The 288,358-nt window shown below is 44.3% G+C and overlaps 1 protein-coding gene across 1 annotated transcript; it reads left to right on the top strand.

Moving 5' to 3' along the window:
• Nucleotides 1-151,999: 151,999 nt before the first annotated feature.
• On the top strand, nt 152,000-276,352 carry LOC144493070 (short transient receptor potential channel 5-like). Its single transcript, XM_078211941.1, has 12 exons — nt 152,000-152,037; nt 181,788-182,187; nt 211,410-211,931; nt 228,331-228,667; nt 231,014-231,153; nt 237,416-237,738; nt 249,966-250,161; nt 261,342-261,545; nt 265,413-265,454; nt 271,224-271,313; nt 275,606-275,774; nt 275,826-276,352. The coding sequence occupies exons 2-12, from the start codon at nt 181,810-181,812 to the stop codon at nt 276,350-276,352; spliced, it is 2,928 nt and encodes a 975-aa protein (XP_078068067.1). The 5' UTR covers nt 152,000-152,037; nt 181,788-181,809.
• Nucleotides 276,353-288,358: the final 12,006 nt, after the last annotated feature.

Genomic DNA, 288,358 nt, shown 5'->3' with positions numbered 1-288,358 from the left:
TAAGCTCATAAAACAGGATCTTACTGTCCTGTTTGTGGTCAGCCCCATTGTGGGTTGGACTGAAAATGTGGTGACCCATCAAAATGTCCATTGATGATCGGTGGGAAGTTCCAGTTCCCCCTCTAAAATCCCAGCTATAGTTTGGGCTATACTTTATACATACGTAAATAGTTAAGTGTTAACAATAAATTCAACCTTACTGGCCTCTGAAACCCTTGTGAGACCTACTGAACATAACCTTGCTTCAAACACAGGCTAGAGAATGAAACAAGGGAGTGGATTTACAAGTGGAGGCTTCTATTATATTTTAAATTTTAACTTGCTGCCAAGGTGCATACATAAACAAGAGTTCATAACTTCAAGCATTGGGATTTGCATTTAAATTGAATTTGTACATAAATCCAACCCTCTCCAGCATGATCGACTTGAAGATAGCCTTTAGAGTTATGATGGAAAGCATTGGTAAAACACATTGTGAAGGTTATATCATTCTGGGCATGCACAAAAAAAATAGAATTGCCTGCTTTTATTAACTGAAATTATTGACCATAATTCTTTTTTGGATTTCCTTTTTAAAGTGTCTTTCTTAAAGATTACTTTGAGTACAATATGTTCTTGTAAAGATAGCTGTGCATATTCCAAGCAGAACTTCCTTTGATGAATTGACTGAAATGAGCTATTGAATTTTTCAAGTTTGAAAGATTTTGATGACGCTATTAATGTTTAGTGTTTATTGGTCATTCGCAGCATGTATGGATTTTATTGTTAACCACTTTTTAAAGAGTTCAGTTTGAATTTCTGTTAGTGAGACATTGGGCAGTCAAAGCAGCTGTGTGGCAGGATTTTCCAGCCCCGCTCGCCCCAAGACCGGAAAATCTTGCCCAAAGTCAACAGACATTTGCATGGTCTGTGTCCCACCCAATCGATTCCCATGGCGGGTGGGACAGGGAAATTCCGCCCATGAAACTTTACAGAACGACAGCTGTTGTTTGTAAAAAATAACACACAATGATTGTATGATTTTAAGTTGCTTGACAGTCTGGGTTCAGCTGTGGTGTGTTCTCTTAACTCTTAATTGCCCATAATACAATTATCAGTTTGAAGAAATGGCTAAAAGATAGCTTGATTTTAAGAATGATACCTTATTTTTAAACAAGTTATAGATCACTTCAATTGCTCTGCACTAGTACTTTAATACTGTGCAAGTATCTTTAACATTTGTTCTTAATGGATTTAGTATTTGTGGGAATGAGTTATAGTAGTTATATTGAAAGTGAGGAGTTAAGATATTCGCCAGTCATCTCAGCAATATTCATACTGTGAAAACCTAAAAATGCAGCTGCGCTACAATAACAAGAGTGATATCTTTGTATATTGTTTTCTAAATATGTGTTTATACCAAGTCTCACGTAAGGTTGTTTGTGACACACTGTAAAAGGGGGGCTTTGACCCAGCTATGTTGGACTTCACCTCAGACCGGGGTCGTGAACAGTGCCAGGAACTCTTGAGCTTCAGACCAGCCGTCGTTACCGAGGTCCCTGACGTGCAGAAGGCCATGAGACTCATTGCTTATATTTCTTTCATATTATTTTCTCTTTTGCATTAAACCATTGTAATAATTTAGAGATTATTTAACATTCTCCCAGATCATTAAAAAAACAAAACAGAAGTCTGTATATGGGCCTGATTTTACCATTTTGAGTCTAAGTGCTGAATCTGGATGTGATTCAGATCCGACTTGGAAACCTGCTCTCCGGCGCCCCCATACACACTCAGCCTGAAAGCAAAATCGCGAATCTGAATTGCGCTGTGGGCGGGGCTTATCACACCCAAAACACTGCTGCTCCGATCGGAGCCTTCAACTGCGCATGCGCAGTGAAAAAAATTTGAAAAACGCTCCCCTGCCACATCGTGCCCGGGCTGCAAAAAAGCAGAGAAAGCAGCCCGGGAGCAATGGCCACCACAGACATCGTCCCACCCCCACAACATAACTGTCCCCCTTAACCACCAAACCTCCTCAGTACCCAGACCAATCGCGACCCCCTGACCCACATCCCCCCCACCGATCGCCCGCAGAGTGGCAGCGGACCCCCCGTCCCCTCCCCGCACCCCCCCAGCAGAGATCCATCTGGCCTCCCTCCTTCTCCCCCCACCACAGAATGATCTGGCCTCCCTCCCCTCCCCTTCCTCCCACCAGAGATACATCTAGCCCTCCTCCTCCCCCCGCTGCCAGAGAATGATCTGGCCTCTCACCTCCTTCCCCCCATCCCCCACCACCTGAGAATGATCTGGCCTCCCTCCTCTCCCCCCCCCACCAGAGAATGATCTGCCCCCCTACTTCCTCCTCCACACTCCTCCCCCCCTCCCCCCATCAGAGAATGATCTGGCCTCCCTCCTGCTCCCCCCCACCAGAGATACATCTGGTCCGCCTCCCCCCCCCGCCCCCACCACCACCAGAGAATGATCTATCCTGCCTCTCCCCTCTCCCCCACCACCGATCTGAGACAGAGAGCTATTCGAAGCTCTGAACTTACCTCTTCAGAAGCTGGAGCACCCGAAACAGACCTTTGCCGAGCATGTCTGTTTCGCGGCGAATCTGGACGGACGAATACGATGGTAAAGGGGGAAGTGCCGGTAAGTTCGGTGTCCAGCTCATTAAGTCAATTTAAATGCATGCAAATGTGTTTAAATTGATGTCGCGCCTGTTTCGGGCGCGGTGCCGATCACGGCCATTTTCGGGCCTTGGTAAAGGGGAAATCTGCGCAGCCGCAGGCGCGGATCGCACTATTCGCCTGAAAGCGGGCGTAAAGCGACAGTAAAATCGGGCCCTACATTTCTGATATGTGTATTATTGAGGAGAGAATGTGACATTGTTTATGCATTGGTACTCTGTATCTAAAGTAAATATATTATTTATTCACAATGGAATCTAGGGGCCCAGGGTACAAGGGATAGACGTTTGTCTTTAGTCTACATGACTCTGGGGACAGAGGTGGGGTGGCATGAGATGACTTGCTCCCTAATCAACTGAAGAAGAGAATTTGGACTATTTCCAAATAAGGGATTCCGGAATAATGAGAAGTGAGGATAAAAGTTGGAAAATTGGAGGCTTTGTTGGCACAGCGTTGCAATGGCTTCTATGGTCTGATTACTTTAAGTCACAGTTCAACATCACTTCAGGGACAAATGAAGAGAAAGACATCACTGATGCGTACAACACTTAAGGAATATTGGGAACTTGAGGAATAAGACTGCCTTGTTGTCTTCACTGTTTTTTGTGAAGAATATGTAATACATTGCTTCATAAATTCTACTTGATTCTTAAATACAAGTTATTTGTGCTTTGCCTTATTCATAAATACAAGTTATTTGTACCTCATTAGGTCAGGCACAACTGAGGATCCTGAAAGGTTTTATACTTCGTAACCCCAAAGTCTTACAGGTTTAAAACCACCTATAAAGGAACTTTTTGTTTTTTTTAACAGTTACAACTGTTGCAAAGAAAAGAAGTAAGGTGAAAACAGTAAGAGATAAAATGTTATGGTGCCCTGAACAACCAACATTGGTCCAATTTCTTCATCAAATGACTGACTTGGGGAATAGCATCAAGATTTTTATAAATTTACAACTTATTATATCTATTGTTGGTTTAACAAGACATCTTTTGTGTTTTGCAATAGTTTACATGAATGCATCTTACCTGAAGATGTTGCCTTTAAGAACGGTGAATTGGCAAGTTTGATGTTTCCCTTTTCTCCCCTTTTTGTTTGTGCTTTGTTTGTCTTTTCATTCACCATTATGGAATAAGTCTGGGACTGGCTTTTCTCATGACTCTGTCCATCAATTTCCTTCCGTCAGTCATTATTTAATTCCAGGCTGCGGTCATGCTGTTGCAGAAAGCTCCGGGTACCTGCACAAAGAGGAAGAGAAAACATATCCAGAGGAACAGAACATACTCTGGTCCCTTTGTGTATATTGTGAAAGCTGGCTCCAAGACAAAGAAACTGAGTTAATCATAAATGCACCGAAAAGACCAGCAAGATAAATGTTCTCCTCTTTATGAAGGGAAGTAATAGAAACTTCAATAACCCTTTCTTCGGAGAAAAGTCACAGAACTATTGAAACTACACAGAAATATGGTCACATGTGATTCCACTTGACTCACTCAGCAGATATCGAACGTTAATAATGGCCCAAAAATTGCTATCAAAATAACAACAAAGCTAATAGCCCCAGCTATTTCGGGACGAGCAAGGCCCTAAAATCTTGGTTATGATGTTCTGCCATTCAATTTCTGAAAACGGTACTGCACTATCTGACTCTTAATGGCATGAGGTTTCTAGACTTGCATTGTATATGTGAAATAAACTCGTTAAGGTAAGAAGAAAAATGGTGGGAGCAACGAACCCAGTGAACCCTGGAGATTGAGAGATACACAGCATTGGATAAAGAGGAAAAGGAAGGTTTGTAACCGATACTGAGGGCTCAAAGCAGCAGGCGCCCTAGAGGAGCATAAAATGTGCAAGAGGGAACTTAAAAAGGAAATTAGGAGAGCAAAAAGAGGACATTGAAAGATACTGGCAGGCAGAATGAAGGAAAATTCCAAGTTGTTTTACAACCACATTAAGGGTAAAAGGATAACTAGGGAAAGGGAAGAGGCCATTAAGGTCCACAGTGGAAATTTGTGTATGGAGCCAGAGGGTTCCAAATTAATATTTTGTGCTGATGTTTATTAGTGAGAGAGATAATGTGGGCATAGAAATCAGGGAGACGGACTGTGATACTATTAAAGAAATTAACATAGACAGAGAGAGGGTGGTGAGTGGTCTGGCAGGCTTAAATATAGATAAATCTCCAGAGCCAGATGAAATGTATCCCAGGCTGTTGAATGAGACAAGGAAGGAAATAGCAGGGACACTGACAATAATTTTCAATTCTTCTCTGCCACTGGAGAGGTGCCAGGGGACTGGAGGACAGCCAATGTGGTACCAATATTCAAGAAAGAAGGAAGGAATAAAGATCCAAGAAATTACAGGTCCATCAGTCTAACCTCAGTGGTGGGGAAACTATTGGAAGCAATTCTGAGAAACAGAATTAATCTGCATTTCGAAAGGCTGGGATTAATCAAGAACAGTCAGCATGGTTGAGTCAAGGGGAGGTCATGCCTGACCAACTTGACTGAATTTTTCAAAGAGGTAACCAGATTTGTAGATGAGGGCAATGCATTTGACGTGGTCTTCTAGGACTACAGCAGGGCTTTTGACAGGATCCCACAGGGGAGACTGATAGCGAAGGTAAGAGCCCATGGGATCCAAGGAAACTTGGCAATTCGGACCCTGAATTGGCTGAATGGTAGGAAGCAGAGGATGATAGTCGAGTGATGTTTTTCTAACTGGAACCCTGTGTCCAGTGGGGTCCCACAGGGATCAGTGTTGGGGCCCTTGTTGTTTGTGGTTTATATAAATGATTTAGATGTGAATGTAGGAGGGTTGATCAGTAAGTTCGCAGGTGATATAAAAATTGGTGGAGAGATACTTAGATTACAGGAGGATATCAACGGGTTGGTCAGGTGGGCTGAGCAGTGGTAAATGGAATTCAATCCGGATAAATGTGAGGTGATGCACTTGGTCAGGACAAACAAGGCAAGGGAATACATGATGAACGGCAGGACCCTGGAAAGCACCGAGGATCAGAGGGACTTGGTGTGCATGTACACCATCCCTTAAGATGGTAGGACAGATGGATGAAGTGGTTACGAAGGGATATGGTATACTTGCCTTTATTAGCTGAGGCATAGAGTTTAAGAGCAGGGAGGTTTTGCTGGAACTGTATAAAACATTGGTTAGGCCACAGTTAGAGTATTGTGTGCAGATCTGGAATCCACATTAGAGGCGGGATGTGATAGCACTGGAAAGGGTGCAGAGGACATTTACCAAGATGTTGACTGGGCTGGGAAATTTTAGTTATGAAGAGAGATTGGATAGACTGGTTTTGTTTCCCTTGGGATCGCTGAGACTGAAGGGTAACATGATTGAGATGTATAAAAATTATGAGCGGCCTAGATAGAGTAGACAGGAAGAAAGTTTTCCCCTTGGTGGAGGGATCAATGTCTAGGGGGCATAGCCTTAAGGTAAGGGGCAGGAGGTTTAGAGGTGATGTGAAGAAAAACTTTTTCACTCAAAGAGTGGTAGGGGTTTGGAACTCACTGCCTAAAAGGGTGATGGAGGCAGAGACCTTCATAACATTTTAAGAAGTATTTAGATGTGCACTTGCGATGCCAAGGCGTACAAGGTTCAAAAGGTTGAAAAATGGGATTAAAATAGTTGGGTGGTTTCTCTTTGATTGGTGCAAATGTGATGTGCCAAAGGGCCTTTCTCTGTGCTGTCGACCCCATGACTCGATGACCCCTATGACTCGATGACCCCTATGACTCGATGACCCCTATGACTCTATGACCCCTATGACTGTATGACCCTTATGACTGTATGACCCCTATGACTGTATGACCCTTATGACTGTATGACCCTTATGACTGTATGACCCCTATGACTGTATGATCCCTATGACTCGATGAAATCAGCAGTGAGGTTTTTTTTTGTTCTCTTTGGGCAAGTGCAGACACAATGAGCTGAATGGTCTCTTTTTGCACCGTAACCTTTCTATGGTTTTGTAGTTCTAACATATTGGGCCCGATTTTACCATTGCTTCGCGCCCGTGGTAAAGTCGGATGAGAGGCCATTAACGCGATCTGCGCCCGTGTCCGCGCAGATTGCCACTTTACCGAAACCCAGGAATGGCGGCGATCCGCTTAGTGCCCAAAATGTGCGCAACGGCGATTTAAATGCATTTGCATGGATTTCAATTGAATTAATGAACTGCCCGCCCAACTTTATCAGCATTTCCCCCTTTACCGCTGCGTTTGCCAATCCGGAACCGCACCGTAACGGACCTGCTGAAAAAAAGTCTGAAACGGACGCTCCAGCTTCTGAAGAGCGCGCTCAGTGTTTCCAACGGCTCCCTGACTCAGATCAGTGGTGGGGGCGGAGGAGGGAGGTGGGTCAGATCATTCTCTGGTTGGGGGGGGGAGGAGGAGAGTGAGGCCAGATTGTTGTCTGGTTGGAGGGGGGAGGAGGAGGAGGTGGGTCAGATGTATCTCTGGGGGAGTGGGGGGGGCGAGAGGGCCGACTGTTGTCTGGTGGTGGGGGGGAGGGCTGATCGTTGTCTGGTGGGGAGGGAGGAGGAGGCGGGTCAGATGTTCCTCTGGAGGGGAGGGGGAGTGAGGCCAGACCATTCTCTGGCAGGGGGGGCGGGGAGTGAGGCCAGATCGTTGTCTGGGGGGGAGGGAGGGGGTGAGGCCATACCATTCTCTGGGGGGGAGGAGGGAGTGAAGCCAGATCGTTGTCGGCAGGGGCGGGGGGGAGGAGGGAGGTGGGTAAGATGTATCTCGGGTGGGGGGGGGGAGGCCCGATCGCTCACTGGTGGAGGGGGGGGGCAGATGGATCTCTGGTGTGGGGGGGGGGGCGGGGGGCCAGATGGATCTCTGGTGGTGGGGGGGGGGGCAGTTGGACCTCTGGTGGGGAGGGCAGATGGCTCTCTGGTGGTGGGGGGGCAGATAGATCTCTGGTGGGGGGGGCAGATGGATCTCTGGTGGGGGGCAGATGGATCTCTGGTGGGGGGCAGATGGATCTCTGATGGGGGGCAGGGGGGTCCGCTGCCACTCTGCGGGCGATCGGTGGGGAGGGGAGGGGGGCAGGGGTGGCGATCGGTCTGGATAGCGGGGGTGGTGGATAAGGGGGACAGTGATGTGTGTGGGTAGAGGGGGAGGTGGATAAGGGGGACAGTGATGTGTGTGGGTAGCGGGGGGGTGGATAAGGGGGACAGTGATGCATGTGGGTAGTGGGGGTGGGCGTATAAGGGGACAGTGATGTGTGTGGGTAGTGGGGGGGGTGGATAAGGGGGACAGTGATGTGTGTGGATACCGGGGGGGGTGGATAAGGGGGACAGTGATGCATGTGGGTAGTGGGGGGTGGATAAGGGGGACAGTGATGTGTGTGGATAGTGGGGGGAGTGGATAAAGGGAACAGTGATGTGTGTGGGTAGTGGGGGGGGGTGGATAAGGGGGACAGTGATGTGTGTGGGTAGAGGGGGAGGTGGATAAGGGGGACAGTGATGTGTGTGGGTAGCGGGGGGGTGGATAAGGGGGACAGTGATGCATGTGGGTAGTGGGGGTGGGCGTATAAGGGGACAGTGATGTGTGTGGGCAGTGGGGGGTGGATAAGGGGGACAGTGATGTGTGTGGGTAGTGGGGGGGTGGATAAGGGGGACAGTGATGTGTGTGGATAGTGGGGGGAGTGGATAAAGGGAACAGTGATGTGTGTGGGTAGTGTGGGGGGGGGGGTAGATAAGGGGGACAGTGATGTGTGTGGGTAGTGGGAGGGGTGGATAAAGGGGACAGTGATGCATGTGGGTAGTGGGGGGGTGGATAAGGGGGACAGTGATGTGTGTGGATAGTGGGGGGAGTGGATAAAGGGAACAGTGATGTGTGTGGGTAGTGGGGGGGGGGGGTGGATAAGGGGGACAGTGATGTGTGTGTGCACCATCGCTCCCGCTTGTCGCTCCTGAGTCGCTTTCTCCGCTTTCTGCGGCCCGGGAGCGATCTGACACGGGCGCACTTTTTCAAATTTGTATCTAACTGCGCGTGCGCAGTTCAGAACTCCGATCGTTTCGGCCGCGCTAAGCCCCGCCCACAGTGCGAATGGGACTGGAGATGGCTGAGAGCGTATGGGGGCGCCTAAAAGCAGATTTCTAAATCGGATCTGCATTACGCCCAGATTCAGCACTTAGAGTGAAAATTGTAAAATCAGGCCCATTGTGCATATCACAGGGTTTGTCTGTACTGTTATGATTCCTGTTGGGGAACCACAAACTAAATGAACCAAATTTACTGAACAATCGGCAACTGAAGAAATTACCAACACAATTCCATTTTTTGTAATGTTTACTTTAACATGAATCAGAACCGGTGCAAATTACACATGAATTAACTGACAAATGATACTTCAAATGAAAAGGTAAATTTTACCATTTGAAATTTACTGTGCAATGCAAATTGGGGAGCAGACTAAAATGGGTGGATAATCAACTTCTTCAACTTACTTAAGGCAAAATTCTTTCCATTTATATCAGGATTTGACCTTCAGTCTTGTTCAGAATCCTCCCAGCAACACCCTCCCATTTATTGGAGCTGCTCTGTGCCGTGAGCCGAATATTAAGGGATTGATTCTGTCGCAAGTCATTTGTAAACAATTGCCAAACAATTGCAAATTCCTCCAGGTAAATTCGACCCAATTAGGAGATAACCAGCAGGCAATGCTCTGGCTGACTGTTCTCACAGCTAATGAAGCTCTCCCCAATTCCTCTCACAATTTTGTACAGACGGAGCAAAATTTACCGCTGTTACAATTGCTGTGGCAGGGGATCCTTGTCAATTAATTTGTTACTTATTCAAGGATCAAAAACAAGACAACTTACAGGTTGGTATGGGGTTGAGCAAAATGCTTGTGGATCAAGGCTTCTCACGCTGTTTCCCATTGTAACTCATCCTTTTCCAGGAGCTGAGATTTGGGATGGCGATGTCCTAATGGGATTATCGCTGGACTATTAATCCAGAAACTCAGTTAATGTTCTGGGGACCCAGGTTCAAATCCTGTCACGGCAGATGGTGGGATTTGAATTCAATAAAAAAGAATATCTGGGATTAAGAATCTACTGATGACCGTGAAACCATTGTCAATTGTTGGAAAAACCCATCCGGTTCACTAATGTCCTTTAGGGAAGGAAATCTGCCATCCTTACTTGGTCTGGCCTACATGTGACTCCAGAGCAACAGCAATGTGGTTGACTCTCAACTGCCCTCAAGGGCAACTAGAGATGGGCAATTAATGCTGACCAGCCAGCGACGCCCCTGTCCCACGAATGAGTAAAAAATTAATGGAATTCCAAATCATCCCCCCATTGCTCCTCCTCTGTGATGTACAGCTATCGGAAATCTCTGCCTTGGCTTCACCAAATTCCTTGTGATATACCGAGCCGAATTTTCCACCCGACTCACCCTTGGCTTGTAACTTACCCAACTCGCCTCAAGACCTCATCCGGGCTGTTGGAATTTACATCAGCAATCTGTTTTTTTTTGCTGAAATCAAGATGCCATTTAACTCTAAGTCACCCAGAATGACTTGGGCATGAGTTAAATTATGAGAGTGCCTCACCTTTAATACATTTTTTTTAGATGAAATTTAATGGAACCAAAACATTTTTACTGCAGATCATGAAGTGTTACTCTTAGGGATGAAAAGTCATTTGTAGCAATAACAAACTGAGGTGCTGCTACTTAAACATAAAAGTGTGAAAAGCTGTGACCGTTTATGACCTATAAAGAGTTTGCTGTCACCATTGTTTATATGTTAACTGGGGATTATTTTGCGTTTTTTAACCAATTTAGGTCTTTTAGTTCTTAATGCCCATCTTCAGAATTCTATAAATAGACAAAGCCAGAGGAGCGTAGTAGAGAATTGCACACTCTTGACACATGAACTGTGTTGACAAGTGGTAGAGAGATGGAAAATAGCTAAGGAGAGAAGACGCTCTCTCTCTCTCAAGCAACACATTCAACCTTCAAGCTTCATTGGTCAAGTAGAAATTGAAATACACCAGGGTAATTTATTATACTCAGAGTTTGTTATGAATTCAGATTCATATTATGGACTTTTAAAAGTGATTAAATACAAAATAACTTTTGTTCCTTTATTTATTGTTTTACATTGGAATATCTTCAAATTTCCAAAGATATCCCTCAATCCTTTTTTCATTCTTTCTTTCCCAATTATTTGTTGATGTACTCAAAGCTCCGGGGCAGATCTGGATACCTATTCTCCTGCTTTTTCCAGACGTCACTTAAAAGAAAAGAAAGTTTATTTATTCGTCACAAATAAGCTTACATTCACACTGCAATGAAGTTACTGTGAAAATCCCCTAGTTGCCACATTCCGGCACCTGTTTGGGTACACTGAGGGAGAATTTAGCATGGCCAATGCACCTAACCTACACATCTTTTGGACTGTGGGCAGAAACTGGAGCACCCGGAGGAAACCCACGCAGACATGGGGAGAATGGGCAAACTCCACACAGACAGTGAGTCAAGCCAGGAATCGAACCTGGGTCCCTGATGCTGTGAGGCAGCAGTGCTAACCACTGTGCCACCATGCCGCCCTACTTGTAGGTTGGACACAATAAATCATTGGCTTCTCATGCTGTATAGAAGGCGCATGGGATTAAATTGGCCCTCAACTCATAACATTGGCTCCTGTTATGGAGCTGCTGGAAGTTACATCTCTGAACAGCCTGATCTTGCTTCACATTAGCCAATGGCATGGTGCCCGTAGGGTCTGGCTGTTGTCCTAACGTGCTGTGTCATGCTGCTGTGATTGCATGGCACAGCATCTTATGACATCATCCTCATTGTCACCTTCCTCCACCATGACATGTGCAATGCTGGTGTGGAATGCCATGGAGTGTGAACCTCCTTTCAAGCACCGCATGCAATGCCACCTCGACTTTATTGGCAGCCCTCGGTCATCCCATCATTTGTCCGTGGATCCTGTACGAAAGGAACCCTTTCTCTTCATCTTGATTCCTGTCCCTTCAGCCTCAGTACTCTTTTTGTTTATTCATTCATGGGACATAGGCATCACTGGCTGGACAACATTTATTGCCTATCCCTAGTTGCCCTTGAGAAGGTGGTGGTGCGCTGCCTTCTTGAGCAACTGGTACAACTGAGTGGCTTGCTAGGCCATTTCAGAGGGCAACTGAAAGTCAACCACATCGCTGTGGCTCTGGAGTCACATGTAGGCCAGGCCAGGCAAGGATGGCAGATTTCCTTCCCTAAAGGACATTAGTGAACCAGGTGGGTTTCTCCGAAAATTGACAATGGTTTCATGATCATCAATAGATTATTAATACCAGATATTTTTTATTGAATTCCAATTCCACCATCTGTCATGGCGGGAATTTAACAGGGTTGAGCTGTATTCTCATGTGCTCCAGAAATTTTATGAATGTTTATTTCTCTCCTTGTGACATTTCCATTCCTTTAAAATTGATTCATTTATGAATGTTGGCTCCTGCCGATAGTGCCACTTGAGCTTACATCTGGAGTTGAGAATAATTATGCAAGTAGGATTAAACCAGAAGGTTAATTTGTTATCTGTACTCCAGACTCTCAGAGCAGTGCAAACCAAATTCAAAGTGACTTAAATAAAAGCAAAATACTGCAGATACTGAAAGTCTGAAACAAAAACAGAAGTTGTGAGAAAGGCTCCGCAGGTCTGGCAGCATCTGTGCAGAGAGAAACACAGTTAACATTTCGAGTCCATATGACCCTTCTACAGAACTGTAAAGGTTAGAAATACTTGGAGGGGGGGATGGGGCAAACAAAGTCAGTAATAGATCAGAGCTAGGGAAAGATTGATAAAGATGTCATGTATGGAGAATCATGGAATCCCTACAGTGCAGAAGGAGGCCATTCAGCCCATTGGGTTTGCACCAACTCTGACAGATCATCTTACCCAGGCCCTATCCCCGTAGCCCTCATATTTACCCCACTAATCCCTCTAGCCTACACATCTTGGGATATTAAGGGGCAATTTTTAAAATTCATTTGTGGGATGTGGGTGTAGCCCATTGCCCATCCCTAGTTGCCCTTGGAGGGCAACAACATTGAGAGTCGAGAGTCAACCAATTGCTGTGGATCTAGAGTCAGATGTAGGCCAGACCAGGTAAAGATGGCAGATTTCTTTCCCTGAATGACATGGCTAGGACATTAGCATGGCTGATCCACCTAACCTGCACATCTTTGGAGTGTGGAAGGAAACCGGAGCACCCGGAGGAAACCCACACGGACACAGGGAGAACGTGCAGACTCCACACGGGGATGGGTGAACATTTCTCACCTTTCCAGCCACATTGAAGTATTCTCACAGTCTGCTGGTCAGGTACAATCAAGGGCAGCACCTTCTGCACCTCTGCATTTAATTGCGCATGTGCAGAGTCCAGATGTTGTTATTGGTTTCAGAGTAATGACAATGGACATTGACAATTCTGGGGAGAAAACTAGTCCAAAATCCAGGCCCATGATTCAATCAAATTACATATTGCAGAGAACTTAAATTACTCCACAGCTGACAGAATAACATTACACGTTCCAGCAAGACTTGTGTGCACTAATCTGCAAGGTCCTGTTGAACAAAGATTGTGGCAGAGTGAAGAAAGTAGACATACCCTAATGTCACTGAAAGTGGGTGTTCATAACCTCTGTGGACAATATCAGCTGACTTGGTCTAGATTTATTGTCATGTGACCTTAATTGTCATACATTGCTGCACCAGTAGGTGGCAAAGTTGCACCACAAATTCCAGTCCCAGTGGAGTGCTGGCTTTATTTATGTATATAAAACAATTTTGCATGGTCATAACGCCTTAACAGCTGAGAAATAGTCACTTTTGCTGCCAGCGAGCTTATAATTCTTTCATGAATTATTCTATACTTCTCAAATAGCATTAACCCGAGTCCTTTGATATCATTCTGAGGAATCTTAACAATCTAATCTAAGCCCTGTGTTAAACTTAATTACACAGAATACACTCTCACAATGCAAATACTGACTTTTGTACTGCTGAGCTACACTATTCTACAAAAACCTTAACTTATTTTCTTTTCATAATTCTGCATTAAATGAAGGCAGGACCATTGCAACATACCCAGAGAAGATTAGCACCCCTGAGACTGTGGGCACGTCTCAGTTTCTGTAACACTTGAATCATCCACTTAACGTGGCATTTCGCTGATCTCCTGATATTATCTTACTTTGCATCTACCAAGAGAACTTGTATAAATAATAGATTCAATGCATAAAAAGACCCTGGCTTTTTACCAGTCTCCCATCCATTGACTCTGTCTACACTTCCTGTTGCCTCAGAAAAGCAGCCAGCATAATTAAGGATCCCATGCACTCCGCTCATTCTCTCTTCCACCTTCTTCCTTCGGGAAAAAGATATAAAAGTCTGAGGTCACATACCAACCGACTCAAGAACAGCTTCTTCCCTGCTGCTGTCAGACTTTTGAATGGACTTACCTTGCATTAAGTTGATCTTTCTCTACATCCTAGCTATGACTGTAACACTACATTCTGCACTCTCTCATTTCCTTCTCTATGAACGGTATGTTTTTTCTGTATAGCAAGAAACAATATTTTTCACTGTATGTTAATACGTGTGACAATAATAAATCAAATCAAAATCAAAATCAAAATTTGATGACTCCATAGAATAATGCAGCACAGAAGGCAGCCATTGAGGCCAGCATGCCCAGGATGCCTCTTTCAAAGATGTATGTAATTAGTTCCAAACCTCTGGTCTTTCCTCATTGTTCTGCAATCTTTCTCCTCAAATATTTATCCAGTTCACTTTTGAAAGCTAGTGTTGGATCAGCTTATACCAACCATTCAGGTAAGTGCAGTCCAGATCATAACAACTCACAAAATAATTCTCTTCCTCAGGTTTTCTGGTTTTCTTCCAAATTACAGGCAGCCCTCAGACCTAGGATGCAATTGGTTCTTGAAAAACATGTTTTAAGTTTAAACATCATCAGTCAGAACTGACAGAAAAAGAGAGTACCATAAATGGCACAGTGGTTAGCACTGCTGCCTCACAGCGCCAGGGTCCTGGGTTCGATTCCCAGCTTGGGTCGCTGTCTGTGCGGAATCTGCACGTTCTCCCCATGTCTGCGTGGGTTTCCTCCGGGTGCTCCGGTTCCCTCCCACAGTTCAAAGATGTGCGGGTTAGGTCGATTGGCCATGATAAATTGACCCGAGATGTGTAGGTTAGGTGGACGAGTGGGGTTACCGGAATAGGGCCTGGGTAAGATAAAAAAAAGTGGGTTGGTGCAGACTTGATTGGCTGAATTGTCTTCTTCTGCACTATTGGGATTCAAAATTGCAGTTCGAGAGCTGAGGTCTCCTTCACAAGGTTCATAGCAGAACAACACCCCAGATTGTAGAGTAATTAAAGCAAAGATGCCAATGGCTTTGGTATATTCTAGAATGTGACTGATAGGCAGTTTAACAATGGATACAGGAGCATCATGAGCCTGGGAGCTGTAGAAGAATGTGACGCAGATTATGAGCGTATCCTCAATAGGTTTTCTAAAATAGTTTATTTGTTAGTGTCACACGTAGGTTTACATTAACACTGCAATAAAGTTACTGTGAAACCCCCCTAGTCGCCACACTCCAGCACCTGTTTGGGTACACTGCAGGAAAATTTAGCATGGCCAATGCACCTAACCAGCACGTCTTTCAGACTGTGGGAAGAAACCGGAGCACCCGGAGGAAACCCATGCAGATACGGGGAGAACGTACAGACTCCGCACAGACAGTATCCCAAGCCGGGAATCGAACCCAGGTCCCTGGCGCTGTGAGGCAGCAGTGCTAACCACTGTGCCACCGTGCCGCCCAGTGAGTTGGAAAAAGTCCAGAATAAGTTAAGTCTCCACTGCACATCTGTGTGCTTTACAACTCAGTAAAAAGTGAAAAGAGTTAAGAGAATTGTAGATAACCTGAAGTATGGCACTGATTGCTGGCAGGAGAGCATGTCTGTCTGAACAATCAGTTACATTGGGAACAAGGGACACATGGTAGGGCACACAGTGTGAAGACAAAAACACTGCTGTTAGGCCAAAGATTGGAACAAGATATTAATTTACAGTTAGAAAATACCAGATCGAGTGAGGAGTTAGAAGATGCTCTGGGGCTTTCATAGAATCATAGAATCATACAGTGCAGAAGAGGCTCTTCAGCCCATCGAGTCTGCACCAACACACATGAAACACCTGAAATCCCACCTAATTCCATCGACCAGCACTTGGCCCATTGTCCTTAATTAATTTTGAGGAAGTTAATTCGGCTTCAAAATGTCACCTCTCTTAAAGCAGACCTCTCCCCATGTCTAGCCAAAATTAAACAACCTGAGACACAAAGCAGTCATCAACAAGCAGATTTAATTGCTTTCTCCGAAAGCAGGACAATTGAAAGATATTTCCAGAGGTCACAGAGTGCTTGCTGCGATCCCTCTGTGCATCAGCTCTTGACCATCGAGTCTGTGTAACTCCACCTCTCCTGTGTGATAAGGTTTGTGAGGTCAGCCATGTCTCCTACACCAGCATGACCCATGACCCTCACTCCAAATTAATTTTCCCAATTGAAGGAATACTGTACATTCGAGTCAAGTTGTTGTTGAAATGGACTATTGCTTGCAAGCACCAAACATTCAAAGGATGGAAAGGGAAATTTCTGTATATAAGAAATTCAATCCGTGCTGTAATTCAAAAGGATTGTGTTTGAGTTTGAAATTAAACTGTGCGCATTTAGAATTCTGAAGGCCAGGTCTTCACGGTGGAGGACACAAATAGTTTGCCAAATATTAACGATAGAGGGTTGGCAGCAGGAGAAATACTTAATACAATTAATGTTACCAGAGAGGCAGTGCTGGGTAGACTAATGGGACTGAAGGTGGACAAGTCCCTGGGTCCGGATGGAATGCATCCCAGGGTATTGAAAGAAATGTCAGAGGTAATAGTGGATGCGTTAGTGATTATTTATCAAAACTCGTTGCATTCTGGGGTAGTGCCGGTTGATTGGAAAACAGCTAATGTTACGCCGCTGTTTAAAAAAGGAAGGAGACAAAAGGCGGGTAACTATAGGCCGGTCAGCTTAACGTCTGTAGTAGGGAAAATGCTGGAATCCATTATTAAAGAGGAGATAGCAGGGCATCTGGATAGAAATGGTTTGATCAATCAGACGCAGCATGGATTCATGAGGGGAAAGTCGTGCTTGACGAACATGTTGGATTTTTATGAAGATGTGACTAGGGCGGTTGATGGAGGAGAACCGGTGGATGCGGTGTTTTTGGATTTCCAAAAGGCGTTTGATAAGGTGCCCCATAAAAGGCTGCTGCAGAAGATTAGGGCACACGGAGTTGGGGGTAGTGTGTTAAAGTGGATTGGGGACTGGCTATCCGACAGGAAGCAAAGAGTCGGAATAAATGGGTGTTTTTCCGGTTGGAGGAAGGTAACTAGTGGTGTGCCGCAGGGATCGGTACTCGGGCCGCAACTGTTTACCATTTATATAGATGATCTGGAGGAGGGGACGGAGTGTAGGGTAACGAAGTTTGCAGACGACACAAAGATAAGTGGAAAAGTGAATCGTGTGGAGGACGGAGAAGATCTGCAGAGAGATTTGGACAGGCTGAGTGAGTGGGCGAGGATAAGGCAAATGGAGTATAACGTTGATAAATGCGAGGTTATACACTTTGGAGGAAATAATAACAAATGGGATTACTATCTCAATGGAAACAAATTAAAACATGCTACCGTGCAAAGGGACCTGGGGGTCCTTGTGCATGAGACGCAAAAGCCCAGTCTGCAGGTACAACAGGTGATCAAGAAGGCAAATGGGATGTTGGCCTATATCGCGAGGGGGATAGAATATAAAAGCAGGGATGTCTTGATGCACCTGTACAGGGCATTGGTGAGGCCACAGCTGGAATACTGTGTGCAGTATTGGTCCCCTTATATGAGGAGGGATATATTGGCATTGGAGGGAGTGCAGAGAAGGTTCACCAGGTTGATACCGGAGATGAGGGGTTTGGATTATGAGGAGAGGCTGAGGAGATTGGGTTTGTACTCGTTGGAGTTTAGAAGGATGAGGGGGGATCTTATGGAGACTTATAAGATAATGCGGGGGCTGGATAGGGTGGAGGCGGAGAGATTCTTTCCACTTAGTAAGGAAGTTAAAACTAGAGGACACAGCCTCAAAATAAAGGGGGGTCGGTTTAAGACAGAGTTGAGGAGGAACTTCTTCTCCCAGAGGGTGGTGAATCTCTGGAATTCTCTGCCCACTGAGGTGGTGGAGGCTACCTCGCTGAATATGTTTAAAGCGCGGATGGATGGATTCCTGATCGGTAAGGGAATTAAGGGTTATGGGGATCAGGCGGGTAAGTGGTACTGATCCACGTCAGACCAGCCATGATCTTATTGAATGGCGGGGCAGGCTCGAGGGGCTAGATGGCCTACTCCTGCTCCTATTTCTTATGTTCTTATTCCGAAAACATAGAATAAGCCTGCAGTTGGGCAACAAAATAATTTGAACATTTGAATTTTAAAAAAAATTAAGGTACTGTTAACAACACATTTCATGTAGTACTTCTTTCAACTTCGATGGAGTCGAAAATATTGGAAATTGAATTTGGTTTAAAGGAGAAAAAGGATTGACAAAATTTGATCAAAATAGAAGAAAAGATTTTTAAAAATTACATAAATTACGCAATTGGGTTTCAAGTTTCTCTGCCCACTCCTGGTCCCTTTGAGTTCTACAGAAAAGTTAACCCTTTCAACAGACCGTTGAATTCAAAAAACATCTCCACACAGGTTTTGTCTTTTAATATAACCTATGATTGGACATATTGGGCAGGATTCTCTGGCCGCACTCGCTTGAGAACCGGAGATTCCCGTTCGACTTCAATGGACCTTTACATGGTCCGCCCCCAGCCCGCTAGAATTCCAGTGGTGGACGGGATGGGGGAATTCTGGCCACTAACTCACTGGGCTCTTGGTCAGAGCCAGGTGGATTATTTGCGCTTTTTTAAAACAGGTGATAACGGTTTCCAGCTCCGAGTGAAGCTGGCCATTTTGAGAATTGAAGCACAGAACATTCCAGAAAACCACCAAGACTGCTTTTGCAATTGGAAATGGTAAATACCTGGACATGAGTTGTTGTTTCAAGCGTTTGTAATGGAATTTACCTATCGCTTAAGCGTCAGAAAAAAGAAGCCAAGTTTGTTAATGCCTGGAATCAAGCAGAAATGTTTCTAGATTTCTGTTTTAAAGATATTATGAGATGTTTTATTTGACTGTAAAGATTCTCCAGAACTCCTCAGAGTGTAGTTTAAAGGAATGTATACAGTTAGGTATTGATAAACATTATAGTGAAAGGAAAATATTGATGAGATGAACGAGGTGACAGCTTTCTCTTGGAGATATTTGCATCTTTGCCTATGAAGCTTACGGCCGTGATTCTCCCAAGCCGCTGCACTAATTGTTTAGCACAGCGGGCTGGGAGATTCTCATGTCGGCTGATTCGCAGGGTTCGAGCATGCGTTACCGCCCCGATAGTGTCTCCCAGCGCCGGATTCCCAGCAGTGTCAGCTTTCCGCCAGAAATCACAGGAGGTGCCAAGACTATTTAAATGGTCATTTAAATATGATTTAAATTTCACGAGCCGGCCTGGGACTGAAGCCTCCAGGCCCCGCTAGCAGCTCCTGCCCCACCCATCCCACCAGAGTGGTTCACTCCAGCGGGGATTACAGTAGCTCCACACTAACGGGGAACTGGTGGCCTGACCCCTCTGGAGTGAAAGGAAGGCAATTGGGGCCCTCCAGCGGGTCAGGCGGGGGTGGTGCCCCCTTGCTATTAACACCTTGGCAGTGCCAGCCTGGGTCCCTGGCGCTGCCCCAGGGGCAAATTGCTAATGCCCAGAGGTACCTTGGCACTGCCCGTTGGGCATGGGGCAGTGTCAAGGGGGCAGGGCTTAACAGGGCAGAGCCTGATAGGGGCTAGGACTCTGGGTCACAATCAGTGAGGGTGGGGAGTCCTGCTGCCACTCGGCAGGTAGGATCAGTGGGGGAAGGAGGGGGTTCAGGCATCAGCCTGCTGGGGAGGTCAGGACTGCGGGAGGGGGCTTGGCTCTGTTTGGGGGGGGGAATCGGTGAGGGGGGCTGGAGATCGGGGCGGGCCAGGAGGGAGAGGGAGTTCTAGGCTGGCCCGGGAATGGTTGGAGTCCAGCGATCAGGCCATTGGGGGTTGCACAGCCGGCAATGCGGGAATCGTGGGGCTGGCCAGCAATCGGGAGGCCAGCAGACAGGGGCCACTGCGCACACGCTGATCCCAGCACTGACACTGCAGCTGCAGTTACCCACTCAGCACTTTGCTGCTGGCCTCTCCGGCGGGAATGGGTCCTGCCCACTGGTTTATAATGTCTGAGAGGCATTAGGTGCAGAGTCCATACCAAATTCTCCCTCAGTGCACCCAAACAGGCACCGGAATGTGGCGACTAGGCGATTTTCACAGCAACTTCATTGCAGTGTTAATATAAGCCTACTTGTGACACTAATAAATACATTTTTAAAAAAGACTTTAAACATAAGATGGGTAAAATAGCCTGAAGAATAAGGAACATTTTTTAAAATGATCAAGGCGCTGACACATACTCCATAGTGAAACTGACTTTAAGACTAAATTAAAGGAAAATCAATTTTGGATTGGGACAAATTAAGGCTGGGAGAAGTAGCACTCAACATGAATTAACGACAAGATGGATAAGATGAAGGGAGAGCTGGAGAATCTTTTAAATCTCTGCAATTATACTGTAATTATATGCTCCACTGCTTTTATATACAATTACCGCTTCAATTATATCTAAAAATTAGCTGTGAGTAGTTGTGTGGTGGTGTTGTGGATCCTATGTAGGCTTAGCTCTGTTTGCTTCATTAATGCAAAGGCTTCATCATAAGATATTTCTGCCTATGCAATTACATTTAAATGCTAAGCTTTTAAAGTTAACTTGACCACATTTTGAGCCCAGAAGGTATGCTGGGATTAGCTTGAGAAATTGGCTGCATTCTTTGAAATTACAATGCTAGCAGAAACAGCCCTTTTTCATTCGCCAAAACAAAGCTTTCATGGCCACAGCTGCAAATTGTTTTTGAAAGTTAGAGACGGCCTGTACCAAGCAATTTCATAACACAGATAACAGAAAAGTTATAATTCTGTATACAGCCATATGAGTTCAGTGAGGTTTGGGTCAAGTCTGTGTCAGGACTGGCTTTTACTAGTACCTCTCCTTCTCTCTCTCTCTCCCCCAGTTTTTTTGCTCTCTGTAATGTGTTAATTTTAAATTATTGTCAGTAAAAGAAACTCAACATATCAGTGTTGCCTCTGTCTATTCTGAGGAATGAATGGACCCTACAGGTGAGAAAGGAAGTTGGCTACCTTTGTTTAAAGTTTATTTATTATTGTCACAAGTAGACTTACATTAACACTGCAATGAAGTTATTGTGAAAATCCCCTAGTCGCCACACTTCGGCGCCTGTTCGGGTACACTGAGGGAGAATTTAGCATGGCTAACCAACACGTCTTTCAGACTGTGTGAGGAAACCTGAGCACCCGGAGGAAACCCATGCAGACATGGGGAGAACGTGCAGACTCCACACAGGCAGTGACCCAAGCTGGGAATCAAACCCGGGTCCCTGGCACTGTGAGGCAGCAATGCTAACCACTGTGCCACTGTGCCGACCCTTTGGCTAGGTCAAATGCTCTACCTCAATCTCCTAATATCAGCTGAACTTGCCAGCGAGGTTATTTACTTGTTAGAAAAATAGACAGTTCCTAGCTAGGTGACGACAAACAAGCTTTTGGGTGAAGGTTTAATAATAAACTTATGTAGCCAAGATCAGAATTTTTAAAATGTTCTGTGTATTGACTAACTATATAGCAGTCTGTATCTGTGACTTGGAGCAGGGAGTTGTATTAGACTGCTCTCCCTGCAATTTCTGTATTAGAGCTGTGAGAGTTGTATCGGAGGAGGGTGTTCCTCCAGAGGTATCTCTGGGGTAGTTCCCTCCATGCTGTTATCATGAATAAACTATTGTAATCTGTCCCTGGGTCTCATGTGGTGAGTTGGAAGAAATTCACCACAACATGACACCATAGAATAAAGTGGAGATGCCGGCGTTGGACTGGGGTGAACACAGTAAGAAGTCTCACAACACCAGGTTAAAGTCCAACAGCTCTATTTGGTAGCAAATACCATAAGCTTTCGGAGCGCTGCTCCTTCATCAGATGGAGTGGAAATGTGCTCTCAAACAGTGCACAGAGACACAAAATCAAGTTACAGAATACTAATTAGAATGCGAATCCCTATAGCCAGCCAGGTCTTAAAGGTACAGACAATATGGGTGGAGGGAGCATTAAACACAGGTTAAAGAGATGTGTATTGTCTCCAGACAGAACAGCTAGTGAGATTCTGCAAGTCCAGGGGGCAAGCTGTGGGGGTTACTGATAGTGCGACATGAATCCAACATCCCGGTTTAGGCCGTCCTCATGTGTGCAGAACTTGGCTATCAGTTTCTGCTCAGCGACTCTGCGCTGTCGTGTGTCGTGAAGGCCGCCTTGGAGAACGCTTACCTGAAGATCCAAGGCTGAACGCCCATGACTGCTGAAGTGCTCCCCGACAGGAAGAGAACAGTCTTGCCTGGTGATTGTCAAGCGGTGTTCATTCATCCATTGTCGTAGCGTCTGCATGGTTTCCCCAATGTACCATGCCTCGGGACATGGTACATTGGGGACCTACTCTTGCAATGGTACCTACTCTTGCAACTCGGCCAACATTGTCTACCTGATACGCTGCAGGAAAGGATGTCCCGAGGCATGGTACATTGGGGAAACCATGCAGACGCTATGACAACGGATGAATGAACACCGCTTGACATTCACCAGGCAAGACTGTTCTCTTCCTGTGGGGGAGCACTTCAGCAGTCACGGGAATTCAGCCTTGGATCTTCAGGTAAGCGTTCTCCAAGGCGGCCTTCACGACACACGACAGCGCAGAGTCGCTGAGCAGAAACTGATAGCCAAGTTCTGCACACATGAGGACGGCCTAAACTGGGATGTTGGATTTATGTCACATTATCAGTAACCCCCACAGCTTGCCCACTGGACTTGCAGAATCTCACTAGCTGTTCTGTCTGGAGACAATACATATCTCTTTAACCTGTGTTTAATGCTCCCTCCACTCATATTGTCTGTACCTTTAAGACCTGGCTGGTTGTAGGGATTCGCATTCTAATCAGTATTCTGTAACTTGATTTTGTGTCTCTGTGCACTGTTTGAGAGCACATTTCCACTCCATCTGACGAAGGAGCAGCGCTCCGAAAGCTTATGGTATTTGCTACCAAATAAACCTGTTGGACTTTAACCTGGTGTTGTGAGACTTCTTACCATAGAATAATGCAGCACAGAAGGCAACCATTCAGGTCATCAAGCCTGAGATGATGCTTTCAAAGGTGTATGTAATTAGTTCCAAACCCTAGTCATTCCTCATAGTTCTGCAATCTTTCCCCCTCTAGAATTTATCCAATACCATTTTGGAAGCTAGTGGATCAGCTTACACCAACCATTCAGATAAGTGCAGTCCAGACGTAACAACTCACCGCAGAATTCTTTTCCTCAGGTTTCTCTGGCTTTCTTCCAAATGTCACACTATCGGTAACTCCCACAGCTTGCCTTCTGGACTTGCAGAATCTCACTGGCTGTCCTGTCTGGAGACAATACACATTTCTTTAACCTGTGCCTAATGCTCCCTCCACTCACATTGTCTGTATCTTTAAATGTAGCTGTAGAGATTCGCATTCTAATCAGTATCCTGTAACATAATTTTGTGTCTCTGAATGCCCTGTTTGAGAGCAGATTTCCACTCCATCTGATGAAGGAGCAGCGCTCCGAAAGCTAATGGCATTTGCTACCAAATAAAACTGTTAGACTTTAACATGGTGTTGTTAAAACTCTTACTGTGTTTCTTCCAAATTACAGGCAGTCCTCAGACTTATGATGCCACTGGTTCCTGAAAAACACGTTTTAAGTTGAAACATCATAATCGGAACCAATTTTCCTATCGGAACAATAGTATAAATGTGGGATTGTTCCTAAACCAAGGCTGGAAATTACATACAGGGGGCCCGGCAGTGTTAAATGCTCTCAAACATTGCCACTGAGGTGACTGTTGATGCCTGTATGCCTTCGCACAAGTTCCTGAGTTAGTGTTGGGAATAATGAAGCCATCAATCACTGTCAGTTGCCTTTTTCACCTTGAATGTCTGTGAGTCTGAGCGCATATTAAATACAACATAAGCACATAAATGCATTAAAATTGCAATGGTTGTGCCAAAACAATTTGACAGAATAAAGCACGCATTCCGTACCAAATAAAGATGGTTTGATTGTCCGGTGACTCAGATAGGCGGTGCAGAATATCAATACGTATGCATGAACATGCTGGCACAGTGTGGTAAACTTGAAACTGATGCTATAAAGTCAAAATGGGGAGTCAATTTATAAGCGTTGCTTGTGCCATTCATCATAATTTGAACGTAATAAAGTCAAGCACTTCCTGTATCGTAAATCTGTGTCCTCTGGTTACTGATCCTTCACTCAAAACAGTTTCTCTTTATTTAGTCTATCAAAACCCTTCATGATTATAAATGCCAGTATCAAATCTCCCCTTAATCTTTCCTGCTCCAAGGAGAGCAAGTTCAGGTTCTCTAACCTCTCCGTTTAACCAAAGTCGTTTATCCCTGGTACCATTCTAGCAAATCTCCTCTGCACCCTCGCTAAGGCCTCCCTGAAGTATTTCGCCCAGAATTGGTCACAATTCTGCAGCTGAATGCTTTACAAAGATTGGCCATAATGTTCCTGCTTTTATATTCTAACTCTCAATTCATCAGGCCATTGTTTGCATGTGTCCTTTTTAACAGTTTCCTCATCTTGTCCTCCCGCTTTCAAATAATTGTGAACATACATCCCAGTGCTTTCATCTAAAAATGGAATGTCGACCTGGTGACGTTACAACACAGGACTATCTTTCATGACAAACGGCATAAGCAGCACGTAATAGACAGAGCTAAGCAATTCCATGGCTAATGGATCAGATCTAAGGCGGCACGGTAGCACAGTGGTTAGCACTGCTGCTTCACAGCTCTAGGGTCCTGGGTTCGATTCCCGGCTTGGGTCACTGTCTGTGTGGAGTTTGCACATTCTCCTCGTGTCTGCGTGGGTTTTCTCCGGGTGCTCCGGTTTCCTCCAACAGTCCAAAGATGTGCGGGTTAGGTTGATTGGCCAGGTTAAAAATTGCCCCTTAGAGTCCTGAGATGCGTAGGTTAGAGGGATTAGCAGGTAAATATGTGGGGGCAGGGCCTAGGTGGGATTGTGGTCGGTGCAGACTCGATGGGCCGAATGGCCTCCTTCTGCACTGTTGGGTTTCTATGATTTCTATGATTTCTAAGCTCTGAGGTGCTGCCACATCCAGATGTGAATTGTGGTGAACAATTAAACAACTCACTGGAGGAGGAGGCTCCACAAATATCCCCAGCCTCAGTGATGGGGGATCCCAGCACATCAGTGCTAAAAGATAACGCTGAAGCATTTGCAACAATCTTCAGCAAGAAATACCAAGTGGATGATCCATCTCGGCCTCCTCCGGAGATCACCAGCATCACAGATGCCAGTCTCCAGCCAATTCAATTCACTCCTTATGATATCAAGACCCGTCTGAAGGCATTGGTTACTTCAAAGGATATGGGCCCTGACAATATACTGGCTGTATACTGCACTGAAGACTTGTGCTCCAGAACTTGCCATGAACCTAGTCAAGCTGCTCCAATACAGCTACAACCTTAGCACCCACACAGCAATGTGGAAAATTGCCCAGGTATGTCCTGTACACAAAAAGCAGGACAAACCCAATCCAGCCAATTACTGCCCCATCAGTCTACTCTTGACCATCAGGAAAGTGATGGAAGGGATCATCAGCATTGTAATCGAGCAGCATTCACTCAACATTAACCTGCTCACTGATATCAGTTTGGGTTCTGCCAGGGCCACTCAGCTTCTGATCCCTTACAGCCTAGGTTCAAACCTCAAATTACATTAGGGCGCCAACAATCTTTCTATTTTGGCACAAATAGAGGATAGGATGCTTCATTCCAGGAGAAATTCCACTGACAAATTAAAGATATTGTATAGTAAAACAAACTTTATTTAATAGCACAGTTTAAATAGACTTCTAACAAATGAAGCAGCTTAACCATTAACAGTTGACCAATATTTAATAATGACAGGAAACAACTTTAATTTCTAACTTATCACTATTTCAGTACCAAATAAACAACATTCCGCTTACAGGCTTAGAATGCCAATTTAAATACAGTGAGCAACCATAAATATACTTGCTCTAATTAGTGTAGACCGTCTTCAAGCTTTCAGAGAGAGAATGAGTTTCAGCGCAACTTGTAGAACTCTGTCTTCAAAACAAAATCCCAGCTAGAACTGAAAAGCTGTTGTTCTCTGCTACAGATCTAGCTCCACCCATTAACCACATCATCACATGATTTTGTCTACCTAAACCCACATTCGATTCCTTTAGTCAAAAGCCCCAAGGGACCTTTTGTTTTTGTAAACAAAAGTCCAGTAACTCTACCTTAGTGAACACTACATGGCTAAAATGAGTAATTATCCTGCTGTCCCATCATCGTTGCCGGGACCGGATGGGATGTACTCCAGGTTACTGTGGGAGGTGAGGGAAGAGATTGCAGAGCCTCTGGCGATGATCTTTGCATCGTCGATGGAAACGGGAGAGGTTCCGGAGGATTGGAGGATTGCGGATGTTGTTCCTATATTCAAGAAAGGGAATAGGGATAGCCCAGGAAATTACTGACCGGTTGGTAAGTTGATGGAGAAGATCCTGAGGGACAGGATTTATGAACATTTAGAGAAGTTTAGTATGCTCAAAAGTAGTCAGCACGGCTTTGTCAAAGGCAAATCGTGCCTTACGAGCCTGGTGGAGTTCTTTGAAAATGTGACTAAACACATTGACGAAGGAAAAGCGGTAGATGTGGTTTACATGGACTTCAGCAAGGCGTTCGATAAGGTCCCCCATGCAAGACTTCTCGAGAAAGTGAGAGGGCATGGGATCCAAGGGGCTGTTGCCCTGTGGATCCAGAACTGGCTTGCCTGCAGAAGGCAGAGAGTGGTTGTAGATGGGTCTTTTTCTGAATGGAGGTCAGTCACCAGTGGAGTGCCCCAGGGATCTGTTCTGGGACCCTCGCTGTTGGTCATTTTCATAAATGACCTGAATGAGGAAGTGGAGGGATGGGTTGGTAAGTTTGCCGATGACAGGTTGTGATGAACAAAGCATCATAGCTGTGAGGGACAGCTCGGTGGATAGGATATTAGTATGTAGATAGGCTGGAAAATTGGGCGGGGATCCTGGATTCAGGATTCAATTCTGGACCGGGGAGCGGCGCGGGCTTGGAGGGCCGAAGGGCCTGTTCCTGTGCTGTATTGTTCTTTGTTCTTTGACACAAAGGTTGGTGGTACTGTGGATAGGTTGGAGGGATGTCAGAAGCTGCAGCGTGACATAGATAGGATGCAAGACTGGGCGGAGAAGTGGCAGATGGACTTCAACCTGGATAAATGTGTAGTGGTCCATTTTGGCACGTCAAATGGGATGAAGGAGTATAATATCAAGGGTAAGACTCTTAGCAGTGTAGAGGATCAGAAGGACCTTGGGGTCCGGGTCCATAGGACTCTAAAATCAGCCTCGCAGGTAGAGGAGGTGGTTAAGAAGGCGTATGGTGTGCTGGCCTTCATCAATCGAGGGATTGAGTTCAGGAGTCGGGAGATAATGATGCAGCTTTATAAGACCCTCGTCAGACCCCACTTGGAGTACTGTGCTCAGTTCTGGTCGCCTCATTACAGGAAGGATGTGGAAATGATTGAAAGGGTGCAGAGAAGATTTACAAGGATGTTGCCTGGACTGGTTGGCATGCCTTATGAGGATAGCTTGAGGGAGCTCGGTCTTTTCTCCTTGGAGAGACGAAGGATGAGAGGTGACCCGATAGAGGTTACAAGATGCTGAGAGGTATAGATCGGGTGGATTCTCGGAGGCTTTTTCCCAGGGCTGAAATGGCTGCTACGAGAGGACACAGGTTTAAGGTGCTGGGGAGTATGTACAGAGGAGATGTCAGGGGTAAGTTTTTCACTCAGAGGGTGGTGGGTGAGTGGAATCGGCTGCCGTCAGTGATGGTGGAGGCAAACTCAATAGGGTCTTTTAAGAGACTTCTGGATGAGTACATGGGACTTAATAGGATTGAGGGTTATAGATCAGCCTATATATAAGCCTCTGTAGGTAGGGACATGACCGGCGCAACTTGCGGGCCGAAGGGCCTGTTTGTGCTGTAGTTTTTCTATGTTCTATGTTCTATCTGAGCTAAATGTTTCCCAGACACACAGGTTGCCTGCAGGAAAAGCTGAATTTTAAACAGTCCCCTTAAACATAAAAAAAAGGATTTATATTAATAGCATACTATCATCACACATGGACAAAATAGTTGAGTACCAGAGGTGAAGTGAGTGGCTGCGCTTGATATCAAGGTTTCATTTTCCAAATGTGGCATCAAGGAGCCCCAGCAAAACTGGAGTCAAGGGGAATCAGGGGCAAAACTCACCACTGGTTGGAGTCATACCTAGCACAAAGTAAGATAATTTTGGATATTGGAGATCAGTCATCTTAGCTGCAGGACATCACTGCAGGAATTCTTCAGGCGAGTGTTCGAGGGCCAAATGTCTTCAGCTACTTTATAAATGACCTTCCTTCCATCAAAAGGTCAGAAGTGGGGATATTCTCTGATGCTTGCACAATGCTCAGCAACATTCTTGACTTCAAATACTGAAGGAGTCCATATCCAAATGCAACAAGGCATGGGCAATATCCAGACTTGGGCTGACAAGTGGCAAGTAACAGTCACGCTACACAAATGCCAGGCAATGGCAATCTCCAATAAGAGAGAATGTAATCACTGTCTGTTTATATTCAATCGCATTACCATCACTGAATCCCCCAACAACAACATCCTAGGGGTTACCATTGACCAGAAACTGAACTGGACGAGCCATATAAATACTGTGGCTACAAGAGCAGGTCAGAGGCTGGGAATCCTACAGTGAGTAACTCACCCCTGGACTCCCCAAAGCCTAGCCACCATCTACAAGGCACAAATCAGGAGTGTGATGGAATACTCTCCACTTGCACAGATAAGTGCAACTTTAACAACACTCAGAAGCTTGACATGATCCAGGACAATGTAGCCAACTTGTTTGGCACCACATCCACAAACATCCACTCCCTCCACCACCGACAAACAATGGCAGTCATTTGTATCATCTACAAGATGCACTGTAGAAACTCACCAAGGCTCTTTAGACAGCTTACTTCAAATCCATGACCATTGCCATCTAGAAGGACAAGGGGACCAGATACCTGGGAACACTTGCAAGCTCCCCTCCAATTCACCCACTATCCTGACTTGGAAATATATCGCCATTCCTTCACTGTCTCGGGGTCAAAATCTTGGAACTCCCTCTCTACACCACATGGGCTGTTGTGGTTGAAGAAGGCAGGTCACCACCACCTTTTCAAGGGAAACTAGGGATAGGGAGTGAAAGCTGACCCAGCCAGCGGTGCCCACATCCCTTGAATGAATATAAAAAATGTCAGGATCTTGTAATTGCTTCATGATGGTTTGACTGCAACTGTCTGGAGTGGGAGATTTGAAATCGTCAAAATCCAGACCGGTGCCCAGCAAGGTTGTACGTTAGCCCCATTACTGTTCCAATCTACCTAACAGTGGTTATTCACCCCATCAAAGATCAAATGCCCTCTGGTGTCAGTATTAAGTACTGTCTGGATGGAAAACTCAAGTTTCCCCACCACTGACATTAAACTGACCCGATTGTATTTACTGGGTTTATCTCTCTTCCCTCGTTATAAGCTCAAGTATAACATTTATAATCCTCTAGCACCATCCACAAAGTTTAAGTTTATTGATAAGTCACAAGTTGGCTTACATTAACACTGTGAAAATCCCCTAGTCGCCACACTCCGGAGCCTGTTCGGGTACACTGAGGGAGAATGTAGCATGACCAATGCACCTTAACCAGCACGTCTTTCAGACTGTGGGAGGAAACAGGATCCAAGGAGGATTAGAAGATTGTGACCAGAGCCTCTGTTATTTTGTGTTTTATTCTCTCAGCAGCCAAGAGATGCATCCATCCAGACAAGATGGCTTTTCTGATTTATGATGTGGAGATGCTGGCGTTGGACTGGGGTAAACACAGTAAGAAGTCTCACAACACCAGGTTAAAATCCAACAGGTTTATTTGGTAACAAAAGCCACTAGTTTTCAGAGCACTCGCTGCTCCTTCGTCAGGTGAGTGGGAGTTCTGTTCACAAACAGGGCATATAAAGACACAAACTCAATTTACAAAATAATGGTTGGAATGCGAGTCTTTACAGGTAATCAAGTCTTAAAGGTACAGACAATGTGAGTGGAGAGAGCGTTAAGCATAGGCTAAAGAGATGAGTATTGTCTCCAGACAGGACAGTTAGTGAGATCCTGTGTTGTCATGTGTCGTGAAGGCCGCCTTAGAGAACGCTTATCCGAAGATCAGAGGCCGAATGCCCGTGACTGCTGAAGTTTCCCCAACAGGAAGTGAACATTCTTGCCTGGTGATTGTCGAGCGGTGTTCATTCATCCATTGTCGTAGCGTCTGCATGGTCTCCCCAATGTACCATGCCTCGGGACATCCTTTCCTGCAGCGTATCAGGTAGACAACGTTGGCCGAGTTGCAAGAGTATGTACTGTGTACCTGGTGGATGGTGTTCTCACATGGGATGATGGCATCCGTGTCGATGATCTGGCACGTCTTGCACAGGTTGCTGTGGCAGGGTTGTGTGGTGTCATGGTTACTGTTCTCCTGAAGGCTGGGTAGTTTGCTGCGGACAATGGCCTGTTTGAGGTTGTGCGGTTGTTTGAAGGCAAGAAGTGGGGGTGTGGGACTGGCCTTGGCAAGATGTTCGTCTTCATCAATGACATCTTGAAGGCTCCTGAGAAGATGTCGTAGCTTCTCTGCTCCGGGGAAGTACTGGACGATGAAGGGTACTCTGTCCGCCGTGTCCCGTGTTTATCTTCTGAGGAGGTCGGTGTGGTTTTGCGCTGTGGTGCGTCGGAACTGTCGATCGAGAGTCGAGCGCCATATCCTGTTCTCATGAGGGCATCTTTCAGCATCTGGAGGTGTCTGTTGCGATCCTCCTCATGTGATCTAGGTTGAGGCGGATGAGTTGTAAAATTGCATCTGGAGACTGGCAGTTGTCAGCGTTGAGTACTGAGGCCGTTGCAGCAATGCCATCGTCGTGGGGGATGCTGGTGTAGAGTGCCGAGACATCCATTGTGACGAGGAGTGCTCCTGGTTCAATTGCTCCATGTGTGCTGAGTTTCTGTAGGAAGTCCGTAGTGTCGCGACAAAAGCTGGGGGTTCTTTGTACAATGGGTTTCAGGATGCCCTCGACATAGCCGGAGAGGTTCTCACACAGGGTCCCATTGCCCGATACGATGGGACGGCAGGGTGTGTTTGCCTTGTGTATCTTCGGGAGGCAGTAGAGATCTCCAACACGGGGAGTACGTGGGATGAGAGCACAGAGAGTGCTCTGAAGGTCCGGATCAAAGGTCTTGATCAGTCTGTTGAGTTGACGGGTGTGTTCTTTGGTCGGATCTGCGGGTAACTGTCTGTAGTGTTCCTCGTTGTTCAGTTGTCAGTATACTTCTTTGCAGTAATCCGTTCTGTTCAGTATGACGATGGCCCCTCCTTTGTCTGCTGATTTGATGACAATGTTGCGGTTGGTCTTGAGAGCGTGGATGGTGTGGCGTTGTGCTTGGGTGATTTAAGCATTGGCAAAATTTTAAGCACCTACTTTTTACTCTATTTTTATCCTGTCCAGTTTTTTTTCCCAGTACCTCCTTTATTGTGATGTAATGGATACATCCTGACCAGCCAATAGTCATGCTTTTGAATGAATATGGACAAGGGCAACTTTCAATTCATATCTATGCAGCATCCACACCTGATCTGCATCAACAAGTGCCAACTCCAAAACTCAGTTAATGCTCTGGCTCTTGAATAGGTACAACTTTAAGAATTCTTTGAACTTTGAACAAATAAAAATCTTATTATTTAATAAACACCATCTCTGGGCTGAGACATAAAGAGCAGAAAGGCCCATTTTCAATACTTACACTGTGAGAACAAATCTCAATCAATACTACTCGTGGGGGATGATGAATAAACTTGTAGCCCAAGGCTAAGAAAATAAGTCTTAAGTTTCTACTTCTGATCTCTATCCAGAGATCTCTGATGGAAAGCATGCATGTAAGGATGTGAAAACAGGGACACAGCTGAGTCTGATGCTTCCTCCTTGGTAGAGCTCACACTCCCTATTTCATTTCACGTATGTGGAATGATCACTTTGGTCAGGACACAGCTTAGTACCAGCCAGTATCATAGAATCACTACAGTACAGAAGGAGGCCATTTGGCCCATCGAGTTTGTACCAACCACAATCCCACCCAGGCCCTATTCGCATAACCCTCATATACCCTGCTAATCCCCCTGTCAGTAGGGTCAATTTACCATGGCCAAACAACCTAACCCACACATCTTTGGACTGTGGGAGGAAACTGGAGCACCCGGAGGAACCCCACGCAGACTTGGGGAGAACATGCAGACTCTGCACAGACAGTGATCCAAGGCTGGAATTGAACCCGGGTCCCTAGCGCTGTGAGGCAGTAACGCTAACCACTGTGCCACCGTGCCACTTTAGGACAGGGAAAAATGGAAGGAAAGGTCTTAATTTTATCTTGTATTTGTGATACGTGATAAAATAGCCATTTTCTTTTTAATTGTCAAGTTTCACTGATGAAAGCAAATCCATACAGACAATATAAATGTGGCAGTGCATTAATTTGTACAGTGCCATGATTGTCATCAGAGCAATCATCTCTCATCTATTTTGCATCAGTGCTCATCTGCAAGAAAAATCACAGGAGACTCGCAGGAACATGACTATTGACTGATGTAATAGTAATATTTTATGAAAACCAGCAAGCGTTACATGTTGATTGTCACAGTTCAATAAAAACACTCAGATAAACAACTGCCCATCTAGATAGGCTAAAACTGAAGAGCATTATCCAATACGTTACACATGTAAACTCACCTTCATCTTGTTTCTATAGGCCTCTGCTTTATTCTTTCCACTTTCTTCCCGTTTCCCCACCTCTTTTGAGAGTGCTGACCCACACTGGAATTTGACCCCCACAGAAGCTTAAAATTTCATAAACGCAAAATACTGCGGATGCTGGAATCTGAAACAAAAACAGAAAAATGCTAGAAAATCTCAGCAGGTCTGACAGCACCTGTGGAGAGAGAATAGAGCCACTGTTCTGAGTCTAGACAAAGGGTCATCTACACTTGAAACATTGGCTCTACTCTCTCTCCACTCTACAGCCTTAGCCTATCTAGATGCTGTCAGACCTGCTGAGATTTTCTAGAATTTTTCTGTTTTTGTTGCGTAAAATTTCATTTCTTGCTCTGGTTGCACTTCAGGTGTGAGATTAGCCTTTGATGAGAGTGCGTTACTTGACGGTGGGGTGGTGGGCAACACAGCCAAGTCCGATTGTTTCCTCCTCTGGTTAGGATGCCAAGGGGATATTTATTGTTCGATAAAAGTTCATAAACGTAAATATAAAAAACACATTTATGAGTTTTATTTTAACAAATTTCCTCCCATATATACATGGAAATGTTGATTCTTAGTACACAGGTAAGGTAGTCATCATAGTCCCAGATGACCATAGGTTGCTCTCCCCTTTGAGGGGGAGAGCTGACTGGTGGTGATTTAACCTGAGGATCACCACACCTCAGGCAAAGGGCAAGGTTGAGAAGGCGAGACCTTCATGAATAACCTCAGCTGGTATGGGAATTGAACCCATGCTGTTGCCGCTGTCCAGTCAACTGAGCTAAACTAATTCCCTTAGTGCACATACCATGGCACAAATGAACTCCCCTGCTGTTATTTCAACTCCACTTTCCCTTTGAGATCAGCTAACTCGGACTGAACCCAATACTGGTCTGTACAATTCGATACTCTATCAAGCAGGACATTAATCAACTTATTCCTTACTACCTTCCTCACAATTATGTGCTTTAAAAATCCAGCACTCAGAAAATGAAACTAGCGAAAAAGTAATGGTCATGTTATTAATGGAAACTTGACTACATGGATGGAGTTGGAGAACAGAAAGCAAAGGAATAAATGTAAGTTTATCAGACTAAAGGGGAACTTGTAGGTGGTGGTGTTCCCACACATCTGCTATCTAGGTGATGGATGTCGTGAGTTGGGGAGTTGTTGCTGCAATGTATCCTGTAGGTAATATACACTGTAGCCACAGCAATGATGAGAGAGTGGATATTTAAGATTGTGGATGGGTTGCTAATCAATTGTTGAGCTTTACTGGGTATTGTTGGAGGATATAAATGTGTTGAAGGCGGTTCAAAGCATGTTTACTAGATTGACACCTGGAATGAGCAGCTTGTCTTATTAGACAGGTTAGACAGACTGTTTCCACTGGAGTTTAGAAGAGTGAGGGGTGACTTGATTGAAGTATATAAGATCCTGAATGGTCTTGACAAGGCGGATGTGGAAAAGTTATTTTCTTTTGTAGATGAGTCCAGAGCTAGTGGGGACTGTTTTAAAATTAAGCGTCGCCCTTTTACGATGTAGATGAGGAGAATTTGTATTTCTCTGAGGGTTGTGTACCTTTGGAACTCTCTGCCTCAGAAGGTGGTGGAGGTGGGGTCATTGACCATTTTTAAAGCAAAAGTAACTAGATTCTTGATAAGCAAGGAAATCAAAGGTTATTGGGAGTAGATGGGAATGTAGAACTTGGAGGATCCAAACAGATCAGTCGTGATTTTTGTAATAAGTCTGTGGAGGCAGAAGTCCCTTTACCAAAATCCCCTTATTTACAATTCCAACAGCAGTACACAGAGTGCTCACAGCCAGCAGTCTACCTTCGGGGGTGCCAGAGGAACTGACACTCTCAGTTAAATACAAGGCAAAGACTCCCTGATTGGCCGATCAATTGGATCCTTAATCAGGGAGTTCATACTCCAATAGGCTAATAAGTCTGTTTGAAGTCATTACAATCTTATTAAATGGCAGAGCAGGCTTGAGGGCTGAATTGCCAACTGCTTCTCCTATTTCGTATGATTGTATGCCAAGCAAATGGAGAGTATTCCAATACATTGTGCTTTGTGGATGGTGGAAGGCCCTGTTTCTGATGCTGGAGAAGAAGCGGTCCATTTTCCCATGCAAATATCAAAAATAGGATTGTGCTCGAAGCTAGTAATAATTTTCTCCACAAATCATGCTGGAAAGATTGAAAGCAAGAGAGTAATAATCATAATGAATATGTATCAGGAACTGTAAAATTAGGAAAGCATGATAAAATGAGCTTAATTAATTTACAATGAAAGCATTATATAATTAAATCCTTCTGGACTTGAAGGCCTGGAGGCAAGGTATTTGTTCTTTACCCGAACAGATTTACAAAATACTGGAATTGTTTTTACAACCTTTCAGTGATGGTTCTTTGGACAAAAGGTAAAGATAAATTTAGATTGAATCAATTATGTTGTTTAATCTGTTGAGAACAGCTCTTCAAACAAGAACATTTCCCTTTCATATGCCCTGTGAGTTCACAGGGCCACAGGATATTGTGTAAATTCACAATCCTCTGTCAGTAAACTAACATCCTTGTTGCGTGTTGGTGATTTTGGATTTATCAATGTCACCGAAAAGTTGAATTAGTGTCATAGAATCCTGACATTGCAGAAAGAAGCCATTTGGCTCATCGAGTCTGCACCGACCACAATCCCACCCAGGCCCCATTCCAGTAACTCCATATATTTACCCTGCTAACCCCCTGACATTAGGGGCAATACTTAGCATGGCCAATCCACCTAATCTCCACATCTTTGGACTGTGGGAGGAAACCGGAGCACCCGGAGGAAACCCACGCAGACACGGGGAGAATGTGCAAACTCCACACAGACAGTGACCTGAGGCCGGAATTGAACCCGGGTCTCTGGCGCTGTGAGGCAGCGGTGCTAACCACTGTGCCACCGTGCCACCCACTGTGTCCTGTTTCATAATTAATTCTGCATCTGTTGCCAAAAGGGCAAACAAGGAACCTGCTGCTTAGCCTCATCAACCCCAAAATGAAAGTAAGTACTAGGTACAAAATACTGCTGCAACCCGACTTCTGCTGAGAACTTTAAGATGTTCTTCATTCCAATTTAGTGATTGTCTTTGGTAAACCAGTGGAAAGGTGAACGTGGGAAACCAAGGAATTGTAGCCCAGTTAGCCAAACATCTGCTGTCAGGAAGTTTCAAAAATTCCTTCATGGGATGTGAGCATCGCTGACAAGACCAGCATTTATTGCCCATACCTAATTACCCTTGAACTGTTTGCTAGGCCATTTCACAGGGCAGTTAAGAGTCAATCACATTGCTGTGGGTCTGGAATCACATGTAGGCCAGAACAGGTAAAGGACATTAGTGAATCAGATGGGTTTATGCAACAATCAGTGGTAAGCCCATGGTCACCGTTACGGAGACTATGGGTGGAATTTTCCAGCCACGCTCGCCCCAAAACCAGAAAATCCTGCCCAAGGTCAATGGACATTTGCATGGTCTGTGTCCCACCCGCTACGATTCCCGTGGCGGGCGGGACGGGGAAATTCCACCCTACATGTTTTCAATTCCAGACTGCGGCAGACTAGGTCTCAGATGGAGAGACTCATCCTTCATTATCTGTGGAATACATGAGGAGCTGCGCACCCTCAACAGGATGGTTGCACTGTTGGCACAGCAGTTGCTGGAATGGATGACTGCTACACACCAGCAGCAAGCCCAACAACTCCACTTGAAGGATGGTGGAGGTTACTGAGGAGGGTGAAGGTATCAAGAGCATCCCAGCACCCTTATCTCCTTCCACCTCCCCAACCCCTCTGCTAAAGTTCTCATCTGCTCCAGGTATCAGTAATAATGGATGCCAAGGCCGCAGTCTGAAGGAGGTCTCCAATGGGTGCCTGCACGTTGAGGGTCTGTCACCACACTCAATTAGATAGAACCATAGAACCATAGAAAATTACAGCTCAGAAACAGGCCTTTTGGCCGTTCTTGTCTGTGCCGAACCATTTTTTGCCTAGTCCCACTGACCTGCACTTGGACCATATCCTTCCACACCCCTCTCATCCATGAACCCGTCCAAGTTTTTCTTAAATGTTACCACTTTATCCGGCAGCTCATTCCACACTCCCACCACTCTCTGCGTGAAGAAGCCCCCCCTAATATTCCCTTTAAACTTTTCTCCTTTCACCCTTAACCCATGCCCTCTGGTTTTTTTCTCCCCAAGCCTCAGCGGAAAAAGCCTGCTTGCATTCACTTAGATATAGAATGAGAAGTAAGCAACTTACTTCCATCTCTTCTAAGGTACAATGGGGGACACTTTATAGGAGCATCCATTGGGACAGTCTTGCTATGCACTAATGGGTTCACCTTAGTTACACTTTCACTTTGTAAATATCACAATTAAGTACTTTGTGAATACATATCAATACAATCAAGGAGGTCTGCATGTGTTTTTGTACACTGCAAACCTCAATGAAAATGTTAACAGAACGAAGATCATTCTTATCAATTACACTGAAGACTGTATGCTGAGGTCCTTTTGGCACTGACATCATCAGGAACAAGTGTGTGACCATATATGTCTAGCATTGGAAAGTTTCTTCCTTCTCCTGTCTTTCACATTGTTAGTGAACTCAGGGTCATGGAGTCAGTTACCTCTTACATCATTTGTCCATCCATGATTGACTTTAAGGGAGGCTCAATAATCAGACACATTGATCAGATAGAGTTCATCAGGCACTCATCAATCATGAGTGCAGGGTGCAAGGCAGTCCTCCGCATGTCAGTGTTATGCAGTCAACTGCATGGATACTTCACAGGTCAAGATGCTATGCATACTCTGGTGAAGTGCACTAGGGCCAAGATTTATGGCAGCATTGCATGTGGCACATGTCACACAGTCCTGGAGCTGGACTGGGATGAGTGGATAATGCATTCAAAGAGCCGGTCTAGCACAGCTGTGGCCCCACCCTGCTTTATGTGCATTGCCTGCATCTCTGCTGGCACCAACAATCATATCAACACGTACAGGGTATGAAGTCATGTTTCCTATTGGCATTCTTGGCATGGTGGGCATGGTGTGAGCATGCATAGGATGGAGTTTTTGCCACCTCATTGACAGCCATTGGCAGAAATGTGCAGGGTCTAAGTTATGAAGAAAGTCTCAAGCAGTGTGATTATGGTGGTGAAGATTTTAGTTATGTAACTGAGTCAAACTCATTGATGTTGTTTTCCTCTTGGGCTGGACATTTCTCTGAAGAAGTTTGATTGGTTTATTGTGTAGAAATTGCCCACCAAGTGCTGGCTGATGTTAAGTGCGACACTTCAGTGCCCTTGTGGATCTATTTTGGATTAGGATACCTCTGGTGAGGAACTCCTTCTGCAAAATTTCAGCCATGGCTACATGGGCTTACCTCTCAGCTGCTCTTCCTCTTCCTCCTCCATGTCAGATTCCTGAGATTGGCCGGGGGCATCCTCCTCTTTATCCTCATCTTCCTCATTTCCTCCTTCTCAGATGTTGCACCTCTGGCCAGGGCCTCTTCCCCTTTCAGTTGGAGGAGGCCCCTCCACTGTGCAATATGAGTTTTGGGGCAATAAATCTAAAAGATGGATCTAAAAAGGTTTAGGAATGTTTTATATATCAGTTAAAACAAGGCAGCACAGGGGTGACAGACATGGATTTGCACCATGGTTAAATGTACCAGTAGATTCTGCTTGGAAAGGTGGCGATGTCTGTATGTTCTCGATTGACATTTGAACAAAATATCATACCTTCAAAATGATTCACTCAGAGAGCGGGGGACTTTACAATTCTAGCCATGACCATGTATTACCCTCCTGCCACCAGCCTACTGTGCCACACCTCAAAACCCTCAAGCTCTCATTCACATTACAATGTGAATGTAGTCGCAACAAAAATTCAACGCTATTAACTCAAGTCACAAGAGCTTACTATAGTGTGGTACTTAGAAACCAACATGGGGAACAGTCTCTGATACACCCAGCAAGCTCCACAGGGAACAAGGGGGAAGGGCTTGTTGTTGGGAAGCAAGCTATCTATGCCGTTACATTTGGCCGGCTTTCCACCTAAGGTGGTCACAAGACGCTTTACTCAGTGTGTATAAAGGGTGGGGCAGGAGTCAGCAGACTGCGCACTTCCAGGGCAGCCTCCCACACCCCGCTGAAAAATGTAAAATTCACCCCTATATGTGCAGATACTGATTGAAAAGGAGATAAGGTTTCACTGTGATACTTCCAATGGTAGAATTCCTTACCAATGATCAGAATTTCCACGGGTGAGAAACTAAAGTGCTGCCAGTGATCAGGAGAGCACAGCCTAACATAGTGAACATCTTGCAGTAGAAATTGTGCATAGAGGAAAATAAATTCTGAATGAATTGTGGATTGTTCACCCTTGCACTAATTGCTAGATTAGGGTCACAGCAGTGCTGCAATTGCCAAATGCAATGCTCTGGGAGAGAGGGAGAGAGGGAGGGAGCAAGCCTGGGGAAGTGGTATGGGAGATCACTTAGAATCAGCAGCTGACAGAAATAGCATTTAGACATGGACTATATCACAAAATGCAAACAAAGCGGCATGCAAGATTCAGTAATTAAAAGATTATAAAAACAATCTATATTTCATTAAATACATCAAGGAATTTAAGTACTTGAAATGGAAAAATATGATTAACCCAAGGCTGAAGTTTTGATGTGTTGCTTCAATAATCTGCTGCACAAACTGAACCTATTCTTATAATGGGCAGTCAATAAGCTGTAATGGCAGGCAAATTGCCCTTTGTTGATCATCAGCTGGCTTCTGTATATATTCTAGTAGCAAGCTTCTGCTCTGCTCCTCCTGAATGAATGGTAGGGGCTCATTCTTCCCAGCAGCACCATGACAGATTACCCAACCTGATGATATTCATGCAATTCACTGGAAAGCAATAACAACCCAGGGTAATGCATTCAACCTTATTCAAGGTGTAGATTATGGCAACCTTCCTTCTTCATTATGGGGCAGGTCAATAAATTTTGAAACAAAAGGCTTGAGCACTAATGGCAAAATGACGTGTTTGTGAACTCACCTCATATATTGTGCCAAAGTGATTAAACAAAATAGTGCCTTGGTGGAAAGATTAGAAGCAAAATAGCCTTGTTGATTGGACTTTAAAATAGTACGATGGGGGCCGAGGGATCTGGTGAAAATAAACTGAAGTTTGAAGACAAAAAATAGCAGAAAAGATCAGATAAGTTCAGACTAAAATAATGAGCAAGGGTAACATAAGGGATTGAATACAGATATGAAACAAAAACATAGAAGGGTTATTAAAAGTAAATTTAAAAAAACAATTATTAAAGACAAATTGCCTGCACAGCAAGTACACAGTATCCAAAATAAAGAGCACTTATTGTCCACCATGGTGGGATTCACTGCACAGGACCTTCAACCGATGCTATACACTAGATACAGCGATGACGTTTTCTTCCTTTGGACTCATGGTGGACAATCACTGAAACAACTCTATGATGACATCAACAAGTCCCATCCCACCATCAGACTCACCGTGGACTACTCTCCGGAATCAGTTGCATTTTTGGACACACACATCTCCATCAAGGACGGTCACCTCAGCACCTCACTGTACCGCAAGCCCACGGATAACCTCACGATGCTCCACTTCTCCAGCTTCCACCCTAAATATGTTAAAGAAGCCATCCCCTACGGACAAGCCCTCCGTATACACAGGATCTGCTCAGATGAGGAGGATCGCAACAGACACCTCTAGATGCTGAAAGACCCCTCATAAGAACAGGATATGGCATTCAACTCATCGATCAACAGTTCCGACGTGCCACAGCAAAAAACTGCACCGACCTCCTTAGAAGACAAACACAGGACACGGCGGACAGAGTACCCTTCGTCGTCCAGTACTTCCCCAGAGCGGAAAAGCTACGACATCTTCTCCAGAACCTTCAACATGTCATTGATGAAGACGAACATCTCGCCAAGGCCATCCCCACACCTCCACTTCTTGCCTTCGAACAACCGCACAACCTCAAACAGACCATTGTCCGCAGCAAACTACCCAGCCTTCAGGAGAACAATGACCATGACACCACACAACCCTGCCACAGCAACCTCTGCAAGACGTGCTGGATCATCGACACGGATGCCATCATCTCACGTGAGAACACCATCCACCGGGTACACGGTACATACTCTTGCAACTCGGCCAACGTTGTCTACCTGATACGCTGCAGGAAAGGATGCCCCGAGGCATGGTACATTGGGGAGACCATGCAGACGCTATGACAATGGATGAATGAACACCGCTCGACAATCACCAGGCAAGAGTGTTCTATTCCTGTTGGGGAACACTTCAGCGGTCACGGGCATTTGACCTCTGATCTTCGGGTAAGCGTTCTCCAAGGTGGCCTTCATGACACACGACAACGCAGAGTCACTGAGCAGAGACTGATAGCCAAGTTCCGCACATGTGAGGACAGCCTCAACCGGGATCTTGGGTTCATGTCACGCTATCTGTAACCCCTACGACTTGCCTGGGCTTGCAAAATCTCACTAACTGTCCTGTCTGGAGACAATACACACCTCTTTAACCTGTGCTTAACCCTCTCTCCACTCACATTGTCTGTACCTTTAAGTCTTGATTAACTGTAAAGACTCGCATTCCAACCATTATTTTGTAAATTGAGTTTGTGTCTTTATATTGCCCTGTTTGTGAACAGAACTCCCACTCACCTGATGAAGGAGCAGCGCTCCGAAAGCTTGTGTGGCTTTTGCTACCAAATAAACCTGTTGGACTTTAACCTGGTGTTGTTAAACTTCTTACTGTGTTTACCCCGGTCCAACACCGGCATCTCCACATCAGGGATTGGAATCCCCAGGGGATTACCGTGGGTCTCTGGATTACTAGCCAAGTGACAATACCTCTAAAACGAGAAGGTGGGTAGGTGACCACTCAGATTGGTGACAGGTGGGAAGTGTGGCATTCCACTAACATCCACAGTTGGAACAACTGTTGTTCACAATTTACATTAGTTTAGTTTTATGGAATGATACATCATTTGGACTCAAAAGTTAGAGGTACAATTTTCAAATATAATGATTACATCAAATTGAGGGGTATAGAGGGGACGGCAACAAACTATAAGAAGACGGTAATAAACTTGCAGGATGTTGGGAAATTGATATTTATTGATTAGTTTTAGTTTGGTTCACATACAGTGAAAGTATATTAATCGATTAACCTATGAGTACATTATCCTGTTTAAACTGTCGTCAAGAGATGGCTTCAGTATCCAGCATCATGTGACCCTGCTTAACTTTATTTGACAAAGAAATGCACCATGGGATTTAGCCAGCATAACGGTAAGACATTAGTAAGTGAATTATGGAGCAACTGTTAAAGAACCTCCTGTTGTACTTCCATATCACAGAGCCACATTGTGAGGACTTTCAGCCTTCAAGGTTGAACAGGCAAGCTTACATCCTGTACATGGTAAAACCTTATTGAAACCCAATGTTATCAGCAAAGGAAAGTTAGAAGAGATTTATTGTATGGAATGCAGGAAAGAATAACAACAGCTATGTCCTACATTATTTTTTTGCTCAATGCATTCTCTGTTTTAGAGTTAACTTTTGTTACAGAGTGTGTGAACTAGATTTGTAACTGTTTAATCCTTTTAGACTTTTACCACTCGGGGTGGGGTTTTCTGCACCCTCCCTGCTGCATGTTTTGTGATGGTGGAAGTGGCCTGCCATTGGCCAGTAGTTGGATCTTCCAGTCCCGCTGCTGTTAATGGGGTTTACCGTGATTTGTACCTTCTGGTAATGGGGAACGTGTGGTGGTAGGTCACCGTCAGCAAGACTAGAAGATCCTGCTAGTGAAAACAGTTAGAAAATCCTGGCCGAGGGTTTGGAGTTTATTTATTAGTGTCACAAGTAGGCTTACATTAACGCTGAAATGAAGTTACTGTGAAAATCCCCTGTATGCATCAACTTTGCACTTTAAATATTGATTGCTGCTATGCACTTGTTTTTATACACACTCTATATGACTTTTAAGTACTACTTTTTTTTATTAGTACTTTGTAATCTTCTGTATTCGGTCTAAATGGTTTTTGATACTGGCAGCAGTCTTGGATTAGAAAAAATACAAAAGAGTTCTCGATAATTATTGCCTAATGAGGACCTTTCAGTTTAGTTCTTCCAACATACCTCCACCTTGAAAGTTCTGCTTCTTCAGGGTAAGTTACACAGGTAAAGATGTTTTGCACTTTTCTAAAAAAGACACCAATAACACTCCTGGATATCAGCCGAGCATCACAGTGAGTTTAAAATCTCAATGACCTCAACACTTTCTGTTTTTGCAGATGTGAAGAAACACGCTGCAGGAACATCCAAATGCAAAGATTTTTCCCACCCTGGATCTTGCATTTGTTGGAAGCAATACAGGCCCAAACAGCCAAGACTTCACAGCTGCTATTAGGCATTTAATCCCCTGAACACCCCTCTAGCCAAACAATTTATGCAAACAGTATAAATATGTGCAGAAGGCTGTGCTACACAGGCAAATGCTCAAGAATGGAAAGAAGGAAGAAATCAAAACCGTTGTGCTTTGAAGACGATGCTTTCAGTGTTAATTAGGGCGGCACGGTAGCACAGTGGTTAGCATTGCTGCTTCACAGCTCCAGGGACCTGGGTTCGATTCCCGGCTTGGGTCACTGTGGAGTTTGCACATTCTCCTCATGTCTGCGTGGGTTTCCTCCAGGTGCTCCGGTTTCCTCCCACAGTCCAAAGATGTGCGGGTTAGGTTGATTGGCCATGCTAAAATTGCCCTTAGTGTCCTGAGATGCGTAGGTTAGAGGGATTAGTGGATAAATATGTAGGGATATGGGGGTAGGGCCTGTGCGGGATTGTGGTCGGTGCAGACTCGATGGGCCTCTTTCTGTACTGTAGGGTTTCTATGAATTGATGAAGTACAGCAATGCTGAGATTGGATTGATAAACTTGAATTTGGGCAGCAGGATGACACAAACTACTGCCTCACAGCACCCGGGTTCAATTCCAGTTTCAGGTGACCGTCACTGTGGAGTTTGCACATTCTCCTCATGTCTGCGTGGGTTTCCTCCAGGTGCTCCAGTTTCCTCCCGTACTCCAAAAATGTGTGGATCAAGTTGATTGGGCATGCTCAATTGCCCCTTCGTGTCAGGGGAACTAGCAGGGTAAATACATGAGGTTACGGATGGGATTGTGATCAGTGCAGGCTCGATGGGCTGAATGACCACCTTCTGCATGTAGGGATTCTGTGATTCTAAGTTGAAGTTGATCTAGCAGTCACAACATGGCTCAGCAGATGAGAATATCTGTGTCCAAGATGAACTGCAGTGGAGAGGATGTATTTTGACCATCAGAATAGCATGAAGGTAGGAAGTCTCAACAATGACATCAAGCAAATGGGCTGTTCAAATTTCTCAGCCATTTAGTACTGGAATAAAATAAATCATTGCAAACAATGTTAAAGCTACTTGATAACAGCATGTAAACAAATTGTGTTCTTTACATTGTTATATGTGAAAACATATATTTAAGAAAGGCTTGCAAAAGTGTAGAGTGACTGCTAGATGCTGTTATTGTACAACAGAAGGCTATTACTAATTAAAAATGAGGGATCATAAAAGTAGCAAGTGAAGAAATGATTGAGAGCTTGACTGCATGCTGCAGTGTCCAGTGGTCAGAGCAGGTTGATAGCCCATGTTACATTCCTCTTATGGAAATAAAAATGGACAAAGGCCAAGCTGCTGGCCTCATGATGTGGAGATGCCGGCGTTGGACTGGAGTGGGCGCAGTAAGAAGTCTCACAACACCAGGTTAAAGTCCAACAAGTTTATTGGGAATCATGAGCTTTCGGAGCGCTGCTCCTTCCTCAGGTGGACGGCACGGTAGCACAGTGGTTATGGGCGGCACGGTAGCACAGTGGTTAGCACTGCTGCTTCACAGCTCCAGGGACCTGGGTTCAATTCCCAGCTTGGGCCACTGTCTGTGTGGAGTTTGCACATTCTCCTCGTGTCTGCGTGGGTTTCCTCCGGGTGCTCCGGTTTCCTCCCACAGTCCAAAGATGTGCGGGTTAGGTTGATTGGCCATGCTAAAAATTGCCCTTAGTGTCCTGAGATGCGTAGGTGAGAGGGATTAGTGGGTAAAATATGTAGGGATATGGAGGTAGGGCCTGGGTGGGATTGTGGTCGGTGCAGACTCGATGGGCCGAATGGCCTCTTTCTGTACTGTAGGGTTTCTAGGTTTTCTATGATAGGTGAGTCACCTGAGGAAGGAGCAGTGCTCCTAAAGCTCGTGATTCCAAATAAACTTGTTGGACTTTAACCTGGTGTTGTGAGGCTTCTTTACTGTGCTGGTCAGTATCACCCATTTGACACTGCTGCACAGAAACAAGATTGGCCAAAATCTTCTATCCTTGTTTGTGGCTTGGATTTTCCGGCGCCGTCACAAGTGAATGGTGTTTTGATTGAAACACCAAATTCCCTGTTCTCGCTCGTAGCTGGTCCTGCCACGGATGAGACTGGGGAATCCTGTTCATTGTGTCATGGAAATATAGAAAATAGGAGCAGAACTAGGGTCTGTCAGTCCTGCAAGCCTGCTCCGCCATTCAATACAATCATGGCTGATCCTCTATCTCAAGACCATATTTATGTTCTCCCCAACCCTTCAGACCTAGAGTCGAGAAGTTATTTCCACAGTCTTCAGTGGTAGAGAATTCCACAGGTTTACCACCATCTGAATGAAGAAATGTCTCCTCATCTCGGTCTTTACTGGCGTAGCCTGGATCCTGAGAATGTGACCTTGTTCTCAGCCCTCCAGCCAGAAGAAAAACAGAAACAGCATCCCTGCATCCAGTCTGTCCAACCCTGTCAGAATTTAATACGTTTCAATTTGATCCCTTTCATTTTTCTAAATTCCAGTGAATACAGGCCCAGTCAATCCAATCCTGCCATTCCAGGAATCAATCTAGTGAACCTTCACTGCACTCACAGCAAGTATATAATTTTCTCAAAGAAAACTGAAATAAATATTCCATGTGTGGTCTCACCAAGGCCTTGTACAGTAAAACACCCTTGCACCTGTACTCAAGTTGTATTGCAATGAAGTCCAACATACTATTTGTTTTAACTGCTTGTCATACCTGCATGTTTTCTTTCAATGAGTGGTGTACTAGGCCACCCAGGCCCCTTTGTCCATCAACAGTTCCTAATCTATCACCATTTAAATAATACTCTACCATTCTGCTTTTCCATTTGAAGTGGATGACTTCACATTTATCCATATTATTCTGCATCTGTCCTGTATTTGTCCACTCACTCGACTTGTCTAAATCACCTTGAAGTCTCTTATCAACCTCCTTATTGCTCACCTTCCACCAAGTTTTGTGTCGGCAAACTTGGAAATATTACTTTTGGTTCCCTCATCCAAATCATTGAGGTATATTGTGAATAGTGGGGACCAAGCAATGATCCCTGCAGGACCCTACTAGTTACTGCCTGCCACTTTGTAAAAAAACATTTATTCCTACTGTTTCCTGAGTGTTAACCAGTTCCCAATCCATGGCAATATATTACCTCCAATACCGCGTGCTTTAATTTTGCACACTGGGACATTATCAAAAAACTTTCTGAATACACCACATCCACTGGTTAACCCTCATCTATTCTCCTGGTTACCTCCTCAAAACTCCAGTGGGTTTGTCAAACATGATTTCCCTTTCATAAATCCATGTTGACTTTTTCTAATCATGTTGTTATTTCCTGTTATCACATCCTTTATAATAGACACTAGCATTTTCCCCACTAATGATAGGCTAACTGGTCTGTAATTCACTGTTTATGCCCTCTCTCCTTTATTTAAACAGCCTGGTTGCAATTTGTCACTCTCCAATCTGCCAGGCTTGTTCCAAAATCTATGGAATTTTTGAAGATGACAATCAATGCACCCAATATTTCCATGGTCACCTCCTTTAGTACTCTGCTGGAGATTATCAAGCTCTGGGGATTTATTGGCTTTCAGTCCCATTACTTTCTCCAACACTCATTTTTTTCTTTTGGTAATGCTATTTTCCTTCAATTCCTCCTCCTTCTCACCAGATCTTTGATTCCTTGGCAAAGCTGGGATATTATTTGTGACTTCCTCTCTGAAGACAGAACTGAAGTAGCTGTTTAAAAGTAAAGTAAAAGTTTATTTATTAGTCACAAGTAAGACTTACATTAACACTGCAATGAAGTTATTGTGAAATTCCCCTAGCTGCCACACTGCGGTGCATGTTTGAGTCAATGCACCTAACTAACACATCTTTCAGAACAAAGAACAAAGAACAGTACAGCACAGGAAACAGGCCCTTTGGCCCTCCAAGCCTGTGCCGCTCCTTGGTCCAACTAGACCAATCGTTTGTATCCCTCCATTCCCAGGCTGCTCATGTGACTATCCAGGTAAGTCTTAAACGATGTCGGCGTGCCTGCCTCCACCACCCTACTTGGCAGCGCATTCCAGGCCCCCACCACCCTCTGTGTAAAAAACGTCCCTCTGATATCTGAGTTATACTTCGCCCCTCTCAGCTTGAGCCCGTGACCCCTCGTGATCGTCACCTCCGACCTGGGAAAAAGCTTCCCACTGTTCACCCTATCTATACCCTTCATAATCTTGTACACCTCTATTAGATCTCCCCTCATTCTCCGTCTTTCCAAGGAGAACAAGCCCAGTTTACCCAATCTCTCCTCATAGCTAAGACCCTCCATACCAGGCAACATCCTGGTAAACCTTCTCTGCACTCTCTCTAACGCCTCCACGTCCTTCTGGTAGTGCGGCGACCAGAACTGGACGCAGTACTCCAAATGTGGCCTAACCAGCGTTCTATACAGCTGCATCATCAGACTCCAGCTTTTATACTCTATACCCCGTCCTATAAAGGCAAGCATACCATATGCCTTCTTCACCACCTTCTCCACCTGTGTTGCCACCTTCAAGGATTTGTGGACTTGCACACCTAGGTCCCTCTGTGTTTCTATATTCCTGATGACTCTGCCATTTATTGTATAACTCCTCCCTACATTATTTCTTCCAAAATGCATCACTTCGCATTTATCCGGATTAAACTCCATCTGCCACCTCTCCGCCCAATTTTCCAGCCTATTTATATCCTGCTGTATTGCCCGACAATGCTCTTCGCTATCCGCAAGTCCAGCCATCTTCGTGTCATCCGCAAACTTGCTGATTACACCAGTTACACCTTCTTCCAAATCATTTATATATATCACAAATAGCAGAGGTCCCAGTACAGAGCCCTGCGGAACACCACTGGTCACAGACCTCCAGCCGGAAAAAGACCCTTCGACCACTACCCTCTGTCTCCTATGGCCAAGCCAGTTCTCCACCCATCTAGCCACTTCTCCTTGTATCCCATGAGCCTTAACCTTCTTAACCAACCTGCCAGACTGTGGGAGGAAACCGGAGCACCTGGAAGAAACCCATGCAGACATGGGGAGAACATGCAAACTCCACACAGACAGTGAACCAAGCTGGGTCCCTGGTGCTGTGATACAGCAGTGCTAACCACTGTGCCACCGTGCCACCCCTGTGCCACCATGCCAACTGTTCTAAGCTGCAAACTTGCCATGTTAATGACGGGCAGCATGAGAATTGAGCACAGTGGTAACTGACATGCAGGATGAGCCAGAAAACTTGACAGAAATGAAACCATGTGTATAAAAATTAGACATTTCATATTGTGCTGCCCATTTAAAATGAAGAGACAGCCCACAGGAAAAGAGATTGTTCCCAGGCAGGTGGCAACTGTGGAAGTAGTTTGAATGATATTCTTTCACAGCGTATATATATGTATATATATATATGTGACCGAGGCGACCAAGGTTGCTTCAGCATGAGCAGTCTCTAACGAGTTCCTACCAATTTAAAGTATTTACCAGATACACGTTTTATCTATGATTACATGGGTTTTTCTGTTTCTATGGAAACTAGCCATAGCAACTGGCCTACAAAATCTCAGATATTAAACAGGCCTTGTGCCTCACATACTGGAGAAAAACAACATTCGGCTGGTCAGATTCCAATGGCCTAAATCTTGCTTTTATTTCAGGCTAGGTCCACTGCGTAACTATGAGCCCGATCTTGGAGCTGTCAATTGGCCCCTGCATGCTGCACATGGAAATTGAAAAATTATTTAAAGATTTGCAGTCAAAGCCAACATTTCCACAGCAACTATGTCGCAAAAATAAAATGGGAAACAAAAATCTTTGTTTATTTTGTTTGTTGATTTTGTTTGATTAAATGTAAATGTAAGATAAGTATTAGTCTGTCAGGAGAAGATTATTGTGATCATTTCATAGCAAAATCTTGTAGCATGAATGTTTATAATACAGAAACATCTATATATTGTTTCTGGCATGAGTTGCTTATATGTATTAAAACAGGAATGCACATAAATTTATTACATTTCCATTAATTCCAATGTTTTCTGGGGTAGGATTGGTTGGTTGCCCATGGGGTGTTTTGACCCACCAAGTGGTCCATGAATGAATGAAAAAGTTTGAGCAACATTGCTGTATGGCCCTCATAGGATCAATTATCTGTCTCTTGCTCCCCATCCCCACCCTGAGACCGTACAGTCAGCATTGGTGTAATGTCTTAATTAGGTTAGGGACTATGGGTTTTAAACAAAAGGAAAAGTTGTGGTTTGCACACGTAGATTCAAATTAACACACAGCAGATTTTATTGAAAGAACTGTTCTCTGCACTGCAGATTACAAACTGAAAGTACAACAACAGCCTCTGTAAACTCCCTCATGACATCACCAACAGAGCCATGCACAGCCATGATAGCAACTGTCCGAGGTTGCACAACAGAAAATATTCCTCTCCAGTACCTACTGCAGACACTAGTAGTGGAACCTGAGACATTGGCCATGATATACTGCATCGTCGTTGGGTCCACAAGTGTGCTGATGGACTTGGCCTGAGTAATGGTGGTGCAAAGCTCCTCCATCGTCCTTGACACTGCATGTCTTTTTGCTTTTCTACCCTAGCCCTAAATATGACCAAAGTAAGATGGTACCCTTCCTGTGGTCTTACCAACATCCTGTACAACTGTGGCAAAACATCCCTGCTTTTATATTCAATTCCCCTTGTAATAAATGACAACATTCCACTTGCCTTCCTAATCATTTGCTGTACCTGCATGCTAACCTTCCTGATTCATGTACCAGATCCCTCTGAACATCAATTCTGCAATCTCTTTCCATTTAAATAATATGCTGACTTTCTGTTTTTCCTGCCAAAATGGACAAGTTTACATTTTCCCACATCATACTCAATCTGCCAAATTTTTGCCCCCTCAATTAATCTCCCAATGTCCCTTTGCAGACTCCTGATATCCTCCAGCTTATTTTCCTACCTATCTTTCTGTCATCACTTAATTTAGCAACCACATTTATATAAATTGTAAGTAATTGAGGCCCTAGCACTGATCCCTGTAGCATTACAGACATCTTGTCAACCTGAAAAAAAATGATTTATCCCTATTGCCTGCTTCCTGTTAGCTGATCATTCCTCTATCCATGCTGATATGTTATACCGACACCATGAGCTCTTGCTTTGCATAGTAACCTTTTGTTGTGGAACCTTGTCAAGTGCCTTCTGGAAAGCTAAGTACACCACAACCACAGGTTCCCCTTTATCCATGTTGTTTGTTACTCTCTCCAAGAACGCCAATAAATTAGTCAGACATTATTTCCTTTTCACAAACCCATGTTGAGTCTGCTTGATTGCATTGGAATTTTCTAACTGCTCTGCTATAACAGCCTTAACAATAAATTCTAGCATTTCCTCTAGATGTTGAGTTGACTGGTCTGTAGTTTCTTACTTTCTGCCTCCCTCCTTTCTTGAATAGAGGAATCACATTCACTATTTTCCGATTTGATGGGACCTTTCCATAATTTGGGTAATTTTGGAAAATTAAAACCAATGCAGCTACTATCTCAGCAGCCACGTCTTTTAAGGACGAAGTCCATCAGGATTTGGGGACCTGTCAGTTTTTGGTTCTAACAGTTTTCTCAATCCCCTTTTAGAGTCATAGGGCCCTATTTTACCATTTTGATTTTAAGTGTCGGGCGGACTTGAAACTGGGAGTGTTTCAGATCCGACTTTTAGATCCGTTCTGAGGCACCCCCATACGCACTCTGCCTACAAAAATACCAGCGAGTCTGAATCGTGCTGCACAAGCCTGTGGGTGGGGCTTATCACGCCCAAAACCCTGCAGCTCCAGTCGGTGCCTCCAACTGCACATGCGCAGAGGAAAATGATAGAATGCTGCTCTCCTGCCACATCCCTCCCGGGCCAGATAATGCCAGAGAGTAGCAGCGGATCCCACATCCCCCCCACTGATCACAGGCAGAGTGGCAGCGGAACCCCCTTTCACCACCCCACTGATCTCAAGCTGAGTGGCAGCAGACCCACCTTCCACCCCTCCCTCACTGATCTCAGCCGGAGAGCTGTCACACCCAGCATCCACCCCCCCTACCCCGACCAATCTCAAGCAGAGAGCCGTGAAGACCCACCTCACACCACACCTCCCCACCACCAATCTCAAGCAGAAAGCCATCGGACACTCAGCACTTACCTCCACACTAACCCTCACTGATGCAGTGCCCGAATCGGACATATATGGAGCATGTCTGTTTCGCCCCAATTCCGGATGGATGAACGCGGTGGTAAAGAAGGAAGTGCCAGTAAAGTTGGGCGTGCAGCCCATTAAGTCAAATTAAATGCATGGTCCCAATCGCAGCCATTTTCGGACCTTGGTAAAGAGGGAACCAGCGCGGAGGCGGGTGTGGATCCCACTACTCGCCTCACACCCGACTTTAACAAGTTTTCACGATGGTAAAATCAGGCCCATAGAGTCATAGAGGTTACAGCATGGAAACAGGCCCTTTGGCCCAACTTGTCCATGCCACCCACTTTTTACCACTGAGCTAGTCCCAATTGCCCATATTTGGCCCATATCCCTCTATATCCGTGCAACCGTCTAAATGCTTTTTAAAGACAAAATTGAACCCGCCTCTACTACCACGTCTGGCAGCTCATTCCAGACACTCACCACCCTTTGAGTGAAAAAATTGCCCCTCCAGACCCTTTTGTATCTCTCCCCTTGCACCTTAAACCTATGCACTCTAGTTTTAGACTCCCCTATATTTGGGAAAGGATATTGACTATCTAGCTGATCTGTGCTCTATTTACTGGTGTTGTAAAACATCCTTCCTCTCTTTCAATCCTGATTCACAGTCATTTCTGGGATGTTATTTCTATCGTCGAGTGAAGATATTGCGACATATACCTAATAAAGATGTATAAGATGTTGAGAGGCATAGATCGGGTGGACTCTCAGAGGCTTTTTCCCAGGGTGTAAATGGCTGCTACGAGAGGACACAGGTTTAAGGTGCTGGGGTGTAGGTACAGGGGAAATGTTAGGGGGAAGTTTTTCACACAGAGGGTGGTGGGCGAGTGGAATCGGCTGCCGTCAGTGGTGGTGGAGGCAAACTCAATAGGGACTTTTAAGAGACTCCTGGATGAGTACATGGGGCTTAATAGGATGGAGGGTTATAGGTAGGCCTAAAAGGTAGGGATATGTTCGGCACAACTTGTGAGGCCGAAGGGCCTGTTTGTGCTGTAGTTTTCTATGTTTCTATGTTTCTATGTTTCTACATATCTATTCAGTTCATTTGTCATTTCCTTATTTTCCATTATTAATGCCACATTCTCACTCTCTCGGGGACCAACGCTCAGTTTATTTCCTCTTATCTTTTTTAAATATGTGTAGAAACTCTTACTATTTGCTTTTATAGTTCTAGCTAGCTTTCTCTTGCACTCTAATTTCTCCCTCATTATTCTTTTCGTCATTCTTTGCTGATCTTCATATTCTGTCTTATCCTTTGATTTGCCATTCATCTTTGTGGAATTAGCAAAGAACAAAACAATGAACAAAGAACAAAAGAACAAAGAAAATTACAGCACAGGAACAGGCCCTTCAGCCCTCCAAGCCTGCACCGACCATGCTGCCCAACTTAACTAAAACCTCCTACGCTTCCGGGAACCATATCCCTATATTCCTATCTCATTCATGTACTTGTCAAGATGCCCCTTAAAAGTCACTATCGTATCCACTTCCACTACCTCCCCCGGCAGCGAGCTCCAGGCACCCACAACCCTCTGTGTAAAAAATCTGCCTAGTACATCTCCCTCAAACCTTGCCCCTCGCACCTTAAACCTGTGCCCCCGAGTAATTGACTCTTCCACCCTGGGAAAAAGCTTCTGACTATCCACTCTGTCCATGCCTCTCATAATCTTGTAGACTTCTATCAGGTCGCCCCTTAACCTCCATCATTCCAGTGAGAACAAACCAAGTTTCTCCAACCCCTCCTCATAGCTAATGTCCTCCATACCAGGCAACATCCTGGTAAATCTTTTCTGTACCCTCTCCAAAGCCTCCACATCTTTCTGGTAGTGTGGTGACCAGAATTGAGCGCTATATTCCAAGTGCAGCCTAAGTAAGGTCCTATAAAGCTGCAACATGACTTGCCAATTTTTAAACTCAATACCCCGGCTGATGAAGGCAAGCATGCCGTATGCCTTCTTGACTATCTTCTCCACCTGCATTGTCACTTTCAGTGACCTGTGTACCTGTACACCCAGATCCCTTTGTCTATCAATACTCTTAAGGGTTCTGCCATTTACTGTATATTTCTATCTGTATTAGACCTTCCCTCACATTACCTCACATTTGTCCGGATTAAACTCCATCTGCCATCTCTCTGCCCAAGTCTCCAACTGATCTATATCCTGCTGTATCCTCTGATGTTCCTCATCACTATCCGCAAATCCACCAACCTTTGTGTCATCCGCAAACTTACTAATCAAACCCAGTTACATTTTCCTCCAAATCATTGACATATATTACAAACAGCAAAGGTCCCAGCACTGACCCCTGAGGAACACCACTTGTCACAGCCCTCCATTCAGAAACGCACCCTTCCACTGCTACCCTCTGTCTTCTTTGACCCAGCCAGTTTTGTATCCACCTTGCCAGCTCACTTCTGATCCCATGCAACTTCACCTTCTGCACCAGTCTGCCATGAGGGACCTTGTCAAAGGCCTTACTGAAGTCCATGTAGACAACATCCACTACCCTACCCTCATCAATCATCTTCATCACTTCCTCGAAAAACTCGATCAAGTTCGTGAGACACGACCTCCCCTTCACAAAACCATGTTGCCTCTCACTAATACGCCCATTTATTTCCAAGTGGGAATAAATCCTGCCTCGAAGAATCCTCTCCAATAATTTCCCTACCACTGATTAAATGGTTATTCTTTCAGTTTGATACTATATTTAACATCCTTAGTTAGCAACAAATGGTGTATCATTCCTTTAGAGTCTCTCTTCCTCACCGGAATGTATCTTTTCTGGGTATTGTGAAATATCTCCTCAAATGTCTGCCAATACACCTCTACTGACCTCTAATTTCCCAGTTCACTTTTGCCAGCTCTGACTTCATGCCCCATAGTTTTCCTTATTTTAGTTTAAAACACTAATCTTAGATTCACTCCCTTCTCCCTCAAATTGAGCATAAAATTCAATCATAAAGTAAATAAAAGTAAAGTTTATTTATTAGTCACAAGTCAGGCTTATATTAACACTGCTATGAAGTTACTGTGAAATTCCCCTAGTCGCCACACTCCGGCACCTGTTCGGGTCAATGCACCCTAACCAGCACGTCTTTCAGAATCTGGGAGGAAACCGGAGCACCCCGGAGGAAACCCACGCAGACACGGGGAGAATGTGCAAACTCCACACAGACAGTAACCCAAGCTGGGAATCGAACCTGGATCCCTGGAGCTGTGAGGCAGCAGTGCTACCCACTGTGCTACTGTGCTACCCACTGTGCTACTGTGCAGCCCATATTACAATCACTGCTTTTTATCACCATGAGATTGTTCATTAATCCTGTCTCACTGCACATTGTAAGAAGTTTAACAACACCAGGTTAAAGTCCAACAGGTTTATTTGGTAGCAAAAGCCACACAAGCTTTCGGAGCTGCAAGCCCCTTCTTCAGGTGAGTGGGAATTCTGTTCACAAACAGAGCATATAAAGACACAAACTCAATTTACATGAGTTTGTGTCTTTATATGCTCTGTTTGTGAACAGAATTCCCACTCACCTGAAGAAGGGGCTTGCAGCTCCGAAAGCTTGTGTGGCTTTTGCTACCAAATAAACCTGTTGGTCTTTAACCTGGTGTTGTTAAACTTCTTACTGTGTTCACCCCAGTCCAACGCCGGCATCTCCACATCATCACTGCACATTAGCAGACCTAGTACAGTATGCTCTCTATTTGGTACTAAAACATGCTGCTCTAAGAAACTGTTCCAAATAAACTCTTATGAACTACCTTTGCCAATCTGCTTCATCCGGTCAATATGTAGATTAAAATCACCCATGATTATTACCATACCTTTCTCTGAAACCCCTATTATTTCTTCCTGTATACCCAGTCACACGGTCTGGTTACTGTCAGGGGGCCTATATACCATTCCCGCAAGTTGCTTCTTACTTTTACTATTTCTCACCTCCACCCAAACTAATTCTACATCATCATCTCCAGGACTAAGGTCATCACTCTCAATTGTGCTAATGTCATCCTTAATTGACAGAACTACCCGTCCACCTTTTCCTAGTCTCCTGTCCTTCCAAAATGTCATGCATCCTTGAATATTCAGCTCCCAGTGTTTGTCATCCTGCAGTTGTTACATCTCTGTAATAACTATCAGACTTTGAAAATTTATTTCTTTTGTTTTGTCAATTCATCTGGTTTGCTACGAATGCCACATGCACTCAGACACAAAGCCTTTAGTTCTGTCTTTTTACATTTTTTTTAGCAACTGTTAGCCTTATCTGCTAGTGCACTCTTAGATTTGTATATGTTGTCCCTTCCTGCCACACTGTGATCATCATGTCTCCTATTCCTACCTTTCTCTTTTGTCTTGCCTTCTCTATTTAATTTATCACATCTTCAAAAACCTGATCCCTTGCCCCCACTTTTTGGTTTAAAGCCCTCTCTACCACCCTTGGTATACAATTTGCTGTGACACTGGTCCCAGCATGATTCAGTTTAAAGTTTATTTATTAATGTCACATAGGCTTACACTAACACTGCAATGAAGTTACTGTGAAAATCCTCTAGTCATCACACTCCGGTGCCTGTTCGAATACACTGAGAAAGAATGTAGCATGGCCAATGCGCCTAACCAACACTTCTTTCGGATTGTGGGAGGACACCGGAGCACCCGGAGGAAACCCAAGTAGACACGCAGAGAACATGCAGACTCCACACAATCAGTGGCCCAAGCTGGAAATCGAACCCGGGTCCCTGGCGCTGTGAGGCAGCAGTGCTAACCACTGTGCCACCGTGCCACCCAAGGAACAGTATTCCAATGGTACAGATCCCACTGTCCCCAATGCTAGTGTGCCATGAATCAAAACATATTTCTCCCATACCAATCTTTGAGCCATTTATTTAACTCTCTAATCTGATTTACTCTATGCCAATTTGCTGTTGACTCAGGTAGGAATCCAGCAATTCTTACCTTTGAGGTTCTGCTTTTTAATTTAGCCCCCGGCTGCTCATACTCCCTCAGCAGAACCCGTTTCCTACTTCCACCTATGTCATTGGTACCTACGTGGATCATGACCACTGGATTTTCCCCCTTCCACTGTAAGTTCCTCTCCACCATGGAGCAGACATCCCAAACTCTGGCACCTAGCAGGCAACACAGGCATCTGGACACCTGCTGTTGGCTGCAGAGCTGTGTCTAACCCCCTGACTATATTGTCCCCAACTGCCAATACGTTCCTATTAACTTTTCCCACTTGAATGGGTTCCTGTTCCACTGCTTTCATCCATACTTGCTGTCTGAACCTCAAAGCTGTTGGACAATTGCAAAGGCTAAGGCTCCTTCATTTCTAACTTCCGTGTCCCCAAACTTGCCTCACTCACAGTCACACCCTCCTGTCGCTGACTCCTAACCAAATCAAAGACCCTATTCAAAGGGGTGGGTGTGACTACCTCCTGGTACAAAGTGTGCAGGTAATTGGTTCCCTTCCTGACACATCAATGTCCTGCAGCATGGCCTCCAGCTGAAACTCCTCAGGCTGCAGACACTTCCTGCGCACGTGTTTGCCCTGATCACCCCGGTGTCCAGGAACTCCCACATTTGGCAGCCAACAATGCATCACCTGCCCTGTCATCTTTTATTATGTGTTAATTAATTTATTTGTAATTAATTTATAGTTAACAAACACTGCTACTCCCAATAACCTTTCACTAATATGAGTGAACCTTATAACACCTTACAATTAATAAATTACATGTGATTTGAATGAGCAAAATATTCACCAACCAGTCACTTGTGATATCACATTTCTATTTCTCTCAGAACAGAGCCGCTGTGCTCTGGATGGGAATGGATATAACATTTCTAGGTGGCGGTTACTGCCTCCTGATCCTCTTACCCCCACTCCCTGGTATCTCTCTCTCTCTCTCTCTCTTTCCCTCTCTTCTCCCACCAGGGGTATTTTTCTCTCAATCAACCCTCCGCCCCAATTTGTGGGTCTCTCTCTCTTATTATTTCTCTCCCTGCCTTCCTCATTTTGTATGTTTCCCCTCTCTCTCTCTTCCCACCAATTTGGTATTTTTCTCTTTCTTTCTTTCCCAGTTTATATTGCTCTCTCAGAACTCGGATTTTGCAGGCAATTTTATCGGCCTCAGTGACATCCTCCTCACTCCTGGCAATTGAAGGCTGCATCTCTGAATAGCAAGGAGACCAGTGAGTTATGTTGTAACCACTCAACAGCCTGGTTGTATGAACAGCCCAAACAAGGAAGTTTCTCTTGAGATGTGTTGCCCAATCTGTGGAGTCCCGCCCAAAGTGGGAGAGCTGGGAACCCTGTCAGAAAATTGAATATTTTCAATTTCAAACATGGTGATTGTGATATTTATTTGAAACCAGTTAATGCCCTCATTGAAATCTTTGAGAGAAGTTTGAAACCAGTACATTGACCATTAATATATTAACCTCATGCTATGCTTTCAAGAGGTTGGTGTTAACATCAAGCGCTTTCAGGTCAGATTAAGCATTGTTGGGTATAAACAAAAGCTCTTCTAATTTTTATCAACCATTTTCCTTAGCTGCATAAGCATTCACTACTGTACCAGAGGGACATGTTTATAATTCCAACATGAGCCACCTTGTGGATATCCTTGAGAGTGAGATTTCTAAATTAGCACCAAATTAGGTAATGTTTAACTGTAGGCTCAGACTTGCATGGAAGTGTATATGGATTGCGCATACTTACTTCACATTGGATCCATAGAAGCATAGAATTATAGAATCATACAGTGCATAAGTTTTGGTCACCTAGTTACAGGAAGGATGTAAATAAGGTTGAAAGAGTGCAGAGAAGGTTCACAAGGATGTTGCCAGGACTTGAGAAGCTGAGTTACAGAGAGAGATTGAATAGGTTGGGACTTTATTCCCTGGAGCATAGAAGATTGAGGGGAGATTTGATAGAGGTGTATAAGATTTTGATGGGTATAGACAGAGTGAATGCAAGCAGGCTTTTTCCGCTGAGGCTAGGGGAGAAAAAGACCAGAGGGCATGGGTTAAGGGTGAAAGGAGAAAAGTTTAAAGGGAATATTAGGGGGGGCTTCTTCACGCAGAGAGTGGTGGGAGTGTGGAATGAGCTGCCGGATAAAGTGGTAAATGCGGGGTCACTTTTAACATTTAAGAAAAACTTGGACGGGTTCATGGATGAGAGGGGTGTGGAGGAATATGGTCCAAGTGCAGGTCAGTGGGACTAGGCAAAAAATGGTTCGGCACAGACAAGAACGGCCAAAAGGCCTGTTTCTGAGCTGTAATTTTCTATGGTTCTATAAGGAGGCCATTTGGCCCATTGTGTCTGCACCGATCACAATCCCACCCAGGCCCTACCCCCATAAACCCATACATTTATCCTAGCTGGTCCTCCTGATACAAGGGGCAATTTAGCATGGCCAATCCACCTAACCTACAATAAGCAGATAGAAAATATATATGTCATGTCTTGTTTGAGCTGAATTTGCACCCAAGCTCCATGGTTCAACACTTTCCAAACTGTGGGTTGCGGAAACCGCGGCTGGGGTTGAAATCTCCCCCTCCATAAGAGTGCGCTCTGCATCCGCACTAATTCCTAGGCACCATCCTGGGGGAGTCGATTTATGGGGAGGCGATGGCCTAGTGGTATTATCACTAGGCTATTGATTCAGAAACTGAGCTAATGTTCTGGGGACCCGGGTTCAAATCCTGCCAGAGGCAGATGGTGGAATTTGAATTCAATAAAAAATATCTGGAATTAAGAATCTGCTGATGACCATGGAACCATTGCTGATTGTTGGAAAAACCCACCTGGCTCACTAATGTCCTTTAGGGAAGGAAATCTTACCCAGTCTGGCCTACCTGTGACTCCAGAGCCACAGCAATGTGGTTGACTCTCAACTGCACTCTGAACAAGGGCAATGAATGCTGGACAGCCAGCGATGCCCATGGCCCACGAATGAATAAAGAAAAAAATCCGTTGCTGCCCCTGCCCCTCTGAAGAATACGGCGAGAAGATCCATGGATCTGAAGAGTGGGTGAGGAGGCTTCATGAACATCTGGCGTAGGCCTCAAACCCCAAATAAGAAGCCACTGGGCCCATGTTTGCTCCTAGTGGGCCAGCGGCTGCAGGGCTTCTCGTGGTGACAGGCCTGCATTAACAACCCCCAACTTTAGAGGAGGAAATGTGCGAGAGGGCACATGCGTGGCTGCCATCTTTATAGGCAGCAGTGCAAGTGCTTCTTGGGCCAGGAAGCAAGAAGAGAGAAAGTGCATTGGGTTTTCCGTCGCTTGGGGAAAATAGAGAGCTTAACTGAAGCCTATGTGAGTACATGAAATAATGGGCAGAATTCTCCCAACCCATCATTTGGTGGCAGGTGGGCATAGAGAATCTGGCGAGAGACAAAAAGTTGGAAACCTGCTGGTGTAAAATCATGGTGCAATTTTCCCAGTGGCAGGTTAATGGCAGACCGCTTATCCCACTGGCTGGAGATGTAAACACTATTTGTATCTCATGAATATTCATTAAGCCAGCTGGCTGCTGGAATCCCGTCAGGCCTTTCAAGCTTGTGTCACACCAGTGGGTAATCACATCAGCATCACAACCGATTGATAAAGCTCAGTTTGGCAGAGACTTTGAGGTGAGTTCAACATGCAAAGCCTACCTGCCGTAGCACTGCACTGCTCCTGATGCAGTATACACCAGCCTCCCTGGACACACAGGCTCCAGCCTTCCATCTCCATGCTGAGCTGGTCTTCATGGACAGCACTGTGCTGCTGGAACCATGGACCCTCCTGTGTCACCAACTGGGTTCAGTACTGTGCATGGGGTTGGATAGTCATGATGTGGAGATGCCGGCGTTGGACTGGGGTAAACACAGTAAGAAGTCTCACAACACCAGGTTAAAGTCCAACAGGTTTATTTGGTAGCAAACGCCACTAGCTTTCGGAGCGCTGCTCCTTCGTCAGGTGAGTGGGAGATCTGTTCACAAACAGCAAACAGGGCATATAAAGACACAAACTCAATTTACAGAATAATGATTGGAATGTGAGTCTTTATAGCTAATCAAGTCTTAAAGGTACAGACAATGTGAGTGGAGAGAGCATTAAGCACAGGTTAAAGAGATGTGTATTGTTTCCAGACAGGACAGTTAGTGAGATTTTGCAAGTCCAGGCAAGTCGTGGGGGTTACAGATAGTGTGACATGAACCCAAGATCCCGGTTGAGGCCATCCTCATGTGTGCGGAACTTGGCTATCAGTCTCTGCTCAATCTGCACTGTCGTGTGTCGTGAAGGCCGCCTTGGAGAACGCTTACCCGAAGATCAGAGGCCGAATGCCGAGGTCACGGGCAAATCAAAATGTGAGTGGAGAGAGAATTAAAAAGAAGCGGTAGATGTGGTTTACATGGACTTCAACAAGGCATTCGATAAGGTCCCCCATGCAAGACTTCTCGAGAAAGTGAGAGGGCATGGGATCCAAGGGGCTGTTGCCTTGTGGATCCAGAACATCGCCCGACTGTTGCATGCTCCATTTGGTTCCAGTCTGAGAAGAGAATGATCTATGAGTAGACTGCCCTCATCCTTTACCTATTCCAACGTGGCATTCACATAAGCTCCTCGGTGATGTCCCCTTCTCAATGGCACTCCATATGTGAGGGTAGCTGACCTCTCAGTGATGGAACAGGCATTCGCTCTGACAATGTTCGGCAGAACCTATCTCTCCAGACATTATCAGGTCATTGAATCTTTTCCAACACTGTATCCATGTTCTTCTGGTCACTCCTCCAATGCTGACTTCCATCCTCACCTTCATCCAGGACAGTATCTCATTCCTCTCAGCAATTGCCTTGTTTAAGGCCTTAAGAGGGATCTGAAAATCATAGTGCACTGCTGGATGCTTGGTCATGCCAATGCTAGTCCTTTACCAACCCTCCTCGGCGAATGATGGCTGCTGCTCATTTTTTTCAGAGCCATTGGTTATTGGGTTCTTCCTCCAGAGTCAGTATTTGAATACTGGCTCACTCCTGAGTCAATTAAGCCCTTTGCATCTGAAAATCACGTCATGTTGCATCACTGAAATTGACGTGACAGGGAATTGGGACCTGGAAGTGATCTGGATGTTAGCTTCCTGATCCTGAGTTGAAAATCCAGCCCTATGCCTGCAGCTGGGAAATGCATTATTACATCTCGATATCCCTCAATGGCGTGGTGGGTGGGTTAAGTATGCCAGGGTCAGTTAAGAGTGGACAACCACATAATAGGCAATTCTGTCCAATTTTTGATGGGAGAATTTGCTGTTGGGAATAATAGATTTTCAGGGCATAAAGATTCATTCCATGGTGCCCATGTTCTTTGACTGTTGGGTGTTGTTTTGGTGAAGGTGTTATTATTGCTGTCAGGAGCATGCGCTGGTGATATCCAAAGTCAGCAGATTATGCTGTCAGTTCGTGTGTATCTCTGACTTGACTCTGGTGGTGCCATTTTCATCCTCAACAGTCCCGCTCACACCCTCCCATAACCGCACACAGCTCACTCTGTCAACAGGAAGGAACTCCCACCGCTCATTATAAAGAGATCATTAACTACCTTCAGGTTAGTTGCTGATTTAGTAGCAATGCTTGGTGGTTTGTACTATTTAAATTTGTGACGTCGGAAGGGAATGGTGCACTTGGTGAAGACCTTGATTGTTATTTTATTTTGAGACGTTTTGCTCCCAGTAATGGATGCTGATGTTAATTCTTGGGCCTATTCTCTTGACCAGCGTAGAGATTATGATTCTCTACAATCAGTGTAAATTGTGGTGGCACGGTGGCACAGTGGTTAGCACTGCTGCCTCATAGCGCTAGGGATCTGGGTTCAATTCCCAGCTTGGGTGACTGTCTGTGTGGAGTCTGCACATCATCCCCGTGTCTGCATGGGTTTCCTCCAGGTACTCTGGTTTCCTCCCACAGTCCAAAGATATGCAGGTTAGGTTGATTGGCCATGCTAAATTGATCCTAGTTTTGGGGGGATTAGCAGGCTAAATATGTGGGGTTAGGGGATAGGGTGGGATTGTTGTCAGTGCAGGCTCAATGGGTCGAATGGCCTCCTTCTGTACTGTAGGGATTCTATGATTCTATGATTGAGCACTGGTGACACAGCAGGAAGACAAACACTTTGAAGATGGAGAGGGGAAGAAGGACTCAGCAGGAGGGCACATCAATGTAGTGTCTTCATGGAACAATTCTCTTACCTGAAGCTCAGCGAGGAACAGTATGAAAAAGTTACTCACTGAAATCTGACACCTTTTACAGGCAGACCTCAGAGCAGGGTAAGGATCCACTGAAACTAGGGGTGCAGTTGGAGGGCCTTGACATTTGAAGATGCGTTCAACTGACCTTGACCACTCATTAAGCTCATTGAACTCTTTCGACACAGCATCCAGGTTCCCAGGTTCTTGGAGCCACATTGTTGGCATTGACTGCCATGACTATCTGCTCCCATTGCCTTTTCAGAGTTCATCTGTAGATCTTCCTGGTTTCCTGCGGTTAGAGGTTTTCTTTCCACCTGTCTGCCTCCTGCACCAAGGCCTTTAGTGCTGCGTTGGAGAATTTTGGAGCTCACTCTCTGCTATGTTGAACGATTCACGAATGGGTTTAATTCCCGGCTTGGGTCACTGTCTGTATGGAGTTTGCATACTTTCCCTGTGTCTGCATGGGTTTCCTCTGGATGCTCTGGTTTCCTCCCACAGTCCAAAGATGTGCAGGTTAGGTGGATTGGCCATGCTAAATTTCCCCTTTGTGTCAGGGGGACTAGCTAGGGTAAATACATGGGGTTGTGGGGATAGGGTCTGGGTGGGATTGTGGTCAATGCAGACTCGATGGGCTGAATGGCCTCCTTCTGTACAGTAGGGTTCTATGATTCTATGATGCTATATTCCTATGTCTTTTACAGATCACAGTCACATTGACCTGTTCACCGGTTCCAAAAGAGACCACTTCAAGAGCTACAATTCCATGCCAGTCTCTCAGGGTTTTGCATCCTCCGCTGCTCAGATGTCCAGTCATTCAGCAGCATGCTTAGCCCTGGCTGGAAGTTGTAATCAATATAATGAACAAGCAGTATGCAGTCTGTGTGCCCCTGCATTGGAAGAATTAAATATGGGTCCATCGCCCATCATGAGATCTGTGCCAGTTTCGAGCCTTATCTAATGTTTCCTCCCTTTCATCTTAAGTTTCATATGATTTTAAATAGACTAAATACATACTAAAAATGATTACCATCTGCGTGTTTGGGATGACGAGGTGCCTTTGTTCAGTGGCTAAATTAACCTTCGGAGGGTGAACGAACGGCAGATTGTAATTAGCCTTTGTCAACTCAATCAAAATGCTTATCTTTAATGAGCTATTGTTGCTTCAGGCTGGCCAAAATCCAAACGGCAGTCACTTTCCAAGGGCAGGATTTGCCCTTCCACGGACTAAATGCGATGGCGAGTGGAAAAAATAGCTTTTTCCCACCAACCACAATGGCGTGTGATTGTGCCCGATTGTCCACCTCTGGCTTGTGATTCACCCATCCCACTGTGACCTCAGCAGATCATCGCTACGGACGCCAGCTTTAACCGCACAAACAGGGCTGCTCCAGGAGGGAGTACCCCCAACCCCCCACCGCGCCGCCCCCCCCCCCCCCCCCCCCCCCCCCCCCGCCAAACCAGGAAATGTGAAGCCCCTTAACGCCTCACTGGGTCACAGCCATTGAGGCTGCCATGACCTTTTCTACCTTCAGGGTGGCCAGCTGAGGTCCCAGAAGGTCACCAACCCAGCTCAGGAGGAGGTGTCTGCAGCAGTGAGTGGCACCTCAGCCTGCAGGATAACAGCAATACAGTGCACTGAACAGATGAATGATCTCATTTGCACAGCCAGGGTAAATCAACCTCCTTATCCCTCCCAACTTACACTCTCACAAGCCCCTCATACATACACAGGATGAGAATTCACAGCGATTTCACACACTATCAGCACGAAAGACATCACCATTCATTCTCCCACACACACATCTCGACACTCCATCTGGGCTCACAACCTGTGTAGTTCACGTCCTCATCCCATACATGGCTCCACATAGCACCAACAGAAGGCATGCATCTCCATCATCTGCCTGGGCATGCTTCCTGCTCACACCCTCTTCATCTGTCTTCATGTAAGCCAAGCTCAGCCACACGAGGGAGAAGCCCCAGACCAATGTGGGATGCCAGAGATTAGGGCCCTCACCCAATATGAGGAGCTGGCCTGAGAGGACTAGGACCTAGCCTGCAGTGAGGTGAGGTTGGCAACACACACACAAGGGATGACGCTGTATGAGCTGATCCTTCAGACAGCAAGACTGTGAGTGCAATGTGTAAGTTTTTCGGGCAACTCAGGCCTTTTTATGAGCTGGGAAAAGGACTTGAACCCTAAAGAACTGTGAAAGTGGCCACATTTGGCTGCAGGACTTGACCAAAGATTTCCCAGGGAGCTGAGCCAGCCTGTGTGTGTGTGTGTGCGTGTGTATGTGTGTGTGTGAAGGGGCCCAGTCCTAAAATTGCAAGCAGCCAGAAACCAGACGGACTGCTGATTAGGTTATCAGCAGCACAAAAGGGAACTGACGACCTCACCAGACTAGGCCGGCAGCAAGACAATACACCTGGTCTGGACTCAATACAGGTGATAATGGCCTTGTCCCAGAGCGAGGAGAAGCCCATTTCCATAATGGGAAACGATTAAATGATCTCCGATGGAACAATAAAGGACAGCAAGATACCTATTATCTGGGATGGGATCATCTGGTCTCTATGGACTGTAAGATCGCAGCTACAGATAACACTAGCAAGCCTTTGTCTGTGGAGCTGCCGGTTGGAAGGGGGCGGAGTTGGCAGGAAAACAAATTCAAGTTTTACAATATAAAAAGGATGGTCAGGCCGGCCATCGCTCTCTCTCCTCTCTCTTCTGTTCCTGCCTCTCGTTCGTCTCCAGCACGCAGCCCGAAGTCCACTGAGCAATTTAAACTAGGATTGTGAGTATCCCCTGGTAATTCGCGAAGTTCCTGAGATCATCATAGTGGATGAGGCTTTGGGGAAACTTGTGTAAAGTAAGCATTCTCGTTGTGCCCGTTTTAATATTCCTTCCATAGCTATAGTCTTATAGAGCATAAGGCATTGTGTGTTGTTTTCCTGGTGTTTGGTGATCTTGACCTTGATGTTTTAATAAACATATATATATATATATATCTTTGACTTCCATTGGAGTCCGTTTTGATCTTTTCAATTTCTCACCAACGATCTCTGACCAAGTCACAATATTAAATATCCCTTACCATAATTCCGGAGTCTAGAACTGAGGGTACTCTGGGCACTTCAAAACCGCCCACTCAGGAAAGGCTGCCAGGTAAAGGTGGGCAGAGGCTTTCCTTTCCTCTCTCTCTCTCTCTCTCGGGGGCGCTACTCTAGCGGAGTAGGCGCAAGGTGGCTGTGAGTCCACCGGTCAGAGGGAGAGGATCACCCGGGCAGTGGTGGGGTTTGGACAATCGGTGTGCCAAGCCCAAAGTGAGCCCGTTGGGTGGAGTTAAAAAGGGGATCCCGCTACAAATGTTGTGTCTTGAAATCTGTTGCCATGCACTCATTACCTCTGCTCTCTTTCATAGGTAACAAAGCCAAGCATCCCAGGGAAACTGGGAGCCAGCCCCGGATATCCAGCCATGAAGACAGCTTGGATGAGAAGTTGGAAAACCCACTTGTGGAGAACATGTCCCAGTGCTCACTCCCCTCCCACCCCCCCCTCCCCCCCACACCCCCGCACCACCTCCACCAGCACAGGGACACACACCATGATGAGACTAGATTTAGGGCAGGCTTGGTGTAACAATCTGGTGAACACAACACAGCATCTGGAAGCAGTGACATCTAACGTCACCGACACTCGGAGAACTGCTGGAGGCCAGCACTTTGCTGAGTCCCAGTCAGATGACGAGCCTGTGGACTCAGTTTTAACACAGATGTTGGAGCAGCAGTGACAGACAAAGGAATATCAGGCAGGGTTGTCAGCTGCATTCCACAGATTGCAACCTACGAAGGAGGACTCTGTCCGCATTCAGTCTGACGTAATAGCGCTGGCATGGCAGTGCCCCAAGGTTAACACTGGTAGGATGGCAGCTGCCATGGAGATCTTGGTCCAGGATATATCACCTGTCACAGGAGATAAACTCCATTGCTGTGAGCACTGATGGCATCCACTAATGGCTGTATGAGAAGGGACCAGGGCACCGAGAAGGGCGGCATGGTGGCACAGTGGTTAGCACAGCTGCCTCACAGCGCCAGGGACCCGGGTTCAATTCCCGGCTTGGGTCCCTGTCTGTGCGGAGTCTGCACATTCTCCCCGTGTCTGTGCGGGTTTCCTCTGGGTGCTCCGGTTTCCTCCACAGTCCAAAGACGTGCAGGTTAGGTGCATTGGCCATGTTAAATTGCCAGAGTAGTTTCCCAAAGAGTTGGAACTGTGCCAAGAATTAGATGCAGGAGTGCAGCTTTGTGAATCCCATTTAACGTCCCGGGATGTGTAGGTTAGAGGGATAAATATGTGGGATTACGGGGATAGGGTCTGGGTAGGATTGTTGTCAGTGCAGACTCGATGGGCCGAATGGCCTCCTTCTGCACTGTAGGGATTCTATGTCTATGTCTATCTCACTCCAGATGCCCCTTCTCCTCAAGGCGTCAGCCAGAGGCCCTCAAGCACCCATAGGGATGAGGAACAGCAGTTGGGCCATCCAAGCAGGTGACTCTGGAAGTGTCCAGTTGATCTCAATGCCCCCTCCCTGTGACCCCCTTACCTCCAGCTCCATCGGGCGGCACGGTAGCACAGTGGTTAGCACTGCTGCTTCACAGCTCCAGGGTCCTGGGTTCGATTCCCGGCTCGGGTCACTGTCTGTGTGGAGTTTGCACATTCTCCTCGTGTCTGCGTGGGTTTCCTCCGGGTGCTCCGGTTTCCTCCCACAGTCCAAAGATGTGCAGGTTAGGTTGATTGGCCAGGTTAAAAATTGCCCCTTAGAGTCCTGGGATGTGTAGGTTAGAGGGATTAGCGGGTAAATATGTGGGGGTAGGGCCTGGGTGGGATTGTGGTCGGTGCAGACTCGATGGGCCGAATGGCCTCCTTCTGCACTGTAGGGTTTCTATGTTCATTTCTATGTTCATAAAAGGAAACCCAAAGCAGGCCAGGTCTCAGCTCCAAGTCTCAGCTCTCCAGGGCATGCCTGCCAACATCACCACAGGCTGTAGGGCTCAACAGTCAGCAGCTGGATCTAACTTGGCTGTGGATTTTAGTGATGCACCAAGACACAGCAGGGTTGGAAGGTCAAGATATATTAGGAGAACAATGGTGGCACTGGTGTTCACCACATGTAAATACTTTCCACCAACATAAATAAATTTGCACCTATTCTACATCTCTTCTTGTGTATATCTCCCCTGTTGCTGAACTGTGTTTGATTAGGTGTCACAGCATGTCCTCCACCCCTGCCCAGTTGTGACAGATTTCACATCACCTGACTCTGGTCGATGTTGTGTGGAGACATCTCATCACTGTGTATGTCCCTTACTTAGTTCATTACTGACATCAGTGATGCCTCACCCTCAATGTAAAGTACAAGGCATCTCATCAACATCCAGATTCAAGTAATATTCATTCTTGACTGTGTAAGGTGGAGGCTTGTGTTGTCCCAGACTCTCCTGCTGTGGAAAGGTGAAGCTGTGGGAGGAGAGATATAGATGTGCATGGAGAAGGGTAATCTTTCCATGAACTCCTTGCTCTCTAACATCTGTGGCCAAATGGCCAACGGCCTGAGCAACTAGGCCTGACGCAGAATTGGACAATCTAAATTAAACAACAATCAACAGCCTCCGCAGACAGGCCTGATGGGAATTCGGACAGGCCAAGTTTAAAACAGAGGCACAGGTCAGAGGTGAGCAAGGGCAAGCCTGGACTCGCCTTGGAGGCTGGAACTGGTTGCTCAGTCCTGGCCAAATAAGGACAGTATTTATATTCCTCAGTTCCAGCCAGAGTCTCTGGCACATCGGATTCCTGCCATTACCTTATATGGAAAGAGGCTATATGCATCTCATGACCTGAGATGGCCACCTAGGGCCCCCTGGCATTCTCCATATATGGAATCAGTAACCCCATTGGGTGCTGTGACCACCCCCCTTCCAGTAACCTCATTGGTTGAAAGCCAGAGAATCTTCCCAACGTGCACAAAGAGGGGGATAAGAAGAGACACCTGGAGGTCGACCCCAGCGAAGGCTCAACCTACAGTGAAGACTATACGGAGACTCAGTGATGACGGAAGAGGTTGTGTGAGACCAACCTTTGTGAACAAGACCCTGAGTTCGAAGACGAGAGATGCCAGCAAACTGGACCCTGCAGCTCGGTCAAGTTCATCAATGCGGGCAAAGAACAAAGAACAATACGGCACAGGAACAGGCCCTTCGGCCCTCCAAGCCTGCACCGATCATGTGTTCCTAACTAGACCATCCGTTTGTATCCCTCTATTCCCAGTCTGTTCCCAGTCCCCAGGCCCGGATGGAATGCATCCCAGGGTACTGAAAGAAATGTCAAAGGTAATAGCGGATGCATCAGTGGTTATTTATCAGAATTCGTTGGATTCTGGGGTAGTGCCTGCGGATTGGAAAATGGCTAATGTTAAGCCGCTGTTTAAAAAAGGAAATAGACAAAGGGCGGGTAACTACAGGCCGGTTAGCTTAACGTCTGTAGTTGGGAAAATGCTGGAATCCATCATTAAAGAAGAAATAGCAGGCAAATGTTGAATATTCTCACCTGCCTTGGCCCGTCTAGCCTTGCAGTGACTGCAGCCGAACACGATGGGAGGAATTTTACCATTTTGAGTCTAAGTGCCGAATCTGGGCGTCAGATAGATCCGCACCTGGAATCCTCTTCCCAGCGCGCTCATACGCGTTTTGCCGGCTCCAGCCTGATCCGCGCTGTGGGCGGGGCTTAGCGCTGGCGGATCAATCGGAGCTCTGAACTGTGCGTGCGCAGTTCAAAAAAAATCTGACAGTGCGCGCCCGGGCTCGAAAAAAAAAGCAGAAAGCAGAGAGAGCGGCTCTCTGACGTTCATCCTCTGGTTGGGGGGAGGGAGGGGTTGGGAGGGAGGGGGGGGTTGGGAGGGGAGGGGGTGTGACCGATTCCTCACTAAGAAGATGAAGCAGAACCGGCCGATTCCACAGTGGATCTGCATGAAAACCGGCAACAAGATCAGTACAAGTCCAAAAGGAGACCCTGGAGAAGGACCAAGGGATGCACCATCACTGGGACACTACCAGCCACAGATTACTCTTCCCTGCAGGGGCAAGAGAGCGGCAGAGATGGCTGTGGCTGGTAGTGTACCAGTGATAGTGTATCCCTTTACAGGCCCAGCTTGGTCCTTCTCCAATTCGGGTGTCGGTAAAGCCGTGATCTGCTTGGAATTGGGTGCAGATCACGGTAACGCTCAACTTTACTGCGATTTCGCGCCCGTTTTCGGGCACGAAGCTTTGTTAAAATCAGGCCCTATGCCTGAAGCCCTTTGGATAGTGTGCGAGAGGCATTATCCACACCCTGCACACACTCTACTGGGACCCACTGACAGTGGACTGACATGCCCCCTTCCCCCCTCGACCAGAACAAGGACTGTCTTTGAAAGCTCAGCAATATAAGCTGAAGCACTGCCGCACCCTGCAATCTTCCCACTCTGGCCGTGACATGCTTATGTTCTTCTGTAAGACACCCTCCTAATTGTCCAAAGATGTGCAGGTTGGGTGGATTGGCTATGCTAAATTGCCCTTTAGTCTCGTTTGGGGCCGGGGGGGGGGGGGGGGGGGAGGAAGGTGGAGGGGGATCTGGCAGGGTAAATATAGGGGGTTATGGGGATAGGGCCTGGGTGGGATTGTTGTCGATGCAGGCTCGATGGGCTGAATGGCCTCCTTCTGTACTGTAGGAATTCTATGACTCTATGATTTTATGATTCTAATTCTGGCCCAAAAAGTCCCAACCCCCCAAACACCTGTCTGAGTGCAACCTTCCCCAGACTACCCCCCAGTCGTGTGTCTGAGTGCAGCCTTCCCCAGCCTTTCCTCTCCCTCAGTCGAGCACTTGCCCTGCAGCACATTACAACCCATCCCTGCCTTATTGCTGGTCTGGTATTGTAATAAGTCGTTGGAGGCAGAAGTCCTTTCACCAAAATCCCTTTATTTACAAGCTCTAACAGCAGTACACAAAGTGCTCACAGCCAGCAGTCTACCTCCGGGGCGGGGCGGGGCGGGGCGGGGAGGGGCGGGGTGGGGCTGAGCTGGGTGGGGCGGGGCTGGGCTGGGCTGGGCAGGGCGGGGCGGGGCTGGGTGGGGTGGGGTGGGGCGGGGCGGGGCTGAGCTGGGCGGGGCGGGGCTGGGCTGGGCTGGGCAGGGCGGGGCGGGGCTGGGTGGGGTGGGGCTGAGCTGAGCGGGGCTGGGCTGGGCAGGGCGGGGCGGGGTGGGGCGGGGCTGAGCTGGGCGGAGCGGGGCTGGGCTGGGCTGGGCTGGGCTGGGCAGGGCGGGGCGGGGCTGGGTGGGGTGGGGCGGGGCTGAGCTGGGCTGGGCGGGGCGGGGCTGGAGGGGTGTCATAGGAACTGACACTCCCGGTTAAATACAAGGCAAAGACTCCCTGATTGGCCCATCAATTGGATTCTTAATCAGGGAGTTCATACTCCAATAGGCCAACCTCAATGGCCTGATTGAAGTCATTACAGATATGTAGAGCCTTGCCACTGTAGCCCCGCCTTAAAAACTAAGTGGTGCTGCCTGTGAAGCGATGTGGGGTCGAAGGTGCTGTGATCACTGCACGATGCAAGGTAGGCGAATAAACATCAAAATCATAAGTGAAATGTAGGTTGTATTCACTGCTTATAAGCGGCTGTGAATTAGGTGCCGGCATGACCTTTTGATCCTTCGTGTGGCCTGATTCCAGCGAGTTACCACAATAATAAAGTCATGATATTTTACAGTTGTCAAATAGCATTCCCAACATGGTGCGGTGGGAAAAGCCCATTGAGGGCAAGAGTGGACAATCGCAGCCTGTCTTTGCATGACGGGAAACTAACTTTCTCACTCCCATGTTATTTTCTTCTCCCACCCACTGTTATCCCCACCGTGGCCAGGACCAGAATCCCGGTTCAAGGTTTCCTTCATGCTTTCTTCATATCAATATTCCTTGGTGAAATCCTTCGAAACATTTTATTTAGTGTTGCATTGTATCTTAAATCGAGGCTCACTGAAGAAAGGTCTGTTTCCTTGGCAATTAACTCATTCTGATTGTGATATTAGTCTGTTCACAGATCCTGTTGAAGACAGTCTTCAAAAAGAGTGTTTCTAGCTATATTGAAGGATCAGAAATTTGGATGTCAAGCCAGGTTGCCCTTCTATTCTATTCATCATGGCTCCACTATGGATAGAGTGAGCTGGTTTCAGCACTAGGTTGGAGCTGATTAAATATATAGGGCAGACTCAGAGGTATCACAAATCCAACTCACAGATCTCTCCACCTGACTCTCCAATCTGTGCAAGAGTTTGTGCCAGGAAGAGAGCCTCACGCTATTTGCCCTTTAATTCTAGGAAGCATTCACATTCCATGTTAATGAGCAATCGCTTGCAATACCCGGGAAGCGGTGGTGCTAATGCTGTGTGCACCTGACCCTTCATCCAAACGCAGTCTCCTCTTATCCGATTACTCTCCACATCAAACCATCTGGCTGACGTCTCACTAACAGCATGGTTCTGACCTTATCTAGCAGTTCTGAGAGGAAAGACAGCTTTCAGTTCAAAAACAATCATTCAGTCCTTCCTGTGTGTAATAGAGAAGAAAACAAAAAAGTACAGAATCATACAATCTGGTAGAACAGAACTGGACAGTTTTCACCCTGTCATAATGGGGAGGCATGGTGGCACAGTGGTTAGCACTGCTGCCTCACAGCACCAGGGACCCAAGTTCAATTCCAGTCTTGGGTCACTGTCTGTGTGGAGTTTGCAGTTTCTCCTCGTGTCTGCATGGGTTTCCTCCGAGTGCTCTAGTTTCTTCCCACCCTTGAAAACTGTGTGGGTTAGGTTGATTGGCCATGCTAAATTGACCCTTAGTGTCAGGGGATTAATAGGATAAATATGTGGGGTTACAGAGATAGGACCTGGGTGGGATTGTTGTCAGTGCAGGCTCGATGAGCCAAATGGCCTCCTTCTGCACTGTAGGAATCCTATGATACTGCATAGTATCTTGTTTGTGTTTCTGCTTCTTTGTATTATTCTATAATATTCTATTATCTTACATTGTTGCTCCCTAAAGATGGCAGCTGTTAAGCTGGGCCCAACCCTGGAAAAAGTCCCAAAGTTGCCACCAGGAATGTAAAGTCAAAAAGGGGTGAAAGATTACTGGAGGTAGGCTACAGTCAGATCAGGTTCGAACGACTGATTGGCCCACTCCTGATCTCAATTTGTATGTTGGTATGTACTGCTAGACGTGTTCAACAGTTGCCCTTGTCAGTTGGCCATGGTCTCATAGAACATAAGAACATAAGAACTAGGAGCAGGAGTTGGCCATCTGGCCCCTTGAGCCTGCTCCGCCATTCAATAAGATCATGGTTAATCTTTTCGTGGACTCAGCTCCACTTACCCGCCCGCTCACCACAACCCTTAATTCCTTTACTGTTCAAAAATGTATCTATCCTTGCCTTAAAAATATTCAATGAGGTAGCCTCAATTGCTTCACTGGGCAGGGAATTCCACAGATTCACAACCCTTTGTGTGAAGAAGTTCCTCCTCAACTCAGTCCTAAATCTGCTTCCCCTTATTTTGAGGCTATGCCCCCTAGTTCTAGTTTCACCCGCCAGTGGAAACAACTTCCCTGCTTCTATCTTATCTATTCCCTTCATAATCTTATATTTTCTATAAGATCTCTCCTCATTCTTCTGAAGTCCAATGAGTATAGCCCCAGTCTACTCAATCTCTCCTCATAAGCCAACCCTCTCAACTCTGGAATCAACCTAGTGAATCTCCTCTGCGCCCCCTCCAGTGCCAGTATATCCTTTCTCAAGTAAGGAGACCAAAACGGTACACAGTTCTCCAGGTGTGGCCTTACCAGCACCTTATACAGCTGCAACATAACCTCGCTGTTTAAAACTCCATCCCTCTAGCAATGAAGGACAAAATTCCATTTGCCTTCTTAATTACCTGCTGCACCTGCGGACCAACTCCTTGAGATTCTTGCACAAGGACACCCAGGTCCCTCTGCACAGCGGCATGCTGCAATTTTTTACCATTTAAACAATAGTCCATTTTGCTGTTATTCCTACCAAAATGGATGACCTTAAATTTACCAACATTGTACTCCATCTGCCAGACCCTCGCCCACTCACTTAGACTATCTATATCCCTTTGCAGACTTTCAGCGTCCTCTGCACACTTTGCTCTGCCACTCATCTTAGTGCCATCTGCGAATTTTGACCCGCTACACTTGGTCCCCAACTCCAAATCATCTATGTAAATCGTAAACAATTGCGGTCCCAACACTGATCCCTGAGGCACACCACTAATCACTGATCGCCAACCAGAAAAACACCCATTTACCCCATTCTTTGCTTTCTGTTAGTTAACCAATCCTCTATCCATGCTAATACATTACCCGCAACACAGTGCATCTTTATGTTACGTAGCAGTCTTTGGTGCAGCACCTTGTCAAATGCCTTCTGGAAATCCAGATACACCACATCCACAGGTTCCCCATTGTCCACTGCACATGTAATGTTCTCAAAGAATTCCACCAAATTAGTCAAACATGACCTTCCCTTCATGAACTCATGCTGCGTCTTACCAATGGGATAGTATGGTATTTTCTCCTTTCTGAGGTGATAGGAGAATGTACTGGATATCTTATCTATTGTACAAAAAGCATATAACTACAATTCATATTTCACTGTAAGTCCAGCTAATTGCCAACCTAAATAAGGATGCAGGTTTTTGTCTGTACAAAATCTGTCTGCTTATTTGAATTCAAGGGGTGGGATTTTCCGGCTACGCTCACTGCGAAACCGGAAAATCCCACCTCAGGTCAACAGACCTTTCCATGGTCCGTCCCTCACCTGCTACGATTCCCATGGCGGGTGGAACGGGATAATTTGCCCCACGGACACATAAATAGATTTTGAGAATAAATCAAAATTGGATTTGTGAGAAGCACTTTCCTCTTTACCCTTCTCCCACGCACCAGGACAGTGAGGAGGAATAGACTTCCATTCTTCCTCCAAATATTTGAACTCATTTAAAACTCTGCTGCCCATGGGTCCCATTCCCCTATCACCCACTGACCTACATTGTCTCCCAGACCGGCACTGGCCTGATTTCCAAATTTTCACCCTTGTTTTCAAAACCTTCCATGGCTTTGCCCTATCTGAATAATATCCTTTGGGTACCCAAAGAGCTCCAGAATCTTCATTTCTCCAGCTCTGACATCTTGCCCATCCATTATTTCAATTGCTCCACCATAGACAGCTGTGCTTTCAGCTGCCTAGACTCTAAATTCTGTCATTCCCTTTCTAACCCTTTCCACTCTCTACTGCTCTCTCCTTTTGGACGTCCCTTATTACTTACCTCTTTGACCAAGCTCTCCATCATCTGTCCTAATATCTCCTTTTGTGGCTCAGTATCAGAGTTTATTTGATAGTGCTCCTATGAAGCAAGGTGTCTAACTATATTAAAGGCACTATATAAAGGCAGGTTGGTGTTGTTAATTGCAGTACCTTGTTATGAATCATCTCACGGAGAACAGATTAAGTTCAGAGACAAGCAAGATCAAATGCAAAATGAGATCAAATGCAAAATGAGATGCAAGGACCTTCGCTGCAAGTGGATTTTAAGTTTCTCTGCATGGGAATCCAATAGTCTCTTCATAACGTCATTGCAAGTCAAATAAGAAATGCCAAAATAATGGAGAAAATATTTGAACCAACGTTTGATTGTTAAAACAGCCAATAGTTAACCAGGGGAAACAGCGTTTTAGATTATTACAGAGAATCAGGTATTATAATGTATGCTACCTTTGGTTTATTAACGAGACATTAACCATAATCAATGCTAAAAAGATAATATAAGCCGAATTTATTCTGATGTAACCATGCTGATTTAGATAAAGTGAAACACCCTGGAGCAGAATTCCAACTCCCCGCTCTGCCTCATGAATTTTTATCAAGATTTTCCCATTTTGACTCTCTGCTTCTTATTTATAAGGGAGAACTTCACCTTCTTCAGAATCCACTTTTACCGTCGCCTGATTTCCTCAGAGCCCAGGGGGAGACTCGCAAAGAACGTATCTTCCATTATTCATTGGAGGTTTAGCAAATGTTCCAGTTATCACAGGAAACAAACCGACAATTTACTTACTGCCGATCCTCCACAGGATAACGACCTGAAAATTAATTTTCCATTTTCAAAGTGGGCAGAATATGGAGCCCCACAGCTGTAATGACTTATTGATCCAGGGATTCGGGCACACCACCTTCCTACTTTGCTCTTGCTGGCTCATTATCCAATTTTCTTATTTCTTTGGACTTGAGCATTTTTAAACAAAGTCCCTAAAAGCAGCTTGTGCTGTTATCCGAAACATAATGAATAGTGCTGAATTAGAAATAATTTATTTGAATCTTCTATCGTAAAATTTTGTGGTTTACAACCGTATTGTAGTTATTTTTTGCAGCACACTTTAAAATTCATTTCAGTGGAAGAGTATTGGGTAGTGTAGATTGCAAAATAAATCACTGTGATATGGCTGCGATCTTGGTTCGAATACAGTCTAAACTGAAGGTTGAAAATCTACACCCTCTTCTGTTCATGGGCGTCCGATGGAAAATGAGTTTTAGCAATCTCATTTAGTTCCCAGTTACATTGCAGGATCATATAAATGCAGCCTTGTGTCAAGTAACCTTCTTACAACACCTCATAGAGTCATAGAGGTTTATAGCATGGAAACAGGCCCTTCGGCCCAACTTGTCCATGCCACCCTTTTTTTAACACCTAAGCTAGTCCCAATTGCCCGTGTTTGGCTCAAATCCCTCGATAGCTATCTTACCTATGTAACTGTCTAAATGCTTTGTAAAATACAAAATTGTACCTGCTTCTACTACTACCTCTGGCAGTTTGTTCCAGACACCCACCACCCTCTGTGTGAAAATATTGCTCCTCTGGACTCCTTTCTATCTTTCCCATCTCACCTTAAACCTATGCCCTCTAGTTTTACACTCCCCTTCCTTTGGGAAAAGATATTGACTATCTAGCTGATCTATGCCCCTTATTATTTTATAGACCTCTATAAGATCACCTCTAAGCCTCCTACGCTCCAGAGAAAAAAGTCCCAGTCTATCCAGCCTCTCCTTATAACTCAAGCCATCAAGTCATGGTAGCATCCTAGTAAATCTTTTCTGCACCCTTTCTAGTTTAATAATAGAACCTTACAGCGCAGTACAGGCCCTTCGGCCCTCGATGTTGCGCCGACCAGTGGTACCAATCTAAAGCCCCTCTAATCTACACTATTCCAATATCATCCATATGTTTATCCAATAACCACTTGAACGCTCTCAAAGTTGACGAGTCCACCACTGCTGCAGGCAGGGCATTCCACGCCCTTACTACTCTCTGAGTAAAGAACCTACCTCTAACATCTGTCCTATATCTCTCACCCCTCAATTTAAAGCTATGTCCCCTCGTGCTAGCCAACACCATCTGAGGAAAAAGGCTCTCACTATCCACCCTATCTAATCCTCTGATCATCTTGTATGCCTCTATTAAGTCACCTCTTAACCTTCTTCTCTCTAACGAAAACAACCTCAAGCCCCTCAGCCTTTCCTCATATGATCTTCCCACCATACCAAGCAACATCCTGGTAAATCTCCTCTGCACCCTTTCCAACACTTCCACATCTTTCCTATAATACGGCGACCAGAACTGTATGCAATACTCCAAATGCGGCCGCACCAGAGTTTTGTACAGTTGCAGCATGACCTCCTGGCTCCGAAACTCAATCCCTCTACCAATAAAAGCTAACACACCGTACGCCTTCTTAACAACCCTATCAACCTGGGAGCCAACTTTCAGGGATCTATGCACGTGGACACCCAGATCCCTCTGTTCATCCACAGTACCAAGTATCTTATCATTAGCCCAGTACTCTGTATTCCTGTTACTCCTTCCAAAGTGAATCACCTCACACTTTTCCGCATTAAACTCAATTTGCCACCTCTCAGCCCAGCTCTGCAGCTTATCTATGTCCCTCTGTAACCTGCCACTTCCCTCCGCACTGTCTACAACTCCACCGACTTTAGTGTCATCTGCAAATTTACTAATCCATCCTTCCACGCCCTAATATCCTTTCTATAATGGGGTGACCAGAACTGTACTCAGTATTCCAAGTGTGGCCTTACCAATGTCTTGTACAACTTCAACAAGACGTCCCATCTCCTGTATTCAATGTTCTGACCAATGAAACCAAGCATGCCGAATGCCTTCTTCACCATTCTGTCCACCTACGACTCCACTTTCAATGAGCTATGAACATGTACCCCAGATCTCTTTGATCTCATAATATAGATTCTCATAACTAATGTCAATCCTATTCTTGTCCACTGTTCTTTCAAATTTATTTTCCAGCAGTGATCACAGGGGTGGCACAGTGGCACAGTGGTTAGCACCTGCCTCACAGTGCCAGGGACAGGGACAGGGACCTGGGTTCAATTCCCAGCTTGGGTCAATGTCTGTGCTGAGTCTGCATGTTCTCCCCGTGTCTGCATGGGTTTCCTCCGGATTCTCTGGTTTTGTCCCACAGTCTGAAAGATGTGCTGGTTAGGTGCATTGGCCATGCTAAATTCTCCCTCAGTGTACCTGAACAGGCGCCGGAATGTGGCGACAAGGGGATTTTCACAGCAACTTCATTGCAGGGTTAATGTAATCCTACTTGTGACACTAATAAATTAAGAATAGTGATCAAGAGCAGGAAGTTTGCTCACCTCTGCTTTGTTGTGTAGACATGTTAAACTAATGATAGGAACCCAAAATCTCAACCAAGCTGAAGGGGAATCCTTTTAACCTCCACCCCCACCCCGCCCCCCCCAAAAAAAAACAGGTGGGAGGTTAAATTTGTAAAAATTTCAAATCCATCTCAAACCTGCCCACTTCCAGTTTTAACAGAAGGGGGAGTGCGCACAGGGAATTAATCCACTCCCAAAGGCCGAGCCATTTGATAACAACTTTTAAGAAGGTTCATTCCCAGCTTTCCAAAGCTAGCTAGGAATGGAGAATAAATAAAAGCAAAATACCACAGATGCTGGAATCTGAAACAAAAACAGAAAATGCTGCAAAGATCTCAGTAGGTTTGACAGCATCTGTGGAGAGAGAATAGAGCCAATGTTTCAAGTCTGGATAAAAGCAAATTACTGCGGATGCTGGAATCTGAAATCAAAAGAGAAAATGCTGGAAAATCTCAGCAGGTCTGGCAGCATCTGTGAGGATAAACAAGAGCTGACGTTTCGAGTCCAGATGACAGCTTTGACAAAGGGTTGTCTGAACTCAAAAAGTCAGCTTTTTTCTTTTCTTCAAGTCTGGATGCCTGACTCAAAATGTTGTCTCTATTCTCTCTCCACAGATACTGCCAGACTTGCTGAGATTTTCCAGCATTTTCTGTTTTTGTTATTGATGGAAAATAAATGTTGACATTTCTAGTGATACCCATATCCCAAAAATTAATTAACAAGCGTCTTATTTTTTAACTGATGTTAGTCAGGCTTCCCAAGCATCCAGAAACTTCTGACATGTAACTGGAAGTGGGAAGAGCTAGATCACCAAGTTAAGTGCTTTGACAGCACTGTTTGTGAGCCAGCAGGAGCAGGAATGTTACTTCTAAGTCCGACAAACAAACAAACACCCACCACTACCTCCACAGCCCAGATCTCACTTCCCCCAATTAGCTCTACCTAAACCCGATCCCTTTGTTTTCATTTTATTCATTTTTAACTGTTCTCTACCTTTCATTTCCTTATTGGCTTTCTTTATTTTTCCTTCCCCTCCTCTTTCCCCTTATTTTATCCCCCTTTTTCTTACCTTTTCTCCCCCTTTGCTTACTTTTTCTCCCTTTTTTTCAATTTTACCTCTCTCCCACCCAACTCCCCCCCGCCCCCTCCCCCCCCCCCCCCCCCCTCACCCCACCCACCCCTCACATCTTCATCTGTCACAGTTTACCCTCTGATTGCAGCTTCTCTGCCGTTTGGCCGTTCACACATTCTATTCTCTCTGTGGGCTGCCATTAGCAGTCTTTTCCCCTGGTTTCTGTGGCTATGACTCATCTACCATTCCCTCACCCTGCAGTATAAATATCTCCCACTTTCCATGCCTTTTAGCTTTGACAAATGGTCATCTGGACTCGAAACGTCAGCTCTTTTCTCTCCTTACAGATGCTGCCAGACCTGCTGTGATTTTCCAGCATTTTCTCTTTGGTCTCACTCCCCCAGCTCCCCCCCCCCTCCGACTACCATCTCATCCAAGCTCCCACTCCCAACCAACATCCCTTTCCCTCTGACCATTATGAAGCCTCCCCCTGACCACCATCCCTCCCCACAACCATGTCCCACCTCCACCACTGGACACCTTGCTCACCACCTGATTGTGTGCCCCTTGCTCTCTCCCTACCCACTTGTCTGCTATGTCTTTGGGTTTTCCCACCCAATCGGACTGCTTGTCAGACAGGAAACCAAAAAACAAACTTTGACTTCCTTCCTTTAAAAGCTGCAGGACATTCAAAAACCACTACTTACTGGTTTTCCACCCATAACTCCTGCAAGACTCCTGCCCCCAGCCCTGAAGAAGAGTCATAGTGACTCAAAACATTAGCACAGATGCTACCAGACCTGCTGAGCACTTCCAGCACTTTCTCTTTTTATTTCAGATTTTCAACACGTGCAGTATTTTGCTTTTATTCAAACGTTATATGATCTATCAGAAACTGGACATTATTGTCCAGACACCACAAAGTGTTCATTTCTATTGCATACCAATGAAAGTTTGCTGCGACCAATTGGTATTGATTTGATTTGATTTATTATTATCACATCTATTAGCATACAGTGAAAATTATTGTTTCTTGCGCGCTATACAGACAGACATTCACAGTGAAGGAAAGGAGAGAGTGCAGAATGTAGTGTTACAGTCATAGCTAGGGTGTAGAGAAAGATCAACTTAATGCAAGGTAGGTCCATTCACAAGTCTGACAGCTTGAGTTGGTTAGTATGTGACCTCAGACTTCTGTATCTTTTTCCCGAGGGAAGAAGGTGGGAGACAGAATGTCCAGCATGTGTGGGGTCCTTAATTATGCTGGCTGCTTTGCCGAGGTAGTGGGAAGTGTAGACAGAGCCAATGGATGGGAGGCTTGTTTGACTGATGGATTGGGCTACATTCACAACCTTTTGTAGTTTCTTGTGGTCTTGGACAGAGCAGGAGCCATACCAAGCTGTGATACAACCAGAAAGAATGCTTTCTATGGTGCATCTGTAAAAGTTGGTGAGAGTCGTAGCTGACATGCCAAATTTCCTTAGTCTTCTGAGAAAGCAGAGGCGTTGGTGGGCTTTCTTAACTATCGCGTCAGATGGGGGGACCAGGACAGGTTGTTGGTGATCTGGTCACCTAAAAACTTGAAGCTCTCGACCCTTTCCACTTTTGTAATCTGACAGCCCACCTTGCTCCAATCATGTGGCCTGGTAAATATCAGGACCCTAGTTACTCAGCACAGACAATAAAACTTGGGACCTTCTGATCTGTAACAAGTAGAAACCTCACTGCCATCTTCTCAAGGGCAGTTAGAAATGGGCAATAAATGCTGTATTGCTAGAAACACACAAGTCTAGTGAATGAATGGAAGAAATATGATTAGTACATGTTGCTTTTGCCAACTGAGCAGGCTAACATGAAGTCAAGGAGACTCCTGTTGTAATAGCAACATTGTCCTGAGCTATCAACCTGAGAAGTAGAACATAGAACATAGAACATTACAGCGCAGAACAGGCCCTTCGGCCCACGATGTTGCACCGACCAGTTAAAAAAAAACTGTGACCCTCCAACCTAAACCAATTTCTTTTCGTCCATGAACCTATCTACGGATCTCTTAAACGCCCCCAAACTAGGCGCATTTACAACTGATGCTGGCAGGGCATTCCAATCCCTCACCACCCTCTGGGTAAAGAACCTACCCCTGACATCGGTTCTATAACTACCCCCCCTCAATTTAAAGCCATGCCCCCTCGTGCTGGATTTCTCCATCAGAGGAAAAAGGCTATCACTATCCACCCTATCTAAACCTCTAATCATCTTATATGTTTCAATAAGATCCCCTCTTAGCCGCCGCCTTTCCAGCGAAAACAATCCCAAATCCCTCAGCCTCTCCTCATAGGATCTCCCCTCCATACCAGGCAACATCCTGGTAAACCTCCTCTGCACCCTCTCCAAAGCCTCCACATCCTTCCTGTAATGTGGGGACCAGAACTGCACACAGTACTCCAAGTGCGGCCGCACCAGAGTTGTGTACAGTTGCAACATAACGCTACGACTCCTAAATTCAATCCCCCTACCAATAAACGCCAAGACACCATATGCCTTCTTAACAACCTTATCTACTTGATTCCCAACTTTCAGGGATCTATGCACACATACACCTAGATCCCTCTGCTCCTCCACACTATTCAAAGTCCTCCCGTTAGCCCTATACTCAACACATCTGTTATTCCTACCAAAGTGAATTACCTCACACTTCTCCGCATTAAACTCCATCCGCCACCTCTCGGCCCAACTTTGCAACCTGTCTAAGTCTTCCTGCAAACTACGACACCCTTCCTCACTGTCTACCACACCACCGACTTTGGTGTCATCAGCAAATTTGCTAATCCACCCAACTATACCCTCATACAGATCATTAATAAATATTACAAACAGCAGTGGCCCCAAAACAGATCCCTGAGGTACACCACTTGTAACCGCACTCCATGATGAATATTTACTATCAAGTATTAAAAAGATCCAAGTTATGTAATCATTGATCAGGTGATCTCAGATAAATTTATGAATCTTCCTCATTTTTATCTAGAAACAAAGACCAGGATCTCCCAGTCCTGCCGAAATTCAATGGCCTGTCTACCCCATTCCCTACAGCAGGTCCTGCCGGCTGGGGCTGGAAAATACCAGTCTGCTTAGATTAGTGTTTTGTACATTAATCATTAAAATAATGCGCTGTCATGTCCATTGACAAAATCTAGTTTTATTCCTGCGATAAAATATGGGGACTTCTTTGATTAAAATATATTAAACTGATACGTAATTCATCTATAAGTGCTCTTTAGAATTGATTTATTTTGTATTTATTTGACAAACGTGATTCAAAATAGAGATCAGTTGGTATGGATAAATGTCTACCGTCTCAGTGAACCCACTTTCTTCCAAAGTGGCAGGCGAGTAATTCTCTCATGATTGGTGCATGTTTCAGACAGATCTCCTGAGAGTTGCAGTTTTCCTCCTGTCTGTACTATGTTGGTACATCCTGGCACTATTCCCTCACTGGAGAACTTGCTTTGGAAGCGGGCCTAGTCCAGATATCCAAACATTCATTACAGTAGATAGTGAGCTGTGAAAACTATAGGCTGCTGCTATCATTAGGAATGCTAACAAAAGGAATAGCCTGACTTGCCTAGTTATCCCCTCCCTTCTTGGGCGGCACGATAGCACAGCGGTTAGCACTGTTGCCTCACAGGGACCTGGGTTCAATTCCTGGCTTGGGTCACTGTCTGTGTGGAGTTTGCATGTTCTCCCCGTGTCTGCGTGGGTTTCCTCTGGGTGCTCCGGTTTCCTCCCACAGTCCAAACAAATGCAGGTTAGGTTGATTGGCCATGACAAATTGCCACTTTGTGTGTGTCAGGGGGAATAGCGGGGTAAATATGTGGGGTTACGGGGATAGGGTCTGGATGGAATTGTTGTTGGTGTTCAAGATTCTTTTAAGGTTAATGTACAGGTTCAGTCGGCAGTTAGGAAGGCAAATGCAATGTTTGCATTCATGTCGAGAGGGCTAGAATACAAGAGCAGGGATGTACTTCAGAGGCTGTATAAGGCTCTGGTCAGACACCATTTGGAGTATTGTGAGCAATTTTGGGCCCCATATCTAAGGAAGGATGTGCTGGCCTTGGAAAGGGTCCAAAGGAGTTTCACAAGAATGATCCCTGGAATGAAGAGCTTGTCGTATGAGGAACGGTTAAAGACTCTGGGTCTGTACTCGTTGGAGTTTAGAAGCATGAGGGGGGATGTTATTGAAACTTGCAGGATACTGCAAGGCCTGGATAGAGTGGACATGGAGAGGATGTTTCCACTAGTAGGAAAAACTAGAACCAGAGGGCACAACCTCACGCTAAAGGGACAATCCTTTAAAACAGCGATGAGGAGGAATTTCTTCAGCCAGAGAGTGGTGAATCTGTGGAACTCTTTGCTGCAGAAGGCTGTGGAGGCCAGGTCATTGAGTGTCTTTAAGACCGAGATAGATAGGTTCTTGATTAATAATGAGCTCAGGGAAAAGGCAGGAGAATGGGGATGAGAAAAATATCAGCCATGATTGAATAGCAGAGCAGACTTGATGGGCCGAGTGGCCTAACTCTGCTCCTATGTCTTATGGTTTTATGGTCTTTCGAATGGCCTCCTTCTGCACTGTGGGGATTCTATGATTTCTCTGATTCTTTTGCTCTCTAACCAAAGAAAACAACAACAATTGCCTGCAAGTTCCACAATCATATTTACGTTTTGTTTCAGGTTGCTGTGCTCTGGGCAGTAGGCTGGCAGAAGAGTAGGTGGAGGGGTAGTGGCAGGCCCAATCCATTCCAGCAGCCAAGCCGCATTCAAAGAGAACTGGAGAGCTGCCTGCCCCAAACAGGCGTCCAGAAGCAGCTCGCCAGGATAGGTGGTCCTGTATCGGGCAACCATAGAAGCTGCCGGATGTCCAGCTAAACAGAGTTATCAGGGTTGGGGAGTGTAGGAGGGTTTCAGAAATACAGAAGTATTGTGAAGAGGGAGCAGTCTGAGTAGCAATTGGCCAAATTATTTTCGTGGAATTGAGGAAAGTGTGCTTACTCTTCCTGATCCCACAAAATAATTGATCTTTAGTGCCTCTGTTGGGCATCTGAGTGAAGGGTCGCGGTGATTCCTCCATTCAGTAGGCCACTCCGGGTCCCATTTAAGTGAATGGACCCTGATATGCATGAGGCATCCAGACACTCATGTTAAAGATAGCTACAGGTTAGCAACAGAGCAGTGAGTCTGGTATTTGGACAGATCGCATTTTGCATTAGAATGTGCTAAATAAAATGTTTAGAGTTCTTCAAATGCAAAACAGACAAACAAAAATTGGGAGGTAGAACTTCATATTACTCTGTAAGACGTCTTCAATGTTTATATTGGCCTCTGTAGAGTTAATTGTACTTCAAGTATGGCATGGTTCATGAAAAGCCAAATGAGCTGTGAAAATCAATTGTGACAGAGCAGTCTGGCATCTGAAGATCTGTGAACAATTCCACAGGATTCCAGTGAGATTAAAAAACTCCAGAATAACTAAACCTTTGCAGAAGAATGAATTGGTTGAAGGTGCTGCCCTCATTCGCCTGAAATGTGTACTGGAATCCTAGAAGACAGTCCGATCAGCACCTGGTTACTTCTTGAAAATCTTTTGCCATTAGCACGCAGCCTTACTTAAATTTTTGAAATATGAAACAAGAAAAGGTTCATTATGTCTATGGCTTCCAACAGCCTGTGAACCTGAGGGTTCACCAACCACAAGATAAGCAAGTGTCAACTGCATTAATTTCTCACTGATCTTTTGATCTTAATCTACACAAAGTAGATTAAGCAAAACATCAAGTTGTCCATTTGCCATTGCAATCTCTTCAGCCAGATCAGTTTGACTCCATGTTGACACAACCTGAAAAAGGACAGTATGAAATTAGCATATCATTTGCACAAAACCTTCAAAGCTCAAAGTCCACATCATGATCATTTTCCTCGAATGCAGCAAATATCATCTAATTGCAAAGTGGTAATGGATGTGATTTTTCAAAATGTTTAATCTGCCACATTTGTCAAAGCAAATATGTTTGTTTTGTTCTGTCAGAAAATTACCACCGTATCTTGGCACACGAATATAGGTAAAATGTTTTAATGAGCATTTGTATTATGACAGTGGCTCTTTTTAGATGGAATTAGTCACTCTTCTTGAAACATTGAAGAATGTAGAATAAAGGAAAGTGTTGAAGTGACACCCAAAAAAAGAAGGCAGCTGAGGCAATCAAGTCATCTATAATATGACAGAATGGTATGTGAAGATTCCGGAACATAGGCGGGTCCTACATAAGGAGGTTACAGATGTTAATGTGTTCCTGAGTAATTAGGACTTTGGACAGAGGAGTAGGAGTTATTGGTAAGATGTATCGCACACATAATTCTACCTGATGCATGGACACTGCAGGACAGAATTCAGCATCAAAGGCATGGTGGGTGTGATGGGAGAAATGTGACTGGTGGATGTAATACTATTCATAGAATCCCTACAGTGCAGAAGGAGGCCATGCAGCCCATCAGGCCTATACAGACCCTCTGACCCTCTGACAGAGCACCTTACCCAGACTCAATTCCCATAACAGCACATATTTACCCCACTAATTCCCCTAACCTACACATCTTGGGACATTAAGGGAAAATTATAGCATGAACAATCCACCTAACCTGCACATCTTTAGACTGTGGGAGAAAATCAGAGCACCCAGAGAAAATCCACGCAGACACAGTGAAAATGTGCAAACTCCACACAGACAGTGACCCAAGGCCAGAATCCAACCCGGGTTCCTGGTGCTGTGAGGCAGCAGTGCTAACCATTGTGCCACCATGCCACCCTATCACATAGAGAGCACGTCAACCTGGCAGTGGGTGGTGTTTTCACTCCACCTGTCACATTACCTTGGTAGGACACCCAATTAATTTCATGGTCCTGCCTCTTTAAATACAGCTAACGACACACTGGTGCTAATCGTCCTCCTTAAAGGGATCCCTCAAATTTAGATGTGGGGGTGAAATTTAAGGTAGACTGGTACAAAAACTTAATTATCAAAGGTATGGGTGCGCTGGTTAGATGGATACAGAACTGGCTTGGTTATAGAAACAGAGAGTAGCAGTGAAAGGGTGTTTTTTTAGAATGGAGATCTGTAGCTAGTGATGTTCCACAGGGATCAGTGCTGGGACCTTTGTTGTTTATAATATATATAAGTGATCTGGAGGAAAATATGGGTGGTCTGATTAGTAAGTTTGCGGATGACACAAAGATTAATGGAGTTGCTGATAGTGCCGGGGATTGTCAGAGGATGCAACGGGATAGAGATAGATTGGAGACTTAGGCACAGAAATGGCAGATGGAGTTTAATCCGGACAAATGCGAGGTGATGCATTTTGGAGGATCAAATTTAGCTGTGAATTATACTGTAAATGGCAAATCCTTGGGAACATTAACATACAGAGGGATCTGGGTGTGCAGGATCCACAGTTCCCTAGAAGTGGCAACACAGGTGGCCAAGCTGATTAAGAAAGCATACGGCATACTTGCCTTCATCAGCCAGGGCATTGAGTACAGGAGTTGGGAAATCATGTTGCAGCTATATAAAACCTTGGTTAGGCTGCATTTGGAGTATTGCGTGCAATTCTGGTCACCACATTATCAGAATGCCGTGGAAGCTTTGGAGAGAGCGCAAAGAAGGTTCACCAGGATGTTGCCTGGTCTCGAGGGTATTGGCTATGAGGAGAGTTTGAATAAACTAGGATTGTTTTCACTGGAAAGGCGGAGGCTGAGGGGAGATCTGATAGAGGGTCTACAGAATGATGAGAGGCATAGACAGGGTGGGTAGTCAGAGGCTTTTTCCCAGGGTGGAAGTGTCAATGACACGGGGGCACAGATTCAAGGTGAGAGGGGGAAAGTTTAAGGGAGATGTGTGGTGGACCTCAGTTGTGCCTTTGTCCTATATGGACCACCGTTGTGTGTGTTTGTCATACCTGGACACATCCCCTTCCAGTTTGGTTCCTCCCCTCAGCACCTAGTATAAAGGTGGCTGTCTCCTCCCCCTTGTTCAGTCCAGGTCGGTTAATTGTTGGGATCTGCTCCTGATTCTGTTGTGAATAAAAGCCTACACTTATATTGGCATATCGGTAGTCTTTCGCCTTATTGATAGCGCATCAATTTTATTCACAACAGTTACTAGTATGGAGCAGTTTCTAAAACCCGACAAGTTAGCATTAGACCCTCAAGAGGTTGGAGCCTCTGATAAATTTGATCATTGGTTGGACTGCTTCGAAGCATTCGTCGACACCGCTACGGCCATCGACACCGACGCTGCTAAACTCCACGTGCTCCGCGCCCGGGTAAGCGAAACTGTCTATGGAATCTTCCGGGACGCTGCTACTTACACGGACGCTATCGAACTCCTAAAAGGGCAGTTCCGAAAGAGCCCTAACGTGGTTTACGCCAGACACCTCCTAACTACCCGCAAACAGCAGCCAGGAGAATCGTGCGCCCAATTTCTGCGCGCCCTGCGAGTCCTCGCCCGAGCATGCGACTGTAAGGCTGTTTCAGCAGCTCAGAACATGGAGGATCTGATCCGCGACGCCTACGTTGCGGGCATTGAGTCTACATACATCCAGCAGCGTCTGCTGGAACAAGATGACCTAGACCTCCGGAAAACGGCCACGATGGCTGAAACGTTAGAAGCAGCCTCCCATAATCTCGGGTCTTACCTTGGATCCCGTTCCACCGACGGCTCCACTGCGACGGCTGCTCCAGCAGGGCCCAAATGTTACTTTTGTGGCCTCCCTAAGCACCCTCGGCGTCACTGCCCGGCAAAGGACGCGATTTGCTCCGGATGCGGTAAGCTAGGCCACTTTGTTAAAGTCTGCAGAGCAAAGCCGCTTCTGAAGACTCGTGGAGCCATGTGTGCTCCGAGGGCGCGGCCATCTTTGATGCAGCGGCGGCTGTGCGCGAATCGCCATCTTGGATGCGGTCACCGGAAGTGCGGGAATCACCATCTTTGATGCGGTCACCGGAAGTGCGGGAGTCGCCATCTTTGAGACTGGCATCAAGGCAAGCTGAGCAGGAAGCTTCATCCGTGACGTCATCAGACGGCGACGAAGATGGATTCTTCTTTAATTCAACAGTGGCATCGATTTGCCTGGACCAGTCGCAGCCACATCAACTCTCCAAGTCCATAATGGAGATCAAGCTAAATGGTTCTGCAGAAAACTGCCTGTTTGACTGTGGGAGCACGGAAAGTTTTATACACCCTCGCACAGTGCGTCAATATGCCCTTCCCGTGCGACCCTGGAGCCAGACCATCTCCATGGCCTCGAATTCTCACTCAGTGGAGGTCCTCGGGTGCTGCTTGGTGACGCTGACGGTACAGGGCACAGTCTACGAGCGTTTTCGGCTCCTCGTGCTGCCGCGACTCTGCGCAGCTGTACTGCTGGGGTTAGATTTCCTCAGCCATCATAGGAGCATCACCCTGCAGTATGATGGCCCTTATCCCCCGCTCTCCGTCTGCCAGGCACCGTCACTGCAGCGCCCCTCGCGCACCACCTGCAGTCTCTCGACCCTCAAGATCACCCCCCCCCCGTTATTTGATAACCTCACCCCGGATTGTAGGCCTATAGCCACCAAGAGTAGGCGCTATAGTGCGGATGACCGGGCCTTCATTCGGTCCGAGGTACAACGTTTGCTCCAGGAAGGGATTATCCAGGCCAGCACCAGCCCCTGGAGGGCGCAAGTGGTCGTAGTTAAATCGGGGGAGAAACACCGCATGGTGATTGACTACAGCCAGACCATAAACAGGTATACCCAACTAGATGCATATCCTCTTCCCCGTATCGCGGACATAGTCAACCACATCGCGCACTATAGGGTTTTTTCAACGATCGATTTGAAATCGGCTTACCACCAGCTCCCTATCCGCTCGGAGGATCGCCCATACACTGCCTTTGAGGCGGATGGCCGCCTCTACCAGTTCCTCCGAGTCCCCTTTGGTGTCACCAATGGGGTCTCAGTCTTCCAACGGGCCATGGATCAAATGGTGGACCAGCACGGACTACGGGCCACTTTCCCGTATCTGGATAACGTCACCATCTGCGGCCATGACCTGCAGGACCATGATGCCAACCTACAAAAATTCCTTCGTACGGCCACTCTCCTGAACCTCACATACAATGAGGCGAAGTGTGTTTTCCGGACACGCCGCCTCGCCATCCTTGGGTACGTGATAGAAAGTGGTGTCCTTGGCCCCGACCCAGTCCGTATGCGTCCCCTTATGCAGCTTCCCCTCCCTACTACCCTCAAAGCACTGAGGAGATGCCTGGGCTTCTTCTCCTATTATGCCCAGTGGGTTCCCCGTTACGCAGATAAAGCCCGTCCGCTCCTAAAATCGACCTCTTTTCCCCTGGCGGAGGAGGCCTGTCGGGCCTTCGATGACATCAAAGCGGACATCGCGAAGGCCGCGATGCACGCTGTGGACGAATCCATCCCATTCCAAGTGGAAAGTGATGCGTCTGACTTTGCCCTAGCCGCCACCCTTAACCAGAGGGGCCGTCCGGTGGCCTTCTTTTCCCGGACCTTACAAGGCCCTGAGATTCGACACTCCTCGGTCGAGAAGGAGGCCCAGGCCATCGTGGAAGCCGTCCGGCACTGGCGCCATTATCTCGCGGGCCAACGATTCACCTTAATTACGGACCAGCGGTCAGTTGCCTTCCTGTTTAACACCAGGCAAAAGGGCAAGATTAAGAATGACAAGATCTTGCGGTGGAGGATTGAGCTCTCCACCTACAGATATGACATCATGTACCGGCCTGGGAAGCTCAATGAGCCCCCAGGCGCCCTGTCCCGTGGATCATGTGCCAGTGCCCAACTAGACCAGCTACAGTCCCTCCATAACGACCTCTGTCACCCGGGTGTCACCAGATTTTTCCATTTTGTCAAGTCCCGTAACCTGCCCTTCTCCCTTGAGGAAGTCCGGGCGATTACCAGGCAATGCAGGGTCTGCGCTGAGTGCAAACCGCAGTTCTACCGGCCAGGTAGGGCGCACCTTGTAAAGGCCACTCGCGCATTCGAGCGCCTTAGCGTTGATTTTAAAGGCCCCCTCCCCTCCTCTAACCGCAATGTTTATTTCCTGAATATCATTGACGAATACTCACGTTTCCCTTTTGCCTTCCCCTGCTCGGACATGACCACGGCTACAGTGATTCGGACCCTGAACAAGCTCTTCACCCTGTTCGGCTTCCCAGCCTATATTCATAGCGACCGTGGGTCCTCTTTCATGAGTGACGAGCTGAGGCAGTACCTGCTCGCCAAAGGCGTTGCCTCCAGCCGCACCACTAGCTATAACCCCAGGGGCAATGGTCAAGTAGAGCGGGAGAACGCAACCGTTCTATTAGCGTTACGGTCTAGGGGCCTTCCAGTCAGCCGTTGGCAAGACGTCCTTCCGGACGCATTATATTCCATTAGGTCACTCTTGTGCACAGCGACCAATACGACCCCTCACGAGCGGATGTTTTCATTTCCCAGGAAGTCCTCCTCGGGTACTTCGCTCCCGGATTGGCTGATGTCCCCGGGACCCGTCCTGCTTCGGAAGCATGTCCGGACCCATAAGGCAGATCCCTTGGTCGAGGAGGTCCAATTGCTCCATGCTAATCCCCAATATGCTTATGTAGCGTACCCTGATGGGCGGGAGGACACGGTTTCTGTCCGTGACTTGGCACCCGCGGGTGCCCCGGAGGTCACCACGTCCTTCCGCCCCACGGTCCCTGGTGTCATCCATTCGGAGACTGCTACGCCTCTTCCTCCCTCAGTCCCTGTCCCCAATGTAGTGTGCCCAGAGCCTGTTGCAGCCCCCCACCCCCCAGCTCCGGTTCCCACTGTTCCCCATACGCCACCAGGGCCACAGCCCATTCCTCTCGCCCCTATGTACAGCTCGCTTGAGTCGCTGGAGCCGTCGCCACGCAGTACCCGACGACTGGACGGGACGACGGATCGGTCCGCTTCACACCACCCAGCGCCTTCTCTCGACGCTCATTGTACGGAGCCTGGGCCGACATCGCTCCCTGCTCGGACGACTCTGCGACCTGCACTACGACGATCGCGACGACGGATCAAGCCACCGGTTCGTCTGGACTTGTGATATTGTTTCCGCTTCACCCCCGTGTTGTTTTTTTAAAGGAAGGGGTGAATGTGGTGGACCTCAGTTGTGCCTTTGTCCTATATGGACCACCGTTGTGTGTGTTTGTCATACCTGGACACATCCCCTTCCAGTTTGGTTCCTCCCCTCAGCACCTAGTATAAAGGTGGCTGTCTCCTCCCCCTTGTTCAGTCCAGGTCGGTTAATTGTTGGGATCTGCTCCTGATTCTGTTGTGAATAAAAGCCTACACTTATATTGGCATATCGGTAGTCTTTCGCCTTATTGATAGCGCATCAAGATGTGTGGGGGAAGTTTCTCACACAGAAAGTGGTGGGTGCCTGGGACACGCTGCCAGAGGAGGTGGTAGAAGCAGGCACATTAGCAACATTTAAAAGGTATCAGGATGGGTACATGAATAGAGGGATATGGACCAAGTAAGGGCAGAAGAACTTTTTTTGTTTTTTTAGGACAACATGATCGGCACAGGATTGGAGGGCCGAAGGGCCTGTTCCTATGCTGTACTTTTATTTGTTCTTTGACTGCAGACTTGAAAGAGAGTTGTACCCTTTGAAGGTAGTTTGCGGAAAGAGATGTGCTGAAACAGCAGACAGTATGGCAACATCCCCAGCCTCCTGATTCTCTAAAGCAATCATAAAAGTGCTTGTGGAGCAAGTGAGGAACAGGAAGGAGGAGTTTCTTCTTTGCATCCAAAGGGCAGCAGGTACAATTATAGAATCATACAGTGCAGAAGAGACCCTTTGGCCTGTCATATCTGCACCGACATGAGAAACACCTGATCTCCCACCTAATCCCATTTACCAGCATTTGTCCTTGAATATTATGATGTGCCAAGTGCTCATCCAGATGCTTTTTAAAGGATGTGAGGCAACTCACCTCCACCACCCTCCCAGGCAGCGCATTTCAGACCGTCACCACTCTCTGGGTAAAAAAGTTTTTCCTCACATCCCATAGGACTGACAAAGACAGGTCAGAGGCAAGGCATTAAGAAAATACACTAGGCTGATTAGTTGATTTTTGTCTGCAGTATTGGATAGTTAGGGTGAGAATGCTTGATTGTGGGTGGCTGTCATTGTTGCATTATGTCTAAGAGGACAGCATGATGATCTGGAAAAGAGGGAAGGTGTCAGACTGTTTCTAAATGGGGAATTGAGGCCTGTCTGGTTGCAGTTCATACCTAAATTTAGGTGTGATGCCTGCAATCAGCATCTAATCCAAAGTTGTTGATGATCCTTTTAAATATTTCTGGTGCGTGCAGAGGGTAATTCCATCATTGAATACATGTTCAGCTGTGCAAGGCTTAGGAGAGGCATTAACTAGAGGGTTGAGGTTGAAAATGACATTGCTTGCATCAAATCAGCGTTATGTGCTCACTGACATCACAATAAAATTACTCTGCATAATTGTAGTGTACGCTCCCAGCACACACTAACATCCTGGTGTTCAATGTGTATGCACATGACACAGATCTTTGTGCTACTCAACAAAGTTTCACAGCATCAGACTCTGCAATGCATTACAGTGATTTCATCTGCTCCCCAAGCTCCAAAACCAGCCCTGGCAACAGTTCCTGCATACATGCCTATCCAGGACACATTCTGGGCGTTCCCACATGGAACAGGACGTGCACAAAATGGATCCCTGCTGTGCTGCCATGACAGCCATTTCACTAACTTTTAAATCACCGAGACCCAGTGCGCTATTGAACTCTAAAAATCTAAATGTAACCTAATAGGATAAACCAGTAAAATACTGCATAATTAACTCAGCTTTTACATTTGTCTGTAATTACCAATTACAAAACAGATCAGATCCTGGACCTTTGGACATACCAGTAGTGATTTAATACTTGATATTATAGAGGCATTTTCTTCTGTCGGGCTTTAATAACCATGGAAATTCAATCACACACAAATAGATTAATGTGAATTTGAATCTGGAGATCTATCAAGCGAACTGTGTATATTATTTTCTTCCTCTGCGCAGTGTCATTGCATTAATGTTATTTTCTCAGCACGATCAATGAAATGAGGTTGAAGCTGTGTCAGCTTCTCCTAAAAATAGGAACTGGAGACTTTTGGACAAAACTTCTCTCTACTAACTCTCCTGTTTCACATTAAATGCCAAACTCAATAACAATGTGGCGATGTGGATAAGTAACAGTGAAATGTTAATGGTAAAATTGATTGGGTGTTAATGGTAAAAATTGATCGGTATGGGGTGATGAGGCAGCTATCAGTCTGGAAGGGACGAATGGGTAAAAAGGTCACCAGGAGGTGGGCTGATGAATGGTGGAGTGACTGAACGTCAGCAACAGCTTATGAGATTGTCTTGAGCCAGGAGAAGCACTCCTGCAGGTTCTGCATTCAAGTAAGAATCTTACCTTTTTAATGATGGCCTGCAGTGATCCCTTTAAGGTTGGGTCACATCTGGACCTTGTTCCTCTGAACAAAGTCAACACAATTTTGTACAACTCATTTCAGATGTCGGTCACAAACCCTTTCTGAGGGGGTTTAACAAGGGAGAATGTTTCCCTTCATTGTGGAATCTAAAATTAGGGTGCACAATCTCAAAATAAGACAAAGATGAGGAGCAATTTCTCCTCTCAGAGGGTCATAAATCTTTGGAATTCTCTTCACCAGAGAGCAGTGCAAGCTGGGTCACTGAAGTCATTCAAGGCTGAGTTAGGCAGATTTTTAATCGACAGGCAGTCAAGGGTTGTGAGAGGGACAGGAAAGTGGAACAAAGGCCATAAACACTATCCTTTTCAGATGTAGGTCAGCTTGGTATGGCTCCTGCTCTGTCCAAGACCGCGAGAAATGACAAAGGGTCAAGAACGAAGCCCAGTCCATCACGCAAACCAGCCTCCCATCCATTGACTCTGTCTACACTTCCCGCTGCCTCGGCAAAGCAGCCAGCATAATCAAGGACCCCACGCACCCTGGACATACCCTCTTCCACCTCCTTTCGTTGGGAAAAAGATACAAAAGTCTGAGGTCACATATCAACTGACTACTGACTCAAGCACAGCTTCTTCCCTGTTGCCATCAGACTTTTGAATGGACCTACCTCGCATTATGGTGATCTTTCTCTACACCCTAGCTATGACTGTAACACTACATTCTGCACCGTCTTCATTCTTTCTCTATGTACGGTATGCTTTGTCTGTATAGCACACAAAAAACAATACTTTTCACTGCATTCTAATACGTGTGACAATAATAAATCAAATCAAATCAAATAACCAGATCTACTATGATCTTATTGAATGATGGAGCAGGCTTGAAGGGCTGACTGACCTGCTCCTGAATTACTGCTCCTATTACTGACTATTTTGTCTATTCCAATATGATCCAAGCTCACTTCCAGCTGGTAATGATCACACTTTTCTGCTCATCATGTCATTCAGGTACCTACTGAGTTCTTGAAACTCGCGAAGGCTAATCTCGAAACATTGCAAAGAACAAAGAACAAAGAAAATTACAGCACAGGAACAGGCCCTTCGGCCCTCCAAGCCTGCACCGACCATGCTGCCCGACTTAACTAAAACACCCTACCCTTCCGGGGACCATATCCCTCTACTCCCATCCTATTCATGTACTTGTCAAGACGCCCCTTAGAAGTCACTACCGTATCTGCTTCCACTACCTCCCCCGGCAACAAGTTCCAGGCACCCACTACTCTCTGTGTAAGAAATCTGCCTCGTACATCTCCTTTAAACCTTGCCCCTCACACCTTAAACCTGTGCCCCCTAGTAATTGACTCTTCCACCCTGGGAAAAAGCTTCTGACTATCCACTCTGTCCATGCCTCTCATAATCTTGTAGACTTCTATCAGGTCTCTCCTCAACCTCCGTCGCTCCAGTGAGAACAAACCAAGTTTCTCCAACCTCTCCTCATAGCTAATGCCCCCCATACCAGACAACATCCTGGTAAATCTTTTCTCTACCCTCTCCAAAGCCTCTACATCCTTCTGGTAGTGTGGCAACCAGAATTGAACACTATATTCCAAGTGCAGCCTAACTAAGGTTCTATAAAGCTACAACATGACTTGCCAATTTTTAAACTCAATACCCCGGCCGATGAAGGCAAGCATGCCGTATGCCTTCTTGACTACCTTCTGCACATGCATTGCCACTTTCAGTGACCTGTGTACCTGTACACCCGGATCCCTTTGCCTATCAATACTCTTAAGGGTTCTGCCATTTACTGTATATTTCCTATCTGTATTAGATCTTCCAAAATGCATTACCTCACATTTGTCCGGATTAAACTCCATCTGTCATCTCTCCACCCAAGTCTCCAACGGACCTATATCCTGCTGTATCGTCTGATGGTCCTCATCGCTATCCGCAAATCCACCAACCTTTGTGTCGTCCGCAAACTTACTAATCAATCCAGTTACATTTTCCTCCACATTATTTATATATATTACAAACAGCAAAGGTCCCAGCACTGATCCCTGAGAAACACCGCTTGTCACAGCCCTCCATTCAGAAACACACCCTTCCACTGCTACCCTCTGTACAAGGGATGTTAATCGCTCCATTCCGGTCAATGATCTACTGTGCCACACTGTCTCAATGATCCTCTTTGCACCACAACACTGTAGGGGGAGGCAGTGGTGTAATGGTATTGGCACGGGACTAATAACCCAGAGACCCAGGTTAATGCTCTGGGGATCTGGGTTCAAATCCTACCATAGATGGTGAAATTTGAATCCAACAAAAATCTGGAATTAAAAACAATCTACTGATGACTGTGAAACTATTGTCAATTGTTGTTAAGAACCCATCTGGTTCACTCATGTCCTTTAGGGAAGGAAATCTACTGTTCTTATCTGGTCTGACTACATGTGACTCCAGATCCAGAGCAATGTGGCTGATTCTCAAATGCACCCAGGGATGGGTAATAAATATTGGCCCAGCCAGTGATGCCCACTTCCCAAGAACAAATCAAAAAACGTTGATAGTAAATAAAGGGTCAAAGCCATAATTAAACTCGGAATTCCAAAGGCATCCATGAATTATTTAAACTTTACTCCATGATTGATGATGACATTCGGACCACAAGAGTAAATTATAGTCAATCCGCCATTCATAATTCTAGATTTATTAATGTCCAACCACTTAAATTAGTTAAAACTTTATGCATTCCAATAATAAAATATTACTGCTAATACACTGGTGTTGGCACCATGGAATTATCAACCACCAACTGAAGTTTGTCAGTGTTGAATAATGCAGATGAGGTGAAGAAGGCATATGGTATGCTTGCCTTTATAGGACGGAGTATAGAGTATAAAAGCTGGAGTCTGATGATGCAGCTGTATAGAACGCTGGTTAGGCCACATTTGGAATACTACGTCCAGTTCTGGTCGCCGCACTACCAGAAGGACGTGGAGGCGTTACAGAGAGTGCAGAGAAGGTTTACCAGGATGTTGCCTGGTATGGAGGGTCTTAGCAGTGCTGCCCCTCCAGTCCCCCCCACGGTCCAATCGCGGGCTCCACAACAATTCCCGGGGCAGCCCTGACCACCCCCCCCCCCGCGCCCCCCCCCCCCCCCCCCCCCCCCCCCCACCCTCCCCCTGCCCGGAGCGCCCTGATGTCCAGCCTATCCTCCCAAAAGTGGCAATCCCCCCCAACCCCCTCACCCCGGCAGACCCCCCCTTCCCCCAGGGTCAGACCCACCTCCAGGGCCAGACGTTCCCCCGCCCCCGGAGGCATACCCTTCCCCGCAGGGCACCCCCCGAGCCTGCTCCGATCGCTGGCCTCCCTCCAACCCAGACCGGTCCCTATGCAGAGTGGCAGCGGAATCCCCCACCCCCACCAATCGCCCCCTAGAACCCACCCACAATAGGCCCTGCTCCCCCTTGGCACTGCCCCATGCCCGGTCAGCAGTGCCAAGATGCCCCCTGGGCATGGGCACTTTGTCCCTTGGGCAGTGCTGGGGGCACAGGCTGGCACTGCCAAGGTGTGCATGCCTAGGAGGCACCACCCCCCCGCCACCCAACCCCCTGGGGGGCCCCGATTGCCCCCCCTTCACTCCGGTGGGGTCTCCTGCTAGCTCCCGGAACGTGGGGAGCTACTCTAAATCCCACCGGAGTGAAGTACTCCTGGCGGGGTGGGAGATGCTATCGGGCCCGGCAAGTTCCGTGCCGGGCCCAATTATCACATGCAAAATAGATTTAAAATATATTTTAAAAAGATTTGAATGACTTCCCTCTCTTCCTGTCGGTTTCCAGCCCGGTCCCGACTGCACCTGTTCCCTGTTCTCCGGCTCTGGGAGATGCGCATTTGTCGGGAACGCATGTGCCAATCCCGCGAAATGGCTGACACACGATTCTCCCAAACGGACTTTTCTATACAATTTCCCTCTCCTTGGTGCACTGTGGCTAAAAAGGCTTAAAAGGTTCGAACAAGATCTCTTCACCACACAGGACCTTCAACCGATGCTATACACTAGATACATCGATGACATTTTCTTCCTTTGGACTCATGGTGAACAATCACTGAAACAACTCTATGATGACATCAACAAGTTCCATCCCACCATCAGACTCACCATGGACTACTCTCCGGAATCGGTTGCATTCTTGGACACACGCATCTCCATCAAGGACGGTCACCTCAGCACCTCACTGTACCGCAAGCCCATGGATAACCTCACGATGCTCCACTTCTCCAGCTTCCACCCTGAACACGTTAAAGAAGCCATCCCCTACGGACAAGCCCTCCGTATACACAGGATCTGCTCGGATGATGAGGATCGCAACAGACACCTCCAGACGCTGAAAGATGTCCTCATAAGAACAGGATATGGTGCTCGACTCATCGATCGACAGTTCCGACGCGCCACACCGAAAAACCACACCGACCTCCTCAGAAGACAAACACGGGACATGGCGGACAGAGTACCCTTCTTCGTCCAGTATTTCCCCAGAGCAGAGAAGCTACGACGTCTTCTCCGAAGCCTTCAACATGTCATTGATGAAAACGAACATCTCGCCAAGGCCATCCCCATACCTCCACGTCTTGCCTTCAAACAACCGCACAACCTCAAACAGACCATTGTCCGCAGCAAACTTAAGAATGTCTTAAGAATATAAAGTGCTCCCTCTTGCACCATCTTTTCAGCCATGTATTTTCACAGATCATAGAACCCTACAGTGCAGGAAGAGGCCATTCGGCCCATCAAATCTGCACCAACCACAATCCCACCCAGGCCCTATCCCCATAACCAAAGAACAAAGAACAATACAGCACAGGCACAGGCCCTTTGGCCCTCCAAGCCCGCGCTGCTCCCTGGTCCAAACTAGACCATTCTTTTGTATCCCTCCATTCCCACTCTGTTCATGTGGCTATCTAGATAAGTCTCAAACGTTCCCAGTGTGTCCGCCTCCACACCTTGCCCGGCAGCGCATTCCAGGCCCCCACCACCCTCTGTGTAAAATATGTCCTTCTGTTATCCGTGTTAAACCTCCCCCCCCCCGCCTCACCTTGAACCTATGACCCCTCGTGAACGTAACCACTGACCTGGGAAAAAGCTTCCCACCGTTCACCCTATCTATGCCTTTTATAATTTTATACACCTCTATTAGGTCACCCCTCATTCTCCGTCTTTCCAGGGAGAACAACCCCAGTTTACCCAATCTCTCCTCATAACTAAGCCCCTCCATACCAGGCAACATCCTGGTAAAACCTCACTTAAAGGTCACTGTCTAACTAAACTAACTTGTGACACCACATCTATGCACCAGTCCATCTTGTCTGGACAGTGAATAAACTCTATTCATGAAATAAAGTGTTCTAAATGTTCTCCCATCTGAAACTTTACTGATAAAACTCACATATTTCCAACACCCAAATATTCTCTTGAAATATGGCTTTGCCCAAATGACCTTTACCATAATGCCTTGTGGTAAAATGCTTTTTGAGTAAAGAGAATATTTCTTAAAATCAATAATTTAAAATATCAGCATATGTGTTTACAATCATAATCATTTGTTTGAATCAGGGCGGCACGGTAGCGCAGTGGTTAGCACTGCTGCTTCACAGCTCCAGGATCCCGGGTTCAATTCCTGGCTCAGGTCACTGTCTGTGTGGAGTTTGCACATTCTCCTCGTGTCTGCGTGGGTTTCCTCCGGGTGCTCCGGTTTCCTCCCACAGTCCAAAGATGTGCGGGTTAGGTTGATTGGCCAGGTTAAAAATTGCCCCTTAGAATCCTAAGATGCGTAGGTTAGAGGGATTAGCGGGTAAATATGTGGAGGTAGGGCCTGGGTGGGATTGTGGTCGGTGCAGACTCGATGGGCCGAATGGCCTCCTTCTGCACTGTAGGGTTTCTATTTCTAATTATTACATCTCATGTATAAATTGCTTCTTGTTAGTTCATAAACTTATTTTAAAAGTCATTTAACTGAATGCTGCTAGTTCTGTCAGTGCCCTAATGTCTACCAGTTTAAAAATCTTACTACCCCATTAGGGGTTCCACTTACAGAGAGAAAGAAGGAATATGGCACTGAGATGGAGGATCAGCATGGTCCCACTGAATAGCGGAACAGGCTTGATGGGCTCAATGTCCGACCCCTGCTCCTCTTTTCTATGTTTTTATCAGACAGATCCCTGTCTGCATGTGCATGTGACTGTAACACAAGGCAAAACATTTGCTCGATGGCACTCGAGCCCTTCGAGCCTCTTGAGCCTGCTCTGCTATTCGATAAGATCATGACTGATTTGATTGTGGCCTTTCCTGCCTGTGCCTCATAATCCTTGACTCCCTTAGCAATCAAAAATCTGTCTAACTCAGCCTTAAATGTGTTCAATGACCCAGCCTTCACTGCTCCCTGGGGAAGAGAACTCCAAAGATCAACAATCCCTCAGGGAAAAAAATCCTCCTCATCTCTATCTTACATATGGAGACACCTTTTTAAACTGTGATCCTAGTTCCAGCTTCCCCAACAAGGGGAAACATCCTCTCAGCATTTACCCTGTTAAATCCCTTCAGAAGTTGTATGTTTCAATTAGATGGCCTTTCATTCTTCTGAACTCCAATGAATATAGGCCCAACCAGCTCAACCTTTCCTCATAAAAATAACCTTTTTACTGCAGGAATCGACCAAGTGGATCTGCTCTGAACTGCCTCCAATGAAAGTATATCCATTTTTAAATAAGGAGACCAAAACTGTCTGCAGTACTCTCAGTGTAGTCTCTTCAACACCCTGACAACGGTAACAAGTGTTCCCTATTTGTGTACTCCATTCCTCTTTCAATATAGGCCAATAAATCATTTGTCTTCCTATAAACCATTTGTCTTCCAGCAGCACAGTGGCATAGTGGTTAGCACTGCTGCCTCACAGTGCCAAGGACCTGGGTACAATTCCTGCCTGAGGTCACTATCTGTGTGGAGTTTGCACATTCCCCGTGTCTGCGTGGGTTTCCTCTGGGTGCTCCGGTTTCCTCCCACACTCCAAAGATGTGCAGGTTAGGCTGATTGGTTATGCTAAATTGCCCCTTGGTGTCAAGGGGGATTAGCAGGGTAAATATGTGGGGATAGGGCCTGGGTGGGATTGTTGTCGATGCAGGCTCAATGGGCTGAATGGCCTCTTTCTGCACTGTAGGGTTTCTATGAATTACTTGCTGTGCCTGCCAGTAAACATTTTTTTATTCATATATGAGGACACCCAAATCCCTCTGTATCATTTTAGCCCACTCACTCAACCTATCCTTTTGCAGACTGTTTTGTCCTCCCCACAACTTGCTTTTCTGCTTATCTTTTGTACTGTTAGCAAATTCAGCTACAAAACATTCTGTTCCTTCAAGTCATTAACATTGATTGTAAATAGCTGAGAATGTAGAATAAGAAATAAAATAAAATATAGAACAGGGAGGTGATGGTATTACAACCCCCACGGCATACAAAATATCTGGAATTAAGAATCTGTGACGACCATTAAAACAATTATTGATTGTCGGAAAAACCCATCTGGTTCACTAATGTCCTTTAGGGAAGGAAATCTGCTGTCCTTACCTGGTCTGGCCTACATGTGACTCCGGACCCACAGCAATGTGGTTGACTCTCAACTGTCCTCGGGTAACTAGGGATGGGAATAAATGCTGGCCCAGCCAGCGACGCCCATGTCCCACGAATTGATTTTAAAAAATAAAAGGTCATTGACCTGAACCATTAACTCTGTTTGTCTCCAGAAATGTTGCCTGACTCGCTGAGTTTTTTCAGCGATTTTTGTTCTTGTTCCATTAATTCATCCTGCCTCATTACACATTACCAGACCAAAAATAGCCTGTTGCTGAGTTCCACAACATGTTCTGAGAAACTGTCCTGAACAGAATCTATGAGCTAGTCATCAAGGCTGCCTTTGTGCTTTTAATGGAATAAAATGTGCCAAGGTGCTTCACAGGGGCATTATAAAAAATGGTCAAAACTTTGCAATGATTCCATGCATTTCATTCTTCAACCTATTAATGTCGATCATAACATCGAATGAGCTAATCAAAAGGGTTTTAGCTATTTGTGTCAAATGATCCATTTGGGTGGGGAAGAGAGATTGACTCCAAGCTCCAGATGTCAGTAGATTATAATAAGTAGTTTAATCATCTTGTTACAGGGAACATCTTCACCCATGGTGAGTCTGGTTTTGGGGCGGGGTATGGGGCTGAGGGACTTTGGGGACTGAATTGCATCAAAAACAATGTGGAAGCTACTGTATGAACTGTGGTTTATTTAAAATTAATTAGTCTCCTTCTGCACTGTAGGGATTCCATGATTCTGTGAACTTGAAATTAACTTGCCACATTTATAACTTTTATTACATTATGTTACATACATATTGGGGGGACTTTTCCTATCCCGCCCACCGTGGGAATTGTAGTGGGTGAGGGGTGGGGGGGGGGGGGGGGGGGGGTGCGGTGGGGGGGGGGGGAAATTACACCCGTTATTTTACATATATATAACCAGGCAGCACAGGTTTAGGGTAGCGGATACAAGGATTAAAGGCGATTCAAGGGGAAATGGGCAACATGGAACTTTCTGATAGAGAGTTAGAAGATGAAACCGTCAAAACATTTACTAATTACTCAGATATACACTTGCAATGTTGTAACCTACAAGGCTATGGATCAAGAGTCAGAAAGTAGGATTAGGCTGGATGTTTCCTTGATGTCAGCACATATACAATGGGCTGAATAGCCTCCTTCCATGCTGTAAATTTCTAGGATTTCTCGATGATTCTTGTAGTAAATCGAGGCAACTTTATGTGGCAAATAACAAACTAAAGGATTTATTAATTGAGAAAAACTATATACAATGAAGGGTTTAACAGCACAACTATACAGGTCCATTCCTAACAAAGCCCTGACTCCAAATTCAGCCTCCAGCCTTGGAGATGTGCACACTTGCTCCCAACATGCCCCTGTCTACATCAACATTGATAAAGTGGAAATGGTCGAGAGCTTTAAGTTTCTAGGTGTCCAGGTCACCAACAACTTCTCCTGGTCCCTCTATGCTGATGCTATAGTTAAGAAAGCCCACTAATGCCGTTACTTTCTCAGGAAGTTAAGGAAATTTGGCATGTCAGCCACAACTCTCACCAACTTTTACAGATGCACCACAGAAAGCATTATTTCTGGTTGTATCCCAGCTTGGTCTGGGGCTCCTGCTCTGACCAAGACCGCAAGAAACTACAAAGGTTTGTGAACGTAGCCCAGTCCATCACATAAACCAACCTCTCATCCATTGACTGTAACACTACATTCTGCACCCGCTCCTTTCTTTCTCCCCTATGTGCTCTATGAACAAAGAAGAACAAAGAACAAAGAACAGTACAGCACAGGAAACAGGCCCTTCGGCCCTCCAAGCCTGTGCCGCTCCTTGGTCCAACTAGACCAATCGTTTGTATCCCTCCATTCCCAGGCTGCTCATGTGACTATCCAGGTAAGTCTTAAACGATGTCAGCCTGCCTGCACCACCCTACTTGGCAGCGCATTCCAGGCCCCCACCACCCTCTGTGTAAAAAACGTCCCTCTGATGTCTGAGTTATACTTCGCCCCTCTCAGCTTGAGCCCGTGACCCCTCGTGATCGTCACCTCCGACCTGGGAAAAAGCTTCCCACTGTTCACCCTATCTATACCCTTCATAATCTTGTATACCTCTATTAGATCTCCCCTCATTCTCCGTCTTTCCAAGGAGAACAACCCCAGTCTACCCAATCTCTCCTCATAGCTAAGACCCTCCATACCAGGCAACATCCTGGTAAACCTTCTCTGCACTCTCTCCAATGCCTCCACGTCCTTCTGGTAGTGCGGCGACCAGAACTGGACGCAGTACTCCAAATGTGGCCTAACCAGCGTTCTATACAGCTGCATCATCAGACTCCAGCTTTTATACTCTATACCCCGTCCTATAAAGGCAAGCATACCATATGCCTTCTTCACCACCTTCTCCACCTGTGTTGCCACCTTCAAGGATTTGTGGACTTGCACACCGAGGTCCCTCTGTGTTTCTATACTCCTGATGACTCTGCCATTTATTGTATAACTCCTCCCTACATTATTTCTTCCAAAATGCATCACTTCGCATTTATCCGGATTAAACTCCATCTGCCACCTCTCCGTCCAATTTTCCAGCCTATCTATATCCTGCTGTATTGCCTGACAATGCTCTTCACTATCCGCAATTCCAGCCATCTTCGTGTCATCCGCAAACTTGCTGATAACACCAGTTACACCTTCTTCCAAATCATTTATATATATCACAAATAGCAGAGGTCCCAGTACAGAGCCCTGCAGAACACCACAGAACAGTATGCATTGTCCGTAAAGCGTACAAGAAACAATACTTTTCACTGTTTCCTAATGCATGTGGCAATAGTAAATCAAATCAAATCAAAAGCTCCCATCTCTCCATCTTCCCTTTCGTCTACGCTCAGTTGCATTTGTACTCATTTTTCCTTCTCCTTTTTCCCTTATCACCCCTTTCAAGTCATTTTTTTGTCATTCTTTTGCTGGATGTGAATGTCACTGGCTGGACCAGCATTTATTGTCCATCCCTAACTTGAGGAGGTGGTGGTGAGCCGCCTTCTTGAAGGTGGTGTAGGTACATCCACAGTGCTGTTCGGGAGGGAGTTTCTGAATTTTGACCCGGTGACAGTGAATAGTGATATAGAGTCATAGAGTCATAGAGGTTTACAGCATTGAAACAGGCCCTTCGGCCCAACTTGTCCATGCCGCCCTTATTTTTTTTAAACCCCTAAACTAATCCCAATTGCCCACATTTGGCCCATATCCCTCTATACCCATCGTACCCACGTAACTATCTAAATGCTTTTTAAAAGATAAAATTGTACCCGCCTCTACTACTACCTCTGGCAGCTTGTTCCAGACACTCACCACCCTCTGTGTGAAAAAATTGCCCCTCTGGACACTTTTGTATCTCTCCCCTCACCTTAAACCTATGCCCTCTAGTTTTAGACTCCCCTACCTTTAGGAAAGGATATTGACTATCTACCTTGTCTATGCCCCTCATTATTTTATAGACCTCTATAAGATCACCCCTCAGCCTCCTACGCTCCAGAGAAAAAAGTCCCAGTCGATTCAGCCTCTCCTTATAACTCAATCCATCAAGTCCCGGTAGCATTCTAGTAAATCTTTTCTGCACTCTTTCTAGTTTAATAATATCCTTTCTATAATGGGGTGACCAGAACTGCACACAGTATTCCAAGTGTGGCCTTACCAATTTCTTGTACAACTTCAACAGGATGTCACACTCCTGCATTCAATGTTCTGACTGATGAAACCAAGCATGCCGAATGCCTTCTTCACCATTCTGTCCAACTGTGACTCCACTTTCAAGGTGCTAAGAACATGTACCCCTAGATCTCTTTGTTCTGTAACTCTCCCCAACACCCTACCATTAACTGAGTAAGTCCTGCTCTGGTTCAATCTACCAAAATGCATTACGTCGCATTTGTCTAAATTAAACTCCATCTGCCTGCAGACCTGCAGAGTTTCACTGGCTGTCTTGTCTGGAGACAATACACATCTTTTTAGCCTGTCTTGATGCTCTCTCCACTCCCATTGTTTTGTTTCTTAAAGACTGGATTAGTTGTAAGTATTCGCATTCCAACCATTATTCATGTAAATTGAGTCTGTGTCTTTATAAATTCTGTTTGTGAACAGAATTCCCACTCACCTGAAGAAGGGGCTTAGAGCCTCGAAAGCTTGTGTGGCTTTTGCTACCAAATAAACCTGTTGGACTTTAACCTGGTGTTGTTAAACTTCTTACTGTGTTTACCCCAGTCCAACGCCGGCATCTCCACATCATGACTTCTGTCAAGAAGCCAATTTTGTATCCATTTAGATGCCTCACCCTGGATCCCATGAGATTTAATTTATGCAACAACCTACCATGAGGTACCTTGTCAAAGGCCTTGCTAAAGTCCATGTAGACAACATCAACTGCACTGCCCTCATCTACCTTCTTGGTTAACCCTTCAAAAAACACAATTAAATTTGTGAGACATGATTTTCCACTCACAAAGCCATGCTGACTGTTCCTAATCAGTCCTTGCATCTCTAAATGCCTGTAGATCCTGTCTCTCAAAATACCTTCCAACAATGTGCCCACCATAGATGTGAGGCTAACTGGCCTGTAGTTCCCAGGCTTTTCCCTGCAGCCCTTTTTAAACAAAGGCACAACATTTGCCACACTCCAATCTTCAGGCACCTCACCCGTGATTATTGATGATTCAAATATCTCGGCTAGGGGACCCGCAATTTCCTCCCTGGCCTCCCACAACGTCATGGGATACACCTCATCAGGTTCCGCAGATTTATCTACCTTGATGCGCTTTAAGACTTCCAGCACCTCCTTCTCTGTAATATGTACACTCCTCAAGACATCAATATTTAATTCCCCAAGTTCCCTAACATCCATGCTTTTCTCAACAGTAAATACTGATGAGAAATATTCATTTAGGATCTCACCCATCTCCTGTGGATCCGCACATAGATTACCTTGTTGATCCTTAAGAGGCCCTACTCTCTCCCTTGTTACTCTTTTGCCCTTCACGTATTTGTAGAAGATCTTTGGATTCTCCTTTGCCTTATCTGCCAAAACAACTTTGTGTCCCCTTTTTGCCCTCCTGATTTCTCCCTTAACTCTACTCCTGCACCCCCGATACTCTTCAAGAGATTCACTTGATCCCAGCTGTCTATGCTCGTCATGTGCCTCTTTCTTCTTCTTGACCAGGGCCTCAATATCCTGAGTCATCCAGGGTTCCCGACTTCTGCCAGCCTTGCCCTTCACTCTAAGAGGAATGTGTTTACCCTGAACCCTGGTTAACACACTTTTGAAAGCGTGCTACTTACCAGATGTCCCTTTTCCTTCCCACAGACTCCCCCAATTAACTTTTGAAAGTTCCCGCCTGATACCATCAAAATTCGCCTTGCCCCAATTTAGAATATGAACTTTTGGGACAGACCTATCATTCTCCATAGCTATCTTAAAACTAATAGAATTATGGTCACTGGTCCGAAAGTGATCCCTCACTAACACTTCTGTCACCTGCCCTTCCTTATTTCCCAAGAGGAGGTCAAGTTTTGCCCCCTCTCTAGTCGGGCCATCCACATACTGAATGAGAAATTCCTCCTGAATACACTCAACAAATTTCTCTCCATCCAAGCCTCTAATACTATGGCTGTCCCAGTCAATGTTAGGAAAATTTAAATCTCCGACTATTACCACCCTATTTTTCTTGGAGCTATCTGTAATCTTCTTACATATTTGCTCCTCAATTTCCTGCTGACTATTTGGGGGCCTATAGTACAACCCTATCAAAGTGATTTCCCCCTTCTTATTTCTCAGTTCTACCCATGTAGACTCAGTGGCCTAACCCTCGGATATATCCCCTCTCAGTACGGCCGTGATGCTTTCCCTAGGTTAGATGGGCTTTAGATTTTTCACTGGTCGGCGCAACATCGAGGGCCAAAGGGCCTGTACTGTGCTGTAATGTTCTATGTTCTATGTTCTAATCAAAAGAGGAACTCCCCCTCCTCTCCTACCTCCTGTTCTATCTTTCCTATAGCATCTGTACCCTGGAACATTAAGCTGCCAGTCCTGTCCCTCCCTTAGCCATGATATAGTTCTAAATCAGGACGGTGTGTGGCTTGGAGGGGCACCTGCAGCTGATGGTATTCCTAAGCATCTTCTGCTCTTGTCCTTTGAGATGGTTGAGGTCTCAGGTTTGGAATGTGCTGTCAAAGGAGCCTTCATGAGTGGCTACAATGCCTCTTGCAGATGGTACACACTGCTGCCACTGTGCATCAGTGGTGGAGGGAGTGGATGTTGAAGGTGGTGGATCGGTGCCAATCAAGAAGGCTTCTTTGGCCTGGATGGTGGCGAGTTTCTTGACTGTTGTTGCACTCATTCAGGCAACCTTGCTTTCCATTTTCCCACTGTCTTTTCTGTTGTATTGTTAGAGCATTTTTATGAATGAAAAAGGGAGAGTAAAAAAAGAAGATTGGATGTAGTGAAATGCTTGGAAACAAAACACACTGATGTGTGTAGTAGCAGATTGAAGATTGTTAGGTGTTTTGGATCACAACCCAAAATCACAACCCACTGCCAAGGGCATTATTGAACATTAGGAGAACAGCCTTGTCTGCTCTTGTGCACATAAAACAAAATTAGCTGGGAGGATTGGGTAGTGGGAGTTCATTTGTAAGGAATAATTTCCAATTTTCCCTCCATGTGTTTATGTGAAAGGAATATCAGCTGGGTTTCTCTCTGGAAACTTAGTCATTCCCAGCTGATTGTCCACAGTTCACTCTGTCCAGGTATGAGAACGGGAAAATCTTGCTGAACTTTCAACAATTGTAACTAATGTCACTAAAATATATTGGCCGGTATTTTACGACTTTGCTTGGGCAAAGCTCGTGAAATCCCACCTGAGACCAATGGAGAATTCCATCCTGCAAGCCACGCCCGCCCTGATTCCGGGACGGGCGTGGTGGTAAGATTCTGACCATTGTCTGGTCATTACCTCATTGCTGTTCATGGAACTTTGCTGCTGTATTTCTTATATCACTCTATAGATCTACATTACACAGAGTGTCTACATTGCGACACCATTTCATTGGTTGTAAAGCACTTTGGGATGTCCTGAAGTCATGAAAGCCAAAATATAAACCTGTATCTTTCTATTTTTCAAACCACTTGCAGAACACAATCTCTCAAATATTTCATTATTTGCCTTAATTCTTCAGAAGGTTTTGTGAAGCAAATAGAGAGTGTGAGGCCCATCTCGGTAGTAACCTCGATTGGACCAGAGGAAGGAGAAACAAGAGTACCCGCCAGGATCAATGTTACAAATTAGAGTTCAGAGAAATGGATAAGCTTCTCAAATGTATTATTTCTTACATCTCATTTAATAAGGAACTTTAGGTGAGACTTGACTGGCCCCTGGGTGGGCTGGGGGGATGGGAGGTGGAAATAAATTATTGGGAGCTGCATCAGGAGGGCTTCCTGAAAGGAGGGAGGGTGGAGGCAGTTGCGTGGAGATTGGCTTCCTGGGAAGATGGGGAGCAGGACATGGCATCTTGAGGCTCCATGACCACCCACTCCCTGCACATCGCTGGCAGCAAAGGTTGCCCTGCTGTCCCATTGCTACTACGAGAGGAGTTCCCACACTGATCTCCAGGGTCATTTTTAAAGATTCTTTCATGGGATGCTGGCATAGCTGCCAAAGCCTGCATTTGTCCATCCCTATTGCCCTTGGGAAAGTGCCTTCTTGAACCACTGCAGTCTGAAGGGTTTTAGGGTATAGGTGGTTATCAAAGATAGCATTCAGTGTTTGCTTTGTTTGACTCTTGTATAGTAAAAATTATTTTGTTTTAATAATACTTAATCAACTCTATGCACTATAATTTAACCTGTATCAGGTGATATAATTATAGCAACATAAGTAAGCCATTACTGCTTGCAATGATCGAACAGTCTGTTAATGAATGTTTTCTAATGTGTTAATAAGGTTTGTAAGAAGGCAACAGCCGTTCTCTGGGGACCATGCACTTTCTGAAGTACAGCTACCAGGCACAGTGAAATCTTAGGCTCAATAAGATTGATGCCCTTGAAAATATTTCCAAATGAACACATTAAAAAAAAATAATACTCTTTGATTACTGCCCAAGCAGATCTGCTGCAAAATAATTAGCCATATCCATTTGAAAATGCATCAAATGTATGCAGGAGTCTTTCTGGGGAATTGTTTATTGCTATAAAAAACAGAAGTCACCTTTCGAAAATTATGTTTACATTTAGGCACAAAAGCATCAGTCGACACGTTTGAAAAGTTTTTAAATATTAAATGTAAGAAGAATCTTACTATAATACAGAAATGAAACTCATAAATGGTTTAGTATAATGCTTCACAGTATTTTTCAATGATATAAAACCGGGTTGGTCACTTATTAAATACATATTAAAATGTTTTATTGTTTTGATAAAGCTATTTTCAGGTGTATTAATAAGGCTACATCAAATTGCCAGTCCTAAATGTATCAAGGAATATTTTTTAATTATAAGAAAAAATAAATAAATAATTGTGTTCTATTATGCTGCCCGATTGCACTGGTTCATTTATGTTTGTAATTATACAACTGAGTTTAAGCAGAAACCTGAACCATAACTTCACTTCCGAAAACCGGTATTCTTTGTGAACAGATTGCCACCCAAAGCAGAAAGTCCACCCTTTGTTGTTTAATGGGTAAGTGATTTGCAATAAAGCTGAAATAACAATAGAGGTGATATGAGATGGAACTGTCTCTCTGCCAGAAAGGGTATCAGCAACCAACAACTCACATTTATATAGCACCACTAGTGTAGGAAAATGTTCCCCAAGGCACTTCACAGAAGCACAATGAGACAGAAATTGGCATGGAGACAAAGGAGGAGAAATTGGAATTCTTTAATGTTAACAGTTACATAAAAACTACAAATATGCTTGAAGCCAAAGTGCAAAACTAGTCCAGAGGATAAGTATAGTGGCACCTGTTGGACATCAGAATGATCAAAGGAGAATGAAGTGATAAAACCCATTAGACACAAAGACTTCTCCAACAGTATAGCACTCCCATTGTACTGCATTGGAGTGTCAGCCTGGACTTTGTGTGTTCAAGTCCCTGGGCCAAAGCTTCAACTCACAACCTACTGAGATGAGACGAGAATGCTGCCAACTGAACCACAATTAACACAGATTCAGGCCGATCATGCCATTGTAAATATAGGTAGAAAAGGATTGAGTGATCTGAGTTCATAGGAAAAATTCAATATATAATATTAAACCAATCATAGAATCCCTACAGTGCAGAAAGAGGCCTTTTAGCCCATCAAGTCTGCACCGACTCTCCAACTGAGCAGCTTACCCAGTCCCAGCACCTGCTCTATCCCTGTAACCCCATGCATTTACCCCGCTAATCCCCTTAACCTACACACCTTGGAACACTAAGGGGCAATTTAGCATGGTCAATCCACCTAACCTGCACATCTTTGAATTGTGGGAGGAAACCAGAGCACCCGGAGTAAACCCACGCAGACGCAGGAGAATGTGTAAACTCCACACAGATTGTCACCCGAGGCCAGAATTGAACCTGAGTCCTGGTGCTGTGAGGCAGCAGTGATGACCACTGTGCCATCAATGTGCTGAGAAATCCTTAATAACCCACATGAAAATCAAACATCATTATAACTCTGCCGATCTGTATTCCAAATTAATTCATTCATTTATTTATTTACTTTATTAATTAATTTTTAAATTTGTTTTATTTATTCGTTCATCGGACGTGGGCGTCGCTGGCTGGGTCGGCATTTATTGCCCATCCTTGAGGGTATTTAAGAGTCAACCACATTGCTGTGGCTCTGGAGTCACATGTAGGCCAGACCAGGTAATGACGACAGATTTCCTTCCTTAAAAGGACATTAGTGAACCAGATGGGTTTTTACGACAATTGTTTTATGGTCATTATTAAACTTTCAACTCCAGACTTTTTTTTATTGAATTCAAATTTCACCATCTGCCGTGGTGGGATTCGAACCGGGGTCCCCAGAGTATTACTTTGGGTGTCTGGACCACTAGCCCAGCGACAATACCACTATGCCACCGCCTCCCCTCCATTAGTTAATAAAATTAAATGTTTTCTGTTATTTTGAATTAATTTTAATATATGATTTTAATACATTGTACATTTGGAAATTGTTTATAAATATGATAAAAACAGATTGTGAAATGGGAAGCCTATTTCACATTGACTTCTGTTCAGCATGTCTTTGGAAATGCGATACAATTAGGGCAATTGGCACTGGAATTAGATTAAAATTAGGTACATTAATATTTATTCAATCATGCCAAGTGGCACCCTAATGGCATGAATTGGAAAATTTTTAAAAAACAGCTTCAGGCCACAGAATGTCAGTGCGCATGGTAATACATGACAAAAATAAAGCAAAGTCCTGACCATTTTATGAAGTTTACTGGATCGTTCCAATTAAAAAAGATCTTGTATCAACCATAAAGAGATAATTGACTTGCATGTATTATCTTTTTATTTCAAACTCTAAGTCATCATTCAAATGGGCAGTGAAAATATAGCTCACTGCATTGACATAAATTATTCTGATTTGATTTCCTCCCACTATCAATTGTATTCCCAGTGAGCAGGACTGACATGCATTTTCCATTCGTTCAAAATGAAGGAAACCAGCTATTAAAGTTATTATTCTAGTGTAACTCCCCCGACAATCATTAGCCATCTTTAGCAGTACAGTCACGTTGAAGAAGTTGCATGGTAGATTCAGAGCAAGTTGGACATCACAAGTGCACTTTGTGCCATGGACCAGGGAAATGGAGCAGGGAGTCCTGATTTTTGCACTTCACTAAGTATTCTAATATATAGCATTTAGAATTCCAGCCACCACTGAAACCGGAATAAAAGTGTTGTCTAATCACCTTGCGTTCCCATATCTGTGTCCAGCTGAATCCTGGAGGCTAATGCCTCGAATGAAAGCATGGAGAATATGACTTAGAAAGTTTTAAAAAATCATGGCCATTTACCAGCCACCAACTGCCCACACTCTCCCACTCTCCTTAATTACCCCAACCCACAACCCCACCCATCCAATCTCCAGCTCTCCCCGATCACCAACTCCCCACCGACTCTATCTCCAAGACTCCCCGATCCCCAACTCCCCACTCACGCCATCACCAAGACTCCCCAATCACCAACTCCCCACCCACCCCATCACCAAGACTCCCTGATCACCAACTCCCCACCCACCCCATCACCAAGACTCCCCGAACACCAACTCCCACCGACCCCATCACCAATACTCCCCGATCCCCAACTCCCCACCCACCCCATCACCAAGACTCCCCGAACACCAACTCCCACCGACCCCATCACCAATACTCCCCGATCCCCAACTCCCCACTCACGCCATCACCAAGACTCCCTGATCCCCAATTCCCACCCACCCCATCACCAAGACTCCCTGATCACCAACTCCCCATCCACCCCAACACTAAGACTCCCTGATCCCCAATTCCCACCCACCCCATCACCAAGACTCCCCGATCTCGAAACCCCCCACCCACCCCATCACCAAGACTCCCCGATCACCAACATCCCACCCACCCCATTACCAAGATTCCTTGATCCCCAATTCCCCATCCACCCCATCACCAAGACTCCCTGATCACCAACTCCCCACTGACCCCATCACCAAGACTCCCTGATCACCGACTCCCCACTGACCTCCATCACCAAGACTCCCTGATCCCCAACTCCCACCCACCCCATCACCAAGACTCTGTGATCTCCAATTCCCCATTCATCCCATCACCAAGACTCCCTGATTTCCAACTCTCCACCTACCCCATCACCAAGACTCCCCGATCACCAACTCCCCAGCCACCCTATCATCAAGACTCCCCAATTTCCAACTCCCCCACGCACACCATTACCAACTCCCCCAATCTTCAACAACCCCACCCACCCCATAGAAACATAGAAACATTGAAAATAGGTACAGGAAAAGGCCATTCGGCCCTTCTAGCCTGCTCCACCATTCAATATGATCATGGTTGGATCATGCAACCTGATGGAAGTTTATAAAATTATGAGTGGCATAGATAAGGTGAACAGTTGGAAGCTTCTTCCCAGGGCAGAAAGGACAATCACAAGGGGGCACAAGTTCAAGATAAGGGGGAAAATGTTCAGTGGAGATGTGCGAGGGAAGTTTTTACACAGAGGGTGGTGAAGGCCTGGAATGCACTGTGAAGTGAGATGGTTGAGGCAGACACATTAGTGATGTTTAAGACTTATCTGGATAGACACATGAACAGGTGAGGTAGAGAGGGATACAAGCGGTTGGTCTAGATAGGACAACATGATCAGCACAGGCTGTGGGGGGGGGTGGGGGGGGTCGAAGGGCCTGTTCCTGTGCTGTACTGCTCTTTGTTCTTCGTTCTCTGATGTCATATATGGTGAATCAACCAAAGCCAGAGGATCAGTAGAAGGCTCAAAGTTCAGCTTCAAAGCTGCTTGTAAGTGTGACTTGGATTCCCCAAACGTCAACTTTCATACCTGGGAGGCATTATCTGATGACGGAGGAAAATGGCGACTTCGCTTGTGGGCTGGCATGCCACCATGATGAACAGTGGTTACAGCGGCTTGGCAACAGGCGTCACAAGACAATTCACAATGACTCCTGATGACCACTTCACCTGCAGCACTTGCGGCAGCTCCTGTCTCTCTTGGATTGTCTCTTCAGCCATCAGCCCACATGAAGTTACCCCATCCCCAACAGATTTGATGTGCTACACCTCCATCATCTTACATAGTTGCAAGGATTCCACCGATTTTAAGATCACAGGAAATAGGAGCAAGAGTAGGCTATTTGAACCCTTGAACCTGCTCTGCTATTTAATAAGCATGATTGGCCTGATTACGACCTTCATTCCATTTTGCTGCCTGCACCCCCTAACTCTTGACTTGTATATCAAAAAGCTGTCTAACTCAACCTTGAATATGTTCAATGACTCAATCTCCACTGCTATCTGTGGAAGAGAATCCCAAAGACGAGCAATGCTGACAGGGAAGAAATTCTTCCTCATTTCCATCTTAAGTGGGAGACCATATATTTTGAAACTGTGCCCTTTAGTTCGCCTAGAACATCTTGTGCCATTTTCCCATTACCCCATGTCTCTTGATATAATTAGTATCCAAAAACCCATCAATTTCTGTATGCTCAATGACTGAACTTCCATAGCCCTCTGAGATGGAGAATTCCAAAGATTCATCACCCTCTGAGTTCTTATAATCCAGGGCAGAGACTCCAAGGTGCTTTATGAAGTCAGCCTAGATCATAAGTTTTGCACTTTGCATTTTGGTAAGCTTAAGATGTTTCACTTCAGGTATGATTCAAATGACCCGCTAGGGAGATTTTATCAAACAAAGTTTATTTAAGGATACAGTTAACATATAATAAGACAATTAACAATAGTTTTTACCAATTACAACAAGAAAAAAATAATTGTGATATTGTATATACCTTAACAGCTAAATGTACTGTTCCAACCAAACAAACCCTTACAAACACACCCCATCTTAGTGTATGCTCACGTGATGCTGGATTTGCAGCTTTCCAACTCTTGCTGTGGATTATTTCTTTGGATGTTGAGTTGAAAACACTGAGACCCTCCGACCCTGGAACTTTCAGCACGCTCAAGAGACAGAGGCACTCCTTGTCTCTAGTTACTAGCTAAGTTTCCAGTACCAGGGAGAGAGATAGAAACACACTGCTTGCACAGTCTGGAGTCCTAATAGTTTCTAACTAACTAGCAGCCAGCAGAATTTCCAATACCAGGGCGAGAGACACAAACACTGTTTTCAGTCTGGAGTCCAAATGACTTCCTCCAAACCGAAAGTAACTCTTGGATTTTCCTGTGAAGGAACCATCTGACCATGACCTGTCAATTGGTAGCAAACCAGACAATTCAAAAGGGTTGTAAAACTCCAGGATATTGCATTGGGCCCAGATTAAAAATAGACAAAAGGCCCATTACATGACTTTAGCAGCACTAAAAGAACATCGTCACAGACTTTTCGGTGCCAAAAAATGAAAAACAAACACGGCTGCTTATAACTGCAGAGAATATGCTTCAAATACTTTTCTTAAAGTCTGTACGGAACCAGTAGAAATGGCAGAGGTGCTCAATGAGTATTTTGCCTCGGTTTTCACAGAGGAGAAGGACCTGGGTGGATGTACTGCGGGCGTGCGGTGGACTGAAAGGATTGAGTATGTGGACTTTAAGAAAGAGGTTGTGCTGGAATCTTTGAATGGTATCAAGATAGATAAGTTGCCGGGTCCGGATGGGATGTACCCCAGGTTACTGTGGGAGGCGAGGGAAGAGATTGCAGGGCCTCTGGCAATGATCTTTGCGTCGTCGATGGAGACGGGAGAGGTGCCGGAGGATTGGAGGATTGCGGATGTGGTTCCTATTTTCAAGAAGGGGAATAGAGATAGCCCAGGTAATTACCGACCGGTGAGTCTAACCTCAGTGGTTGGTAAACTGATGGAGAAGATCCTGAGGGACAGGATATATGAGCATTTAGAGAGGTTTAGTAGGCTCAAGAATACTCAGCATGGCTTTGTCAAGGGCCGATCGTGCCTTATGAGCCTGGTGGAGTTCTTCGAAAATGTGACTAAACACATTGACGAAGGGAAGGCGGTAGATGTGGTTTATATGGATTTTAGCAAGGCGTTCGATAAGGTCCCCCATGCAAGGCTTCTAGAAAAAGTGAGAGGGCATGGGATCCAAGGGGCTGTTGCCCGGTGGATCCAGAACTGGCTTGCCCAAAGGAGGCAGAGAGTGGGTATAGATGGGTCTTTTTCTAAATGGAGGTCGGTCACCAGTGGTGTGCCCCAGGGATCTGTTCTGGGACCCTTGCTGTTTGTCATTTTCATAAATGACCCGGATGAGGAAGCGGAGGGATGGGTTGGTAAGTTTGCCGACGACACGAAGGTTGGTGGGGTTGTGGATAGTCTGGAGGGATGTCAGAAGTTACAGAGGGACATAGATAGGATGCAAGACTGGGCAGGCAAGTGGCAGATGGACTTCAACCCAGATAAATGCGTCGTGGTCCATTTTGGTAGGTCAAATGGGATGAAGGAGTACAATATAAAGGGAAAGTCTCTTAGTACTGTAGAGGATCAGAAGGACCGTGGGGTCCGGGTCCATAGGACTCTAAAATCGGCCCCGCAGGTGGAGGAGGTGGTTAACAAGGCGTATGGTGTGCTGGCCTTTATCAATCGAGGGATTGAGTTTAGGAGTCCGGGGATAATGATGCAGCTATATAAGACCCTCGTCAGACTCCACTTGGAGTACTGTGCTCAGTTCTGATCGCTTCACTATAGGAAGGATGTGGAAAAGATTGAAAGGGTGCAGAGGAGATTTACAAGGATGTTGCCTGGATTGAGTGGCATGCCTTATGAGGATAGGCTAAGGGAGCTCGGTCTTTTCTCCTTGGAGAGACGAAGGATGAGAGGAGACCTAATCGAGGTGTATAAGATGTTGAGAGGCATAGATCGGGTGGACTCTCAGAGGCTTTTTCCCAGGGTGGAAATGTCTGCTTCAAGAGGACGCAGGTTTAGGGTGCTGGGGGGTAGGTACAGGGGAAATGTTAGGGATAAGTTTTTCACACAGAGGGTGGTGGGCGAGTGGAATTGGCTGCCGTCAGTGGTGGTGGAGGCGAACTCAATAGGGTCTTTTAAGAGACTCCTGGATGAGTACATGGAGCGTAATAGGATGGAGGGTTATAGGTAGGTCGAGAAGGTAGGGATGTGTTCGGCACAACTTGTGGGCCGAAGGGCCTGTTTGTGCTGTAGTTTTTCTATGTTCTATGTTCTTAAAGGCATGGTAGCATCATAGACTGAAGAAATTCTTCCGCATCTCAGCCCTAAATGGCCTGTGCCTTATTCTGAGATTGTGTGGTTCTAGATTCACCAGCCAGTGGAAACATCCAATCTGCACCTATCCACACCTACACCATGTAAAAATGATGCATGTTTCAATGAGATCACCTCTCATTCTTCTAAACTCTAGAGAATACAGGTCCAGTCTGATAAATCACTCTTCATAAGACAATCCCACCAGGGATTCGTCTGGTGAATCTCCATCGCAATCCCTTTATAGCATCATTCTCGCAACTCACATTCCACCTCGGTTTTGTGCCATCAGCAAATATGGAAATGTTACATTTGGTTCCCACATCAAAATGATTTATATAGATTATGAACAGTTGTGGCCCAAACAATGACTCTTGCAGAGCCCCACTCACAGTGCATGCCACTTTTATGGGTTTGAATGGAAGTTCCAAGAAGTTGACGCTGTAGCTGTATACTAAATCATCATTGTCAGAATGTAAGTCTCGGAAAGTAAATTATGCTGGGCACCAATAGCTGGTACCTCTACAACTGCTGCTGAGGCCCATAAAACAAGCGAACTATGCTAATAACTGTGCATCATCGCTTCGCTTTAAATCTTTGGAAAATATTAAAACAATCACTCCCAGTACACTTCAGAAATACAAAATGCTGACAAACTGGCAATTGAACTCTGGGCAGTCAGCCAGCCAGCTCTCTCCCCATACTTAGACAAAAAACTGTTTGACTGACTCCTTATAGTGGGTTTCCAATCCTTACTCAAATTAGGAGGATTGTCATGTTGCAAACAATATAATAATAAATGGTATTAGAACATTGAAAGCTCACAGACTCAGGCTGTCAAAACACTGGATGAAATAATGGAACAACACAAATCCTGCTAGCTGAGTTCCTGTACTGTATCAGGTCACTTCACCGAATCACAGAATTGTTACAGTGAAGAAGGAGGCCAGCCAATCCCTCTTGTCTGCACCAGCTCTCCGTATGAGCATTATGATTTAGTGCCACTTGAATGTTAAAACAATGTGTGATTTTAATTGTGATGCTGTCTAGCTTTGGCAGTAGTATGATCAATGGAATGTTTTAAATGTTCTGTCATAATTTTTCAATTATCTGTCTTATCTGTTATTTGAAGCTGTTTTATTGTCTTTGTTTAGGTCTCTCTAAAGCACATGTTTCCCCAGCTAAGAGTTTAAGTGTAAAGTTTATTTATTCGTGTCACATGTAGGCTTACATTAACACTGCAATGAAGTTACTGTGAAAATCCCGTAGTCACCACACTCCAGCTCCTGTTTGGATACACTGAGGGAGAATTTAGCATGGCCAATCAACCGAACCTGAACATTTTTGGTGTGGGAAGAAACCGGAACACCCGGAGGAAACCAACAAGGAGAAGGGGGGAACGTGCAAACTCCGCACAGACTGGGACCCAAGCCGGGAATTGAGCCCAGGTCCCTGATGCTGTGAAGCAGCAGTGCTAACCACTGCCATTGTAGAAAAATTGTCCCTTTGTTTCTGTCAATACCGCCCTGATCCAGTTGTTGGCAGATCCCCAAGAATGGCCGACCAACAATTGTTGCCTTCTTTTGTGAATTAGCTGGATTTAATTTGGTGCTTCTCCTTCACGTTGTGGTGTCAACTGGAGGCTAAGGGCTGAATGTTTGCTCCCAGGTCAGGACCACAGATGGGGGAACAAAGCCCAGCTTTGCAAACCCAACCTGGGAGAAAGTGCCCTGGAAGGTCAGATTTTGATTTGGGGTGGTGGGTTGCGGCTAAAATGGGAGTTGTGGCAGTCCACCCTGGAATGAAAATGGAGGTTGCCAGGTGTTGCTTAGGAGGCCTACCTCAGTGCATTGTGTTGAAGTATTTAATAAAAACAGCCCTCACACTCCCTCATCCCCCACACACTCCCCATGCCCCATCCTTGCCACTCCATTACACCAGCCACTCTCCATGATCCCTCATAACCACAATGCCCCTCTACTCACCTCCATGTCCCTTTATAACCTCAATACAAGCTTTGTGCCAACTCCTGCTAATCCATGCCCTAACCATGACCCTTTGCCCTTACACCCTCCAAGCCAACTCATCCAATGTCTACCATATGCAGATCTGAGGACACACACTGAGGTTAAATAAAATATTGTGAGGTGTTTATTACACACTCTATTTTAAAAAAAACACGTCATTCAAAAAACCCAAATAACACATTTACAATCCTTCAACTACATAATATCTTATGGAAACAAACATTTCATTCAAGCACTTAATCCTGTACAGAGTAAACACTGGAATTCATAGTCTCCCGTCAAAAAATCTATCACCACTTTTAGCTGTTGATCAAACTGAAATGGGAGGCATCCCACCATGATAATGGAAGGTTGTGAAATCAGTTATACAGTGCTTTCCAATAATGCTTTAGTGACTGGAGACCAGTGACCAGTGGTGTCCGACAGAGATGTATATTATTCGGTATTTTGGGGGATAGGATCAGTAAGTTCACCAATGACACAGATTGACCAGGTGGTTAACAGTGAGGTTGAGTGTCTTGGGTTATAGGAAGATATAGACGAGATGGTCAAATGGGCACATAAGTGGGAGATGGAATTAACTCTGAAAAGTATGAGGTGAGGCAGATTCTTTTACACGGAGGATGATGGGTGCCTGGAACTCGTTGCCGGGGGAGGTAGTGGAAGTGGATACGGTAGTGACTTTTAAGGGGCATCTTGACAAGTACATGAATAGGATGGGAATAGAGGGATATAGTCCCCGGAAGGGTAGGGGGTTTTACTTAAGTCTGGCAGCAGGGTCGGTGCAGGCTTGGAGGGCTGAAGGACTGTTCCTGTGCTGTAATTTTCTTTGTTCTTTTCTTTGTTCTTTGTGATACACTTTGGGAGGAGTATTTTGACAAGGAAGTATACTATGAAAGGTCTGACACTGGGAAGTTCCGAAGAACAAAGGGACCTTTGGCGTGTTTGTCCATAGATCTCTGAAGGCGGAAAGGCAGGTTAATAGGGTGGTGAAAAAGGCATATGGCACACTCGCCTTTATCAATCGGGGTATAGATTACAAAAGCAGAGAGGTCATGTTGGAGTTGTATAGAACTTTGGTGAGGCCACAGCTGGAGCACTGTGTGCAGTTCTGGTCGCCACATTATAGGAAGGATGTGATTGCACCGGAAAGGATGCAGAGGAGATTTACCAGGATGCTGCCTGGGATGGAACATTTAAGTTATAAAGAGAAGCTGGATGGGCTTGGGTTGTTTTCTCTGGAGAAGAGTGAGGGGTGACCTGATTGAGGTGTTCAAGATTATGAGGGGCATGGACAGGGTGGATAGGGAGCCCTCTTAGTTGAAGGGTCAGTTACGAGGGGACACAAGTTAAAAGTGAGGGGTGGGAGGTTTGGGGGGATTTGAGGAAAAGCTTTTTTACCCAGAGGGTGGTGATGGTCTGGAATGCGCTGCCTGGGAGAGTGGTGGCGGCGGGATGCCTCACATCCTTTAAAAAGTACCTGGATGAGTACTTGGCACATCATAACATTCAAGGCTATGGGCCAAGTGTTGGCAAGTGGGATTAGGTGGGCAGGTCAGGGCCTTTCATGTGTCAGTGCGGACTCGATGGGCCGAAAGGCCTCTGCTGCACCGTAGTATTCTGTGATTCTGATGACCCTCAGGTTTATGTCAACAGAGTGAAATAGCAAGCTATGATGTTTTTGACATTCTTTCCATTTTTTCCAAAGACTGTAAAGGTGGGAGTTTAAAATTGCTTGACAGCTGCTTATGACAGTTGATTTTGACAACTTCTTTGGATACTTCTGATAGGTTGTTGTTGATGGTTCCAGTGTGTTTATGCACTATTTACTTACATTGATGTCCTCTTTTGGCAATACCAAATGGCTCCTTAGCTTTTCTGAAGGGGACCATGTCTCCCCAAGGTATCCTGGGACCATATCCAAAGGAGTACCCTACTCTCCAAAAGGATACCTCACCCCGTCAAAGGACTCTGCAAAGTTTAAACTTGCTGCTACTGGGTCTAATTAGTATGCGGCACGTTTCTAACTCTGGCTAATGAAAATCAAACATGACCGGAAGGAGCTGCTGTTTTATATGGGCAACTGCCTCTGTGAATCACACCTCTGCATATTTCAAATGGTCCCAATTCCATACCCCTCCCTCCCCGCCCACCCCCGCACACCACCCCCCTCCCACACCACACCCAATGAAAAAGGTTATCAGTGCGAAAATCCAGGCCTTAATGTATGTGTAAATTTAATGCATGGATCTGTATCCTTCAATTCAATTACATAGCAAATAGGGGCACAGGCCCAACAGCTGCCCTGTCACTGAGCAGCACACAGGAAAATTTAATTGAAGAAGAATTTCCCATGCTGAACTACCATAAATCACCATGTATAAGTTGACCTGATGTATAAGACGATTGTATTTTTCCGTCACTAAAAATCATGTTTTGGATATACTTGGCATATAATTCATTCCCCTTTTCACTCACAGCTTGCTAAAAACTTGTATTAATAGTTAGCGTCAATTTTTCAACCCACAAATGCATATTTTACTCATTGGTAATTTGAAACAGAACACTGGGATCAAGCAGGTGACATGGCTGAGTTACAAAGAAATGTAGGAGTTTATGACATGCCCATGCTTTGCATCGAATGCCAATGACATTTGAAAATGGCAACTGCCCACGGCCATGTCTGTGGTTTATGTTTATACTCAAAAGATAAGTTGTCCTCGTTTTTATAGGAATTGTTTGAAGCTTCAATGGCTGACTTATACTTCAACATCTAAGGTATGAATTATCACTCCTTGAATCAACTCCACAGAAACCATAGAATCCCTACAGTGCAGAAAGAGGCCATTCAGCCCACCAAGCCTGCACCAACTCTCTAAAAGAACATCTTACCCAGGCCCACCCCCCCCCCCCCCCCCGCCCCCCCTCCACCCTATCCCCATAACCCCACGTATTTACCTTGGCCAATTCACCTAACCTGCACATCTTTGGACACTAAGAGGCAATTTAGCATGGTCAATCCACCTAACCTGCACATCGGAGCAGCCGGAGGAAACCCATGCAGACACGAGGAGAACGTGCAAACACCACCCAGTCAAGCAGCAATGATAACCACTGTGCCACCATGCCAACCTGCAAGTGCAGAGCTGTTTGAAGCCAATACTGAAATATGAGGTGGTAATTCCATTCTCACTGACTACAGAACCTATTGGGAATGATTGACACCATGTTAAGGAGAGCTTCATTATAAAATGGACTCCAAGCAGGGTACCTTTGTCCTTGGATCAAACAAAGCAGGGATGGCCTGCAGCTCTGTATTTGGCTTTATTTTGATCCATCATTTCAGGAGTGTAAATCCCATTTTTCTGACAATTTTATAAGTCCTCTGAAATTTCTTAAGATGAGTGTGCAATAGAATCTCCATGCTGCTATCTGCGGCCTGTGTATACCATCAGGTTCCCATGGAAACAACCGCAATTACTTTGACACTGCATGTAGATGTCATGACACCACATTGCTTGTTAATGTTTATCTTCCTGTTTGCCACCAAAAAACAAATATGATAGGAGTTTTAAAACCAGTGAGTGAGAAATGAGGTAATCAGACTGAATCTACTGCCCAATATCGTTTGACTACGAGTCCTTGATTCTCTTCTGGAAAGGCAGAGTAAATATTCAGAACTGAATAATGTCCAAGTTGCCAAGCTTAACAAAAAGACACATGCATCATGATATAATGGCTTCCTTGAGTCTGGACACCATAAATAATTTACTAAAATTTTACTAAAATTTATTTTAACAGAGGAAATAGATCTGGAATCATTAGTGATAAGAAATGTAAATTGATACCCAGTGTGACAGTCTGAATACGATCAAATAGATCAGAAAGATCATTTGCAAGAGTCAGTTCAACAAAGATTTTCTAGAAGCCAGCATCAATCAATGTAAATGATAAATGTTGGACATTCCAAATGTTGCAGTTAATAAATGTCCCCAATTTCATGTATCATTCATACTTCACCTACATCATAGTGAATCTTCTTCAAAAGTAATGCTTTGGTTGTAAATAATCTGGGACATGTTGAGGATTTTAAAGACACTAAATACATACAAGTTCCTTCTCTGTGTGTGTGCTGAACACATGCTGAAACCACAAGCTGGGTCCCGCATCCTGACTTTTACCTTTGGTATTCTGGCGCTTCTTCCGTCTGTAAGTTCACACAGGAAATTATCCCTCTAACAAGAAGCTCTTCGCTTTCCTTACGATGTGGAAAATCTTAATTTCCCTCACTATCTGAGAAAGTAAGTTATTTTTCCTATACCGTGTAAAAATATTTGCTATAAAAATGGTTCATGCTTGAATATTCTGACTGCATTGAATGTGATCAAAATGTTAGTTTGCAAGATTATATTAAAATGAATGGAACATGTGAAATAAATATCAGGATCACATATTTACAGAAAATAAGCTGAGAATGGTGGCACAGTGGTTAGCACTGCTGCCTCAGCCCAATGGACCTGACCTCCCAGCAGAGAACCCGGGTGCCCAGAACATTAGCTGAGTTCCTGGATTAATATCTAGCAATCATACCACTAGGCCATCGCCTCCCCCATAAATGGAATAATAGACAGGAATAATTAATGATCTTGCAGTTAGGGATCCTCTTGCCGCCCTCTATTTCTACATTGAGGTTTTGCATGCTATTATCCCTAATGGACATCTACTTTATGGTCTTGCGCTTAGAAATAAGAGTTAGAAATGCAGTCAATGCTGCTGATTTCTTCAGCCTGCACCACTGGTACTGGTCCTTGGCTTAGTGGTCTATTTGCTCTCTGACCCCTCATAAATGGCAAGCAAAGCACAGAGCAGCTGCCAACATGATCTGATACTCTTCTGGAGAACCTCAGGGAAAACGAAGTTTGAGAACTGGAAATGTCCCCTATCCCACCACATTATTATGCCTGCATTTTCTCCATGCTCAATAGGCAGAAGCTTCAACCTCACCATGGCAGAAACCCCAGTAAGAGACTGGAAAGTCTCTACCCTCTCTACCTTCCTTTTTGCACTTGGGAGTTTTCAGGTGAATTGGACAGAAGACCATGCAGTTATTACACTTGCATCTTGAGTCAAAGAAAGTTTTATGGAAATGGATGTCGTCAGGTGTAAACAAAATATACTTCCCAAGAGAGTTTAAATGCTTTGTTTGAATTTCATTTTCCATTAGCCTAAAGTGCAAATCTCTTAAAGCTATTGCTTGACGTTTATTACAGCTGGCATTAGTTCCCTTTCATGATAAATAAATCCAGTTACATTGTAAAAACGAACAGAAAATCCACTTCACAGCTTACCATTGTCTGTCCATTTATCAGAGAGTTTACCTGATAATTGATCCCAAACTCAAACTAATTGCTGGGCCAGGGGAGAATGGCGTCAGATACGGAACAATCACTTTTAGAGATTTTGACCGGGATTCTCCGACCTTGCCCGCGGCTGGGATTCTCGGGTCCCGCTGCTGTGAATGGACATTTGGCTGAGCGCCAAATTCTCCGTCCTCGCTGGTAGCGGTGACGGGGCGAACAACATCAGAGAATTCTGGCCTTTATTTATCCTTTACTTGAAGGGATGTTTTAAAATGTTTTCCACCTCCCAGAATACTATAGAAATTCACCTAGTGTGAATAAAGTCACTTTATCTGTTTGTACAATGAGGAGTCTTATTGCCAAGTCCCTGGGCCTAATGCAACTAGATATTGGGCAGTAAAAGTACTCTGAGAACCGCTTCCAAGAAAGACCACTGGTGCTGAACCTGGACAGTTGTCTTTTGTGAACCTTAAAATGAGTAACAGGAATATTTTAACTATTTTGTCCAGCTTTTTTCCATCTATGATTTGTTATAATTTGATTTGACTCTAAAGATGGAGGGCAAATTCTCTGATCTTGCCCATGGCTGGGATTCTCCGGTCCTGCTGCAGGAGCGGCACGGTGGCACAGTGGTTAGCATCACAGCTCCAGGGACCTGGGTTCGATTCCCAGCTTGGATCACTGTCTGTGTGGAGTTTGCACCTTCTCCCCGTGTCTGCATGGGTTTCCTCTGGGTGCTCCGGTTTCCTCACAGTCCAAAGATGTGCGGATTAGTTACATTGTCCATGCTGAATTGCCCCTTGGTGTCCCAGGATGCATAGCTTAGAAGGATTAGTGGAGTAAATATGTGGGGTTACGGGGATATGGCCTGAGTGGGATTGTTGTTGGTGCAGACTACATGGGCCTAATGGCCTCCTTCTGCACTGTAGGGATTTTATGAATGAAGGCCATGATTCACCCATTTTGAATCAAACCAGAGTGGTTCCCATTGGCGTTGGCAGCAGCCGTGAGATCAGAGCATTTAGCTGCCTCGAGGTTGCCTGCAGCTGCCCTGGTTCATTGCTGCAGGCAAGGTCAAAGCAGCTAAGAGGTCCCAGGTCTTCCTTTGTATAAACATTGTGGTTAGGAACAATGGGGGAGTAATTCAGATGCATTCAATTGTGAAGGGAAAGTTAAAGGCTGCATGCTGTGCAACAACTATCAGACTGTCAATCAAAGGCTTGAAAGGCTGTAATATGAAATTGAATGAAAGGTTTTCAAAGGAAAACAAAAGACTTCAAGGGATTTCCAAGGATTTGTGCTTTCTAGAAAGGCTCAGAGACTAGGAATAAATGCAGTGTTAAAAAATGGGTCGGAGTGAGCAGCTGTGGAGAAGGTAATTTGCACACACCCCCCCACCCACCCACCCCCCTCCGCCAAGTGAAAGTGACTTCTCCTGTCAGTCAGAGCATCTGAAAAGCTTCTGAGGGAGAGAAAGGAGAATCCCTTCCACTGAATGGAGTGCTGTTTAGATTTGCAAGGTGTCCAGGAGGCTTGGAGAATAAAGTCACAATCTCCAGGACCCCTTGGGGGATCCTCCCTCTGCAGTCTTGCAGCAGCAGAGGGGCTCATGGGCACTGAACACACCTCCTCGACTCCCCTCGGGGCCATCGTGCCAGATCCACGATATTCATGACCAACACCAAAGCCCGCACGGTGCAGGTCCTGCTGGGGAGGCGGGTGAATGGTCGGGGGGCTTTGAATCAGGCTTCAAGGCTACTAGTTACATTCAGATTGGCAGTTCTGCATAAACAATGGGTTCCCGCCTGGTCTGGATGGGAAATTGATCAGGGCAGGTGGGGCCAGGTGAATGGCGAGAGGTTTGCTGCCTGGTGGGGATGCTGATTTAACCCTGATGCCCAATTCAGTGGGCTAACAGGATTTCCACCAGTGGTGAATGGGGCCAGTAAATCTCCCTCCGCCCCCCCCCATTTCTCTGCCTTACTGTTGGCTTTGAATTCTCACCTTCCAACTAACCAAGGGTGTGTATTCGTTTATGGGTTCTAAATGCTCTGCATAATTATGATAAAAAATGGTCAAACAATGACTTGATTTTAAAATTTTAATCCTTGTTTTCAAATCCCTCCACTTTACCCCTCCCTATGTTATCTCCTCCAATCCCAGAAACCTCTGAAGTAATTGCCCATTCTCAGTCATAATTTCTACATCATTGGTGGCTGCGCCTTCAGTTGTCTAGGTCCAAGCTTTGGAATGACCTCTCTGCCTCTCTACATGACATAAAACCTACCTCTTTGACTAGGCTTTTGGACATCTGGCCAAATGGGTGGAAATTCAGCCTGGAGGGCCAGCGAAAGGCTCTTTGGTAAAGGCCGATTGGTATTAAATGCCATTCAGGGTTTCCCTAAGATCAAGGAGCCAAGGGACAGAAATCCCACTGACAAAGACCAGCAGCTGTGCATTGCTGTCAGCACCACCTGGGGAGCAGTGGTAGATGCCAGAAGTGCGTCTACCAGAGTCCCAGCACCAGTGAGGGACCCAAGCCACAGGTTCGTGAATGCAGGATGGCGGTTGCAGGTGGCTTGCAGCAGATCCTCCGCTTCCCAATGTCTGGTCCCTCAATCAGGTATTGAGTCCCTGACAACAAGGGCTGCATGCAAACAGGCCAAGGTTTGCTTTGCAGGCTCACCCTATGGCAACTACCTCACCTACCACTGTTTGAATAGCAGCATTAATTGTCCACTTAAGGGCCTCAATTGGCGGTGTTGGAAAGATGTCCACAAACCTCCCTGTCCCAGTCTTAATCGGGATAGAATAGGGAAGGTGGTGAAGACCCCATCTGGCAGCCTCCCAGCTAATTAAATGACCCTCGTCTTAAAACTTGCCCTGGGGGAGGGTATTAAGTTCCATTCAGTATCCCCTTCAATGCCTTAGTGTCAGACTTTATTTTATAATGATCCTGTGAAGCATCTTGGGATGATTCATGAAAGGTGCTATATGAATATAAGTTGTTACCTGGGATGGCAGTGAAATTAGTACAGCGTTAACCTTTCATGCTACTGGATTAATTTAAAGATATGTTAAGGGTAAGTTTTTCACTCAGAGGGTGGTGGGTGCATGGAATCGGCTGCCGGTAGTGGTGGTGGAAGCGGATTCGATTGAGTCTTTTAAGAGACTTTTGGATGGGTTCATGGAGGTTAGTAAGATAGAGGGTTGTAGATGAGCCTAGAAGGTAAGGAAATTGGCGCAACTTGTGGGCCGAAGGGCCTGTTTGTGCTGTAGCTTTTCTATGTTCTCTATATCTGCACTCTCAGGTAGCCTGTCATCCACACATGTGTGAAGGAAGTGACAACCATTATACATTTCGAAGGAACAAGAGCTTAATCATTTTATGAATAGAAAGAAGACATCAACTGGATAAACTGACAGCTTTCACTGGGTGGCAATGTTCCCTCAAGTTCAAAGTGTTTTACATGGTACACATATACACACTATACGCAATACACTAGATACATCAATGACATTTTCTTCCTTTGGACTCATGGTGAACAATCACTGAAACAACTATATGATGACATCAACAAGTTCCATCCCACCATCAGACTCACCATGGACTACTCTCCGGAATCGGTTGCATTCTTGGACACGCGCACCTCCATCAAGGACGGTCACCTCAGCACTTCACTGTACCACAAGCCCACGGATAACCTCACGATGCTCCACTTCTCCAGCTTCCACCCTGAACACGTTAAAGAAGCCATCCCCTACGGACAAGTCCTCCATATACACAGGATCTGCTCGGATGAGGAGGATCGCAACAGACACCTCCAGACGCTGAAAGATGCCCTTGTAAAAACAAGATATGGCGCTCGACTCATCGATCGATAGTTCCGACGCGCCACAGCGAAAAACCACACCGACCTCCTCAGAAGACAAACACAGGACACAGCAGACAGAGTACCCTTCGTCATCCAGTACTTCCCCAGAGCGGACAAGCAATGAAATCTTCCCCGGAGCTTTCAACATGTCATCGACGAAGACGAACATCTCGCCAAGGCCATCCCCATACCCCCACTACTTGCCTTCCAACAACCGCACAACCTCAAACAGACCATTGTCTGCAGCAAACTACACAGCCTTCAGTAGAACAGTGACCACGACACCACACAACTCTGCCACAGCAACCTCTGCAAGACGTGCCAGATCATCGACACAGATGCCATTATCTCACGTGAGAATACCATCCACCAGGTACACGGTACATATTCTTGCGACTCAGCCAATGTTGTCTACCTGATACGCTGCAGGAAAGGATGTCCCGAGGCATGATACATTGGGGAGGCCATGCAGACGCTACGACAACGGATGAATGAACACCGCTCGACAATCACCAGGCAGGAGTGTTCCCTTCCTGTCAGGGAACACTTCAGCAGTCACGGGCATTCAGTCTCTGCTCTACGGGTAAGCGTTCTCCAAGGCGGCCTTCATGACACACAACAACGCAGAATTGCCGAGCAGAAACAGATAGCCAAGTTCCGCACACATGAGGACGGCCTCAACCGGGATCTTGGGTTCATATCACACTATCTGTAACCCCCACGACTTGCCTGGGCTTCCAAAATCTCACTAATCGTCCTAGCTTGAGACAATACACATCTCTTTAACCTGTGATTAAACCTCTCTCCACTCGCATTATCTGTACCTGTAAAGACTTGATTACCTGTTAAGACTCGCATTTCATCCATTATCTTGTAATTGAGTCTGTGTCTATATATGCCCCGTTTATGAACCCAACTCCCATTCACCTGATGAAGGAGCAGCGCTCCGAAAGCTCGTGCTACCAAATAAACCTGTTGGACTTTAACCTGGTGTTGTGAGGCTTCTTACTGTGCCCACCCCAGTCCAACGCCAGCATCTCCACATTATAAAAGTTCAGCATAGCTTCCCTGTTTTTATAATTAGTCCCTCGATTTGTGCAGCCAATGCTCCCTTTGTTAACTATTCTCTCAATATGTCCTGCCACCTTCAAAAATCTATACATTTGCACCCGCAGGGTCCTCTTTCAAACTGTGTCATTAAGTCTGAATTGCCTCTCCCTATCCCTTCTGCCAAAATGCATCACATCACATCTCTCTGATTTAACTTTCATTTATTACTTGCCTGCCCATTTTACTAGCTTATCTCTGTCCTTTTGCTGTTAATTTGTATCATATCATTGTTTGCCTCTCCATGTTTGGCATCATTAGCAATTTTTTAAACTTTACTTTGTGTTCTGATGATACCCAAGTCATTTATATATTAAAAAGGCAGGAGCTCTGAGCACTGACTATCACTATCACTATCTACCATCCTCTGGCCTGAAAAACAAGCATTTACTTACTAGGATTTACTGTTTTCAGTCCTTAAGCCAATTTTTTCATCCTATTCCATGATCATCAATTTTGTTAATCAGCCTCTGTTGTGTTACTTACTAACTTATTACACATGACGTTAGTCAAAAGACCAAGAAGCACTTTCTTAAAATACATAGAGGCAACATTCATGGCATTCCTTTCATCAACTTTCTCTGTTGCTTCATCAAAAAATTTTAACTTCCGGCAAACTATTACACAGACCCACATCGACCATCCACAGGACACCCCCGAACTCCTAGTGGACTCCCACCAGCCCACCCCAAAGGCTCCCCCACACTCCAAACCCCAGGGGTCTCCCTCTACCTCCCCGCAACTACACCAATCCCCACTGGACTCCCTCAACTGCCAAGGGATTATACACGCAACAAGAACCTCCAAATCGATGGGATCCCTCCTACTCCCACGGCATTCTTCTCCCTTTCCCTGCCAGGGAAATGTATCTTCATTTGTCCAATGCTTAAAAGAGAGGGCATTAACTGGAGTAATGAGAGCAAAAATACCTGGTCAGGCATCAAATCAGTGTTAAATGCTGATTGATATTAAAATCTGGCTAATTGGCATATTTGATCACAAGCACATAACGCCCATCTTAATGCCCTCAACAAGATGGCATTCAGCATGTGGCATGCTGGAGTGGGTGGATGCAGTGCAGGCGCCATTTTGCTACTAAACCGACACCCTAGTGCCCAAACCATCGGCACAACAGAGCTGAATTTTGTGTATGTTCTTGGTTAATTCAATAATTCCCATAAACAAAAGTCACACAGAATATTTGCGCAGGGACTTTTCAGGCAGTATGCAGCACTTGATTCAGTTTACCATTAATATATTATCAAGAATGTCCACAAAAGACTTTCATTTGGTTGTCTGATAAGTGAAAAGCAATCTTAAAAAAAAACTCAGACAGAGCTGAACTCTCTTAGAATGGCCAGCATAAAAACTTTGTATTACTTGGTGCCAATTCTGTTTGCATCTACAATATAGTAAATCATATTCCTGTCACACATACTTGCTATGATACCTGTCCTGGCACGCTTCATTGATCGCATCCCTAGTGCTTTAAACAATCTAACCTTCAATTTGCTGTAAGGCAAACTACAGGAGGTGATTAATTAATTAGTCAGGTCGCCTATGCCAGTGCTTATTGTAAGTCAGAAGTTTGATTAAAAGCAGGGTTATAAGTTATGCCAATTAAGCCATACTGGGCACAGACTGGGAGCTCTGGAAACAAACACTGACTGACAGCACATGGAAATCTTATTGTCTGAGAACATTGATAGGCTGGTTCTAGAAATATCCAAAGATGTGCGGGTTAGGTTGATTGGCCAGGTTAAAAAATTGCCCCTTAGAGTCCTGGGATGTGTAGGTTAGAGGGATTAGCGGGTAAAATATGTGGGGGTAGGGCCTGGGTGGGATTGTGGTCGGTGCAGACTCGATGGGCCGAATGGCCTCCTTCTGCACTGTAGGGTTTCTATGATTTCTATGATTAGTATGTTCCAAGATCTGGGATCGTTGGGAAGAAAAGTCTCAAGATCTATGAGAATTGTGATGGTACTGGAAACAAAGCACAGGGACAAGCAAGGGACTTGTGAGCATTTGAGAGATGATTCTGGGACCTGGGAGTGAAGATAGATGAGGATGGGACTTTTGGGGATTAGCAAGAGTCAGAAGGGTGTTATGGGGCATTGCAGGGGAGAGTTAGAGTATATTGAGAGGTGTTGGGATATGAGATGATATGAAGTTTTCTATGACACTTGGGGAAGGGAGTCCAGGAAAATGGGACCCCTTTAAGACCATTACCATTACTCACACACTGACATCTCTGCTGTCAGTCGGTTCCTGTCTTTACATTTCTATATCAACGCACTTCAGGGTAAGTTTTCATCTTGAAATTAGTGTGGCCCAAGGCAGGAGAACTTATGTAGGAAAAATACTTCTCAATGCTATTAAATTCTATTGGTTTTCAGATAGCGATGGAGAATGATAGGTCTGTCCCAAAAGTTAATATTCTAAATTGGGGCAAGGCCAATTTTGATGGTATCAGGCAGGAACATTCAAAAGTTAATTGGGGGAGTCCGTGGGAAGGAAAAGGGACATCTGGTAAGTGGCATGCTTTCAAAAGTGTGTTAACCAGGGTTCAGGGTAAACACATTCCTCTTAGAGTGAAGGGCAAGGCTGGCAGAAGTCGGGAACCCTGGATGACTCAGGATATTGAGGCCCTGATCAAGAAGAAGAAAGAGGCACATGACATGCATAGGCAGCTGGGATCAAGTGAATCTCTTGAAGAGTATAGGGGGTGTAGGAGTAGAGTTAAGAGAGAAATCAGGAGGGCAAAAACGGGACACAAAATTGTTTTGGCAGATAAGGCAAATGAGAATCCAAAGAGCTTCTACAAATACATAAAGGGCAAAAGAGTAACAAGGGAGAGAGTAGGGCCTCTTAAGGATCAACAAGGTAATCTATGTGCGGATCCACAAGAGATGGGTGAGATCCTAAATGAATATTTCTCATCAGTATTTACTGTTGAGAAAAGCATGGATGTTAGGGAACTTGGGGAATTAAATATTGATGTCTTGAGGAGTGTACATATTACAGAGAAGGAGGTGCTGGAAGTCTTAAAGCGCATCAAGGTAGATAAATCTGCGGTACCTGATGAGGTATATTACAGGATGTTGTAGAAGGCTAGAAAGGAAATTGCGGGTCCCCTAGCCGAGATACTTGAATCATCGATAGTCATGGGTGAGGTGCCTGAAGATTGGAGAGTGGCAAATGTTGTGCCTTTGTTTAAAAAAGGGCTGCAGGGAAAAGCCTGGGAACTACAGGCCAGTTAGCCTCACATCTGTATGGGTAAATTGTTGAAAGGTATTTTGAGAGACAGGATCTACAGGCATTTAGAGACGCAAGTACTGATTAGGGACAGTCAGCATGGCTTTGTGAGTGGAAAATTATGTCTCACAAATTTAATTGAGTTTTTTGAAGGTGTAACCAAGAAGGTAGATGAGGGCAGTGCAGTTGATGTTGTCTACATGGACTTTAGCAAGGCCTTTGGCAAAGTACCGCATGATAGGTTGTTGCATAAATTAAATCTCACGGGATCCAGGGTGAGGTATCTAAATGGATACAAAATTGGCTTCTTGACAGAAGCCAGAGGGTGGTTGTAGAGAGTTGTTTTTCAAACTGGAGGCCTGTGACCAGCGGTGTGCCTCAGGGATCAGTGCTGGGCCCACTGTTATTTGTCATTTATATTAATGATTTGGATGAGAATATAGGGGGCATGGTTAGTAAGTTTGCAGATGACACCAAGATTGGTGGCATGGTGGACAGTGAGGAAGGTTATCTCCAATTGCAGCGGGATCTTGATCAATTGGGCCAGTGGGCTGACGAATGGCAGATGGAGTTTAATTTAGACAAATGCGAGGTAATGCATTTTGGTAGATTGAACCAGGGCAGGACTTACTCAGTTAATGGTGGGGCACTGGGGAGAGTTACAGAACAAAGAGATCTAGGGGTACATGTTCATAGCTCCTTGAAAGTGGAGTCACAGGTGGACAGAGTGGTGAAGAAGGCATTTGGCATGCTTGGTTTCATTGGTCAGAACATTGAATACAGGAGTTGGGACGTCTTGTTGAAGTTGTACAAGACATTGGTAAGGCCACACTTGTAATACTGTGTGCAATTCTGGTCACCCTATTATAGAAAGGATATTATTAAACTAGAAAGAGTGCAGAAAAGATTTCTAGGATGCTACTGGGACTTGATGGATTGAGTTATAAGGAGAGGCTGAATAGACTGGGACCTTTTTTTTCTGGAGCGTAGGAGGCTGAGGGGTGACCTTATAGAGGTCTATAAAACAATGAGGGGCATAGACAAGGTAGATAGTCAATATCTTTTCCCAAAGGTAGGGGAGTCTAAAACTAGAGGGCATAGGTTTAAGGAGAGAGGGGAGAGATACAAAAGTGTCCAGAGGGGCAATTTTTTCACACAGAGGGTGATGAGTCTCTGGAACAAGCTGCTAGAGGTAGTAGTAGAGGCGGGTACAATTTTATCTTTTAAAAAGCATTTAGATAGTTACATGGGTACAATGGGTATAGATGGATATGGGCCAATTGCAGGCAATTGGGATTAGCTTAGGGGTTTTAAAAAAAAAGAGCGGCATGGACAAGTTGGGCCGAAGGGCCTGTTTCCATGCTGTAAACCTCTATGACTCTACGACTCTATGCTCACTTAGTGAATATCAATGGATATGGTCCTCAAAAAACAAGGTATTTTCCAAGCTCTGGAATTTCCACCCTGAATCTTTTCTCTACTTTTCTCTCCTCCTTTAAGATGCTTCAGGCCATTTATCATAATATCTCCTCATGTGTCTTGCTATCAGATCTGATCTCATTATCGCCTTGGGAGTATTTTACTCTGTTTAATGCACTGACTAAATGCAAACTCCTGTTGTAAACAAATAAAAACCACAACATAGAATACTGAAACACTCATAATTTATAATTCCCAGGAGATTAATATGTAAACAAAAAAGACAGTTGCTTAAATATCTGAAATGCTTTGGCAAACTAAATATAATCTGTTAACAACAGCAATTTAAAGGATGCTGACAATATGAGATAAAATCGCCATAGTCCCAGTTGACCATAGGTTGATCTGCCCTTTAAAGGGGTTAGAGCTGACTGCTGGTGATTTAACCTGAGGATCACCACACCTCAGGCGAGGGGCAAGATTGAGAAGGCAGGATCTTCATGAATAACCGCAGCCGGTAAGGGAATTGAACCCGCGCTGTCGGCATCGCTCTGCATCACTAACCAGCTATCCAGCCAACTGATCTAATGAAAGGCAGAATACCAAAAAAAGAAAAGGAAGGTTAATTTAGGGAAAAAAACAGCATCTAGGAATTTCCTTTTGAATTCCTGTAGGAGATCGAGCAAGCTCCGAATGACAATGGTGAATGGTACCTCTTGCTCCATCAACTCACCTATCCTCTATAGATCAAGCTGTCTTGAGTTATCCAGCTCTCTTTTGAACAATTGCTGCAAAGTCACTATCAATAATAACCTGTCTGAGCTATTAGTAGAACTTCTTTTCTCTCCCATGCCTAGTCTATATGACAGACAAAGCCAAAACAGAACACAATGATGGTAATTTTAATTTTGTGGGTTGAGTAAAATGAATGCTAGTGAATTTTCAGCCCATTTGACATGTCGCCAGATCTTTATTACCATCGACTTCAATGATAATGAAGCTCAGCAGTGATGTAGAATGGGTTGCTGATGTTTTATCACCTATTTTACAAAGACAACATGACCTGTGTACTTAATGTCAGAATAGTCAGAAATAAAATTTTAAGAATTTAATCTCTGTCAGTCTTTTGAAAAAAGCAAATAAACTCATTGGATGAAGGAATATATAGTTCTCCCATTCAAGTCATTTTGATGCACTGATCCAATTCGGCAAGGTGCGCCTGGTAAGAATGTGCAGATGTAATTGAGACACTACTCCAACTGTAATGAGACAAAACTAAAATACTTAAATTGAAATGTCTAACAAAAATTTGGGTTATCTCTGGATATTTCAAGTTTACAAGTTAAAAGGCAGCGTCCAATCACATCTGTACATTCAGAGAATGTGCAGTTTGTTGAATCTCTCAGAAAGTAATTATGATCATCAACAGGAATTAAAACATTGAAACATGGAAACTAGAAGCAGGGGTAGGACATTCGGCTCTCCGAGCCTGCTCCATCATTCATTTTGATCATTGCTGACCATTGAATTCAATATCCTGATCCCCCTTTCCCCCCACATCCCATGGTCCCTTTAGCACCAAGAGCTATATCTAATTTCTTCTTGAAATCACACAGTGTTTTGGCCTCAACTACTTTCTGTGGGAGTGAATTCTACAGATTCACCATTCTCTGGGTGAAGAAATTTCTCCTCGCCTCAGTCCTAAAAGGTTTACCCCTTATCCTCAAACTATGACCCCCCCCCCCCCCCACCATTGGGAACATTCTTTCTGAATCTACCCTGCCTAACCCTGTTAGAATTTTATAAGTTGCTATGAGATGCCCTCCCTCTCCTAACCGACTTAATCTCTCCTCATATGACGGACCTACCATCCCAGGAATCAGCCTGGTAAACCTTTGCTGTATTCAGTCTATAGCAAGGACATATGGCTAAGGGACTGGTGCAAGAGGGAGGGTTTCAAATTCATAGATCATTGGGAAGTCTTCATGAGAGGATGGCACCTGTACGGAAAGGATGGGTTACACCTTAACTGGAAGGGCACAAATATCCTGGCTGGAAGATTTGCTAGAGTGTTTCGGCAGGGTTTAAACTATTGTGGCAGGGGGGTGGGGATCAAAACAGTAGGTCAGTAAGTACTGAGGCTGGGGTCAAGCTGGGGACCAGGGCAAGGCTAGATAAGAAGAAGAGCATTCTGGAGCAGGATGACCTGAGTGGGCCTGGAGGTCTGGAGTGCATCTGCTTCAATGCAAGGAGCGTAACGGGTAAGACAGACGAACTTTGGGCCGTAATGCTTACGCGGAATTTGGATGTGGTTGCAGTGACGGAGACTTGGTTAAAAGGACAGGATTGGCAGCTGAATATTCCGGGGTATAAGTGTTTTAGGCGAGACAGAGGAGGGGCTAAAAAAGGTGGGGGAGTAGCGGTATTAGTTAGGGAGCATATTACAGCGGTGCAGAGGTTGGACAATTTAGAGGTGTCATGTAATGAGTCGCTGTGGGTGGAGCTCAGAAACAGCAATCACTATGCTGGGGGTATACTACAGGCCCCCCAACAGCCCATGGGAAGTGGAGGAACGGATATGTCAGGAGATTCTGCATATGTACAGATAAAATAGGGTTGTTGTAGTGGGAGACTTCAATTTCCCTGGTATAGACTGGAAAGTGCTTAGGGCTGGGGGTCTGGACGGGGAGGAATTTGTAAAATGCGTACTGGAAGGTTCTTTGGAACAGTATGTAGATAGCCCAACTAGAGAGGGGGCTATACTGGATCTAGTTCTGGGAAATGAGCCCGGTCAGGCCGTCAAAGTTTCGGAACATGTGGCAAATAGTGACCACAACTCTGTTAACTTTAGGATAGTAATGGACAAGGACCAGTGTTGTCCTAAGGGTAGCGTGCTAAATTGGGGAAAGGCTAACTATAGCCGGATTAGGCAGGAATTGGTGGCCGTTGATTGGGAGCGGCTGTTCAGGGGTAAGTCCATGTCTGGCATGTGGGAGTCTTTGAAGGAACAGTTGATAAGGCTGCAGGACAGGCATGTGCCTGTAAAAAGGAAGAATAGGAAAGGTATGATTCGAGAGCCGTGGATAACCAGGGAAATTGAGGATCTGATCAAAAAGAAAAGAGAGGCGTACGTTAGGTCCAGGCAACTGAAAACAGATGGAGCTCTGGAGGAATACAGAGAGTAGGAAAGACCTCAAACGGGGAGTTAGAAGGGCAAAAAGAGGTCACGAAATGTTCTTGGCAGATAGGATTAAGGAGAATCCTAAGGCATTTTATTCATATGTTAGGAACAAAAGAGTTGTCAGGGAAAAAGTCGGACCTCTCAGGGACAAAGGAGGGGAATTATGCTTAGAATCCAAGGGAATAGGGGAGATCCTAAATGAATACTTTGCGTCGGTATTCACAAAGGAGAGGGACTTGTTGACTGGGAGTGTCTCAGAGGGAGGTGTTGACCCGTTAGAGAGAATCTCCATTACAAGGGAGGAAGTGTTAGGTTTTTTAGGTAACATTAAAACTGACAAATCCCCAGGGCCTGATGGCATCTATCCTAGACTGCTCAGGGAGACAAGAGATATAATTGTTGGGCCCCTGACGGAAATCTTTGTCTCTTCATTGGACACAGGTGAGGTCCCTGAGGATTGGAGGATAGCGAATGTGGTACCGTTATTTAAGAAGGGTAGCAGGGATAACCTGGGTAATTATAGGCCAGTGAGCTTGACATCCGTGGTAGGGAAGTTGTTGGAGAAGATTCTTAGAGACAGGATGTATGTGCATTTAGAATGGAACAATCTCATTAGTGACAGGCAGCATGGTTTTGTAAGAGGGAGGTCGTGCCTTACAAATTTGGTAGAGTTTTTTGAGGGAGTGGCAAAAACGGTTGACGAAGGAAGGGCCGTGGATGTCATCTATATGGATTTCAGTAAGGATTTGACAAACTCCCTCATGGCAGGTTAGTTAAGAAGGTTAAGGCTCATGGAATACAAGGAGAGGTGGCTAGATGGGTAGAAAACTGGCTTGGCCACAGGAGACAGAGGGTAACAGTCAAAGGGTCTTTTTCCGGCTGGAGGTCTGTGACCAGTGGTGTTCCGCAGGGCTCTGTACTGGGACCTCTGCTATTTGTGATATATATAAATGATTTGGAAGAAGATGTAACTGGTGTTATCAGCAAGTTTGCGGATGACACGAAGATAGCTGGACTTGCGGATAGCGATGAACATTGTCAGACAATACAGAAGGATATAGATAGGCTGGAAAATTGGGCGGAGAAATGGCAGATGGAAGTTAATCCAGATAAATGCAAAGTGATGCATTTTGGAAGCACTAATGTAGGAGGGAGTTATACAATAAATGGCAGAGCCATCAAGAGTATAGAAACACAGAGGGACCTAGGTGTGCAAGTCCACAAATCCTTGAAGGTGGCAGCACAGGTGGAGAAGGTGGTGAAGAAGGCATATGGTATGCTTGCCTTTACAGGATGGGGTATAGAGTATAAAAGCTGGAGTCTGATGTTGCGGCTGTATAGAACGCTGGTTAGGCCACATTTGGAGTACTGCGTCCAGTTCTGGTCACCACACTACCAGAAGGACGTAGAGCCTTTAGAGAGAGTGCAGAGAAGGTTTACCAGGATGTTGCCTGGTATGGAGGGTCTTAGCTAAGAGGAGAGATTGGGTAAACTGGGGTTGTTCTCCCTGGAAAGACGGAGAATGAGCGGAGACCTAATAGAGGTGTACAAAATTATGAAGGGTATAGATAGGGTGAACAATGGGAAGCTTTTTCCCAGGTCGTAGGTGATGATCAAAGAGATCACGGGCTCAAGGTGAGAGGGGCGAAGTATAACTCAGATATCAGAGGGACGTTTTTTACACAGAGAGTGGTGGGGGCCTGGAATGCGCTGCCAAGTAGTGTGGTGGAGGCAGACACGCTGGCATCATTTAAGACTTACCTGGATAGTCACATGAGCTGTCTGGGAATGGAGGGATACAAACGAATGGTCTAGTTGGACCAATGAGCGGCACAGGCTTGGAGGGCCGAAGGGCCTGTTTCCTGTGCTGTACTGTTCTTTGTTCTTTGTTCTTTGACATCCTTCCTCAGAAAAGGACACCAAAACTGCACACAATACTCCAGGTGTGGCCTCACCAATGCCCTGTGCAATTTCAGTAAAACGTCCCTATCCCTATACTCAAATCGTCTCGCTCTGAAGGCCAACATACCAAGGCCCCCTCTTTTAAAGATTTAATAGTTACTTTTCTTTTTTCATAAACATTTCAAAAGAAACTGGAAATTGAAAACTTTGATTTCAGACAATTGACGAAGCCACAAATAAACCTGAAAGAAATCTGCTCAAAAATCTTTGCTTGGGTTTTCAAGGAAGACAGCAATTCCAGACTGTGTGCTTCTTTTGAGTAATCAAATAAGCTAAATCAACAAATTGAGAGATAAATTCAAAGGCAGCCCCTTATAGGGATACTGCATCAAAGTAATCTCAAAGGATACTTAAACCATCAAAACAGAATCTGATTAAAGGGGTCAATAAAACAGCCTGTGTGTGTGTGCATGAGAACATAGGCATCATTATCATGTGCATCTCTATGTGTATCTGATTATTTATATGCCTGTGGGGGTGATTGGGTTTGGTTTACAATTGCCCGTAAGGTTAAGATGGGGTGTGAGGTGGGTGAGGTTCAATGTTCAAAGAGAGTAACTCTGGATCCCAATGCCTATAGTACAGACCGTGATTTTTAAATGGGGGAGGGGTTTGTGGTGAGGGATACCCACTCGCCTCCTATAAATGATCCATTAAACTTCCCAAGGAAGATGTTAACAGACCATGGAGGATGTTGACAGTGTTTTCATTGTCAATTCAGCAATCCCAAGCAGTCTGACAGTCTGGTGCAAATCTTTTGCAGAACTATCAGATTCAGTGTGGGAGATCTGAAAGTCTATTTTGAGTAGATGAAACTTGTCCATTCACTGGCTAGTTTGTGCTGGGCCAGTCTCGTTACCTTCATTTTGTCCATATGGCCATCTTCCTTTGACGACATGCTGCTGTCCCCCACTGACCTCCCCCCGCCCCCAACCTCCCCCCGTCCCCTGAGGCGCTGCCTCCTCTCTCGGGCAAGGCAGCAGCAAGCCTCATCATGACTGCCGTCTGCTTTTGCTGGTGGCACTCTGCAGGCAATGTCCGCCTCTTGGGGATGCACAATTCCACTAATTGGGCATCAAGCTTGCCTCTTGGCCAATTAGGGCATTAGCATTTTGAAATAGTGTGGCGTGAGCAACAGAGTGGGGGTGCGGGACCAGGATCTGGAATTTCATCCATTTGTTATGTTCCCGACCCGTCTTTGAAAATCTGGCCTATTCTGTATGCGTGTGTCAGATCCTATGGCGGGAATTCTCTAGCAGGATTCTCTGGTCCCGCCAGCAGCACAACCCTTCACACGGGTTTCCTGGTGGTGTGCAGTAGCTTCAATGGGAATTCCCACTGACAGGGATCCAGAGGATCTCGCCACCACAAAATGGCATGCCACTTCCGCTGCCAATATAAACACTGAGGGAATCACAGAGAATCTCGCCCTATGTATGTTTGAGATCCTTGTTGTCAGTCAAAACAATGTTCTCTTGAAGAGTCAAATTGATGTCTTTTCTCTACTAGATGCTGACTGACTTAAAATTGACATTTCCAGAATGTTCTATTTTGATTTTGTATTTCAGCCTTCTCAGTCTCTCTTTCAACATGTACAAAATACTGAAGCAGTCTCTTTTTTAAAAATCTCTTGCCATGGATACATGACTTTAGTCTTTTAAAAGAACCTTTAGCGAGATTGCGGAACTCCCTGCTGCATCAACTTTTATTTTAGAAATAAGGGATAACCTTTGAGCTTGCGCCAGGCACGAGGGACTGATGATTTTTGTTCAGGTTATATGCATTACAATCACATATACAAGTCCCCCAAACCACAAAGCTTTCTTCTTCAAAGAGCAAAAGTAACATTAAAGACTTGCCTCACAATTGTAAATCACCAACAAAGCCTTTAGTGCATTTGAAGAACACAGCAGTAAACATAACGTTGCCACCAGTTGTCTGTGTTTGCTGAGAATCCAACTTTGATTTAACACAGGATGAATCAGGCTTGCAGCTTCAAAATGATTAATGCTGAAAAGCCCTACACCCTCTTTTGCCCCTCTGCCGAAAAAAAGACACCATAAAGTTTATTTATTAGTCAAAAGTAGGCTTACATTACCACTGCAATGAAGTTACTGTGAAAATTCCCTAGTCGCCACACTCCGGCATCCTGGCCCAGGGGGAGAATTTAACATGGGCAATACCAGCACATTTTTCAGACTCTGGGAGGAAACCTGAGCACCCGGAGGAAATCCCCACAGACACAGAGAGAACGTGTAGACTCCGCACAAACAGTGACCAAGCCAGGAATCGAACCTGGGTCCCTAGCGCTGTGAGGCAGCAGTGCTAACCACTGAGCTACCATACCACCCCTTAGAGGATGGGACAATTTCAGGCATTGTGTAAATGAAGGAAGTGAACTGTTACTAAGCCAATCTGTCCGAAAGACGTCACTGCTGAGCCCAGTGCTGACTGTCATCACCCAATGTTCATGGACCACTTAGCAGGAATAGTGAACAGGTCCTAGAATCATGACAGATTGTCCCTTTCTAGGGCCACTGAGGCTGACACTAACAGTCCTTTTGTATTGCTCTGGCTAAAATCAACCAATAAATTGGGACATTTGAAGTGTGACAATCCAAAAGCTGAATTTTCCCAATCCCAAGGAGATGAGGTTAGAGGTGGCAGAGGCTGGGAAATGTGGGGTGAGGGGTGGTGGAAAGAGCTCGGGGCAGGAGATCCTCACCAGGACAGCTCTGTGATGTATTCCTGCCTCCAGGCTGCTTTTCATCTATCTGTGAGATAACATAAACGTAGCCTTCAGCCATCACCAGATCACAGATCTTCCCTTTCAATCTTTTTACACCCTTGTCCCTTTCACTTGATTGAAATCTATTACATCTCCAACTTTTCTTAAGGCCGACAACTAAAAAGTTTGTTATTTCTGTTTCTCTCTTCACAGATGCTGCCTGACTTTCTGAGTATTCCCAATTTTATCCAACACAATTACAGTTGGGCGGAAGGGATGGAAATAGAGGAACAAGCAAATCACGGATAGAGGAGGGCATAGAGCCCAAAGGCAGAAAGGAACAGAGCCAGAGATTAGAAGAAGCAAGGGAAAACAGAAAGAACAAAGCCAGGTACAGAAGGGACAGAGTCACAAGACAGCGGCAAAAAAGAGACAAATGACAACCAGTTAGGGTGGGACGGTGAGGAGAAAATCAGATCCAGGGGAATTTTAACAAGATGGAGGCAGAAATAATGAAATATATCAAGTTAATTAACAAAAAGGAACAAATCAAGGGAAATTGAGAGAGAAAGAAAAAGTGAACAAGGTTAAATGTGATCTGTGGAAGCTCCATTATCCACTATAATGGATGACTGAATTTGATAAACAACTGAATTTGGTAGATGACAAGAGGCCCCAAACTTGGGTGAAGGAATTCACATGACATACTTCAGTAAAGAACAGTAAAACATAAAAATCATAAACTCAACATAGTATTTGCAGGATTATGGGCTTGAGTTATGACAGGAAGGAGAAATTGTCATTAGTGACTCTTCATTTAAGCAATGTCTTACACAAAAACATTGATAGATAATTGGGAAAGCAAATAATTGGAATCTGGAAGGTGCAATTTCGACTGCAGTTGAACTATAGTAACGAGTTTCCACCATAGAGTCATGCATGTCCAATGGCATGATACAGCTGGACACTACATAGTCAAAGGCTCCTATTTATTAACAGATCCATTACCATTCGATTTCAGATGGTTTTCAACAATTGACTTTAGTTTCTGTCAAAATATAATTTACATCTTGTCATCCTGTATGACAGTAACAGAGTCCATCAATGGCTCTTTATATTATCTATTAGACTCAAACTAAATTAGCCACAATGATAGAGCCACTCATGCATGGTGGCAATCAAACCACCACTTGCCGAGTACCATTCACGAAAGTGACAATTGAACAATTTTGATTTTAGAATGTGGTTTATTTTGATGGCCATCACTCTTAAGCTGGTTTGCAATCCGTGGGACGCTCACTGATCATGAATGTCACTCTAGGTAGTTCCTGGATTTTGATTTGATTTGATTTGATTTGATTTATTATTGTCACATGTATTAACATTCAGTGAAAAATATTGTTTCTTTCATGCTATACAGACAAAACATACCCTTCATAGAGAAGAAGAAAGTGCAGAATGTAGTGTTACAGTCATAGCTAGGGTGTAGAGAAAGATCAACTTAATGCAAGATAAGTCCATTCAAAAGTCTGACAGCAGCAGGGAAGAAGCTGTTATAGATAGCCTGAATCACGATATAACTAGCAGAATTCAATCAAAAATTAAAGATTTTATAGCAAATAAATAAACTATAGTCTGTGTAATCATTACCTTGACCTACATCCAATTAGCATCAAATTTGTGATAGCAGTATTAAGGCTTGGGCCTAAGGGGGACCATCAGCTAATATATTAACTCAAATTTTGCTTTGTTGACCTGAAACCATGAGTTTGCTAATTGGATTTTGGAAATCTATGCAGAAGACACCAGGAGATTTTTTTTGAGCTATGGAAATTCCAATCTACTTTTTCAATGAGTTCTAATTAACTTCTGTGGTAATTCTGTAGGAAGCTTGTTCATCAGAATATAAACGCTGGCATGGGGCAATTGATGAAAATAATCTCAATGGGAACTTTCTTAGCGAGGCATCATCATTATAATAAGGAACTTTCAGCTAAGCACAATCCTTATAATAATCAGGAACAACCTACTCCAAAACTGCTGCCTTGTTGGTGAGCAGAAACTGATAGCCAAGTTCCGCACACACGAGGACGGCCTCAACCGGGATATTGGGTTCATGTCACACTATTTGTAACTCCCACAGTTGCGTGGACCTGCAGAGTTTCACTGGCTGTCTTGTCTGGAGACAATACACATCTTTTTAGCCTGTCTTGATGCTCTCTCCACTCACGTTGTTTGTATCTTAAAGACTTGATTAGCTGTAAGTATTCACATTCCAACCATTATTCATGTAAATTGAGTCTGTGTCTTTATATGCCCTGTTTGTGAACAGAATTCCCACTCACCTGAAGAAGGGGCTTAGAGCTCCGAGAGCTTGTGTGGCTTTTGCTACCAAATAAACCTGTTGGACTTTAACCTGGTGTTGTTAAACTTCTTACTGTGTTTACCCCAGTCCAACGCCGGCATCTCCACGCCTTGTTGGTGGCCAGGGACAGCTTGCACTGATCAATGGTATCCAGTTTCCATACTGTGATCTTTTTATTCAGAGTATTATAGAAAATAATTCTTCTAGATGAATTTGAAGAAAAAAGATAATAGTTTCCATATACATTAGCTGTGTGTATCTTGTAAAGAAAGTTAAATGGGTTAAGAAATTACAAGTAAATGCAAGTTGTTAATGTCGGATCTTTCATTTTTCTATCTCATCCATATTGAATGGACTTTAATCAAGCTGTCCCTGGTTATGTTTTTAAACAAAGCCTGTAGATTAGATTCTCTGTGTGAGAACTATAAAGAAAGTAATGACGCTGAAACCCTCTTAAAAAGAAAATTACCAACGTACTCAAGAGCAGATACTTTTGCAGTGCAGTTTATACTGCTGTTGAGTAAGGCGTATTCACAGGCCTTCAATTGCTCAACCTGTCATCTTTGTGGTGCCAAACAGAGGTCACAGCAATTAAAGATCAGGACTGTTTACCAATTTATTTTGTTCAACATCATTGAAACATTTTTATTCATTCATTAAAATAAACGTATTTGTTCTTCCAAAGAATCATAGAATCCCTACAATGCAGAAGGAGGCCATTTGGCCCATTGAGTCTGCACCAACACTTTCCCTGGCTGACTCCATAACCCACATGTTTACCCCACTAATTCCCCTAAGCTATATATCTTTGGACACTAAGGGGCAATTTAGCATGGCGAATCCACCTAACCTGCACAGGTTTGGACTGTGGGAGGAAACAGGAGCACCCAGAGGAAACCCACGCAGACACGGGGAAAACGTGCAAACTCCACACAGACAGTCACCCGAGGCTGGAATCAAACCCGGGTCCCTGGTGCTGTGAGGCAGCAATGCTAACCACTCTGCTACTGTGCCATCCCTTGTTTCCACATTGCAATTACTTTTGATTTTCATGCAACACAAATGAAACACCTGTATTGAGGTATTTGCCAATATCCAAGTGGTCAGTGTGAGCCTCTGCCAGACTCCAGTAGACTTTTCCTTGACCAGCCTCTGGGACTGGTGGCCTTGGATCTTCCTTCTGTTTTTCTAGTTCCCTTTGACTGGCGATCAGCATTTCCTTGCAATGATACAGCTGAGATAATTAACTTAGTTGATGAGAGATTTCAGCTGTAAAACTGTATTGATTGTTCCAAGATTTAAATCTTTCCTCTCATGGCATTTTGCAGCAACCTATCTTGTGGCAGCTTAGCATTCTAATACCTATTCGTCCATATTTACTAAATATTCAGACTAATTTCACATGTATACAACTTCAAAATGAATGTTGTTGCAAATCAATATGTATAATCTTTAGGGGGTGGAGGTCTCTTTCTCTCTTGTACTCCTCCTCAGTCTTTCCTTCCCACTCTCCTTTTCTCTCCTGCCCTCTCCACCCTCCCCCCCACCCCCCTACACCCCAACCCCAGCTCAAAATATTCTAAGTGAATTCAGGTTAGGCAACCTCAATTTTGTTCTGAGTATACATTAGTCCTCAGCATTAATTATCCTGAGATTGACAATCTCTTTCAGAAAGCACATAAGGATTGCTGATGTGAGAAATAGATATTTCACAGTGCAACTTCCTGTTCTGAGACTGAAGATTACATGGCGTAACACACTCAGTGTTAAATATTGTGCCTCTGCCCTGTGCATGTTCATGTATTAATATTAGGAATAATTTCTTACATCTAATTCAGATTTGTTTAATCTTGAAATTGTCTCTAGAATCAGGCAATGCTGGAGGACATATGAGATGCATTTGAGAAAATGTAATTTAGGAGATGTGACTAGGTTTAGAACACCTATCAAGGTACTTAGATGCTCCCTGAGTACTCTTCTAATTTTGAATATGTGTTTCAGCTTTCATCGGCACGTTATTAATGAAGTTTAGATTGTTTAAAAAAAGCACTTGATAACATTTATCAAAATTGAATGATCATATCTGTCCTTCAGTAACATTAAGGTTGGATTTACTAAGATTTACAATTAGCACAGAATTCTACCATGATTGACATGTCAGCACTAGTAGGATTAAGATAAACAGATTTTTTTTTCCTATGGTTTTCTCTCAATTGTTCTCAATCTTGCCTGAAAATGCAAACACTAAAGGGCAGAATTTTCCAGTCTTGGAGTGAGTGCGGCCCGGAAATCCCACCCAGTGGTCCAGTTTCATGAGAGCCTGTTCACCCCACATCTAAGTTCTTCATGTGTTTGTCTTGACAGTGAGTTTGGATAGTCTATTCCAATGGGTGTCTGAGAGTTGGGGGAGAAATCAGTGCTGATATTTGTACAAGTACGCTTTCCTGAAGGAAGTGCTAAATAAGTGTCAGGCATGATACCCTTGGTTGATTTTCCTCCTCATTAGTCAGATTGGTGAGGCCAATTGTAACACACCAAGTGCTATGCTGGTGAAAATCTGTTAGCTCAGCACAGATTGGGATTCAAACCTGGGATCCACCCAATTGCATGTGTCTCAGCATTACACTGGTCAGTGTACTTAAATCTACAAATCTAACAGATGGAAACCTTAAACCAATTCTGTGCAATTTATCTCCAGGGGAAATATACAAAGGAAACCTCTGCCACTCTGAAGAATGTTGTGGCACTGGAGACGGTTCAGAAGAGGTTCACTCGATTGATTCCAGGTTTGAAGGGGCTGTCATATGAGGAACGGTTGAGTAGCTTGGACTTGTACACGCTGGAGCACAGAACAATGAGGGGGGTTCTGATTGAGGTATATAAAATACTCAACAGGATTGATAAAGTAAATGTTAACTAAATGTTCCCCCTTCTAGAACAGTCTAAGACAAGAACTCATAAGGTAGAGTAAGGGGGGGGGGGGGGGTTCAAGACAGAGATTAGGAGTAGTTACTTCTTACAGAAGGTTGTGAATCTATGGAACTCACTGCCCCAGCGTGCAGTGGATGCAGAATCAATCAATGGATTCAAGAAAGAGATGGATAAATATTTGATCAAAAGCAGGATAAAGGGTTATGGGGAAAAGGCAGGGAAGTGGAGTTAGGATGAGATGGAAATCAGCCATGATCATATAGAATGGCAGAGAGGGCTCGAAGGGCTGAATTGCCTACTCTTGCTCCTAATTTCTACATTCCACTTGACAAAAAAATATTCAAGAGGCTGCAGGTACCGGGTGAGAATGCCAGAAATAAAAATGGCAACATAATTATAAACACAATAAATTACAAGTAAAAACCTAAAAGAGAGCACAAGTGTTCTTGACTTTCCATTTAGTGAAGTAAAATTATTACAAAAAGGCATTAAAGGTATTAAATTGATTTTCTCTTTCCCCCACAGAGACATAAAAACATAATAAACAGGAGTAGGAGTTAGCCAAATGGTCCCTCGGGTCTGACCCTCTATTTCAACTCCATTTTCCCACTTGATCCCCCATATCACTTGTTTCTCCTAGTGCCGAAGAATCTATTGATCTCTGCCTTGAATATACCCAAAGACAGAACAATAGTCCTCTGGGGTGGTAGATTCCAAAGATTCACAACTCTCTTACTGAAGAAATTTCTCTTCATCCCAGTCCTAAATGACCAATAGTTTATCTTGAGGCTCTGCCCTCTAGTTCTAAACTCTTTAGACAGGGGAAGCTCTGAACATCTGTCCTCCAAGTCCTTTAAGAATTTTATACATTTCTACGCGATCATCTTTCATTCTTCTAAACACCGAAAACTAGAGGCGAATTCTATTCAACCCCTAATTGAAGGACATTCCAGGAATCAATCTGCCAAACGTTTTTTGTATCAAGCCTGAGGCAAATTCATCCTTCCTTAAGTCAGGAGAGCAAAGCTACTTACATTTATCTAGATGTGGTTTGGGGAAGCAAACTTAATCTGGAATATTGAATTGTTTTTTAAAAATTAGTCTTGTTTCGTGGTTGAGGGGTACTTGCAATGGAAATTATCCTCTTAATCTTTGCCATCTGCTTTTAATACATAATTATTTTACACTCAAGAGCTGATGAATTATGCTGTGCACTAACATCGCACGGATTGCTGACTTAGATGAAGCATTCAACATTGAAATTGCATTTTGATTCCGCAATGAGCAGAAGAGTCCGTTTCTGGCACCAAAACCTTTGCATTTGTTCAAAATGTGAACCAAACAACTGCTTTCTCAATTTACCTGCATCCAATCTGCCCATCTGTTGTACACTCGCTCCAATTTATCTAACTTGCTAAAGGTCATTTTTGCTTAAAGGTTCTCTGATGCCCAATGGTTAACATGAAAAATCACTCCAGAATTTACTTTTTAAATTCAGTTTACAGGACGTGGGCATTGCTGACTAGGGCAGCATTTATTGCCCTTCCCTAATTGTCCTTCAAAAGATGGTGGCAAGCTGCCTTCTTGAACCTCTGTAGTTTGAAGTGTAGTACACCCACAGTGCTGTTAGGGAGGGAATTCCAAGATTTTGAGTATTATTAGTGTCACAAGTAGGCTTACATTAACACTGCAATGAAGTTACTGTGAAAATCCCCTAGTCGCCACAATCCGGCACCTGTTTATTTACACTGAGGGAGAATTTAGCATGGCCAATGCACCTAACCAGCACGTCTTTTGGACTGTGGGAGGAAACTGGAGCACCGTAAGGAAATCCATGCAAACACGGGGTAGAACATGCAGACTCCACAGACAGTGACCCAAGCCGGGGATTGAATCTGGGTCCTTGGAGCTGTGAGACAGCAGTGCTAACCATTGTGTCACTGTTCTGATTGAGCTACAGTTCCCTCCCCCCCCACTCCCACAAAACATACACATACTCATCAGCCTGTGTGGTTGAATAATCTAGAGCTTTTGTATAGAGAAGCTAAATGACTACATTTTGAAATTGAAAATAACCCATTTGTAACAAATGCCTAATTTCTTTACATACCATTAATCATTTATTCTCTTTCACTTCCAATTTTAACCTCGATCCACACTATTTTTCCCTCCTTGCCACCAGATATATATAATGATGTTGAGATAATAATGTGCAAGAATTGGTAGATTAGGAGTTGTTTTATTAAATAAGAGGCTGTATATACATGCTATTTGTTGGTGCCAACCTTGCCTCAAACGTGCTTGCCTCTGATTCAGAAGGTCATGAGTTCAAGCTCGACTCAAGAGATTGAAGCACAGAATCCAGTCTGGCCCTTCAGGGTACAGGACTACTAGAGGTCTAATTTAAACCGAGGCCCGAGGGATATAAAGTATCCCAGGGCACTTTTCAAAGAATAGGAGTCCTATCACCTCAGAAACAGATGACCTGGCCATTTATTTCAGTGCTATTTTTCGGGACAAATTGTTAGATTTTCTATTGTACAACATTGAGTTGAGTTCAGAAGAACGCCGTTGGCTAAGGGGAGAAAGATATTGTGTAAATCCAACTTCGATTCTCCTTTTGGAGATTGTGAGGTTCATCCCAAATCTTCCCAATTTCCGCCAGTGGGCCAGTAACAATTTGGTTAAGAATTGGACCAGAACATGTCCTGAATCTTGCCTATTCTGAGTCGTGAAACCAAGCGGGGGTGGGGGGAGGGCGAGAATATCTAACAGATTCTTATCATCCGAAACTGCAATGCGAGCTGTACCACAGCACCACACGGACGCTGGAGTCTGCAGTCTCGCCACCCATTGCCCAGACACTGGGTACAATTATCTTTGAAAGCTCAAGGATGGACAGAATCGGAGAAAGAAAGAGATTGGATAAAAGTGACAGAAAGAAGCAAAAAGCAAAGGAGAATTTGAAGGGAAGAACCTGGTAACTTACCTGTCAGTCCCAATGTGCTAAGCAGACAACCCCCCTGTTTGTGTTGCATGCACTGTATGTGTCAGGCGGACTAGTCTTATCGAAAGGGGTTGATTGACTGACGGTTCTGTCACGCCAATGCAGAACCGTATCTCCATCCACTGACCTATCGAAAATGCTACTCAGCTAAAGATTTCTGCCGGCTTTTCAGAGAGGCGTAGTGTGTTGCTGCTTTATTGCTGAAGCTTTCGGGGAATGAAAAGCCAGCTCCTGGCTTCGCTGTCTCGGTGGAGAACAACGCGACCAGGTTCCTAAAGGAAGGATCTGAGAGAGGGAGTGGGAATCGCAAGCCTGCACTTTCTCCAAGGAAATCGAACCTATCCGGATATAATAAATGCTTTGGAAAGGTGTTTTTTGTTTCATATAAAAAAAAGAGCTGTGTGGATGTCAACCCTGGAAAAGTTAATTTTCACAATGGTCATGCGAAGATGTGAATTTGAAACGATTCTGCGATGATCGGCGTTTTGCCTGTTATTGTCTTCCAGAGGATAACATTGGTCCAAACGCTGCGTTTTAAATGAAAAAGACAATTGTGTCGATTTATCAGGGGAGATCACAGGGGAACCTAGCCTACAGGTAAAAATATAAGTCTCTTAAACTATTCCAGTGGGTTCGGTTGGCTATCTTTTAAAGCGATTTTTTTTCTGGGTTAAAAAAATGACAATGTTTAGGGTTTGACATGATGCTATTGCGGTGCGAGACTGTAGGTTATTTTTCAACGTCTGAAACCAATTGGATGGGATTGAAAAAAATATCATTTTTTAATTAGAAATTGGACCCAGTAGACATCCGAACCCATCCGTCCAACAGCAGCCTGTGGCTGGCGGGCTTGGATTGAAAGGTCTGGTTAGATGGTCCAGTGTGTAGAGGCTGGAGTGCGAAACTGTGGTCAATCTTTATTCCATTTGCCATTTACGGAGAACTCTTCAACAATCACGTTCTCTCTCTCTCCCCACCCAAAGCTTCATTCCACAAGTCAACTGATTCAGATGGGAAATCACCAACTCATTAACCCGTCTGAAATCTGCTGTGGACTGATCTCGGGATTGGCAGAGCCAATCCGGATTCATTTATGGGTTCCAAGCCGTGTAAAATGTCCCATTGCTTTTTCGCCTCTTTGTTTTGAGAGGGAGGGACTTTCCCAATAATCTCACGGAAAGGGAATGTAAACCTCTCAGTTTAGGCTCTGATAAAATTGTCCAATGTTTTTTGAATGTTCGTCCGGCTTGTGTTTTGTTTTTTGTCCTGTCTGGTGTGGGAAGTAGAGTATTGCTGCCACAATCATGTTAGCACCCGACACACGAGCCATTTATCAACTTTAATGGGGTAGATAAGGCGCCCACCTTCTTGAACATTCACTAAAGCCATTTCTGGGACTGTGGCAATGCTTCTGTCTCCTAATTACAAGATGCAGCGCCTTGTAGCTAGCTCACTGCTGAGTATTGCATGAGGGCTGATGATTAAAACCTAGTACAGAAAAACAGCCTGAATATTGACTTAGCCTTTAACCGAGCACACAACAACCTTCCTGAAATATTCCATCTACCCTTAGCGATTGTGCAAGTAAACACAGCTATGTATGTGGCCAGGGCTTCTGGTGTGGAACGATGTTGTGATCCCTGTTGCTGCAATAAGTGGTATTGGGGGAAAGCGCTGGATTTAATTAGGAATTATTTGTTTAGGTGTTAAGCGTTGAATATTTAACCAGTGTAGACAAGCGTGCATCCTGAGAATTTGATATCAGGTGGAGCCAGAGTTTGGATACATGACCGAATGGGGATCGACACCCCAATGATTAACCCAGGAATGGATGAACTGTCCTTCAAGATACACTGGGCAGGAGATTCGTGAAATTCGGTCAAATTGAACACGGGGGCGGGGTGGTTCCCGCACTGAATGCATGTACACCTGCAGGCCCGTTAACCTAAATAGTTAAAAGCCTGACAAATTCAATTCTCACAGGCAAAACAGACAATGGGAATGCCTCGGGAAGAACACATTAGAAGCTAGTCTGATCAACCGCTCCTAGGCAAGGGGACAAATCCGTGTAACGCAATGGGGATGAATTTTAAGGACGGCTTTAACTTTAGTGGGGACTGCCTTGGAAATCCCAGAATGAATGTTTTCACGGAGCATCGGCCAAGATTATATCAACAGGAGAGAGTGAGAACTCACCGCACACAAAACTAAGTGATAATAACAAACTACTTTATCAACTAAGTTCAGCGGCTAACATAATTGGCGAAAGGAAATCAAATAAATACTTGAGTAATGGAGGGGGGGGGGATTGGTAGCGGATGTTGTGTGAGTAGCAACAGCAGCCCTGCCCGGGCTCGAAACCTATCCCAGACTCCATGGCCTGACGAGTCAACTTGTACAATCTTCTAATGCAGCGCCAAATATGTGCGGGTTAGGTGGATTGGCTATGCTAAATTGCCCCTTAGTGTCAGGGGGAGCCAGCAGGGTAAATATGTGGGGTTATGGGGATAGGGCTTGGGTGGGATTGTGATTGGTGCAGACTCAATGGGCCGAATGGCCTCTTTCTGCTCTTCAGGGATTTTATGATTCTAATGCAGCTGTAAGAGTCCCCCTGATGTGGAGTGACACCCTCTCAAATCGTAACTGCTGGTAACCAGGGTTGCCAACTGTGATTAAATATCATAGAATCCCGACAGTGCAGAAGGAGGCCATTCGGCCCGGCTGAATGCCCATCAAGTCTGCACTGACCACAATCCCACCCAGGCCCTATTCCCGAAACCCCACATACTTACCCTACTAATCCCCTGACACTATGGTCAATTTAGCATAGCCAATCAAAAGAGAAAATGCTGGAAAATCTCAGCAGGTCTGGCAGCATCGGTAAGGAGAAAAAAGAGTTGATGTTTTGAATCCAAATGACCCTTTGTCAAATCATTAGCACGGCCAATCAACCTAACCCGCACATCTTTGGACTGTGGGAGGAAACTGGAGCAAACCCAGGCCAAAACAGGGAGAATGTGTAAACTCCACAGAGTCACCCACGGCCAGAATTGAACCCGGGTCCCTAGCGCTGTGAGACAGCGGTGCTAACCATCGTGCCGCCAATATATCCCTGGAGGTTTTATCACATGACTTCCCCACCATCCAGACATTCGTGGACCGCCACGTCCATCCTTGTGACTCACACTACCTTCCTGGACAATTGGAAAGCAAAACTACTCTTTTACCCTATTGGATGATGCTTGACTGTCAGTCAAACAGCTCTACCCCCATCACTCCCCGCTCTCCCGCTCCCCCCCCCCCCCCCACCCCATCCCCTCCCCTCCATTTTCCATATTTTTATATCTGGTAAATAGAAACTTTCAAAGAAAGTGACAAATAAAAATGTGATGTACCATTGATTTTTTCCAGGGTTGCATACAGCAGTGTCCTGGAGGTTAGTCTTAAATCTCTGGAGACTCCAGGTCAATGCTGCAAGGTTGGCAACCCTGCTTGGTGACCTGTTCCAGGGGAAAAAAACAAGACACAGAGGCAGACATGAACACATAGGACATTGCCTGAGTCAATAGACATGGGAAGTTTCTAGGTTGAAGAATAAATCAGTCGCAGTGCTAGATCGCAATGGCAGAGATACAATGCAGTATGCACCAGAGATCTTAACCTAGAGTTACATTAGGGAATTAAATTCACCAATAAACATAAAGCTGGGAGAAAAAGGAGGCAAAGTCACACTGTGCAAAGAGATATGCACTTGGATTGATCAATGGTAAATAAAATTCAATATGGACAATTGAAATTGTGTATTGGAAGTAATAAATAAGAGAGGTGTACTCTACAGGTGGAACACAATTCGAACAAGGAGATTTAATGGCGTCGCCTCATCATTCACCATGTCTAAGTGTTGAATGTTGACAGTAAATATGATTGCTGTCTTACATTGCTAAATCAATCCAGTTCACGTTGTCAGAAGCCTTTGCTGAAACAATTTTAGACCAGACTTGGAGTACTGCACACAGCCCTGCTCACTACTGTAGGGAGACACCTGCCCCCCAGAGATAGTTTACCTGTGTCAGTCAGGCTGAACTACTGGAGGGAAGAATTTTAAGGAAGTTTTCTGAGCTAGTTCTCTTCATCCTGTGGGAGGCAATGGCCTAGTGGTATTATCGTTAGACCATTAATCCAGAAACTCAGCTAATGTTCTGCGGACCTGGGTTCAAATCCCACCATGGCATATGGTGGGATTTGAATTCAATATAAATGATCTGAAATTAAGAATCCACTGATGACCATGAAACCATTGCCAATTGTTGGAAAAATCCATCTGGTTCACTAATGTCATTTAGAGAAGGGAAATCTGTCCTTAACTGGTCTGACCTACATCTGACTCCAGAGCCACAACCATGTGTTTGACTCTCAACTGCCCTGCAAGGGCAATTAGGGATGGGCAATAAATGCTGGGCAGCCAGTGACACCCATGTCCCACGAATGAATAAAAAAAAACTCAGAGAGGGGTATCTCTGGGAAGGTGTTACAGTATTTAATAAACTTAACAGAACAAAGAAGCTTTAGATTAAGCCATGTGTGTAAATTTAGGGCCGAGTTCAGGATGCATTTATGTAAACTGAGATCAGCAGAGTAATCAGTAACTGACTACCAGGAAGGTTTGTGGATGTCAGCACACTGAATTCATTTAAGAAGTAACTCTGTAGGATTTTGGAAGGATGGATATAGCCATTCGCATTGAGCCTGCCTTGTTACCTCAATAAGAAATTAGTTGAAAAGTGTAAGAATAGCCAGCATTAAAAATATCTTACCTGCAGAACTACCAAATAAAGTAGGCACATAAGATCATGGTGGAAAAGGGGAGGCAAAATATGATTGGCAGAACCAGGCACACACACTATAAAGTAGGGATATGGCTATTTAAACAAATGTTGCTGAGAATTGAATACGATTTTCTCATTAGGCATTTTTGATGATTGGGATGCTGCTCGATGATCATTATTTAGATAGATGGGAAAAACAAGGATAACATCACAACTTAATCAGAGTTCTCTCCATGCCTAATTTCCAAAGTACTGGGAAATTTCCAAGATTTCCCAGGAGAAAGGAAAAGGAGAAGGGGTCAAGATTGAATATATTCAAGATTGAATTAAACAAATTTTTCATCAACAAGGGAGTCAAGGGTTATTGGAGACAGGCAGAAAAGTGAAATTAATGCTGCAATCAGATCAGCCATGACCTTATTGAATGGCAGAACCGGCTGAATGAGTTGAATGGCCTACTCCTATTTCTTATGATCTTATGGGAGGCTGTGCAGAAAAGTGAGTGAAAGTTGGGATCAAAGAAATACAATGAATGACAATTGAGAAGATAAGGAATGTGAGTTCCCTAGTTTATAAATGAGTTGTCAACTATATGCTCATTATAAAAGACATTGAGATATGGCAGAACAATTGTATCTGAAAAGTGAAGAATGTAACCCTTCATCAGAGCACAAGATAGAAATGGAAATCAGGATAAAAAGAGAAATCAGACTTCATCTGTGCTAATATAGCAAGAAGCTAAGTGGGAGGAATTCAAATAGTAGACAGACAAACTATGGACACTTGTAATCTGGTAATATTTCCATGGGGAGTTTTCACAATCTGGTGCTGTGTTTGGACATAAATGACAAACATCTTCCACTGAAATTACTACAGCAGATTGAAGAACCACCATGGGAATTTGGGCCGAAGTATCAGAAATGCACCATTGAAGGGTTTGCAGTATTTATTTTTAGATCTCAAATGACTTTCTTCCAAAACTTTGTATTTGCAATCATAGCAATAGGTGGTTTCCATAGGTAGGGCAGCGTCCCTTAAGTCTGAAATTAAAACCTTTTTGATGTCATGAAATGGAAAGAGAATGCAGAGCTAACAATTATCCTTTTATCAATGAATCAATTTTTAGCGTTCCATGTGGTTTACCAACCATGCAATCCTGTACTCTGAAGGCAGAAAGTAACATGCTATCAAGCATGGTGACAGAGTGGTTAGCATTGCTGCCTCACAGCGCCAAGGACATGGGTTCGATTCCTAGCTTTGGTCACCGTCTGTGTGGAAGTTCTCTCCGTGTCTGCGAGGGTTTCCTCCGGGTGCTCCAGTTTCCTCCCACAGTCTGAAAGACAAAGAACAAAGAAAATTACAGCACAGGAACAGGCCCTTCGGCCCTCCAAGCCTGCACCGACCATGCTGCCCGACTTAACTAAAACCCCCTACCCCTCCGGGGACCATATCCCTCTATTCCCATCTCATTCATGTACTTGTCAAGACGCCCCTTAAAAGCCACTACCGTATCCACTTCCACTACCTCCCCCGGCAACGAGTTCCAGGCACCCACCACTCTCTGTAAAAAATCTGCCTCATACATCTCCTTTAAACCTTGCCCCTTGCTCCTTAAACCTATGCCCCCTGGTAATTGACTCTTCCACTCTGGGAAAAAGCTTGACTATCCACTCTATCCATACCTCCCATAATCTTGTAGACTTCTATCAGGTCTCCCCTCAACCTCCATCGCTCCAGTGAGAACAAACCAAGTTTCTCCAACCTCTCCTCATAGCCAATGCCCTCCATACCAGGCAACATCCTGGTAAATCTTTTCTGTACCCTCTCCAAAGACTCCACATCCTTCTGGTAGTGTGGTGACCAGAATTGAACACTATATTCCAAGTATGGCCTAACTAAGGTTCTATAAAGCTGCAACATAACTTGCCAATTTTTAAACTAAATACCCCGGCCGATGAAGGCAAGCATGCCGTATGCCTTCTTGACTACCTGCTCCACCTGCGTTGCCACTTTCAGTGACCTGTGTACCTGTACACCCAGATCCCTTTGCCTATCAATACTCAAGGGTTCTGCCATTTACTGTATATTTCCTATCTGTATTAGACCTTCCAAAATGCATTATCTCACATTTGTCCGGATGAAACTCCATCTGCCATCTCTCTGCCCAAGTCTCCAACTGATCTATATCCTGCTGTATCCTCTGATGGTCCTCATCGCTATCCGCAAATCCACCAACCTTTGTGACGTCCACAAACTTACTAATCAATCCAGTTACATTTTCATCCAAATCATTGATATATATTATAAACAGCAAAGGTCCCAGCACTGATCCCTGAGGAACACCACTTGTCACAGCCCTCCATTCAGAAACACACCCTTCCACTGCTACCCTCTGTCTTCTTTGACCGAGCCAGTTTTGTATCCACCTTGCCAGCTCATCTGTGATCCCCGATTTCAGACATGCTGATTAGGTGCATTGGCCATGTTAAATTCTCCCTCAGTGTACCCGAACAGACGACCAGGAGATTTTCACAGTAACTTCATTGCAGTGTCAATGCAAGCCTATTTGTGATGCTAATAAAGAAACTTTAAACTTAAACCTAGGCCCAGAAGAACTAAGTTGTTGTAAATTTAGCCTGAATAATAAAGTTTAAAGTTTATTTATTAGTCACTTGTAGGCTTACATTGACACAGCAATGAAGTTACTGTAAAAATCCCCTAGTTAGGTCAATGTGCAGCATGACCTTTCCACCAGCCCTGGTTTACATCACACTCTCTCTCACTCCAGCCCAGGTGGTGTTCTGATCTTGTCAATCCTCCTGAACTGTACTTTGCCAGGTTTTCTTTCAGAAATATGGCATAGATTTTCCATTTATATTGGTGTTTGCAAGTTTGGATGCAATTAACATGTCAAAGGCAAGATAACTTGTGATGCATTTATCTCTTAAAGCAGACATCTGATGGGAAAAAACTTCTGAGCAGTGACAGTCCGAGTCTCAACTCCTTTTTGCTGCTACATTATTGGGAGCCACACCTTCCTCACCCAACCTTCTGACTCGGCTAGCCGGGGTATAGGGGAAGTTTGGGGGGGTGGGGGAGGTCGGGAGTGTAGTCAGGAGGATCTGGAGGCTAGCCAGGGTTGTGAGGTGGTGGTCAAGAAGGTAGTCAGAGTTTGGGGAGTTAGTCGTGAGGGGTGAGGAGGGTATCTGGAGGATTGGGGGTGCATTTGGAGGTTTGGGGAGTAGTTTGAAGGGTGGCAAAGTAGTTCTGAGGTCAGGTGGGTAGTAGGGGAGTCGGGGGGTAGTTGGAGGAGTGGAGCCTAGTCAAGGGTGAGGGGTGGCTGGGGGTTAGTTGGGGGGTGGGAAGGATAGTCAAGTGGGTGGGGGGGCAGGGGGGCGGATGGTCCAGTTAAGATGGTCCACTGAGGCTAGGGGAGAAAAAAACGCAGAGGGCATGGGTTAAGGATGAAAGGAGAAAAGTTTAAAGGGAATATTAGGGGGGGCTTCTTCATGCAGGGAGTGGTGGGAGTGTGGAATGAGCTGCCGGATAAAGTGGTAAATGCTTTTAATATTTAAGAGAAACTTGGACGGGTTCATGGATGAGAGGGGTGTGAAGGGATATGGTCGACGTGCAGGTCAGTGGGACTAGGCAAAAAATGGTTCGGCACAGACAAGAAGGGCCAAAACGCCTATTTCTGAGCTGTAATTTTCTGTGGTTCTATGGTTCTAATTGTGGGGCTCAGCACTATAGTTATCCAGGAATTCAATGTGGTTTTAATTCTTTTAACATTTCCTGAGTAACTATTCTTCTAAGACATTTGGAACCGCCCGGCCTCCAATTTAAATCAGAATATCAGATGGTTCCCAGTGCAGGGCACTTGCACATTGAAAGTTTAAATAGCCATTGCCTGGGGACTTCAAGGAGGTGCCCCCAGTGCATTTTCTTTGGTGCCTCCTGGACCTCTCAGGGACAAAGGAGGGGAATTATGCTTGGAACCCAAGGGAATAGGGGAGATCCTAAATGAATATTTTGCGTCGGTATTCACAAAGGAGAGGGACTTGTTGACTGGGAGTGTCTCAGAGGGAGGTGTTGACCCGTTAGAGGGAATCTCTATTACAAGGGAGGAAGTGTTAGGTTTTTTAGGTAACATTAAAACTGACAAATCCCCAGGGCCTGATGGCATCTATCCTAGACTGCTCAGGGAGACAAGAGATGTAATTGCTGGGCCTCTGATGGAAATCTTTGTCTCTTCATTGGACACAGGTGAGGTCCCTGAGGATTGGAGGATAGTGAATGTGGTACCGTTATTTAAGAAGGGTAGCAGGGATAACCCGGGTAATTATAGGCCAGTGAGCTTGACGTCCGTGGTAGGGAAGTTGTTGGAGAGGATTCTTAGAGACAGGATGTATGTGCATTTAGAATGGAACAATCTCATTAGTGACAGGCAGCATGGTTTTGTAAGAGGGAGGTCGTGCCTTACAAATTTAGTGGAATTTTTTGGGGAAGTGACAAAAACGGTTGACGAAGGAAGGGCCATGGGTTATGGATTTCAGTAAGGCATTTGACAAAGTCCCTCATGGCAGGTTGGTTAAGAAGGTTAAGGCTCATGGGATACAAAGAGAGGTGGCTCGATGGGTAGAAAACTGGCTTGGCCACAGGAGACAGAGGGTAACAGTCAAAGGGTTTTTTCCGGCTGGAGGTCTGTGACCAGTGGTGTTCATGATGTGGAGATGCCGGCGTTGGACTGGGGTGAACACAGTAAGAAGTCTCACAACACCAGGTTAAAGTCCAACAGGTTTATTTGGTAGCAAATACCATAAGCTTTCGGAGCGCTGCTCCTTCGTCAGATGGAGTGGAAATGTGCTCTCAAACAGTGCACAGAGACACAACATCAAGTTACAGAATACTGATTAGAATGCGAATCACTAAAGCCAGCCAGGTCTTAAAGGAACAGACAATGTGGGTTGTCAATGTGGCTTTTACCAGTGGTGTTCCGCAGGGCTCTGTCCTGGGACCTCTGCTATTTGTGATATATATAAATGATTTGGAAGAAGGTGTAACTGGTGTTATCAGCAAGTTTGCGGACGACACGAAGATAGCTGGACTTGTGGATAGCGATGAACATTGTCGGACAATACAGCAGGATATAGACAGGCTGGAAAATTGGGCGGAGAAATAGCAGATGGAATTTAATCCAGATAAATGAGAAGTGATGCATTTTGGAAGAACTAATGTAGAGGGGAGTTATACAATAAATGGCAGAGCCATCAAGAGTATAGAAACACAGAGGGACCTAGGTGTACAAGTCCACAAATCCTTGAAGGTGGCAGCACAGGTGGAGAAGGTGGTGAAGAAGGCATATGGTATGCTTGCCTTTATAGGACGGGGTATAGAGTATAAAAGCTGGAGTCTGATGTTGCGGCTGTATAGAACGCTGGTTAGGCCACATTTGGAGTACTGCGTCCAATTCTGGTCGCCGCACTACCAGAAGGACGTGGAGGCTTTAGAGAGAGTGCAGAGAAGGTTTACCAGGATGTTGCCTGGTATGGAGGGTCTTAGCTATGAGGAGAGATTGGGTAAACTGGGCTTGTTCTCCCTGGAACGACGGAGAATGAGGGGAGACCTAATAGAGGTGTATAAAATTATGAAGGGTATAGATAGGGTAAACAGTGGGAAGCTTTTTCCCAGGTCGGAGGTGACGATCATGAGAGCTCACGGTCTCAAGGTGAGAGGGGCAAAGTATAACTCGGATATCAGAGGGATGTTTTTTACACAGAGGGTGGTGGGGGCCTGGAATGCGCTGCCAAGTAGGGTGGTGGAGGCAGACACGCTGGCATCGTTTAAGACTTACCTGGATAGTCACATGAGCTGTCTGGGAATGGAGGGATACAAACGAATGGTCTAGTTGGACCAATGAGCGGCACAGGCTTGGAGGGCCGAAGGGCCTGTTTCCTGTGCTGTACTTTTCTTTGTTCTTTTATAACCCTCCAGAGATTGGAAGTTATGGACCATGATATAATTTGGAAATTGATTAACTTTGCAGGGTACCCTGCAGGCATCTTTTAGTGCATCACATACTTTGGGAATCAAGGGAAACTCTTTTTTTTTAAATGGGGTAACTAGGGCATGAAAATGCATAAATTATTCATGAAATACTGCAACTCAGCTGCTATTATATATGCAGGTTTTCATAATTTAACGGATAGTACGATGATGACTTCTGAGGCATAAGGTTGTAAGCTCAAGCCGCACTTCCTCACTTCAGCCCATTATCCAGCTGGCATTGCAGTTCTGCAAGAGTGCCGCACTGTCAGTGGTGCTGTTTTGGATGAAATGTTCACCTGAGAAATGCCTTTGTTAAAAATTCCTACCTCACAATTTGAAGAGGAGCAAGGCAAATTACTGCGGATGCTGGAATCTGAAACAAGAACAGAAAAATGCTGGAAAATCTCAGCAGGTCTGACCGCATCTATGGAGAGAGAATAGAACCAATGGTTCGAGTCTGGATGATGCTGAGCCAGCATCATAAAGAAAAAAATATTAAATGGTTATTTTTCTTATTTTGTTTGTGGAAGTTTGCTGAGTGCAAATTGTCTGGCATTTTTGTATAAAAGTGTGACTACACTTCTAAAATAAATCATTGGCTTTACAATGTGTTGGGATATGCTGAACTCACAAAATGTGCTCTATAAGTTCAAATTATGTTTTCTTTCTGTTTTAAACATTGACTGACACGAGGAATATATCATGAGGGCTCCGACTAAAGTGTTTTTGCATGAGCTTTCTGCCATTGAACACATTGATTAGTTTTTGAAGTGGCCGTTCCTATCATATGATTCAATGAAGGCTGTTGCAGATTATTTCTAGGATCCGAGTCTCCAGTGAAACATCTGCAAACAGCTGGAACGTGAAGCAGCTGCAGGATTGATATTGGTAATGTATTATGGAGCCTCGGTAACTGAAGCAGCTCTGACAGAGTGGGCTGGAATATCAGACTACTCATTACATTTATGCTGGTAAAATGACATTCAAAAAGATTGGGACATGTTCCCAATAATGGTAGAGTGCAAAGACAGTAAGAAGTCTAACAACACCAGGTTAAAGTCCAATCCACATCATGAGTGCAAAGGGCCGTAGACAAACCAGAGATTATAAATGCCCTTTAATTAAACGCTGATGTTTCAATGAAACCAAAATCATTTCTTTAATTCTGATTTTAGGATTAAATGTAAATTCAGTGTTTCTGGGTTCAAATCTTGGGCCTTTTGTAATTTTATTAATATGTATTTGCACCAGCACAGTTCTACAAATACAGTGTTTTGTAAACTCGAACATTTAACATCTTTTATCTGGTAGGATCATTTTGCTGGTGCAAATGGGCGTGTGAGGACCACTGGTATACCCTAACATGCAATTTTCCATTCGAGCTCAACATCTAAATGATTGCCCTTGCATATTTTGTGCAAGTGCTTTTGTGTACGATTCAAATAAGATGATAATATATGGAAATCAGAGTGTGTGCAATTTCCTGTCATTCATGATGGAATCATGCTGTGTGTTAAATCCGTCTGGCTTGCGTATAAAGAGAAGTTCCATTTTCAAAAGAATTCTTAAAGGAACAAAAACTGCTTAGTGAATATTTTGCTTTTCCCCTTCCCAGTGGTCTTTGACTTTGTTTTTATATTTTCAATGTTATTTTTCAGCATTCCTTCCTTTTTTTGTGGACTGGTTTCTTCCCTTTTTGGGAATCAGATCATATGGGAGTCTTTATGTGATATCAGAAACAGTCAAACATTGGCTGCAGAATCACTAAGAAGCCAACTACAATTAAATCACTTACAAATGTTCAGCAAAACAGGCAAATATGGTTAAAGGGGAATGGATGTAAAGCCATTCACCCCAGTTCAGGAAGTATTAACTCATCTAGTGACAAGCTACAGAATCCCTTGCCAGTTGTCCAACAACATGATACTAATGATAGGAATTGCCATTGGTACCTAGATCATAGTATTTCATAGTAAAGGTGATACAAAAAGGTGCCAGGGACACCTTGGATCACTGGCAGTCACCATTATACCAGCAATTGTATATGCAGGCCCTGTTCATAACTACTATGTAATAACAACGGATGAACACAAGCGTTCAGCATAGCACCAGTTCCACCACTGTAACATCTGTTGTAAAGACATTTGAAACCAATCTACAATAGAATCTTCCTGTGGCAGTCAAGATGATCACTTCGCTCAAATGTCTGAATGCACTTCCTTCCAGGTTACCATAGGGATCATCAGCAACATCAACCAATGTATTGTTTACGTACATATCAACAGATGACCAGTTAGTATTTTCACGTCCTTTTCCATTGAATCACAACAGGAGCATGGCACAATTTCACTTCATTACCATATTTCGCAAATACCATCTGGATAGCTGGTTACTAGTCCTCCTCTGCCACCATCACATGCTCTTCCTACTGTAAACAATGACTCAGTCACTACTACCTTCTCAAGATCACTGATTGATTTTGTATGATCCAGTTCTGGTGCTTGCAAATAATACTGAGAGGGCTGTAGAGTGCTGATTTCATGGATAGCAGTTGCTGTTTCTTAATTACCTATGGAAAAATAGAAGGAAGAAACATGGGCATATTTCCCTTTCAATGGAAAAAGGAATCCTCCCCCTTCACAATCCATCACTAACTTATCTCTTTAATCACAGGGTTTTATAAAGAGGCTGCTTCAAAGGTGTCCAGGGAGAAATAATTCTAAGTCCTGCAATTCTGGTTCATTCCCTAGCATTATTGCCACCTTGTCCTACAAGTCAGCAAGTAGCTTTGAGCAGTTGGGAATGTTGGGAATATATAAAGTGCCACTCAAACATCCATACCAGAATCCACCCTATATGTGAGTACTTGAATTGTCACATAGACAGGACAAGTTGTTACATAGAAACCTAGAAACTAGAAGCAGGAGTAGGCCATTCGGCCCTTCAAGCCTATTCCACCATTCATCTTTATCATGACTGATCATCGAATTCAATATCCTGATTCCCCCCTTCCTCTCAGATCCCTTGATCCCTTTAGCCCCAAGAGCTATATCTAATTTCTTTTTGAAATCAGACAACGTTTTGGCCTCAACTATTTTCTGTGGTAGTGAATTCCACACATTCACCACTCTCTGGGTGAAGAAATTTCTCCTCACCTCAGTTCTAAAAGGTTTAACCCTTATCTCCAAACTATGACCCCTAGTTCTGGACTCCCCCACCATTGGGAACATTCTTTCTGAATCTACCCTGTCAGAATTTTATACATTTCTATGAGATCCCCTCTCACTTTTCTAAACTCCAGTGAATATAATCCTAACTGACTGAGTCTCTCCCCATATGACAGACCCTCCATCCCAGGAATCAACCTGGTAAAGCTTCGCTGTACTCCCTCTATAGCAAGGACATCTTTCTTCAGATAAGGACACCAAAACTGTACACAATACTCCAGGTGTGGCCTCACCAATGCCCTATAGAATTGCAGCAAAACATTCCTATCCCTATACTCAAATCCTCTCACTATGAAGCCAACATACCATTTGCCTTCTTTACTGCCTGCTGTACCTGTGCGCTTATTTTCAGCGATGGATGCACAAGAACTCTAAGGTCTCACTGAGGATCCACCTCTCTCAATTTACACCCATTCAAGTAATAATCTGTCTTCCTATTATTGCTACCAAAGTGGATAACCTCACATTTATCCATATTATACAGCATCTGCCATGCACATGCCTACTCACACAGCCTGTCCAAATCATGCTGAAGCATCTCTGTATCCTCCTCACAGCTCACCCTCCCACTCAACTTTTTATCAGCTGCAAATTTGGAGATAATACATTCAGTTCCCTCTTCCAAATCATTAATATATAATGTGAACAGTTGGGGCCCTCGCACAGATTCCTGAGGAACCCCACTAGTCACTGACTGCCAATCAGAAAAATACCCATTTATGCCAACTCTTTACTTCCTATCTGCTAATCAGCTTTCTATCCGTTTCAAAACATTACCGGCAATCCCATGTGCTTTAACTTTACATAGTAGTCTGTTAAGTGAGCCTTGTCAAAAGCTTTCTGAAAGTCTAAATAAACCACATTCACTGGTTCTTCTCAGTCAACTCTACTAGTTACATCCTCAAAAAATTCCAGTAGATTCATCAAGCATGATTTCTCTTTTGTAAATCCATGCTGACTTTGTCTGATTATACCTCTGCCTTCCAAATGCTGAGTTATGAAATCCTTGATAATGGTCTCTAGCAACTTCCCCAGTACCGACGTTAGGCTCACTGGTCTGTAGTTCCCTGTTTTCTCTCTACCTCCCTTTTTGAATAGCGGGCTTACATTATCTACCCTCCAATCTGTAGAACCATTCCAGGGTTCACAGAATTTTGGAAAATAACCACCAATGATCCACTATAGCCCGGGCCATTTTGTTGCATGAATTTGTTGAGATTTCAAGTTGTCAATTTGTTGAGAGTATGAGTGATAAGTCATAGCCAGAATTGATGCCCTACTTCCATTTCGAATGCGTGATGGGTGGCATGGTGGCACAGTGATTAGCACTGCTGTCTCACAGTGCCAGCGACCCAGGTTTGACTCCTGGCTTGGGTCACTGTCTGTGCAGAGTCTGCACATTCTCCCCGTTTCTGTCTGGGTTTCCTCCGGGTGCTCCGTTTTCTTCCCACAGTCTGAAAAACATGCTGGTTAGGTGCATTAGACATGCTAAATTCTCCCTCAGTGTACCTGAATAGAGTAAGAGTTTTAACAACACCAGGTTAAAGTCCAACAGGTTTATTTGGTAGCAATCACCATTAGCTTTCGGAGCGCTGCTCCCACATTTCCACTCCATCTGACGAAGGAGCAGCGCTCCGAAAGCTAATGGCGTTTGCTACCAAATAAACCTGTTGGACTTTAACCTGGTGTTGTTAAAACTCTTACTGTGTTCACCCCAGTCCAACACCGGCATCTCCACATCATGACCCGAATAGGTGCCAGAGTGTGGCAACTAGGGGACTTTCACAGTAACTTTATTGCAGTGTTAATGTAAGCCTCACTTATGACTCTAATAAATAATAAATAAACTTTAATGATGAAATAGTCAAAGAAATATAAATGCTTTATGTAAGACTTTTGTCAATATGTGGGAACACTTTGCAGTATACATACTTTGTCTATCTATTTGGTATGAGGTCCAAGTGGATAGCTTAACTTTGGCTAATTTAGTTAGGTTTGGCACTTTTCCTCATGTAGTCCAATCCTGCTGTGTGTAAGGCAAATGTCATAGATCTTTTGGTTTGTATTTGGCCAGGTGCTATTCAGCACTCTTTTCCTTGCCTCCTTTCTGATGCTGATGTAAAACTACTTATGCATTTTTCTTGCACTATCCAGAAATCTGGGTGCTCTGTCTTGCCGGTGCTCGATTATAAATAAGTCTATGGACTACAAACCAGTAATTGAATATTCCTTCTAAGCATTTGCTTGAAGAACTACCTTGCCCTTTAAATGACAATTCTGGCCAATTTAAATAGATACAGCAATCTACAACATCCCATTCCAAATCTATAGATCTGGCTGCAATAGGTAATTACATGCCAGCAGCTCACATAATTAGGGTTGGCTCTGGAACGTTAATTGGGGCTAAGCATATGTTACTCAGTGGGTATACATCCCAGTACAAAATCTTACCACCATCTAAGAACGTAACACAATAATGGGCCTAATATGTTATTGTCCTGTTACACTAGGGGAGCCAGTTTTATAAACACATGATTTTATTCCAGGCAAAGCTTCAAAAATATTCACGTGCACAAACGAAAGGTTATCAGAATAGTCAAGAAAAAAATTCACACCCCATATTAAAAAAAAAATTCTCTTCCTTATTGATGCTCAGTTCTCCACAATACTTTCAACAATAATTCTGGAGTCTGGACCAAGGTGTGCAAGTCCACAAGTCCTTGAAGGTGGCAACACAGGTGGAGAAGGTGGTGAAGAAGGCATATGGTATGCTTGCCTTTATAGGACGGGGTATAGAGTATAAAAGCTGGAGTCTGATGATGCAGCTGTATAGAACGCTGGTTAGGCCACATTTGGAATACTGCGTCCATTTCTGGTCGCCACACTACCAGAAGGACGTGGAGGCGTTAGAGAGAGTGCAGAGAAGGTTTACCAGGATGTTGCCTGGTATGGAGGGTCTTAGCTATGAGGAGAGATTGGGTAAACTGGGCTTGTTCTCCCTGGAAAGACGGAGAATGAGGGGAGATCTAATAGACGTGTACAAGATTATGAAGGGGATAGATAGGGTGAACGGTGGGAAGCTTTTTCCCAGATCAGAAGTGACGATCACGAGGGGTCACGGGCTCAAGGTGAGAGGGGCGAAGTAGAACTCAGATATCAGAGGGATGTTTTTTACACAGAGGGCGGTGGGGGCCTGGAATGCGCTGCCAAGTAGGGTGGTGGAGGCAGACACGCTGACATCGTTTAAGACTTACCTGGATAGTCACATGAGCAGCCTGGGAATGGAGGGATACAAACTAGTTGGACCAATGTGCGGCACAGGCGTGGAGGGCCGAAGGGCCTGTTTCCTGTGCTGTACTGTTCTTTGTTCTTTGTTCTTTATTCTGCAAAATTTAAATATGAACACAAAATGTGTTTCAGAAAATTCTCTCTTTAATTTAAAAGTGCACAAGAAATTCCAATTTTTCTGTGAGTTGCAGATATTAAAGAGAATTTGCTCAATAATTTTATAGCAGGCTGGTGATTCATCTAATAGAAGGATACCAGTTGCACAGAGTGCATTGCATGGAAGTTAGACAAATAAAGCATTGATCTAAAGTTATAAACCATCCAAATTGAAGCACTACAGTATGAATCACATAATACAGTAACACTACATTTTTTGAGTCACGTAATGGTGTAGCCAAGGTATTTTCATTTCAACTCTGCAATTATTTCTAATAAAATAGTCAGTACATCTACATATCTAATAAAGAACAATGCCTGTAAATCTATGGCAATTACAGTGAGTTTAGATGACATTGATAAAGCACTTTGAAGTCTATCTAACCTCCTTAATATGTTATTAGCTTGTAACACAAATAAAAACACATAGAATCTGTAATGCTTTCTCAGCGATCTTTTATTCTTTATATAAATGAGCAATGGCAATACAACTCATCTGGTGCATATCATTGAGTTAAGTCGAATTTCAGCTTTTTTCAGGTATCAGATGAAATTAAAGGACAATTTTGTCTTTCATTTTCTCTTCATTCAAATCCTAACCTTTAGTTTAAAATTTGGTGTCGAGTTTGCAGGTTGCTTGAGTGCAAATGCAATGGGAATGAATAATGAGACATTTCGGACAGTAGTCATCAGGGAGGCTTATGTTCAAGAAGATACAATGTGAGAGGAAACTGAAATTGAAAAGGAAAATTCCATTTCAATGTGGCGAGTCAAAGGAGAGGCAGGATCGGTGCAGCAGGACCTCAAAACATCACAACCTCCATTATGACATTTTCTCTCCCTGAATTTTCCATTGGTACATTTCCTATAAAGCAATTTTATAGATAATGGCTTGGTCACACAATTAGAAAGTGATCTTTTCAGTGCCATCAAGTCTGTCTGTCCAATGGCTTTTAAATACTCAGCATAACTGATCTGTGTATTTGAGAACACACCAGCCCTCACTCAGAGTCCATTTCCTCTTGTGGCGGAGGAGACAGTGGCATAGTGGTATTGTCACTATTCCAGTAATCCAAAGACCCAAAGTAATGTTCTGGGGACTCCAGTTGAACTCCCACCATGCCAGATGGTGAAGTTTGAATTCAATAGAAGTCTGGAATTAAAAGTCTAGCAATGACTATGAAACCATTGCTGATTGTTGTAAAGTCCTATCTGGTTCACTAATATCTTATAGGGAGGGAAATCTGCCACCCTTACTGATTTGCCCTACATGTGAATCCAGACCCACGCAATGTGGTTGACTCTTAAATGGGCAGAGCAAGCCAAGGACTGAGACAATTAGGGATTGGCAATAAATGCTGGCCCAACCAGCAACAGCCACATCCCATGTGAGAATTTTTTAATAAGTGATAACTCAAAAAAATTATCTTTGATAATGAATTGGCGCACTGGTTTTCTGCAGCACAAGTCAGTTTCTTGTTAACAGTTTCTTGTGTTGATTGTTTCAAAACCTCAGCTAATTTCATCTGGTTAATGAACAAACAGAACCAAGAAGTTCAATCCATAAAGAGCCGAAGAATAAAAGTTTAGCATCAACTTAAATCAATCCCTCATTTATCTGGTTACAGAGTGACATGTGGTACCCAGAAAGTTGTCATATAAATTTGAAACATGGAACAACAGCAAAAAAATTGCATACAAGTTGAATCCTTCGAAGGACCAAGGGCAACACAAACTGTTGCCCTCTACTCAACCCATGCCCTCCTTTAAAGGAAATTTGCAACAAATATTTGCTATGTTCTTCTCCCCAGAAATGAATTAAACAAAATGCCGAAGTGTGATCCTATGTCTGCATCCTACAGCGTAAATTCTGACCAACTCCTTGGCTTGAAATGTCTACAGCCTTAAAGATCAGGCGTCATTGGTTTGAATTTTGCAGTACTTGTGACAGTGAACTGTCAATGTTTGCCATCGATATTCCTCTAAAACTGACAGCAATCTCTCAGGTCTGCAGTTAATTGCAGAAATCCCAAAGTTTCTGTCATGTCTTCACGTCTCTTGAGGGAGTGTTGTTGAAGTTCCCTCAGACTGCAATCAATTCAAAATCATTGAACCAGCAAGAATTTCCATGCACACAAGGTTATCCACACCTCCCTGTTTTTCAGTTACAGCCCTGGGACGAGGTACAGTGTTTCCGGGCAAACAGCGTCCCTGGAAGAGTCCCTCATTCACAAATCATCCCAAGTACCCTAATATTTAAATTCTCATGTTGGAATATATTCAATGCATAAATGGGGTACAGCACAAAATATGTAGGGGATGTCGCCTTAGGCTACCTGTTAAATGTCTAAGTAGTAATAATAAATGCATTAGAAATATCCAGAATGTTTCTATTTTAGTTATTATTGCCATAGCTATTGCATAGATGGGAACAGCACTATTACAGTTGCCATAACTACGATGCTGACTGAATGGCATATGACGTAGAACACACGTAAGATTCTAGATTCGTTGTAAAGTGAAAATTGTGTTGCCAAAAATGCATAATTGCTGCTTTAGCAACCAGCTCCAAAAGATTTTCCATATTTACAACTATCCAGAAAAGAAACACCTCTATTACATGCAGTATGCCAATCTGTACTTTCCGTTTCAAGTGGACACAGGACATCGATAAAAGAACATGAAGAAAAGACCACTACACATAAAGCTGCTCTTACCTCACATGCTGATCCTGCATGTCTGCATGAGTATCCGCCAGTTGCTCCGGTTTCCTCCCACAGTCCAAAGAGGTGCAGATTAGGTGGATTGGCCAAGCTAAATTGCCCCTTAGTGTCCCAAGGTGTGTAGGTTAAGGGGGATTAGCAGGATAAATACATGCGGTTACAGCGATAGGGCGGGGGGTGGGTCTGGGTAAGATGCTCTGTTGGGGAATCGGTGTAGACTCAATGGGTCAAATGGCTTCCTTCTACACTGTATGATTTCTATGGGGGGGAATTTGGGGGGGAATTTTCCCACCCATTTGCCACAGGAATCACAGCGGGAAGGGCGGACTAGGCAAAGGTCCATTGACCTTGGGTGGGATTTTCTGGTTTTGGGGTGAGCATGGTTGGATAATCCCGCCCTATGATGCTGTAAGTTCTGTTACTGATTTCTTTTTGCATAGTTGAGCAAACAGCCACCAGGCTGCATAGATGGTGTGTACTAAAAGCTGATCTTCCTGAATTGTTTTACTGCATTATTATATTTATTTCTGAATGTGCTTAAATAGTGTAATGTCACATCCACGGGAATGATAGCCGCATCTGTTTTGTGTATATCGGTAGGCTGCTCAAAATATTTACCTCACTGTGTTGGGCAACCTTCATTTTCCATTCTGGCTATTCTGAGGTGTTCCCATCCTCAGTGGCCCTGGATTCAGTTGAGAAAATGTTTCATCCTGTTTTATGCTCTTTGCCTTGCTGTAAAAATAATTTAACAGGTTATACTTTGTTGAATGAGGTGTAACTGGATTTTTAACTGTGTAGGTTCATAATTACTGCTAAACTCCCTCACTGACACTGAAAGAATGACTTTCTGTTTGTTGAATGTCAACATTTTCCATTATGATAAAACATTCCACATATTTTTAAAATAATATTTCTTTTAAAGTTTTATTTTATGATATTTTAGCATCCTAAATGTGTGTCTTAATCATTTATTTTGCTGCCTGTACAATTAAAAAATTTAAAACGGAGGGATCCAGTGGTTGTGTTTGCTGACAATGAGAATACTTTGATGTGATTGGCTGCTTACCCTTCTTGATGATATCATTGTTGCTGGACTCCTGGAGATCCCTTTGACTTGGTGCCGGATTCAAAGTGACGTCAGGAAAGTGGAATCCATCCCACAGAGACCACTAGATCTCGGTAGGCAACTGTCTTCGAGCTCAATGGCAAATACCATAATTGCCATTGACTGCAAAATCTAGCCAGTTATGTTCCACACCGCATTTGTTTTCTTATCTGCACTTACCCTTATAACCCTATTCCCAAACTGATAGTCATCTAACCATTTCTTTCCTACGAACATGGGAAACAAGAGCAGAAATAGACCATTTGGCACAATGAGCCTTTTCCACAATTCAGTACGTTCATGGTTGATCTGATTGTGGCCTTAACTCCAACTGTCTGTCTCTCCCCATACCTTGGACTCCCTTGTACATCAAAAATCTGTCTAACTCTGCCTTGAATATATTCAATGATCCAACCTCCACTGTCCTCTGGAGGAGAGAAATCCAATGATTACCCACCTTCTGAGAGAAAAGAGATCCCTCCTCATCTTTTTATTAAATGGGAGATCTTTTATTTTGAAACTATGCCCCTAGTTTTAAATTTCCCCACAAAGAAAACATCCTCCCTGTCAAGTCCTTTCAAATTATTATATGTTTTAATAAGATCACCAAACCTCCAGTGAATATAGACCTCACCTGTTCAATCTTTCCTCATAAGCAACACCTCCATCTCAGGAATAAGCCTGGTGAATCTTTTCTGAATTGCCTCCAGTTCAAGTATATCCCTCCTGAAGTAAGGCAAGCCAAACTGAATGTAGTATTCTAGGTGTGGTCTTATCGATGTTTTATAGAATTAGCAGGACTTATTTGATACTCAATCCCTCTTGAAATAAAGGTTAACATTCCATTTGCCTTTCTGATTTACTTTCCAACTATTCCAACAATTTTTGTTTCAAATACAAGGGCTCCCAAATCCCTGTGTTTCACAACATTCTGCAATCTCTCTCCATTCAGATAATCTTCAGCTTTTCTATTCCTACTGCCAAAGGGGGAACATCATATTTTACCACCTTGTACTCCATCTGCCAAATTTTTGCCCATTCACTTAACCTATCTATATTTTAATCCCTATCACTTAACCTATTCACTTAACCTATCTATATCTTAATCCCTATCACTTAACCTATTCACTTAACCTATCTATATCTTCTTTCAACTTTTATGGATTTTTTTTGTGTCCCCTCATCCAAGCCATTAATTTGGAATGTAAATAGTTGAGACCCCAGCACTGATCTCTGTGACATTCCACTCATTACAGTTTGCCAGCCTTAAATAATACATTTATCCCGAATCTCTGTTTTGTGTTAATTAGCTTATCGTCTGTTCACGCTATTACTGCCAACAGCATGAACTCTTATCTTGTGCAATAACGTTTTATGTGGAACCTTAATGAATGATGTTTGGAAATCCAAAAACTCTACATCTACTGATTTCCCTTTAAGCATCCTACTTGTCACATCTTCAATGAACTCAATAAATTTGTCAAACATAATTTCCTTCAATAAAATCATGTTGACTCTGCCTAATTGTATAATCATTTTCTAAATATCCTGCTATTCCTTCCTTAATAATGGATTTTGACATTTTCCCAATGATAGTGTTAGGCTAACTGGCCTATAGTTTCCTGTTTTCTGTTTCCCTCCTTTCTTGAATGGGGATGTTACATTTGTGGTTACCAATCTGCTGGGACCATTCCACAGCCTAGGGAATTTTGAAAGATTACAATCAATGCATCCACTATCTCTCCTGCCACTTGCTTTATAATATCCATCCTGTCCAAAGGACTTATCAGCCTTTAGTTTGCCCATTCCTTTTTCTCTAGTGATAGTGATTGTTTTAAGTTCCTCCCATTTTCCCCTTGATTTTCCACTATTATTACATAGAACATAGAACAGTACAGCACAGAACAGGCCCTTCGGCCCACGATGTTGTGCCGAGCTTTGTCTGAAACCCAGATCAAGCTATTTCCTCCCTATCATCCCCAAGTACTCCATGTGCCTATCCAATAGCTTCTTAAATGTTCCTAAAGTTTCTGACTCCACTATCCCTGCAGGCAGTCCATTCCAGACCCCAACCACTCTCTGCGTAAAGAACCTACCTCGGACATCCTTCCTATATCTCCCACCATGAACCCTATAGTTATGCCCCCTAGTTACCGCTCCATTCACCCGAGGAAATAGTCTTTGAACGTTCACTCTATCTATCCCCTTCATCATCTTATAGAACATAGAACATAGAACAGTACAGCACAGAACAGGCCCTTCGGCCCACGATGTTGTGCCGAGCTTTATCTGAAACCAAGATCAAGCTATCCCACTCCCTATCATCCTGGTGTGCTCCATGTGCCTGTCCAATAACCGCTTAAATGTTTCTAAAGTGTCTGACTCCACTATCACTGCAGGCAGTCCATTCCACACCCCAACCACTCTCTGCGTAAAGAACCTACCTCTGATATCCGTCCTGTATCTCCCACCACGAACCCTATAGTTATGCCCCCTTGTAATAGCTCCATCCACCCGAGGAAATAGTCTTTGAACGTTCTATAAACCTCTATCAACCTCTATTATCAACCTCTATTATTATTCGGATGCTTTTTGTATCTTCTATCATGAAGACACACACAAAACACTTGTTCAAAGTCTCTGCCGTTTCCTTGATTCTCATTATTAATTCCCCAGTCACATTCTCTAAGGGACCAATGCTTACTTTAGTTACTCTCATCCTCTTACTGTCTATTTTTATATTTCTTGCTAGTTTACTTTCAGTTTAATTTCTTCTTGTTTTTTTTAGTCATCCTTTTGCTGGTTTCTAAAATTTTGCTCATCTTCTTTCCTACCTCTAATCTTCACAGCATTGTATGTCCTTTCTTTTAATTTGACACCATACATACCTTCCTTCGTTAACTATGGGCAGTATAGCCTTTTTTTGGTGTCTCTCTCAGTGGAATATATCTTCATAGCAAGTTATGAAATATCTCCTGAAATATCTGTGACTGCATCTCCACCATCTTACCATGTAACCAATATTCACTGTCCACTGTAACCAACTCTATCTTAATACCTTTTTAATTGCCTTTATTCAAGTTAAAGATACTAGTTTCAGATCCAGGTTTCTCACTGTCAAACTGAATGTAAAATTCTACCATGCTATGATCGCTTTTATCTTTCAGGTGAATGAATTGATATGGTACCAATTAATTTATCTGGAGTCTGTTCTACATTTCCACATTTCTGTGGAAAAGGAAACCTAAACTCACTCCAAATGGCTACAGGATATGCCCAACCCCAGGTGTGGCACGTTGGCACACTGGTTAGCATTGCTGCCTCACAGCACCAGGGACCGGGGTTCAATTCCAGCCTCCGGCCTCGGGTCACTGTCTGTACAGAGTCTGCACATTCTCCCCGTGTCTGCATGAGTTTTCTCCGGGTGCTCCGGATTCCTCCCACGCTCCAAAGATGTGCGGGTTAGATTGATTAGCCATGCTAAATTGCCCCTTGGTGGGCAGTGGAACTAGCTAGGGTAAATATGGGAATAGGGCCTGGGTGGGATTGTGGTCGGTGCAGACTCAATGGGCCAAATGGCCTCCTTCTGCACTGTAGAGATTCTATGAACCCTAAAAGTGAATTCTCGGTTGGTTTCAAATGGGTTGAGCTATTCACCTGGGGCGACGGGAACACTCTACATTCCTGGGACAGAAAACTTCCTTCTTAACTTTAGATGGTGCATCCTTCTCCATAGAGTTATGAAAAATCTCCTGAAAAGTCTGGGACTGCTTAAGAGCAAGAAGATAAGATGTGAAGGAGTAGGACCTATCAAATGTGATGGTGGGAAAGTCTGTATAGAACCGGTAGAAATACAGAGGTACTCAATGAATACTTTACTTCAGTATTCACAGTGGAAAAGGATCTTGGTAGTTGCAGTGCAGACTTGCAGTGGACTGAGAAGATTGAGCATGTGGACATTAGGAAAGAGGATGTGTTGGAGCTTTTGAAAAGTATCAAGTTAGATAAATCGCCGGGACCGGATGGGATGTACCCCAGGTTTCTGTGGGAGGTGAGGGAAGAGATTGCTGAGCCTCTGGCGATGATCTTTGCGTCATCAATGGAGATGGGAGAGGTTCCGGAGGATTGGAGGATTGCGGATGTGGTTCCGTTATTCAAGAAAGGAGAAGAGATAGCCCAGGAAATTATAGACCAGTGAGTCTAACCTCAGTGGTTGGTAAGTTGATGGAGAAGATCCTGAGAGGCAGGATTTATGAACATCTGGAGAGGAATAGTATGATCAGAAATAGCCAGCACGGCTTTGTCCAAGGCAGATCATGCCTTATGAGCCTAATTGAATTTTTTGAAGATGTAACTAGACACATAGACGAGGGAAGAGCGATAGATGTAGTTTATATGGATTTCAGCAAGGCGTTTGATAAGGTGCCCCATGCAAGCCTTATTGAGAAGGTGAAGGGGCATGGGATACAAGGGGACATTGCTTTGTGGATTCAGAACTGGCTTGCCCACAGAAGGCAAAGAGTGGTCATAGATGGGTCTTTTTCAGCATGGAGGTCGGTCACCAGTGGAGTGCCCCAGGGATCTGTTCTGGGACCCTTGCTCTTTGTGATTTTTATAAATGACCTGGATGAGGAAGTGGAAGGATGGGTTGGCAAGTTTGCTGATGACACAAAGGTTGGTGGGGTTGTGGATAGTGTAGAGGGATGTCAGCAGTTACAACGAGACATAGATAAGATGCAAGACTGGGCGGAGAAGTGGCAGATGGACTTCAACCCACCTAAGTGTGTGGTGGTTTATTTTGGCAGGTTGAATAGGATGAAAGAATATAATATTAAGGGTAAGACGCTTGGCAGTGTGGAAGATCAGAAGGATCTTGGGGTCCGGGTTCAGAGGACACTCAAAGCAGTGTTGCAGGTAGAGGCTGTGGTTAAGAAGGCGTATGGAATACTGGCCTTCATCAATAGAGGAATTGAGTTTAGAAATCGGGAGACAATGCTGCAGCTGTATAGGACCCTGGTCAGACCCCACCTGGAGTACTGTGCCCAGTTCTGGTCGCCTCATTACAGAAAGGATGTAGAAGCCATAGGAAGGGTGCAGAGGAGATTTACAAGGATGTTGCCAGGATTAGGTGGCATGCCTTATGAGGATAGGTTGAGAGAACTAGGTCTTTTCTCCTTGGAGAGGCAAAGGATGAGAGGTGATCTGATAGAGGTGTATAAGATGTTGAGAGGTATTGATAGAGTGGATTCTCAGAGGCTTTTACCCAGGGTTGAAATGGTTGCCACAAGAGGTCACAGGTTTAGGGTGCTGGGGAGTAGGTACAGAGGAGATGTTAGGGGTAAATTTTTCACTCAGAGGGTGGTGGGTGCGTGGAATCGGCTTCCGGTAGTGGTGGTGGAGACGGATTCGATAGGGTCTTTTAAGAGACTTTTGGATAAGTTCATGGAAGTTAGTAAGATAGAGGGTTATAGGTAAGCCTAGTAGGTAGGGACATGTTCGGCGCAACTTGTGGGCCGAAGGGCCTGTTTGTGCTGTAGCTTTTCTATATTCTATGCTTAATAACAGAGGGCATTACTCCCTATAGAATAGACTGGAAGTGACTCCATTAGGTTAGTGCAGGTTTGAGAAGCAGTTTGGACACCATGAGATGGCATTGGCATTGAACTAGTGATCTGGGGTAAAGCTCTGGGGACCTGGGTTCAAATCCCACAGCAGATGGTGGAATTGGAATTCAATAAAACCCTGCAATTAAAAGTCTAATTACCAACCCATCTGGGTCACTAATATCCTTTAGGGAGAGAAATCTGCCATCTTCGTCTGGACTACAGATCCACAGAAATAGCCTTGCAAGTCACTCAGTTCAATGGCAATTAGCAACGGGCAATAAATGCTGGTCCAGCCAGTGATACCAACATCCAATGAATATATATATGTAAAGAAAGTAACAGCTTAGTTAAATACGTAACTGATCAGCCCTTGTCCAAAGAGAAGGGGGGTGCATGGAGTTTTTCACCTGATGACAGGCAGATGCAGTGTTTCTGGCAGTTTGGGGCTGGTATATATACGTAAACTTTAATGGCTTCCACATACCACATGTAGATATGGTGGTGTCTGCCGCTGACCCCCGAAACTCCAGGGTACCCAGCACTGGAGGGTACTGGCAGTCAGAACCTTTGATGAAGTACCGGGACCATTGGAATGTGACTCCAGCAAAATGAGGCAATTAAAGGGGGGGAAATAAATTTCCATTACCTCGTCTCTTAGTTGGAATCTGGAATGTATTCATCAATACTTCATTTTTGTTCTTCCCCTACAACTGAGGTCTGTTTGAGTTCTTGGTTCAAATATTTCTGGGCATCATGAAATAATGTGAAGCACAGTAAAAACACCCTGAGGCATTTCACAAAGGTGTAATCGTATAAAAAAAAGGTGTGAGCCAAAGAATGAGGGATTATGAAGAGTGACCAAAGATTTAATTACAGAGGTGTCTTTTAAAGAGGAGAGAATGAGAGGTTTGAGCCGGGGAATCCAGTATGGGGGGGGGGGGGGCTTGGAAGCAAAAGGAGAGGACCGAGTCAAAGGAACTGAGTTTGGATGGAGGCAACATAACAATGAGAGTTCGAAGATTTTAAATTAGAGGCACCGGGAATGCAAAGCAACAGAGGTCAGAAAGGAGAAGGGTGATAGGTGAGTTAGACTTGGTACAGGATAAGATATGGGCAAAAGAGCTTTAGATGGGCTGATCTGATGCATGGAGGGAGAAAAAGAAATAAAGACTTGCATTTATACAGCACTCTCCATGATCATTGACTGTCTCAAAGCATGTTACAGATAATGAAGTACTTTTGAAAGATGTAGTCACTGTTGTAATGTAGAAAACAGCAACATGTTCGTGCTCAGCAAATTCCCACAAACAAGAATGTTATAATGACTGGATAATCTGTTTTGGTAATGTTGATTAAAGGATAAATATTGGCCAGAGCACAAGGGATAACCTTCCTGCTTGTCTTCAAAATAATGCCATGCGATCTTTTACATCCACCTGAGCAGGTAGATGTGGCCTCAGTTTAACAATTCATCCAAAAGACAGCACATCTAACAGTGAGACTGACGTGTTAGCAGAGAGTTGTGTGCTGAAGCCATGGGGTGGGGACTGAACCCAGAACCTCATGGCTAAGCTGTTACTGGCAGGGCCTCGTCTGACATGGTGAGATAGGTGGCCAGTATAGGCCCCCCCCATACTGGGATAGGTGGCCAGTATAGGCCCCCCCCATACTGGGATAGGTGGCCAGTATACAGAAAATACGGTAGTCATCCCGATATTTAACGAGAGGAAATTGCGACATATCCAAGATTGGACACAGCAGCAATGGAAGGTTGGAGAGAAGCACTGGAGAGTAGAGCTGGGTGTTATAGCTGATCCTATATCAGTGAATCATATTACCAAAGGGTTTGTAGATGAGGAAGAGGAGGAACAGGACTGATCCTTAGAAAACTTTGTTTAGGGGTAGCAAGAGAAGCCATTGCTGGAAATACTCCAGCTACAATCAGGATAAATGGATGACATCAAAGTTTACTCCTTTTCTTACACCTGCCATAAATATTCTTCTCCTAACTCCCCCAACCACCCCGCCACCCCCCCCCCCCCCACCCCCCCCGGCCCCCCCAAACCATCCCAGGAAATTATGAGAGAGGATCAGGGGCTCCCACAGTGTCTTTGCAAATGAACAGAAAAAAGTTGACTAAAAAAGAAAAAATGTCTATATAATACATTTAATGATGTCAAGACGTCCCATAGTCAATAGTGATAGTCAATAAGGTACTTTAGAAGTGTAGCTACTATTGTAGTTAAGGGGGGCATAGCATCCAATTTGAACACTGAGGTCCCAAAAAGAGCAATTAGTTGATGCCCAGATATCCTGTTTCAGTGAAGCACATCTTTCCCCAACAACAACTATTATTCTTATAGTGCACCTTGTGTAAAAAGCATCGCAATTTATCGAGCAGAGAAAAGGAAAGTGGGCAGCAGTGGTATCGGGGAGGCAGTGGCATAGTGGTATTATCACTGGATTAGCAATCCAGAGACCCAGAGTAATGCTCTGGGGACCTGGGTTCAAATCCCACCGTGCAGATGGTGAAATTTGAATTCAATAAAAAATATCTGGAATTAAAAATCGAACAGTGACGGTGAAATCATTGTCAATTGTTGGAAAAAACCCATCTGGTTCACTAATGTCCTTTCGGGAAGGAAATCTGTTGTCTTTACCAGGTCTGGCCTACAAGTGACTCCAGACCCATGGCAATTTGGTTGACTCTCAAATGCAGTCTGAAAAGGAGGGCAGTTACGGATGGTAATAAATACTGGGCCAGCCAGTGATGCCCACATCCCATAAAAATTATTTTTAAAAAGCATAAGTGTAAAAAGGGAAAATATTACGATTGCCAAAGATGAACAGAGTTAGGGATGGAGTTTCAGAAGACATGGTCATAAACTTTTCTAAGTATCTCACCAAAGACAATGAAAAATTCTGAATTGAATTGTGATGGAGTCACAAGTGAGCTTTTATTTTCAGTTATTTCCCCATTCTCCTCCTCACGCTGACCCTACTGTGGGTTCCATGGACATCAGCCATTCTTTGGTAGCTTATCCCAAAGACCAGCCTTTGTGTATGAGCCCACGGGGCTGACGGGCTATTTGATTGTGAAGGGCATCGCAAGCAATCTGCCCTCATTCATATGCACACAGCTCCTGGATAGTGATAAAGAGTGAGAATCCTGACTGTTTTTTATTCTCTGTCCCTAATCTTGGAGTACAAAGACCAACTCCCTTCCACCCACCACCCCAAATCAGATCAGCTAACTCAGCTCTTTTAATCAAAATGCCTCATAGCACTCAAAGGGTCAACTTTGAATCAGTTCTACTCTGAAAGCTAAGCTAAGCTTCCAGCATTTTCTTTTTCTCATTTTAAAACAGGGTCCATGTGGCACAATGAACAATGGCCCAGCTGTACTACAAAAAGGTCAACTATTCTCCATACATAGACCGGATTCCACTGCAGATAGTGCGAGCAGAAAATGAGCTCTCGCTGGAGGAGAAAGCTTATCTGAATGCGGTGGAAAAGGGGGACTATGCCAGTGTGAAGCAGGCTCTGGAGGAAGCTGAAATCTACTTTAATATTAACATCAACTGCACGGACCCTCTGGGACGGAGCGCTCTCCTCATAGCGATTGAAAATGAGAACCTGGAGATCATGGAGCTGCTCCTCAGTTTCAGTATCTACGTGGGGGATGCGTTGCTCTATGCCATACGGAAGGAGGTTGTTGGGGCTGTCGAACTTCTGCTACACTATAGAAAGCCAAGTGGAGAAAAGCAGGTAATCAATCTCATTATAAATTCTCTCAGCATGTTTGAATATGTGATCCTGCGGCGTGGCGTTTTAAGGTAAGAGATTAGATGGTAAACTCTCTGTTATAGCGACGGGACTCCTATTCAAGCGTGTGATTCTTCCTCATCATGAGTTTCTCCAATGTTCCTCACATCAGCCACTTCTCCATATATATCACTGACCACCTCCCAGATACACAGCAACCTGGGTATCTTGACTACTCTATTTCCAGAATGCACTGCATGATAATCGGCACTAGAATCGGGAACTGGAAGGGGAATCAACTTTAACTGCTCACATTAATAAAGTAAGAAGTTTAACAACACCAGGTTAAAGTCCAACTCACTTTAACCTGGTGTTGTTAAACTTCTTACTGTGTTTACCCCAGTCCAACGCCGGCATCTCCACATCATCACATTAATAAAAACAGCAGGATAGAAATTTGTTACAGCCAGCACAAAACAAATGGTGTGCACACAACAGATGCTTGAAGTGGGAGGTTCAAGATTTGCCATTAATGAGGCCTTAGGCCTCATTTTGGTAATTGGGCTGAGTTGCCAGTGCCAGTCACTTCCTGAAGGAGATTGACCATTTCAAGGGGATCACATTTGAGCCGCTTCACTGACTGTGGTCCTAACATAAGGTAATTGAGGGGCGGGGAAGGGCTGGTGTGCGAGAGGAGGTGTGGGGACCACAGGGTGGGGCTGCTTGTAGGCCAGCTGTGTCTCAGAGTGCTTTCGGGACAAGATGAGTGGGAACCATGGAGATTTGTGAAACACTTCTGCTCCTGGCTCCACAAAAGTTTTTTTAAAAATTTCACTTATTTGCCTGATGGGACCTGGCGTCGCACCATCAAATTTAGGTGGAATCCTGAAAGAGATACAGTATTTTAAATTTTATTTATTAGTGTCACAAGTAGGCTTACATTAACATTGCAATGAAGTTTCTGTGAAAATCCCCTAGTCGCCACACTCTGGTGCCTGTTCGGGTACACTGAGGGAGAATTTAGCATGGCCAATTCACCTAACCAGCACGTCTTTCGCACTGTGGGAGGAGACCCACACAGACACGGGGAGAATGTGCAGACTCCGCACAGACAGTGACCCAAGTCGGGAATCGAACCCGGGTCCCTAGCGCTGTGAGGCAGCAGTGCTAACCACTGTTCCTCTTATTCCCCATGATCAGTGTGTTTGTGATGAAAGGTGGTATGTGTTTTCTTAACTTCAAAGTGTGTATCCCAATTAAATAATTCCAGCAGCAAGCTTTAGTGAATTAAAAAATAAAATAGGCTATTTATTCTCACATACTTACTCCGAATTAAACACAATAGGCACAATCTTATGACCTCATCCCGCCCATGATTTGGTGAGGTGAGGTGGTACAATCGAGTGAGAGACGAGAAATCAGAAACACGCCCTGATTATATTGGCCCTGTTTTGCCAGCTGAATGGTTAAGAGGTGACTTAATAGAGGCATACAAGATGATCAGAGGATTAGATAGGGTGGATAGTGAGAGCCTTTTTCCTCGGATGGTGATAGCTAGTACGAGGGGACATAGCTTTAAATTGAGGGGTGATAGATATAGGACAGATGTCAGAGGTAGGTTCTTCACTCAGAGAGTAGTAAGGGCGTGGAATGCCCTGCCTGCAGCAGTAGTGGACTTGCCAACATTAAGGGCATTTAAATGGTCATTGGATAAATATATGGATGATATTGGAATAGTGTAGGTTAGATGGACTTTAGATTGGTTTCACTGGTCAGCGCAACATCGAGGGCCGAAGGGCCTGTACTGCGCTGTAATGTTCTATGTTCTATGAATTCTGGGCGCGAAGCCCAGATGGCTTTGCATGTCATTAGTGAGTCCCAGACCCTATCATCCAAACTCACTCACGTTAGTCCCCTTTGCTGGTTGAGCTTCCCACTGGCAAGAAGCACAGCTGGTCTCCATCAGCAGCCATTGAAGCCCTCGGGTGGTCAGGAGCAGGGCCAGGCAGTGCCCATGGAGCAATGCCAGCCTGGCACTGCCCATTGGGCACCATAACTGTGCTGGGGCAGTGCCTAGGGGTGGGGCCTGAATGGGGGCAGAGCCTGAATGAGGTGGAGCAATGATGCAGATGGAGATGATCGGGGAGGGAAGGGAGCTCTGCACATGGAGGTGATCGGGAGGGAAGGGAGCTCTGCACATGGAGGTGATCGGGAGGGAAGGGAACTCTGCAGGGGTGGTGATAAGCAGGGGGGACATTCCCGATGTCCGTGTGTGGGTGGGGGGTGGAAGATTGGTACAAGAAGCAGTCAGTAGAGTAATGGGGGGAGTCCTGATGTCGCTGGGAGATTGGGCGCCTGCACTATGTCACTTCAAGAGTTCAGCAAGCTTCCCTGGCGAGCTCTAAGAGCTCTAACTCGCAGCTCACCAAAAAAACCAACGCATTCTCTCCCGTTTTCTCGCTCATTCGGCACTTAGACTTTTTTTGTAAGATCGCAGTCGATGTATCACACACAAAGATTAGAGACAGGTGAAGGTGATTTAACGTTAAAGTTGAAATGATCTCAGTCCCTAGTTTATGATCTGTGGCTTCAACATGGCAGGCCTATAGTTTCTTGGATAGTTTCAATGCTTTTCATTTGAAGTATGGGTCTTGAAAAGCTAAGGATTCTTGGCAGACCAACAGGTTTCTTGTAACTGATGCACCATTGATTACGCAAAGACTCGATGTTGTGAAATAACAGGCTTTTATTAACGAAAGAATTGGAGCACACCCGAACCGATAGCTAATCCGAACTGAGGCAAAAGGGGCGGAGAGCAGTCAGCTTTATACCCAGAGAAGGGCGGAGCCCCGGATTGAGGCAGCAGGGGCGTGTCCAGGCATATCACATTAACAGACAATACTACAGTGGTTCACCACAGTAATCATTCTGGGAAGTTGGTTTGCAGATGAATTTGAAGTTGGAACATGTTGAGGGGGATATCTTTCTCTGTCCTGGGATCTCCCATTTACAAGGTATTACTGTTAATGATCTTGTTTGCTTACACCCCGGACATTTTCTCTTCCACCTTCTTCCGTCGGGAAAAAGATACAGAAGTCTGAGGTCACGTACCAACCGACTCAAAAACAGCTTCTTCCCTGCTGCTGCCAGAGTTTTGAATGGGCGTATTCCATATTAAGTTGATCTTTCTCTACACCCTAGCTATGACTGTAACACTACATTCTGCACTCTCTCCTTTCCTTCTCAATGAACGGTATGCTTTGTCTATATAACGCACAAGAAACAATACTTTTCACTGTATGCTAATACATGTGACAATAAATCAAATCAAAGGAATTTGGTGGAGCAGTCTGCAAACAATTTGTGCTGATTTAAAAAAAAATCAAATGGAAATATGATTTGTTTCATCATGTGAATTTCTACAAGTCCAGGTCCTTTTCCAAATACGGATAGTGTTCATGTTTACTCCAACATCCTCTGTTGTGATTTAACACTTTGAATCAGTCAGTGTCTTTGTTTTTGAATAACCCATTCTATTTCTATTTCTATAACCCTCACAGATTGGTTTCAGGAAAGGGCATTGATTAACATTAGTCTAGAATGTTCTTTTTGTCCTTCTTGTGACAGGGAAGTGATTTCAATCACAATCCATAATTCAGGTGACCGTCGGGTGGCCATCCTTTCAGCAGTTTTGAAATATAACATTAATTTGAAGTACAGAAGACAACATGCTCATACTAGACATGATGCGGGGAGTGAGGATTTCAGCAGCTGATAATCTGAAGCAGTGGTGAAGTTGAGCAACGTTACGGAGGTGGTAATAGTGATGACATGAATATGTGGTTAGATGCTTATCTCAGGGTCAAGTGTGGCACCAAGATTACAAACTGTTTGGTTTGGTCTCAGTCAGTTGTCAGGGTGAGCGATGGAGTTGGCAGCCAGGGAAGAGAGTTTCATAGAAATCATAGAAACCCTACAGTGCAGAAGGAGGCCATTCGGCCCGTCGAGTCTGCACCGACCACAATCCCACCCAGGCCCTACCTCCACATATTTACCCGCTAATCCCTCTAACCTACGCATCACAGGACTCTAAGGGGCAATTTTTAACCTGGCCAATCAACCTAACCCGCACATCTTTGGACTGTGGGAGGAAACCGGAGCATCCGGAGGAAACCCACGCAGACACGAGGAGAATGTGCAAACTCCACACAGACAGTGACCCGAGCCGGGAATCGAACCCGGGACCCTGGAGCTGTGAAGCAGCAGTGCTAACCACTGTGCTACCGTGCCGCCCGTTTGGAGAGGAGTCAAAATAATGGTAACAACCGTCCCAATATTTATGTGAAAAATAATGCTGTGCTTTCCAAGGGGCAGCAATGGTGGAGAGGAAATGGTATAGTGGTATTGTCACTGAGCTGATAATCTGGAGATCCAGGGTATTGCTCTGGGGCCCCAGGTTCTAATCCCACCGTGGCAGATGGTGAAATTTGAATTCAATAAGAATCTGGAATGAAAAGTCCAATGATGACCATGAAACAATTGTCAATTGTTGTAAAAACTCATCTGGTTTACTAATTCCTTTTAGGGAAGGAAATCTGCCATCCCATTACCTGGTCTCCATGTGACTCCAGACCCACGGCAATGTGGTTGACTCTTAAATGTCCACTGAAAGGCCACTCAGTTCAAGAGCAACAAATGCTGGCCCAGCCAGTGAAATGCGCATCCCATGAATAAATAAAGAAAGAAGCATGTTAATGAGAAATAGTAAGGGCGAAAGGTGGATCCTTGACAGACACCGGATGTAATAATGTAGGGGCAAGAAGAGAAGCCATTGCAAGTGATGCTCTGATTATAACTTGATAGATAAGAATGGAACCAGGCACGAGCAGTCCCACCCAGCTGGATGACAGTGGAGAGACATTGGAGGAAGATTCGATGGTTAACAATGTCAATGGTGCAGACAATGGTGTATTCAAGAGGCAGCTGGATTATAGCACTTGTGGCGAATGGGATCAAAGGTTATGAGGAGAAAGGCTATTGAGTTGGACGAACAACCATGATCATAATGAATGACGGAGCAGGCTCAAAGGACCAAATGGCCTCCTCCTCCTCCTATCTTCTATGTTTCCATGACAGGTTTGAGAAGGATGAGGAAGGAAAGTTTACCTTTGTTGCAGTCACACGGGATGTCACTTGTGACTTTAATAAGAACTGCTTTGATATAGGAGTGGCATGGCAATCTGATTGGAGGGATTTAAACATTGAATTCCAAAAAAGATAGGCATGGATTTAGGAGGAGACAAAACATTCGAGAAATTTTGAAAGGAAAAGAAGGGTGGGGATTGAGTGTCATTTGCAAGGATGGTGAATTCAGTTTTTTGAGGACAGGAATGATGATGACAGATTGAAAGGAGAGAAGGACAACATCTAAAAGTACGGCAAGTTTTGGAAACCTTGGATAATGAGAGATATTGCGAGCCGAGTCAAAGAGAAAAAGGAAGCATTTGTCAAGGCTAGGAGGCTGCGAACATAAGAACATAAGAACTAGGAGCAGGTGTTGGCCATCTGGCCCCTCGAGCCTGCTCCGCCATTCAATGAGATCATGGCTGATCTTTTCGTGGACTCAGCTCCACTTACCCGCCCGCTCACCATAACCCTTCATTCCTTTACTGTTCAAAAATGTATCTATCCTTGCCTTAAAAACATTCAATGAGGTAGCCTCAACTGCTTCACTGGGCAGGGAATTCCACAGATTCACAACCCTTTGTGTGAAGAAGTTCCTCCTCAACTCAGTCCGAAATCTGCTTCCCTTTATTTTGAAGCTATGCCCCCTAGATTTAGTATCATCTGCCAATGGAAACAACTTCCCTGCTTTTATCTTATCTATTCCCTTCATAATCTTTTATGTTTCTATAAGATCTCCCCTCATTCTTCTCAATTCCAATGAGTATAGCCCCAGTCTACTCAGTCTCTCCTCATAAGCCAACCCGGTCAACTCTGGAATCAACCTAGTGAATGTCCTCTGCACCCCCTACAGTGCCAGTGTATCCTTTCTCAAGTAAGGAGACCAAAACTGTACACTGTACTCCAGGTGTGGCCTCACCAGCATCTTATACAACTGCAACTCCCTGTTTTTAAACTCCATCCCTCTGGCAATAAAGGACAAAATTCCATTTGCCTTCTTAATTACCTGCTGCACCTGCAAACCAACTCCTTGAGATTCCTGCACAAGGACACCCAGGTCCCTCTGCACAGCAGCATGCTACAATTTTTACCATTTAAATAATAGTCCATTTTGCTGTTATTCCTACCAAAATGGATGACCTCACATTTACCAACATTGTACTCCATCTGCCCTCGCCCACTCACTTAGACTATCTGTATCCCTTTGCAGACTTTCAGCATCCTCTGCACAATTTGCTCTGCCACCCATCTTAGTGTCATCTGCGAATTTTGACACACTATACTTGGTCCCCAACTCCAAATCATCTATGTAAATCGTAAACAATTGTGGTCCCAACACTGATCCCTGAGGCACACCACTAGTCACTGATCGCCAACCAGAAAAACACCCATTTACCCCCACTCTTTGCTTTCTGTTAGTTAACCAATCCTCTATCCATGCTAATACATTACCCGTAACACTGTGGACCTTTATCTTATGTCGCAATCGTTGGTGCGGCACCTTGTCAAATGCCTTCTGGAAATCCAGATACACCACATCCACAGGTTCCCCATTGTCCACTGCACATGTCATGTTCTCAAAGAATTCTACCAAATTAGTCTAACGTGACCTTCTCTTCATGAACCCATGCTGTGTCTTACCAATGGGACAATTTCTATCCAGATGTCTCGCTATTTCTTCCTTGATGATAGATTCAAGCATTTCCCTTGCTATAGAAGTTAAGCTAACCGGCCTATAGTTCCTTGCCTTTTCTCTACCTCCTTTTTTAAACAGTGGCGTCACACATGAAGCAAGTGTGGAATACAAGGAAAGTAGAAAGAAACTTAAGCAAGGAGTAAGGAGGGCTAAAAGGGGTCGTGAAAAATCATTGGCCAGCAGGATTAGGGAAAATCCTAAGGCTTTTTATACATACATAAACAGCAAGAGGGTAGCCAGGGAGAGGGTTGGCCCACTCAAGGACAGGGGAGGGAATCTATGCGTGGAGCCAGAGGAAATGGGAGAGGTATTAAATGAATACTTTGCGTCAGTATTCACCAAAGAGAAGGACTTGGTGGATGATGAGTCTGGGAAAGGATGTGTAGGTAGTTTGAGTCATGTTGAGATCAAAAAGGAGGAGGTATTGGGGTTCTTGAGAAACATTAAGGTAGATAAGTCCCCAGGGCCTGATGGGATATACCCCAGAATACTCAGAGAGGCAAGGGAGGAAATTGCTGGGGCCTTGAGAGAAATCTTTGTATCCACACTGGCTACAGGGGAGGTCCCAGAGGATTGGAGAATAGCCAATGTTGTTCCTTTGTTTAAGAAGGGTAGCAAGAATAATCCAGGTAATTACAGGCTGGTGAGCCTTACATCAGTGGTAGGGAAATTATTGGAGAGGATTCTTCGAGACGTATTAGCGAGAGGCAACATGGTTTTGTGAAGGGGAGGTCATGTCTCGCTAATTTGATCTGAGTTTTTTGAGGAGGTGGCAAAGATGTTTGATGAGGGTAGGGCAGTGGATGTTGTCTACATGGACTTCAGTAAGGCCTTTGACAAGGTCCCTCATGGCAGACTGGTGCAGAAGGTGAAGTCGCATGGGATCAGATGTGAGCTGGCAAGGTGGATCCAAAACTGACTCGGTCATAGAAGACAGAGGGTAGCAGTGGAAGGACGTGTTTCTGAATGGAGGGCTGTGACAAGTGGCGTTCCTCGGGGATCAGTGCTGGGACCTTTGCTGTTTGTAATATATATATAAATGATTTGGAAGAAAATGTAACTGGTTTAATTAGTAAGTTTGCGGATGACACAAAGGTTGGTGGATTTTTGGATAGCAATGAGGACCATCAGAAGATACAGCAGGATATGGATAGGTTGGAGGCTTGGGCGGAGAGATGGCAGATGGAGTTTAATTCGGACAGATGTGAGGTAATGCATTTTGGAAGGTCTAATACAGATAGGAAATATAGAGTGTGTGGCAGAACTCTTAAGAGTATTGATAGGCAGAGGGATCTGGGTGCACAGGTACAAAGGTCACTGAAAGTGGCAACACAGGTGGAGAAGGTAGTCAAGAAGGCATATGGTATGCTTGCCTTCATCAGCTGGGGCATTGAGTTTAAAAATTGGCAAGTCATATTACAGCTTTATAGAACCTTAGTTAGGCCGCACTTGGAATATAGTGTTCAATTCTGGTCGCCACACTATCAGAAGGATGTGGAGGCTTTGGAGAGGGTACAGAAAAGATTTACCAGGACGTTGCCTGGCATGGAGGGCATTAGCTATGAGGAGAGGTTGGAGAAACTTGGTTTCTTCTCACTGGAACGACGGAGGTTGAGGGGTGACCTGATAGAGGTCTACAAGATTATGAGGGGCATAGACAGAGTGGATAGTCAGAGGCTTTTTCCCAGGGTGGAAGAGTCAATTTCTAGGGGACATAGGTTTAAGATGTGAGGGGCAAGATTTAAAGGAGATGTACGAGGCACGTTTTTTTCACAGAGGGTCATGGGTGCCTGGAACTCGCTGCTGGGGGAGGTAGTGGAAGCAGATACGATAGTGAGTTTTAAGGGGCGTCTTGACAAATACATGAATAGAATGGGAATAGAGGGATATGGTCCCCGGAAGGGTAGGGGATTTTAGTTCAGTTGGGCAGCATGGTCAGTGCAGGCTTGGAGGGCCAAAGGGCCTGTTTCTATGCTGTAATTTTCTTTGTTCTTAAAGAGAGAGAACCGTTTACAACAATGGCTAACATGGGAAACAGTGAGGTTGAGCGAGCAGAAGATGGACCTCATGAATTCAGAGAGGGCATAAGAAGAGATTGGGGTGAAACTAGGGAAAGATATGAGTTCAGGATTAGGACAGGGTGGAACATTTGAGGTTGTTTCACTCGGTGGAATAATGCAAGAGAAGGATGTAGCAATGGCAGTCAATGAGATGGTCTCAATCTTAGTGACAAACAGGTCCATTAGCTCCTCAGATTTATTGTTGGTTGCACAGTGGCACCGTGGTTAGCACTGCTGCCTCACGGCATCAGGGACCTGGGTTCGATTCCAGCTTTGGATGATTGCTTGTGTAGAGTTTGCACTTTCTCCCCGTGTGTGTGTGGGTTTCCTCCGGGTGCTCCGGTTTCAACCTGCAGTCGGAAGATGTGTGGACTAGGTTGATTGGCTGTGCTAAATTTCTCTTTAGTGTCAGGGGGATTAGTGGGGTAAATTTGTGGGGTTACGGTGATAGGATCTGGGTGGGAATGTTGTCGGTGCAAGCTCGATGGGCCGAATGGCCCACTTCTGCACTGTAGGGATTCTATGTTTCTATGAAAAGGGTACAGGAGACAAGGGAAAGGGGCTAGTTTGCTGTGGAGAGAAGTTGCCAGGAGTGATCTTAGTATTCCAGGATAATCTTGGAATAATGAGCAGTTTTGACAGATGAGAGCAGTACCTGGTTATGCTTTTATAGTCCGGCGAGATCTGTAAAATAATTATATTTTGGTCGAATCCATACTGAACTACAAGCATTCAACATAAGAGAGGAGAATTCTCCCTTCCTAAAATAAATGAAGATCCAAGTCAACTATAGTCAACCTTAACTTGCAAATGGATTTTGATACATGAAATAATACTTGGTTACGTTCAAAGATTTGGGAATTCAGGGCAAATGAAGAGAAAATATGTTACCCAAGGGTTCAAAAAATGTGTTATAGATAAGGATTACTAATCTAGGAAAATGAAATGAATGTGCCCAGGCCTCAGTGCTAAGACATTGCTATTTCTAATTTACAACATTAGATTCACAAAGTTAATGCAATTTGGTCAAATTTGCAGGGTTGGAATTGAAAGAAACAGGCCAAAAATTATAGATTTAGATATAAACGAAATATGTGTGGACCAAACAATATCAGACAAGTGTAAAGTATTAGGGGGAATTGTCAGCATACCTATTCTGAGAACAGTGCTGAAATAGAAAAGGATAAAATTGAAAGGGGCCCAAGAGTCTTTGAAAACGAAACACCCAGCAGGTGCAGTGCTACGTGGAAGAGACTTTGAAGGTGGGAGTTAGGAGGTTTAGAAAAGTGTGAGCAGGGTCGCCTACCCACCCAGTCCCACGTCCTTGCCAGAGGTAGCATCAAGATGGCATCTGCTACCCTTCTGGCATCAGTGGATAGCTAATTAGTAGTTATTATGATGCTACTTGGGCCAGATTGGTGACGCTGCCAAGATCTTTCTGAGCACAGTTAGCCCAATCAATATGAAGTTTCACAAGTATCTTCAGGCAGCTTCCCAGCAGCAGGTTTGAGAGTCTTTTCAATCTGGTTTGACAGCGGTGACCAACCTTTATTTTATAAACATTCAGAAGTGTTCAGGGGGCACTTCTATCTTGCGGTGCCCTGGTGGTCTCCCACCTACAGTGACAGCACCTTCCGGTGCGGCTACTGGCCTCCCATAATCTTCCGGTGGGGCTACTGGCATCCCATAATCTTGGGCCCTCCAATGGCACTTCCAATTATGCAGCCTGCCTGCTGTCTTCATTTGGATGGGGTTCTGGGAGGTATCCAGTTAATTGGCAAGCTCCAGGGGCGGCACAGTGGTTAGCACTGAAGATAGGAACATAAGAACAAGGAGCAGGCGTAGGCCATCTGGCCCCTCGAGCCTGCTCCGCCATTCAATAAGATCATGGCTGATCTTTTCATGGATTCAGCTCCACTTACCCGCCCACTCACCATAACCCTTCATTCCTTTACTGTTCAAAAATTTATCTATCCTTGCTTTAAAAATATTCAATGAGATAGCCTCAACTGCTTCACTGGGCAGGGAATTCCACAGATTCACAACCCTTTGTGTGAAGAAGTTCCTCCTCAACACAGTCCTAAATCTGCTCCCCCTTATTTTGAGGCTATGCCCCCCTAGTTCTAGTTTCACCTGCCAGTGGAAACAATTTCCCTCTTATCTATTCCCTTCATAATCTTATATGTTTCTATAAGATCTCCCCTCATTCTTCTCAATTCCAATGAGTATAGCCCCAGTCTACTCAGTCTCTCCTCGTAAGCCAACCCTGTCAACTCCGGAATCAACCTAGTGAATCTCCTCTGCACCCTCTCCAGTGCCAGTATATCCTTTCTCAAGTAAGGAGACCAAAACTGTACACTGTACTCCAGGTGTGGCCTCACCAGCATCTTATACAGCTGCAACATAACCTCCCTGTTTTTAAATTCCATCCCTCTAGCAATGAAGGACAAAATTCCATTTGCCTTCTTAATTACCTGCTGCACCTGCAAACCAACTCCTTGAGATTCCTGCACAAGGACACCCAGGTCCCTCTGCACAGCAGCATGCTACAATTTTTTACCATTTAAATAATAGTCCATTTTGCTGTTATTCCTACCAAAATGGATGACCTCACATTTACCAACCTTGTACTCCATCTGCCAGACCGCCCCTCCCCTCACTTAGACTATCTATATCCCTTTGCAGACTTTCAGCGTCCTCTGCACGCTTTGCTCTTCCACCCACCCTAGTGTCATCTGCAAACTTTGACACACCACACTTCGTGCCCAACTCCAAATCATCTATGTAAATCATAAACAATTGCGGTCCCAACACTGATCCCTGAGGCACACCACTAGTCACTGATCGCCAACCAGAAAAACACCCATTTACCCCCACTCTTTGCTTTCTGTTAGTTAACCAATCCCCTATCCATGCTAATACATTACCCATAACACCATGCACCTTTATCTTATGTAGCAGTCTTTGGTGGGGCACCTTGTCAAATGCCTTCTGGAAATCCCAATACACCACATCCACAGGTTCCCCATTGCTGCTTTCCGCCAAAGGGATCCGGCCTCAATTCTGGCCAAGGGTGACTGTGTGGAATTTGCACATTCTCCCCGTGTCTGCGTAGGTTTTCTCCGAGTGTTCCAGTTTCCTCCCACACTCCAAAGATATGCAAGTTAGGTGGATTGGCCGTGCTAAATTGCCCCTTAGTGTCTCAAGATGTGTAGGTTAGATGGATTATCCATGGTTAACGTGTGGGGTTATGGGGAGAGGAAAAGGGAAAGGGCCTGGGTGAGCTAAAATCGGTGCAGACTCGATGAGCCAAATGGCCTCCTCTGCACTTTAGGGATTCTATGGTTCTATGATGATCCAGAGGGATAGCCAGATTAGAAAACAAATGAGATCAGGACCTGGAAATGGTTCTATTTTTCCTTTAAAAACAAAGTCAATAGATTCCATCCAACGTGTCCAACCAATACAGAGCAGATATCAACAGTTAGTAGAGTACAAATCAGAGGATGTGGTGATCAAATTGTTTAGTGCTGTGATTACACCTTAAATTGTGTCAAATTTTTCTTGTGGGAGGCATTCAAACTCTGGAAGTAGGGCACAGAAGAGCAATGAGGCTGATTGCTAATCTCACAGGAGTGATTCGTGACAAAAGCTGGAGAGACAGCTTTTTTATCTTTGAAGGGAGCATCAGAGAGGTGGTGTTACAGAGATATATAAAATGAATATAAGGCCCGTGATCTTTGACTTGCTTCGCCAATCGACCGGTACTCTTTTGCCAACGAAATTTGACACGCGCTCAGAAAGGGCACGAAACCGATTTCAATACTCATGACAGTGAGTCCTGGATGCTATCATCTGGGCTTGCTTGGACTTACCCCCTCACTGTCCAAGGTTACTCATCAGCGAGGATCATGTGTGGTCCCCACCAACAGGGACCAGATGTGATAGCCTCGACAGTGGGACTGGAGGCCATTAAAACTCCCCTCGGTGGTTGGCGACAGAGCTGGGCAATGCCAGCATAGCACTGTCTGCCTGGCATCCTGGCACTGGCTACCTGGCATCCTGGCACTGCCTACCTGGCATCCTGGCACTGCCCACCTGGCACTCTGGCAGTGCCGGGGCAGTGCCAAGGGGGTGGGTCTTGATGGGTGGAGCCTGATGAGGCACAGTCTGAGAGGATGGTGCCATGACGGCGGAGTTGGGGGGAGGTCTGTGGGGGTTAGGGAAGGGGGAAACTGCAGGGGGAGGGTTGATCTGTGGGGATAGTGATCGGAGGGGTGAGGGACGGTGCCTGAGACAGCGATCGGGGGTGGAGGGATCTCTGCAGTGGCAGCCATTGGTGAGGGGGCGGGGGAGGCAATTGGCAGGCGGGTGGCGATATCCGGGGATGGGAGGTGACTGGCACGGGGTGCAATTGGCAGCAGGTCCTGACGTATGTTGGTCAGGTGGGGGGGGGTGGCGGGGGTGGGGGGGGTGGGGCGGGGGGCGGGGGGGGTGCGCCGGGGGGACGAGGGTGACAGGAGATCTCTCCCAGTACACTGGCAGATCAGCACACCTGTGCAATGTCACCATGACAGCTCAGTAGCCGGCTTCACCGGCCACATTAGGCTCCCTTCTGGTAAGAATCGCAACCTGGCACTTCTTTTAGACTAAATACATAAGATTACTTTGTTAAACCTGCCCAAAAAAAACCGAGTCTGAAATTTTTCCATTTTCTCACTCATTCACCAGTTGGAATCTTTTTCATAAAATTTCGTCCTGGGTCTACAAAATGAATCTCATAACACCAGGCTAAAATCCAACAGGTTTATTTGGGGTCACAAGCTTTCAGTGCGCTGCTCCTTCATCAGGTGAGTAGCCATACAGCGCTCCGAAAGCTCGTGATACCAAATAAACCTGTTGGGCTTTAACCTGGTGTTGTGAGAATTCTTACTGTGCCCACTCCAGTCCAATGCCGGCATCTCCACATTATAAAGTGAATGGTATGGAAAACGAATCTGAACTGCTGCTATCAATTAGCCTGGGTGGGTAGAGTGAGAGGAAACAGGTTTAAACTAGTAAAAAAAACTAAGAATTATACCAGGAGATCCTTCATTGTGGGAGTAATCAGTACTTGAAATGGATGTGGGGGCAAGTTAGGGGAGGTGTGAATTTTGTGTCATAGGAAATCGCGAGAGTGTAGTATTATTTTGAATGGATAAATTAAGAATGTCAAAAAAACCCTTATCCATCCATGTTTTATGGCCTTATCATCTCGTCACTACTATTAGCTGAATTTCCTCATAGACGACATGTTTTCTCATTTAATATTGTGAGTGAGTTGTGGTCATCCTTAGAGGTGGAAATTAAGAAATATATGAAAGGAGGGTGTTTCCAATCGTCTTACTTACATTTTAGTTTCTACCTTCAGAGGCGACCTTAGGAGAGTCACTAAGTAGCTGTAAGACATATCCCTTAAGTATCCAACACGAGCATTATTAAATCATTGACCCAATAGACCCCATTTAGAGAGATTAGGATGGCCGCTAATCCACTACGGACTGTTTTGTACTCCTGCCAAAATTGAACTTGATCCTAAATAAGAGGGAAAGTGAGCTGAAGGTTGCTGAATCAGGTAACAGACATACATTGGCAGAAACCTGGTACAGAGTAGGCTACATCTCTTTATTATGGATTAATATGTAACCTGGGAAGCAAATGGAGAAGACATACTATCTGAGAAAAAAATGAGAATCATAAAATCCCTACAATGCAGAAGGAGGCCATTTGGCCCATTGAGCCTGCACCAACATCAATCCCACCCAGACCCTATCCCCATAACCCCATGTACTTACCCCACTAATCTCCCTGACACTAAGGGTCAATTTACCATGGCCAATCAACCTAACCTACTCATCTTTGGAGCGTGGGAGGAAACTGGAGCACCCGGAGGAAACACACACAGTCACGGGGAGAACATGCAAACTCCACACAGACATTCACATGGCTAGAATTGAACCTGGGTCCCTGGCACCGTGAGGCAGCAGTGCTAACCGTTGTGCCACCATGCAATCCATTAAATCTTCCAACATTCATAAGGTTTCTATAATTACAAACATGAATGACAATATCTATAACATCTCAAGTCAAACAATTAGCATTAATGACTATATCAGGCCACACAATTAGCATTAACTATCAGATAATGTCATTGAGCTGCTGTGATATCACTTGTCTGGGAATATGAGGCTTATTAAAAAACAGATTTTTCTTTCCTCAAATTTTTGTTTCTCCGTTTCCTGAAGCGTTTACTCCATTATGGGATATCGTTCCAAAGGCACCAGAAGACCTTTGACATCTCCGCTAAGGGGTTATTTTCATGTGTGAACTTTGACAGGGTAGTGTTGGCAAACTGGATTAGTAATCCAGAAACCCAGGGTTTCTCTGGAAGCCCACGTTCGAATCTCACCACAGCAGATGGTGAAATTTGAATTCAATAAAATCCTAGAACTAAAAGTCTGATGATGACCATGAAACCATTGTCATAAAAACCCATCTAGTTAATTAATGTCCTTTAGGGAAGGAAATGTGCTGTCCTTACTTGGTATGGCCAAGTGTACAGAGGATACTGAATGTTTGGAAAGGGATATAGATAGTCTAAGTGAGTGGGCGAGGGTCTGGCAGATGGAGTACAATGTTGGTATATGTGAGGTCATCCATTCTGGTAGGAATAACAGCAAAACTGACTATTATTTAAATGGTAAAAAAAATTGCAGCATGCTGCTGTGCAGAGGGACCTGGGTGTCCTTGTGCATGAATCACAAAAAGCTGGTTTGCAGGTGCAGCAGGTAATTAAGAAGGCAAATGGAATTTTTTCCTTCATTGATAGAGGGATGGAGTTTAAAAACAGGGAGGTTATGTTGCAGCTGAATAAGGTGCTGGTGAGGCCACACCTGGAGTTCTGTGTACAGTTTTGGTCTCCTTACTTGAGAAAGGATATACTGGCACTGGAGAGGATTCACTAGGTTGATTCCAGAGTTGAGAAGGTTGGTTTATGAAGAAAGATTAAGTAGGCTGGGACTATACTCATTGGAATTTAGAAGAATGAGAGGGGTATCTTATGGAAACATGTAAAATTATGAAGGGAATAGATAAGATAGAAACAGGAAGGTTGTTTCCACTGGCGGATGAAACCAGAACTAGGGGGCATAGCCTCAAAATAAGGGGAAGCAGATTTAGGACTGAATTGAAGAGGAATTTCTTCATCCAAAGGGTTGTGAATCTGTGGAATTCCTGCCCAGTGAAGCAGTTGAGACTAAGGCAAAGGTAGATAGATTTTTGAACAGTATAGGAATTAAGGGTAATGGTGAGCGGGCAGGTAAGTGGAGCTGAGTCCACGAAAAGATCAGCCATGATCTTATTGAATGGCGTAGCAGGTCGAGGGGCCGAATGGCCTATTCCTGCTCCTAGTTCTTATGTTCTTACCCTACTGGTATGGAGGGGCTTAGTTATGAGGAGAGATTGGGTAAACTGGGGTTGTTCTCCCTGGAAAGACGGAGGATGAGGGGAGACTTAATAGAGGTGTATAAAATTATGAAAGGCATAGATAGGGTGAACGGTGGGAAGCTTTTCCCCAGGTCGGTGGTGACGTTCACCAGGGGTCATAGGTTCAAGGTGAAGGGGGGAGGTTTAACACAGATATCAGAAGGATATATTTTACACAGAGGGTGGTGGGGGCCTGGAATGCGCTGCCAGGCAAGGTGGTGGAGGCGGACACGCTGGGAACGTTTAAGACTTATCTAGACAGCCATATGAACGGAGTGGGAATGGAGGGATACAAAAGAATGGTCTAGTTTGGACCAGGGAGCGGCACGGGCTTGGAGGGCCGAAGGGCCTGTTCCTGTGCTGTATTGTTCTTTGTTCTTTGTTCTTATGGCCTACATGTGAAACCAGACCAACAGCAATGTGGTTGACTCTTAAATGCCCTCTGAAAGGACCTAGTAAACCACACAGTAAAATGGGCAACAAATGCTGGCCCAGCCAGCGATGTTCACATCCCATAAATTAATTTTTAAATACTATTTCAAAGTGAGGGGTGAATGAGTGGAACCCAGACTCTTTCATGGATATACATAGAAAGGTGCTCTCCAAGTTCTTCCTCAACAGGAATAATTCAATAGCAATCAGTTTTCCCCCTCGATATCCCAGGGTGGTGGGGTGGGAGAGGGGGGTGGGGGGGGGAGGTCAGGGGGTTTGTGAGGGGGTACGGAGACCAACTTTAACACCTTTCCTTCTTCCCAACTATCCCACCATTGCTCCTTGTTGAAATCAGCTAACCGCACTGAAGCAAAGATTGATTCTGGGAACCTTTACTCTGTGTGACTCAGTTGCTTGCTGGAAAAAAATCACTGAGTTGTCAGGAGATCGAGTAAAGCTTTACTGAAACTTCCATGAAACGATCCAATGCTTCTTAGCATATAGATCAGTGTCACTTTTAGAACAGGAAACCCTTCAATCTTAAGTTTACACTCTGAGGTAGTAAAATGTTTTGTTAAATACCAGTACGCTAGATTGAGACCTCACTTGGGTCCACATTGGATTATATACTTCTACAGCTTGTTTTAATTTCCTAAGGGTTTAGGGATGATATTAGTAGATGTTTAACTTTTTCTTAACAAAAAAATGGCACATCCTTGCTCTGCTCGATAAATTAGAACCAAATTATGAGTCACGACTGCAAGAAATCAAAGGCTCTGAAATTCCGCAGGAAGTTTGACGTAGGATTACATAAAACATTACATAAAACATATGGCACAGAAACAGATCATTGAACCCAGCTAGTCTATGCTGACAGTAGTCAGTGCTGAAACTACCTTCACGCCACCTTCCATCATTTAAATAAATCAACCTACCTATCCCCTTCTCCCTCTAACAGCGGCACAGTGGCACAGTTGTTAGCAATACTGCCTCACAGTGCCGGGGACCGGGGTTTGATTCCTGGCTTGGGTCACTGTCTGTGTAGAGACTGCACATTCTCCCCGTGGCTGCATGGGTTTCCTCCGGGCGCTCCGGTTTCCTCCCACAGTCCGAAAGATGTGCTGGTTAGGTGCATTGGCCATGCTAAATTTTCCCTCAGTGCACCCGAACAGGCGCCAGAGTGTGCCAACTAGGGGATTTTCACAGTAACTGTATTATAGTGTTAATATAAACCTATTTGTGACAATAATAACTAAACTCATATGCTTGTCTAGCCTCCACCTTAAATACTTCAATACTATTCGTTTCAACTACTCCAGTGGTCACGAGTTCCACATTCTTACCACTCTTTTGTAAAGAAGTTTCTTCTCAATTCTTGGATTTTTGGTGACTACCTTATATTGATGCACTCTAAGTATGCCCTTCTACCCAAATGGAAACATTTCCTCTGTATCCACTTGATCAAAACCTTTAATAATTTTAAAGATCTTTATTTGGTCACCTATCACCTTATTTTTTCAACAGAAAAGAGAACCAACTTATCAATACTTTCCTGATATGTTTACCCAAACATTTCTGATCTAATCCTGGTAAAACTTCTCTGCACCCTCTCCATTATCATTCCATTATTTTTCTAACACCAATGTTAAGCTGAAGTTTATAGTTCGCTGAATATATTCCATTCTTAAGTATAAGAGTTACATTAGCTATCTGCCAGACCTTAAATATGTGAATGCAATCCATCTGAACCAGGGGTTTGTCCACTTTGATTCATTTATTTAATGCGTCTTTAAAAAAATAAGTGGACATGTTGCATTACTCACCTCATCGTTCAGTGTCATGTCCACCTGTTCGATCTTCCTGGTAAATACCAAAGCAAAATATTCATTTCATACTTCTGCCAACTCTATCATCAATCCATTAAAGGTCTTATTCCCATTGCAACCTTTCTTTTATATTGTTGTGCCTGTACAATATTTTAGTATTTTGCTTTATGTTCAATAATTTAATTTCCTAGTTTTTTATTGCCTTCTTTTTTTTTAGTTCTCTTCTAATCTCTTCAAATTTTGTTTTATCATGAACCCCTCTGTTGTCCTTTCCCTTAATGTATGCATCTTTCCCAACCTTCATTTGTTCCCTTATGTCTTTAATCATTCATGCATTCTCATTAGTGTTAAGTTTCTTCTTTCCTTTTTTGCAGAATATATTTCCTGGCACTCTATTAAACACTGCTTTAAATGTTCCCTCTTGTTCTTCTGCATTGTTGTTTGCCAATATTACTTTACTCACTTTAGTTTTCAAATTCTAGTCTCAGCGAGAGTTGAGATTCAAAATCCAGTTTTCTCCAATCTATTAACCTGATTTTGATATGAGCTTTCCTGTTATCACCTTAAATAAATTATATTATGAACGCTATTGTCTTGATGTTTCCCTATTGAGTTTTATCTGATCCGGTTCATTTCCCATTACTGGATCCAATGGCAAAACTTCCCTTGTTGGACTTTTTACATATTGAGTTAGAAAGCAATCCTCTGCACATTGCAGAAAATCAATTCCTTTATTCCCCTTTAACTGGATGTATTGTCCAATTAATATTGGGGTAGTTAGAACTCCTCATGATTACTCCATTTTTTTACTCAATTCCCTAATTTGTCTGCATGTTTCTTTCTCTATCTCCCTTCCTCTATTGGCTGGTCTGTCGACGACATCAATTGGCATGAGTGATCCTTTATATTTTGTTTCTGTGCATATGGAGAATTTTGGCTGTAGTATTTTTGGGGAAAATTCTATAACATTATGCCCTATATTTCTATAGGTCAGGAGTTCACACATAGGCCAAAGCAAGCAGGCAAGGATGGTGGATTTCCTTCCTTAAAGGATATTGGTGAACCGGATGGGCTTTTATGACAAACAAAATAATAGCTCCATGGTCACCATTACCAACACTAGCTTTTATTTCCAGATTTATTACTTGAATTTAAAATACAACAGCTGTTACAATGGCATTTGAACTCCTAGAGCGATAGCCTAGACTTCTGGATTGCTAATTAGTGACATTGCCACTATGCCACCTGCTCCCCAATTTGGGCAGCCTTCTTAGCCACAGTGCTTTAGTCTGCATTATGGCTTTGCTCCCTATAGTCTATCTCCTTGTCCTCACAGTTAGAAAATGCATGATACATATTGGACAGGACAACATTGTAGGATCGCCTTCTCAAACTCTCCTAAATCCCCAATATCTGGCTCCCTGCTAATGTTCCCACCCCACCCCTGACCACGACCCTCTTCCCAAACTAACCCCCCAACCCCTCCGCCTGCTTTTTACTGGAGCAGTGTTTTGCGTGTGACTGTATTGTTGAAACTGTTCAGACGTTCCTCCCTCTCCAATTCACACTCAGGCTCAGTCATGCTGAACCAGAGAGTTTTGAGATGCAGACGTTTCCTGCTGACATGTTTGCTCAGGACAATCTCACTGTCTACAAACTCCCACATTCTGCAGTCCAGACACACAACCTTCTCTGCCATATCTTAAATAAGCCTTATGTTATTTAGCTAATTACTTAAAATTTTTATTCCACAATTATTTTCAGTTACATTAAATAGTTAAATTTATTAAGCTATAAGTTTAATACAGTATCTTACAGTTCCCTGGCCCTGGTTTGAAGCACTGTCCTAGTTAAAAGGAAAAACACCTATTCACCAACCAACCACCCGTCTGCTGTCCTGTGATGTAATCTCTTACTTTTTATGGAAATACACGGTTGAATGTATTCTATTGCTAGTGCCTTCAATCAGGTTGTCCTGTTCTCCTACCAAGGTTATCGTAGGAGACCAGGAGAACTTGATTGAAGGCACCAGCAGTAGAATAACTTTGGTAGGAGATCAGTAGAATCCCTGGAGAAGAGACCCAGACAGCCATTTGATGCATTTCTCTGGGGGGTCCACTCATCTTCCCTCTGGAATTATAACAGTGGGCTGCAGAGCATACAGCATTGCCATATATAAAATGTTTTGTAATGGTTCCCTGCAAGGATCCAATTAACAAGAGTTAGGGCAGCACGGTGGCACAGTGGTTAGCACTGCTGCCTCACAGAATCAGGGACCCTGGGTTCGATTCCAGCCTTGGGTGACCATTTGGAGTTTGCACGTTCTTCCCGTGTCTGCGTGGGTTTCCTCTAGGGGCTCTGATTTCCTCCCACAGTCCAAAGATGTAGAGGTTAGGTGGATTGACTGTGCTAAATTGACCTTTAGGCTGTAATTTTACCGCCGTGCCTGCCTCGAAATTGAGGTGGGCGTGGCTCGCAGAACGGAATTCTCCATTGGCCTTGGGCGGTATTTTACGAGCCTCACCCAAGCGAGTTCGTAAAATACTGGCCTTTGTAACCAAGGGTGTGTAAATTGAGTGGATTAGCAGTGGTAAATGCGCAGGATTATAAGGATAGGGCAGGGAAGTGGGCCGGATAAGATTCTCTTTTGGAGATTCAGTGTAGAATCAATGGGCTGCACGATAAGGATTCTATGGACAACTAATGGGTAGGTTCGGGAACAGGTTCACTTCTCTCTGAGCATGATGATTTTCCCTTGCACCTTCAAGCTATAGAAGCTTGCAATGGACAAAGGAAGCTTTAATTTAGATTTTGTTCAAATCTAATCATTAAAAGCTCCAACTTATTCCTCTTCAAGACTAAAATTTGTACAGCTGATTGACTTCACTAAGAACGTTGAACAGGATGTTTTATTGAGTGAGAAGTAGTTTTTGAAAACTCAAGGAAATTGAAGAGTGCATTAGTCTTTGCTTGCTGTATCCTACCCCTTATAATTTTGAAATTTTTTATTTGCAATTTAAATCCATTAATATTTACCATATAGTTTCTCGTGACTATTATGTCCAATTAATCCAATTTGGCAGTGCTCTTAAATCGCTTAGTGTGAATAAGAACATGCATCAGATCCACAGATGCAGTTTTGTTGTGAGCTCTGATGTCTTCTGTCTATAACGAAAAATGAATATATTATACAAAGATAATTGGCACTTCGGATTGACTTCAAGGTTGTTGATCTTATTTTTGCTGATGTAATTTAATATAATTGCAACTCTGAATTGTGCTTTACAATGAACTGTTCATTTTGTTCTATTTGATACATAACCTATAACAAACAGTCTTTCCTCTAAAGTTTTAACTTCCTAAATTGAGGGAGCTCTACATTTACAATAAATGCCTAAAACTTCAAACATTTCTTGATAAAATGGCTTCTGCGTATTTTGAGTAAATACTGCACAAGACCTGCATCTTCTGCCTTCTCGACATTTATTGCTTAATATTAAATAAACCTGCTTCAATATGCAATGCAGTAAAAAGGGTTTATTCTGTATCAGTAACAGCATTACGCCAACAAAATGGTGCATCATAAATGAACAATAAAAATAATGTGCAGACATTTGAATTATAGTTCGGTGTTGCTGACTGCTGAATCAATACAGTTCCTCCGTATGAGCAGAAATTCATTCCTGCGATTCACATACTGAGGAAAAAGATCATTGAAACTCAGGCAGGCTTGGTGAATTTGTTGCTCTTGTTGGACATTGATTAATATCTGTAACAGGGTTAATTACTTGATGGTGAACGTTCTGCTTCGGGGCGTCACCATTGGAAACTTTCACTTTTCAAAGCCTTTTGATAACATCAAGCAAATTGAGTTCAGGAAGAACTAAACTGAAAGGTGGAACGAAATGGGGAAAAAGATAATCATCAAGCTCGCAGACCATGTACAATCCATCCTTTCATGCATTCCAACTTATTTATAAGTCACCTGCAGAAAAGTTCTTCAAAGTTCACGTCATCCAAAAAGAAACATTGGGTAAAACCCAATATATCTCTCTCTGTGTTCATACCTCTATTACCAAACATGGCCCCATTGATTTTCACGGATATGGGGGCGATTCTCCCAAAGGATTTCTATGTGTTGAATTTGCAGGAAAACTGCAAATTCACAATGTTTTATTCAGTGGGAGTTCAGACTAAAATCTCCCACACTGTGCAATGCAGAGGTCACCAGTGTAAATATCATTAAAGTTCAGGGGCCTGCGAGACGCAAGCACAGCGCAAATGCTCGCGGGAATCCTATGAATCGGCCGATACACGATTCTCCCAGCCCGCTGCGTTAATTTTTTAGTGGGATTGGAAAATCGTCCTGCACATATAATTCCATATTTTCAGCAAAGACCATCACGTTCCATTGACATTTGATGATCTCTATCTGTATATGGAGCAAGCTGGAAGGGCCGAATGGCCTACTCCTATTTCTAGTTTCAATGTCTCCTACATAACCTTAAGTTGCTATTATAAACCGCCATATCCTAGTTAAATTTGAAGGAGTTTATCAACAGATTAGTTATTCATTTGGGATCCAAAGTAACCATGCCATTCTGATATTGCCTATTGTGCAATATCGGAATGGCATGACTCTAGTTTATGGACCTCTGGTAGTATTAGAGGTTACTGTTTCAAAATAAGGGGTCGCTCATTTAAGACAGAGATAGGGGGAAAATGTTTCTCTGAGAATTATGAGTCTTTGGTGATACTATTCCTCAAATGGCGGTGGAAGCAGAGGCCGGGATTTTCTATTCCCTTTCTTATCGACCAGGTTTGGTGGCAAGAGTAGAAAATACAGCGAGAAGGCCAAAGTCATGTTTCATATTGACATAAGAGCAGGAAGCGATTGTCCCCTTCCCCCCCCCCCCCCCCCCTCCGCACCACCCCCCCACCCCCCACCCCCCACCCTCTCATCAGTGGCAGGCAGCATTTCCCACCATTCAATGCTGGGAATCACATTGGAATATATTAGCATATCACTATCGGGCCCATACACGGAGAATCAGACCCCCTCGCCAAAAATTCATCCATAGTAGTGTGACGTCAGAACAGCAGGAAGAATGACTGATCTCAGATGGCTTGCACCTATTGAGCAGCACTCCGAGGGGAGCTCAAAGATGGGCACAGTGCTTAAGGGGAGAGGGTTGTGCCAGCGGGTGGCAGGGTGATGCCAATTTGATGCCAGGGTGTGGCCAGGAGATTTCACCTGGGTGAAGAATGTTTGCTGATGTGCCCGCTGAGGTGGTCTTTAAATATGGCACACAGGTCATTGAACACTGAGTTGATGGCAAGGCAGGTGAATCAGAGGCTGGCCGCCAGATAATGTTGCAGAACCCCTGACTGTCTTTTTGCACTAAGAGCCGCATTATATGGCATAAAAATCTGCCATTGCCACCGGTGGTCTCAAAACCTTTTTAAACTCCCCGATATTGGACTTTGCCAATATTGGAGAAAATCTCATCCAGAGTCTTTGGATTTTTTTTATTCATTCAAAGGATGTGGGCTTTGCTGGCTAGGCCAGCATTTATTGCCCAACTCTAATTGCCCTTGAGAAGGTTGTGGTGAGCTGCCTTCTTAAACCACTGCTGTCCATGTGGTGTAGGTACACCCACATGCTATTAGGGAGAGAGTAAGGAAGTCTTTAAGGTAGAGCTAGATAGATTCTTGATTGGCAAAGGGGTGAAAGGTTATCAGGGGTGGGCAGGAATGTGGGGTTGAGGTTGCAATCAGATCAGCCATGAATTATTGAATGGTGAAGCAGGTTCGTGGGGCCAAGTGGCCTACTCCTGTTCCTAATTCGTATGTTCATAGGCAGAATGTGCCTGTAAAAGGGATAAAAGCTCATTACTGTGGATGCTGGCATCTGAAATCAAAAGAGAAAATGCTGGAAAATCTCAGCAGGTCTGGCAGCATCTGTAAGGAGAGAAAAGAGCTGACGTTTCGAGTCCAGAATCTCCCCAGTTCCATCTCTGACAGTGCTTTGACAAAGGGTCATCTGGACTCAAAACTCTCTTCTCCCCTTACAGATGCTGCCAGACCTGCTGAGATTTTCCAGCATTTTCTCTTTTGGTTCCTGTAAAAGATGACAGCTGTCCTTCTGAAGAGGAATTCCAATTAAATGCCAATCAATGATGAATTATGCTTAGTTCTGATGAGATAGATTAACTAGGAATGAGATTGATTCAAACTCATCATTATGGCCATCAGTGACAGAAGGCATTGATCCCATTAGGCTAGGTTGAGATTTTCAGACCAAGGCCTCAAAGGCAAATGACAGTGTTCAAACTCCATCCATCCTCCAAATGTAATATTTTGATAGCAACAGAGAACAAATTATTTTTCGTGAGCATGTGGATTTTTGGTTGCCTCTTCACTGAGCGTATGTAATGAATGATTCAGCCTGACTAGGAAGGGGATTAGTTAAGAACGTGCCATATGGTCTTCATATCTTGCTGCTTAAAGCAGAGCCATTCAAACCCATTTTGAAGATGTGAATGTGCATCCTCCTGCTCGGTAGAATCTTTCAGCTATGAATAAAAATGAAAATCGAGCAACATTTATGAAATACCGGGCTGGTAGCCGTAGCTAGAACTTCAGTTTTCCTGTTGATTTATCTGTGGTGGGTATGCAGATTTGACAAATGTAAAATATTGCACATGCTGGAATCTGAAACAAAAACAGAAAAATGCTGGAAAATCTCAGCAGGTCTGACAGCATCTGTGGAGAGAGAGTAGAGCCAATGTTTCGAGTCTAGATGACCCTTCATCAGAGCTGGAATCCACGTGGGGTAAGTCAGAGACTTAAAAATGGTTCACATAATGGTAGCTAGTATTAAATTGCATTTGAAAAGGCGTCTCATTAAAGTTGAATGCAGAAAAATAAAAGCTCATGGGGCTCAGACAAAGGGCCATCCCGACTCGAAACGTTGGCTCTACTCTCTCTCCACAGATGCTGTCAGACCTGCTGAGAATTTCCAGCATTTTTCTGTTTCTGATGCAGATTTGACACTTGCTCTTCAACATCAATTTTCTGATCGTTAGCATACGTGACTTATCATGTGGCATCTCTCTAGAATGGTCCACAGCTCATCCTCAGGTGGTCACACATAGTTCATGTTACTCAGGTTGTCAGTTCGGTTTGGATGTATAATTGGGAGATTTAGCACCACTCCATCCTCATACTCGTGTCAAATTGGTCCATTCTCCATTTCTTTCCCACAGCAATTTAGAAGAAAAGAGTCAGTTACCCAATTGAACTAACCTTGCCTGTTGGTGAAACGGTCTTAACTCTCCATCGCTAATACTTTACTAGGTAATAAATGGAGATGTTCAACTTTGGGCAGAATTTAGTGCCTTTCCTGTGGTGACTTTGGTGGTGAAGAGGCATTTACTCAGACGGGAGTGTGGTGGGTGGGGATCCCACCAACGTTTTGCTTCCAGCCCAATTAAGTCTGTGGTGGGAAAGCCCATTAAAGGCCTGCCACCATTGATGTTAACCCTGCAGCAAGCAGGATACTCACCATGCTGGGAGCACAACCAGGCCTTGGGTGGATATTGAACCAACAGCAGCCACCACCTCCCCAGTGATAGTGCTGCTCAATAAAGCTGCCGGTCACTGATTGGCTGACAGCTCTTAGCAAGCAAGACTTTCACCCATAAGGTCCTTAATTGCGGAAAGGCCCTCAGCTGACCGGTCAAGTGCCTGAGTGGCACTTAGTACAGCGAGCTTTCCCTAAAAGAGGTGATGCAGGACTATCACTTGCCAGAGGCCCCATTACCTCCATTTAATATCACCCTCTGATCACAGTTAGCCCAGTTGCTCTTGCCTTTTATCAGGTGTGAATAGTTTGCACCTCTCTCCCAGTGAGTCTCAATCTGGGCTCTTCTGTCCCCATGGTAACTAAGCCACACTAGCATGTTGTCGGGCATGAACTTATAAGCAGATCATGTGACTCTCTTCATTCCTCCATTTTACCTTGAATTAAAGAGGCATTCCAAAGTATAATCATCTTATACACAAACCCCCAATCCATAACTGCAATCTGCTTCAATCATTCCATGCGGGAGACACTTTCTGTGTGAAGTCATTCCTTCAAAGTTATTTTTTGATTTCTCAGTTACTATTTTATATCCGTGTTTCCTTTTTGTGGACAAATAGACGTTTACCCGAACATATCCCTTAACAGGGTAAACACTGAAAGGTTGTTTTCGCTGGCTGGGGAATCTAGGGGCACAGTTTGGGCTAAAGGGCCAATCATTTAGGACTGAGATGAGGAAGGATTTCTTCATTCAAACGCCTGTGAGTCTTTAGAATTATTTTTTAACCCCAGAGGGATGTGAATGCTTTGTCATTGAATATATTTGTGATGGACAGATGTTCAGACTCGCAGGGAATAAGGCAGGAAGGTGAATTGAAGCAAAGGTCAGCTAAAATCCTACCGAATAGCAGGGCAGGCACATGGGGTCGGCTCCTGCTCCTATTTCCTATGTTCTTTTGTTCTTATGTTGTTAATCATAGAATCCGTACAGTGCAGAAGGAGGCCATTTGGCCCATCAAGTCTGCACTGACTCTCTGACAGAGTATCTTATCCAGCTCTCTCCTCCACCCTAGCCCCGTAACCCCACACATTTGCCATGACCAATCCACCTAACCTGCACATCTTTGGATAATTTCAGAGATTCCATCAATCCTCCTCTGAATCTTCTCTTGTCCAGAGCTAAACGTCCAGCCTGCTCCATCTTTCTAATCGTCACATCCCCTTATTTGCAGTAACTTACAAATCTTTCCCTCATTTTCTACAGTGCATCACAATTCTTATTAGAATATGGATACCAGAACTGCACACAGTACTGCAATTGGGAGCTAACCAGGATTTTATACAAATTTAACATGATGTCCCTGCTTTCGCATTCTACTCGAAATGAACCCTATTACATGGTCTGCAGTCTGACTTGACTTATTAGCTTCATAGAGTCATAGAATCATAGAATCCCTCCATTCAGCCCATCGAGCCTGCAACAACAACCTATCCCCTTAACCCCACATATTTACCCTGCCAGTCCCCATGACACTGAGGGGCAATTTAGCATGGCCAATCCACCTAACCTGCATATCTTTGGACTGTGCAAGGAAACTGGAGCATCTGGAGGAACCCCACGCAGACACGGGGAGAACGTGCAAAACCACACAGATAGTTACCCAAGGCTGGAATCGAACCGGGTCCCTGACGCTGTGAGGCAGCAGTGCTAACCACTGTGCCACCATGTTGCCCTGCCACTTGTGTTGTTACTTTTAGCAATTTACAGATCAATATTGCAAGTCTCATTGAAAATCCATGTGTACTGCAACCATTGTCTTTATCTTTTTCTGTGATTTCTGTTACTTCTTCAAATAATTCAATAATGTTAATTAAGCATGGTGACTATTATTGTTATATGACAGCTTGTTATCTGATCTTCTGGCACATACTCTGGTATGTTTCACATCACTGACGCAGAATTGGTCTATAGTACTATCTGCCTTTTTTTGAAGATAGGAAGTATATTTTGTTGAAAGGTGAGAAGTGGTAAAAAGAGACATCAAGTGAAGTATAGAAAGAAAATAATTAATCACCTTGGATTATAAATGTTGAAAATAAAATAATTTAAGTTGCCACTTTATTAAGGACTGGATACTTCAGTGAAAAATATTGGGAAGAAAAGGAAATTAATTGAACATTTGAAGAGCAAAGAACAGTACATCACAGGAACAGGCCCTTCGGCCCACCAAGCCTGTGCTGATCACGTTGTCCTATCTAGACCAACCGTCTGTATCCCTCTATTCCCCGTCTGTTCATGTGTCGATCCAGATAAGTTTTAAATGTGGCTAACGTATCTGCCTCAACCACCTCACTTGGCAGCGCATTCCAGGCCCCCACCACCCTCTGTGTAAAAACATTTACCTGCACATCTGAACTGAACTTTTTCCCCTCTTACCTTGAACTTGTGCAGTTTAAATCTTCATCTTATTCGGGTCAGTAACAACCTCAAAAGCTGGTCAGTGACCTCAATGATCTGTTTCATTTTAAAATGGACTGACTGACAGGTATCGAAAGTATTCAGGTGATAGGCCTCTTTCAGTATGGAAATCAAGGTCCTATGAACCCCAATTGTAATTTAAGGTGGAAATTGGCAAAGAAAGCGAAAAGGCCCTCTTTATGTGTTCAATTATTTTATGTTTTCTCCAGAGGAGCAGAGGTATTCCCCTGACATCCATCAGATTAATTTGGGTCTCTGTAGCCCAGAACCTCAGCGCTCTAAATCAGAAGGATTACTCCATCACTGGAACCACACAGACCGTCAAAATCCAATTCTGTCTACTGACTACAACATTTCATGTTGTGTAATCTACTTTTTGGTTTGCTTTGATATTCTGAGAAAATAGTTATTGATTAATATATGTCTTTCTGCCTGGCAGGTCCCACCTTTACTGATGGATGCCCAGTTTTCAGAATTCACTCCAGATATTACGCCCATAATGCTTGCTGCACATACCAATAACTATGAGATTATAAAACTGTTGGTGCATGGAGGAGTCTCCATCCCTCGACCTCACCAAGTCAGGTGCAACTGCGTGGAGTGTGTTTCCAGTTCAGAGGTTGACAGCCTCCGTCACTCGAGGACACGGCTGAATATATACCGGGCTCTTGCCAGCCCCTCCTTAATAGCCTTGTCAAGTGAAGACCCGATCCTCACAGCCTTTCAGCTGGGTTGGGAACTGAAGGAGCTCAGCAAAGTGGAGAATGAGTTCAAAGCTGAGTATGAAGAGCTGTCACAGCAGTGCAAGCACTTTGCCAAAGACCTGCTGGATCAGGCTCGAAGTTCCAGGGAACTGGAGATCATATTGAACCACAGAGATGACCAGAGTGATGAGTTAGATCCCCAAAAATGCCACGATCTAGCCAAACTAAAGGTAGCCATCAAGTACCACCAGAAAGAGGTAAGACTAAGATATTGTCATGTTTACTTGTATGTAAATCTAAGTAACCTAACTCATTGGCTATGACAAATTGCCCCTTAGTGTCAGGGGGATTAGCAGGATAAATACATGGGGTCACAGGGATAAGGGCCTGGGTGGAATTGTTGTCGATGCAGGCTTGAAGGGCTGAATGGCCTCCTTCTGCACTGTAGGGATTCTATGATTCTACGATTCTATGCCAGAAGCAACATTTTAAGTCATCATATAATTGGCTCCTTAAGCTTTTATTCATCAACACTGTTACAACTAGGTTAGGAGAGCTGAGCTGACTCCTCCCTCTGTCCCACATCTGGGTTGGTTATAATAAAGTTTGAAGTTTTTTGTTTAAATGTGTCATTGCTAATTCAACGTGTTCTTAACTGTGAATAGCTCGGCTGTGAGAATTAAACCAGCCAAGTTCCTTGAGTTGACTAGCAAGGAGTTTGTTTTATTAGTAAAACTCACATGGGTAAAGATACAAAAATTATTAACAAAAGGTTTAAAGTGTATAAATATGTCCCAACTTCCCACTAATGCAAAAACGCACACAGGCACACACACACACACACACACACACACACACACACACACGCACACACACACACAACTCACCAGGCATGCACAAAAGAAAATAAACTTTACGGAGTATCAGATGTTAAAACTTGGACAAGTGAAAAAGGTAAAGTTAGAGAAATTATTGACATTATTCGAATGCTTGTTCACAGCCACAGAGGCTCTTTTCACGGTGGTTGCTGATGCAATTGCTGTGTGATCATGGCTGGTTGATTCTCTTTTCTTCTGAAGATAGTGGTGTTGAGTTGGAATCTTCATTTCAGAATTCTCAGTATGCAGCAATGAGATCTTCTGATGGGTTTTCAAACCACTAGCAGGGCTTAGCCTTGCTGAGAGAAGGTTCAGAGAGAGAGGGATTGCAGGTAAGGCTATTGTCCCGAGTGCCCCTGTGGCAAGCTCTGTCTGTTAGTTCAAAGTAAGAAGTTTAACAACACCAGGTTAAAGTCCAACAGATTTATTTGGTAGCAAAAGCAAAAGCAAGCCTTTCGGAGCCTTAAGCCCCTTCTTCAGGTGAGTGGGAATTCTGTTCACAAACAGGGCATATAAAGACACAAACTCAATTTACAGAATAATGGTTGGAATGCGAATACTTACAGCTAATGAAGATGAGTTTGTGTCTTTATATGCCCTGTTTGTGAACAGAATTCCCACTCACCTGAAGAAGGGGCTTAAGGCTCCGAAAGCTTGTGTGGCTTTTGCTACCAAATAAACCTGTTGGACTTTAACCTGGTGTTGTTAAACTTCTTACTGTGTTTACCCCAGTTCAACGCCAGCATCTCCACATCATGTTAGTTCAAATCCAGTAACATTTTATACCCAAAAGCCGGGTCACATGACCTTTCTCTGTTTTGTCTCTGAGAACTCTGTGGGTGGGACTTTCCAGCCATTCCCATTGGTGGGATCGTCTGGTCCTGTCGATGATGACTCCCTGCCCCATGTTCCCCGGCGGTGAAGGGTGGGAACAACAGGAAAACCTGTTGACAGTGGCAAGACCGGATGATCCTGCCACCGGCCAATGGTGGGCCACCTTCACTGCCGCAAAATGGGCCACAGGGTGGGGGCGGAAAATCCCGTCCCGTGGCTCCAAAAAGTGGCCTGTGGCCTTGACAAATGCAACCTACTAGCTGCTGTAGTCCAGTGTTCTTTATTCAGCACAAAATGTTATTTTCAAAGAGTTCTATATATCCGGTAGATGACATTACAACCACCCAATCATTGGAAATAATTCCGAACCTGACAGAGTGTAAAGCAGCCCAGGCTCTCTAAGATGATGCCAGATGGTTACAGGGAGTTCAATGTCCTGCTTAGCTTGATTTATGTACATTCAAGATATGTACTAACTGGTCACCAATAAAGTTATGCATCGTTAAGACAAGTGTCAATGTCAGGTGAAGTGGGCCTTGAGTATGTACGACAATTGGACCAGTATAACGATACGAGTCATGAGATACAAGATATGACAGTGACTTTTAAGGGGTGTCTTGACAAATACATGAATAGGATGGGAAAAGAGAGACATGGTCCCCGGAACGGTAGGGGTTTTTAGTTCACATGGGCAGCATGGTCGGTGCAGGCTTGGAGGGCCGAAGGACCTGTTCCTGTGCAGTAATTTTCTTTGTTCTATAAGTAGACATAATTCAGGCCCCATTTAGAAGTTAAAGGGGCAATCTTTTGTTGCCTGATTCTCATCTGAAAACCAAGCAGCCAGCATCTAAAAACAGCAGGTGAAAAGTGGTGAGGGACATATTTGAGACCTCATTGACAACAAATGCAATTTTGAGGCAAATCTGTGAATGAAGGGACAGTCTGAAATAGTTATAAAGCTGCACATGGATACAATTTTGAATCTGATGCCAGTTGTAAGATCATGATTGCCAATTCCAGGTTTAAATGAGTGATCCTTGCCTCTTGAATGCTCTGTCTATTTATAAAGGTGTTGACTGGTAGTGGAGACCAGTTAGGAAACTGCCTAGAAAATGTTTCTCATTTTTAATTTTGTAAGGCAGGTTCGCTTCTCCCCCTCAAAAGTCCTGGACTTTTTCATGGTAGTAGGAGGCCCTTCCCTGGGATTGCCTCAGGCTCTCTGATTTCCCATTGATCCATCCCAACCAGGGAGCTGCAATAGAACGCCTGTTTGACTCCAGCTCACTGGCAGCATTTAAGTGACACCGGATGGAGGCCTTGGGTTGAGTTTGTGCCAGTTTTGGGCAATTACCATCTCCCGCTAGTGGTAGCACCGTAATATTTCCATTAGCAAGTGAGTATGGTTACAGTGAATCATCTTGCAATTTGCAATGCAACTGTAAATACAGAACATTATAAGATAATTGTGGCAGGACATGCGCATGGAATATACGTTTTTAGACATTTTATGAGAAGGGCTAGGGCAGGAAACCATCAAAAATTAACCAGAGTAGGAAGAAAGGTGAGATAAACTGAATAAAAATGGAATCTTGGTGTCCAACACTTTTAGATTATAGTCAGGAGAAGACAAAGGGAAGAGATTCAGAGAAAGAATGAGACCGAATGATGTAGAGCTGGAGATAGCATGGCTGCAAAGGAGAAGAAAACCAATCGTCTAAACAAAGGCTGGAGTCATTTGTTCACATAAAATGTCATCCTTAAAAAAAAGCCATCACAAGCCTGAATATGAGGGATGATCACCTTGGATGATGATCTGAGACTTCATGTAGTAATGATGTTTTCCATGAATGAGGTTAATTAAATGGAGAGTTGAGGGTGATGGTGCATTGGTTTTTGTACAACTCTAAAGAATCTGCTCTGACTTGCCAGCGAATATGACTTCTTACATTATTTAATTCACCAAGCTACTGATTCTAGAAGGTACGAGGAATCCTGCTGCATGCTGCGTAACGTCCTGAAGCTACTCATTTGTGATTCAGTCTTGAACAGTCTTGCAGTTAGCAGAGCAGAAACAGCATTTGTCTAGCCCTAAAGGAAAATTAATATCTCATTTTGCATTGTGATTTAAACTAAACCAAAGGGTAAAACTGCCAGTAGGCTGGGAAGCCGACCGCAACACAAGGACTTGCACATTTGACTCCCACACGCTAGATTTCCTGTGCACAATCCCTTTGGGAAAGATTGGTTTTTCAGTTTTCATACATTAATCATTCAATCACACATAATCATACAGATTAGGAGCAGGAGTAGGCCACTCAGCCCCTCGAGCCTGCCCCACCATTCAATAAGATTCACATTCCCTCCCACCCCCAATAACCTTTCATCTCCTTGCATATCAAGAATCTATCTAGCTCTGTCTTAAAAATATACAAGGACTCTGCTTGCACCACTTTTTGAGGAAGAGAGTTCCAAGGCCCATAACCCTAGAGAGAAAAAAATTATCCTCATCTCTGTCTTTTTCATAATAACTTCATTGCAGTGTTAATGTAAGCCTATTTGTGACACTAACTTAAATGGGCAACTTCTTATTTTTAAACAGTGACCCCTTGTTTTTTATTCTCCCACAAGAGGAAACATCCTCTCCACATCCTGTCTAGACTACTCAGGATCTGATATTTTTCAATCAAGTCGCCTCTTACTCTTCTAAACTCCAGCAGATATATAGCCTTGTCTGTCCAGCCTTTCCTCATAAGACAACCGCCCATTCCAGGTATTAGTTTAGTAAAGCTTCTTTGAACTGCTTCCAATGCATTTACATATTTCCTTAAATAAGGAGGCCAATATTGTACACTATAGAGTCCCTATCCTCGTAACCCTGCGCTTTTACCATGGCTAACCCACCTAACATACACATCAATGGACATAAAGAGACACTTTAGCACGGCCAACCTATCTAACCTGCGCATTTTTAGACTGTGGGAGGAAACCGGAGCACCCAGAGGAAATCATAGAATCATAGAATCCCTACAGTGCAGAAGGAGGCCATTCGGCCCATCGAGTCTGCACCGACCACAATCCCACCTAGGCCCTACCACCACATATTTACCTGCTAATCCCTCTAATCTACGCATCTCAGGACTGTAAGGGGCAATTTTTAACCTGGCCAATCAACCTAACCCGCACATCTTTGGACCGTGGGAGGAAACCGGAGCACCCGGAGGAAACCCACGCAGACACGAGGAGAATGCGCAAACTCCACACAGACAGTGATCCGAGTCGGGAATCGAACCCAGGACCCTGGAGCTGTGAAGCAGCAGTGCTAACCACTGTGCTACCGTGCTACCCCTATAGGAATAGCAGAGGATAGTTTCGATCCATCGACCTCTGGGTTATGGGCCCAGCACGCTTCCGCTGCGCCACTCAATCTACGCAGATCTGGGGAGAACATGCAAATTCTACACAGACAGTGACCCAAGATCGGAATTGAACCTGGGTCCCTGGCGCTGTGAGGCAGCAGTGTGCTAACTACTATGTCACTGTGCCGCCCACAGTACTCTAGATGTGGTCACGCCAATGCCTTATATAACAGAAGCATAATCTTGCTACTTTTTTTATTCAATTCCCCTCGCAACAAAAAATAACATTCTACTAGCTTTTCTAATTACTTCTGTTTTTGCGATTCATGCACGAGGACGTATCTCAGAGCTCTGCAATCTCTCACCATTTAGATTATATGCTTTTTTATTTGTTCTGCCAGAATGGACAATTTCACATTTTTCCACATTATTCTCCATTTGCCAAATCTTTGCCCATCACTCAACCCATCTATTGTCTTTTGTAGCCTCCTCATGTCCACTTCACAACTTACTTCCCTACCTATCTTTGTGTTATCAACAAATTTAGCCACCATACCTCCAATCCCTTCATCAAAGTCATTTATATAAATTATAAAAAGTTAAGATCACAGCACTGATCCTTATGGCACACACATCCTGCCAACCAGAAAATGACCTATTTATGCCTCTTCTCTGATTCCTGGTAGCTATCCAATCTTCTATCCATGCCAATATGTTAACCCCTAAACTTAAGCTTTTATTTTCTGCAACAACCTTTGATGTGGCATCTTATCAAAGGCCTTCTGGAAATCTAAGGACAGTACATCCATCGGTTCTCCTTTAACCACAGCACACCTTACTTCTTCAAAGAGTTCCAATAAATTAATCAAACATGATTTCCCTTTCACAAAACCATGTTGACTCTGCCTGATTACCTTGAATTTTTCTAAGTGCATCTTTCATAATAGCTTCTAGCATGTTCCCTGATTGACAGACGTCAAGCTCACTAGTCTGCAGCTTCCTGCTTTTTGTCTCCCTCCCTTTTCAAATGAGGAGTTACATTTTCTGCTTTCCAATCTAATGGAACCTTCCTCGAATCTAGGGAGTTTTGAAAAATTAAAACTAATGCATCGGCTATCTCGCTAGACAATTCTTCTAAGACTTGAGGATGGAGGATGAGGGGTGACCTAATAGAGGTGTATAAAATTATGAAAGGCATAGATAGGGTGAGCGGTGGGAAGCTTTTCCCCAGGTCGGTGGTGACGTTCACGAGGGGTCATAGGTTCAAGGTGAAGGGGGGGGAGGTTTAACACGGATATCAGAAGGACGTATTTTACACAGAGGGTGGTGGGGGCCTGGAATGCGCTGCCAGGCAAGGTGGTGGAGGCGGACACACTGGGAACGTTTAAGACTTATCTAGATAGCCACATGAACGGAGTTGGAATGGAGAGATACAAAAGAATGGTCTAGTTTGGACCAGGGAGCGGCGCGGGCTTGGAGGGCCGAAGGGCCTGTTCCTGTGCTGTATTGTTCTTTGTTCTTTGTTCTTTGACCCGGGAACATGTTAGCCCCCGGCTCCAACAATTTGCCTCGTATTACCCTGGTGATTGGAATTTTCTTGTGTTCTTCCCTCTCTTCCATTTCTTGATTTACAGTTTTTTCTGGGATATTAATTGCTTCCTCTATAGTGAGCAATGATGCAAAATACCTTTTCAATTCATTTGCCATCTCCTTATTTTCCATTATTACTTCCAAAGGGCCAACTTTGTTCATCCCTTTCGGTTTTCAACAGTTGTAGAAACTCTTGCCATCTGGTCTTATATTTTTAGCTAGAATTTCCTCATATTCTAGTTTTTCCCCTCCTTATTAGTCCTTTAGTCATTCTTTGCTGTTTTTAATATTCTGTCCAATCTTCTGACCATCTTTGCGCAATTGTATGCTTTATTTTTAAGTTTGATACTATCTTTAACTTTTTAATAGACCGTGGATGGAGGGTCCTCCCTTTAGAAATGTTCTTTCTCATTGGAATGGATCTATTCTGTGCTTTTTGAAATATCTCTTAAATGTCTGCCACTGCATTTCTATTGACCTATCCCCTAAAGTAATTTGCAATATTGATGCACCATTTTCATTTAGCATTGATCCCTGGAGGAAAACATCATTTCAGTGGCCTGTGACACTACCTCCTCCTGTTTATGGTGAGCTCCAATCCCTCTGCCATTGTGTAAAGCCTACTTTGAAAGCCCCTCAGTGCATTGCACATTGACTGCTTCTGCTCAATGATTCTTCTCTTCACCACATCTGCTGAACATCTGTGACATCTGTGACAGGAGAGGTCTGCGCCCTCTGATGGCGGTTGCCTCCACTGCTATCTCTGTCTCCACATGTTCTTGTCCACGTGAATTGTGAACCTCCAGGTGAAAACACAGCTAATCTGCCTTCTTGCTCCCAGCAAAGTGTGAGTATCTGAGCTGGTTCAGGATCTGTGTGAGCCTTTGATTGTGTACCCTCCAAAGGTCTCCATTCCTCTTAGCAATATTCATCATTAACCTCCAACAACTGCTGCTGAAGGCCTTGTGGAAGATGAAAACCATGAATTAATTCCAGCAAGCTTGATCATATTTCAGTGACTGTTGAAATCACATCAACATGGCTGAGTGTCATGATGTGTGAGTGTTTCTTTACTGAATGGCATCACCAGTTAGTTGGGGCAAGCAGTCAGGGATTCTACTGAACTCCAGGGTCTCATCTTCTGTGCGTGCCATCTGTGAGATATTTGAGGGGAGTTGTGCTCTGATTTTCTCCCGAGTGTTCTCATAGATGAATGTCATAGAATGTCGTAGAAACTCTAAATGCAGAAGGAGGCCATTCGGCCCATTGAGTCTGCACCGACAACAATCCCACCCAGGCCCTATCCCCCCAACCCCACATATTTACCCTGCTAATCCCTCTAACCTACACATCCCGGGACACTAAGGGGCAAATTAACATGCCCAATCAACCTAACCAGCACATCTTTGGACTGTGGGAGGAAACCGGAGCACCCGGAGGAAACCCACGCAGACACGAGGAGAATGTGCAAACTCCACACAGACAGTGACCCACGTTGGGAATTGAACCCAGGTCCCTGGAGCTGTGAGGCAGCAGTGCTAACCTCTGTGCTACCGTGCCACCCATAACCACTGTGCTACCGTGCCGCCCTTCTGGGTTCACTTCTCCTCCAAAGAACGAAAGAAAAAACATATGGATGAGACTAATGGAATGTGTTCATCCAATGGACGGAGTGAGGATAATTACAAGGGAGGCGTGTTGGTGTAGTGCTGCTGCAGGACACCGGTGCACCATTCCGGAACCTTCTGCTTACAGCACACTTGTCCAACCCAATGTGGCCCAGCAGACTTGTTCAATATTCGACTGACTTATATTTGAAAAATGTTGGAAAGCTGCTGATCCAGCACCAAGGAATGGGAAGGTAAGTTTTGAAGCAATGTTCCAGGGCCGGGCGAGGCAGCTGGAGGAGGCAGCCGGAAGAACAGGTGCAACTAAGTAAGGGAGTAACTGAAGAGAGAGAGTGTGTGAGGGGTTAAGGGGAGAGATGGGGTGGAGGGGATGGCGTGTGGGTCGGAGTGTGATGGAGAGATAGTTGTCATGTGCTGTGATGGTCTGCGGATGTGAAACACAATGGCCAGAATTCTCCAGACGTTCACACACAGCTACAGTTCCCAGAGAGGACGGAGAATTTGGCGCTCAGTCAAATCTCTGTTTTTTTAAAAAGTTAAAGTTTACGTTTAGAGTTTATTTATTCGTGTCACAAATAGGCTTACATTAACACTGTAATGAATTTACTATGAAAATCTCCTAATTGCCACACTCCGGCGCCTGTTCGGGTACACTGAGGGAGAATTTAGCGTGGCCCATGCACCTAACCAGCACGCCTTTCAGACTGTGGGAGGAAACCGGAGCACCCGGAGGAAACCCACGGAGACACGGGGAGAACGTGCAGACTCCACACAGACAGTGACCCGAGCCGGGAATTGAACCTGGTCCCTGGGGCTGAGAGACAGCAGCGCTAACCACTGTGCTACTGTGCCGCCCTGTGTTCACTGCAGCAGCACAGAAGAATCCCCCTGGCGTGAATGGCCGGAGGATTCCACCCCATATAGTGGCAGCAATGTTACCACCATTCACGCCGATGGGAATGTCCCATCCCACTGCAGTGAATGGAGATTTGGCTGGGCACCAAATTCTCCGACCTCGCTACGACGGGAGCGTGGCGTGAACAGCCAGTAAGATCATGTCCAGAGTTTGTATTCCCTGTTGGCCCTTTTACATGGAATGTACAGCACAGAAACAGCCCATTCAGCACACCCCCTCTCTGGTGGTGTTTATATTCCACACAAGCCTCCTCCGACCCTTTATGATCATACTATCGGGGTAACCCTCAACTTCCTTGTTCCTCATACATTTATCAACTTCTTTGAATGTATCTATACTAGAATCAAAACACTGAGTTTTACAGCCCCTCCTGCTGGCGGGACTTTCCAGTCCCCCCAAAGTCAATGGAATTTTGAACGGCTTGTCATATTTTATGGGCTGCCCCACCATGGCGGGGCTGTAAAATTCCGCCCATCAAATTGCTGCAGCACAGAAGGAGGCCATTCAACACCCTGTCCTTGTATCAGTCTCTGGAACAGCAATTCAGCCAGTCCTGCTCCTCGACCTTTTCCGTGAAATCTTTTCTCTTCACATAATTATCTTGTTTCGTTTTGAAAACTGCAATTGAATCTGTCTTCCTCACACACTCGGGCAGTGCATCCTAGCTCCAAACCACTTGTTTTGTAAAGATGTTTTTCCTCATGTTGCCTCTGGGTCTTTCACAAATCACCTTACGGTTCTCGAACTTGTGCCAATGGGAACAGTTTCTCCCCATTTACTCTATCCAGACTCCTCATGATTTTGAACACGGCTAACAAATCTCTCAACCTGCTCTTCTTCAAGGAGAACAGCCCCAACATTGCCAAACTATCTGATGCGCGATTAATTCACACGAGAGGCTAGGACGTACCCGGGAATAAAGGCTTTTATTCACAACAAGATTGGAGCACGCTACTTAATAATACTATCCCAGACTAAGGGCTACTAGGAAGTAGCAGTGACCTTTATACTCCTGTAAGGAGGCGGAGCCTAACGGAGTGTACCACATAAACAATGATAACAGGTGGAACACCCCAACCCTAACCCCAACAGTAACAAGAGTAACATATGTACAAGTATCCATAGTGGTAACCATCTATGGTTCACCACACTATCCACATACTGAAATCTTTCATCCTCAGAACCATTCTTATAAATCTTTTCTGCACCTTTTCTAAAACCTTCATGTTATTCCCATTGAGGCTGAACCAGTGTTTTATGAAGATTCATAACTTACTTGCCATTGTACTCTGTTCCCCTATTTCTAAAACCTCGAATTCATAGAATCCATAGAATCCTACAGTGCAGAAGGAGGCCATTCGACCCATTGAGGCTGCACCGGCCACAATCCCACTCAGGCCCTCTCCCCATAACCCCACACATTTACCCTGCTAGTCTCCCTGACACTAAGGGACAATTTAGCATGGCCAATCCACCCAACCCACACATCTTTGGACTGTGGAAGGAAACCGGAGTATCCGGGGGAAACCCACACAGACACGGGGAGAATGTGCAAACTTCACACAGACAGTGACCCAAGCCGGGAATCAGACCAGGGCCCCTGGCGCTGTGAGGCAACAGTGCTAACCACTGTGCCACTGTGTCACCCATAGATTCAGTATAATTTATTAACTGCTTTCTCAACCTCCCTTCATGTGGAGTTGCTGGCGTTGGACTGGGGTGGGCACAGTAAGTAGTCTCACAACACCAGGTTAAAGCCCAACAGGTTTATTTGGTAGCACGAGCTTTCGGAGTGCTGCTCCTTCATCTGGTGAGTGCAGGATTTGTTTCACAAACAGGGCATATATAGACACAAACTCAATTACAAGATAATGGTTGGAATGCGAGTCTGAACAGGTAACCTCAGACTTGCATTCCAACCATTATCTTGTAATTGAGTTTGTGTCTATATATGCCCTGTTTGTGAAACAAATCCTGCACTCACCTGATGAAGGAGCAGCACTCCGAAAGCTCGTGCTACCAAATAAACCTGTTGGACTTTAACCTGGTGTTGTGAGACTACTTACTCAACCTCCCTTACCACCTTCAATGATTTATGCACAAACATACTCAAGGTCCCTCTGTTCCTGAATTTCATTTAGAATTGTACCTTCATTTCATGCCCCTCTTCTTGGTCTTCTGACCAAAATGTTCAATTTACACCTCTCTACATTAAGTTCCATCTGTTACGTGTCTGTCTCTTCCACCAGCCTGTCCTCTTGAAGTCTATCACTATCCTCCTCGCAGTTCACAATGTTTCCAAGCCATGCATTATCTTCAAGTTTTGAAATTGTGCCCTGTATGCCCAGGTCTAGATTATACATATAAATCAAGCAAAGTCGTCTCCCCTCTATATACCAAGCCCGAGTCAAAAGTAAGTAACATTTTCTGTAATTCATGGTTTTAATATGTTTGAATTAAATAATTAAACAGTTCCATAATGAAATTCTAGCCATACTCAAGACTACTATTCAAAATATCATATGGTTCGAAATAAATGCCTATGGGGCAAATGTTTTTCATTTAAAAAGCATAGTTTTACTGACGTCTGTGGACACAAATGATTAATACATAATAGACATAGAAATGATATGGCCAACACATTTTCTTCAAACTCCTATACTTCAAAATTTGGCATTACACCTCTGGGGAGAGGTATGGCATTACTTAAGGATGGTGTTAAGTGTTAGAGGTGGATGGATAGATAGGGATGTGAGGAAATATATAGACAGAGAATGATAGTGTACAAGGTAAGTGGGTGTGATGAGTGATGTTCTACAGTAGGCTTGAGATTGCAGAGTGAGGAGGCGGGCTGATGCGCACACAGGATTTTTTAAATCCTTTCATGGAATGTAAGCATTGCTGGCAAGTCCAGTTTTTGTTGCCCATCCTTAATTACCCTTGAGAAAGTGGCAGTGAGCTGCTTTCTAGAACGCCGCAGTCCATCTGGCCTAGGTCCATCCACAGGACTGTGAGGAAGGGATTTCCTGGATTTTGACCCAGTGACAGTGAAGGAATGGCAACATAGTTCCAAAGCAGGATGGTGTGTGGCTTGGATATAGGTTAATGTGCCACTGTGCTACCTTGCTTAGGTCATTAAAGTGTTACAATTACGAGGTTTGGAGGAATCTTGCATTTTGAAACCAGTTTTAAATCTCGGGTAAGTGATGAAGGTCATGTGATAATTGCTGAAGCCTGCCTTATCGTAAGCCTAGGTGGTTTGATTGGTAGAGATCGAAGTAAGGCTTAGATTGTCTTCCTGAGAAGAAGATGCAAGATATTTATGTGTGGAGGTAAAGGCAGCAGTCTCTGAGTTTACCCTGAGTTGACTCTGACTCTCCCAAAAAGGTATATGTATTGGGTTGTAAACAGTTGTGTTATAAATTGTATGTTTACTTGTAAGATAATAGGGAGTTGGGATCAAGGGTAAGTTGTTAGCCTTTCTATCTTCATACATGGTTAATTGTTTCACATTAGAGGAAGTTCTATTTGTGATCAGGTTACAGGCCTCTCTACAAGTTAATGAATACCACAGACGATAGTTAAGATTAGGGTCAGCCGAGGAGGAGGCTGCTTGACATTGTAAGCTATCACAGCCAGATCAGAGAATGAAATAGTTGAAAAGATGTATCCGGCAACCTTTTAAGGATTCTGGGTGATTTTCTCTGGTATAGCAAGGAGGAAGCAAAACAGTCAGAACCAGCGTAACAGCTGATGGTGGATTTACAAAACTCTCCGAAAACTGAGGGAAGTGTCAGGAGCTGGTCACTCAAAGCTACTATTGGCAAAATGGAGATATTGGAACCCATTGGGAGCTGGGAGATAGTGTGGACTGTTTGCAATAAGGATTGCAATTCCATGTCTGTTGCGACGTGTAATAGATATAAAAGTGGAATGTCCTTTTAGTAGTTTAAAGCATAAGTTGCCTACAAAATGAAAACAGTGTTTAAGTCAAGTTTTTTTAGTCATTTGTTACAGTAAGGTTTTCCAGCGTGATATCTTATGTCATTCATTCAGCTTATGACTGGAATTTGAATCTCTTCTTAAAAGTTATTGGTCTCTATGGAGATTGGGACAAAAGTTATTTCTGCACTGAATCCAGGAACATGGCACCAAACACAATAACCAACTGCACCATCTTGGTAAAACTCAGCTAATGTTCTGGGGACCTGGGTTCAAATTCCACCACGGCTGATGGTGGAATTTGAATTCAATTTTTTTTAAATCTGGAATTAAGAATCTACTGATGACCATGGAATCATTGTCGATTGTTAGAAAAACCCATCTGGTTCACTCATGTCCTTTAGGGAAGGAAACCTGCCATCCTCACCTGGTCTGGTTTACATGTGACTCTCTCATATGGCCTTGCAAGCCACTCAGTTGTATCAATTGACTGCATCAATTCACGAAGGCAGCTCACCACCACCTTCTCAAGGGCAGCTAGGGATGGGCAATAAATGATGGCCAGTCAGCAACACCCATGTCCCACAAACGAATAAAAAAAACTGCGGTTTCTCTCTCTCATTGGGAGAGAAGTGTGTCTCTCATTGACTCTTCACAACCGCAGCAGTAAATCCAGGGAGGGACCACCGAAACAAAGTCTCTGCCCTCTGGAGTTTATTCCAACATTTTCTTCTCTTTGGTTCCCAACTCCTAAATCTTTCAAAAAGCATGTCTGGGCTGTCCCTTTAAATACTGGAGTAGAGATCACAACATGCGTGAGTCCACATTAAGCCCACTGCAGCTGATTGAACGGGAAACCTAGAAACAAAACTGTTAGGAGGTGGCTGCATTGAAAAGCACATGACAGACACGCTGAACTAACTTCCGGGCTTCAGGTACGCCACTGGATCACCCATTCTCATCAGCCATCGAGGAATTAAAATCAGGATCAGTGTGTTGGGTTTAATGTACTGCAGCAGATTAAGGATTATTATATTCAGTTTTTGTGCTACCAATTAAAATGAGAGGCTCTTTGGAGTGATTTTGAGTTCTATTTTACACGTGAAAAAGCAGGAGAAGATCAGGGGATATGTTGAAAAATCCGGTAAGAGCAGAACAATATCAGTTTTTGGAAGATTGTTCAAATTCAATAAAATAAACTGAGAGCTAAGGTACAAAAAGCTGAAATAATCCCAGCACTGAGTGATTATCCTGCATATCCAGAGCTGTGTTAATACTTTTTTTAAAAATGTTACAACATTTGATGTGAATGAATGACTGCAGCCTTTTTGTACAATTGGCCCCCCTGTCTACACCCTCATGACCTCCAACTCTGTACAATTAATGAGCTTTGAACCTAAATTCTTAAGGTAGAAATAATAAAAGCAAAATACTGCCGCTGCTGGAATCTGAAACAAAAGCAGAAAATGCTGGAAAATCTCAGTGGGTGGGATTTTTCAGCCGTGCTCGCCCCAAAACCTGAAAATCCTGCCCGAGGTCAAACGACTCAAGAACAGCTTCTTCCCTGCTGCTGTCAGACTTTTGAATGGACCTACCTTGCATTAAGTTGATCTTTCTCTACACCCTAGCTATGACTGTAACACTACATTCTGCACTCTCTCCTTTCCTTCTCTATGAACAGTATGCTTTGTCTCTATAGCGCGCAAGAAACAACACTTTTCACTGTAAATACATGTGACAAATAATAAATCAAATCAAATGATCCACCCCTCGCCCACTATGATTCCCGTGGCGGGTGGAAGGGGAAAATTTGCCCCAACATGTCTGGCAGCATCTGTGGAAAGAGAAAATAGAGCCAAGGTTTTGAGTCCATATGACTCTTCTTCAGAGTTAAAGAGAGGTATAAAATGAGGATAGTGCGAATCTTTGCCAACCACATGAGCACAACATAACCACCCCCTTGCCTCTCCGAGGGACAGTTGCTGTGCATCACTGTGGAATAATGGAATCATTTTGTGATTTGGTTCCCTATTTATCAGAAGCTGGATTTATTAGTATTATATCCAGGAGGGGTAGTCACAATAAGAAGTCTCACAACGCCAGGTTAAAGTCCAGCAGGTTTATTTGGCAGCATGAGCTTTCGAAGCGCTGCTCCTTCATCAGGTGAGTGGAGAGTTGGGTTCACAAACAGGGCATATATAGACACAGACTCAATTACAAGATAATGGTTGGAATGCGAGTCTTAACAGGTAATCAAGTCTTTATAGGTGCAGATAATGCGAGTGAAGAGAGGGTTAAGCACAAGTTAAAGAGGTAACCTGTGCTTCTCTTTAACCTGTGCTTAACCCTCTCTCCACTTGCATTATCTGCACCTATAAAGACTTGATTACCTGTTAAGACTCGCATTCCAACCATTATCTTGTAATTGAGTCTGTGTCTATATATGCCCTGTTTGTGAACCCAACTCTCCACTCACCTGATAAAGGGGCAGCGCTCCAAAAGCTTGTGCTACTAAATAAACCTGTTGGACTTTAATCTGGTGTTGTGAGAGCACTTATTGTGCCTACCCTACTCCAAAGCCAGCATCTCCACATCATATATCCAGGAGGGCACAGCTCTTCATTCTCCTGGCACAGGTCAGCTATTATTGCAAAAACCATCTGCGCTATTTCTGGACTAGTCATTGGAACAGGGTGGAGTTTGCTTGGATTAATTAAAAACAGACAGCTTTTAGTCGTGTGATGGTACAGCTCACTGGAAATGCAGTAAATGGGGAGACTAATAGGCTATGACATGGGATGACGAAGCCAGTATTGTGCCAATGATTCCATTAAAAAACAAATGACTGGTCTCAGCTGTGCAGCTTAGGAAAGCAGTGAGAAAGACCAGCTGCCTTTCTACATGGACACAGTCACTGGATATGATTTTGCACCCTCCCTGCCAAGAGAACCTCTTGGGTCCAAATGACGTGAGGGCAAGGGGAAGAAAAATGCCTTGAACTGAGGACTTTTCAAACTCAAAAGATGAAAAAAATAATAGATCATAAGGTAACAGAGCAGAATTAGGCCATTCGGCCCATTGAGTCTGTCCCGCCATTCAGCCATGGCTGATATGTTTCTCAACCCCATTCTCCCGCCTTTTTCCCATAACCTTTGATTCCCGTTACCAATCAAGAACCTATTTATCTCTGTCTTAAATATGCTCAATGACCTGGCTTCTGTGGCAATGAATTCCATAGACTCACCACCCTCTGACTGAAGAAATTCCTCCTCATCTCAGTTCCAAAGAGCCGTCCCTTTACTTTGAGGCTGTGCCCTCAGATCCTAGTCTCTCCTACTATTGGAAACATCTTCCCTACATCCACTTTATCCAGGTCTGTCAGTATTCTGTAAGCTTCAATGAGATCCGCCCCACCCCTCCGCCCCCCCCAAATCCTTCTAAACTCCCTCGAGTACAGACCCAGAATATTGTTCTGAATCTATTAATTTTATGTATTTGTGCTTCCTTCACAGTTCGTTGCTCAGCCAAACTGCCAGCAATTACTGGCTACGTTATGGTACGATGGATTCCCAGGCTGGCGTCGTCGACATTGGGCAGTCAAACTCCTAACCTGCATTACCATCGGGTTTCTATTTCCAATACTCTCCGTGGTTTATTTGGTGGCTCCAAAGAGCAGGCTGGGACTGTTCATCCGGAACCCTTTTATTAAGTTCATCTGCCACACCGGCTCCTACCTGACATTCCTTTTCTTGCTGTTGTTGGCATCTCAGCACATTGTCAAGACAGACCTTCACATGCAGGGGCCACCCCCTACTGTTGTCGAGTGGATGATATTACCATGGGTTTTAGGTAAAAGAAAACTCTCTCCTTCCACTCACTTCTTCATTTAGAAGATATTAACACATTATTGTTTCATATAATAGAATCTTACAGCACAGAAGAACATTCAGCCCATCATGCAAATGCTGTCTCCTTGAAAGAGTCATCCAATTAGTTGCACACCCCTACTCGTTCCCCATAGCCCAGCAAGCTTTTCCTTCTTGAGTGTGTATCTAATTCCCTTTTCAGCATTACTTTGAGTCTACTTGCACCTCTCCCTTAGGTCATACACTCCAGACGATAACCTCACAGATCTTGGTGTGGGGTGTGGTAGAGCAGCCAGTGGCATCTGCCATTGGTTAGATTATTCCTGCGCCCACAAAGGTCCGAAAGTGCAAGCTGTTAATGGTGCAGTAAAGGCAACAGCACCCGAACCTGAATGAACTGGGTAATCAACCAGGTATCTCATGAACCTGTCAGATTGTTAGACTGAGAAATAAACAGGGGAAGGTTGAGAGGAGGGGTGAATTCAATATACAATCCGGTAGAGGAAGAGGAGAGGAAAAGAGGGAGACAAAAAGAAAATGTAAACAAAAATGCTTTTTTTTTAGATTCTAAATTTCACATTTTTTTAGATCTGCAAAGACAATTAATACTTGAGTGAATGAGACTCCATAATGTAATGGGTCATTTTCAGTGCTAGAAAAACAACAATTAAAACTTATCACATAGTCAAAGATATCCTTAGGCTTGAGATAACAACTTCATTTTCTGTGGTGAGTATAGTTTGTATCTGCTACACAAATACAGCATCTGCTTGGTATCCAATACATGTCAAAGCTGAGACCAAGAGTGAAATGCTGCTTTTTCACAGATAATAATGGAGTGGCACATTTTGCAATTGGTATTTGCATTCAGACATGCATCTGCTCCTCACCTGTACCATTTACAAATAAAATAAAGGAATGTGCCCTTAGCCTCACCATCAACTGAACAGTAAAATCTGGCGCAACAACTCATTGTGTGAAGAAAATTCTCCCTCCTGTCCCCTCATTCTTTTACCAATTAGCGTAATCCAGCGTTGTCTAGTTATTGACCCTCCAACACTGGGACAGTTTCTTCCCATCTGCTCTCTAAACCCTTCATATATTTTAATACCTCTATTAAATATTTCCTCAATATTCCCTGTTCTCAGGAGAACAAGTTCAGTTTCTTCAGTCTCTCAACATAACTGTAGTCCCTCAACCCCTATGCCATTCTACTAAATTTCCTCTGCACCATCTTCAAAGCTTTAATAGCCTTCCTAAAGCATGGTGCCCAGAATTGGACACTTTGGCTGAAGCCTAATCAGTGATTTACAATGGCTTAGTACAAATCCCTTGCTTTTGTAATAAATGTTCCTATTCATTAAGCTCAGGAAGTCCCTATGCGTTTTAACAGCATTATCAACTTGTCCTGCCACCTTCAAAGTATTGTGTATGTGAATTCTCTGCCTCCTTTTTTTCTCCTAGTACTTTAATTCTAATCAAAAAAGCCAATTCAAATTAAGTCCAATTATGATCCCCACAGGAGGGACAAATCAGATCCGAGCTGCCAAGACATTACATCCCATCTTGGGCTCAATCAAACAAGATCCAAGTTGACAGGATGAGACATTGCAGCCCCTCCTGGGCTTGATCTGAGCTTCATCTTAACCAACAGGCCGAGATGGCTTTGAAAAATTGCATCAGGTAAAGCCTCGGTTTCACCTCAATGGCTACCTGATCCTTTACTCTACCCTAGCTTAGGGAAACCATGATCGCAGGCGTCAGCACACCCCAAGTGCAATGGACTATCCTAAGTCCACTGCCTGATCATTGACTCTCCTCTGCCAGGTATGGTCCTATGCCCTCTTTAAATTGCACCATTTAATTTATATTCCTCTCCTCATTCTTCCTTTTAAAATGCATCATTTGACATTAATTTACATCTGCATGTTTCTGCCAAGTTCACCAGTCTCCCTATTCCTCCCTGAAGTATCCTTCTCACTGTTTACTGGACCTTGAATCCATGTGTCTTCTGCACACTTCTGCTTCTTATACCCAAGTCCAGTACATGAATAATATCAAACAATATAGTGACCTTAACGGCAATCCCTTTATCATCTCAGCTACATTTAAAATGCCTGATCAAAATCTATTTGTGGGTGACTATTTTTAGCTTATTGCCTTACAAAAACTGAACAGACTGAAAACAAGTCTGCAAAAACAACACATCTGGAACAGTTTGAAAGCAGAAGGAATTAAAACTGGAGACAATAATGCTAAATCATGTGAAAAGCAAATCTGAATGAAAAATGCCAGATATACAGATACAACAAGATATCTCTTTTTCCAGGTTTTATATGGGCTGAAATCAAAGAAATGTGGGATGGTGGGTTTACGGAATATGTACATGACTGGTGGAACCTGATGGACTTTGCAATGAATTCCTTGTATTTAGCCACAATTACACTGAAGATTGTTGCCTATGTGAAGGTAAGTAGTCAGTCAATTTCTTGTTGCAGGAATTCAAGTAAACTATACTGACAGCTGTGTGAAATTTCTCGGTACTATGTTCGCTTCTCAGCCTTCTGCCTAAGATCAAGTGTATATCTGGTCGTGTATTTGGTCGAAGCCAATGGAGTTACACCGAGGCTTCACTTGAAGCAATTTTTTAAAAAGCCATCTCGGCTTTTTGGCTAAGATGAAGCTCAGATCAAGCCCAGGAGGGGGTGTAATGCCTCATCCTATCAGCTTGGATCTGCTTTGACCGAACCCAAGACAGGAGTGTGGACTGTCTTGTCAGCTAGGATCTGTAATGTTTCTCATATAGGGACTTTGTTTGGGCCAAATTGGATTTTTGATTGGAATTAAAAGTACCAAAAGGTACATAATAAAAAGAAAACAATTCTTGGTGCTATGTTCCTGTTTTAAAGAAAACATTCAATAGTACAACTGCAAATGGCGTCCAGCCAAATGTGAACTATGTTGAGAGATATCTTGAGTTATATGCAAAAGGATGAGGTATGGGTGGTGGGTGTGATGGAAGCAATTCGAACTGATGAATTCAGAGTGTTAGCAACTGGTGCATTCACAGTGCTGTATTTAAAGATGTTACTTAGAACTATTCAATTCTATATACCAATATGTTAATTAGCCCAGGGGAATTGTGTGTTGAGGGATGGTGAGTGTACAAGAGCAGTCTGCGGATTCATTAATAGATTGATCCCAGGGAATTTTTAATTTGTATTTGCTTCCTGCAGCTATCAGCAGGCATTTTCAATGTTATCGGCCTCAGTAGACTAAATGGTTTTTAGGGCCTTTTCTTTATTATTTGTTCCTGGACATTTTCCTTTATAGTCATCACAGTCACTTGGTGTTAAAAATGTCCTTGTTTAACACACAACCAGTTATGTTCCAACAAGGAGGCAGGGAGGGGGTCGGAATTGCATAGTGGGAGGTGAGGAATAGGATTAAGGAGGATGTCCATCTTGTATCCAGTGATTAAACCAGCTCAGATTCTTCTTTCGCCTTTCTTGTTTTTTTAATTTATGCATCCTTGTAGGACCTACAAGACCTATCCTTATTTTACACTAATCCCTGATTGAGAGAGCAGGATTTCTCTATTGCTATCCCTGAGTCCCATGACCATGTCTTTTTACTCCCATATTTTACCTTTATTACTTGCAATTGCTGACAATCCCTTCTAATTGCTGTTATTTAAACACTGTCTTATAATTAGCTTTGTTTATGAACTTTCAATACATTTTTCTTTTACAAAGGTGCCTAGATTTTATGGCAAGTTATTGCTTTCTTTTCACGTTCATTTTCCCTCGTCTAAGTCACCATGGGCAACGCATCAGTCAATCTGTTCAGCCTCAGCGGCAAGGATCGCCTGAATCTGCCTCCGTTTCCCATTGTCTAAGTGCCTCCTCTCTATTTGGTGCCTCTACACTTGGCAACAACTTTGATCAAGGGAAATTGCCGGAGGAAGACTATTGCTACCTTTCTGTGGTAAAGTACTTTGCGATACACCCAGCTGGACCTATGCTTTCACAAGAAAGTCTGAATGTTCCCCGCAGCCTTTGCCGTTGGCAAAGTGAAACACAAACTGCAACAGCAAGGTGAAACTTTGTACGAAAGGTTGCTGCTTATTCATCCAGACGGCAAATTGTCCAGCTGAGCACAAGCATTTCTCCTCAGAGAACACAGGGACATGTGCAAAATGCATCCATATTTGAACAGTGTCAGCCAGATTTCAGACTCAGGTCAGTTAATAAGTTATGGAACTGGATTGTGAAGTTCAGGGAGTGGAGTCCCACTGCCAGAGCCGCAAGTGGGAATCAAGTCCACTTTGGTCAGTGGTGGGACCCCGTGGCAGCAAATGAAAATTAGTGGCTGCTGTTGCCAGGATCCCCATCCAATTCAGGATATTGCCCCCACATCCTGTCCCGTACCCAGAAGCTGCCAATCCAATCAGAAGGCATTGACAGCAGATTTCCGTCATGATTAATGTCAGCAGTGTAGCCGCAAGGATTTGTATGCATTGCTGCATGAAGTTCAATGACCTCACACGAGTGGTGAAGGTCAGTGAATGCATTTCCAAATGTCATATCCTTACAACTGAACCATTAGCTTCCGACACTCAGAAACTCATCAAACTCCCTGAACTCACCAACAATCTCCATCAACTATGACTCATACCTCACATTTGTGGCATCATCTCACTCTTGCAAACTTAGCACTGATGCAAGCTTCACATCTCACAACTCACACACACTCCCGTCTATTTAACCATAACCAACATTACTCAAACACATTCGAGTAAACTCCCACATTTCTCTCCCTCTTGCAGGGCCGGCTGGTGTATAATGACAGGCAGTAAGTAGCAGCACCTGACCAGCTGCCTGCCCTCACCCTGATGAAGGGAATGATGCTAACCATCATTGGAGCGGCCATTACTGAGAGCAGCAGTGTGACTGAAAGCTTGATGATGATGTTATGCTCATCGATAATCATCCTTCTCCAATCGCACTTCCTCCTCATCGCACAATTTGTTCTCTTTTTAAAGCTACATCTCTTGTTCCCCCACTGCCATCAGTATAACCCCACCCTCGTGACTTTCTCCTTTCGGATACCAAAGAACTTCAGCCTGGTCAGGCAATGGTGCAGGAGCAAGAAGGAGGTGATATTGATGAAGAAATATTGTCACTCAATCTCATGCTCTCGGCCATCAGCTCAGCCACTGACACTCTGCAATTCACAGTGTAGCTTAGAGGTGGGATTTGTGCACGGGTAAATACCAGGCATGCAGTCAGGGCTGGGGGTAAGTGTAGAACAGGTGCCAACTCACTGGAAGACAGGTTCTGCCGTAGAGGACTCAAGTGCGGACTTTGATGAGGTGAAGAGAAAATGCCTGATGGGTATGTACACAGAAATGCTTTGTGCTTTAGTTGACTTGCCAGAGATCCTGTAGTCAAGGGGCATTGTGGAGTCCAGCACCAATCCTGAACAGGCCTTCACACACAGCTTGCAACCTCCTCCATCCTTTCCAGTGTGGAATTAGCAACCAACCCCATGAGAACATTGTGGGCCCAGCGACGCTGCGATGTTTGTTGGCTGATGTCGCTGCAGAAACCAGATAACATCTAAGTAAATTCACTGGAAGCTTCGAGTGAGGTCATGAAATCTCAACCTGTTGCCATAGAAGTGCAGCTTGTTGCCGCACAAGCTCAGAATGTTTCCAGTTTACAAAAGGGGCTTACAGGGATTCCCAGAAACCTGTCCTCCAACATTCTGCTGGGTTGCTGAGGCTCCATCCTGAGGGAATTAGTTCTGACTGTGGTACATCTCTGAAAATACATGTGACACATGTAAATCACCAAGTATGCTGTCAGTGGTGCCCTCCACTGTGGAGAAGCAAAACCATGTTCTCATTGTCTGTTTCAATCTAATGAGACTGAATGAAATGTATTTACAGTAATCTCTCTCACAGTACAATGGATGGTGAACTGGGGGATGTTCTATATGTTGTCTGTTCCTGCAGCCTGGAAGGAGAACAGAGTGAAACAATTCTTCATCTGGTCACCTTCACAGCCACTGGCAATACTCTCCTTGCTCTGCTATGAGGCTTCACTCAGGCTGCAGAAGGTGGCAGAGTTCAGTGAGCACCTCCTCTGCCCAAGACCGCAAGAATCTACAAAAGGTCGTGAATGTAGCCCAATCCATCTCGCAAACCAGCCTCCCATCCATTGACTCTGTCTACACTTCCCGCTGCCTCGGCAAAGCAGCCAGCATAATTAAGGACCCCACACACTCCGGACATTCTCTCTTTCACCTTCTTCCTTCGGGAAAAAGATACAAAAGTCTGAGGTCACGTACCAACCGACTCAAGAACAGCTTCTTCCTTCCTGCTGTCAGACTTTTGAATGGACTCACCTTGCATTAAGTTGATCTTTCTCTACACCCTAGCTATGACTGTAACACTGTAATGTGCACTCTCTCCTTTCCTTCTCTATAAACGATATGTTTTGTCTGTAAAGCGCGCAAGAAACAATACTTTTCACTGTAAGTTAATACATGTGACAATAATAAATCAAATCAAGATCAAATCTACGTGAAATGGAAACATCACACCCACCCTTCCCCCCCTGAAGTTCCTGGGTGGACATGGCCTTCTGCTGAGGGTACTTTTCCCCTCCTTCTCCCTCTTGGGAGTGAGTTGTCATCCTCTGTGTTACCTCTGCTCATTCTTCCTGTCTTGCTGCAGGTCAAGGAGGTTAGAAACACCTGCTCTCCTGACTCAGAGTCTAAGTAGTGGGCTGAGCAGAATGGTGCAGTGAGATCAAATACCTTCATCACACGTCACACCAGTCCTTGTCAACTTTAATAACTTTAAAAAGCGATACCAACCTCCAAACACTTCTATTAGAACCAGATAGAAATCAGTGAGCAACTAACCTGAAAGCTGTTGATGATTTATCTCTTTGCATAGAGTTGGAGGGGCAGGGGTCGGGTTGCTACCAGCTCCTAAATACATGTTCAGCTGTCCAAGGTTGAGAGCCATTTGCTGGAGAGTTGAGGTTGAAAGTAGCAAGCTGAATGAAATTGTGGATTAATGCCACAGTCCGCCTGCCAGTTCTGCATCCTTCTGGCACATTCTTCCATGTTAACAACCTCACCAAAATTATACCGAAGGCGTCCCAGCCAGAAGTATTTGTGTGTGAGTGGGTGGCATTTTGGTGGCAAAATAGGTGCATACCCGACAATCAGGTACTACAAAACTAAATTTTGCAGCAAGAATCCCTAACCAGTACAGTACCATCAATTGGCTGCTGACACAAGAGCAGGCTTGTTTCACCTCATTAGTGTCACATCAATAAGTTTTCACATTCAAAAAAGAAAGCATGTCTTTTTCAGAGCTTTTGTTACAATGAATTGTATTTCTCCTATTTTGTTGTTTTTTTCTTTGTTAGTCAGAAGTACAGCAAGAGATTAGCGGCCTTTGGGTATTATAGCCACCGGTTCCAAAAGCAGTTTGATAGCTTCAGTGGAAGAACATTGGACCGCTCGATGGCTTTAGTCCAGTTTTAGCTGCTACTGATCTTCTATCAGTAGGTTTTATCATTTCTCTTTAGGGCTGTTAAATGAGGCAGTCGGTTTGAGAAATGAAATTGAATTTGGAATGTAAGTGCACTTAACATGGCTAGTGTTTCTCTGTGGTAGCTCTTGCTGTTGAATTGACGTTGATAGCAAATTTAGACACGGGCATGAATCCAACAGCCCCATCCTTCGGGCTGGAGTACAAGCATGCTGGGTGGCAGAATGGGGAAATGCTGGTGAAAAGAGCACATCGAACAAAACTACATTTCACAGAAGGAAGGCTCAAGTTCCCTGGGTGAAATTCCATGGGCTAACATGGGGTGGCATAGTAGCACAGTGGTTAGCACTGCTACATCACAGCACTAGGAATCTGGGTTCAATTCCGGCCTCAGGTGACTGTGTGTGTGGAGTTTGCACATTCTCCTTGTGTCCGTGTGGGTTTTCTCCAGGGGCTCCAGTTTCCTCTCACACTCCAAAGATATGTGGGACACTCCAAGAGAGTGGTTGGGGTGTGGAATGGACTGCCTGCAGTGATAGTGGAGTCAGACATTTTAGGAACATTTAAGCGGTTATTGGATAGGCACATGGAGCACACCAGGATGATAGGGAGCGGGATAGCTTGATCTTGGTTTCAGATAAAGCTCGGCACAACATCGTGGGCCGAAGGGCCTGTTCTGTGCTGTACTGTTCTATGTTCTATATGCGGGTTAGGTGGATTGTCCGTGCTAAATTGGCCCTTAGTGTCAGGGGGAGTAGCAGGGTAAATACATGGAGTTGCGGGGTTAGGGCTTGGGTGGGATTGTAGTCAGTGGAGGCTCGATGGGCCGAATAGCCTCATTCTGCACTGTAGGGATTCTACGATAAGTCCATTTTATAGCCAATCACATTGGCTGTGAGGCAGTTTGGCTGATAAGGGATGTACAAGTTTGCTATTTATGTTGCTACAAGTTGAGGATAAACTCAAAAGGAATGAAACATCTGACTTTCCTCTCCAGACCAGCGAGGTGGGAGAGAAGTGTGAGGTGCCTTTACTTTCCAAAACTTAACGGGATCTCCAATCTTAGAATTAGGAAGCAGTGTATTGCTTGTTAAATGCTGAATTCATCCAGACAGTCAATTAGATTTTCCAGCCCTAACCTGTTGCTTTGTTTTAAAGTACAATGGCTCACGCCCTCGTGAGGAGTGGGAAATGTGGCACCCAACGCTGATTGCAGAAGCCCTGTTTGCAATAGCCAATATCTTCAGCTCCCTTCGTTTGATCTCGCTTTTCACTGCGAACTCTCACCTGGGACCACTACAGATTTCGCTGGGCCGCATGCTCCTTGACATTCTCAAGTTCCTCTTCATTTATTGCCTGGTGCTGCTCGCATTTGCAAATGGACTGAATCAGCTGTACTTTTACTATGAGACCAGCGCTTCTGAGGAGCCCAATCATTGCAAAGGAATACGGTGTGAGAAGCAAAACAATGCATTCTCAACGTAAGTCCACTTATTAAAGATTTATAACTGGTAAAGCGAATATGATCATCAAATAACCTTTAAAACATTTCTAGGTACAGGTAGCCTAATGTTATTTTATATACATTTTTTTCTGTCCATTCAGGTGACTTGCTTTTTTTGAACATTTTTATTTTATTCTAATAAATATAACACAGCACAGCTCAGAGACCACCTGGGCCTTGAATGTATTTTTGATGTTTATCATGGATCCTGTTGTAAACAAAGTATGATAGCAATTCCCCTTATATCGTAAACCAGCAAATTAACTGAAGCAATATATAACATAACCAAAACCAAATAAAAAACTAAGCTATAAAGCTTATATTTGTAACATTGTTTATTTAGCAATTTGCAACAGTAAAATATCTCCTTCACAAAACCTCTTCCGATTATTTACATTATTAATTTGATGTCCTACATCCAAAACTCAGTTGTCTTTTGTTTCTAATTCATTCGCCAGATATGGGCCTTGCTAACAAAACAATCATGCCTTGTCTAGCCTTTAGTTACCCTTGAGAATTGGTGGTGAGCTGCCTTAGTGGTTTCCTAGGCCATTTCATAGGGCAGTTAAGAGTCAACCACATTCATGCCTTGGCCAGACCAGGCCAGGACAGCCGATTTCCTTCCCTCACGGACATCGGTGAACCAGTTGGGTTTTTGCTACAATCTTTGTGGTAGCCGGCTTTTTATCGCAGATGTATTTAATGAACTGAATTCAATTTACAATCTGCCAGGGTGTGGTTTGAACTCACATGGTCAGATTAGTAGTCTTGGCCTTTGCATTACCAGCCCAATAGCATAACGGCTGTGCTGCTGTACTCAGCAAATACACTAGAGAGTGCATTCTCCAAACCTTTTCCTCCCCCCACCCCCCCTCACCCCCCCAATGACATTTATACTGTTTTTAAAGTTACTTTTCCTCCCCACGATGGATATGTAGCTCTAATTGAAGCACTGTCCAGGAGGTTTCTGCCACTGATGAGCATCCAGTGACTTATGCCCTCAAAATGGGATCACCCCTAATGGTCTGGTCTTTGACGATTGATGGGATTCTGGCCACAATGTCCTGGTTCAGTATCAGAGTGGCCTCATCAGAAACATTCGTTTCCTTTGCTCATGCTAAAAAAAATTCTCATCTCGTATGATATCAATACCTCACTAGTTTTACTTAAATGTGTGCGAAATGCTACAGTTTTTTAACGCTTTGATTTCTTTCTCTAAATGTTCATGCTGCTTGCACTGTGCATTAAGGGAGAGATTTCTGTAGGGGTTCTCCACTTGTCTTTTCTAACTTTGATGGAAAATCCATAGAATCCCCACTGCACAGTAAAAGCTACAATTCAAATTATGCATCTCACAAGCTTACATATAATTAGCCCAGAAGAGCTACAATTCCCCACTCCTTTCCTATATGTTTGTCATAGAATCATTGAATCCCAGCAGTGCAGAAGGAGGCCATTCGGCCCATCGAGTCTGCACCAACCACAATCCCACCCAGGCCTTATCCTCAAAACCCCATTTACCCTGGCTAGTCCCGCTGATACTAAGAGGCAATTTAGTATGTCCAATCCATCAAACACACACATCTTTGGACCATAGAGGAAACCGGAGGAAACCCATGCAGACCCATGGGGAGAGTATGCAAACTCCACGCAGACAGTGACCCGAGGCCGGAATTGAACTCGGGTCCCTGGCACGGTGCTAACCACTGTGTCGCCGTAATGACTGGTGATGATTTAACCTGAGGGTCACCACACCTCAGGTGGGGCCTTCGTGAAAAATCTCAGCCGGTACAGGAATTGAACCCACGCTGTTGGCGTTGCTTCGCATCATTAACCAGCTGTCCAGCCAACTGAGCTAAACCAACCCTATAGCGAGCACCTCATGTGCTCTGAGTTGTTGTGATGCACTGATTATTGGAGGAGCATAGCGAAAACCAAAACTCCTCCAATCCAAGACTCATCCACGGCAGTTAGGAATCCTCAACACACAAGGGTCAGGTCCAATATCTAACTCAAGCCTTACATTCCCGACTTTGGTGCAAGCATAAATGGGGGAGAATGTGCACAGGCATTTCTAAAATTAAACAACCGATTTCATGGACGGGTTTCACAATCCTTTTCGGAATTTTGTCATATTTTTATGTTTTATGTTACAAATTCTCTATGTGGTTGATACACTCGTGTGAAGAAGAAAATGGTGTCTGAAAAGATTGCGAGGAGATGATTTGACTGGTTGGTTTGTGCTACTTTCATGTATTGCTGCTTTGAGCGAATTGAAGAGGGTGCTAAATTTCAATGGTTGCTTATTCCTCACTAATACTTTTTGATATTTCTGATCTATTTCCAATTCGTCATTTGGTTCTATGATTATCAGCATCAAGTAGATGTTAGTGTCATTCATGGATTATAACCATTTATAACACTCGCTAAGGTCTCACTTTTAGATTAGAGGGTTTGACATCAGACAAAGGACTTTCAATCTTAAAATAAGAAAATGGCGATGACACCAGAGAAATGTCTTGAAGATCTTTTTTTTTCATCTGATACCCTCCTTTCCTCTCTTAAAGCTGACATCACTTTCTGACGAAAAGTCATCCATACTCAGATGCTGTCAGGCCTGCTGAGATTTTCCAGCATTTTCTGAACAAACAACAAATAAAATTATACACAGGAACAGGCCCTTCGGCCCTCCAAGCCTGCACCGACCATGCTGCCCGACTGAACTAAAATTCCCTACCCTTCCGGGGACTGTATCCCTCCGTTCCCATCCTATTTATGTATTTGTCAAGATGCTCCTTAAAACTCACTATCGTATCTGCTTCCACTACCTCCCCTGGCAATGAGTTCCAGGCACCCACTACTCTCTGTTTAAAAAAACTTGCCTTGTACATCTCCTTTAAACTTTGCCCCTCGCACCTTAAACCTGTGCCCCCTAGTAATTGACTCTTCCACCCTGGGAAAAAGTTTCTGACTAGCCACTCTTTCCACACCACTCATAATCTTGTAGACTTCTATCAGGTCTCCCCTCAACCTCCATTGTTCCAGTGAGAGCAAACCAAGTTTCTTCTACCTCTCCTCATAGCTAATGCCCTCCATACCAGGCAACATCCTGGTAAATCTTTTCAGTACCCTCTCCAAATTTCAGATTGCAGCATCTGCAGTAATTTACTTTTATCACTTTCTGAGTGTTGGTTTCATGAGAGCCAGCTGCTGTCTGGCATAAACAACCATTTCAGTCATTGCGTCTGGAGAATCAAGTGTTGATCCACTTTTTAACTGCAGCATCACAGTGAGTTATCTAATTTCAGACAGATGTATAATTCTAGCAAGGCTCACTGGATAGCAGTCAGGAGTGGGAACACTGGTCAATTTTACCTTCCTATCCCAAGAATACTGTAGCTGATTACAGTGCTTTTTATCACCGACTGGTTGAGGTCAGTTGACTCCGCGAAGAGTGTTCCTGTTCTATATTACTCAGCTGATTCATTGAAGGGTATTGTATTTTCATAGTGACAAATGACAATTAATTTCCATGCTGCAATTTGAGATTGAGAGAATTTGACAAAAGCAAGTGTTTAGGTCAGATTTAAATGTTAGTAGGAGCATTAAATTCCTTCTAGATTTACTTCCCCACTCGGGCAAAGTCCCAAAGTATGGTTCCTGCTCTGACCAAGACCTGCAACAAACTACAAAAGGTTGTGAATGAAGCCCAGTCCATCACACAAACCAGCCTCCCATCCATTGACTCCATCTACGCTTCCCACTGCCTCAGGAAAGCAGCCAGCATAATCATGGATCCCACGAACCCCGGACATCCTCTCTTCCAAACTCTTCCAATGGAGAAAAGATAGAAAAATCTGAAAACATGTACCAACCAACTCTAGAACAGCCTCTTCCCTGCTGTCATCAGACTTTTGAATGGTCCAATCATATATTAAGCTGATCTTTCTCTTCACCCTACCTGTAACTGTAACACTATATTCTGCACCCTATCCTTTCCTTCTCCCCTATGTACTTTATGAATGGTATGTTTTCATAAAATCATAGAATCCCTACAGTATAGAAGGAGACCATTTGGCCCATCGAGTCTGTACCGACCACATCCCACCCAGGCCTATTCCCGTAACCCCACACATTTACCTGCTGATCTCCCTGACACTAGGATCAATTCAGCATGGCCAATCAACCTAACCTGCACATCTTTGGACTGTGGGAGGAAACCAGAGCACCGGAGGAAACCCACACTGACACGGGGAGAACGTGCAAACTCCACACAGACAGTTAGCCAAGGGTGGAATTGAACCTGGGTCCCTGGCGCTGTGCTAACCACTGTGTCACACATATAGCGTTGTATAGCGCACAAGAAACAATACTTTTCACTGTATCCCAATACATATGACAATAATAAGTCAATTCAAATCACATCCTATTGAGATAAACTGACTCTCCAAAATCAGCTGAGTTCTGTACATTAGCATTTAGGCAGGTGGCAACCATGTACTGTCTTGCCAATGGCCAATAATAGGTCCCAATAGACAATCTGGATGACAGTGTATCATTAAAAAAGGCACAGTTGTTGAAACATTTACCTCATGTATTAGTTTCTAGATTGTCTTTAAGGATGAAGGAAAGCTTGGGAATATATTGACCTCTGAAATCCGTTTCCTCTTTGATTCATTTTAAGGAGAACATGGATGTGGTGCTCCCACTAAAATGCTGTTATGGTTTTTTGTCAGTCCTATTTATCACTAAGGTAAAAGTTTCAGCTTCAGCTAGAGTGTGAAAAGAAACAATCACAATCTGAGTATGTTGAAGTGAATAATTAACACAGCAGCAACAGGACTGAACAACTAAATGTATTACGAAAGTATTCAACAGGATTGATGAGGCTTTCTGTTTTCTGCTGTTGCAGACCCAGATGCGCAGAGTTGTCATGTCAGGATTTCCAGAATGCAGTAAGAAATGTAATTATAATCAGTCAGCCCACTGTCACATTTCACCGAGAGCACGATTGTAGCCTAACAAGAAACGTAATGACTGTAAAACAGGTTTTGATGTGGAGATTTTGGCCAGTGTTTTGGCCAGTGTTTTCTGTTTTGCATTGAGTGGGATTGTTCTATGTTAATTTAAATTTGGGACATAGGCCATTATCTGGTTGCAATTTGGAGAAATTCATGCTGCGAGCGGAATTTTGTTTTTTTGACAGAGCAGCTCAAATTCAGCTGCCCCGGGTTCTTCGCTAAACAAACCTTCAATTGGCAGGAATTTTAGTGCTACATTGGATTTTTTTTGTTCCTTTACATAATTGTACAATGATCAACAAATTATAGCTACAATTTACAGTTCTAAGCTGGCAGAATCAAAACAGAAGAATGGGAGAAAGAATAAATCACCTTTTCAATGTTTTTGCGATGATGACAGGAGGGTGACCTGCCTGAGAGAAGTTTCCGAGTTCTTTTTTAACCAACTGATCTAGACTACTCAACTTGCTGAAAATGAACTGTATTGTTGTTTATTTGCAGTGGTGGGATTTGAACTCATTCTTCCAGACCTCTAGATCTCTAGTTCAGAAACATTATCCACTGTAGTATTTGTTCCCTTCAGTGGAATTCATTGCTGTTTTGGTAACTTTTAACCAGTTGTCGCTTGTGGAGCGTCCAGATGACACTTTGTCAGCTTTGACAAAGGGTCATTTGGACTTGAAATGTCAGCTCTTTTCTCTCCTTACAGATGCTGCCAGACCTGCTGAGATTTTCCAGCACTTTCTCCTTTGGTTTCAGATTCCAGCATCCGCAGTCATTTGCTTTTATAAGGAAACTACTGGATTGTCCGAGGACACGCAGGAACAACGTCTCCGTGTCATACACGATCCAACCTTGGAACAATATTGCAGTCCTGTCACTGACACTGGGTCAAAAGCCTGGAATTCCCTCCCTAATAGCACTGTGGGTGTACCTGCACCACATGGACTGCAGCAGTTCAAGAGGTGGCTCACCACTAACTTCTCAAGCACAATAAAGAATGGGCAACAAATGCTGGGCCTTGCTAGTGATGTTCACCTCTCATGAACAAAATAATCAAAGGAATATTGAATCTTGGAATCAAATAGCACAGAAGGAGACTAAATTCCAGAGCAATCACTGGAATTGTGTACTGGAGAAATTTCACAGCCTCCAAATCTGAAATGTAACATTTCCCCTCATGAAAGATGCACTTACTCAAGCATTTCTCCAGTTAAGAACATCAAGTGATTCATCAGTTGTTGATAACTAAATTTGCATAATTGCATCTTGCATTCTGAAGCCAATTGGTTAAAACTTGAAAAGGTAGTATTTGCTGGGGAATGTGCAGAGCAATGGGACTAATTGGATTAATTGGATAGCTCATTCAAAGAAACTAAACAGATGCTCCCTCCAGTTTTATTTTCTCCTCACGTTTTCCTGAGGGCACTGACTCTTGCTACGGTACAATTCTGGAGGTGGGGGGAGGGGTACAGTCCTCAGGCATAAGCCTCACCCCATTTTAAATAACTACTTGCCTATGCACTCGCTGTGACCTACCAGGCTACGGAGCAAGAGCTGGAAGGTGGTATTAGGCTGGATCTCTCTTTTTAGGCTGACATAGACACGTTGGGCCAAATGGTCATGCATCTTTCTGTGTTTACATGTAACATGTACGATCATGTACTTTTCAACATGGGTCACGTATGTCAATCTGGAGTGGGAAACTTGGCTGTTTCCTTATCCTGTGCAAACAGAGATATTAATACCAATATTAGCATCTACTGCCACTTTGCTTGTAATCAGCTAATTTAACACAGAGGAGAGATTAAATTGGAAACCTCTTTCAGCTATATGCTGGATAAATTAGCTGGCCAGCTGGCGAGCTCCTTGATATTGAATTATCAGTTCAATGATCTTCCTTGCTATGCTTCTAATGCTGTTCCTGTGAAGCCTTTGTGTGTGTATATAATATATATATATAAAATAAAGCTGCACTAAGGAGCTGAAATACATAGAGTTACATTGAATCTGCAGCTTAGAAACTCCACATGAGCTTCTTCCTGCTGTCGGAGCTAAAAGAATGTGATGAAAAACAACTTCTATTTGAAGTGATCCCATTAAATGGTCACCCTGCAAAAATTAAACAAACAGAAAATAGCCAATTTCTCAGCAAATCTTAAATTGCACATTTTAAGGAATACAGGCTCAAAGTCTTTTCCAGTCATGTTATGTGTTCAGACGCACAAAATATTCTGGGTAGAATGAATATGAATTGTAATAATTTCCAAAAACAGCAATCAATATAAGTTTATTTACAAAAAAATGAAGAAACAGTCGAGAAGATGGACTTTGGCACTGAGTATCTCGAACCTAAAATTTAGCTAATTGCCTGCATTCTTTTTTTGCCAACATTTCTGTAACTCTTATCTATGTGATGGTGGATTCCCTCAATGTTTGACAGATGAGTGTTAGCAAGGAGACCAATCGTCCACCATCTAGGTTGATTGTGTCTCTCATGTGATGTTAAATCAAATCTTGATTTGTAGATCCGATTGCAAATATTATATATGCAGTGACTGTTGGAGGGGTGGGATGAAGACACAGGCTATATGGCATGCTCACTTGTCCTCAAAAGATATGCACTCAGATAGTGACAGAGACTTGTCCGTTTGGATCTGAGCAAGGTTTTTTTCCCCATTCAGTAGGGCCCAACTCACGGGCTCTGAAATTGGCTTTGTATCTGAGTTTGGGGTGCCCTGTGGTGCAGTTCTCCATCCTCAGCTGGGTGTACCACCCTGCCTTTGGTATAGGGAAATCTTCTGTATGGTCAACTCAGCAAGACTGAACCCTAATGAGCATACATTTGATACCCAGTATGCAGACCTTGCATTAACTTCAGTGTGAAGGATATTTGTCTTGCTACATGTTTGCGAAAGATCTTAAGCAGTGAAGGTGGAAGTCATCTCCTTGCATTATGTGTTGCTGGTAAGTTATCCAATCCTCTGTCATGGAGCAGTGATGTGAGAGCCACTATAGGGTAGGCTTTGACCTTTGTTTTGAGACAAACTCCATGCTTTCATAGAATACACAGAATCCCTACAGTGCAGAAGGAGGCCATTCGGCCCATCGAGTCTGCACCGACCACAATCCATCCCAAGCCCTATTCCTGTAACCCCACATATTTACCCTGCTAACCCCCTGACACTAGGGTCAATTTAGCATGGCCAATCAACCTAGCCCGCACATATTTGGACCGTGGGAGGAAACTGGAGCACCCAGAGGAAGCCCACGCAGACACGGGGAGAATGTGCAGACTCCACACAGACAATGACCTGAGGCCAGAATTGAACCCAGGTTCTTGGCACTGTGGGGCAGCAGTGCTAACCACTGTGCTACCATGCCACCCTTTCTTCAAAGCCTGTGGGTGAGTCTGCAAATGCTGATTTTGAAAAGCTCTAGGCTCACACAAAGATCACAGAACAGCTACTCTTGTCTGCCAGTGACTATGCTCCTATAGCACACACTGGATGACATCTAACCATTCGGTAACCACTTTGCTCAAGCTTCAGAATGCTTTGGCCTTAAGTAAGTCTGAAAGAGACAGAGATGTTGCAACAACCTGCCCCTGGTCAGAAACTCTTAAGACCCTCAAGTCAAAATTAACAACACACCTCAACCCAGTTCAGAACAAAGTTCTGTTATCTTGGGAGTATCTGCTCCAACGACACCATGTTGAATGATGTTATTGACCATTGCCTGGCAAAAGCAAGCTCAGTATCAATGTACAATATCCTAAATTAGCGTGATGTGTAAACTTTCATCCAGTCTTATTCTTGTTCCAGGACTTTCCTCTCTTATTTTTGTGTTCTCTTCCTGCTGATGGTGGACTCCTCCACATTCAAGTACATCCAAACTGGAAGTGACTTCATTGTCTCCTGTACAGAAGAGTCCAATGTGAGATTGGTGTGTATGTCCACAGAACAGGCAGTTCATATTGTCGTTGTTAATGCTTGGGAACTTCCTCAGTTGTGCCACCAATGACCTTCCTCCGGTCATGTTGGATGTTGCAAGTTTTTTTCCCCAAGAGAGATGGTTTGCAATGCAGAAGTTTGTAACACTCTTTTTTTAGGGTTGTCTTGTTTTGTTTGACCACCTTGATTTAGTTTGCCATGAGACAGTACCCCATAGAAGATCTGCTTGGCGATTCTGTAGTCATCCATAGGGGAGGCCTGGCTTGCCCATCTAAATTGAATTCTCTTCCAAATACACATTAATAAACATAGGACCATAGAAGTAAACCATTCAGCCCCTTCAAAGCCATTCAAGTAGGTAATTGCTGATCTCCCACCTGGAATTCCACTTTCCCGCATTACCCCCATTATTTCTTGATATCTTTAATATATAGAAATCTATCGATCTCTATCTTGAACATACTCAATGACGGAGCCTCCACAGCCCTCTGGGGTACAGAATTCCAAAGTTTCACCATCCTGCAAGTGAACAAATTCTTCCTTTTCTCAGTCCTTACCTCTTATTCTAAGACTATGCCGCCTGGTTCTAGACCCCAGCCGGGGAAACATCCTTTCTCCATCTACCTTGTCGAGCTTTGTAAGAAGTTTGTATGTTTCAATGAGATCACATCTCATTCTTCTAAACTTGAGAGAACACAAGCCCAGACATCTCAATCTCTCCTCATAGTACAATCCCAGGAAGCAGTCTGGTGAACCTTCATTGCACTTCCTCTATGGCAAGCATATCCGTCCTTGGGTAAAGGGACCAAAACTGCACCCAGTACTCCAGATGTGGTTTCTCCAAGGCTCTATACAACTGCAGCAATATTCCTTTACTCCTGTACTCAAATCCTCTTGTTATAAAGGCCAACACATCATTTGCCTTATTAATTTCTTATTGCAGTTGCATGTTATCTTTCAATGGCTTATGAAAAAGGACACCCAGGTCCCTTTGATCATAAACAATTCCCAATCTCTCACTCTGTACTTCTGTTTTTCTGCCCACCTTGGGATGTGTGGCATTCTTCATCAATCAAGACAGTGCTATGAATATGAATTTCTCCCCCTTTACATTGCTGTAAATGTTGCTTCTATGAAGAAGAGGGATAATTAGAACTGCACCCAAAGGTAGGGGAGTCTAAAACTAGAGAGCATAGGTTTAAGGTGAGAGGGGAGAGATACAAAAGTGTCCAGAGGGGCAATTTTTTCACACAGAGGGTGGTGAGTGTCTGGAACAAGCTGCCAGAGGTAGTAGTAGAGGCGGGTACCATTGTGTCTTTTAAAAAGCATTTAGATAGTTACATGGGTACGATGGGTATAGAGGGATATGGGCCAAATGCGGGCAATTGGGATTAGCTTTGGGGTTTTAAAAAAGAAAGGGCGGCATGGACAAGTTGGGCCGAAGGGCCTGTTTCCATGCTGTAAACCTCTATGACTCTATGCACAATTCAGGTACTCAGTATCAGCGATGAGCACTCCAGGTCAGGTAGAGTGTGGTTACATGCAAAATAATCCTCTCTTCCAATCTCAGAAGAGCATCCCTACTTCAACGGTTCAACATTTTTCCCTTTCTCACATCATATTTCTGTTAGATAAAAGGCTGAGCTAAATGGGCCAAATGTCCTTCCTGATCTGATTGTTAGTTTAATGATAACTAATACAGTTAGAGGTGATTTGATGCTGTGTGTGATGCTCCATGTGAAATAGGTTGAGGTTGGCCAGATTAGTTTAATGAAGGATACTTTTATCATGGTTTGGATTTGGAGTTATGGTGCGAGCTGAGCCTCTGACACACTGTTAAATATTTTTTATTGGTAATCTCAGCTATTTTGACAAATTGCTGATACCTGGTAGCACTAGGTTTCAGCTATGATTTAGTTCTACATTTTGTCCACAACTGAGCCCCATACACTTCACTCTGAAAGAAGAACCAAAGAGAATTATTACTCCTGCAGTGAATGTAATAGGTGCATTGGGAAAGAATTTGCAAGGACAATGAAAAACTATTTGGGACACAAGAGATGTAATCAGATGATCGATCGCCTGCCCTGCCAAAACACGGCCAGAATGTGATTCTTCGATGTGGAAGTTTTTTGTTTACAATTACCGGTTGATGTAGATTGAAGGTGTTAATGACTTTATTACAGTTTCTTTGATCAAGTAACAAATCTGCAAAGTTTTTCTCTTATTGTAGACCATAATAGAACTCTTATAAATATCCTGCTATGGATGCAAACCTGCAACCTAGTGGCAAAGAGCTTAATTACCACATCTGGAAGCCCAGATTGCTGGGGGTGGCAGCAGTGGTTAACACTGCTGCCTCACAGCACCAAGGCCCCGGGTTAAATTCCAGCCTCGAGTGACTGTCTGTGTGGAGTCTGCACATTCTCCCCGTGTGTGCGTGTGTTTCCTCCGGGTGCTTCGGTTTTTTTCCATAGTCCAAAGATGTGCAGGTTAGGTGGATTGGCCATGCTAAATTGCCCCTCAGTGACAGGGGGATTAGCAGGGTAAAAAAAAGTGGGTTACGGGGATAGGGCCTGGGTGGGATTGTTGTTGGTGCACACGCGATGGGCCAAATGACCTCTTTCTGTACTGTAGAGTTTCTATGATTCTATGAATATATTTGGGAGGTATCCAAGTTGTTTAATTCATCACATATCATGCAATGTAGAATGCAGCTTCATAACAACTATTTGCAAATACTGTGACAGCAACCTTAATTGATACCATCGTCGAGAGTTGTTGTATCCTCCTGTGAACGACCTGATTTCCCAATTGTTTCAAGTGAGATCAACACAAAATCAATGTTAAACATTGCGTTAGTTCTTGTGTTGAGTTTTTATGGTAAAGTTTTGGAAAGGGATTCTAAAATGACATGACTTCCCAGCATCAGTGGTAAGCCTATTGCCTTTTTTTAGCACCCAGAATCAGCATCTGCCACAATTCCTCAGTCAGACACAGAGTAAAATCTTCAGCTATCTAACCAAACAATGTGCCTTAACTTTTTATGGTTTTCCAAGAAGAGTTATTGAGTTTGTGAAATCCATTGGCAGTGAATCACAAATTAGAAGTCAAATCTGAATGTTATATGTTAGACCACTTATCAGGAATGTGGCCCTTGGTTCAACTGATGCTGCCATTTCTCTGTATTGGAGGTGATTATATTGTCATATATCTGTCTTTTATTGCAGATTATTTGAGACGTTACAATCGCTATTCTGGTCAGTTTTCGGTCTGTTGAATTTGTACGTCACTAACGTGAAAGCTCGTCATGAATTCACAGAGTTTGTCGGAGCCACCATGTTTGGAACTTACAATGTCATCTCCTTGGTCGTCTTGCTCAACATGCTGATTGCCATGATGAACAACTCTTACCAGCTCATTGCAGTAAGTTAATTCTAATCACTCTTCACAACATAATAATTAGCTAATACGTTTAAAGAGATTGAGTGTACTGCTGCCCTGCGCCAACAAGTGTTAGAGAGAAAAATTGCAATTAGTTAGCACCTTTCACATCTTCATGAATGGTCGCTGTTATCTTGGATGTGAACACAAATAAAAAAGCAGCCCATTTGCAGACCACAAGTTCTCTCAAACATCAATGACATAAACAAGCCTTTAGGCCCAATTTGGGAGAATTGCAGTTTAAGTGCCCACGCCGGCGGGTAAACAGGAGTGTAGAATTCACTTACCAGAAAGATGTTAGTTTATGCGTCCTGAGCAACCCGCTGGTCAGCTTCGCCATTCAGAGACCGGGCCGCCAATTTTAAAGGACACACGAATCTCGCACCCTGAAATAGGCCCCACTAAAATAGAAGTGGTGACCCCCCCACCCCCCCCCCCCCGCCTCTTTCCCCCCGCCCCTCCCCCCCACCCCACACCAAAACTAACACTGCCACGTTCGCTGACCAGTCAGTATTACAGAGAAATCACATAAAATCAACTCACATAAATGCAAATTCTCACCAAGAATCAGAACTTGTCTCCAATACCATTCTATTCACAGCCTTCATTTTTAATCTCTTGCCTCTAATCCTTCACTCTGTCAGTCTCTATTGAGTCTCACCTTATTCTGTATCTGTCACTCCAGTCAATGGTTGTCTGAACATTCCTTTCTTGTTCCTCTCGTATGTTAAATGAAGCAATCTGCATGCTTTACCATCACTGGGTTGGAATCAAGGCTCAGTGCGTCAATTGAGCTGTCAAATGGCATCGACAGGAACAGTTTGCAAAGGCACACTCCCAAATTTACACTGAGATTTTACACTGAAATTTTAAATTATGGTCATATGGAACCCAGCAGTCATCCCCAACCTACAAATTATTACATCTCGTGGCTGGACTGTCCCTTCTTGCCCTGGCAGACCTGAAGATCACTCTTGGCATGGTGATTTCAGGCAACTCTGTGATCATAGAAATCATAGAAACCCTACAGTGCAGAAGGAGGCCATTCGGCCCATCTCAACATCTGCATTCCTGCCTGTCAGCTGTGCAAATTCTGAAGTGACCAGGTCACTTTAATCTCCATGCCCCCGGTCACTGGGCAGCCTTTTAAATCATTGCAGCATTCCATTCTGCAGGACAGATTTCCTGTCTCCTTATGGTCTGAGTGGGGGTGGGGTGGCAGGGAGATCTGAGGGGGAAGGGGGTCTGAGTGGAACTTTGGGCCAGGTCAATCTAATATCTGCGTGGTGTGGGGGGAGGGTGCCTCTCACTGATGACGGGTTGGTGGTGCTTCCTCGACTCTTGGGGTCCAACACGCCAGGTCCATGCATGTGAAGATCTGGACCAAACCCCACCCGGTGCAGATCCCTCTGGGGAGGTGGATGAATATTGGGAAGGAATTGAATTAGGCATCAAGCCCGCTAATTATATGTAAACTAGTGAATTTAAATACTTATCGGGTTCCCACCCATAGCCAGCAGGTCCAGAGAATCCCCTCCTTTATTTGTTTTGGTGATGTTGATGTAAGGATGGATGTTGTCCAGGAGATTTTCCCGAGCTGAAAACGCCACTTAATCTTTGAAAATTAGACAATTGACAATGGGGCGGCAGGTGGCACAGTGGTTAGCACTGCTGCCTCACAGAGCTAGGGAGCCAGGTTCAATTCAGGCCTCGGGTCACCATCTGTGTGGAGTCAGCACATTCTCCTCGTGTTTGCGTGGGTTTCCTCCCACAGTCCAAAGATGTGCAGGTTAGATTGATTTGCCATGCTAAATTAACCCTTAGTGTCAGGGGATTAGCAGGGTATATATGTGGGGTTATGGGAATAGGGCCTGGGTGGGATTGTGGTTGGCGCAGACACGATGGGCCAAATGGCCTCCTTCTGCACTGTAGGGTTTCTATGATTCTAATTAGTTACATGTTGTGACTTCCCGATTTGCGAAACTGCTTGCTGAAATGGTGCATGAGGAAGGGCAGACATTGAAATTCAAGAGGAGGTAAAAATGTGAAGAGGGAATTAAATCAGGCCACATGTTGCGATGCCAAACTCACAAATTGCTTTGTTGGAAGCATTTGAAATAAATGAGCTGTCACCTGCCTCTTAATTGGAGAATGATGATGTGAGGAGGCAAATATGTAAGGAACAGCCAAAATAATTAAAATTTTGAAGGAGATAAATTAGGGAATGCCAGTGTGTATTATCGGACTAAAACAAAATGTCTTCAGGAACTCATTATGTTCCCGAATTTCAAACTAAGTATCTGTGATATGTGACAGGTAAAGCAGTAAAACCCGTAGCAGAATTCAGCTCCGATCTCATCAGCTCGCAGTCCGTGGAAAATTAGTCAGAGTTTCCACTCTGATTTGCAACTTGTACAATGAGTGCATTTACAGGAGTCAAGACAAGGTCAGGCTCACTCAGGAAAGCAATGGCCTAGAGGCATTAAGGTGGCACTGTCAATCCAGAGACTCAGCTAATGTTCTGGGGCCCCGGGTTCAAATCCCACCAAGGCAGATGGTGGAATTTGAACTGAATAAAAAATATCTGCGGTAGAATTTTCCTGTCCTGCTCGCCACGGGAATCGTAGCAGGCAGGACACGGATCATGCACGGACCTCGGGTGGGATTTTCCGGCTACCCTCGCCCCAATGCCTGTACTCGTTGGAGTTTAGAAGCTGAGGGGAGATCTTATAGAGACATATAAGATAATGGAGGGGCTCGACAGGGTAGAGGCAGAGAGATTCTTTCCACTTAGAAAGGAAACAAGAACTAGAGGACACAGCCTCAAAATAAGGGGGAGTCAGTTTAGGACAGAATTGAGGAGGAACTTCTTCTCCCAGAGGGTAGTGAATCTCTGGAATTCTCTGCCCATTGAAGCAGTGGAGGCTACCTCGTTAAATATGTTTAAGTCACAGGTAGATAGATTTCTGATCAATAAGGGAATTAAGGGTTATGGGGAGTGGGCGGGTAAGTGGAACTAAACCACTATCAGATCAGCCATGATCTATTTGAATGGCGGGGCAGGCTCGAGGGGCTAGATGGCCTACTCCTGCTCCTATTTCTTATGTTCTTATGTTCTTATGATTCATCCACACAGATAATGGCACATTTGCTTTTATTGTATTTATGATTACATTGAACTAATCAATGAACAGAGAGAAAAAGAGGAAAGCAGCCACTTGTCTATTTCCCAAGGTTCAGCTTGGATTCAGAGCTTCCAGAGTTGCATCATATGACATTATCTCACATAGCATGCTATTTTTCCACAGTTCTCTTTGAAGGTTAATAACAGTTTAACAAAATTCAAGAACTAGTCTTTTAGGTAAGAATTTTAATCTTGCACATGAATCATTGAAGATTGATTGTACCTGCCAGTTCCCTGCCCCAGCAGTGTGTTTCTTAATGCCAGCACCTTACTATAGGGTTCTGTGAAATTAAAACAAAATATGATCAGAATCAGGCCACCAAAATATTAGGATTGGTATCTGGATGATGATCTGATCTAGAAATACAGATTCAGTTTGGATTGTGAAGCTTAATGTCTTCAGAATAATGTATAATTGTGAGGCACTACAGTTGACAGAGAACACATTTTGCAGAGAGACTGACTATAGAAGACAGGAACACTACAGTCGCCAGGAAAGACAGACAGCAAACAGAGGGCCCTATTTTACAAAACACCGTGCGCGAAATCGCGGTAAAGTCGGGCGTCGGGCCTTTAACGCGATCTGCACCCGAATCCGAGCAGATCGCGGCTTTACCGATACTCGATTCGGGCGCGGATCCGGTCCGCGCCCGAATCGGGTGGCCCGACGATTTAAATGCATTCGCATGCATTTAAATCGACTTAATGAACCGCGCGCCCAACCCTACCGCCAAATCCCACTTTACTGTCTTCTGGTCCATTCCAGATCCGCGCTGTAAGTGACCTGCAGAATAAAAATCGGAAGCGGATTTCTATTCTGCAGGGGAACCTCCGAAGCCCATCCTCCTCGACCATCCTTCGCAGACCCCCCCCCGCTAACCACCCCGGCAGACCCCACCCCCCCGCATCAGACCGCCCTGGGAGGCAGGCCGGCTCCCCCGGCAGAACCCCCCTCCCCCCCCTCCTTTCCCCCCCTACCCCCCCCCCCCCACCGGGATCGTACCCCCCTGGGAGGCAGGCCCCCCTCGGCAGAGCACACCCCCAACCTACCTCGATTGCTGGTCTCCCTCCACCATCCTTCTGACCTGCAGTACTTCGAGAGCCTGCAGCACCTTCCTGGCCTTCCGCTGGCATCCGCTGGAGGAGGGGGCCGGGCTCAGATGGATCTCTGGCTGGGGAGGGGGGGGAGAGGATCGGGGGGGAAGGATGGACTTGGGAGAATCTTGCAAACTGAAAATAATGTAGCATCTTCTTTGTGCTGCCTAATTATCTATGGGAAAGGTAATTAAACTAGTGTCCTAGCGAGCAATTAGTGACCTGTATGATACATTTGTGATCTGTAACTGGATTGTTGATGTCCCTGTAGCCATGAGCCAGGTGCTCAAATGTTCAGAGTCATGTGGTGAACTTGGAAGAATTGTCCCCGTGGTGGAACTTGGTTGGAAATAAGATTCAAGGAGATTACTAAATCTGGGAAATCAACCATAGTGAAAAGAAGTTTGTATTGGCAACTCTTCTCTCACATTCCATGGCAGATGTGCCCCTACTTATGAATGTGATTTGCATGGGCAACGTTGGGTGCAGCTACTCTGCCTCGGGAGCAGCCTTGGATCCTTTCTTTCATCTTGTTTTCATCTGAACATTGCACAGAATTAGAGGAATTCCCTTTGGAAGATAATGTCAAAATTATAATCGCAGGAACTAAAAACCTGACAGTCAAAAATTTGGGAAAATATTTCAAAGTATGGATGGGGGGATATATATTTTGAAATATTTTCCCAAATTTTTGACTGTCAGGTTTTTAGCTCCTGCGATTATAGTTTTGACATTATCTTCCAGGTCACTAATTGCTCACGAGGACACTAGTTCAATTACCTTTCCCATAGATAATTAGGCAGCACAAAGAAGATGTTACATTATTTTCAGTTTGCAAGATTCTCCCAAGTCCATCCTCCCCCCCCTCCGATCGTTCCGGCAGCGCTAAGCCCCGCCCACTCTGCGGATCGGACTGGAGCCGGCAAAAAGCGTATGGGCGCGCTGCAAAGAGGATTCCGGGCTCGGATCTGCATTACGCCCGGATCCGGCCCTTAGACTCCAAATGGTAAAATAGGGCCCAGAGACTCTACAGTTTTCAGGAATCACAGGCAGTGGAGTATTACTGTCAGCAGGAATCACAGGCAGTGGAGTATTACTGTCAGCAGGAATCACAGGCAGTGGAGTATTACTGTTAGTAGGAATCACAGGCAGTGGAGTATTACTGTCAGCAGGAATCACAGGCAGTGGAGTATTACTGTCAGCAGGAATCACAGGCAGTGGAGTATTACTGTCAGCAGGAATCACAGGCAGTGGAGTATTACTGTCAGCAGGAATCACAAGCAGTGGAGTATTACTGTCAGCAGGAATCATAGAATGCTGAGAGTGATGCTACAGTCACCAGGGCACAAATTGATGGTTTAATAAAATATGTAAAAGCACCATAAATAGGTAAATAATTGAAGAAATATAGTTAAAGCACTTTGCAGATGGCAGGACAGGTGATATATCAAGGATGCAGCATGTGGGAGCTCCTGGGCAAACACGTCTGCAGTAAGTGTTTGCGGCCTGAGGAGCTTTCGCTCAGAGTCATTGAGCTGGAGAGGCTGAGCTGCAGACACCGCAACACATCAGGGAGGGAGTTAACAGGATGCTTTGTACCAGGAGACAGTCACACCACTTGGGCTAGGGTCTTCTATCTGGTCAGTGGTCAGGAACAGCAGAGAGTGAGTGATTCAGGTAAGGGGTCCGAGAGGGCAGGAGTGCAACACTCTGCATTTGTCCAAAAGATTTGAAGTTTTCTCAGCTTGTTTGTATGAGTGCGTGGCTGCAGGGTGCATGAGCAAACTGATCATGGTACAGGAAGCTATTCAAGTGAGGGGAGCAAAAAGGAATGTGATGGTAGTAGGGGACGGTATAGTCAGGGGGCATTGACACTGTTCTCTACAGTAAAGAACCAGAGTCCAAATGGCTGTGCTGCCTACCCAGTGCCAGCGTTCGGGCATCTGCTCAGGGCTGGACAGGAACTTGCAGTGGTGAGGGGGTGGATTCAGTGGTAATGGTCCATGTAGGAAACAAGAACAGGTGGAACCAGGAAAGATGTTCCATACAGAGGGTATGAGGAGCTGGGCACCGAATTCAAAATCAGAACCTCAAAAGATCTCTGGGTTATTAGCTGAGCCATTATCAAATTGCCATACGGTACATAAAATTAGAAAGGTAAATATGTGGTAGAAAACATAGAATCCTTACAATGCAGAAGGAGGCCATCTGTCATGGGGAATGTGTTAGAATTGAGCATTAAACAAGTTGTAGTTGGACACTTAGTCAAGTTCAAGGTAAGAGGCAGCATGTTTTTATGAATGGGAAATCATGTTTAACCAATTTACTAGAGTTCTTTGAAGGAGTAACATGTGCTGTGGATATAGGGGAGCCTGTAGATGTGCTGTAGTTGGGTTTCCAGAAGGCATTCGATAAGGTGCCACGTAAAAGATTTTTGCAAAAAATAATATCTCAAGGTGTATGGGGTAACTTGTTAGTGTGGATCGAAGATTGGCTGGCTGGCAGTAAACAGAGTATGCATCAATGTGTCTTTGTCTGATTGACAGGATGTGACTAATGGGGTCCTACGGGGGTCTTTACAGGGGCCCCATGTTTTTACAATTTACGCCAATGACTTATATTAGGGGAACAAAAGCATATTAGCTAAATTTGCAGCCAACACGATGATAGGGAAGTATGTTGTGAAGACGACACACGAGTTTAAACTAGATAGGTTGGGGGGAGGGAATCAAGACGAGGTGACTGGGAGCGAGGAAGTTAGCTCGCAAACAGAGAAGGGTTATAGACAGTGCATGAGGGAGGATGGACAGGGGATAGAGAAGGGGAGAGCTCAGACCAAAGGATTGAGATGTGTTTACTTTAATGCCAGGAGTATAGTGAATAAAGGGGATGAGCTCAGAGCGTGAATCAATGCCTGGAAGTGTGATGTGGTGGCCATTACGGAGACTTGGATGTCTCAGGGACAGGACTGGACACTCCAGGTGCCGGGATTCAGATGTTTCAGGAAGGACAGGGAGGGAGGCAAGAGAAGGGGTGGAGTGGCGCTGCTGATCAGGGATAGTGTCACAGTTGTAGAGAAGGTGTATGCTGTGGAGGGATTGTCCACAGAGTCTCTGTGGGTGGAAGTTCGGAGTGGGAAGGGGTCGATCACTTTGCTGGGAGTTTTTTAGAGGCCGCCCAATAGTGACAGGGAGGTGGAGGAGTAGATAGGGAAACAGATCCTGGAGAGTTGCAATAATAGCAGAGTTGTTGTGATGGGAGACTTTAATTTCCCAAACATAGATTGGAATATCCCTAGGGTAAGGGGATTGGATGGGAAGGAGTTCGTTAGGTGTGTTCAGGAGAGTTTCCTGACACAGCATGTGGACAAGCCTACAAGAAGAGAGGCTGTACTTGATCTGATACTGACCAATGAACCTGGACAGGTGTCAGATCTCTCAGTGGAAGAACATCTTGGGGATAGCGATCATAACTCTATCTCCTTTATGCTTGCATTGGAAAAAGAGAGGATTAGGCAAGCTAGGAAAGCGTTTATATGGAGTAAGGGGAAATATGAAGACATAAGGCAGCAAATTAGAGGAGTAAATTGGAAGGAGGTATTCTCGGGGAAATGTACTGAAGAGAGGTGGCAGTTTTTCAAGGAATGTCTATCTAGAGTTCTACAGGACAACGTTCCGAGCAGACAGGGAGATGTTGGTAGGTTAAAGGAACCGTGGTGCACGAAAGCTGTGCGGGACCTAGTCGCGAAGAAAAGGAAAGCATACAAAAGGTTCAGAGAGCTTGGCGAAGATAGGGATCTAGATGAGTGTACAGCTTGTAGGAAGGGACTAAAGAAAGAAGTTAGGAGAGCCAGAAGGGGTCAAGAGAAGGCCCGGGAAGGTAGGATTAAGGAAAACCCTAAGGCGTTCTATAAATATGTGAGGAGTAAAAGGATGAGATGTGAAGGAATAGGGCCTATAAGAGGTGAAGGCAGGAAAGTCTGTACGGAACCAGTAGAAATGGCAGAGGTGTTTAATGAGTATTTTGCCTCGGTTTTCACAGAGGAGAAGGACCTGGGTGCTTGTACTGCGGGCTTGCGGTGGACTGAAAAGATTGAGTATGTGGACTTTAAGAAAGATGTTGTGCTGGAATCTTTGAATGGCATCAAGATAGATAAGTCGCCGGGTCCGGATGGGATGTACCCCAGGTTACTGTGAGAGGCGAGGTAAGAGATTGCAGAGCCCCTGGTGATGATCTTTGCGTCGTCGATGGAGACGGGAGAGGTGCCGGAGGATTGGAGGATTGTGGATGTGGTTCCTATTTTCAAGAAGGGGAATAGGGATAGCCCAGGAAATTACCGACCGGTGAGTCTAACCTCAGTGGTTGGTAAGCTGATGGAGAAGATCCTGAGGGACAAGATTTATGAGCATTTAGAGAGGTTTAGTATGCTCAAGAATACTCAGCATGGTTTTGTCAAAGGCAGATCGTGCCTTACGAGCCTGGTGGAGTTCTTCGAAATGTGACTAAACACATTGACGAAGGGAAGGCGGTAGATGTGGTTTGTATGGATTTTAGCAAGGCATTTGATAAGGTCCCCCATGCAAGGCTTATAGAAAAAGTGAGAGGGCATGGGATCCAAGGGGCTGCTGCCCTGTGGATCCAGAACTGGCTTGCCCAAAGGAGGCAGAGAGTGGGTATAGATGGGTCTTTTTCTAAATGGAGGTCAGTCACCAGTGGTGTGCCCCAGGGATCTGTTCTGGGACCCTTGCTGTTTGTCATTTTCATAAATGACCTGGATGAGGAAGTGGAGGGATGGGTTGGTAAGTTTGCCGATGACACGAAGGTTGGTGGGGTTGTGGATAGTCTGGAGGGATGTCAGAAGTTACAGAGGGACATAGATAGGATGCAAGACTGGGCGGAGAAGTGGCAGATGGACTTCAACCCAGATAAATGCGTAGTGGTCCATTTTGGCAGGTCAAATGGGATGAAGGAGTACAATATAAAGGGAGAGACTCTTAGTACTGTAGAGGATCAGAAGGACCTTGGCGTCCGGGTCCATAGGACTCTAAAATCGGCCCCGCAGGTGGGAGGAGGTGGTTAACAAGGCGTATGGTGTGCTGGCCTTTATCAATCGCGGGTTTGAGTTTAGGAGTCCGGGGATAATGATGCAGCTATATAAGACCCTTGTCAGACCCCACTTGGAGTACTGTGCTCAGTTCTGGTCACCTCATTACAGGAAGGATGTGGAAAAGATTGAAAGGGTGCAGAGGAGATTTACAAGGATGTTGCCTGGATTGAGTGGCATGCCTTATGAGGATAGGCTGAGGGAGTTTGGTCTTTTCTCCTTGGAGAGACGTAGGATGAGAAGAGACCTAATAGAGGTATATAAGATGTTGAGAGGCATAGATCGGGTGGACTCTCAGAGGCTTTTTCCCAGGGTGGAAATGGCTGCTACAAGAGGACACAGGTTTAAGGTGCTGGGGGGTAGGTACAGGGGAAATGTTCGGGGGAAGTTTTTCACACAGAGGGTGGTGGGCGAGTGGAATCGGCTGCTGTCAGTGGTGGTGGAGGCAAACTCAATAGGGTCTTTTAAGAGACTCCTGGATGAGTACATGGGACTTAATAGGATGGTGGGTTATAGGTAGGCCTAAAAGGTAGGGATATGTTCGACACAACTTGTGGGGCCGAAGGACCTGTTTTGTGCTGTAGTTTTTCTATGTTTCTAAGACATACAGAGTTTGGAGATGGATACAGATAGGTTTGGTGAGTGGGCAAAAACCTGGCAGATGGAGCATAATGTGGGAAAGTGTGAAGTTGTTCACTTTGGCAGGAAGAATAAAAAGACAGAGTGTTACATAGATAGAGAACAAGTGCAGGATTGTGAGATGCACAATGAGTACATGAGTCACAAAAACATAGTAAGCCGGTGCAACAAGTAATCAAGAAGGCTAATGGAATGCTATCCTTTGTTATGAGAGGAATTGAACATAAAAGTAAGGATGTTATGCTTCAGTTGTCTCGGGAGTTGGTGAGACTGCATCTCTTGTTTAAGGATGTAAATGTTTGGCAGGCAATGCAGAGAGAGTTTACGAGATTGATAGCTAGAATGAAAGGATTGTCTTATGAGGAAAGGCTAGGAAGGCTGGGCTTGTTTCCACTAGAGTTTAGAAGAGTGAGAGATGACTTGACTGAAGTCTTTTAGTACATGACTGGACGGTATTGACAAGGTGGACATTGATAGGATGTTTCCTCTTGTTGGTAAGTCAGGCAGAGAGGACACTTTTAAAATCAGGGGCATTCCTTATTGAGACAGAGAGAAGGAGAACTTTTTTCTCTCGATGGTTGTTTAACTTTGGAACTCTCTGCCTCAGAAGGTGATGGAAGCAGGATCACTGGACATTCGTAAGGCAGAGGTAGATAAATTCCTATTAGGCAAGCGAATCAAAGGTTATCGGGGGTGGATGGGAATGTGGATTTAGAACACAAACAGACCAGCCATGATCTTATTGAATGATGGAACAAGCTCAGGGGTTGAATGGACTACTTCTGCTCCTATATTTTATGTTCGAATAAATCACAGTCAGAGACAGTGAAATTATAGTTATCTGGAATCACAGATGGCAGAGACACTGCAGTCACCTGAATCACAGTCAGCTGAGATGCTACAGTCACCAGGAATTACCGACAGCAGACAGAGACACTATAGTGATCAGGATTCACAGACTACAGACTGAGACATTATAGTCACCAGGAATCACAGAGAGCAGACACACTACAGTCCCCATGGAAATGCAGGCATAGACACTACAGTCACCAGGCAACATTGGTTAACAGAAACAGAATCGTAATTGAGATTGTTGACCAGGCTTGTTCATTATCAACTGTGCCTTTGATTCACTTGCAGGACCATGCTGACATCGAATGGAAATTTGCCAGAACGAAGCTTTGGATGAGTTATTTTGATGAAGGTGCAACTCTTCCACCTCCTTTCAACATCATCCCCAGCCCAAAGTCCATCTGGTACCTCTGTAAATGGCTGCACTCTCACATCTGTCCAAGCAGAGATTCGGAGAATGAGCAAAAGCGCGAGAATCTCAGAGAATTTACAGTATGAAATCACTTTACAATATTCTATCAACTGCCATGTTAACCAACAATTCACTTCTCCCTTCCCTTGCACTTTGTGCAAAGATAGTTGGCACATCAGTATGCAAGCAGTGGGGAGGTGACGTTGGTCGTTAAGATACGCTGAGTCTCTACTGGTGTCAATATAGGGCCTGTAGTTGGAGAATGAAAAGTGAGAGACCTGTATTTCCCACTGTAACATTTTGCAGTAATAAACCCAGTCTTGGCTCTATTTACCTGTAATTAGTCAACTGTCATAGGAGATTAAACAATTAGGGTAGAATCCATGATGAGCAAATATTGTAGACTATATGCATTATGTAAGTATTGGGGTTGATTAGCCAAATAGCCCATTCTTATCTCATCTTTTCTGTTGTACAGCCATCTTAATCTGTTAAAGGGTAATCCTAGGAGTAAAATATTGGCAATGATGAGCATGCATTAACCAACATCTCCCCAGTTCAATCAGAAAAGTAAGAAAGGCGTGTTTCCTGATTGCACACTCCTGTCGCAGAGTGTTTTCCACCCGGGAACCAGGAATGTGTGGCTCATAATATTTCATCCAAGTTTAGCCTAGGGCTTTTGGGCAAGACCTTTCATCCTCACGTGGGGTGAGTATAGAGGCGGGCAAGGGCTAACATTTGCACTGCCAGGTTTGCCGGCATCATCACACACCCAACATTGGAAGAGCTACAGACCCGCAAGCAGTGGCTAGGCTATTAAGGCCGATTGTTTGAGGTTGACTAGAAATTACCAGTCAGCCTGCAAGCCACTCAAGGCGTCGGGAACTTGGTCAGTTGCCCAGAGGCAGCCTCCCAGCAGCAAACTCCAGGGCTGGGGGTAACCTAGGCTCCGGCCTGTCTGACCAGATCTGCAGCCACAGGCTGCTCTGTGGATGGGTTTAGGAAGATTAGCAGGGTAAATACATGGGGTTATGGGGATAGGGCCTGGGTGGGATTGTTGTCAGTGCAGGCACGATGGGCCGAATGGCCTCTTCCTGCACTGTGGAGATTCTATGATTGTAACTTGCTGAGGCCACCTTTTACATTAAAGCTTTTATAAGTTCCAGCGAGGCTGCCTCAAAATGGAAGCATCCCCTTATCTCTCTCTCACCTGATGCTCCTTCCTTACTGGAGGGTCTCCTATTGCTCCACCGGCTCAGTCTGCCATCCCCATTTGGAAGGCAAGCCTGGCTGCTGGCCACTAACTGTCTAATTCAGGGAAAACCACCGACAAGGTGACTGTTTCCCACACAAAGTCTTGCCCTTTATTTCTCAAAATAGTTGTATTTACTGAACTCGGTATTTTTGCACTTTGTTCTGACAAAGATATAGAAATGTCCAGAGAACATCTTGTCCACTACCATTAAGATGAATCACTGCAGAAAACACTGCGTTTCCCATCATTCCTGCTGAGTATTTACCTCCTGTTGTGAAATATCTGGCAGAAAATTAGAAGGAAAATCCACAACTCATTTGGTGCCTCAGTGGCAAATTGCACTGCCATTTTGGATGCAAAACATGCAGAGAGCGTGGTTCCAAGTTCAACTTCTATCTTTGCTGAGCCGTCTGGTCTCAGCTGGGGGTAGCAGTGTGGGACTGAGCGCTGGCCCTGAGCTTGTTGCAACAACTAAAAAAATGACAGGGTTCCAAGTATTCTTTGCTAGCAAGTGCTCACCAATTGCCAGTGCACATAAGTGGGCATTAAGCAAGGACAAAATCAAATCTCACTCTTAATGGAAGTGTTGGAAAGGGTGCAGAGGAGATTTACCAGAATGTTGCCTGGTATGGTGGGAAAATCGTATGAGGAAAGGCTGAGGGGCTTGAGGCGGTTTTCGTTAGAGAGAAGAAGGTTAAGAGGTGACTTAATAGAGGCATACAAGATGATCAGAGGATTAGATAGGGTGGATAGTGAGAGCCTTTTTCCTCGGATGGTGATGGCTAACACGAGGGGACATAGCTTTAAATTGAGGGGTGAGAGATATAGGACAGATGTTAGAGGTAGGTTCTTTACTCAGAGAGTAGTAAGGGCGTGGAATGCCCTGCCTGCAGCAGTAGTAGACTCGTCAACATTAAGAGCATTCAAATGGTTATTGGATAAACATATGGATGATATTGGAATAGTGTAGGTTAGATGGGCTTTAGATTGATTTCACTGTTCGGCGCAACATCGAGGGCCGAAGGGCCTGTACTGCGCTGTTATGTTCTATGTTCTATGTTCTAATCTGATACTCTCCCCACCAAATGGTTAACTAACACATTAACGTTCATAGTCTGGGCTCTCGAATGAAGAATGATCGTGTCAGTAAGCTACCAAAGCAGCCAATGTATGTGGAGCCACTGCCCAGCCTGGTTTATAAGTGAAGGGGAGAAGAATAAAACAGACACAGCAAAATCCTCACAGGGGAGGGCTTCAGCCAATGTTCGTCCGATATGTTCACTCCATCACGCTCAGCATAAAATTAATTAAGAAAAATCTTCATGTTGGAGGCCAACAAATAGAATGATTTTCAAAATATATTTAAGAAATTACAGTGCAGATCATCCAATGGTGAGAAACTGCCACTAACTATACCATCTTCCTTCCTTCTACTTGGCCTCAGGACAGAGCCTGAGGAAAGATATCTGGCCTTCACTCTTCCCAACTCCAACCTGATCTGAATACTCTAGTCTATAGCAGCGCTGAGTACCAGTTACTGTGAAATTCTGTCTCATTTTACCATTAATTTATAAATGATTGGTAAAATATATTGACTGCCAGGATATTCATTTGTCCATTGTTCATGAGAATATGAGAGAAGTGACGTTACATTGATCGCGTACGAACAAAATAATAATGCCACTTGAAATAGCAGCTAATAAGGATCCAAGCAAGCTTTAGAAACAGAGAGCACCAAATATGCCTCAAAAGGTTCTCTTTTTTTGATAGGTCAACCCCAAGTTTTCCCCATAAAAAAGATTTTAACCCCCTCCACTCAGCAGATTTGGGGCAATCGCAAGAATTAAAATTAAGATGGTTAACTCACCACCCCATTCTATATTGCCAGAATGTCTCAGCGTATTCTGCAGGATGCAGGGTGGCACAGTGGTTAGCACTGCTACCTCACAGTGCCAGGGACCCAGGTTCAATTCCGGCCTTGGGTCACTGCCTGTATGGAGTTTGCACATCTCCCCGTGTCTGCGTGGGTTTCCTCCGGGTGCTCCGGTTTCCTCCCACAGTCCAAAGATTAGGTTGATTGGCCATGATAAATGAACCCTCGTGTTAGGGGGACTAGCAGGGTAAATATGAGGGGTTATGGGAATAGGTTCTAGGTGAGATTGTGGTCAGTGCAGACTCGATGGGTCTAATGACCTCCTTCTGCACTGTAGGGATTCTATGTATTCAGGAGCACCTGAATTAGGCAGGAGCTTATGCTGAATGGTACAAATTGGGGTATTTTAATACACACAGAATGCTGAAGAAACCTATGTCCTAAGGCTGCAGACGTGATGACAATTATATTCATAAATCTGCGGTTTCACTGTCTTTGAGTTTGGAAATCCCATAATCAAGAGCGGGAATAAATATAGATAAAAGAACCCAAGCCACTGAACCTTTCCTCTGCAGAATTGAGGCACAGAAAGCTCAACAGTTTTCCATCCTAATTTGGGAAACTCCTGAGGCTCCTCAGATGGCAAGGAATTTTATTGACATTTATGATGATCGTGATTTCACCCGGTTACTTCCAACCTGTTTAATTTTGAACTCTTGCTGTGCTGTGAAAGAAGCACGTGTGCACCTGCAGTCGCAGTGCCCACTGTTGAGTTTTTTTTCTCTAAATTAAATTCTGAAAATTATTTTCTTCTTTCAGGAACGTCATGCGGATGACTTGATCCAAAACCAACACTACCAGGTTTGCTGACCAGTCAGTATTACAGAGAAATCACATAAAATCAACTCACATAAATGCAAATCCTCACCAAGAATCAGAACTTGTCTCCAATACCATTCTATTCACAGACTTCATTTTTAATCTCTTGCCTCTAATCCTTTACTCTGTCAGTCTCTATTGAGTCTCACCTTATTCTGTATCTGTCACTCCAGTCAATGGTTGTCTGAACATTCTTTTCTTGTTCCTCTCGTATGTTAAATGAAGCAATCTGCATGCTTTACCATCACTGTGTTGGAATCAAAGTTCAGTGCGTCAATTGAGCTGTCAAATGGCATCATCAGGAACAGTTTGCAAAAGCACACTCCCAGATTTACACTGAGATTTTACACTGAAATTTTAAATTATGGTCATATGGAACCCAGCAATAATCCCCAACCTACAAATCATTACATCTGTGTCATCTTTATAACTGCAGATGAAATCCACACATTCTCACTAAATAACTTGAATAAAAAATGGTAGCTATCTGTTTTGACCAAATTCTTGAAAAGGATGAGGCTCATGCTTCCGATATCATGTTACATGAACAAAGCATGTACTTCATTATTGGAAGGTTAATGTGGTGCTCTTTCTTCTGGTGTTTACGATTTGTCCTTGTGAACTTAGATTTGGTAGTAAATAAACTCAGTAAGAAGTTTAACAACACCAGGTTAAAGTCCAACAGGTTTATTTGGTAGCAAATGCCACTAGCTTTCGGAACAGGCTGTCCCTTCGTCAGGTGGAGTGGAGAAAATCTCTCCACTCCACCTGACGAAGGGACAGCCTGTTCTGAAAGCTAGTGGCATTTGCTACCAAATGAACCAGTAAATAAACTACCAGAGATGTATAGTAGGTAACAACTGTTGTAAGCTTTATGTTACTTAAGGAGATGTGTCCTTTGTGTCAGTGAATTGTTCAGTTATTAGTGATTAATAGCTAGGAAGCTCTGCTAAACTTTTAGAAAGGTTAGGGGCCATGTGTTCTTTATTCAAAATTCAACACAAGTTGCCAGTAGATTATCAGTCTCATCCAGAGTAGCCACAAAGACGGCTAGTGTGGGTGGTGTAAATGTCTCATTATTGCAGTAGAGGATGTTTTTGTCAGGAAAAGCATCCGACAGTGCTTCATGTTGATTCTGGGCATCAAGAATGATAAATGTTCTCCAAAAATATAAATGTGAACATTTGAAAAAAAAACATAGGTTCCATGAAGTTCAGGAAATATGTGTATTTTGACAAAAAATCTTAAAAGTACTGTACAGGACCCATCTCGGTGAAGGAATATCCTTCTTCAAACACCTTTCTGTATCTAAAACAACATAAGCCAACAAGAGACTATATTACAGCCCAAGTATTGACAATGTCTTATACTCTGACATTAGCATCAATGGATCACAAGATACTCAAAGATGAAGGAGGCTATTCAGTCCATCTTAAATAGTAAATGTAAATATTTATTAAACAAAAATAAAAAAGCATTTAAATACACAAGAACACCTTTATACAGTTAACAGTACTTTACAAACATTTCCTAAAAGGCATTGGATAAAATAAACTCAGAACTAAATCCCCATTTTGATGGCAACAGTCCTTATAGATTTTCTGATGTATAACAGTTTCCAGTAATGTGACCACACAATGCCTTGTTGCTTCTAGGGGAAATCTTACAAAGACTCTCCTCTTGGAGAGTAGCTGCAAAATTGGTTTTCACAGGTCTGGCTTCAATGCAGTCTTGTTCAAGATCTCACAGCCACCCCACCTCAGTATCACTTTAAATGTGTTTCCCCTTTGATCTTCCACTCTATTGTTTCAGAAGTTCCTCTTCCCAGAATTGATCATTTTCATTCCTTAATGCTGCTATATTTATGAAGTAAACTTACTTTTTGCCTCACACATTTACAATTCCCTAAATTGTATATGTTTCCATTGTATCCTTCGGATGTTTCCTACAGTCAACTTTACAATCACTTCCCATATCTGCCTAATGTAAATTTCTGGTGCAGCAGCTTTCCAAGTCCCTTTTTTATTACCACTTCAACGACTTGCCTTCAAACCTCCCCTATTGATGTTTTGACCAATGCAGTCTAACTGTCTCCAGTTTAATTAAACCAGTCACACCCATATTCACACACACAAGCTTGTTTCCCAGTGTAATGGCGCTATAGCAATGATATTGCAAAAATATTAAGAACTCTCATTTTCCTCACACTACTCAATCTTTCCCAATTGCACCATCTTCACCGCCTCTACATTCACATGGCAAGCCAAATTGTTCACAGGACTACAAGTGTAGTCAAACCAAACTGTGCATCCAGAGAGACTCAACTATATCCCATTGCTGTATCGAATTGTTTCTTATTTTTAAACTACTCATCTCCACCATTCTAATACTTGTTACCCTGCACCAAGAACTTCTTGATACAATTCTAAACATGTCCTAGCCTCACATTTTAACTTGAAGTACAGAAGTATTTTGGATTAAACTTCCCACATTGTATCTGTGTGATTACCTCTCCGATGACTCTTTTTCAGGCTTCAGTTGTTCTTCTTTGACTTGAGGCCCTGGCACAAGAAATCAGCCTTCTGGCTTTTCTTTGCTTTATCTCCAACATTTCATTATCGTCACTTTTCTTTGCCCTTTCTTTGCTCCTAGCTCTGACGAAGGATCACGCTGACTCAAAACATTTTGGCTCTATTCTCTCTCCACAGATGCTTTCAGACCTGCTGAGATTTTCCAGCATCTTCTGTTTTTGTTTCACTGGGCCCAATTTTACCATTGCGTCGTGCCCGTTTTCAGGCGCAAAAACATGGTAAAGTTGGGCGTGAGGCCATTAACGCGATCCGTGCCCGCGTCCACGCAGATGCCCACTTTACCAAGGCCCGAAAATGGCCGCGATCCGATTCGCAACGGCGATTGAATTAATGAACTGCCCGCCCAACTTTATCAGTATTTCCCTCTTTACCATCGCGTTCACCCGTCCAGATTCGGCGTGAAACAGACTTGCTCGGCGAAGGTCTGTTTCGGGCGCCCCAGCTTCTGAAAAGGTAAGCTCAGAGCTTCCAATGGCTTTCTGACTCAGATCAGTGGTGGTGTTGGGGAGGGGGGGAGAGAGGAGGGAGGCCAGATTGTTGTCTGATGGGGGTGGGGAAGGCCTGAACTTTCTCTTGGAGGGTGGTGGGGGAGGCCTGATCATTCTCGGGGGAGGGGGGGGGGAAGAGGGAGGCCAGATGGATCTCTGGTGGGGGGGGGCAGGGACAGGGGGGGCACTGCCACTCTGCAGGTGATCATTGGGGGTAAGGGGGGCAGGAGGTCGCTATCAGTCTGGGTAGCGGGGGGGTGGGTGGATAAGGGGGACAGTTATGTTGTAGGGGTGGGGGTATTGTCTGTGGGGACCATCGCTCCCGCTTTTCACTCCCGGGCCGCTTTATCCGCTTTTTGCGGCCCGGGAGCGATGTGACAGCGGCGCGACTTTTAAATCTATCCCTCACTGCGCATGCGCAGTTCAGAGCTCCGATCGTTTCGGGCATGCTAAGCCCCGCCCACAGCGCGATTCAGATCCATAATTTTTTTTTCAGGCTAAGTGCGTATGGGGGCGCCTGAAAGCAGATTTCCAAGTCGGATCTGAATTGCACCCAGATTCAGCACTTAGAGTCAAAATGGTAAAATTGGACCCACTATCGTCTGTTTGCTCACTGACCAAAAGTGGACACTATATTCAAAGTGGATATACTCAGATGGAGCTACAGCAATTAGTGTAGCATGATAAATGGGCTACAATCTCTTCTTTAGTATTTATTTGCTAATATTTTTATGTTGCCTAAAAATATGGCTATCATCATCAAGAAGTAAATGGTTTGCCAAATGTTTTATTCATTTGTGGGTGTCACTGGCTGGGCCAGCATTTATTGCCCATCCCCAGTTGCCCTTGGAGGACAGTTGAGAGTCAACCTCATTGCTGTGGCTCTGCAGTCACATGTAGGCCAGACCAGGTAAGGACGGCAGATTTCATTGCCGAAAGGACTTTAGTGAACCAGATGGGTTTTTCCAACAATGGTTTCGTGGTCATCAATAGATTCTTAATTCCGGATTTTTTTACTGAATTCAAATTCCACCATCTGCCATAACATGATTCGAACCCACATTCCCAGAGTATTAGCTGAGTTTCTGGATTAATAGTCTAGCAAGAATGCCCCTAGGACATTGCCTCCCCTTAAATGGTGATGTTTTTCCAAAATTGGTGACACGTGGCTGAATTCAAGTGTGTTATTGCATACAAATGTTATCTGGTTGCTTTCACAAAACTTTGCCATGAAAACGATTCTCATCTCTCTTTTCATCTCCCTGTTGATGAAGCCAAAGTCTCTCTGGTTTAGTGTGAGCGCAAGACAGCCTTGGCTTTCCACCATTAGTCTGAATCCGAAGGGGAGGTGAGGTTTCATCTTACTCCAGAATTAAGTAGAGTGAGACTGTCATGTCCAGGGACTCTATCCTTTACTACAGTGTCAGGTGAAAACCTAATCTCCCTCAGTTAAAGTTACACTAACTACAGCATTAGGACAAATTGAAACAACTTTGCACTGATACTACAGTTCCAGTGCAAATACACCCAAGACATATAAAGGTAGAAATGACTGTTGGCAACATTAGCCATGGAAAGTTAATATATTTGTATCAAATTTCTCTCCACTAGTTTCCCAGATGAATTAACTTAGTATAATAATGAAGGGAACTAGCCTCCCATCCATTGACTCTTCTACACTTCCCACTGCCTCAGAAAAGCAGCCAGCATAATCAAGGACCCCAAGCACCCTGGACATACTCTCTTCCACCTTCTTCTGTTGGGAAAAAGATACAAGGGTCTGAGGTCACATACCAACCATCTCAAGAACAGCTTCTTCTCTGCTTTCATCAGACTTTTGAATGGACCTACCTTATATTAAGTTGATTTTTCTCTGCACCCTAGCTATCACTGTAACACTACATTCTGTACCTTTTCCTTTCCTTCTCTATGTACAGTATGCTTTGTCTGCATAGCATGCAAGAAACAATACTTTTCACTGTATGTTAATACATGTGACAATAATAAATCAAATCAAAATCAAATCAGAAAGAATTTGACAAGGTTGTTAAGCATTTGTATAACATCATTGATGGAGTTTAATCCTATACTTTTTATTTAAATGGAACTGATATAAGCCCATAATATTGCTAGTTTGAAACTCTTTAAAATTCCTTTTAAAAAATAGCTTTAACACAAGCTCAAAATGTTTTTACTGAAATTGTTTGTTCTTGCATTAATTCCTCCCTCTGATTGACTAACTATAAGAGAGCATAATCGAAAACATTTTCAGTAGGGTTAAGCAAAAAATCTAAAATTGTAAATGAAGATCTCTACAAGTAACACATTGTAATTGAGGTGTCTATTTTAGAGGGGAGTGGTGTTGAATGTTCTGTTGAGGCTCAAGTTTTATTTAGAGAAACGATAATGGGGACTGTTCATTAATCAGTCAAAAGAACAACGCAATCTGCTGCATCAAAATGAAACATTTGCAAGTGATGATATTTTCACATGACAATGGTACATTAAAGATCAAGCCAAATGTTTGCCTAACACTTCAGATTGAAGATTCAGATTGATGTCCCTTTAAATGCAGCAAGTTCATCAGTTTAATATTTTAACAATACAGCTAATGGTTCAAATTGGTTACAGTAACAAGTAGAATGAAATAATTGTTCTTTTTCATTTGGCAGGAAGTAATTAAAAATTTAGTGAAAAGATATGTTGCAGCTATGATCAGAAGTGCCAAAACAGATGAAGGACTTACAGAAGAGAATTTCAAGGTAAACAAGACACTGGCTTCAATACATCTTGCCTTCTGGTACTATTTTGATTGTGGTTTCAAGTCTTCAAATTTTTATGATGTGGAGATGCTGGCGTTGGACTGGGGTGAGCACAGTAAGAAGTCTCACAACAGGTGAGGAATGAGCAGCGCTCCGAAAGCTCGTGATTCCAAATAAACCCATTGGACTTTAACCTGGTGTTGTGAAACTACTTACTATTCAAATGTTTAAACATTTGTTTTTTTTTGTCCTGTACACTAATTTCCACTGGGAATCTGTTGGAGACAACCAGAGTGGTATACAAAGCAATTTGGATTCACAAATTCATTCTCTTTTCCTTTTATAAGTACCGAGGTTGTTCAGTCAGCACCTGGGTCAATAAGACCCAGTTCAATGACAAATCTTGTCAATGGGCATCTTTGCTTCCATTGCATGACTGGGGCGGCATGGTGGCACAGTGGTTAGCATTGCTGCCTTACAGTGCCATGGACCCAGGTTCAATTCTGGCCTCGGGTAACTGTCTGTGTGGAGTTTGTACATTCTCCCCATGTCTGCGTGGGTTTCCTCCGGGTGCTCCTGTTTCCTTCCACAGTCCAAAGATGTACAGGTTAGGTTGATTGGCTGTGCTCAATTGCTCCTTAGTCTCAAGGAGATTAGCAGCGTGGGTATGTGGGATAGGGCCTGGGTGAGTTTGTTGTTGGTGGAGGCTCAATGGGCCGAATTGTCCCATTCTGCACTGTAGGGATTCTATGATTCTATGAATCATAGAATCCCTATGATTTACGATTTACATAGATGATTTGGAGTTGGGGACCAAGTGTAGTGTGTCAAAATTCGCAGATGACACTAAGATGGGTGGAAGAGCAAAGTGTGCAGAGTACGCTGGAAGTCTGCAAAGGGATATAGATAATCTAAGTGAGTGGGCGAGGGTCTGCAGATGGAATACAATGTTGGTAAATGTGAGGTCATCCATTTTGGTAGGAATTACACCAAAGTGGACTATTATTTAAATGGTAAAAAATTGCAGCATGCTGCTGTGCAGAGGGACCTAGGTGTCCTTGTGCAAGAATCACAAGGAGGTGGTTTGCAGATGCAGTAGGTAATTAAGAAGGCAAATGGAATTTTATCCTTCATTGCGAGAGGGATGGAGTTTAAAAACAGCGAGATTATGTTGCAGCTGTATAAGGTGCTGTGAGGCCACACCTGGAGTACTGTGTACAGTTTTGGTCTCCTTACTTGAAAAAGGATATACTGGCACTGGAGGGGGTGCAGAGGAGATTCACTAGGTTGATTCCTGAGTTGAGAGGGTTGGCTTATGAGGAGAGACTGAGTAGTCTGGGGCTATACTCATTGGAATTCAGAAGAATGAGGGGAGACCTTATAGAAACATATAAGATTATGAAGGGAATAGATAAGATAGAAGCAGGGAAGTTGTTTCCACTGGCGGGTGAAACTAGAACTGGGGGGCATAGCCTCAAAATAAGGGGAAACAGATTTAGGACTGAGTTGAGGAGGAACTTCTTCACACAAAGGGTTGTGAATCTGTGGAATTCCCTGCCCAGTGAAGGCTACCTCATTGAATGTTTTTAAGGCAAGGATAAATAAATTTTTGAACAGTAAAAGAATTAAGGGTTATGGTGAGCGGGCGGGTATTGAATGGCGGAGCAGGCACGAGGGGCCAGATGGCCTACTCCTGCTCCTAGTTCTTATGTTCTTATGAAGCCAAGTCTTCATCCATATTGGAGTAGTGGTGCTGCTGCCTCTGGAGGACTAGAGACCCCAACTCAAGAGGTATTTTTCTGTGCTTTGTAAATTAAGGGCAGCAATAGCAGATGCAATATCTTTTACAATTTACTGCATGCTGGATTGTAAGGAGTTATTCCAACTATCAGGAAGAGGCTGCTGGCAGAAATATTGCTACCTGTGTCATGGAAGTCAGTCCACAATGTAAATGGACAGATTCCAGGACATTGAGTGCCTCAGCATTTTATGGAGCCATTGCTGCACACGGCAGTGTAGCAATACATTTCATGCATATTTTCCCATTTCATCTCAGATTCCCCCAATGCCATGAAAAAACAAAGTGGAAATATTTGTTGAGCGATAGGGAAAGAGGAGCAGAGTGGGATTATATCGATAGTTCCTTCAAAGACCTGTCACAGGGACAATAGGCTGAATAGACTCCCTTCTGTAATTTCTCATGTTATGAATCCATAAAGGATATTCAAAAATAACTACAGCAGTTTACATGCAAATCTTTGAAACTAAATAAAACACAAACACATGTAATGTCCTGGTGAATTCGCAACTGTGAATTGCTAATGGAGAGTGAGAATAGAATAGAAACGGTCAAATGCACAGATTTTAAAATGTGTCATTTGGGACTTCTGGAAATTTAAATGTTTTATTAACCATCACTGGCTGCTGGTAATAAATGAAGCTGTTGGAAATCTGACCCTGGTACAATCTCACCATATCTTCGTGCTTCTAGCAAGTACCACGTAAAATTTGTGACTCATCTTGTAATTGCCTTCAGATGGAACCTGTTTCAATGCCAGGTAATGTTAGGAGAAAATTACAGATTCCTTTAATGTTCTGGTGATTAAACACATTATTCAACTTCATACTAAGCCACACAGACCAGAGGATTGCAGGTTTTGAAGAATAGGTTTAGCTAGTTGGTGTTGAGTCAACCTTCTTCCTTACAAGCTTTGGGTAAGGTATTTACAACACAGTTTGTGTGTACCAAACAGGCTTTATTAATACATCATAGGTAATCAGACCATACAGTACAAAGGGAAGTTTTTGGAGTTTTCAACTCCAACTCATCCTGGATAAGCAGCCTTATAGATCCCAGTTGCCGACTTCAATGGTAAATTTCCTAGATAACACTAACGTAATCGCTTATGGCTGTTGTCATTCCAGTCACCTAACTTCTTGATAGGCATTCCTTATAGATGATAAGCAGACATCGGAAATGGGATAGTGCTAATGCCCCCTCATTCATAGAATCATCACTTCTCAGATCCTCACTGTTCTCCTGTTAGTCCTAGAAAGGCCTTTTGTTCTATGACCAGATATAGTTACACAGTTTGTTTGATTATTAACTCCTAACTCTCCAGTGTGTTAAAAGCCAGGAGTGAGGGGTCACAATTGGCCATTGATCTCTGCAGAGGACTTGCCCATATTATACTGAAATCCAACATGTTTCCTCTAGCATAGGAAGCAGTGTTGTAAAGGGAGGAATATCCTTTGTGGCATATTAGGAGCTGGATTTGGGTAAAAGTATAGTGGGGGATAAATAGAGTTAGCATATAAAAGTAAGCACTGAATAGAAATGTGAGGAACTGGATGACAGCAGATTTGATAACAGCAGCAGGAACTGAACTTACAAAATTACTGAAAGATTCTGAGTTAGATTATGGATGTAAATTCAGTTCTTTTACGTCATTAAGTTTAGTAACTAGACCTAATCATCACCAAGTGTTTCCATTGTATTTCTATGATGGTAAGTCTAATAGTACAAGATAAATATCTTCTCTTCCGAATATCATCTTCATTCTGATAAGGAACACATCCTTACAACCCAGCATCAGGGCTGCATGGTGGCACAGTGGTTAGCACTGCTGCCTCACAGCACCAGGGACTTCTGAATCCTCCAGTTTCCTCCCATAGTCCAAAGATGTGTAGGTTAGGTGGATAGGCCATGGTGAATGTGCAGGCAGCACGGTGGCACAATGGTTAGCACTGCTGTCTCACAGTGCCAGGGACCTGGGTTCGATTCCTGGCTTGGGTCACTGTCTGAGCAGAGTTTGCACGTTCTCCCCGTGTCTGCATGGGTTTCCTCCAGGTGCTCTGGTTTCCTCCCACAGTCGGAAAGATGTGCTGGTTAGGTGCATTGATCATGCTAAATTCTCCCTCAGTGTACCTGAACAGGCGCCAGAGTGTGGCGATTCAGGGATTTTCACAGTAACTTCATTGCAGTGTTAATGTAAGACTGCTTGTGGCTAATAAATAAACTTTATGGGGATAGAGCGGACGGGTGATGCTCTTTTGGACAGTTATAGCAAACTCGATGGGCCAAATGGCCTCCTTCTGCACAATAGGGATATCTGGGTTCCTTCTGATCTGTGTGACTTGGTATCTCGCTGGGCAAGGAATTTACCAAATAAATGATTAGATTTGGAGGGAAGAAACATCCTTTGATATATCACAAGGTAAGGTAACCTAAATCAGAATTTGACCTATCCTGTCCATGTCAAGTACAGTAACAGGTTTTATTGTTCTCATAGGAACTGAAACAGGACATCTCCAGTTTTCGCTATGAGGTTCTTGACCTTTTAGGAAACAGAAAATCATCCCGAAGAACATATTCTACCAGCAGCGATGGGATGCAAATCGGAGACTTGGAGGATGATAGTGCAGAAGAAATGAAAAAGATTGTGTCATTCAACCTGGCAGGTGAAAGCAATGACCGAAAGAGGTTAAAAATGAACTCTTTCAGTGTTTCAGCTCTGATCAAATCAGTTTCTGGAATTGACCTTAATGAAGAGAAATCCAAAAATAATAGGCTGAGTAAGCAACCGTCATCAGTCAGGAATGGCAATCGATTCCAGAGATACCCAAACTCCAAGAAGGATTCTTTCAAAAGGCTTGGCCTCTTGTTTAGCAAGATGAATGGACAACTTTCTGAACCCAGTCCAGAGCCTGTGTCGAGCATTTCTGATGGACTACTTCAAGCGCACAATATGTGGCAGGACTTCAAATATTCCCAAATTCCCAGTCCTAACAATATAACAAAGAGTGAGGGCAGTCTTAATGCTGTTGGTCTCAATGAGGTAAACAGAAGAAACAGAATTGATGGCCATTGTTCAGCTAACCATAATGACTCCTTCAATTGCTCTTCCAATATCAGTACCTCCAATAACAAACTCATTGACTCATCAAGTGATGTCTATGACTCCTGGGGGGAAGCCTGTGACTTGCTAATGACCAGGTGGAACAGTCGTCAAGAGGACTATGTAACAACTCAATTATAAATACAATATAATATATCTAGATACTACTTTACCACAGGGGCTTTGGGTCATGTCCATGAGGAATTATTTTTAAAACTATTAAATATATAGAATATGTGGCTGTGAGGGTGTTTTCTAAAGAGGAACCCTGCTTACTGTAAATTACAACAACTTGTATTTGTATAGCACCATTAAAGTAATAAAATGTCTCAAGGCGCTTCACAGGAGCGTTGTGAGGCAAAATATGATGCTGCACCAATAGCAAGTCAAATTGGTCAAAGAGGTAGCTTTAGCAGCACCTTAAAGGTGAAACAGAGGAAGAGAGGTGACAAGGTTTAGGGAAGGAATTCATGAGGTTAGGCCTTGACAGGTTGATGCACCATCAATTATGCAAAGACTCGTTGCAAAATAACAGGCTTTTATTTACGAAAGAATTGGAGCACACCCGAACCGATAGCTAATCCGAACTGAGGCAAAAGGGGCGGAGAGCAGTCGCCTTTACACCCAGAGAAGGGCGGAGTCCCGGATTGAGGCAGCAGGGACGTGTCCAGGCATATCACACAAACAGACAATACTACAGTGGTTCACCACACAGGTGAAGACACGCTACCAAAGGTGGAGCAATTACAATTGGGGCTGTTCAAGAGACCAGAATTGAAGGAGCACAGATATCTTGCAGGGATTGTGTGGCTGAAGCTAATCACAGAAATAGAGAGGAAGCAAAACCACAGAATCTTTTAAAATAGATGAGAATTTTAGAATCAAGAAGTTGCTTAACCATGAACTAATGTAGGTCAACTAGCACCAAGATGATGGGTGAATGTGACTTGTTGCAAGGAAGGACATGGGCAGCACTATTTTAGATTACTTCAAGTTTATGAAGAGTAGAATGTGTAAGGTGCGCATTGGAATATTCAAGTGTAGAGATAAGAAAGACATAGATGAGCTTTTCAGGAACAGATGAGCTATGGCAAGAATACAGTCCGGTGATGATGCGGTGGAAATAGGCAATCTTGGTGATGGTGTGGTCGGAAACACATCTCAATTTCACATTCATAAATATTGGGTTAATTCCGTCACCCAGATGTGTCATGATCTTGAAAGCAGCCCATTACTACTTTCTCAGGGCAACTAGGGATGGGCAATATATGCTGGCTTATCTGAGACATCCTCAGACTGAATTTTTAAATAATGAGGTTAATTCAGCATTGTGGTTATATTGGTCATCTAGAGGCCTCACTAATAACCCAGAAACACAAATTGAAATCCCACCGTAACAGTTGGATATTTTAAATTCAGTTAATTAAATTAATCTGGATTTTTTTAAAAACTAGATCAGTAACGAAATGTCCAGATTGTTGTGAAAACCCAACTATTTCACTCATGTCCTTTCGGAAAGGAAACCTAACTGTGTGACTTAAAAAGAAACGCAAATTCCCCAAGACCAAGAGAAGGAATTGCATGACAAGATTTCAAGTTATTGTAACAAGCAAACTAAAAGAAACATTGATCAAACTTTTATTTTGTAAGCAACTGGTACTTTAAGCTCCAGTAAATAATTTCCCCTTTTAACATTTTTAATGACCCAAAAATCTCCCACTCTTACAGTTATACTTCACACCGTTTTAATTCAAAGTTCTCCCAGAACCAGCTTCCTAGGATTTAACTTCCATTATTTTCCTTTCCCAGCCTGATGACTTTTAACACCACCCCACCCCAAGCTATATTTCGTAGTTAATGTTTTCCTGGAGATTCTCCGTCCAGCTCAAACTAGGTGAATCTTCCAGCCTCATTTCAAATCCTCAAATTTGATCTTTTCAATCTGAGTGCAAGCTCCCACCCGCCTTTGCAGTGAACCATAGAGATTTGCCTCCAGCTGCTCTCGTTCACTCTTGGACCCTTGCAGGTTGACCTCTCTGTGAAATTCAGGCATAATTTTTAGGAGAGCATTGTAGTCCAATCCTATAGTGGTTTCCTTACCCTCTCAAAAGCCATTGAATTTTACTTGAATTTACAATGAATTTCATAGGATTGCATTTGACATTTTACATTCAGGTTGAAGGAGAGAAGAGTGGGTATAAGACTGATATTTTAAAGTTAAATAAGGGCAATTATGAGGGTCTAACAGTAGAGCTAGCTAAAGTGAACTGGAAAATGAAGTCAATAGAAATGCAATGGCAGACACTTAAGAGGGTATTTCAGAATATACAGAATAGGTACATTCCAACAAAAAAGAAAAATTCCAAGGGAAGAACCCACCATCCATGGTTAACTAAAAAAGTTAAAGATAGTTAAAGATAGATTGGGACCTGAATATTGAAGGGCACAAGACGTGTAGGAAGGACAGGAAGAAATGAGGAAAAGGTGGAGGGTGGCTCTGTTAGTTAATGATGGTGTTAACACAATCGAGAGGGATGACCTAAGCTCAGGAAACCAGGACACGGAAACAGTTCAGGTAAAGATGAGAAATGATAAAGGAAAGAAGTCACTGATGGGGGTTGTGTACAGACTCCTTAACGATAACCACAAGATAGGGTGGAACATAAAGGAAAAATAATGGGAGCTTGTCAGAAAGGTACAGTGACACATGGGAGATTTTAATCTACATATAGACTGAAAAGGCAGATGGACAAAGGTAGTCTAGCTGAGGAGTTCATAGAATGTTTTTGGGATAGCTTCTTAGAACGGCACATCTGGAGCTAACCAGAAAGCAGGCTACTAGCCTTGGTATTGTGCAACAAGATGGAATTAATTATTGACCTCATAGTGAAGGTGCCCCAAGGTTGTAGCAACTATATTATGATTGAATTTTACGAACAATTTGAGGGAAGGAGGAGTGGGTCTGAGACCATGTTTTTACACTTAACTAAAGGCAACTATGAGGACACGAAAGCAGAGCTCGCTAAAGTGAACCAGGAAATTAGGTTAAGGGATAGATCAATAGAGTTGCAGTGGCAAAATTTAAGGGGATATTTCAGAATGGACAGAATAGATACATTCCAATGTGCAAGAAAAAGTCCAACGCCTCATCAGTGGTTAACTAGAACGGTCAAAGATAATATCAAACTTAAAGAAAAAGCATCTAATTGTGCAAAGACAGGGGAAGGTCAGAAGATTGGACAGAATACAAGGAACATCTAAGGTTGACTAAGCAATTAGAGTATGAGAGAAAGTTAGCCAGAAATATAAAAGCAAATAGCAAGAGATTTTATAAAAATTTTAAAAAGAAACAAGTCACAAGGTGAGCATTGATCTGATAAAAAGTGAGTCTCAGAGATTTGATGATGGAAAACATGGAGATGGCAGATGAATCAAACAGGTATTTTGCAGGTAAGTTCAAGGTAATCAGACACAGTCAACATGGTTTTGTGAAAGGGAAATTATGTTTAACTAACTTACTGGAGTTCTTTCAGGAAGTAGCATGCTGTGGATAAAGGGGAACTGGTGAATGTACTGCACTTAGATTTCCAGAAGGCATATAAGGTGCCACGTCAAAGGTTATTGCAGAAAATAAAAGCTCATGGTATAGAGGGTAACATATTGGCATTGATCGAAGACTGACTTGCTGACAGAAATTTGTAAGCATAAATGAGTCTTTTTCAGGTTGGCAAGATATAATGAGTTGTGTATCTCAGGGATCAGTGCTGGAACCTCAACTTTTTATAATTTATATAAATGACTTGGATGAAGGGACTGAAGGTATGGTTGGGAAATTTTCTGATGACTCAAAGATAGGTAGGATAGTAGGTTTTGAAGTGGACATAAAGAGGCTACGAAGGATTATAGATAGGTTAAGTGCATAGGCAAGATCTTGTAAATGTAGTGTGGGAAAATATGAATTTGTCCATTTTGGTTGGATGAATAATAAAGCATACTATCTAAATGGTGAGTGATTGCAGAACTCTAGCGATGCAGAGGAATTTGGCAGTCCTACTACATGAATCACAAAAAATGGGTAGCACAGTGGTTAGCATTGTTGCCTCACAGCACCGGGGTCCTGGGTTCGATTCCCAGCTTGGTCACTGTCTGTGCAGAGTCTGCATAGAATAGAATCCCTGCAGAAGGAGGCCATTTGGCCCACCAAGTCTGTACTGACCACAATCCCACCCAGGTCTTATTCCCATAACCCTCATTTACCCTGCTGACCCCCCTGACACTAGGGTCAATTTAGCATGACCAATCAACCTAACCCGCACATCTTTGGACTGTGGGAGGAAACCGGAGCACCCGGAGTAAACCCACGCAGACACGGGGAGAACGTGCAAACTCCGCACAGACAGTGACCCGAGGCCAGAATTGAACCCAGGTCCCTGGCACTGTAAGGCAGCAGTGCTAACCACTGTGCCACCGTACCGCTCCACATTTTGCACATTCTCCTCATGTCTGCATGGGTTTCCTCCGGGTGCTCTGGTTCCCTCCCACAGTCCAAATGATGCGCTGGTTAGGTGCATTGGCTATGCTAAATTCTCCTTCAGTGTACCCAAACAGGAGCTGGAGAGTGGTGACTAGGGGATTTTCAAAGTAACTTTGTTGCAGTGTTAATATAAGCCCACTTGTAACACGAATAAATAAACTTTAAACTAAAAGAAAGTTAGTATACAGGTACAGAAAGCAGTCAGGATAGCTAATAGAGTGTTATCATTTATTGAGAGGGGAATTGAATACCTAAGGAAGGAAGTAAATGCATTGGAAGTAGTTCAGAGAAGGTTGACTAGATTAATGCCTGAATGGGCAGGTTGTCTTACGAGGAAAGGTTAGACCGGAATAGGCAACTTGATTGAAACGTACAAGATCCTGAGCGGTCTTTACAGGGTGGATGTGGAGAGGATGTTTCCTCTTGTGGGAGAATCTAGAACTATGGGTCACTGTTTAAAAATAAGGGGTTGCCCATTTGGAGCTGAGAGTTTTTCCCCCTCAGAAGATAGCAAGTCTTTGGAACTCCTTCCACCAACTTTTGAGGAAGTGATTGTCTTTGAATATTTTAAGGCAGAGGTAAATAAATTCCTGATAAGCAAAAGGATGAAAGACTATTGGAGGTAGGCAGGAATGTGGACTTGAGGTTACATTCACATTAGCCATGGTCGTATTGAATGGAAGAGCAGGCTTGAGGGGCTGAGTGTCTACTGCTCCTAATTCATATGTAATGCCCATTTCCATGGTAACGTGATTCACATGGGCTTTGCATTCAGGTGGAATTGCTGATTAGCTATCCTTTAGAGTCCAACTTTATTCAATGTTGAAATGAAATAGACAGTTTAAAATATAACTGTTTATAAAACCAGACATTTTTAAAGCCTTCCTGGGATTTTGGTTTACTCACTGTCAACATAAATGCTTCTGCCATTGTCTACAAGTGTGAACACCCACCTTGCACCTGCTTCCCAGTAAAACAACCTGGGCCCTCCCTTAATCTTTAACAATCAAGCCCCATAGGTTTGTTCGTGGCAGAATTCATAATAGATTACATGACCTCCATTTTACTCTATGTTGAAGCACAGTCCCAAAACACAACAAACTTACAAAACCTATTTTTTCCAACACCTGTCATCCTTACTTGCTCTGATATGATACGCCAGTTCTTTCTAACTGCTTTCTAATGGCAGGCTGCATTTCAACTGGCATTGGCCCTCGAGTGTTTCAATCTCTGGAAGGCCACGCTGGGACTAACAAAGCTGCTTTGTAGATAAATCGTAACACTTTCCTGAAGTCCTGATGTTTTGATGAACTTCACACTTAAGATAATGTTGAAGATTGAGACAGACACTTCATAAATTTGATCGCTTAGTAGCATCAAGATTTAATTTCTACAAGTCTAGTTGCTTTTCTTTTTAGGAATTTTTGATACGTTTGACGGATTATAGTAGCAAGAAATCTATCCACTGGATCGATCAGTTAGAAATAAGGGTGGCATGGACACGTTGGGCCGAAGGGCCTGTTTCCATGCTGTAAACCCCAATGACTCGAAATAAACTGCTTTAGTAGATATTCACAGCATCACTAACAACCCCGCTCTTATGACCTTTTCGACTTGATCTCAGGCAGTTTATTTACTTGGAACAATAGAATTTAGCTTGACAACATGCCTGTGGATTCATGTAATGTCAAACTTTTATCTTATAAAAGTTTATCCTCGTGATTCACCCACAAATCAAGGTAGTTGACGACTCATCACCTTTCATTATCAAAAGACAGCCTTGGGATGACTCATTTCTGGGGGAGGGGCAGTGGGGGGAGCATCTGGAGTGCAATACAGCAAAGTTTGAGTTAGATATTAAGCAGAGAAACAGCAGGCACAAACCTGCCATCCACCACCACAATCTGCTTTCACCAGAAGGGCTCAACATTGACAGGCAAAAGTAAAAGAAACAGAAGCAACTTAGTCACATTATTTACATGTCAAAGACATATGGCTAAAGCTACTTCAACTCAGTTTGGATCTTGGCCTCCAATCCAGCATACTGTGTTTACTGATTGAGAGATTCTATGTAGTACATTTGAAACTCTCTTCTCCATAATGTCACTGAACAAGCAAGATTTCTACATCACTTCCAACAAACTTAAAATAAGAAAACTGTTCGTTACGTAGCACAATAGACACAGACAATATTTTCTCCAGTTTCACCTTCCCCTATATTCAGACACATATCCTGCAAATGTCCTAGGATGATTGGTAAATAGCAAGTGCTGGAAAAACTCTAGTCTCATTGACCTTCATACGCTTGTGTAATTCCTACTTCAGAAGCAACAATAAAACTTGCACTGTTTGCCACCTGTAACACAAAGTAAAGCACCGACACACTCTGCAGCTGCAAGAGAAGATAACCGACACTGAGCCAAACCAGGTGAAAACGAGAACAGTGACCAAAAGTCCAAATAGCTGATCTGAAGTACAGTTTCAATGAAGGTCAGGAAGGTTTAGGCAGGGAATTACACAGGACTGAGATATCTTAAAGCATGCAATGGGACAAGGGAGGGTCAAATTTCTATGCATTAGATCATGAACACTAAATATCAGCACCTGTGGAAGTAAGCAAAGGCAGACTAGGGAAAAAACCCTTCTTCAGAATTGAAAAAGCGTAAATAAAATCAGAAAAAAGGACAAAGAACAAATTCCAATGACTGAGGTTGTCAATGCGTTGAATGACCTATAATCTGGAAAGTGGGCTATATATTTTCCATTCATTCAAATAAAAATGTACAGCCCTTTGGCCCTTCAAGCCTGTGCCGATCATGATGCCTTAACTAAACTAAAAACCTTCTGCCCTTATTCGGCCCATATCTCTCTATTCCCTCCCCATTCATGTACCCATCCAGATGCCTCTGAAATGTTGCTAATGTGCCTGTTTCCACCACCTCCTCTGGCAGCGTGTCCCAAACACCCACCACTCTGCATGAAAAACTTCCCCTGCACATCTCCCAAAAATTATTCCCCCCCACCCCCCACCACCACCCACCTTGAACCTGTGCCTTCTTCTAATTTACGCTTCCACCCTGGGAAAAAAGCCTCTGACTATCCACCCTGTCTATGCCCCTCATAATTTTGTAGACCTCTATCAGGTCTCCCCTCAGCCTCCATTTTTCCAGTGGGATGAGTGTCACTGACATAGCCATCAAATAGAACATAGAACATAGAACATTACAGCGCAGTACAGGCCCTTCGGCCCTCAATGTTGCGCCGACCAGTGAAACCAATCTAAAGCCCCTCTAATCTACACTATTCCAATATCATCCATATGTTTATCCAATAACCATTTGAATGCACTTAATGTTGACAAGTCCACTACTGCTGCAGGCAGGGCATTCCACGCCCTTACTACTCTCTGAGTAAAAAACCTACCTCTAACATCTGTCCTATATCTCTCACCCCTCAATTTAAAGCGATGTCCCCTCGTGTTAGCCATCACCATCCGAGAAAAAAGGCTCTCACTATTCACCCTATCTAATCCTCTGATCATCTTGTAAGCCTCTATTAAGTCACCTCTTAACCTTCTTCTCTCTAACGAAAACAACCTCAAGCCCCTCAGCCTTTCCTCATACGATTTTCCCACCATACCAGGCAACATCCTGGTAAATCTCCTCTGCACCCTTTCCAACACTTCCACATCTTTCCTATAATGCGGCGACCAGAACTATACGCAATACTCCAAGTGCGGCCGCACCAGAGTTTTGTACAGTTGCAACATGACCTCCTGGCTCCGAAACTCAATCCCTCTACTAATAAAAGCTAACACACCGTACGCCTTCTTAACAACCCTATCAACCTGAGTGCCAACTTTTAGGGATCTATGCACATAGAACATAGAACATAGAACATAGAACATTACAGCGCAGAACAGGCCCTTCGGCCCACGATGTTGCACCGACCAGTTAAAAAAAAAACTGTGACCCTCCAACCTAAACCAATTTCTTTTCGTCCATGAACCTATCTACGGATCTCTTAAACGCCCCCAAACTAGGCGCATTTACTACTGATGCTGGCAGGGCATTCCAATCCCTCACCACCCTCTGGGTAAAGAACCTACCCCTGACATCGGTTCTATAACTACCCCCCCTCAATTTAAAGCCATGCCCCCTCGTGCTGGATTTCTCCATCAGAGGAAAAAGGCTATCACTATCCACCCTATCTAAACCTCTAATCATCTTATATGTTTCAATAAGATCCCCTCTTAGCCGCCGCCTTTCCAGCGAAAACAATCCCAAATCCCTCAGCCTCTCCTCATAGGATCTCCCCTCCATACCAGGCAACATCCTGGTAAACCTCCTCTGCACCCTCTCCAAAGCCTCCACATCCTTCCTGTAATGTGGGGACCAGAACTGCACACAGTACTCCAAGTGCGGCCGCACCAGAGTTGTGTACAGTTGCAACATAACGCTACGACTCCTAAATTCAATCCCCCTACCAATAAACGCCAAGACACCATATGCCTTCTTAACAACCTTATCTACTTGATTCCCAACTTTCAGGGATCTATGCACACATACACCTAGATCCCTCTGCTCCTCCACACTATTCAAAGTCCTCCCGTTAGCCCTATACTCAACACATCTGTTATTCCTACCAAAGTGAATTACCTCACACTTCTCCGCATTAAACTCCATCCGCCACCTCTCGGCCCAACTTTGCAACCTGTCTAAGTCTTCCTGCAAACTACGACACCCTTCCTCACTGTCTACCACACCACCGACTTTGGTGTCATCAGCAAATTTGCTAATCCACCCAACTATACCCTCATCCAGATCATTAATAAATATTACAAACATGGACACCCAGATCCCTCTGTTCATCCACACTACCAAGTATCTTACCATTAGCCCAGTACTCTGTATTCCTGTTACTCCTTCCAAAGTGAATCACTTCGCACTTTTCCGCATTAAACTCCATTTGCCACCTCTCAGCCCAGCTCTGCAGCTTATCTATGTCCCTCTGTAACCTGCCACTTCCCTCCGCACTGTCTACAACTCCACCGACTTTAGTGTCATCCGCAAATTTACTAACCCATCCTTCTATGCCCTCATCCAGGTCATTAATAAAAATGACAAACAGCAGTGGTGCTAAAACAGATCCTTGCGGTACACCACTAGTAACTGAACTCTAGGATGAATATTTCCCATCAACCACCACAATCTGTCTTCTTACAGCTAGCCAATTTCTGATCCAAACCGCTAAATCACCCTCCATCCCATGTGTCCGTATTTTCTGCAAAAGCTTACCATGGGGAACCTTATCAAACACTTTGCTGAAATCCATATACACCACATCAACCACTTTACCCTCATCCACCTCTTTGGTCACCTTCTCAAAGAACTCAATAAGGTTTGTGAGGCACAACCTACCCTTCACAAAACCGTGCTGACTATCCCTAATCAAATTATTCCTTTCCAGGTGATTATAAATCCTATCTCTTATAATCCTTTCCAATACTTTGCCCACAACAGAAGTAAGGCTCACCGGTCTATAATTACCAGGGTTGTCCCTACTCCCCTTTTTGAACATGGGGACAACATTTGCTATCCTCCAATCTTCTGGCACAGTTCCTGTAGACAATGACGACCCAAAGATCAAAGCCAAAGGCTCTGCAATCTCCTCTCTAGCCTCCCAGAGAATCCTAGGATAAATCCCATCCGGCCCAGGGGACTTATCTATTTTTACCCTAAATATCATCCCTAATTGCCCTTGATAAGGTGATGGTGAGCTGCCTTCTTGAATACCTGCAAGCCACGTAGCGTAGGTAAACTCACAGCGTTATTAGAAAGAGTCTTCCCGGAAAAACGAAGGAAGGAAAAGTGATATATTTACAAATCAGGATGGTATGTTACTTGGAAGGGAATTTGCAGGTGGTGTTCCACTGCACAGTGGTGGAGGGAATGAACATTTAAGATGGTAGTTGGGTTTCCAATTAAGTGGGCTGTTTTATTCTGGATGATGTCAAGTTTCTACAGTATTTTACAGTATTGTTGGAGCTGCACTCATCCAGGCAACAGAGTATTCCATCATGCTCCTGCCTTGGGTCTTGTAAATGGCAGACAGACTTTGAAGGGCTAGGTGAGTTACTCATCATAGAATTCCCAGGCTCTGACCTGCTCTTGTAGGTATGGTGTTCATTTGGCTGATTGGTAATTTTCTGATCAATGGTAACCATACTCCACCTCCAGAATGTTGATGGTTGGAGAGTCAGCAATGCTAATGCCATAGAATGGTCAGAGGTCAGATCCTCTTTTGTTGGAAATTGTCATTGTCTGACACAAATGTTACTTGTCACTTATCAGCCCAAACCCGAATGCCATCTGGGTCTTGCTGCTTGTGTCAAATGATATTAAACACTGTTCAATCAATAACATCTTACTTTTAACCTCATATTGGTGGGAAGATCATTGTTGAAGCACCTATGGTTGGTTGGATGTAGGACAACTCCCTGAGGAACCCCTGCAACAAAGTTCTCTGCCTGAGATAATAGAACTCTAACATTCACAATCTACCTTTGTGCTAGAAATGACTTCAACCTGTGGAGCCTTTCCCTGCCCTGGATTCCCACGAACTACAATTTTGCAAAGGCTCCTTGTTGCCACATTGTGTCAAATAATACCTTGAGGTAAAAGAGCACTCATTAATCTTAACTCTGGAATACAGCTCTTTTGGACCAAAACTGCAATGAAACCTGGAGCAGAGCAGTGAACCTAGTGGAACCCAAACTGAACAATGGTGAGCAGTCTGTGGCTGATAAATGTCATTTGATAGCACTGTCAACTATATCTTCCAGCTGATACAAAACTAAAATACAGCAGACACTGGAAATCCAGAATAAAAAGCAGGTCTGGCAGCATCTGTGGAGATCTTTTATCAGGTGATCACTCATTTAGATGCATGTACAGTACCTTGGCAGGAAGGGGCATGGGGAAATCAGGAAAGAGTCTGCAGATGCAGGTTTCAATGGAAGTGAAATGCTGGAAAGACATCAGTCTCCTGAAACTAGCCAGAATTTTCTACACCCAAAAGCATCCTAGCACCTTCTCCTTAATGATAGCCACTATATTTACCTCTGCCCCGGACTCTCAAAGTTCTGACATGTTACTGGTGTCTTCCACCGTGAAGACTGATACAAAGTACCCATTCAGTTCCTCTGCCATTTCTTTGTCCCCCATTACTACTCCAGCCTCATTTTCCAGCTGTCCAATATTCATTCTTGCCTCTCTTGCCTTTTATGTATCTAAAAACCTCTTGCAATCTTTTATATTATAGCTAGCTTACCCTCATGTTTCACCTTCTCCACCTTGTTTTTTCAGTTGTCCTCTGCTTGCTTTTACATAAGAACATAAGAAATAAGAGTAGGCCATCTAGCCCCTCGACCCTGCCCCGCCATTCAATAAGATCATGGCTGATCTGAAGTGGATCAGTTCCACTTACCCGCCTGATTCCTATAACCCCTAATTCCCTTACCAATCAGGAATCCATCTATCCGTGATTTAAACATATTCAACGAGGTAGCCTCCACCACTTCAGTGGGCAGAGAATTCCAGAGATTCACCACC

The sequence above is a fragment of the Mustelus asterias genome, chromosome 4 (genome assembly GCF_964213995.1).
Source record: "Mustelus asterias chromosome 4, sMusAst1.hap1.1, whole genome shotgun sequence".
In the NCBI taxonomy this organism is placed as follows: Eukaryota; Metazoa; Chordata; class Chondrichthyes; order Carcharhiniformes; family Triakidae; genus Mustelus; species Mustelus asterias.
Note: the sequence above shows the minus strand (reverse complement) of the source record. Positions and strands in the feature narration are given on the sequence as shown.

Coding starts and splice junctions, on each gene's coding strand:
- LOC144493070 (XM_078211941.1), top strand. CDS start 181,810: ATGGCCCAGCTGTACTACAAAAAGGTCAACTATTCTCCATACATAGAC. Junction 231,154..237,415: donor AGATTGTTGCCTATGTGAAG/GTAAGTAGTCAG, acceptor TTTGTTTTAAAG/TACAATGGCTCACGCCCTCG. Junction 275,775..275,825: donor TGTGTCATTCAACCTGGCAG/GTGAAAGCAATG, acceptor TCAGTGTTTCAG/CTCTGATCAAATCAGTTTCT.